We start from the raw sequence: 241,718 nt of genomic DNA on the forward strand, positions 1-241,718 counted from the left end.
AGAAGAAAACCTCAAATCCTACCCTTATGAACCGAATCATTTTCCTCATTCTGATTCTTAAAATACTTCCTCCCTTCACAATCTACCTTGTCTCCCTCAAATTTCTAATTCCGTGGCCCCAGTCTCATAAAAGGAATAGCTAGAAAGAAAAATTGTAGTTCTCCTCCATACCCAGGAATCATACTTCACTTAAAACAAACAGTTGGTAAAAATCCAGACCCAACAGGGATGGAACACTCAACAGCTTTGCCTTTCATGTAGAGAAGAGGGAAATAGGCTGTTGTAGAATGGGGACCAATATTAGACTATGTCTGGAAATGTCAAAACGATTAACATGAAATACTAAACTCATGTGAAATCAGTGCTCTAATGGTAGAAGTCCTGAACGCTTTCTGTACATACTGCACACCAGGATTAAGAAAACAGTCCTTGAGTGTTTCACAATAGTGCCCTCTTCTCAGCTGACCTCGTATGCTTTCCAAAGTCCTTAATTCTGCCACTTTCAGCATCCCTGTCTCTGTGGATTTATGATGTGTCACCAATATTATTACTTTCCCTGCTTCCACCCCTTCCACCCCAAATATTTTAGGCATTGTAAGTAACACATTTCCACATAAAGACGCTGAAAAGTCAACAAGCAGGATTTCTCAGCAAGAGGAGCTGTAGGTAAAGTGGTTCCCCCTCCCCTTCGAAGCTGGCACCCAGGAGGCTTTGCACACTGTACAGAAAGCTGGACTGGAAAGAGCAAGGATACCCTAAGAGAAGGAAAGGACGCATAAGGAAGGAAACCAGCTCCCTTTGTTTCCAGCCTTTTCTTGTTGTTAGCTGCTGTTGTGTCAACTCCCCAACTTATGGCAACCCCATATACAACTAAACAAAATATTGCCCAGTCCTACGCTATCCTCATGTCTGGTTGCAGATCAGGACCGTTGTGATCCACTGGCTCATTTTCAGAAGCAGATTGCCAGATCGTCCTAGTCCATCTTAGCCTAGAAGTTCCACTGAAACCTGTTCAGCATCATAGCAACACACAAGCCTCCAGTGACAGACAGGTGGAGGCTACACACGAGGTGCATTGGCTGGGAATTGAACCCAAGTTTCCTGTATGGAAGGTGAGAATTCTACCACTGAACCACCACTGCCCAGGCCTTAGGGCTGGACTACGTGGTGAGCCAGCCCACCTCTGGGATCCAGAGAGCTCCTCCACCTTGACGGGGCACACTCGACTCCCTTAGCAAACAACTGAACGTGTTACCTCTGAGCTGGTGGGATACTTGGTACATACAACACCCTGATAACATAGTTTCTAGGCCACCATTGCCTACATGAGAAGTAAAAACTCTGATAGATTACAACTTGGCTTTTCATGACAAATTTCCTCCGACTCTTCTGGGAAAGAACTGCAACTGCTACTCTTAGGTCTCTCTGATTATGTAAATGTGGGCTTTTTGGTACCCTCTTGGTATTAAATAAATACTGTTGACTGGCTGATTATTCCTCCTTGGCTGATAACGCAACGTTAAAAAACAAAACAAAACAAAAAAACAGTTGTCTAGTCAATTCCGACTTATGGCGACCCTGTGTGTGCAGAGTACAGCTGTGCTCCAAAGAGCTTTCAAGACTGACATTTCGGGAACAGATCACCAGGTCTTTCTTTCGAGGTGCCTTTGGGTGGATTTTAGCCTCCAATCTTTCAGTTAGTAGTCAAGTGCTTAACTAACTGCCTCTCAGGGACTTCTACGCAAAGTAAAATAGGTCAAATAATGACTGCTAGGGTAATATCCTGCTCAGATCTGTTAGTTAATGTCAGCCAGAAAATATCCCAATCCTGCATCAGGTTGTGATTGCCATAGTGGACACAGTTGCCCAAATCACCACTCCTCTTCAAGACCCGGAACTCAAAACTGCTCTTTCTTTATGGCTTCCTTCCCCAGAGTCTTAGGCCACCTATTTCTCTGTGTGTGCCCCGACCCCAACCTGGCTGTCAGTCCCTGGAGTCAAAGGCCTCACTGGCACCACCCTTCTCTTCCCTGGCTCCTGTTGAGCCTCCACCCATCCAGGGTCTGCAACCCCCCAGGCCACACACTGGCCACCATGACGGCCAAGTCGACTAGGCCTGATAGATCCCACACGGCTGCCCGGAGGCCTCTTGCAGGTCTGTCCTACAGGAAAGAGATTTATTTCCCTGACATTTTAAGGCAGGAAAAGACTCGCTTCCTGGAGGGGTGCCAAGAAGGAGGCAATCCACCCAGGAAGCAAACAAGACCCTTTTCTCTATAGTCTTTACTACTTCCCCATGTCAAACCCTCCCTGCTCCCCCTGCGTGAAAGGAGAGCTGCCACGATCAAAGCGGCGGACTTGTGATGAACTGCTGCTGGCTGGACACGCACAGGAAGGGCTGACTGTCAGCACTTAACTCCTTGTTCCCCTCTATATGCTGGCTGCACTCGGAAGGCTCCTTGAGGCACGTTTCGGTAAATGAAACATCTTTTTATGAGCAGAGAGCCATGCCAGCTGGAAGGTTTGAAAGACTGATTAAGGACTCAAAAGGCAACAAAATCTGCCTTGGAATAGTTCTTCATCTCCTCAATTGCTCATAATAGATGATCTAATGTATTTGCCCCAGGAGAGTGAAAAGACTTTAAGAATGCAGGCTCTGGAGGCAGACGGGCGGGTACTTATTCTCTGCCTTACCACTCCCGGCTAAGCCACCTTGAACAAGCTACTTACTCCCTCCGCACCTTCATTTCCTAATCTGTAAAAAGGAGATAAGAAGTACAGGGATCTCATGATGTTGTTGGAAGGAATAAAGGAGTTAATGCATATGATGCATTATGGCATGTGTCTGGCATGTAGTACAGGATTCATTAACTTTCATTGTGGCTATCATTATTGCTCTTTTTATTATTTCAAAGGAGGAGAGGGGGCAGCCCCCAGACTTGCTGGAAGCCAAGGTCCTTAAAAGTTACAAGATATACTGTGCATAATCAGAAATCACACACAGCCTTTGGGCTTTCGGGTTCTGTTCAATAAGTATGTGACGAAATCTTCACCGCATCTCCCAAGACAACAAAATGTGATCATTTCCCAAAGAAAAATAAGTCATAGTCAGATTACTGAGCAATTGTGCTGGCAAAACTAGGAGCCCCATACCTTTCATTCAATAAATGTCTTCAAAGGATCATGGTTCCATGATACAACAATGAGCAAGAGGGGTTTGCAAACTAATGGGAGAGACAAAGATGTACATTGCTAAGCATATGTTTGTGATAAGTGCCACAAAGATATAAACACTACCTCAGGAACAACTTTGCAACTCTGTACTTGCTTAACTCCGTACTTATTTATGTTGTTGTTGAGTGCCATCGAGTCAATTCAGGCTCATAGTGACCCTATAGGACAGAGTAGAACTGCCCCGTAGGGTTTCCAAGGAGCAACTGGTTGATTCAAACTGCCTGGTTAGAAGCCTGAGCTCTTATTCACTTTGCCACCAGGGCTTATGAGCACTTTAAATCCTTCCCTGTGGAATCCATCTTAGCTTACTTCTTACTCACGGCAGAGTTAAGTAGTCGGAAAAGTACCAAGGGCCTTTGAGGTTCTAGATTGTTCCCTTGAATTATAAATAAATATGGCTGAGATGCTGGTAGTTTGGTCCTGGCAAATTTCAAGACAGTTCACTTCTTGTGAAATAAATTTTATTAATTTACTTAAATAGGCTTTCTGATACCCACCACCATCACCACCAGCAACACCTAAACCTGGGTCTGAAACTGTTGTGAACCATAATAATAGCCCAACACAGGATGACCACAATGAGGAAACAATAGTGAAAAACATGTCACTTGTGGTTAATTTTCCTATAGCCAAATTAAAGGGAAATGGAATGCTTTCAAGAAATAAACTGTCAAATTTATAGAGTGAAAAAACTCTTGGTTTTAATTATGGTCTACACTGCCTATCTTGGCAACCATCTCACCCAACACACAGTAATTTGTGGAGATGTGAAGTCAGAAGGACAACAGATGAGGGGTAGCTTGTCTTAGCACGATGTGGGAAACCCACTTCCTCTCCACTTGCTGAACAAGCCAAGTAGATAGAAACTCAATGAAGGACAAAATACTGAGATAGGACTCTTACCTAACTATACTATCTAGTAGAAATGGCAGTAATAGTACTTCCAGATCCTTTCTTTATCCCAAAGATATTTATATGAAAGTGAGAACTTCCAACACTATCAGACCTAAAATAAAAGCTGTTGTCTGGAATACCATTCTTTGTTGATCGTGAGGAAGCCACTAGACAACTGTACTTTAGGTCCCTCCAGTTCTCTTTTGTGGAAATGAGTTTTAAAATGTTAGAGAATAAAAGGGGGTTGATCTATTTAAAGAATTCTGACAGAAAATCAGACTTAAAAAAATGTTCGACACCTCAGATTTCCATAAAACAGGCCTTAATAAATGAGGAAGAGAGAGTTAGAGGAGTGAATGACGTGGTAACAGGAAAAGAAGCCTCTTCACTGAAAAGAAGAAGGAGGAGGAAGAGACAATGAAAAAGAAGAAAAAGGAGTAGGAGGGACAGGGAAGAAGGAGGAGATTACTACTTGTTTAGGAGGCAAGGAGGATAAGGAGAAGAGGAGGTAGAAGAAAACAGAGGGCTTCGGATTTGTTGTTGTTGGGTGCCATCGAGTCAATTCTGACTCATGGCGACCCCACGTGACAAAGTAGAATTGCGCCAGAAGATTTTCTTGGCTGTAATTTTTACGGGGACAGATTGCCAGGTCCTTCTCTTTCGGAGCCACTGGGTAGGTTCGGTTAGCAGCTGAGCACTTAACTGTTGCACCACCAGGGCTTCAAATAGATTAATAAAATCTCAAAGCACCTTATTTTAATCCACTTTTTCACATTGCTGATTTAAGAGAGGAAAGATGTGATGAAAGCAAAGTTTTCCCTATTACTACGAAAGTGGGTCTCTTACAAATACGAGACCTGTGATTTAGAGAGCAAGAGATGAGTACTTACTAGGCAAGGCTGTTTCAATGCCTGCCAGATAACCAATCAACTTCGCAGCCACAAGAGATAAAACATCTGAGTAAGCCCCAAAGCTCTGCAAGTAAAAAACGTTACGGTCAGACCTGCCCCTAGCTTTGGCAGGGCCAGAAGCAAGAGTACAAATGGAGGTCCTTACACCTTACGAGCCCTGGTGGTGCAGTGGTTACTTGGCTGCTGACCAAAAGATCAGTGGTTTGAACCCACCAGCCACTCCATGGGAGGAAGATGTGGTAGTCTACTTTGGTAAAGATTTATAACCTGTAAACCCTGTGTGGCAATTCTACTCTGTCCTATAGGGTTGCTATGAGTCAAAATCGACTTGCCGGCAGTGGGTTTAAAACTTATGTATAAATATTTTAAAGTCAAGCTCACAGATTCTTAAATCAAATATGTTCTATCCTCAAACTTTAACAAATATTCCTTTATAACAACAAGATTAAAAAGAAAAGTGTCCAGCTATATGGGTTTTTTTTAATGGCTGAAAGTCAGCAAAATACCAAAAGCCTAAATTTAATTATTATTGCTCATGTCTGGGTATTATGTTGATGGATTAATGATATTTAGATGAACTATAAAATGAAAATATATATAGTTCATAGTTTATTATGTATTTATTCCATAAAATGTATGGGTCTTGCCTTCATTTAAGCAGCATTCGTGTTCAGTTGAGAGTAACAATATGAAGGGTTAAAATATAAAATGAAATCATGCTCAATGTATACAAAATTTGCACATATTTTCCTCAAAATATAAATTAAGATAAATGCAAAAAATAAAATAATTAAAATTATTTTTCATTTATATATTCAAAGAAGTTATTTTCCACCTAAAAATTCTAAAATTAACTCTTAAAATTAAAAAAATACAATACAAACTATAGTAAATATGGATGTTTTAATCATGTTTATTTAAATAAAGCTGAATTTTTATTTAACTTTTTGAAAAATTGAATTATATCTTATTCAACACTCCTAAGAATAAAACCGTTTCCAACTGGTTGTTGTTAGTGCCTTAGAGTCGCTTCCAACTCACAGCGACCCTACGTACAACAGAATGAAACACTGCCGGGTCCTGCGCCATGCCCACCAATCATTGTTATGCCTGAGCCCATTGTTGCAGCCACTGTGTCAGTCCATCTCACTGAGTGTCTTCCTCCTTTTCGCTGACTCTTTACTTTACCAAACATGATTTCCAGCTTAGCAGATCCAATGTCCATTAATTGCCAATGTAAAGAATTGATATTTTTTTTCATGTATTTGAAGTCCAGACCTATATAAAAACGTAACAGCAGTATGAGTTGTTCCCGCCATCCATCTGTAAGTTTGTCATACTGTGGCGGCTGTGTGTTGCTATGGTGCTAGAAGCTATGCCTCCTGCGTTCCAAATACCAGTATGGTCCTTGGTGGACAGGTTTCATGGAGCTTCCAGACCAAGGCAGGCCGGGAAAAAAGGCCTGATGATCTGCTTCTAAAATTTAGCCAATGAAATCCCTGTGGATCACAGCCTAACACGGCCTGATGTAGTGCTGGAAGATGAGCCCCTCCTCCCCCACTGGAAGGCACTCAGAATAGGACTGGGGAAGAGTTGCCCAGTTACTAGGTGCTCTCTAGTCAGTTTGGACTCATAGTGACCCTATATGACAGAGTAGGGTTTCCCAGGCTGTAATCTTTAAGGGAGCAGCTCGCCAGACCTTTTCTCCCTCCGAGTGGCTGGTGGATTCAAACTACCAGCGTTTTGGTTAGCAGCCAAGTGCTTAACCATTTTGCCACTAGGGCTCTTTCCTCAGTGTAGAGTCAACCTTAGTGAGGTGAATAGGAGAAAGCCTCCTGGACCTTCATTTGCAACAGTTGACTCAAACAGACCAAGAATCATGTATATGGCCCGGAGCTGGCAAAGTTTGGTTCTGTTGCACGTGGGGTTGCCGTGAGTAGGAGCTTACTCTACAGCAGCTAACAACACGGGTCCTTTACTATACACAACCGTCCTCAGTTATCGTGTGCAACTGATGTGAATACCCAAGGATTCACGACCACCTCTGCAACCGCCACTTGGAACACAAATGAAGCATGTAAATGGACCCTCTGAACTAGGAAAGTGATTTTTTTTTAACGCAAAATCTATTGTGCTCAGGTAGAAAAGGAAGGATTAGACAAGTTAGCAAAACCGTTTTCTCTCACCAGGGCACATCTACTGCCCGCCGCCTTTCCCACACTTAGACGCAGTGCTACCTTCAGTCTCAGCAGTGAACAACTCGCAGACCTTCACTGCGTTTCGATGGCCACCTTTGCTCTCAAGAAAGGGCAAGAAACACGAAGCATCATTTCCCTGTGTCCTGCACGTTGAAAATCACAAGCTCTGAATTAGTTCCGAGTGATAGGTTGTGCCGTGGGAGCACACGGCACCATATTCAAGAAACAGAGGCACACAGTTGGTTTTGATGTATGTGACTTCTAGAACTTGCAGCAGGGCCATCTTGCCTGAGCTTAATTAAGCAAGGCACTGGTTGCAGTCCATCCTCAAAGCAAAACAAATTTAGGTTAGGTTGTAAAATTGTAATTAACAATACAAAAGAGCCATGCTGTGCCTATTCTTTCGTAGTTCTTTAAACTTTGTTCTTACTTGTGTATTTTTCCTTTCCTTTTTATTCTTTACAGTGAATAAATATGATGGCCACCCAAGGTGGAACCTTGGGCCAGTCATTTTCTCTCTGCTTTCTCATATATAAACTGAGGAAGAGGGACTATATAGTTGTTGCCTTAGCATTATATAGTTCTCAAGTTGGTACCTTCTTGCTTAAGGAGAGGGAGTTTTCGGAGAGAGGGACGATCAAGGGCTCTGAAGCCAATGGGATTTGGTTAGCTCTGTGGTCTTGGACAAGTTTATTAATCTCTCTGGGCCTCAGTTTTCTCATCTATAAAGTGGAGACAATAATGACTCCCTGATAGGATGATGCCTAGGTTTAAATGAGTTAATGCATATTAAGCACCAAGCAGAGTGCCTTATGTAGCAGAAATAAATATTACATAAAGCCAAACACACATTTGGAAGAGAGAGAAAGTGTGTGTGTGTGTGCGTGTATGTGTCTGTGTGTATACCCGCACAAGCACATTTATTGGAACATTTATGAATGTGTAGCATAACATCTGGGGTAGAGGTCATGGCGAGTGGTTTGGAACTCATGGAGCCAAGTAAGAAACTGCTCATTTCTGAATTGCATTTGGTAATTGGAGAAAACTAATTCCTCTAGATTAAAAAAATAGCTGGGAGGGAGAAGGAGCTTCTATTTTTTAAAGTAAACTATTTACTGAGGTGTGTGGTTAAGAGCTACGGCTGCTAGCCAAAAAGGTCAACAGTTCGAATCCATCAGGCACTCCTTGGAAACCCTATGGGGCAGTTCTACTCTGTCCTATAAGGTTGCTATGTGTCGGAATCGACTCGATGGGAGTGGGTTTGGTTTTTTTAAACATACGTATAGATAAGTTAACAATTTATAAGGATCCAGCTCAAAATATTTTTCCCAAGTGAGTACACCCATGCAACCAGCATCCAATCAAGAAATAGAACATTATTATCACCCACAAAAGCTCCCCTGGTGGCCTCTCCCCTCTAGTCACCAAGCTACTCCCTTGCCAAAGGAAACTTCTGGTCTGACTTCTAGCTCAAAGATTACTTGACCAATTTTTGAATTTTATGTGAATGTAATATGCATATAGTATAAAAAAATAGTATATGTAGTATATGAACTGGATATGTACTCTTTCACATTTTTAGCTTCTTTCTCTGAACATTATATTCATGCGATTCATCTCAGGGCTTGTTATGGATTGAATTGTGTTTCCCAAAGATATGTTCACGTCCTAACCTCTAGCACCTATGAATAAGCCCTTGCTTGGAAACAGGGTCTTTGAAGATGTTACTACTTAAATTAACAGGAGGTCATACCTGAGTAGGGTGGGTCCTAATCTAATCTGAGAGCTGTTCTTACAAAAGAGAACACAGAGGAAGGATAGTCATGCATCCACAAGGACATGCTGTGGCAACAATCTAAGGAACGCCTGGGGCTAACAGGTGCTGGAAGAGATTAGAAAGGGATTTTTGCCTAGAGAAGACAACCTGAATTCGGACTGGTAGCCTCCAGAACCGTGAGAAAATACATTTCCTTTCTTATTAGCCAACCCAGTTTGCGGTGTTTTGTTACGGCTGGTAGAAAACTAATGTAATAAATACTGTGTAATATTCCATTACACAGTGTGACTATGCCTCCATTATTTACTCATTCCACTCTTGCTGCTAAGAACACTGTAGCATATATCTTTTGGTGAACACGTCTGCTAAACATGTGCCTCTGAATGCAATATTTGGGTGTAGGGTACGTACGTGTTCAGCTCTAGCAGATACTGCCAAACAGTTTTCCAAAGTGGTTGGATCAATTTACATTCCCACCAGCAGGATAGGAAAGGTCCAGAATCTATTTTAAGATACTGACTGGGAAAAGGGCCTTACACTTTAGCTTCTTGTGATGTTGAGTTTTGGTGAAGAATTATAACCAACTTTTCTTCCAGTTCTCCACTTTGATGACACCCAATGCCCTCACTATAAACCTTCCCACATCCTCTGGTGCACTGTCTGCCAGTGGGTGTATTTGGTGGGTCCCTCTCCCCTTTTCTAAAATTGAAAGTCTTTTTTGGCAACTTTTTTGAAAGTCCTTTTTGATGACATCAGTGCAAGCTGCTGGTCCAAAGTGAAATTATAACTAAAACATACACACGCACTTAGAGAACATGGCAGAGTGGAAATGATTTTGCACAAAGAAAGTACTAAAGATATGTTCGTTGAATAAATGAAGGCATTTAAAGAGCAACTTCAAACCAAGTATGGCAACTAACAACAACTGTCTACTTTACCAATGGAGAGTGCATTTTTTGGTTCCAAATCTCCCCGTCTCCCCTTTTTTCAGATACAATTTCTCTCTTACTGTACAATGCCGTTAGTTTTGCCATTCCTGTAGCCTCCATTGGGCTCAGGCATGACCCCAAATCTGCTTCTTGTTTCTCCGTGGGAAATGCTGAAACAAACTAGCCATACTTCCCCCATCAGATTCTAGCTTCCCGGAGAACTGGTGACGCCAAAGCGCGAAGCTGACACTGTCTAATTGTCTCTGAGCAGGAAAGTCTGAATGGCCCCATTTGAATCTCTCACTTTCATGTGGCAATGGGAAAAGCAGCCCGTTTGCACATGATGGATAGAGTGCAAGACTTGCTGTAAATGTTGTTTATATTGCATGAGGCAGATTAAATGACTTGAAGGATTAACATATCAGAATAAAAAGACTCAGATGCATGAGGAAAAGCCAGAAAAAATAAAAAAGACTCAGATGCACGAGAAAAAGCCAGAAAACCCCATTCTCCTCAACACTGTGTCATTTTTCGACAGATTCTACTTGGCAAAAATGTTATGTTGGGATATAGTCCCTGCTCTGTTATAGGAGACTTTGTTTGGAAGCAAAATGTAAAAAGGCAACTGTTGTATGAAACCATTAGACCCCAGATCCAATTCTGTTCTTCTACTCGCTCTTTCAGGGATCTCCAAGCTAGAAAACCTGTGCAGACAGAGCTGTGCCCATAGGCATGATTTTCTCCTGGCCTATCTTTTTTCTTCTTACTTCCTCGGGAGGGAGACACCAAGAGCTAGCATTAGGTCATGTCAATAATCAGCAGACATGCAAGGATTGGATCACTAGTGAGCCATTTGCACATCTCTGCTATTTACACGGAGCCCTGGTGGCTCAGTGGTTAAAAGCTTGGCTGCTAACTAGAAGATCAACAGTTCAAATCTACCAGCTGCTCCTTGGAAACCCTATGGGGCAGTTTTACTCTAGCCTACAAGGTCATTCTGAGTCGATTCCATGGCAATGTTTTTTTTTTTTTATTGTTGTTGTTGATCCTTCCCCTGATACATCATGCTTTCTTCCATACTCTAGCAATTAGTCCCAGGACAAGTATTTATGTTCATCTTCAACACTCAACAGTGGTACAAACAGCTAATACACTTAGCTGCCAACCAAAAGGTAGAAGGTTCGTGTCCACCCAGAGGTGCCTCATAAGAAAGGCCTAGTGATCTATTTCTAAAACATCAGCCATTGAAAACCCCATGGAGCACAGTACTGCTCTAACATATATGGGGTCACCAGAGGTCAGAATCAATTTAACAGCAACTGGTTTTTGGTGTCTTATTACAAGTCCCCACTGCTGCCTGTTCAGATGGGAGTTATAGTATTTTTCCAGAACTGTTTATTTTAAGTTTTGAGTTGTTATCATTATTTCTTCTTGGTGGTTAAAAGTCCAGTTGGAAGGATTTTCTGTGAGACTGAGAATTCCTCAGAAACCCTGACAATATTCAGCATTCATGACTACCTAGATGGACATATTTTATGAAAATTGCATTGCCTTTGAACGCCTTCCTATGAATAAGCTTGAATGTTGAAATTCTCTTAGATTGGGTTTCAGAACATATTTAACATATTTCCATCCGGCAACCTTGGGATGTTTCTTCAATAACAGCAATTACAAATGGATTGTTATTTGGTATGAAAACATTCGTTCAGGATGGACAAGTCTTCCTGAAAAATGTTGTACATCTTTACGGCTGACATTTTTGTTGTTTTGAATTAGGTGGGGTTTTTTTCACCACCAGTTTGAAATATTTCACTATAAAACTCTTCCTAGCCTACCTCACACAAAACTGGCAGTTTTCCCTTGGAAATTTCTGGACTCAAATCAAGTCACATCCATGAAAATACTTTTGTTAGAGGGGAGCCCAAGTTTCCCATACTTGGAGAAATACAATAACGCTTAGATAGTTTCTCACTTCTTAGGCTCGTGATCCAAGGAGTTAAAACCAGGTACATTGTTTAAAGTTTAATTTTTTAATGGTTGGATTTCATATCTAAAGGAAATTAAGATTTTTTTTCTTTCAAGACCCCAACAGATTTCTTAAATGATTTGTGAAAGTTACTACACTTAGAAATATCAAAATAAAACAACACTAAGGGTCTAATCCTTTGTGTATGCTTCTCCAATATGCAAAACCAAATACAAGAATGAGTCAAGGATCAAACACCATAAAATCCTGGGGGAGGGATAGGAATTTACAGAAGACATCAAAATCCATTCAAGGCAAGTGCGAAGTGTTTACTCACAGGTCTGTTTGGGGAGATGACAACCCGTGGAAGCGAAGGCTGAGAAGACAGCAGTTCTAGCATAATTGCCATGAAGGACAGATGTTTATTCTGGCTTCCCTTCTGAAGGCTCCATCTCCATGGGACAGTTAAAGATGTCCAGTGTCGATCACCAGCCTGAATGTCTAAGATCTCATCTAAGCCAAAATATCCCCTTTTATTTGAACTGGCTCCACAGCATCTGGTAAGGAATCCCTGGGTGGGACAAACGGTTAATGCACTCAGCTGCTAACTGAAAGGTTGGAAGTTCAAGTCCACCCAGAGGAACCTCAGAAGAAACGGCTGGTGATCTACTTCTGAAAAATCAGCCATTGAATACCTTATGGAGCACAATTCTATTCTGACACACATGGGGTCATCATGAGTTGGAGATGACTTGGCAGCAACCGGTTTTATCTACTTCTCACTAGAAAGAATCCTGAAGTTGAAGAGGCTGTTCTTTAGGAATATGACCTACTAGAAAGCTGCAATAATTCTTTCAAGCTATGTGAGCAATCAGTTTTGAGGAGTTTGTCAGTTAAAGCAGGATTTTGAGGGTGGCAGTGCAATGAATGCACTTTCCACCTCCTTCTCTCAAAAATGATCCTAAAAGAAAAAGAAGCTCAAGAAACAGTAAAACATAGACTCCAGAACACAGCACCATGAGGCGAGAGCGAGGAGCTCAGGGGACAGGGATGGCCCAGAGCTCACCCCGAGCGGCCGGGCAGAGTGCTTCCAAAGCTGTCCACATCCGCGAGGCCTACAGGCTCTTCTGGACACCCCAGTCCAGCCCTGCACCTGGGAAGGCGCTGCAGCTGCAGGAGTTGTGGGCTTTGGCACCACCCCCCAGGGAGCTCTACCACTGCCAGGGCTGCTCTTTGGTGCCCTGGTGCTGCTGGGGCTTGGGCTGGCCCTGGCTCTGGCCCTGGGCCTGGTAGGCCTGTTGAGCTGGAGGTGGCCGAGGCACGGGGCGGTGCTCCTGGAGGCCCCGGGAGGAGACCAGAACGAGCCCCTGGACAATGCCATTATCCTCTGCCCTGGACCCAATGATGCCACAATTCCCATCTGGTCTCCACCTGAAGACCCAGCAGCCATCCCCTCCTGGCCACAGTGTCCCTGTGCCAGCCACAGAGCTGGGCTCCACTGAGCTAGTGACCACAAAGACAGACTGCTGGGAGCAGCTGCGGTGATGGAGGGGGCAGGAGATGGCCCTGCCTTTCCTGTGGGCTGCCAGCCAGGGGCTTGGAAGTTGAACTTGGCTCTTCACCCCAGCACCCGCCTGCCCTTTTCCTGGGAGCCAGGCTGATCCCCTGCTGAACCTTGCAGAACCACAGACGTTACTGACCAGAGTTCAGAACCAGCATGGACTGTTCGGCCCCTGCATGCTCACTTTGGCTTCAGGCCATACCATCTTTGACAGCCCTGAAAGGGTGTATCTGATCTCCTGTGCTTTTGAATAATCGGGGCACCACATAGGAGGGTTTTCCTTTAGAGTGGGAAAGCCACCATTTCGCCAGAATGAATCTAGATAAAGGGAAACGCAGGAGAGTGCTTAGTTTGCAACTAAAACCAAAAAACCAAACCGCTTGCTGACTCAGATGCGTGGCAACCCCATATGTTGCACAGTAGAACTGTGCTCCATAGGGTTTTCAAGGCTGTGACCTTTGGGAAGCAGATTGCCAGGCCTTTCTTCAGAAGTGGAAACCTTGGTGGCGCAGAGGTTAAGAATTACGGCTGCTAACCCAAAGGTCAGCAGTTCAAATCCACCAGTCGCTCCTTGGTAACCCTATGGGCAAGTTCTACTCTGTCTTATAGGGTCACTATGAGTCAGAATCAACACCACAGCAATGGGGTTTTTTTTTCTTCTGAAGTGTCTCTGGGTGGGTTAAAACTGCCAACCTTTCGGTTAATAGTCAAGGGCTTAACCATCTGCACCACTCAGGGACTCCTGTTTGTAACTAGGTGTACTTCTTCAAGACTTGCTCTCGGAGCTGTCTTGTTTTTAAACTGATGTAAATGGTAGCCAATGAGCAATTAGTTTGCTTTGGGGTTTAGTCTGCTTTGGGATTTAGGGATGAGAAATAGCATGACCAAAAGGTCAACAATTACTCAAAAGCAAAGAAGAAAAGAGGAGGGGACAGGGAAACTAGAGTACTGGAACGAGAACAAACAGAACACAAAGGGAATGTCGATACATTGTGATAAATGGAACTCACGTCACTGAACAGTTTGTGAGGAAATTGTCAAATGGGAACCTAACTTGCTGTGTAAACTTTCACCAAAAACTCAATACAATATTAAAAAAAAAAAAAAAGACACCATCTTGCCAGTGCAATAAAATAAGAAAAAGTGAAAAAAAGGTAACTATGGAAGAAAAGATAAATTTAAATACATTAAAACTAAAAATTACTGTTCATTAGAGACAAACTATAAACCACAACAAAGTAAAAAGACAAGCAACAAACTGGGAGAAATATTGCACACAGGTAAGAGAAAATATAGTAATATCTAAAATGCATGAAGAATGCCTACAAATACAATTTTTAAAGATAGTCAATAGACAAACAGCCAAACGATGTGGACAAGCATTTTTCACAGCAGAGGAAATACATGTGGCCCATCATATAGGAAAAGATGCTCTGAGTCATTATTGTTGTTGTTGTTAGGTGTCGTCGAGTCAGTTCTGACTCAAGTGACCCTATGTGCAACAGAATGAAACACTGCCCGCTCCTGTGCCATGCTCACAATCATTGTTATGCTTGAGCCCGTTGTTGCAGCCACTATGTCAATCCATCTCGTTGAGGGTCTTCCTCTTTTCCACTTTACCAAATATGATGTCCTTCTCCGGGGACCAATTCCACCTGACAACATGTCCAAAGCATGTAAGATGCAGTCTCACCATCCTTGCTTCTAAGGAGCATTCTGGTTGTGCTTCTTCAAAGACAGATTTGTTTATTCTTTGCCAACACCACAATTCAAAGGTGTCAATTCTTCGGTCTTCCTTATTCATTATCCAGCTTTCACATGCATGTGATATGATTGAAAATACCATGGCATTAGCAATGAGGAAACTTCAAATTGAATTTATGATGGTTTACAACTACTAGACTGGCAGAAAACTAAGAAGTCCAATAATACAAAGTATTGACAAAGATACAGGAAGTCCTAAATATTGCTGGTGGAAGAATAAAACGGCAAAACCATTTGGAAAACTATTTGTCATTTTCTTGTAAAATTAAAATTGCATATACACTGAGACTCAGTAATTTTATTTCTAAGGCTATGCCCTAGAGAAACTCTTACACATTGTGGCAAGTCTCCCAAAGATGTCCCCATTTTAATCTGCAGAACCTCTGGATATGTTACCTTGTATGGCAAAACAGACTTTGCAGATGTGATTATCTGCTAATCTAAAGGTGGAGAGATTATCCTGGATTATCTGGGTAGCTCAATGTAATCACATGAGTCCTTAAAAGCTGAGAGCCTTTCCCTCAGGCTTTGGCCAAAGACATGGCAGTGTGAGAAGGATTTGAGGCTGCATTGCTGGTTTTGAAATGAGAGGGCTATGTGCAAGGACCAAAGAGAGGTTTCTAGGAGCTGGAAAGGCAAGAAAATGGATTATTCCCATTTTCCAACACCTTTTTTTTTTGGCTGTTAACCAAAAGGTTGACAGTTTGAATCCACTAGCCACTCCTTGGAAACCCTATGGTGTGGTTCTACTCTGTCCTATAGGGTTGCTAAGATTTGGAATTGATTCGAAGGCAACAGATTGTTTTTTTTTTTTTTTTCCTTGATTTTAGCCCAGTGAAACCTATGTTGGACTTCTGACCTACAGAACTGTAAATAATAAATTTGCAGTGTTTTAGTCCACAATGTTTGTGATAATTTGTTAAGCAGCAGTAGAAAAGAATACACACACGTATGCCAGGAGATACTAAACGAATGTGTATACAACATTGTATGCCATAACAAAAATCTGGAAACTATCCAAATGTTCACGGATTTAAATAGATTTAAAAATTGTGGCATATTCAGAAAGAAACAATCTTTGATGGTTGTTACGAGGGAGGGTAGGAGTAGGGAGGGAGAAACATTAAATAGACAATAGATAAGTGGTAAATCTGGTGAAGGGTAAGACAGTACACTACACTGGGGAAGTCAGCATAACTTGACCAAGGCAAGGTAGTGGAAGCTTCATAGGCACATTCACAATCTCTGAGGTACCAAATTACTGAACTGAAGGCTGGAGACCATGGTCTTCGGGGACATCCAGCTCAATTGGCATAATATATTTTATAGAGAAGATGTTCTACATCCTACCCGGCTAGCACTACCAACTGCTCTGACAGGGATCACAATAGAGGTCCTGGACAGAGCTGGAGAAAAATGTAAAACAAAATTCTAACTCACAAAAAAGAGCAGACTTTCTGGTCTGACAGAGACAGGATAAACCCGGAGAGTACGGCCCCCAGGCACCCTTTTAATTCAATACTGAAGCCATTCTTGATGTTCACCCTTCAGCCAAAGATTAGACAAGCCCGTAAAACAAAACCAGACTAAATGGGCACACTAGCCCGGGGGCAAGGACAAGAAGGCAGAAAGGTACAGAAAAGCTGGTAATGGGGAACCCAAGTTCAAAAAGGGGAGAGTGTTGACATGTCATGGGGTTGGCAACAAATGTCACAAAACAATATGTATGTGTATTAATTATTTAATAAGAAACTAGTTTAGCCTACAAACCCTCATCTAAAGCACAAAAGAAAACTGCAGTATATTCACAGAAAGGAATAATGCACAGTAGAAAAGTGAATAAAATATTATCACAAACAAGAAAATGTATGAGGCAGACAAATATTCAGGGAAAAATAGCAAGTTGCAGAGGACAACATACAGCCTGATCCCATTTTTATAAAACACGACATTAAGAAAGCTGAACAATGTATTGTTTTCAGTAGCTGCATAGGATACTTTTTTTTTTTAATAAAATAAGATGAAAATGGAACCAGAATGAAAATGTTCATGCATTGTAAAGAATGTAAGCAACGTCACTGAACAATCTGTGTAGAAATTGTTGAATGGGAACCTAAACTGCTATGTAAACCTTCACCAAAAACACAATAAAATATTATTTTAAAAAATAAGATAAAAACAAACACAAAATTCAGACTTGGAATTATTTCTTAGTGCTGGAAGGGAGAAGCAATAGAACACACACACAAAAAATTTAAATATTAGTATTGTGTAAATTCTTAAGTTGGGTGCTCCTTTTGACGTTATGCTCCAAAACATACATGTTTGTTATATAGTATTTGTATTAACTATTTGGAAACCCTGGTGGCGTAGTGGTTAAGTGCTACAGCTGCTAACCAAGAGGTTGGCAGTTCGAATCTGCCAGGTGCTCCTTGGAAACTCTATGGTGCGTTAACTATTACCTTTAAATGATGATATGTAGATACTTGTATAAGGAAAAGTTAGACTCCTGAATTCCTCTTTCTCATCTGCTATAGTCAAGCGATTTCCCACCCCGACCAATGTAAGAGAGAGGAGGTACTTTCTAGAGCAACAGAACTAGACAGACTCTAGACTTAGAGACATGAAACTTCACATTAATGTAACTCCTGGAGATATTTCATGGCACTGAAAGAGCAAACGATGAAATGTTGGAAGTTGATCCAAACTTAGAAAGGAATATGACAATTCACCAAGGCATGGAAAAGATGCTCTCGCTGTATCACGTTAGACAATAAGAAGAAGGAAAGTACTATTCAAACCACTCTGATACGTTTTTTACAGAGAAATAAAATGCTTTAGTCCTCAATCTTTGTGATTGTTTTAAATTATAGAATACTCTTCCAGCCAACACAGTGCCAGAGACAGAAGCACCACGCCATCCCTACACAGCAAAGACCAGAAAAACTAAGTAAAACACAGTCAAGTGTCATTCCTGGAACCCAAAGTGTCAAATGAAGAGATGAAGAACTCAGCCAAACACTGAATGGAATAAGAAACTGACAGGACAGAGCAAGAAGAGATACTTGTGGAGGGCCCCTATCAGCTAACGCAGCAAGGATCTGCCATCTACCACTCCTGTCAGGGATCTGCGGACAGGGAGCATGGGAAAGCAGCTTCATAGAGCTCCCAGCAGGAGACAAAGCACCCAGTAACCAGAGATACACACTTTCTCACACCCCATCTTCTCCACGCTGCTCTACCTCCAAGCTTCCTGGCTGGCTGCGGTGGCTTGGCAGGCTGGGAAGTGCAGTGTTTGTGCCACTTGGATCTTCCCCACTCACATCAGAGATCCACAAGCAGGGAGTACAGGAAAGCAGCTTCACAAAGTTCCCAGCAGGAGACAGAGCACCCATTAACAAGTGATATATGCTTTCCTAATCCCTACCCTTCTTTCCCTCCCCCTTTGGCCTCCTCTGTTTCCCACCAGCCACAGTCTCTTGGCAGGGAGGCAACTGCTTTGACCTCAGGCCTCTTGGATTCACCCTGCCCACACTGGCCAGCCCCCTGAGCTGGTATTTGTTCTTTCCATTTCTTTTGGTTTCTTCCGTGCCTCCCACCACCTCCCCTCCTTTCTTTCAAACACCAGGCTCTGTGTGCCATCTTTATTTCTTCTTGAAAGGCTATGAAGCCTTGCTCAACTGGGAACCACTCCCCTGGCCCATGACACTGGTGGAATCCCTGGGCCTTTTTTCTTTTTTGCTTGTTTTGTTTTGTTTGTTTGTTTTCTTTTTCATTTTGTGGCCTGTGAGCCCCTTCTACCTGGGCTGTACTGCACGGCTGAAGAGCCATTCCCTCAATCTACGCAGCTGCATAGGTGGGGTCCCTGGGAGCATTTCTTCATTTTGTTTTTTTTTCTTCTTTCATTCTCTTTTTCCCTTTCTGTCTTTCATCATTTCTCAGTTCTCATCTCTCTATACTTACCATTGTTTCCTGTCTCCTGTACTACCCAATCCAGGAGACTTCCTCAGTCTTCGTGGCCACAGTGGTGGGACCCCTGGGGGCTTTTCTTTCTTTTCCAAATTTTTATCTATTTATTTTCTCCCCTCCGCCTTTTTTTTCCTTTTTGCTTTTCTCCATTTCCTTGTTTTTCATCTCTCCACTCCAATAGCAAGCTCCCTTAGTACTCTTTTTTTCCCCTTTGTTTGTTTTTGGCTCCTGTTTCTCTCTCCTCTCCTTTTTCCTGCCTACCTGCACCATGCACTGAACATCACACCCCCGAGCAGCACAGGCACGCCATATTGGAATCTGCTCAGCACTGATTCCTGGCCTGCCCTGTCAGCCTTAGTACATGCCATGAACAATCCATCCCAGCCCCTCCTCTTCAGCTGGACCTGCCCTGTGCACCATAGCTGAGTGACTGGCCCTGCCCATTGGACAAGAAGGTGAAAAGTATCATGACTGCAGATGAGCAAACAACAAAGAACGCACAGCCTGCCTGCTCAGACATAACCAAATAAAACAAAAAAGCAGAATAAAACAAACAAATCAATCAAACAAAACAATCAAGAAATGAAGAAAATAACTGCTGAATGTCCCGAAGACAGCAGACAATTACCAAAACATATTAAAAAAAAAAAAAAAAAGGACAGGATGGTTCCAGCAGGCGTCCAAAATAAAACACCAAATGACTTTCCAGTCGAAAAAAAGGCACTGGAACTATCTGATAGGGAATTCAAATCTCTAATATTCAGAGCAATCCAAAAGTTGAAGCACAAAGCAGACAAAAATGATGAAAAAATAGGCAAATTTATGGAAAAGGCAGACAAATTCATGAAAAATACAGAACAAAAAAATGGAATAATTCAGGGAAATAATACAGGAGCAAAATGCCAAAATAAATTCACAACTAGAAATCATACAAAAACAACAATTAGAAATTCAAAAGATAAACAACAAGATTTCAGAAATGGACAGTGTCATAGAAGGGCTGAGGAGAAGGTTTGAAATGATGAAAGATAGGGTCAGCAAAATTGAAGACAAACAGTTGGATACAACTCTGTTTGAGGAAAAATCAGAAAAAAGAATGAAGAAAAATGAAGAAACCCTGAGAAAATTATGTGGGATACAATCAAAAGCAAAAATTTGCTAGTGATTGGAGTTCCAGAACAAGGACAGAAAACACAGAGAACATCCCCAAAGAATTTCTGACAGAAAGCTTCCCTACTATCATGAATGATGAAAAGCTCAATGAACCCAATATAGGGTAGACCCCAAAAGAAAAACACCAAGCCATATCATAATCACATTCCCCAAAACCAAAGACAAAGAAAAAATCCTGAGAGCAGCTCAAAAAAAACAAAAAGTCACATACAGGGTAGAAAAAATAAGACTAAACTCTTATTATTTGGCAGAAACCATGCAGGTAAGAAGGAAACGGGATGACATATATAAAACCTTGAAAGAAAAAAAATTGCCTACCAAGAATAACGTATCCTGCAAAAATTTTGTTCAAATATGATGGTGAATTAGGACATTTTCATATAAACAGATATTAAGAGAATATGTAAAAACCAAACCAAACTTAGAAGAATTATTAAAGAGAGACCTTCAGCCTGAGAACAAACAACATCAGACCACAGCCTGAATCTAGGACGCAAGATTGTACCAGCAAGATATCAACGTAGGATATGAACTTTCAAGGACTATCCAAAACCAAAAGAACTGCAACAGGAACCAGAGAGGTTAATCTGTAAATGACAACAACATCAGAACAATAAAAGAGGGAATAAACGGTATAGGTATAGAACTTTCTAATGGAGAGGAAGGCGAGGCAATACCAAGTACTAATAGACTGGTTCACACCTAGGAAAATAAGGGTAAATTTCAAGGTAACCACAAAGAAAGTTAACAAGCCTACTCATCAAAGGAAAGAAAAACATAAAATCTCAATAGAAACAAAATCTACAAAAACAAAAGAAATGAAAAAGTAATCCACAAACAAAAAGAACTTAGCACAGGAAAGTAAGAGGAACAAAGAAAACGTCAGCACCACAAAAAAAGCACTACAAAATGACAGTAATAAACTCACACCTATCAATAATTACACTGAATGTAAATAGCCTAAATGTACCCATAAAGAGACAGAGAGTGACAGAATGGATAAAAAACAAGATCCATCAATATGCTGTCTACAAGAGACATGCCTTAGAAACAAAGATGTAAATTTATTAAAAATCAAAGGATGGAAAAAATATATTAAGCAAATAACTACCAAAAAAGATCAGGAGTGGTAATACTAATCTCAGATAAAATAGACTTTAAAACAAAACCCACCATAAACAACAAAGAAAGGCACTATATAATACTTAAAAGAATGATCCATCATGAAGACTTAACCATAATAAACATCTACCCACCCAATGGCAGGGCTCCAAAATACATAAAACAAACTTTAACAGCACTGAAAACAGAAATTGACAGTTTCATAATAATAGTAGGAGACTTCAACACACCACTCTCAGTAAAGAACAGAACATCTAGAAAGAAACTCAGCAAAGATACAGAAGATCTGAAGAGCACAATCAGCCAACTTGACCTCATAGACATGTATAGAACACTTCACCCAACAGCTGCAAAGTACACATTCTTTTCCAACACACGTGGAAGGTTCTCCAGAATAGACCACATCTTAGGTCACAGAGTAACCCTCAACAAAATATAAAATGTTGAAATAATACAAGATATTTTCTCTGACCACAATGGCATCAAAGTAGACATTAACGACAGGAAGAGTAATGAAAAAAAAAAAACCTATTGCATGGAAATGGAATAACACCTTGCTTAAAAACCACTGGGTAATAGAAGAAATCAGAGATGGAATCAACAAATTCCTAGAATCAAACAAGAATGAAAATACATCCTTTGGGACACAGCAAAGGCAGTCCTCAGAGGTCAATTTATAGCACTAGATGCACACATCAAAAAAGAAGAAAGGGACAAAGTCAAAACATTAGTTACACAACTTGAACAAATAGAAAGAGAACAGCAAAAGAAGCCCACAGCCACCAGAAGAAAGGAAATAGTAAAGATCAGAGCAGAAATAAATGAAACAGAGAATAGAAAAACAATAGAAAGAATCAACAAAACCAGAAGTTGGTTCTTTGAAAGGATCAACAAAACCAACAAACCACTAGCCAAATTGACAAAAGAAAAACAGGAGAGAATGCAAATAACCCAAATAAGAAATGAAATGGTGGACATTACAACAGACCCACCTGAAATAAAAAGGATCACAACAGTTTTATGAAAAACTATACTTCAACAAATCAAAAAACCTAGAGGAAATGGACAAATTTCTAGAGACAAACTACCTACCCAAACTAACACAAAATGACATTGAAAATCTGAACAGACCCATAACAAGAGGAGAGATTGAAAAGATAATTTAAAAAATCCCAACCAAAAAAGGCCCTGGCCCAGATGGCTTCACTGGAGAATTCTATCAAACATTCAGAGAAGAGCTTACACCAGTACTACTCAAACTATTTCAGAACATAGAAAAGGAAGCACTACTTCTGAATTCATTCTATGAAGCCAGCATAACCCTGATACTAAAACCAGGCAAAGACTCCACAAAAAAAAAGAAAATTACAGACCAATATCTCTCATGAATATAGATGCAAAAATTCTCAACAAAATTCTAGCCAATAGAATTCAGTATCATATCAAAAAAGTAATGCACCATTACCAAGTAGGATTCATATCAGGTATGCAAGGATATTCAACACTAGAAAATGAATCAACATAATCCACCACATAAATAAAAAGAAAGAAAAGAATCACATGATCATCTCAACCAATGCAGAAAAGGCAGTTGACAAAGTCCAACACCCATTCCTGATAAAAACTCTCAATAAAATAGGTATAGAAGGAAAATTTCTCAAATAATAGAGGGCATCTATGCAAAATCAATGGCCAAGATCATTCTTAACAGAGAGAGGATGAAAACATTCCCCTTGAGAACAGGAACAAGACAAGGATGCCCCTTATCACCACTCCTATTTAACATTGTGTTGGAAGTCTTAGCTAGAGCAATAAGGCAAGAAACAGAAATAAAGGTCATCTAAATTGGTAATGAAGAAGTTAAACTGTCTCTATTTGTTGGATGATATGATACTATACTTAGGAAACCCAAAAGTTTCTTCACAAGAAAACAACTGGAACTAATAGAAAGACCCAGCAAAGTACTAGGATACAAGAGAAACATACAAAAATCAGTTGGATTCTTATACATCAATAAACAGAACAAGGAAAAGGAAAATAATACCATTTATAATAAAAAAAAAATTTATAATAGCCCCTAAAAAAATAAAATACTTGGGAATAAATCTAACCAGGGATATAAAAGACCTATATAAAGAAAACTACAAAACACAACTGCAAGAAACCAAAAGGAATATACATAAATGGAAAAACACACCATGCTCATGGATAGGTAGACTCAACATTTGGAAAATAACAATTATACCCAAAGCGATTTACAAATACAATGCAATCAAGATCCAAATACCAACAACATTCTTTAAAGAGATGGAAAAACTTATCATTAACTTCATATGGAAAGAGAAGAAGCCCCTAATAAGTAAAGCACTGTTGAAGAAGAAGAATAAAGTAGGAGGACTCGCACTACCTGACCTCAGAACCTACCATACAGCTATGGTAGTCAGAACAGCCTGGTACTGGGATAAAGACAGATACATTTACCAAAGGAACAGAATTGAGAACCCAGATGTAAATCCGTCTGCCTGTGGTAACCTGATCTTTGACAAGGGCCCCAAGTCCATCAAATGGGGAAAAGATAGTCTTTTGAACAAACGGTGCTGGCGAAACTGGATGTCCACCTGCAAAAAAAATGAAACAGGACCCATACCTAACACCATATACAAAAACTAACTCAAAACAGAACAAAAATCTAAATATAAAGGCAAAAATTATGAAGTTCGTAGAAGAAAAAATAGGATCAATGCTAGAGGCCCTAATACATGGCATTAACAGGATGCAAACCACAACCAACAACACACAAGCTCCAGAGGATCAGCTAGATAACTGGGATCGTCTAAAAATTAAGAGCTTATGCTCGCCAAAAGAGAAAAAGAGGACCTAGAGACTGGGGAAAAAATTTTGGCTATTACAAATCTGACAAAGGTCTAATCTCTAAAATCTACAAAATAATCCAACACCTCTACAACAAAAAGACACAAAATCCAACTAAAAAATGGGCAAAGGAAATGAACAGACACTTCACCAAAGAAGACTTTCAAGTGGCCAACAGACACATGAGGAAATGCTTAAGATCTCTAGCTATCAGATAAATCCAAATCAAAACCACAGTGAGATATCATCTCACTCCGGTATTACTGGCATGAATTAATAAAATGGAAAATAACAAATGTCGGAGAGGCTGTGGGGAGATCAGAACTCTTATGCACTGCTGGTGGGGATGCAAATTGATACAACTATTTTGGAAAACAATATAGCACTTCCTTAGAAAGTTATAAACAGAAATACCATATGATCCAGCAATCCCACACCTAGGAATATATCCTAGAGAAATAAGAGCCATCACATGAATAGATATATGTACAGCCATGTTCATTGCAGCAAATGTTCACAACAGCAAAAAGATGGAAACAACCTAGATGCCCATCAACAGATGAACGGATAATCAAACTGTGGTACATACACACAATGGAGTATCACACAACCGTAAAGAACAACTATGAATCTGTGAAGCATCTCATAACATGGATGAATCTGAAGGGCATTATGCTGAGTGAAATAAGTCAATCAGAAAAGGACAAATATTGTATGAGACCACTACTGTAAAAACCTGTAAAAAGGTTTACATACAAAAAGAAACAATCTTTGATAGTTATGGAGGGATAGTGGGGATGGAAAAACAATAGATAATTGGTACCGTTGGTAAAGGGTAAGACAGTACACAATACTGGGGAAGCCAGCACAACCTGTACAAGGCCAGGTCATGGTAGCTCCACAGACACATCCAAACTCCCTGAGGAACCGAATTGCTGGCCTGAGGGCTGTGGGGACCATGGTCTCAGGGAACATTTAGATCAACTGGCAAAACATAGGTTATAAAGACAGTGTTCTACATTCTACTTTGTTGAGTAGCATCTGTGGGCTTAAAAGCCTGTGAGTGGCCACCTACGATACTTCACTGTTCTCACCCCTTTGGAAGCAAGAAAGAATGAAGAAAACCAAAGACACAAGGGAAAGATTAGTCCAAAGGACTAATAGAGGTCATCTACCATGGCCTCCACCAGACTGAGTCCAGTACAACTAGGTGGCGCCTAGCTACCACCACTGACTGCTCTGACAGGGATCATAACAGAGAGTCCTGGACAGAGCTGGAGAAAAACATGGAACAAAATTCTAACTCAAAAAGAAAGACCAGACTTGCTGGCCTGACAGAGACTGAAGAAACCCTGAGAGTATGGCCCTTGGACACTGTTTCAGCTCAGCAGTAAGGTCACTCCTGAGGTTCACCCTTCAGGCAAAGATTGAACAGACCCATGGAACAAAACAAGACTAAAGGGATGCACTCCCACATGTCTGTCAGTTTGTCGTACTGTGGGGGCTGGTGTGTTGCTGTGATGCTGGAAGCTATGCCACCGGTATTCAGATACCAGCAGGGTCACCCATGGAGGAAAGGTTTCAGCTGAGCTTCCAGACTAAGGCAGACTAGGAAGAAGGACCTGGCAGTCTACTTCTGAAAAGCATTAGCCAATGAAAACCTTATGAATAGCAGCAGAACATTGTCTGATATAGTGCTGGAAGATGAGCCCCCAGGTTGGAAGACACTCAAAAGATGACTGGGGAAGAGCTGCCTCCTCAAAGTAGAGTCGACCTTAATGACGTGGATGGAGTAAAGCTTTCGGGACCTTCATTTCCTGATGTGGCATGACTCAAAATGAGAAGAAACAGCTGCAAACATCCATTAATAATTGGAACTTGGAATGTATGAAGTATGAATCTAGGAAAATTAGAAATTGTCAAAAATGAAATGGAATGCATAAACATCGATATCCTAGGCATTAGTGAACTGAAATGGATGGGTATTGGCCATTTTGAATCAGACAATCATATAGTCTCCTATGCTGGGAATGACGACTCAAAGAGGAATGGTGTTGCATTCATCATCAAAAAGAACATTTCAAGATCTGTCCTGAAGTACATTGCTGTCAGTGATAGGAAAATATCCGTATGCCTGAAGACCAGTTAATACAACTATTATTCAAATATACATGCCAACCACTAAGGCCAAAGATGAGGAAATAGAAGATTTTTATCAGCTGGTGCAGTCTGAAATTTATAGAACATGCAATCGGGATGCATTGATAATTACTGGTGATTGGCATGTGAAAGTTGGAAACAAAGAAAAGGGTCAGTAGTTGGAAAATATGGCCTTGGTGGTAGAAACAATGCTGGAGATCGAATGACAGAATTTTGCAAGACCAACGACTTCTTCATTGCAAATACCTTCTTTCACCAACATAAACAGCGACTTTATACACATAGATCCACACAGATAGAACACACAGAAATCAAATTGACTACATCTGTGGAAAGAGGTGATGGTAAAGCTGAATATCATCAGTCAGAACAGGGCCAGGGGCCGACTGTGGAACAGACCATCAGTTGCTCACATGCAAGTTCAAGCTGAAACTGAAGAAAATCAGAGCAAGTCCATGAGAGCCAAAATATGACCTTGAGTATATCCCATCTAAATTTAGAGACCATCTCAAAAACAGATTTGATGCATTGAACACTGGTGACCAAAGACCAGATGAGTTGTGGAATGACATCAAGGACATCACCCATGAAGAAAGCAAGAGGTCACTGAAAAGGCAGAAAAGGAAGAAAAGACCAAGACGGATGTTGGAGGAGACTCTGAAACTTGCTCTCAAACATCGAGCAGCTGAAGCAAAAGGAAGCATTGATGAAGTAAAAGAACTGAACAGAAGATTTCAAAGGGCAGCTCAAGAAGACAAAGTAAGGTATTATAATGACATGTGCAAAGAGCTGGAGATGGAAAACCAAAAGGGAAGAACACGCTCAGCGTTTCTCAAGCTGAAAGAACTGAAGAAAAAATTCAAGGCTCGAGTCGCAATAGTGAGGGATTCTATGGGGAAAATATTAAACAACACAGGAAGCATCAAAAGAAGATGGAAGGAATACACAGAGTCATTATACCAAGAAGAATGAGTCGATGTTCAACCATTTCAAGAGGTAGTATATGATCAGGAACCAATGGTACTGAAGGAAGAAGTCCAAGCTGCTCTGAAGGCACTGGAGAAAAACAAGGCTCCAGGAAATGATGGAATATCAATTGAGGTGTTTCAACAAATGGATTCAGCGCTAGAGGTGCTCACTCGTCTATCCCAAGAAATATGGAAGACAGCTTCCTGGCCAGCTGACTGGAAAAGATCCATATTTATGCCTATTCCCAAGAAAGGTGATCCAACCGAATGTGGAAATTATAGAACAATATCATTAATATCACACGCAAGCAAAATTTTTGCTGAAGATCATTCAAAAGCAGCTGCAGCAGTATATTGACAGGGAGCTGCCAGAAAATCAGGCCAGTTTCAGAAGAGGACGTGGAAGCAGAGATATTATTGCTGATGTCAGATAGATCTTGGCTGAAAGCAGAGAATACCAGAGAATGTTTACCTGTGTTTTATTGACTATGCAAAGGCATTTAACTGTGTCGATCATAACAACTTATGGATAATGTCGGGAAGAATGGGAATTTCAGAGCACCTAATTGTGCTCATGAGGAACCTTTACATAGGTCAAGAGGCAGTTGTCCGGACAGAACAAGGAGATATTGATTGGTTTAAAGTCAGGAAAGGTGTGCACCAGGGATGTATTCTTTCACCATACCTATTCAATCTGTATGCTGAACAAATAATCCGAGAAGCTGGACTATATGAAGAAGAACGCGGCATCAGGATTGGTGGAAGACTCATTAACAACCTGCGTTATGCAGATGACACAACCTTACCTGCTGAAAGTGAAGAGGACTTGAAGCACTTACTAATGAAGATCACAGACCACAAACTTCAGTGTGGATTACACCTCAACATAAAGAAAACAAAAATCATCACAACTGGACCAACGAGCGACATCATGATAAATGGAGAAAAGACTGAAGTTGTCAAGGATTTCATTTTACTTGGATCCACAATCAACAGCCATGGAAGCAGCAGTCAAGAAAGCAAAAGACGCATTGCATTAGGTAAATCTGCTGCAAAGGACCTCTTTAAAGTGTTGAAGAGCAAAGATGTCAACTTGAAGACTAAGGTGTGCCTGACTCAAGCATTGGTATTTTCAATTGCATCTTATGCGTGTGAAAGCTGGACAATGAACAAGGAAGACCAAGGAAGAATTGATGCCTTTGAACTGTGGTGTTGGCGAAGAATATTGAATATACCACGGACTGCCAGAAGAACGAAAAAATCTGTCTTGGAATAAGTACAACCAGAATGCTCCACAGAAGCAAGGATGGCGAGACTGCGTCTTCCATACTTTGGACATGTTGTCAGGAGGGATCAGTCCCTGGAGAAGGACATCATGCTTGGCAGAGTACAGGGTCAGCGGAAAAGGGGAAGACCCTCAACAAGGTGGATTGACACAGTGGCTGCAACAATGGGCTCAAGCATAACAACGATTGTAAGGATGGCTCAGGACCAGGCAGTGTTTTTGTTCCGGTGTGCATAGGATCGCTATGAGTTGGAACCGACTCCCCGGCACCTAACAACAATAACAACAAAGGGATGCACCAGCCCTGGGGCAGGGACTGGAAGGTAGGAAGGAACAGGAAACCTGGTAATAGGGAACCCAGTGTTGAGAAGGGAGAGTGTTGACATGTCGAGGGGTCATTAACCAATGTCATACAACAATGTATGTACTAATCGTTTGATGAGAAACTAGTTTGTTCTGTAAACCTTCATCTAAAGTTCAATAAAAAAAAAAATTATAGCATACTAAGTATTAATTTTACAATTCTTTTTTCATTTCCCTGTACATTTATAATCAACAGTAAGAGAGTTTTAGTGTTTTGACCAAAAAAAAAAAAAAAGTCACAGAACAATTGTAATTTTCTCCATTCACTGCTATGATTGCTGTGCATGATTTCAGCTTGCAGGATAATTTTTATGATCTCGCACTACCATGCAAAGTAAGGACTGCTTGCATCTGATGTAGAAATCGACCCTGCTGCCCTCACTGGTCCACAGATTCGATGGTTACGTGTCACACACAGTTTCAAGGGGAAGTGGAAGAGTGGAAGATCTTAAACTCAAGCTTTGACTAAAGGCTGAAGAGGATTTGTGGATAATCTGTAGTTAAGAAAATGAGCCTTCACAGTAATGACAGAAGGTGCTCTGGTGGTACAATGGGTAAGTGCTCAGCTGCTAACCAAAAGATTGATGGTTCCAACACGCCAGCAGCTCCACTGGAGAAAAGACCTGGCAATCTGCTCTCGTAAAGATGACAGCCTAGAAAATCCTATGAGACAGTACTACTACTCTGTCGTATAGGGTTTCTATAGGGTTGCAATGAGTCAGAATCGACTCCAGGCACAAAACAACAAGCCATTAACAATGAACTTGCTCTATATATTGAGCCTTGAGCTATTAGAAAAATCGCTGGGTGGTGCAAATGGTTTGTGCTCGACAACTAACCTAAAAGTTGGCAGTTCGAACCCACCTAGCTGTGCTGCATAAGAAAGGCCTGGAGATCTGTTTCCATAAAGATTACCAAAACCCAAAACCCTTTGCCATCCAGTCAATTCCAATTCATAGCGACCCTACAGGACAGACTAGAACTGCCCCACAGGGTTCCCCTAGGCTGTAATCTTTGCTGCAAAAGACCTCTTTAAAGTGTTGAAAAGCAAAGATGTCACCTTGAAGACTAAGGTGCACCTGACCCAAGGCTTGGTATTTTCAATTGCATCATATGCATGTGAAAGCTGGACAATAAACAAGGAAGAGAGAAGAAGAACTGACGCCTTTGAATTGCAGTGTTGGCAAAGAATATTGAATGGACTGCCAAAAGAACAAACAAAACTGTCTTGAAAAAAGTACAACCAGAATGCTCCTTAGAAGCAAGGATGGCGAGACTATATCTTACACACTTTGAACATGTTGTCAGGAGAGATCCGTCCCTGGAGAAGGACATCATGCTTGGTAAAGTACAGTGTCAACAAAAAAAGAGGAAGACCCTCAACGAAATGGATTGACACAGTGGTTACGACAATGGGCTTAAGCATAACGATTGTGGGCATGGTTCACGACCAGGCAGTATTTCATTCTGTTGTACCTAGGGTTGCTATGAGTGGGAACCGACTCGATGGCACCTAACAACAACAGCAATCTTTACAGAAGCAGATGCCACATCTTTCTCCCAGTGGAGCAGCTGGTGGGTTCAAACCACAGACCTTTTGGTTAGCAGCTGAGTGCTTTAACCACTGCACCACCAGAGCTCCTTTCCTTAAAGATTACAGCCAAGAAAACCCTATGGAATAGTCCTACTCTATAGTACATGGAGTCACCATGAGTTGGAATCAACGCTATGACAACAGGTTTGTTTTGTTCTGTTGTTAAAACTACTAGCAGCTGATAATATTATGAAACCATCATAGTGAGCCCAACATTTTGATACCAAGTGCCCAGGATATGAAGACAAACGTTTACAATTTTTTCAGTGATGTTTAGTGTCACATAATACTTATTTCACTACTTTATTAACTTTCAGTAAACTTAATGACTCATATTTGGTAAACTACAAAAGACCACATACCAATTGTTCTTCCTCCTCTGGTGAAAGTAGCTAAAATAATATGTGAAAAACAAGACGGAAGCAAACGAAAATGCATTTATTGAAAGTAAATGCTGTTAGTAGATGCTGAGAAAACATGCTGAAAATGTAAAGAAAGATGTGAAGATTAGAACAAATCATATAGTGTGGAGGCTTGCTTTGCAGTCACATTAAGGTACGTGTTTCTATCACGTCTCAGCTTACAGTATTTGCTAGATTTGTCTCAACAATGAAGAACTACTCTTTCTGTGAGCCAATAAAGGAAAGATGGAAATAACTGTTTAATAAGCACTGTGTTTTACAGCAAAACTCTGTGTGAGCACCAATGCAATGGTTGCTTTGATTGGAGTGTTAGGGGGAAAAGTGGACTCTGTAAAAAGATTACAGAAAGAGTGTTGTACAAGAGGAGGTGTTCCCTGTGTTATTTCTTCAAACACAAACGCTCTCAGCTAAGAGGGTGAAGTCAGGAGTGCTATAGTATGTCACTGGTGTGGTTAATTTAATAAAAATAAGACATGGAAATACGGTCAAATCTTTATAATGCTTTGGAGAAAATATTTTATACTTGCCCACTATTTCTTGGAACAATTATCAATCTTAAAATGAGATTTTTTTTTAAGTTCCAAATTTTCCAACATTTTCTGTGACAGTAAGCATCTGTTCGTAGTATGCTATCTAAAAATTACCTTCAAAAAACACACTACATCCATATTCCTTTCAGGTAAAATTGACACCTCAATAATGAATAACTGCTACTTTCAAGAAATTCAGGTTCTGGGTGAAGCATTATCAAAGTAGATATTTGGAATCGTTTCCATTTTTGTGTGATTTTATTGCTGAAAAAGAAGTATGCATCATACATTAAAGAATCTTCTAAAGTTGAATGCTTAGAAATTTAGGACTGAAATTTTAAAATCTGTTTTCAATCCTGTCCAATGGATTTTGAAATTTGTTATACGTTTAAAGAAAAAAAAAAAAAAAAACTCCTGAATAATTTTCAAGAATACCTTCTTGACTTCTGGGAATATGAAGATTCACTAGCCAAGATTCCACAGGCACCTTTGTACGCTGGGTGGTTGGGATTGAAAAATGAGTACCGCGATTCACGAGTACAGCACGTGGTACGCTTTTCCATGTTGGGCATCACTGTGGAATGTAGTTCTCAGTTATGTCAACCACTTCACCAACTATCACAATAAATTGAGCTTAGATCCAGACAGTTCCACAAACCGTTGAATCCAGATTTTTCTAAATCATGATGCATTCCAATAATTCTAAAAATATTAGTTAGAATCTTAATATTTTAGTGAAGGCAAAAATATTTTTGGTATCATTAATAAATAACATTAAGATTATTTTTAAGTTTGTGTTTAAAAATTGTTAACTCATTTAAAAAATTTTTTCATTCAGCAATCCCACTCCTTGGAATATATCCTAGAGAAGTAAGAGCCATCACACGAACAGATATATTCACATCCGTGTTCATTGCAGCACTGTTTATAATAGCAAAAAGTGGAAGAAACCAAGGTGCCCATCGACAGATGAATGGATAAATAAATTATGGTATATTCACACAATGGACTCCTATGCATTGAAAAAGAACAATGATAAATCTGTGAAACATTTCATAACATGGAGGAATCTGGAAGACATTATGCTGAGTGAAATTAGTCAGTTGCAAAAGACAAATATTGTATGAGACCACTACTACAAAAAAAAAAAAAAAAAACTACAAGAACTCAAAAAATAATTTAAACCATTCTTTGATGGTTATGAGAGGGGAGAGGCAGGGAGGGAGGGAGAGGAGGATTCACTAATTAGATAGCAGACAAGAACTAATTTAGGTGAAGGAAAGAACAACATACAATACAGAAGAGGTCAGCACAATTGGACTAAACCAAAAAACAAAGAAGTTTCCTGAATAAACCGAACACTTCAAAGGCCAGAGTAGCAGGGGCAGGGGTCTGAGGACCACGGTTTCAGGGGACATCTAGGTCAATTGGCATAATAAAAACTATTAAGAAAACACTCTGCATCCCATTTTGGAGAGTGGTGTCTGGGGTCTTAAACGCTAGCAAGCAGCCATCTGAGATGCATCAATTGGTCTCAACCCACCTGGAGCAAAGGAGAATGAAGAACACCAAAGACACCAGGTAAGTATGAGCCCAAGAGTCAGAATGTGCCACATAAACCAGAGACTACATCAGCCTGAGATCAGAAGAACTAGATGGTGCCTGGCTACAATCAATGACTGCCATGACAGGGAACACAACAGAGACTCCCTGAGGAACCAGGACAGCAATGGGATGCAGACCCCAAAATCTTGTAAAATGGTCAGACTTAATGGTCTAACTGAGACTAGAGGGACCTCAGAGGTCATGGTCCCCAGACCTTCTGTTAGCCCAAGACAGGAACCATTCCTGAAGTCAACTATTCAGACGGATTGGACTGGACTATAAGACAGAAAATGATACTGGCGAGGAGTGGGCTTCTTGGATCAAGTAGACACATGAGACTATGTGTACAGCTGCTATCTGGAGGGGAGATGTGAAGGCCAAGGGGGACAGAAGCTGACTGAATGGATATGGAAACATAGGGTGGAGAGAAGGAATGTGTTGTCTCATTAGGGGGAGAGCAACTAGGGGTATATAGCAAGGTGTATGTAAGGTTTTGTATGAGAGACTGACTTGATTTATAAACTTAAAGCACAATAAAAATTAAAATTTTTTTCATTTGTGTGTATATTTTAGAATGTGTATACCAGTATAGCAGTAAAACGCCTTGCTGTTGAGGTGACTCCCACTCTTATAGACCCTATAGGACAGAGTAGAACTGTCTCACAGGTTTTCCAAGGCTGTAAATCTTTATGGAACCAGACTGTGATACCTTTCTTGTGCAGTGCAGCTGGTGGGTTCGAAACACCGACATTTTGGTTAGCAGATGAGATTTTAACCACTGCACCACCAGGTCTCCTTACTATAATAGAAGACATACACAATTAAAAGATAAGTTTACATGATCGGTGTGCATGCTGAAGGTTTTTAAGGGGTGAAGGATCAAAAAATTTTGGAGTCCACCAGTTAAGAGCATGAGCTTCGGAGTCAAATGGCCCTGATCTTGCATTGACGCTTTCTAGATATATAATCATGGTGAAGTTACTTAATTGTCTGAGCCTCAGTTTACTCCCTATATTTTAATAGAGACAGAGACCGAAAAACTATTCATCTACTATAAGAAAAGATAAAACATCACATGTGTGGAGAAAATGGGAGCCCTTAGGAAGTGATGAGGCTTGTGGCAACCTGGAAATGTCATGTCTCACCTCAAGTGCACAGCTGCTCCTCAGCTCTACCTGACAGTCACCCAGCCAGGATTGCCAGATTTTCCCTCTATTCAAAAGGATCTGGAAATTTAGAGTTTTATGTGAGATCTCTTGATTTTGAAATATTGGCTAAAACATGTTTTTAAATAAAAAGGTGTGGGCAAAGAAAACACACATTAGCCTTCAGTTGGTGACTCCTGTCTTACCTGGAAGGGACACCCAGAAGGTTAAATGAGATAATACATTTTAACGCTGGGTCTAGTCTCTAATGGGAAAGAGCCCTGCTGCAATGGTTAAGTGCTCAGCAGCTAACTGAAAGGTTGGTGGTTAGAACCAACCTGGCAGGTCCGTGGAAGAAAGACCTAGTAATCTGCTCCCCTAATGATAAAAGCCTAGGAAACCCTATGGGACATTTCTACTGTGTCACATGGGGTTGCTCTGAATTGGAATCAACTTGAAAGCAACTAACAATAACAACCTCTAATGAATGCTAGCAGTGGGCAGTAGTTGTTATCTATCAGATTAAGCTCTTGCAAGGATCATGAAGGGGAAGAACTGAGGCTTGAGAACAAGGGGCATTGCCCAGAGGACAAATCTAGGTGGGGTGCTAGAAAAATGGGGCAAGGCCACAGAAAATAAGGTAGAAGAGGACTGAAAATGAATTTCACCATCTGTTTTGCTTACAGCTGATTCTAACTACCTGTTTGTTCTGGGCACTGGAACAATTCTGATGATTTCTTCAAAGTGTCTGTCCTCAAAAGGAGCTCCAAATCTGGTGAGAGTGGATACAGCCAGATGACCAGCTTTTTACTTTCAAAAGAGTCTGTAGGCAGACAGCCAGTTTGGCAACTGCTGCAGTAGTCCAGATGAGCTGGGAAGGGCTGCCCTTGAGCAGACAGAGCAGAACTGAGAGATGTTAGCAGATTTGAAAAGCCTTCCAGAGGTTGCTTTCTCCTTAGATGTGTGGGACACAGAGAAGGCAGAAATGGCTATTGAAACCCTTCTCTAAGGTTCTCCTCCTCCTCCTTTTGATTCTCTCGATAGATAGACAGACAGACAGATAGATAGTTGTTGCTATTGTTAGGTGGTATCAAGTCAATTTTCTACTCATTGTGACTCCATGTGACAGAGTAGAACTGCCCCATAGGGTTTTTTTAGGCTGTGATTTTTATGGGAGCAGATTGCCAGGTCTTCCTTCCATGGAGCAGCTGGGTATGTTTGAACTTCCAGTCTTTCAGTTAGCAGCCAAGTGCTTAACTGTTGCACCAAAGGGCTTCTTGGACATAGATATTTAAAAAAAACAAAAACCAATAAAACAGTTGTCATTGAGTCAACACTGATTCATGGCATGTGTGTCAAAGTAGAACTGTGTTCCAAAGGGCTTTCAATAGCTGATGTTTCAGAAGTAGATCACCACACCTTTCCTCTGAGGTGCCTCTGGGTGGATTCAAATCAACAACATTTAGGCTGGCAGCCAAGCACATTAACCATTTGCATCACCCAGGGACAGATAGAAGTATAAATATAAAAACAACAAAAAAAATTGCTGTCAAGTCAATACCAACTCATAACAACTCTACAGGACAGGGTAGAACTACCCCATAGGTTTCCAAGGAGCAGCTGGGGAATTTGAACTGCCAACCTTTTGGTTAGCAACCTGAGCTCTTAACCACTGCACCACCAGGGCTCTGAGATAAATGTAGGTATATACATCCCCCATGAGTCTGTCATTTTGTCGTGCTGTGGGGGCTTGTGTTTTGCTGTGATGCTGGAAACTATGCCAATGGTATTCAAATAGCAGCGGGGTCACCCATGGCAGACAGGTTTCAGGTGAGCTTCCAAACTAAGACACACTAGGAAGAAGGACCTGGCAGTCTACTTCTGAAAAGCATTAGCCAGTGAAATCCTTACGAATAGCAGCAGAACATTGTCCAATATAGTGCCAGAGGATGAGCCCCTCAGGTTGGAAGGCACTCAAAAGACGGCTGAGGAAGAGCTGCCTCCTCAAAGTAGAGTCGACTTTAATGACTTGAATGGAGTAAAGCTTCTGGGACCTTCATTTGCTGATGTGGCATGATTCAAAATGAGAAGAACAGCTGCAAACACCCATTCATAATCAGAACATGGAATGTAGGAAGTATGAATCTAGGAAAATTGGAAATTGTAAAAAATGAAATGGAATGCATAAACATCGATATCCTAGGCATTAGTGAGCTGAAATGGACTGGTATTGGCCATTTTGAATCAGACCATCACATGGTATACTCTGCCAGCAAGGACAACTTGAAGAGAAATGGCATTACATTTATTATCAAAAAGAACATTTCAAGAACTATGCTGAAATACAAGGCTGTCAGTGATAAGGTAATATCCTTACACCTACAAGGAAGACCAGTTAATATGACTGTTATTCAGATTTATGCACCAACCACCAAGGCCAAAGATGAAGAAATTGGAGATTTTTACCAATTTCTGTAGTCTGAAATTGATTGAACATGCAATCAGGGTGCATTGATAATTACTGGTGATTGGAATTTGAAAGTTGAAAACAAAGAAGGATCTGTAGTTGGAAAATATGGCCTTGGTGATAGAAATGATGCTGAAGATCACATGATAGAATTTTGCAGGACAAACAGCTTCTTCTTTGCAAATACTTGTTTTCACCAACATAAATGGCGACTATACATGTGGACTTCGCTGGATGGAATACCCAGGAATCAAATCTACTACATGTGTGGAAAGACGATGAAAAAGATCAATATCATCAGTCAGAACAAGGCCAGGGGCCAAATTCGAACACAGTATCAATTGCTTACATATAAGTTCAAGTTGAAACTGAAGAAAATTAAACAAGTCCATGACAGCCAAAGTACGACCCTGAACATAACCCATCTGAATTTAGATACCACCTCAAGAACAGACTTGACGCATTGAACACTAATGACTGAAGACCAGAAAAGTTGTGGAATGACATCATGGACATCATATTTGAAGAAAGAGGTCATTAAAAAGACAGGAAAGAAAGAAAAGATCAAAATGGATGTCAGAAGAGACTTTGAAACTTGCTCTTGAACATCGACTAGCAAAAGCAAATGGAAGAAATGATGAAGTAAAAGAGCTGAACAGAAGATTTCAAATGGTGATTCGAGAAGACAAAGTGAAGTATTATGATATGTGCAAAGACCTGGAGTTAGAAAAACAAGAGGGAAGAACACCTCAGCATTTCTCAAGCTGAAAGAACTGAAGAAAAAATTCAAGCCTTAAGTTGCAATATTGAAAGATGCAATGGGGAAAATATTAAATGATGCAGGAAGCATCAAAAGAAGATGGAAAGAATACACAGAGTCACTGTACCAAAAAAGAATTGGTCAATGTTCAACTATTTCAGGAGGTAGTATATGACTAGGAACTGATGATACTGAAAGAAAAGGGTCCAAGCTACACTGAAGGCATTAGCAAAAAACAAGGCTCCAGGAATTGATGGAATACCGAGATGTTTCAACAAAAGAATGCAGCCCTGGAAGTGCTCACTCCCCTATGCCAAGAAATTCAGAAGATAGCTAAGTGGCCAACCTACTGGAAGAGATCCTTGTTTATGCCTATTCCAAAGAAAGGTGATCCAACTGAATGCAGAAATTATTGAACAATATCATTAATATCACAGACAAGTAAAATTTTACTGAAGGTCTTTCAAAAGCGGCTGTAGCAGTACATTGACAGGGAACTGCCAGAAATTCAAGTCGGATTCAGAAGAGGAGCTAGAACTAGGGATATTATTGCTGATGTCAGATGGATCCTGGCTGAAAGCAGAGAATACCAGAAAGATGTTTACCTGTGTTTTATTGACTATGCTAAGGCATTTGACTGTGTGGGCCATAACAAATTATGGATGACATTTGTGAAGCGTGGGAATTCCAGAACACTTAATTGTGCTCATAAGGAATCTGTACATAGATCAAGAAGCAGTCTTTGAAACAGAACAAGGGGATACTGCAAGGTTTAAAGTCAGGAAAGGTGTGTGTCAGGGTTGTACCCATTCACCATACTTATTCAATCTGTATGCTGAACAAATAATTGGAGGAGCTGGACTGCATGAAGAAGAATGAGGTATCAGGATTGGAGGAAGACTCATTAACAACCTGTGATATGCAGATGGCACAATCTTGCTTTCTGAAGAGCACTTGAAGCATTTACTGATGAAAATCAAAGACTACAGTCTTCAGTATGGATTATACCTCAACATAAACAAAACAAAAATCCTCACAACTGGACCAATAAGCAACACCATGATAAATGGCAAAAAGATTGAAGTTGTCAAGAATTTCCTTTTACTTGGATCCACAATTGACACCCACGGACGCAGCAGCCAAGAAGTCAAAAGATACATTGCATTGGGCAAATATGCCACAAAAGATCTCTTTAAAGTCTTGAAAAGCAAAGGTGTCACCTTGAAGACTAAGGTGCACCTGACCCAAGCCATGGTATTTTCAATTGCATCATATGCATGTGAAAGCTGGAAAATGAATAAGGAAGATCAAAGAATAATTGACGCCTTTGAATTATGGTGTTGGGGAAGAATATTGAATATACCATGGACTGCCAAAAGAACAAATCTGTCTTGGAATAGGTACAGCCAGAATGCTCCTTAGAAGCAAGAATGGCGAGACTATGCCTCACATACTTTAGACATGTTATGAGGAGGGATCAGTCCCTGGAGAAGGACTTCATGCTTGGTAAAGTAAAAAAAAAAAAAAAAAGTAAAGGATCAGTGAAAAAGAGTAAGACCCTCAACGAGATGGACTGACAGTGGCTGCAACAACAGGCTCAAGCAAAACAACGACCGTGAGGATGGCACAGGCTGGACAGTGTTTCATTCTTTTTTGTACTTTTGGTCATTATGAGTTGGAACTGACTCGACAGCACCTAACAACAAATACACATATATACATAGACACACATACATTTTTTTCATATATTAATTTTTACTGAGGATGAATTTTTTAAAAGGGAAGAAGAGACAAATGAAAAAACATCATGAGACCATCTTGGAAAACCACTATTTATCAAAATAACTGGAAAGTATATTTGAAAACATAGTCACAGCCAACACAGTCTCTCACTAACGGTTTCATTCTCTCTTGTTTCTCTGGACCACCTTGTTTTTTCCTCTTCTGTGTGAAATGCCACATGTTCTTCAAGATCCAGTCTAAGTTTCTTCTCTAATCAAAGCCTTCAAAATCCCTAAATGCCATGCTTCCTGCTGCATCCCTTTCCTAGAGTACAGTTCATTCTTCTCCCAATTGAGTTCTCACATTTTGTCCACACCTCTGCTTTGCCCCAGGCAACATGTAATTTATTGCATGTCTGTTTTTTCAACTAGCCACATGCCTCAGCTTACTCTTGTGAGTTTCCCATACCTAGCAGAGTGCCTGGCTCCCTAGCAGTGTTCAATAAATGTGAGTAGACTGAATGGATCCTTTACAAAGTGGATAAGCAGGAAATAGTAGAAACAACTGGTTTTGTTTACAGGTTTTTTGTTTTTGTCTTTTTTTTCTTTCAATGCTGTTATTGGTAGGGTAAAATTTATGATAGTACCTTGTGGGAAAAAAAGATATGGCATTTGTAAAATTTTGACATGACTCACAGCATATGTTAGAATTCTGGAATTTGGTATTTAGGGAAAAAACTAGTGGGAAATTCGAGAAGATCTCAAATTTCTTCCCCAGTGTCTCCTTGCCTTTTCTCTAAGGGCATAAATACGAGCCTTGGGTGTAGAGAACCAAGAACCCCTCTGGCCATGTGTGGAAAAAAGCCCCTCCTATGTAATTGGATGTAAAAAAAAGAAAATCTTTTTTAGACAGGCACAGGGTTTTGGCTGAAGTTCAGCCACATACCTATTCTAAGCTGAATTTGGGTATAGCCCTAATAATTACAGTTACTCTTTAGAGAAAGAGCCCAAGAGGTTTACCTGGAGATTTTTTCCAGATGTATGCAGGTATGTGAGAAGCGCAGTAATGAAGATGTAAACCGGATGAGGCCATTTTGTGCCCCACAGTCTTCTCTCCAATTGCTCGAATGCTAGGAGATGTTCCCCAGCAATCATATGGATGATGCAACACAGCCATTTAACAAACACCAGATGCCTGACTAGCCTTACAAGCAGCAGTGTTAAGGGGGCTGGGGGCAAAACTCCAACTTTGAATGCCTTTGCAGCAGGACTTCGACCAGTTCTTCACCACTCAGGAGGCGAAGCTGAGGAAGTGAAACCAGAAGAGACCCAAGTTTTTAAAATTTGAGTGAAGTGGAAGGATAACCAGAATGGGAAAAATTACCGAGTCGAGGCCCTGCTAGAAATCTAAGTTCCCTCTTAGAAAACAAGGGCAGCGTACACGTTGCATAGCAACAAAATCTCTTGCCCATTAGATTTTGAGCAGAGTTGGAAATAGCGGTGCCCCACTCAAAGATGGTGGCCAACTGTGCTTCTTTGAATGTGTGTTGCTCCCCACAGTCCTGCCAATAATCCAGTCTCACGCATCAGACTCCCGAAATGGCTCATTATTACCTCTTCGAGTCTCCTGTTCCAGAGCTTCAACCCATAATTTTTCCTGTTCTGATTATCATTCCAGATCACCCACATTGGAAAAATTCAGGTCTGTTCTGGTTTCTCTTCTTCGGTCATGACTGAATCGGTTTGAACAGATTTGAAGCCCTGCTTTGCAGTTATCAATCTGTCATGAATTGTAATCAAATACAAACAAACTTCTTTATTCCATCCACTCCTGGGAAAGGTCCATCATATGCCCTGCAGACCTGCCCTGGGTGTAGTCAGAGCCCTCATAAATCAGTCATCCATCTCTCTCCTTCACTCTCCAATTGCAGAACCTGACTCACTTAGTGACAGAGGTAAGGACACCCACCCCCAGCCTTGGGCATTACATCTTTCTAGATGAGGAAAGATGAACTGGATCAGCTATGCCAGGAACTGATTATTTTGGTTAAATACATCCTTGGAGTTACCTCTATGCTTTCTTCTCTCCATATAAATCCAGAATATGGCTTAATATTTTTTTCCATGGTATTTAGAAATCATTAGCTCTAAAGTTAGCCCCTAAGGCAGGAAAAAAAATGAAACTCTCCACCACCAAAGTGTAATAACTCAAGGTGTGCAATGCTTAATTAGCCCTCTCCGAAATAAAGAGGTCACACGGCAGAATATATTTTAGAAGGACAAATTGCAATTATTTTTACATAAACAGGAAAGGATATAAGCACATTTTCCTCCAGTGTAAAACTTTTCTGCAACTGAACACTATCCAAATAGCTAGTGTCCTACATTGGAGGCAGTTTAGTGTGGAGTAGAGAGCACAGCCTTTGAAGTCATACAAACTTGGATTTCCTTTTGAGCTTGGCCGTGTAGAACTTGTGTTGTCCCATCATCTGTACAATGGGAATAAGAATACTTGCTTCATATTAGATGTAATGGCTAGATCAAGCGCCTGATTTATAAAAAACAAAAAGCCATTGCTGTCAAGTTGATTCCAACTCATAGCAACCCTATAGGACAGAGTAGAACTGCTCAATGGGGTTTTCAAGGAACTGCTGGTAGATTCGAACTGCCAACATTTTGGTTGGCAGACACAGCTTTTAACCACTTTGCCACCAGAGGTTACTTAATACACATGTTATTAAGACGAAAAGTCCCATGGTGAGACTGAAGGTCTTGGGAATAGTCTTAGGCAACCAAACCTTAACACTTAATACTCTTTCCTGGGCTACCTAATACATAACAGTACCAGCTGCCATCCAGTCAACTTCAACTCAAGGTAACCCCACGTGTGTCAGACAGAACTGTACCCCATAGGGTTTTCAATGGCTGATTTTTCAGAATGACAGCGCTAGGCCTTTCTTCCAAGGCCCCTGGGTGAACTTGAACCCCCAGGCTTTCGGTTAGGAACTAAGCACATTTAGCATCTGTACCACCTGGGGACTCCTTTCTAATACATACAACTTTTCTTATTTTGCTTTCTAGTTATTTACATTTTTTCAAAGTGTCCTTCTATACTTTTATCCCATCAGTACTGTGTTGAGCTGAGCATTTAATAATTACTAATTGACTTGTCTTGCTGCTTATTCCTGAAAATGTCAGGTTCCTTAGCCCAGATAATATGGTCAAGTATGTGTTTGTTGGGAGTAGTGATTGTGGTGGTGTGGACACTGCAGAGAGAAAAACTAAAAACCTTAAGAATGAGGGTCTCTCGCATCCATAATCTGAAAAGGTAGTGTGGCTCTGTAACGAACCTAGAAGTTGGAACATCTGTTGTGGGCCTGAGGATCTAACTTGGTTCTGAAATCTTGGGCTACTCTGGCCTCATCCTATGATAGTTCCATAACAAGCCTCTTACTCACATGACAGCCTTTCAGGTGTTGGGGGTCAGAGCTACATTATGGTGGCTTAGAGCCTACAGTCATCTTTAGGTCATTCCCTCTTGCCAGAATATTATTCCATGGTATGGGGTACTTTTTCAGGACCACACAAAAATGGTGAAATTTTGATCAGCTGTGTGGTACACGATAAACTCTAGTTAGAAGTCAGTAAGGGGTATTTGTAAGTCTGTCCCAAGAAATATTTTTAATTCAACCTTTTTCATGTGCCAGCATCCTCTAGAAGTCATTTCATTGTTAAGATTTGGGTATCGATAGCACTTTTCTAGTTTACAGAGACAAAAAAGAAGTAAAGGTTCAGGTGCATGGCACCTTTGCAAAAATCTCTTGAAAAGTTAAAACATAAAGGTGACGATGAAAGGTACAGGCGCAATGAAATGGAAAAAGTCATATGCAAATTTCTGCACTGAGATCTGTTCCCTAGTTCTTTGAGTTACTGAGATGAGTCCTGCCGTGGTCATCCCATAGTTTTAGAGAAGTATTGATAAGCACCACTGGGCAGCCCAGGTTCAACCAGAACTGCAAATAGCAGTCAAGGTAGTGCTAGCTGATGAGGAAAGACTTGGCCTCCAGAATGAGATAAATGCAGCAAAGGACAAGAATAGCTGAAAGCCATGACGCTTTGGGAAAGCCATTTGACCCACTCCTACAGAAAGAAAATCAGTGATGACAAGTCATTTTTTCAACAACAGTTAGATATACTTTTAAAATTAATACTAATTGAAGTTATCTAACTAAAAGTTGCAAGGTAGTAATTCTGAAACTTGAACATTCATCAGAATCACATGGAAGTCTTGTTAAAACACAAATTCCTAGTCCCCACTCCCAGAATTTCTGATTCAGTAAGTCTGGGATGTGGCCTGAACGCTTGCATTTCTAAGTTCCCTGGTGATGCTAATGCTGCAGTCTGGGGACCACACTTTGAGACCCACTGTTCTAGGGTACACCACATGGAACTGCTGACCTGTGAATTTTAGGATACCAGGAATGCAACTTAAAAATTGGCTGAAAAAGAAAAGTCCCCATCATTCCAGTTTTCCTCGCCCAAATAAATAAACTCAAAAATTAATATTAAAACCTGAATAGCAATTAATACTATATTGAAACTCTTCTATAGAGATGACTTTTAAAATAAATTCATCTAGGAGCAATGAGGAACTCCTAACATGTGTCTTAAGAGACCAATCCTTGACAATAACATGTATTTCCTTTCAAATTCTTTGATATAGGCCCAGGCATTAGCATTTTTATCCATACAGTTATCATGATGGAATTCCCCAAAGTCCTACTTTAAACACAAAAACATACACATGCTGCTGAAGAGTTGGCTGAGGTAAAGGTTGAGTAATTCTGCAAATGGTTCCCTTTCCTCCAATCTTTCGGATCCCTGGAGGCCTTTGTGGTATGAGAGTTGGACTCACCCTACTTCCAAAGGCCACATCAGATAAAAGACCTTCTACACAAACTACACATGTCTGCTGGGTAAGGAGGTCAACAGGGCAGTCTGCGACAAACTCCATTGGGCAATCCATGTATCTGTGCTAAAAATGAGAGGCATCTTAGCAATCAGAGAAGAAAAACATTTTTATAAAGAAACTTTATTGCATAATTTCTGTATACAATCAACATAGGAAAAGGGTTTTCTTAATGAAAATTTCATGTCATTTTTCAAAAGTTTTGAACTGTTTGGAGAAAAATTATTACAAAGGTATCTAAGGCAAAAATAATATTTGACTTCCAAAACAAATGACAATCCCTTTCATTGTTTTTCTTATTTAAAGCAATGCATTTTATAGATAATTAATATGGAGAGGCTTTCAAGTTGTTATGTCATTTGCATTTAAAATTTAAATGCATCTAAGATGTGAAAAGTTTAAACACACAGAAATGTTCTCTAAGACAATATATACAGCAGCTTTCTTTCTTCTGCATGACTGTATGTACGCAGATTTTACACAATCCTGCATCTTCTATTGGTACATTAAGGAATCCATCTTGCCTTATGTTAAACGGCGTAACTCCCACAGATCACATACACCTCACCATATTGATTCAGTTCATTGCACTCTATATCCTGCAAAAATAAATCTAGGGCTCGACAGCTGACATTATTGCTCACTGACGTTTTAGTAATATATTTCTTTAACATAAGACAGAAATACAGTGAAATTTGATACCACTTAAACCCAAAAGCAATCTGGAATTAAACCACATGCATATACCCCACTTTTTTCCCCAATGGATGCTGCATTTTTCCTAAAGCCGATGCTGGAAAGTATAGTAGAAGAAACTCTGGCTTTCCTTGAAACAAAGGCTAAGGATTAGAAAAGCAGTTTTTTGAGGGGAATGCTAAGCCCCCCATTAAAAATGAAGGAACAATGACAATCCAGAATCTGTGCAGAGCGGGAAGAAGGCCCTGATTTATCTTCCCTGTCCACCCTAACACATGGCTCTTGTCCAGCAGACCCTGGGGAAGCCACCATGTGTAGCTAGAGCAGTGTGAGAAGTTCTGTGTGTAGCCCTGAAGGAATGGCTGCATCCTGTGACAGGAATACCCTGGGAGACCCACTTCTTTAGCTGCCACCATGTGAGGATCCTTGGGTTTCTGGGAAATGCTGGGGCTCCCTTCATACCCCTAGGCAAGTCAGGAACAGTATCTAGGATGGTATGGATGCTGAGGCCTCAATGGGCTCTGTCTGGTCTCAGATTTTACATCTGATTTCTAGAGGGGAGTGAAACCTGCAAATTCCCTAGTGGCCCCAGGGCCTGAAGTGAAACATCCTGGGAGCTAAGGGAGACTTACCTGGAATTATACAGTTGTAGCAAAAGTGACAATGAAGAGCCACCAGAATGCCAGGGGCTCATCAGAAGGTGCTTACAGAGACATGGAAGAATGTGGACATGATCACACTGTCATTTTGATTTGTCACAACTTTTCATTTTAATTTCTTATTTTTTCTTTAAAATTCACAAGTAATTCTCTTACTTTTGTCTTGGTGCTCACAAAAAAGGATGTTGGCTTTTCATAAGCCTCCAAAGGTTTACAAAAAATAATATTTTTTAAAAAACTGTACTTCAGAATTAGCAATCAAGGCTACAGACACAATATGTATCATTCGCAAACTGTATCTTCACACCTGGCTACAGCAATATCAGTTTATGTCATCATCTCTCATATCCATGAGAACCTGATTGTACACAACGACATCCATTCTACCGGACTAAATGTTATCAAGTAACTGAGCACAGCGTCTCAGAGTAAAACCCGCCATATTGCTACAAAGAGAACTTTCTGGCTTTTGGCCCAACTGTTTCCATACCAATCTGCTAAGTAACCTCCTCTCTGCTTCTTTCCATTTCAAATGCCTGTGCTTCAGCCTCTGAGGCAATTAGAACCAGATCAGTTTAATTTTACACTACTGATCTTAATTGTATAGCAACAACATCATAATTTTGCCCTGAGAGTGTCAATACATTCTACAAATATTGTGAGTCCCATTTTATACAGGGAGAAATAGGCACAGAGAGGGTAAATGGCTTGTCCCTTGTCATAGGGCAGATTAGTGTCAAGGGCGAGACTTGAGCTCCCGGCAATTTCTATTTTAATTCCCCACATCTTTCCAGGGGGCACATGAAACTTTGTGCATAAGGTACAAGCCCTTTGGGCTCTGTTTGTTACTCAAAATATCTTGTCAGATTTTCTGCCTACCCGTGGATATCTGAGTATGCAGGACTTCCTCCTTGGTGTTTTCTGCTTTGTCTTTTTTCTGCTTCCTTGACAAGGCGTCTTGTCCCTAATATTTTACACAGTGGAATTTACCAAAATGCCATTCCAGCTGCAGCTGGCATTAGGTGCAGAGGAAAGCACTTATAAAAAGGCAAGGGTAGGTGTTTGTGAATTCTGGACAAAATGGGGCTCAACATTTTGCAGTTGTCTTACATTCCAATGTTTTCAATGGAAAATAAAATAAAATAAAGTCCTAACTGTGAGGTAATGTTTACTTCTCTGCCACAACATTCGGTGTGCCCCTCAGATCTGGCAACAATTTAACATAAGGAAAAACTTTAGACCTTCACACCCTTTTAGTGAGAATAAACGACCTTAGCTCAAACTTTCCACAAAGCTGAGAAGTCTCATAAGACATCACTCCATCCTTATCTTAGGTAGATCTATACAAATGCCTTACGGCCATGTGTCTCGCAGATCTCTAAGCACTTCCAAGCTCTAGTCTCTATGTTGCGTAGGAGATATCTATATTCACGTTTGAAGACCAAGCACCCTCTGCCTCTTAAAGAAAAAAAAAAAAAAAAAAAAAGACTCAAAATCAGCTATGTGGCTTGAATAATGCCAAATGGTACTTAAATGGCTTGTGAAGAAGTTTCACAAAGCTGTCTCCACTCACTAAAGCTATAAACAGGTCAGGATCTACTGGTAGTCAATAGCAAAATACATTGGCGGTCAGGCCTCTGTTTAAGCAAAAGAAGAAAAAATACCAATAGCACAAAACTGCCTTTACATTTTTTTTGAAAAAATATATCTATTAAGATAGACCATTTTGATTTGTTTTTAGTAAGCTGTGCCTTAAGAACACTTTGTTACTCTCCATCCTACAGCTCAGATTTGTCCGCCTGGGCTGGGCTGCAGACTCCACTGCTTCCTTCCGCACCGCTGCGCTCTGCAGGCATGAAAGACAAGGAAGCTGAGTTGATGCAGTATCTTTTGCCGGTTGGACGAGGTCCGTCGTCAAAAATGTGCCCAAGGTGAGCTCCGCACTGAAAGAGAAGAGCAAAATGTAAGGGCAAAGTGTGTACAAAGCAGGCTTTGAGAGAACTCGTGTTAAGCAGTATAAATGAATGACCGGCCTGTAGAGAAATAATGGAAACCATCATGGAGGATTTCTAATCCACCTGTCAATAGCTACAAGGATGGTTTCTGGCAGGCTTTGCACCACATGCTGAGAATAAGAAACACTGGAATTGTGCATATCAGAAATCATTTAGGAGCCACTGTATTTTTTGATCTGTGAAGTCTCTCAGCCAGCTGAAAAATGACTGCAGTAATTTCATGAATTGAGTTGACCCTTGATCTCCCCTTGTAAGAAACATGGCAGAATAAAATCTCTCCCTGCTGGCATTACTTCTGGCTTTGGATGGGTGGGTTTCAGATATGCAGAAGTCCACTGTAAAAGATACTGTTTAACTGACCATGACGGAGGTTATGCTTGCTTTCATGGGCAGTAAAACTTAACATCAGGCAAGCACTGGATGTTCTTGGAACCCAACAATGCAAAGGGAAGGCTCAATAGTTATGTCACGGTCACCAGGGCTGCAAGTGTAGCAAATAGAAAGCTCTCTAGACCACACAATCATTTTTACTGTCTTCCAACAGGTGGAGTGCCACGCTGGCTTCTTTAGCCAAATGAACTGTCACATGTGGAGAGGGAATAAACTGTTTAGCTAAAAGCCATACTATTGACTACCCATAAAGCTGAGGAGGACAAAAGGCCCAGAATATCAGACAAAGCAGGAGGAGGGATGGTTACAATGGTGTTTAAGAGAAATCCAGCCCACAGAAATTTTCTCCAATAGGGCCGGCTCACTGAATAAAACCCTGTGCTAACTGCTCCAATGCTACCTATGGCTCCAGGAGATGACAGCATAGGTCACACTCACCACTCTCCCACCCTCTCACCATGGACAGGGCTGAAGGAAATGGAGACCTTGGTAGACCACATTCAAACTGGACATGAAAACACATCATTCGTAATGAACAAAGAAACGAAAGCCTGGGGGTAAATGCTTCCATTCATTTGTTTAACGAATATTTATGTACTGCCTGCTGCATATCAGGTACTGTCCTGGAGATTCAGGCAACGATCTCTGGCCTCATAGAGTTTACAGTCTAGTGGGAGAGACAGGAAATACACAAGAAAACAAGTGAACTGAAAAGTATGCTGGGTAGAAGTAAATGTCAGGATAAAAAAGAGAGGAAAATGATATGAAGTATCAGGGTCGGGTGTTGACATTTTAGATAGGGTGGCCAGGGGAGGCCTCACTAGGATGACTTTGGAATAAGGACCTGAAGGAAATGAGGGAGTGAATATATGGATGACAGCATTCCAGGCAGAAGGAAGAGTCAAGATTTAGGTAAGAACATGAGACATACAGATGATTTATTAATTCTTCCCAATGGTTTGATACATAAAACAAATTGCGGGAAGGAAAGTAGGGATTGACTGTTGATGATGGGGTTAAGATACCAAATGGAGATGATGAGAGGAAAGAGAGGAAGGGTGCTCGTTACAAAGAACTGGAATCTCAGTTTCCCCACTGGAAGTGTGAAACAATTCTCGAGGGTTCCCTAGTTATTAAGAAATAGCACAAATAGCAACTTTGACTATATGGCACTTCCATGTTAAAAGTGCATTCTTACTTTACTGCCAACATACTGTGTCAGCTTATTAAAGAACTAAAAATGAACCCTGAACTGATTTGATCTATTGCCTGGAAAATATGAAACAGGCCTAAAAAACAAATCTTGCATTATTTTACCACATTCTATGCAGGTTTAGGTAATATCGAGGCTGACAGCTCAGATTGCTTTTCCTTTCTATAAACAATTGAGGCCAATTTTTCAGGCATCAGCAGCTAAGATGCACCAGTAAAAATACATCTGCTTACCCAATGGACACAGGAAAACACCCATTTTGCCTGCCAAAACAGTCAGTGTGCAGGCCAACAGGAACTAGTGGTCCCGGTGACCAGTATGTGTGTGCAATTACTGATCTCACATGCAGCTCCGGCACTTTGATCACTTGGCATCTGAGAGGTGAAGTTTTCACATAAAAGCCTCAGATAGGTTTTTTTTTTTTTTTTCTTTTTTAATGAGAGAATACGGCTATCTGGGCAAAATAAATGATATTGCCTTTATTAATCATCCCTTGAGCATACTTAGAAAACAGTTCTATTTACAATTCTCCAAAAATAAAGCATAAGAAAGATATACTTGAAGCCATTTAAGAATAATTTTTATGGTCTTCACTTCCCAAATTTTTTTTTTTTTTAAATCCAAATTATGGCAATTTAATCTGTTGACCTGAATTGGTTTTTGGTCTACAGTTTCATTTGCTAATTTGTAATTAGCTTTTTGATTCAACATAAAGGAAAACGATTATACATGTGGCCCCTAATCCAGGCAAAAGGGAAAGGTGAAGAAGAGAAATAACAGTTAGGCAGAGGTAGCAAAAACGATTTCCAAACAAATACACGGGCTGGCAATGGGCGAGGGAAATCCTCAGAAAAGGTGAGCCCCTAAAAGGGTAGTGATGGCTTCACTGTGCCTGCCACAAGGTGTTTTGGAAGATTCACACCAGACTTGGATTACGGAGGACAGATCAACATTTCAAAACATACCAAAAACCCACTGCCGTCAAGTCGATTCTGACTCATTGAGACCCTATAGGACAGGGTAGAACTGCCCCATAGAGTTTCCAAGGAGCGCCTGGCAGATTTGAATAGCCGATCTCTTGGTTAGCAGCCATAGCACTTAATCACTACACCACCAGGGTTTCCATTGTCAAGACATAGAAGGTGTTCATTTGTATCTGTGCCACCACATACGTGCCCACCCCATTGCCTATAAAGCTGCAAGACCATCTGTCTGAGGAAAGACTTAACCACACAGCGACATTTGTGCTTCCTCCCAGGTATGGCCAGTTTCCCGTAAAAGACCATTACCCAGGCTCTTCTAAAAACGCATAAGCCCTGAAGGCTCCTCCCTGGAGGGGCAAGCACATGGAGCCCATTCTTTCCAGTGTCTACCCCTGGCCAAGCTGGGATGATGAGTGGAAGTTGTCAGTGATGCATTGTTTCTGTGGCCGCCTGCGAGCTCAGCCTCCCCGGCCCCAGCCAACTGGCAATGTGTTGGGATCTCTCCGCACACCTGGTTGTAACCAAAACAAACTGGTTGCCCGATGCAGAAATCTCTGAAACCTGCTGTTAATGATTTATTTCAGGTGAGAATCTTAGGTGCACATTTTAAAAGTTGTTTTCAAATGTTTTTTTTTTTTTAATTTGTTTTACTGGTAAAACACCACCTATAGCTGAATAGTCTAGCCCTCATCCTGAAGAAGTATGAAAAAATTGTCCAAAAGAAAATGTAAAAATTTCCTTTATCACCTAAGGCTCCTACTCAGAAAAGCTGGCAACTAAAGAACCTGTACAGAACCAGGGGAAAAGAGCCTCCACCGCCCCCCCCAGTGGGGGGGGCGGTGATTGAGCATTATATTTAACATAATTCCTTAAAATCTGACTGCAATTCTCAATTGTGTGCATAAGAGACACAAATAGTGCATTCAACACATTACATATTTCTGTACTGATGTATTTCCAACCATCCTAGAGGGTTTTCTCCCAGCTATTTCTAGGATGTTTTGGGCTTTTATTATTGTCATATTCTCTTAAGTGTTTGATCTACAAGATGAAGCACTTTCAAGGCAGGGTTTTTACACTTGGGCACATGGTTCAGGATGCGATGGAGAAAACAGTTTTAAGAAGAAAAGCAATTTACTTTGCCAGTAGTAGTCTGTTTGCTCCCACTGTTATTGAAGACACTTGTGTGTAAGAAGGTGCTCTTTTCCTCTGTGCTTGTGATATTAATCTTTTGCCAAGGAAATGATCGTGAAGTCACCAGTTTAGCATTATGATTTTACTAAGAGATCAAGAAAAAGAGAGATGGGCTGTGAGTCTCGACACCCTGTTGTAACACATGGGTATCTTTAATCATCAGCAATATATGAGTTGTCATCTGCGAAAGATTAATAAGGTTTGGGGTTTTACCAAAAACTGCTTAACTTTTGAAAATACTTTACATTGGTAGATAACTTACCTTTCTATTGATTTAGCTGACTTAGAACAAATTAATAATGTTCTAAAACAAACTTAAGGGACTCTACCATAGATTCAAGCAGTCATAGCAACAGTCATAAACAGACTCCAGCTTGGGTAAACTCAAGGATCTGATGGTTTCCTTAAAGATTATTACAAAAAGTTAAGTGATTTATTGGTCTCCCATTTGCTCCAGATGTAGGATTTTGATCTGAAGAAGGAAGAATTCCCCAAACATTTCCAGGAGGGACTTACTTTACTGAACTGAGGCTAAAACCAAGTAAGTTTTACCTCTTTGCACTGAATTTAAACTCCTGACAAAGCATTGCTTAACAAGCTGGGGTTGGAGGTTTAAGGAGAAGCTGTCAAACAATTATTCACAGTAGTCAGTGAAACTGGAATAAACACAATGTATGTCATCACTAGCTGAAAAGTGTAGATTAAAAAAAATTAAGGAAAATTCTTTATAACTGAAAATTGTTAGCAAATTGCTGTAGCCAAGGGAAGAAGATACGTGTGCCCACTTTGGTAAAGAATTTAAGGTAAAGATCCTCTATAGAACAGATAAATGTAATTCCTCAATTCAGTAGGTGTAATACAAAAAGAAAACAAATATGATTGCAACAAAAATAAGAATATAACAGGGTAACTTGTTTCCTCAGCAAGCAGCAATCATAATGAAGGCAGTGAAGAAGATCAAGGAGCCCTGGTGGCCCAGTGGCTTCTAACCAAAAGGTTGGCAGTTGGGACCCACCAAGCAGCTCTGTGGGAGAAAGGTCTAGTGATCTACTCCTGTAACGACTAAAGCCTAGAAAACCCTATGGGGCTGTTCTACTCTGTCACATGGGGTCACTATGAGTCAACAATGACTCAACTGCACACAACAACCTTAAAGATCAGGCAGTATGTTAGGTTTCTTATACAACAATTCTTTTAGAAGGATCTGATGGCAATATTCCTCTGAAGAGTGGAGATAGGACTGAATCAACCTTAACTTTCTCAATCAAATTTTACTAAAACATTATTACCTTAGAAGTTACACAGAAAACCTACAATGTACTGTAAAGAGGTGGCAAGTTATTGGCTCCCTATGTGTTTACAATTACTACCTACATATGAGGCCTAATTCACAACATGTTCTGTTCAATACCATAACTTAAAAAAAAAAAAACAAATTAAAAAAAAAAAAAGAATCCTAACTATAAAGGCAAGAATTAAGGGCCAATAGACCAAGACCCACGCATTTGTCAGTCTGTCATACTATAGGGTCTTGCATGTTGCTGTGATGCTGGAAACTATGCCATCAGTATTCAAATGCCAGCAGGGTCACCCCTGGTAGACAGGTTTCAGCTGAGCTTACAGACTAAGACAGACTAAGAAGAAGGAACCAACAGTCTACTTCTGAAAAGAATCAGCCAGTGAAAACCTTATGAATAGCAGTGGGACACTGTCTGATACAGTGCCTAAAGATAAGCCCCCCAGGTTGGAAGGTACTCAGAAAGACTGCTGGGGAAGAGCTGCATCATCAAAGTAGAGTTGACCTTAATGACATGGATGGAGGGACCTTCATTTGCTGATGTGGCACAACTCAAAATGAAAAGAAACAGCTGCAAACATCCACTAATAGAACATGGAATGTACAAAGTATGAATCTATGAAAATTCGATATTGTCAAAAATGAAATGGAACACATAAAAATTGATACCCTAGGCATTAGTGAGCTGAAATGGACTAGTATTGGTCATTTTGAATCTGACAATTACATGGTCTGCTATGCCAGGAATGACAGCTTGAAGACAAATGGCGTTGTATTCATCACCAAAAAGAACAGTTCAAGATTTATCCTGGAGTACGACGCTGTCAGCGATAGGATGCTATCCATACGCCTACAAGGAAAACCAGTTAATACGATTACTATTCAAATTTACATACCAACCACTAAGGCCAAAGATGAAGAAATTGAAGATTTTTACCAATCCGAGAAGTAGCCAGAAAGTGATCAAACATGCAATCGGGATGCACTGATAATTACTGGTGATTGGACTGCAAAGTTGGAAACAAAGAAGGATTGGTAGTTGGAAAATATGGCCTTGGTGATACAAACAATACCAGAGATAGCATGATTGAATTTTGCGAGACCAACTACTTCCTCATTGCAAATACCTGTTTTCACCAACATAAACGGTGACTATTTTTTTTTTATACACATGGAAACCTTGCCAGATGAAATACACAGGAATCATATCAACTACATCTGTGGAAAGAGACAATGGAAAAGCTCAATACCATCAGTCAGAACAAGGCCAGGTGCCAACTGCAGATCAGACCATCAATTACTCATACGCAAGTTCAAGTTGAAGCTGAAGAAAATTAGAACAAGTCCACGAGTGCCAAAGTAGGACCTTGAGTATATCCCACCTGAATTTAGATACCATCTCAAGAATAGATTTGACGTGTTGAACACTAATGATCAAAGACCAGACGAGTTGTGGAATGACATCAAACACATCATACATGAAGAAGCAATAGGTCATTAAAAAGACAGGAGAGAAAGAAAAGACCTAAATGGATGTCAGAAGAGACTCTGAAACTTGCTTTTGAATGCCAAGTAGCTAAAGGAAAAATGACAAAGTAAAAGAGCTGAATAGAAGACTTCAAAGGGCAGCTCGAGGAGACAAAGTAAAGTATTATAATGACATGTACAAAGACCTGGAGATAGAAAACCAAAAGGGAAGAACATGCTCAGCATTTATCAAGCTGAAAGAAAAATTCAAGCCTCGAGTTGCAATACTGAAGAATTCTACAGGGAAAATATTAAACAACACAGGAAGCATGAAAAGAAGACAGAAGGAATACACAGAGTAACTCTACCAAAAAGAATTGGTTGACATTCAACCGTTTCAGGAGGTAGCATATGATCAGGAACCAATGGTACTGAAGGAAGAAGTCTAAGCTGAACTGAAGGCATTGGTGAAAAACAAGGTTCCAGGAATTGATGGAATACCATTTGAGATGTTTCAACAAACGGATTTAACGCTGGAAGTGCTCACTTATCTATGCCAAGAAATCTGGAAGACAGCTACCTGCCCAACTGACTGGAAGAGATCTATATTTATGCCTATTCCCAAGAAGGGTGATCCAACCAAATGTGAAAATTATCGAACAACATCATTAATATCACATGCAAGCCAAATTTTGCTGAAGATCATTCAAAAGCAGCTGCAGCAGTATATCAACAGGAAACTGCCAGAAATTCAACCCAGATTCAGAAGAGGACGTGGAACCAGAGATATCATTGCTGATGTCAGATGGATCCTGGATGAAAGCAGAGAATAGCAGAAAGATGTTTACCTGTGTTTTACTGGCTATGCTAAGGCATTCGATTGCGTGGATCATAACAAACTATGGATAACATTTCGGAGAATGGGAATTCCGGGACGCTTAATTGTGCTCATGAGGAGTCTGTACATGGATCAAGAGGCGGTCATTTGAACAGAACAAGACAGTATTGTGTGGTTTAAAGTCAGGAAAGGTGTGCATCAGGGTCATATCCTTTCATCACACTTATTCAGTCTGTATGCTGAGCAAATAATCTAAGAAGCTGGACTACATGAAGAAGAATGAGGCATCAAGATCAGAGGAAGACTCATTAACAATCTGTATTACGCAGATCACACAACCTTACTTGCTGAAAATGAAGAGGACTTGAAGCCCTTACTGATGAAGATCAAAGACCACAGCCTTCAGTACAGATTACACCTCAACATAAAGAAAAGAAAAATCCTCACAACTGGACCAATAAAAACTATCATGATAAACAAAGAAAAGATTGATGCTGTCAAGGATTTCATTTTACTTGGATCCATAATCAACATCCATGGAAGCAGCAGTCAAGAAATCAAACGACCTACTGCATTGGACAAATCTGCTGCAAAAGACTTCTTTAAAATATTGAAAAGCAAATATGTCACCTTGAGGACTAAGGTTCACTGGCCCAAGCCATGGTATTTTCAGTTGCCTCGTATGTATGCCAAAGCTAGACAATGAATAAGGAAGACCAAAAAAGAATCGATGCCTCCGAATTATGGTATTAGCAAAGAATAGTGAATATACCATGGACTGCCAGAAGAAGAAACAAATCTGTCTTCGAAGAAGTACAGCCAGAATGCTCCTTATAATTAAGGGAGGATGGCAAGACTTCGTCTCATATACTTTGGACATATTATCAGGAGGGACCAGTCCCTGGAGAAGGACATCATGCCTGGTAAAGGAGAGGGCTGACACAGTGGCTGAAACAATGAGCTCAAACGCAGCACAGACTGTGAGGATGGTGCAGAACCAGACATTGTTTCTTTCGTTGTTCTTAGGGTCGCTATGAGTTGAAACCGACTCGAAGGCACCTAACAACAACAATAGCCAAGGGTGCTTTTTAAATGCTTATGCTGAGGCCTCACACCAGGCCAAATTAGAATCTCTAGGGGGCATCAGAAAGTCCACCATCACACTCAGAGGCTCATTTCTGAGAAAGAAGAATGATCTGAAAAATGTAGCTTAGATAAAATATAAAGTCTGCTTTTAAAGGGAGAGAATAGCCTTCATACTTAAAAGACAGTAAATTTGCTAGTCTTATTAAAAAAAAAAAAGATTCATTAGGGCTGACGGTTAAGTTCAAACCAATCTCCACCCACCCCTCTTGCTACTTGATAGTAAATATGCTACCTACTACCTAAAAATCTTGTGCCTGGTGAATGGAGTTAAATAAAAATGGATAAGGCAGGTGGTAGAATGCTAAGGGAGGCCAAACCTACTACCTAAAAATCTTGTGCCTGGTGAATGGAGTTAAATAAAAATGGGTAAGGCAGGTGGTAGAATGCTAAGGGAGGCCAAACCTACTACCTAAAAATCTTGTGCCTGGTGAATGGAGTTAAATAAAAATGGATAAGGCAGGTGGTAGAATGCTAAGGGAGGCCAATGTGGCAGTGACTTAGCTATTATAGCTTCCTTCCTGATTGTGTGCCTTTTATCTTTGAAAAGTGAACAGACATCCCTCAACAAAATCCTGTAATATCAATGAATTTCAATACTACCATACTCAGACTTCACATTTCACCTATTTAAAACAGGTGAGCAGAGCAGGACTACCTGCTTTAATGTGTGCAGTTGCTCTTATTCTGTGTACAAAAAGGTTCTGACTATGTTTTGGGGTTTAAGTATAAAATACACACTAGCTCAAGTCTCCTAATGGACAATGACAGAATAAACCTGGTGCTTTTGCCTCCTTCTCAACCCATGCTTACTTTCTTCTTATAGCCAGCACTAATTTGTTTAGAGCAGAGTGGGCTGAATTAATTAGAATATGCTCGGAAACAAGGATAGCTCTATACAATAGAAGCAGAGAAGGAATTACCTTACTTATTGCATATTCCCACTCTGCCCTCATACAGCCTACCGCTGAGCTGCCCCTCCTACAGCCTCTCTTCAACCTCTCCCTTCACATCCACCCAAGAGAAGTCATTTCTGGGGTTTTGTTGATGGTGTTTGGATCACTGCTGTTAGATGCTCAGAACTGTAGGGAGAAGGGGGTTATCAGGTTATATAAGCCCACATATGAAAGCTTTATATATCTGTAGGAATAGCCCACTCCTCACTCTTCCCTACCAATGATTTTGTTTAATAGTATTGAAGCCAGTGACTAACATTTAACTGGACTTGCTAAATACCTGAAGACTGAAATATCATTAGGACTTTATATAGATTTCATGTGCTTCTTGTCCCTCTTGTGATCAGTCACTTGGCCTGAGTTGCTGTACTTAGAAAAATCAGGAGTCTTAAAAGTTTTAAAAGTGTTTGCAATGCAGGGTGGACAGAGTATTGGGTTTTCAGGTGGGGTTAACTGACCTGAGAGCAGCTTGTTTCCACCCGGTGCATCCCATAAGAAAAGTCATCTGTGAAGGTGATTGCATCAGGGCTGATCACATCATGGAACGAAGGCCAACCTGGGGTGGAGAGGCAAAAGAACCAAAACAGAGAGGAGAGTTACATAGCCTTAGGTTAGAGCGCAATTTTAAAGAAATACTAAGAAAGAATGGAAATACTTAATATACGACTCATGCTTAATTTTTTCAACCTGAAAAAAAAGGTCAAACCTGAAGGATAATATAGTTTGCAAAAGTGCAATTATTTTTAAGAATAACCTTTTCCTCAGATTCAGATTATAGTCATATTGGGGTTTTACGTTTCATGAGGCATTATTAGACCATATAATGGTTTTCTAGAGCATCTCCAAACTTAAAAAGTTTTCTCTCACCACTTTTTCTCTTGTCTCCAGTGTCACGAAGCAGCCCTAAAGCACTTTAAGTCTTGCAGTATGATGTCTGCCAAAATGCAATCTAATTGGTCTGGCTGTTAATTTCCAACAGTTCCTTACCTCTTTAGGAAGCTTGTTTTTTCACTACGTAGTTTGGATGGTTAATCACTGTGTTAAATTATAAAAAATCAATATCCTGTTGTCTCTATCTTAATCTAATTTCCCTGAATAGACGGTATCGAGAAGGCATAGCTTCTATTTTACGGGCAAGGGGCTTGCTCATTTCCTAGAAGAAACTCAAAGAGCAGCGTTCCTCAGGCACCTCTACGTAGCCCCTTCCCTCAAATAGCATCTTGTTCCAATTTTCATTAATTCTAATGATTTTTTAAAATATATGCACTGTTTTAAGAAACTCAGTGGTAACTGGACCATAAGGTTGTATAAATGTTTATGAGTACACAATTAGGATTTATGGTCAGTACGTATGGACATGTTTTTACATGTTTCCAGAAAATGTATATAGAGTCACCGAACTGAAGCCTGTACCCCCAAAATGATGAAAGAAGTGTGATGTTGCCGAATTGCTGGTACATTTTTTTTCTTCCTTTTCAGAAGACAAATTTATTCCTGCAGAAAATAGGAAGCCCTTTAAAAACACAGTGCTTTGTGTTAATACACCTATCGAAAGAAAACAGTATGCAAACTTCAATAATATGACTTCTAGTTTCAAACAGAACAAATCAGCTCAGGCCAAGTTTCTATAAGAAACTCTCCCAAACTCCCTGCCCCCCACTATGCAACAGTATGGCTTTCATAGTTAGTGCCATATTTAACACCAGGAGTTTCCTTGAGTTGAGCTCAAGATTGCCACAAATCACCAGGAAAGCCATAAGCTTCTAGACTCTAAGATAACATTTCACAAAAACTATGCTGAGACTCACCAACATTCTTAAGACAATCCATTTATCCCTACTTTCCAAATTCTAAAAAGAATTTTAATACATTCTAGGATATAATATTTGTTTTATAATGATTACTTGACACATTTAAGTGTTCTTTGTTCAAGGACTGAAGTACCAATTACTAGTGAAGAGAAGTTTAATGATGACTTTGAGGAGATTGAAAAATAAAGTCATTTATCTAGGAAAAGAAAAAAAGCATTCTGCATTTTCTTTTTTAACCTCTCAGGGCATAACTCATTTGATTGTGGTGTAAGGCAACTAATATAATAGGGGGCACATTTGATTCAATAGTAAACACGTAAAAAGATTTAAGAGTTTTTTTTTTTTTTATCACGAAGCTATCTTTCTTCCTTCTATTTTTCTATTTTTAGAATTAAAAAGCAGTAAATTCCTTCTATTTTTAGAATTAAAAAGCAGTATGAGGAAATATATATACAGGTGACTATGAGTTGGAATTGACTTGATGGCAGCGGGTTTGGTTTTTTTGCTTTGATTTTGGTATGCTACCTCTGCGCCTTATATACTTGTTCTACTTATCATACTGGATTTGTGATTTATTTGTTTTCATGCTTTCCTCCCTGACAAGGTGATGAAGGCAGAGGCTGCCTGTGTGGTATTTGGAAGCCCTGGTGGCATAGTGGTTGGTTAAGAGCCATGGCTGCTAAGCAAAAGGTCAGGAGTTTGAATCCACCAGCTGCTCCTTAGAAACCATATGGGGCAGTTCTACTCTGTCCTATAGGGCCGCTATGAGTTGGAATTGAGTTGATGGCAATGGGTTTAAAAGGTTTTTTTTTTTGGATGTGGTATTCAGCACAAAGGCACAGCACAAATGTTTACTAAACTGATTTCAGATTAGCCTTAAACAAGCAAGCGGAATAGATAATTATGGCGCATCACAGAGTCCCACAGGAGAGAGAGAATACATAATCAGGCTCTTTTCTTACAGGCTAGATAAAGAAATATCAATGATAGCTTTTCACTGCAGTATCAAACTTGGCTCAATCACTATAATTAAACCTATCTAAGTGGGGAAGTAGCCTTATTATTTATTTAGGAAGGTAGAAACATGAAGATAATCTAAATCACCTCACTTTACAGGGATTCGGGGGAGGCAAAAGGGAAGAGCAGAGGAATAAGTTATTTGCCAAGGTCACACAGATGGGAAGTGGCAGAGCCAAAACTAGTATCTGGATATTTTGACTTCAGTCTAGGACTCCCTTCTTATTTTCCACTTTATTCCTCAATAAAAGGCTGAGAGGTCGTTCACTGGAATTTCCCAGCAGGAAGAAGGATGCAGGTTTTAAGAAATATGCTTACTGCTATATCTGGATAGTTGTACTGTTGCACTTAAGGGACCTCTAGGTGGAAGCAAATAATAATAGAACCTTAAACAAACAGATTCCCTCACCTTCTAATGACCAAACTTTCCACAAAGAAAGTCCAAGAGTAATGATGTAAATGATGTACTCTGGTTGGGACACATGTAATTTTTTTATTCATTTATCTAAAGCTACTACAAAGACTCAGAAACTCACCCCTAGGCAATAGAACTGAGAGAAACTGTCAATTATATTTGAGGTTTCTTATTCATATGTACCTCTCCTACTAATTATGAATCATTGCTTATTAATGATTTTTTTTGGGGGGTGGGGGGCTGCTTTGGAATAAGCTGTTAAACCATACAGCTTAAACAATACATTCAAGCTGTTAAACCATATTTTTGTCTCCATGAATTAAATATTTATAGAAGACTATACTCAAAGGTAGAGTAGGGTGAGATGGAGTGAAATAAAGTTAAGGTTGTTCTCAAATGATTTCAATGTGTTCCGGAAAATTGTTGAAACATGAGTAGTTTATTTGTTGTTTGTTTTGACATATTTAGACATTGAAAGTGATGTATAAAAGAAAAAAGACATTTCAAAACTATCCTAAAATTCCATTTGCATTGTAGAAGAAATTCAGTCTTTAAAATGGAATATTCAATATGTCACCCCAATCGTAGATTAGTGGAGATCAACAAGAGAACCCATGTTGAAGACTATAGCCCCGAGCGATAAAACATATTTCAAAAAAGAACTGTGGCCAGTAATGGTAACAGAGGAGAAGGCTGAGTTCGTTTGCTAGGTCTCAGGAAAAGCGAAGCTCTATAGAAAAAGATCCATCAGAAAGGTAAGTCCTTAAAGACAATCAAACCAAGAAGGGCCTTCACGCAAGAATAAATCGTCTTATGGCAGAGAAGCCACAGTGATGACAGCACTTTGAAAGTGGAATTCCCTCATCATGTGAAAGTATTTAAAGGAGGAACTCTTCACTGCTGTAAAAATCCTCAAAGGAAACCCTGCCCCCACTCCTAATAATAAGGAAAGTGCTTCAAAGGGTGATAGGCAAAGACTGAAGCAATCTGCGTCTTGTTGAGAAAATTATCTTGAGCAAAAGAGTGGGGGGGAGGGAATGTGTTTATGTCAGTTTTGACATTAAAGAAAGATCATCCATCCTCCTTTTTCTAGGATTTTCCTTTTGGTCTTCTCATCTAACAAAACATTATTTGTTTTGGATGCATTCCATGCACTTTTTAGAAGAAAAGTCACATGAAAACCTGTATAAACAGAGTTGGCTTATCCCACCCCCAATACATCCCTTTGTTTCTATTTGATGACGTTGGATTTCAGCCTATTATCATTTCATTTCAAAGAATATAAACTGTATGTTTTAGATATTAGCCTATAATTAACAAGAACTGCTTATATTCAATAAGTAAGTTCTCACCTCAAAAAATTTCTCATCCCTAAACAGCAAATAAGAAATATAGGCACTACAACTAAAGGAGACAAGTTGGAATAGAGCAGTTATGCTTCAACTTTTTTAGCAATCAGGCCAAATGAATCTTCAGACATAATACTTTGTTATAACATGATACAAATCAGATTACGTTCATCTATGTCTCTAACATGAGGACAAGTGACCCAGATCATTAATAGTAGCTCCTGGGTGCTTGCCCTCACCTATATTAGAATGCAGTTTTTTAGATTTCAGTAAAAAGGATCATTCTCCCTTTCTCCATAATGTAGTTTAATAAAGCTGCCCCAGTCTGCTGCGTAAGCCCATAACTGAATAGTGGCAGAGCTCTCCACCAGCAATGTTCCATTGACAAACTTTAAGCGGTTCACTCCAACTGCCTCCTGAGAAAGACTTTCTCGGCTCTCTATCCCAATCTCTTCCTTCCTCCTTCCAAAAATCTCTGAAATAAATTGTTAAAATCAGCAACATATTATAATCAAGTTGAAACCAGTTCCACCTGTATCATGTCTAATCAACCAGATAGGAGAATAAGGTGGCCCTTATTCTCCTATCTGTTGATTAAAGATTGCTATATAGCTTCTACCTCCCTTATTTCCTCCTCCCATCGCCAAATAAAAATTAGAAAGTTCAGTAAATTAGCTACATGATCTATCAATAGAACATGGCAAAAACTACCCATGACTGAGAACTTCCTATATTGAAATGCAATTACAAATATCATGTCTCAAGTGCAAAGTAAGTTTGAGCACAATAAATCCCAGTGGGGCTTAGGTGATGGTTTAATAATGATGATATATATTTGAGCATGGTTTGGGTGAGAAAAGCTGGAGAGGCAGGTTCATGCTGTTGTGTGGGTGTGCCCACTCTCACAGCTCTATAATTCTAGGACCATATTTCAATATTTGTAGCTTTTAGTTTCTCTCTAGCTGGAATCTGTTAACCTCACTGACCCATGGTTCACCACTGCATTGTCAACCACCTAAAATAGTGCCTGTTACATAAAAGGCATTCCAAAAATCCATCTGATGAATGAAAAAATGAATGCATGAATATCCCATAGTTTAAGATATCATTTGCTACCCACTTTGTAAGACAGCCTTAGCATCCTGATCATCGCTACGCCTACGCTTCCCCCATCCCAATGTTTAACCATAATTAGGTCTTCTGTGCCTTTCTGTAGATTGATTCTAAGAACTGAAAACTAACAAAGTGCCTGTATCATTATGGCCATATGCATGCTGCTTACTGCAACATGAGAGCTAAGGAGTGCTAGGATTATTTTTCCTTATTCAAAGGCCCAATTGTCATAATCATTTGTTAAATGGCATACCACATTTCCTTTTACTTTTGATTTGGACTATGACTTTATTATATAATTATGCAAAGTTTTTCTGTAATTTAATTTTTTAACTTTTGAATTTTTAGTTATAAATATTCCAAGCATATGCAAAATTACTCAGAATAATAGGCATCCATGATTTAACAGATATCAACTACCAGATTTAACCGATATTAACATTTTTTCCGTATTTGCTTCAGATCTCTCTTTCTCTAACAAAATAAAATATTACAATCACAGTGAGACCTGCCTCCTATCCTTATCCCTTCTTGTACCTCCTGGTACTCCAAAGATATTTGTTTATGTACCATTCTCAGTTTTGATTCATTTTCTACATATGTCTATATCCATAAATAGATTGTTTTGAGTGTTTAAAAATTTACATAAACAGCATTATACTGTAGGTCTTTTTGTAACTTATTTTTCACATTCTTGGTGTCTGGATGTTCTTTTTATTTACCATATCACTTCTTATCTTATAAATGATGTATCTTTTTCAATGTCTCTGAGGATATTAATTAGAGGGTTGTTTTTTATCTTAGCTTACCTGTTATTCCCTAAAATATTTCTGCTTTCTCTGGGGTCATTTGTTCTCTTTCTCTTGGTTTCTGTCTTTCATGCTCTTGGTTTTCTTTGTGTGTTTGTGGTAATCCTTGGTTTGTTTGTTCCTATTTAAGAATGGGAGTCCTGGCTCAGCTATCCTACACAGCTGATGTGGGCTTTCTTTGCTATCAGGTTATAGTACAGATTTGTTTCCTTTTCAGGTCTTCCCTCTGAATAGAAAGCTAGCTGGGAGCTCTGTGAACATTGTCGTGGATTTCTAGCTGACAAGTGTTTGTTTGTCCTGGGGTTCCCTGAATACCTGAGTGGGGAAGAGTTTACTCCGCAGCATGAACGCCTCAAGAGCAGCCCTAATTCTCTCCCAGACAGGCTGTTTAATATATTGAGAGCAATCTTCCAGTGTTTGTCCCCCCTCCCCCAGTAGATAATTAATAATCTTTCTAAATATGAAGGTGAAGAAGATGTTAGACTGGCCTAGCCGTTTTTTAGACTTTCAATAAAACACTTTGTTGTCAGCCCCCCAACTCTGCTCTTGCCAGCTCTGAGTTTCTCTGTCATTCTGCTAGACATCTCTGCAACATATTTGGGGCTGTACATATTTTGGGCTATAGCTTCCTTTAATCAGTAATACCCATTAACTCAAATACATTTCTACCCAATTTTTTTTTCTTGGAAAAATTGGTTGAAATTTGTCTGCTCAAGATCTCTTCCCCACTCCAACTCTGTTTCTGTTTATATATATATTTTTTCTCCTTCTCTTTTTCTTCCTCCTTTTTATTTTTCTTACTCTTATCTCAAAGGGGTCCTTTTGGAGAAAGGAGAAATAAATGTATACGCTCAGTCTATCATCTTGAACCAGAAGCTGAGACTTCTTTTTAAGCTGCAGATTTTAACCTCTTGATCTAATACTTTATATGAAGAAGCAACAAATATAGGCATCAATTTTTCTACTGACCACAAATACATTATTTTTTAACTTACCGATAAAAACATCAAGATCAATATAGCAGCTTTAACTGGCATCAGATAGTGACTTTGTGGCTAAAAGCAATGATGGGCTAACTGTATGAGATTAACACTTGCTCTTAAGACATCTACAATGCCATCTGGGTTAAAATGAACGCAGGTCAGAATAGTCTTCTCATTGATTGGTTCCTTGGAGAGAAATATCTTATACTTCTTTTCAAATTTATATTTGAATTGTTTGATATGACTTGAGGATTTATTGTATTTATGCTCTTCTGCTATTACAGATAAGAGTTCCTTGGTGGCACAAGTAGTAACACGCTTAACTGCTAACCAAAAGGCTGGAAGTTCAAGTCCACTTAGGGATACCTCAGAAGAAAGGCCTGGCAATTTACTTCTGGAAAAATCAGTCATTAGCCTTATTGATCATAGTTCTACTCAGACACACATGGGATCACCATGAGTTGGAATCAACTTGACAACAACTGATGGTTGGCTATTGCAAATATAAACACAAGTAACACACTATATGCTGATGACATGATTTTCAGTACTGCAAACAAGCAACAGTCTGAAGAAGCAAACTATTCCAGTCAGAAAAAATGGTTTAACAGTAATTATAACAAAAGGAACATCATTGGCTCTGACAAACATTCTCACACGCTTCATTCAGCTTTATTAAGCAGTACATGAAATAAAACATGATACTTAAAATACTTATTTTTTTAAAAAAGAGTTTTGAATATATATAAAAATTAACATAGATCTATATAGATGCTAAAAATTAATGAATATAAGAAATGCTAATAAAATTTAAATGTATTTTACTATTCAAGAATTAATTTTATTTCAGTTACCTTGGTTTTTCATTTTGTCATCAAGTAATCCAGTAGTTTTCAGTGGCAGTGGCATTGCTGCCAGGAACATTTTGGATGGTGTGATGATTAGGGGGGGCCACCTGAAGACTTTTAAGCAGACTAAGTAACATGATCAGATTTGTGTTTTAGAAAGATGGTTCTGGAAGCAGGCTGGAGAGTGAGGAATAAAAGAAAGGATAAAAATAGGTATATCAAATAAAAGACTATATTCTGAAACAGAATTGATGAATTTCTAAGTAAAGACATTTGCAATGATATTGGACAGCAGAGGACAGATTACAGAGATGCTAAGAGAGCGGAACTCACTTTTGGGTGACTGTGCTACATAGTGGGGAGTGGAGAAAAACAGGATGGAATGATTACTAGGATCCCAGCATGTGTGATTAGCTGGATCATGTCGCCATCAAATGGAATAGAGAATAGGAAAATGAATGGGTTTGGGAGGAAAATAATAAAATCAGTTTTGTGTAGCTCTAACTAGGAGGCAGAGGGATACATGGGTTCAGAAGTGAGGCCTGTACAAAAACTAGAGAAGTGAAACTTACCAGCGCATAAAAGATTACTTAAAGTCATGAATGAGGCTATGTAGGAGGAGAATATAACAGGAGAAAAAACTGGACAGGTACTTAAAAGGTGAGCAGAGGAGTAAGAGCTAATGAAGGAAAATAAACGAGTAGAAGTGTAGGGAACCAGGACAGAATCAACCACAGAGAGGAGATTGTTGAAGGCTGAAGGGTGGACAGGAGTGCCATAATCTACAGAAAGGACAAGTCAAATAAGACCTGAGAGGAGACTGCTGAATTCAACAAGTAGGAGATTTGGGGGACTTTAGGAAGAGCTATTTTAATGCTCTTCTTCGGTGTTTCACAGTCAAACTGTGTTGGGTTGAAAAGAATATGTGAAGTTGGTAGAGTGAACAAAGCCTAGCAGAGAAAATAAAAAAACCAAACCCACTGCCCCTAAGTTGACAGAGAAGGGAGGTAAGAAACTAGAGGGAGAACATAATGATATTTGTTCTGTTTGTTTGGTTAGTTTTTGTGTGTGTGCTTTTAGATGAAAGTTTACAGAGCAAATTAGTTTCTCATTAAACAATTAATACATACATTGATTTGTGGCATTGCTTGCCAACCCTGAGACGTGTCAACACTCTCCCCTTCTTGACCTTGGGTTCCCTATTTCCATCCCTCCGGCCTTCCTTTCCTTCCCCTCTTGCCTTCTAGTCCCTGCCCCTGGGCTGGTATGCCCATTTAGTCTCATATGCATGGTTGAGCTACTTGTATTACTGTTTTATGGGCCTGTCTAGTCTTTGGCTGAAGGGTGAACCTCAGGAGTGACTTCAGTACTGAGTTAAAAGTGTATCCGGGGGCCATGCATAACATTATTTGCATGAGACAGTTGGATTCTGGATGTAGTCCTCCCCCATCCCACTTTTCTTTATTTTCTAAAGGATTTTAAAAGTTACAATATCAACTTCTCCAATAAATTTTTTTCAATAAAATGAGTACTATGAAAATATTTAGACATGCTAAAAAATGTTAAGCATTACTTAAATGCTCCTTAGAATACTGAACAGAAGTTACACTGGCAGAAAGTCTTTCCATCCCTAGTATCTTTTTCGTTTTTAGTTTTCTTAATCTTTTATTTATTTATTTATACTTTTAAGTTGTTCCTAGCATCTTCTGGTGTACCAAAATGAGAATCATGAGCATAATGCTTTAAATTAACCATTGTAATCTGTTTTTCCTTTTTGACACAAAGTAGGTGCTCAATAAATATAGTGCAATAAATGAATTCAAAGCTTTAACTCTAAGTCAGGTTCCCCTGTCAAACATGTTCACAATACCTAGTACTTTCTCTTCATAAAATGGTCTGTAGTTACATATTTATATAGGTAAATTTTTTTTTAATTAATATCTGTTTTTCACTAAGCTCCACGAAGCCATGATTTGCTTTGTTTACTACTATACTGTCAACACATAGCACATGGAACTATTTCTTGAAGAAAATGTCATAATATATTTCAATTATTTAACAACAAAATCAGACTTAATTAAAAGATAATCACTTAGTTTGGATATAACTATCATTGGGCCAGTGAAAGAAAAGAAAATAGGCGAAGAATTTCTACTATTTTACTTTAGGCAAGTTTTCCAAATATCAAATTTAATGTAATACAGTTACTTTTCCTACCTATCAAAAATAGTGCATTTCTTCAAAGTGATTATTAGTAATTTCAGATGTAGAAATCACATAGCCTTATCACCCATAATCGTTTTAGGCATTTGAATCTATTTAGGGACAATATGACTAAAGACTGTCAAGAACACTGAGGTGTCCTTTGGGCAGTGTGAACATCTGGTATCTATTCTCTTTGGAGATTAATAATGTAGCTGTACTGCAGCAGCCTTTACTAATTCCTTTGAGCCCAGCACAGCATTTTTAAATGATTCCAAACATACAGATCTCTAATTTGTATGGATTTTATCCACAGTTTTCTCGCAATCTCAAAATATCTCAGAAACTCCTAAGCAGGAATTGACAGGGGCCAGCTTCCCTATTTTCCTCTGTAGAGGTGTTATTAATTTTTTTTTTTCAGATTCAATAAAATTACTGAACTCAAATTATTTCAACTAAAAAACTGGGAAGGGGACTTTATTTTCGGTGGCCTGAACACTGTGTCTTGCTACTTTAAATCACACTTAATGTTTTAAAAAATGTATCTTACATATAAGTCAGTTGTAGACCTTCAGCATCAAAGGATCTGAGCAACATCACATGTAACAGCCTGACCTTTAGCCATAATTTCTAAGTGCCATTAAAAAATGTCTCTCAAACTGATTTTAAATTTAGTATTGACCTCGTAACCTTGATCTTAAAACATTCAACTTTAGATGATTATTTTATTTTGCTTCCAAAAGCTCTTCAGTCTGGTGAGGCATCCATTAGGAAGCTCCACAAGGAGTTTGGAGTTTGCTTAGAATTTATTAGCTACATCGAACAGGAAGATGGTGATTTGGGCTGCTTGCTAAGTGAAGATTATTTACTGTGCTTAACTGACCTTAAGAGCACCAGGAGGAATAATAGGATGGAAAATTCAAAGAAACGTAGATTCTATTCTCAGCGACAAGCAATCCAGACTAAAAGTGAAATAATAATCCATTGAACTGCAGCTTGAATTAGGTCTATTCACTACAGAGCATCCTTTGGGAATGTCAGACAAACTATTACTTACATTGTTTGGTTGGTACTAATCAAAAACTGCAGGATAATCCCTCTCCTAAATACATGTGCCTGAGGAAAATATAAGACTGTTTCTTCTAAGAGGCAGGAAACTCGCAAAATTCTTTCACTTATCTAAATTTTCTCCTCATATTTTTCTCCATTTTCTTGAGAAATTTCTCTGAACTTCTGGATCTCCATTTTATTACATACTTTTAAGTTCTACATTCCGAAATAAAATATTTCCTTGTTTTCATAGATCGTCTATAATTCCTCACTGGTTTATATCACCTTTTTATCATATGTAAAATTTTAGTTCATCTACTACAATTCAAATTTTTGAAAACTCGTCTTGAAAAAACATTTTCAAACAGATTGCTCCAAAAACTATTTAAAACATATATTTTAGAACAAAATAACTTTTTAGAGTTGTTTACATGACAAAACAGACACATGGCAAAGTTGGAGTAATTTATCAAACACTGTACATTCTTTAATATATTAAGAATTTTTAATAAATTATATCAAGAAGTCATGAAGCAACCAACATCAAAAAAGCATACTCTGATAACTATGCTTTCCTTTAAGAATCTTTTAGGGAAATCTTTCACCAACACCCAATCATATTACTTTGCTCTACTTTTTCATATTCTTATGGTTTTATAATATAAAAAACATAATAAATAAGTACATTATAAAAAAAAACTTTTTTTTATAATGTACTTATTTATTATGTTTTTTTTCTATCATTTGCATTCCCCCAACTAGAATGTAAGCTCCATAAGAGCAGGGATAATTATTTTCCTCCTGATTCAACAAATTTTGGTTGAATACACTTTCTGTATGCATTCTTGTTATCCTGGAAACCTAGGATTAAAAATGTTTCAGTAGTTTTGTTCTGACCCCTGACAAGCTTAATGCATTAAAAATAAGACATCATCACTTGAAAAGAGTTGAACTTTAGATGGATAAATCTGGCTAAAGTAATGTGGTATTGAACACATAAGGTCCCTGGGTAGTACAGTTTGTGCTTGACTATGAACCTAAAGGTTGGCAGTTCAAACCTACCAAGTGATGGCATGGAAGAAAGAACTGGTGATCTGCTTCTCTAAAGATCATAACCAAGAAAACCCCATGGAGCAGTTCTACTCTATAACAGATGGGGTCACCATAAGTTGGAACTGACCTGATGACGATGGGTTTTTGTTTTGGGCTGTTTTTGTTTGTGTTTTGTTTTTATTGCATACATATTTTGTCATTGAACCTCCGTGAAAAAAATAGGTGAAATTCTGTAAAGGTCCAAGTACAGCCATAGTATATTCCAACCTACAGGTTGACAAATCACTCTGTCAGTTGTACAACCCCACAAAAACATAATTAATTAACAGGTGCAAGACATGGCCACTCAGTACTGAGTAAAAAAAAAAAAGTAGGCACTAAATAAATATTTGCTGAACAAGTGAAGCAAATCAGGGCTGAAGAAAGTACTAAAAATTGTGAAAATAATATCATAATAAATCACTGTATAGACTTTAGATATTTTTGATAAAGATCACCTCTCAAGTATTTATTGTTCCTTATGTCACTAGACCAGACTATATAATAAGTCATGGATTACTACAGTAGGAAAAGATCTCTTGGAAACAGGTCATGGGCACTTACGCAATTTCTCTGATCTTTTATAGTTTGGATAACATAAAATTTTGGAAGCCTTGGTCAGCATCCATAAACATAAAGCACTATAACATTACTGCAGCAGTATATAGTCTTTAGATATTTGGCCTCCCTTCAGTGTAAAAAACAACAAAAAATGTCTCCCACGTAATTATTAAATGGTGGCCAAAATCATGGTACTAAAGCCTAGGTAACAATTAATCTAATTTACATTTCCCACATTGGAAAACTCCCTTAAGGGAAATTTACCAACGTCTGGTGCCATATAAAAGACTTTTTTAAATTATCAACTCTGACTTAAAGTGTAAGCCAAGAGACAGTATAATAGCTCTTTGATCTTTAACAGTTCTTATTTTTATGCATTTTTATTTGTAATGTCTCTCCCACAAAAATAATTCTTACCTCTCAACTAAGCTCTACTTTTTTGCTCAGTTCCTGATTGCCCTTGATTTCTGACCTCTGAGATGTCTTAATGTTACTATTTTTTAAATGCCTTGCTGCTTAGCTCCTGTTGCTTTTTTAAAATGTCACATATGCGTGTCTTTCTATATACAAATGCACACATGTGAATATATCAGATATACTCTAAGTGCAACATTTTTCTTCCATTTTTTCTTGGCCCATTTTCCCAACCCATAAGAAACCTATGTTAACAACCTAATAAGGGTTCTACCACATATTCTGTCCATGTACTTACAGCCATACAAAATCTTAAGTCTCTACATACACATAAATGTAAATGTTCTAGCAAACCAACTGCTGTTAAGTTGATTCCAATTTGTGTGTCAGTAGAAGTCTGCTTCATAGGGATTCAAATGGCTGATTTTTTGGGAAGTGGGTCACCTGGCCTTTCTTCCAAGTTGTCTCTGGGTGGGCTTGAACCTCCAACCTTTCGGTTAGCAGCTGAGCACATTAAACATTTGTACCACCCAAAGACTGTACAACTTATTCCTCAACTGACAGGAATGATTTTGCTTCCAACTGTTTTTTTTTTTTTCTCTATGAAACATACTGCAATAGCTTCCTTGAACATATGCTCTTATATCCGATGGGATTTTCCTTCCTATGGGATAGATTCCTGCAATAGGATTGCTAGGCCAGAGGGTAGATGTATTTTTGAGTTTAATAGATGTTTCTAGATGGCTTTCCAAAAAAAAAAAATATAGTTGCATGCTTTTTCCTCCATACCCCCACCAACAATAGATGGTGCATCTTTTAAAAATTTCCAGCAAATTATTGCCACTAACTCATTTAAGTAAAGTTTGCATTGTATTGACTACCAGGAAGGTAAATGGCTCTTGATGTTTGTTGGCTATCTGAATTTGCTTTTCTGAGATTGCATTTTTACATCCTTTGCCCTACTGTGTTATTTATCAAACTTTCTTTATACTTTCAGTTTGTTTCTTATAAACAGCAAATAGCTAGATTTTAATTCAATCTCTGACAATCTGTCTTCTAAAGGAAGAATTCAGTCCATTCATATTTGATGTAACAATTGACATACCTATCTTCCTTCCATCTTAAAAAAAAATTTTTTTTCATACTTTGTGTTTATTATTTACGTTGTGTATTTCCCCTTGTTTCTGCTGTTTGTAAATTCCAGTTTATTCTATTTTCCCCCTTATTAAATCAGATGTTCTACTGTTCTTCATTCAATTAAGTCACTTTCCATTTCTCTATGCTTGAAAACACAGAATTATCTACTATTATATGAAAATAAGATACAATTTCCTCCACAAAGGCCCACTGTCTCCCATATCAAGATGCTATACCTTCTCTTTCCTGCTTCCCCTTCCTACCACCCACATAGGATAAAGCTTTTAGAATGCTCTTATTTTCTTCTCTGTCTCCCTTTCCCCATTTACAGATGTTATGCTCCCATCTTCCAGCTTCTAGGGTTACAAATGAGAAGTCTAACGCTAACCTGACTCTTCCATTGCAAGTTCAAAAGCATATAAAATTTTCTTTCTGTCTTGAAGAGATAACGTTGAAGTTTAAAGTTCAGGAGTGTCATCAAGCCAGGTTATTAGGTGCGTACACTTTCTCATGAATCCTACGTGGACTTTGTTAATCTGTTCAATCTATAGGTTTAAGTCTTTCCGTAGTTCAAGGGGAAAAATGTTTTCTGTTGTTTGTTGCCTCTTATCTGTTCCTTTTTCTTTTTTCAGGAATATCTATTATTTGCATGTTAAGTCTCCTAGATTTATCTTCCAAGTCTCTTAATTTCTCCTTTATGATTTATGACTCTGCATTTTTGTTCTGTGCTTTGAGATATTTCTTCCAATTGATCTTAGGGTCAGCAAATTTTAGCCTCATCAGTGGCTTCCTTTAATTCATTTACTGAATTGTTTAGTCAGGAAATCGTGATATTTTTAATCTCCAAAAAGCTTTCTGGGAGCTGGACATGAATTCCCTTAATTGTATCAGATAGGATATTTCAGTTGCAAGAAACAGATTATACAAATAAAGGTAATTTAAACAATAAGGGAATTATTATCTCACCAAACAAAAATATTAAGGTGGTTCCACTGTCGGTCAGTCAGTGGCACAACTACCTCTTAAGGGATTATGTATTTTCCTTTCTGCCCTCCTCACAATATCAGTGATGTTTCCCCTCATGGCCACACAATGGCTGCAGCAATTTCCAGACACCACAGGCAAATGTGACAACATCCAGTGAAAGGAGGGCATTTCAGCTGGAGTGTATCTCTTTATTATTGAGGAAAATGGTTTACCAAAAACCTCCTAGCAGATTTTCCTTCAGATCCAATTGAGTAGGAACGGGGAATCTGTCAAATCTAAATCAATTACTGACAAAGGGAATACAATTTTATGATTGGCTTAGATCAATTATTAATCACCTGGGAAGGGAGTCACTCTGCCATGAACAAAGCAATGAGGCATAACTGGATCAAGCAAACAGTATTGTCACGCTTGTCTTTTATTTTTTGGTTTAGTTGTTATCTGAATCCTCTAGAAGTTTCTATTTCATCATCCTCTATTTGTTTTGACAGATCCTTTCTCTGGCTGCTGAAATTCCTAAGATATGTTATGTTTCTTTGTTGACTCACTTGGGCTCAGGACCGGCTACTAAAGTAATCTGAAAGGTGGCAGTCTTGGTGAAAGTCCAGATATACAGGAGCTGCAAGATCTTGCTCAGGGAATAAGAGAAAGTTTCCCTATCTCCAGGATTCCTCTCAGGGACAGGGAGACTCAGTTCAGACGTTTAGCTTCTTCTTAGATGAGTGGCTACTTTACGCTTTACTCCCGGAATCCATGATTCTCTTTAAGTCAAGCTTTTCTCATGTACTGCCACATTCAAAATCTCACCACCATGCTCTGTGACACTGGTCTTTGGCTCCTCAGTCCACAAGAGTAAAAGCTTTATGCAAGTGGTCCCTGCCAAGATTCCTGTCCTTATTTAGCTCAGAATGGTAGAAAGACTGGAATGGAGAGTATAAGGATAGCAAGCCATATTCAACACCATCTCCAAAAAATGTTATTGCTATTGGTGTTGTTATTTGCTAGATGTTGGGCTAAGTGCTTTGTATTAATTATCTATATAAATCTCACATCAACCCTATTTATTGCTATTTTACAGGTAAAGAGGCTGAGGTTTAGAGATCACTATGTATCTTTAATATGTATCAAAGGCCACTTTACTATGCACTATTAAGTGGTGGAGTTGGCACGTGAATCCAAGATTGTCTCCAAAGCTCTTGCTCCTAAACATTACACCAAACCATCTCTGAGACAACCCAGAGAGCTGTCAAGTTGTGTCAGTCTATGACAGACTATGACTAATGATGAAAAGAAACAAAACAATAAGAAGCTACAAACATTTCCTGAATGCTAGAAAGTTGACATTGAACCAGATGAGTAATGATTTTTGTAAATTTACTTTCCAATAAATGATGTATGTATAAAATCTTGAGCCACGTGTCTCATGCTCCACATACTAATGAAGAACCTCTGGAAATGATGAAATAATAACGTAACATGCAAGGCAGGGGGTTTTCACCTTTTTTGTTCCATGGCCATTAGGAAGCCTAGTAAAGCCTACAGAACCCTCAAGATAATGTTTTTAACCTTTGCAAGACCCAATTATTTTCTGCTTTGAATTTTTTGTTGATACCATGTGTTTTCATTAATGGAATGCATATTGAATCTTTGAACGTGTTTGAATTTTTGGTAAGTACTATGTTTTTTTTTCTTGCCTCACCCCATCAATCCTACCATCAGAGTCCAGAGACATATGTGTCCCCCAAATTTTACCACCAGCGTCCAGAGGGACATATGTATTCCAAATAATTTTTATCAAAATCCATATTTTTCCTACCAAAAACATTGATTCAGCACCACCTCATACAATGCCCTGTAAAAACAGTAATTTGTGGCACACACCCGTTTTTTCCATTTTAGACTGTTAAATACAGGTCTCTGCCTGCATACAGGATGTACTGTCTGTGGGAGTGTAGCTTCCCAATAAACCCCAGAGATGGAAAAAGTATGTGGTTGCTGTATGTACCATGGGTCATGAAAAGGTTTTAAATGCATAAATCCCATGTATAGAAAATACAAGGGCCTACAAAGAAAAACAACGGCCTTTAAATAAAGCTATCAAAATACTGAAGAAAACAAATTTGTGCCCTAGTAATAAATGTGCTTCTTTATTCCAATATTACATAACAAGATATAATGGTGGATATAATAACTACCGTAATTTTGAAGTTGTCATGATTATAAATGTTATTTTGAGATATCTGTGACAATTGTAATATGACATAAAAATATCTGTGATTTCTATTGGCAACAAAGCCACAGACACTACTGTGCATTGATATCAATGTCCATACTTAAAAGAAACTACTGTTAGTGAAAATAAATACGGATTTTTTTCCATTCAAATTTATGGACTCTCTAAAATCTCTCCAAAGAACCCAAGGTAAGAACTCCTATCTGAAGCCCATGCCTGAGTATTACATGGGCAGTGTTTTGAAACTTCTTAATCCTACCTGGCTTCATTATAAAGAATTTTCCTAGGATAACAGTTTTTGACTATTCAACTTTTTCAAGTAGAATGTACTAACTGGACAGAGCATGAAATTTGGAGTTTAATTTAAAAAATGAAACACACACAACTAGGTTCAAATTCCAGGTCTGCCATTTGCTGTGAACTCTCTAGCAAGTAATTCAATGTCACTGAGCCTCAGTTTCTTCTTCTGTAACTTGAAATTTTTTAAAAATCTACTTTCTGTGGCTACTGGGGATTATTAAGAAATGGATGAAATATCTAGACCGTTTCCCCAGAAAAAAACTAACCCAAATATATACACCAAAACTTCAGGGGCTCATAGACCTTGGGTTACTTAACTCTGCCTTTTCTTTTACTGACATCTCCAAAAATTCCTTTCTTATCAGAAATGAGTGTCAAGCCCTTTAGCACTCAAAGGAGGAGGGATGTTGCCTGAAAATCTATCACAATTTTCTTAGAAACCTTCACAAAATGTTATCAAAATCTTTTGAAGTGCTTTGTAGGAAACATAATAACAGGAGCCTGGGTCATCAGTATAGCGTGACACTCTACTGGTTTTAATAAATAGGTGCATACATTTTAAGAACATTGATGTACCATCTTATACCCAAAATCAGTATTGCTCAGGCTATAACTATGATGAACTATTATGACCAAACTTGAATTTAATATCCAGAGAAATAATGTGGAGAAAATGGAAAAGGTTCAGAAGACAATTACAAATATAATAAAAGGGCTGAAAAAACATGACCTATATACAAAGAGTCCTAGTGGTACACTGGTTAAACACTTGGCTGCTAACTGAAGGGTTGACAGTTCAAACCCACCAGCTGCTCCACGGGAAAAAAATACGAAGTCTACTTCCATAAAGATTACAGCCTTGGAAACCCTGTGGGGCAGTTCTACTCTGTCTTCTACGGTCGCTGAGTCTGAATTGACTCAATGACAGTGGGTTTGACTTTTGTTTTATATAAATGGTAAATAAACTAGTAGCAAGAATTATGTCATCTGGCAAAGACAAAGCTGAAGAGGAAATTCCAAGTAGTCTTGAAATACATAAGAACATTTTAAATGTAGATTTGATTTTGGTCAAAAGATTGAGAAGCAACAACAAAAATTTTTAAACAGAAAGGTACAGTGTGGCCGAGCATTCTTTGCCTCTCATTAAAAATAAAAAATAATAACTGGATTCAAGTTGCAAATCAGAGATTTGACTCACATATATTTTCCCATCTCTGGTGATAACATCTCCATTCTTTCAGTTACCAATATTCAAAACTCATCTGTTGTATCACCATATTTACTTAATCATTAATTACTATGGAGCTTATATCTAATTTCCATCTCTTCTCCATTTCATAGCCACCATCAATATTTGTAGCCTCACTATTTTCTATCTAGATAGTATTCAATTGGTCTCCCAGACACAAAGCTCTCTCCGACGAATCATCTCCCGGCTCTACTATTTATTAGCCATGAAACTTCCGGCAAGATACTTAAAACTTGATCCCTCATCTGTGTGAGGGTTGGGGATGCGGGGGCAGTGGTGGTTCAGTGGTAGAATTCTCACTTCCCATGTCAGAGACCTAGGTATGACTCTCAGCCAATGAACCTCAAGAGCAGCCACCACTTGTCTGTGAGTGAAGTCTTGAATGTTGCTATGATGCTGAATAGGATTCAGTGGAGCTTCCAGACTATGATGGACTAGGAAGGCCTGGCCGTCTACTTCAAAAAAATCAGCCGATGAAAATCCCATGGATCACAACGATCTAATCTCAATGTGCAAATCCCAAAGTTTATCTGGATTACAGCCTTGGAAACCCTATGGAGTAGCTCTGCTCGGTCCTGTTGGGTAGTTATGACTTGGAATACACTCAACCGCAACAGGTTTGTGATGGTTTGAAGAAAAGAATTCTTAAGTAGGACTTTTGAAAATAACTATTATGAACTAAAAATGAAGATAAATAATAGATCTTTTGAATACCAAGTTGTTAAAAATAGAAATGATCCTGAGGATACTTTTTTTAAAAATAATTTTTATTGTGCTTTAAGTGAAAGTTTACAAATCAAATCAGTCTGTCACATATAAGCTTATATACACCTTACTCCATACTCCCACTTACTCTCCCCCTAATGAGTCAGCCCGCTCCCTCCTTCCAGTCTCTCCTTTTGTGATGGTTTTGCTAGTTTCTAACACTCTCTACCCTCCCATCTCCCCTCCAGACAGGAGATGCCAATACAGTCTCAAGTGTCCACCTGATACAAGTAGCTCACTCTTCATCAGCATCGCTCTCCAACCCATTGTCCAGTCCCTTCCATGTCTGATGAGTTGGCTTTGGGAATGGTTCCTGTCCTGGGCCAACAGAAGGTTTGGGGACCATGACCGCCGGGGTTCTTCTAGTCTCAGTCAGACCATTAAGTCTGGTCTTTTTATGAGAATTTGGGGTCTGCATCCCACTGATCTCCTGCTCGCTCAGGGGTTCTCTGTTGTGCTCCCTGTCAGGGCAGTCATCGATTGTGGCCGGGCACCATCTAGTTCTTCTGGTCTCAGGATGATGTAAGTCTCTGGTTCATGTGGCCCTTTCTGTCTCTTGGGCTCCTAGTTATCGTGTAACCTTGGTATTCTTCATTCTCCTTTGATCCAGGTGGGTTGAGACCAATTGATGCATCTTAGATGGCCGCGTGTTAGCATTTAAGACCCCAGACACCACACTTCAAAGTGGGGTGCAGAATGTTTTCATAATAGAATTATTTTGCCAATTGACTTAGAAGTCCCCTTAAACCATGGTCCCCAAACCCCCGCCCTTGCTCCATTGACCTTTGAAGCATTCAGTTTATCCCGGAAACTTCTTTGCTTTTCGTCCAGGCCAGTTGTGCTGACCTTCCATGTATTGAGTATTGTCCTTCCCTTCACCTAAAGTAGTTCTTATCTACTAACTAATCAGTAAATAACCCTCTCCCACCCTCCCTCCCTCCCCCCCATGTAACCACAAAAGTTTGTGTTCTTCTCAGTTTATACTGTTTGAGAATACATTTTTAATGAGTCACTCTTACATTCACAAGCCACTTTTTCTCAAATTTATGTAAGAAAGAATCAGGGGAGCAATATATGCTTGGAGAAAGGCCTTTTTCACTGTGTGAAAATACTGGATTACATTGGGAATCAAACTAATGGTCCTAGCATCACCAGCAAAATGCTCACAGCAGTTAAGCTAACATGCTTGAACTATGGTATCAATGACTGGTACAGATGTGCCTCTAACTGCTGGTTAGGTAAAACAACTATTTGAAGAGGGCCACATCAGAGGAAAAGAGTGGGAAGAAGACTGCAGTGCCAGGCATCTTTGTGTCTATCTTCACCCGCTGAGAAGGTGAGTCAATTCATTTAAGTCAGGATCTAAGGAGCTAGAGGAGTATACAAATAAAGAAGGGAATTAACTTTTAAAATTTGGCTCATAAACCCCCATTTCAACTCTTACTTTGCAGTGGAACCATGAAGCTTTTATTTATTTATTTATTTATTCTTATTTTGGAATCCATTCATCTGTCCTGTGCCAGAATCTGATTCTTTTCTCATGGGTCTAACATTTCAGCTTGTTATAAACAGCCTATGGATATAGATTATGCAATGATAATGTGTGCTGCATTCCAAGGACTTGTATTTTCTGTAGCAAGTAATTATTGCATTGATTTTTCTTTATTCTCAAAATAAATAATATACTAATCAACCAAGGAAAACATTAACCTAGTAAATATATTCGTTGGTGATAGATAAATAGAACCCATTCTCTCAATGATTTAAAATTTTAAAGATCCCTGTGCTGAAAAAAGAGAAGGTAGCCATTATATAAATATTACATAATTCCTTAGCCTTTGGGTAAAATTTTAGATTTGTCCTTGAAGACACTAAACATACTGAAGTCTTGTAAAAGATTTTCAAGTAATCAACTTCTGAATAATTTGTTGGTGCCATTGTACTGTTATGCTCATTTCTTTGTTTGTTTGTTCCATGCTAGATGAATCTCACCGAATAGCATTACCAAGACTTAGACGTCTTCTCTTCTGTGCACACTCAGTTGCCGTTTATTAACAGAACGCAGTTAGGTATTACCTTTTTAAACACACAAAGACGCAAACATGCAGATGACGCTTTTCACATAAGCGAAGTGTGTATCAATAATAATCACTAAAAATTTCTTGAAACTCACATGTCAAAAAGTATCATCTTCACTTCACTGCACCTTTCAAACGGGAACACAGAAGGGTTCTGGGTTTCCACTATAACCTGACTTTCACCTTCTCCAAAAACAACTAAAAAAAAAAAAAGAAGGAAAAGGGTATCCAAAGGCATTTCTCATCAATTGCTAAATGGTCCAATATATTTGTAACTCTATCTCCTTTTCCTTTATACCAAGTGAAAACCAAATGAGTGATGAAAACCTGATGGGACAGGCAAGCAACACACCAACATCAAGTCACTGGGGTGTATTCACAGAAATAGACAAAAACAGGCCAAAGCAGGCACAAAAAGATTAATGCTGGGAACTGCATAGGCAGCAAGTGAAAACATCTCTGTCATGAGAGGAAGAGGTTAAAAAGTTTAAGAAAATTTCTGAGTAAAATTACTAGGACTAAGGCAGGGATGGAGATTAATTTTTCCAGTTTTCCTGAAAAACAGGAGTCAGTCTATGACCTGGCTCCCCAGGTATTATATGCAGACCTCGAGAACAAAGCCATTTAAAAAGTAACTGCTTCAAGGAGCCCGCTAAAACTACAAAGACATGAAATTCCAGTCAGACACAGGAAATTCCTTGGGGAATAAAAGAACTTTATGACTCATGAGATAAAAATCTCCTGAATACTTACTAAGGTAACTTAATGAAGCATTGTCACCAGGAAAGGAGTTTAATGAATTTACGTGTTGTGCAGGAAAATTTTTACCAAAACAGGAAACTGAACAAACTTGAATCTGTTTTCATTTGTCATTTTTCCTTTCAGAGTAAAACTAACTTCAAGGACACCAGACTTTGCTATACATTGTGTTATTCTATAAACTACCACATTTTTAACTATTGAGACTTTGAGTAAAATTTCATATCCATATTAAAAAAATTGATCAAGCCAGCCCAGGAGTAGGCCCAGGATTCAAAAGTGGGTCATTCTGAAGGTTCTTAGACTTCAAATATAACACAATTTGAAAGAAACTTTAACAGTTGAAGGTAAAGGCTTGAACCAGATGCTGATGTAAAGACAAAGTAAGGCCAAATTTTTTTCCTGGGAAACCAACAAAAAAACTAGATACAGCATTGTTTTCTTGACTTTTAGACAATGCTTAAGCCCAGGAGAAAATAAACACCAAGGAAGTTTCCTTTATCTTAAACTTCTGCCATTTTTTTCTAAATTAATTCTAATTCAGAATTTTGCCTGTTCTATATGAAATTCCCTTCTGGTAACAGGTTGTAAAAATAGAGCAAGCAATGAAAGCCCTCTGTTTAATCTTTCCCAGGGACAAACACACTATAATATACAATATGTAACTATGAGTTAGATTGCAAATTACTTTTATTTAATTTAGTCTAGTGCTTAGCTTCACCTCTGAAATATCAGTCTGCATCCTTCTATTTTGGTTTGAGTCTATAGTCCACTTAAAACAGTAAATGTTTATACTAAAAGGACAAGAGAATGTGTGATGTATTTTAACTGTCAAAAGTGTTGTGAACAGCAGCAGCTGGAAGAAGTATGTGTAGTCCACTTCACTGTTATCCGCAAGCCTTTTAAATTCTTCAAATCAGCAGTTACATATTTCAGTACTTACATTTTTTAAAATAAAATAAATAAAATAAAAAGACAATTCAACTGTCATCTCCAAAAGGTGGAGTAATATTTCTGGAGTTCATTTGTGGTCTTTGCACTGGGTTCTACACTAACTTTCTGCTAGTGTGGGGACTGAATTGGTCACTGGACACATGGAGCTCTTCTTTCATTTTTAGGTCAGCAGTTCGAACTCACCAGCTGCTCTGCAGAAGAAAGATGTGGCAGTTGGCTTCAGTAAAGATTACATCCTTGGAAACCCTCCGGGGCAGTTCTACTCTGTCTTATAGGTTCACTATGCGTCCAAATCGACTCCACGGCAATGGGTTTTACTACCATAGTCATATAGTTCAATAACGATATTAAAAAATTTAAACTCACTAATAATTAAACACACATTAAAACATTAATGAGATACGAGGTTTCAATAAGAGATACAAGGTTTCACATATAAGGCTAACAGCTATTAAAAAGAATGAAAATACTCAGTATTGAAGAAAGAGGACATGGAGAAATGGAAAATACAGATGGAAGGTAAATCAGCCCAAACTTTCTGGAAAGCAATTTCGCAATAACTAAAAAAAAAAAAGTTTTTTTTTTTTTTAATCAAAAGTGTTCATAAAAAGACATGAAAACACTCAGAAAGTATACCACCCTGTCCTGATTCTGAACATTCTATTCCTTAAAAATTGAATCAGAATATAAAGCTGAAGGTAGGAAAAGACTTCCCGTATTTTACCTGCCTTCTACATTTGTTTGCCAACCATGCTCTCTCCTCAGGAGGTATTTTAATAAGTGCCACTATGCCAATTTGTTTTACATGTTGCTGTGAAAAAAAATTAGCACAGTACACTTACGAAAATAACTCGTGGGGGTAGGGCCTGGTTGGCAAACAAAGTAGAAGGTACATGTTATTTGCATAAAAATACAGTACCAAGAAATAGCTGTGATAAATGAAACCAGTAAAAGTTATTTTAAAGCTAAACCCACATAACTGCTGATAATATGGTTTTGAGGTATAAGGTAACACGTTAGATAGGATTTTATAAATGGATGAGGCATTTTATAAGAAAAAAGATTGTTAATACTCTGAAACCCAAATTTCCAAAAGTTGGAAAAGAAGAAATGTACTGTATGTGTGTGTGTGTGTACAAACACACACACTCAAGCATCTGTGTACATATATACATATATTTATATATAAAAGTTTTATTTTACTGAGGATGGAACAGATAAAGTTACTTTTAAATTCTTGATTTCAGTAGGAAAATAAGGCTTCAAATATGTTTGTTAAAAGTTTTACATACGAGTAGAATAGAGATAGAATGTAGGCAGAACTTCCAAATAACTACCCAGTGCCCTCGAGTTCAAATAACTAGATATGATGTTTTTCATTTTGTTAGAAAAAGGCGCACTGTGTCTGCAATAGCTGTCTTGTCTGAACAGGGATTAAGTGGACCATATTTGTGAGTTTATCAATACGACAATACTAAGATGTATTAAAACTCAAGCAGGCGTTGGTTAGGAATGTGATGAATTTGGAACCCTCATCCATTACTGATGGGAATGCAAAATGGTCAAAGAAAACTTCATCAATCCATCAAAGATAGGAAAAGGGAAGAATTTACATAATACAAAATTGAAATAAAAAGATACCATTTTTTTGCCCATCAGATAGGCAAAAGGTTTGAAAAACTGGTAACACTCAATCTTGGAAAAGAAAACCTTCATGTTTTATCAAAATGTTTCCCAAAAACCTCAAAGGAAATTTCATACACAGTAGGAAAGTAAACTAGCATATACTTTTTGGAGAGAAATTTGCACTATCTTTACAAATTTTTAATGTATGTGGTGCAGTGGTTAAGAGCTCAGCTGCTAACCAAAAGGTCGGCAGTGTGAATCCACCAGCCACTCCTTGTAAACTCTATGGGGCAGTTTTATTTTGTCCTCTAGGGTCACCATGAGTTGGAACAGGCTTGACAGCAACGGATTTGGTTTTTTATTTTTGTGGTGCAAATGGTCAAGTTTGACTATTAGCTGAAAGATTAGCAGTTCCAACCCACCCAGAAGTGCCTTGGAAGACAGGCCTGGTGGTCTACTTCTAAAAGGTCAACACCTTGAAAACCTATGGAGCAGTTCTACTCTACACACATGGGGTCGCCACGGTTGGAATTGACTCGACAGAAACTAACAACAACAAAATTATTTAAAACAGCAATTTCACTAATAGGAATCTCCCCAGTATAAAAATCCTGGGAAATGGGACCAAAAATATGGGTACAAGATGTTCTGAACACAACTTGTTTGTCATAACAAAAAACAACAAGAATGCCCTTTATCACCACTCCTATTTAACATTCTGCTGGAAGTCCTAGCTAGAGTAATAAGGCAAGAAAAACAAATAAAGGGCTTCCAAATTGGTTGAAGAAGAAGTAAAACTGTCCTGATTTGCAGACAATATGATACTATACACAGAAAACCCAAAACGCTTCATAAGAAAACTACTGGAACTAATAGAAAGATTCAGCAGAGTAGCACAATACAAAATAAACACACAAAAATCAGTTGGATTCCTATACACCAATACAGAACTATGAAAAGAAAATCAGTAAAACGGTATCATTTATAATAGCCACTAAGAAAATAAAATACTTAGGAATGAATCTAACCAGGGATGTAAAAGACCTGTACAAAGAAAACTACAAAACACTACTGCAAGAAATCAAAAGAGACCTACATAAATGGAAAAACATACCATACTCGTGGATAGGTAGACTCAACATTGTGAAAATGTCAATTCTATCCAAAGCAATTTACAAATACAACGCAATTCCAATCCAAATATCAACAGCATTCTTTAAAGAGATAGAAAACTAATCATTAACTTTATGTGGAGAGGACAGAGGCCCTGGATACATAAAGCACTACTGAAAAAGACAAATAGAGTACGCGGACTTGCACTACCTGGCCTCAGTATCTACTATACAGCTACGGTAGTCAAAACAGCCTGGTACTGATACAATGACAGACACATTGATCAACAGAACAGAATCGAGAACCCAGAAGTAAATCTATCCACCTATGGTCACCTGATCTCCGACAAAGTACCAAAGTCCATCAAATGGGGAAAAGACAGTCTTTTGAATAAATGGTGCTGGCAAAAGTGGATGTTTAACCACAAAAAAATGAAACAGGACCCATCCTCACACCATACATAAAGACTAATTCAAAATGGATCATAAAACCAAAAACCAAACCCAGTGCCGTCGAGTCAATTCCGACTCATAGTGACCCTACAGGACAGAGTAGAACTGCCCCATAGAGTTTCCAAGGAGCGCCTGGCAGATTCGAACTGCCGACTCTTTGGTTAGCAGCCATAGCACTTAACCACTACGCCACCAGGGTTTCCAAATGGATCACAGACCTAAATAAATATAAAACCAAAAACTGTAAAGGTCATAGAAGAAAAAATAGGGCCAATGCTGGAGGCCATGATACATGGCATTAACAGGATACAAACCATAACTAACCACACACAAACACCAGAACATAATAAGCTAGATAACTGGAATCTTCTAAAAATTAAACACATATGCTCATCAAAAGACTTCACCAAAAGAGTAAAAAGAGAATGTAGAGACTGGGAAAAAATTTTCAGCTATGACAAATCAGACAAAGGTGTAATCTCTAAAGTCTACAGGAAAATCCAACACTTCAACACACAACAAAAAGCAAATAATTCAATTTAAAAATGGGCAAAGGATATGAACAGGCACTTCACCAAAGAAATTATTTGAATGACTAGCAGATACATGAAGAGATGCTTGCAATCACTAGCTATTAGAGAAATGTGAAACAAAACCACAATGAGATACCATCTCACCCCAACACTACTGGCACGAATCAAGGAAACAGAAAATAACAAATGCTGGAGAGGCTGAACGGAAACTCGAACTCTCACGCACAGCTGATGAGAATGCAAAACGGTACAACCATTTTGGAAAACAATGTGGCACTTCCTTAAAAAGCTAGAAATAGAAATACCACATGATCCAGCAATCCCACTCCTAGGAATATATTCTAGAAAAATAAGAGCCATCACAAGAATAGACATATGCACACCCATGTTCACTGTAGCATTGTTCACAATAGCAAAAAGATGGAAACAACCTAGGTGCCCATCAACAGACAAATGGATAAACAAACTGTGGTAAATACACACAATAGAATACTACACAACGATAAAAAACAAGGATGAATCTGCGAAGCATCTCACAACATGGATGAATCTGGAGGGTGTTAACGCTGAGTGAAATAAATCAGTCGCAAAAGGACAAATATTGTATGAGACCACTACTATAAAAACTCATGAAAAGGTTTACACACAAAAAGAAACAGTCTTTGATGGTTATGAGGCAGGGGAGAGGTGGAAGGGAAAAACACTAAATAGACAATAGGTAACTGTTAACTTTGGTGAAGGGTAAGATGGTACACAATACTGGGGAAGCCAGCATAACTTGTCCAAGGCAATGTCATGGAAGCTCTATCAAACCGAAACCCACTGCCATTGAGTTGATTCCAACTCATGGCGATCCTATAGGACAGAGCAGAACTGTCCTGGAAAGCTTCCAAGGAGCACCTGGTGGATTCGAACTGCCAACCTTTTGGTTAGCAGCCATAGCACTTAATCACTATGCCACCAGGTTTTCCGGAAACTCTATAGACACATCCAAACTCCCTGAGGGACCCAAATACTGGGCAGAGGGCTCTGGGGACTTGTCTCAGAGAGCATCTAGCTCTATTAGCATAATATAGTTTATAAAGAAAATGTTCTACATTCTACTTTGGTGAGTAGTGTCTGGGGTCTTGAAAGCTTGTGAGTGCCCATTTAAGATACACCACTGATACCACTCAGTCTGGAGTAAGGGAGAAAGAAAAAAACCAAAGACACAAGGGAAGGACTAATGGACCACAACTACCACAGCCTCCACCAGACTGAGTCCAGCACAACTAGATGATGCCCAGCTACCACCAATGACTGCCCTGACAGGGGTCACAACAGAGGGTCCTGGACAGAGCTGGAGATAAACGTACAACAAAGTTCAAATTCACACACACACACACACACACACACAAAGACCAGACTTACCAGTCTAACAGAGACTGGAGAAACCCTGGACACCCTTACAGCTCAGTAATGAAGTCACTCCTGAGGTTCGCTCTTCAGCCAAAGATTAGACAGGCCCATAAAACAAAATGAGACTAAATGGGCACACCTGCCCAGGGGCAAGGAAAAAAAAAGAAAGAAGGGAAACAAACAACAAAAACCCTGAAAACTACCTAAATATCCATCAATTCTGGTGCATCTGTTCTATGGAATAATACATAGCTGTTAAAAATAAGGGCCTCTCTACATGCTTTGTTATGAAAAGATCTCTACATTTCCAAGATATATTGCTAGGCCCAAAAAAGCAAGTCATAGAGCAATATGTATATTATTCTACTTATGTAAAAGAAAGATATATATACACACATATATACATACACATTCATATATAATATATAGTGTGATAAGTAAATGCATAGAAAAAATATAGAAAGATATACACAAAACTTTCAGCAGTGAATATCTTTGGGAAGGGGGACTTTTCATTTTTTTTTAAATACTTCTGTTTTGCTTTAATGTAAACTATTCTTCTAAGATTACATCAGGAGATATTTTTGGTTTAAGGCTTAAAGATTATCTTAGGGCAACAGTTTCTAGGGTTCATCCACCCTCCATGGCTCCAGAAAGTTTACAGTCTGTGATAATTTGAAATTCTGTTCAACATTTTCCCCCTTTTGATCAGGATTCGGCTGTGTAATCTTTGATCAAAATGTTCACTAATGGTAGCCAGGCACCATCCAGTTCTGGTCTCATGGCAAAGGAGGCAATGGTTCATGGAGGCAATCAGCCACACATTCTATAGCCTCCTCCTATCCCTGACTCTCCTTCCTTTGTTGCTCCAGGTGACTGGAGACCAACCGTTGTGCCCTGGATGGCTGCTTACAAGCTTTTAAAACCTCAGGCACTACACAATTATAGCATGTATCAAGACTTTATTTCTCCTTCTGGCTGAGTAGTATTTCATTGTATGCATGTACCATATTTTGTTTATCCATTCATCTGCTGGTGGGCATTTAGATTAATTCCACGTTTTGGCAATAGTGCTGCAATGAACACTGGCATACAAGTCTCTTTTTGAGTCTCTGCTTGCAAGTCTTTTGGGTACATATCTAGGAGTAGAATTGCTGGGTCATATGGTAGTTCTATTTTTAGTATTTTGAGGAACTGCCACACTGTTTTCAATGGCTGCACCATTTTGCACTCCCCCCAGCAATGGATAAGGGTATAAATTTCCCCACATCCTAACTTTTTTTTTTTTTTTTTAATACTAGCCATCCTAGTGGGAGTGAAATGGTATCTCATTGTGGTTTTGGTTTGCATCTCTCTGATGGCTGATGATGCTGAGCATCTTTTCATGATTTTGGTGGCCAACTGAATGTCCTCTTCAGTGAAATGTCTATGCAAGTCCTTTGTCCATTTTATGATTGGGTTCTCTTTTTGTTGTTAAATTGTTGAAGTTTTATATATATTTTGGGTATTAGATTCTTGTAGGATATACGGTCTCCGAAGATATTCTCCCAGTTGGTAGCTTGTCTTTTCACTTTTTTTGTAAAGTCTTCTGATGAACGGAAGTTTTTAATTATGCTCTTTTAAGAACTATCTATTGTGTTTTCTCAAGAATGACATGCGCTTTCTGCATTTGTTTGCCAGCTGCACCCTTGCCCCGTGGGATGCCCTCAAAGGCACTTCCATGTTAATCTTTTTCTACATGTTGCTGTAAAAAAAAATGGTGTGGTGTGCCTGTGAGGGAGCCTCATGGGGAGGGGGCACGGCCAATGGATGGACAAGAGGGCACGCGTTTTTTGCATAAAATATGGTATATGGGATCAATTGACAATGGCAACTCAGAACATTACAAAGGAACCTTGGGGGCAGTGAATTTATGTTAATGGGGGAAGAACAACTCAGAAAAGAAGGGTGAGAATGGTTGCACAACTCAAAGAATGTAATCAATGTCACTAAATTGTACATACAGAAACTATTGGTGTATATTTTGCTGTGTGTATTTTCAATAACAACAAAACAGATAAAACTTAGAGAAAAAAACCCACAATGAGCAGCCACTTCACACCCACTATGATGGCTTTTTTATTATTATTATTTTTTAATTGTGGTAAATACATAAGCAACAAAAAAGTTTTTATTATGTCAACAATTATCACATGTACAGTTTAGTGACACTGGATATGTGTGTCATGTTGTTCACCCATCACCATTCACTGCTCCCAAATTTTTCCATCACTCTTAGCTAGAAGCTCAGTGTCCCCTAGGCATTGTGTCCACTATGATGGCTTCAATCAAAAGTACATATAATATCAAGTGTTGATCAGGATATGGAGAAACTGCAATTCTCATACACTGCTAGTGGGGATGTAAAAAGTACAGCTACTCTGGGAAAGAGTTTAGCTGTTTCTCGAAGTGTTAGACTTACCATAAAAAAATATGTACCAGCAATTCCCCTTCTAGGAATTTCTCTCCCAAGACAAATGAAAATATACATCTATGCAAGTACCTGTACACAAATGTTCATAGCAGCATTATTCATAAGAAGTGGGAACAACCCCAGTGTTCATTAACTGATGAGTGGTTAAACAAAATGTTGCATATGTACGATGGAATATTATTTGACAATATGAAGAAATGAAGTATGGATACACGCTGCAAGGATGAACCTTATACAGGTGATGCTGTTAAGTCAGTCAGTCACCAAAGACAATATATTACATGATGCTATTTATATGAAATGTCCATAATAGATGAATCTATACAGACAAAGCAGAATAGTGGTTGCCTAGTATGGAATGTGTGGAATGACTGCTAATTGGTATTTCGGAGTGACGAAAATGTTTCATATTGATTGTAGTAATGGCTGCACAACTCTGAATATACTAAAAACCACTGAAGTATACACTTCGAGTGAATTGTATGATATGTGAATTATATCTCAATAAAGATGTTCTTGAAAAAAGTAAAAAAAAAATGAAAGAAGACATGGAAGTAAAAACACCCATATGCAAGTCAACAATAAGATTTAGTAATAAAATTATGGGACATTTTTACTATCTTTGAGTTTTCTGCATTTTCTAATGTATGCATGTATATCTGTGTGTGTCTACATTTCTTTTATGAGCAGTTAAATACACACATACAGTCATGCGCCACATACCAGCTGTTCAGGCAATGTCTGACTGCATATACGTCTGTGGTTGTGTGTGTGTAAATATATATATGTATTTAATTTGATTCTTTATTAGAACTCTTTAAATTCGTGTTTGCAAACATGTAACACGGGAAAAGGAAAAAAAACTCACCCCATCATTCTTAACCCAGAGGGTAGAAGCAGGACCTATAAGAACAGGACTCAAGAAAGGGCTTCCGCTTTAACCTCTGCATGGCTCCCGCCCCTGAGCATGAACTGCTTTCAAAGCTTGGTAACCCAGGCCTGTGCTGTGTCAGGAACCTGCTGAGTGCCGGCCTCCTGGGGTGCCTCTGGAGCCTGCTGGTGCTGGCCTCCAAGGCAGTGTGAAGAACATGCTGATTGCCAGCCAGGGACGAATTGTCCAACAGGCAAGGTAAATACGGTGTCTGCCTTGATTACCACATCATCTGTAGTGAGCAGTTCAACATTTTCTCACCACTTCAAAGATTCTGCATCTCGTAGGTATGGCTAGCATCCCATAGCACCTTCCTACAGAATCAAAGCCTCTTTTCAAATTTACAATCCCTGACAGGGGCGGATAACCCAGTAATCAAGGTAAGCACGAGCTTACTTGTGCTTACTTATTAATCTGTAGTGAACAATTTCACATGGGTTTCACCACGTCAAAGATGACCACAAATGTGACCTAATGTTGAACTAAAAAAAAAAAAAAAAAAAAAATGTTGAACTAGAGCTAATTAAATCCATTTACTCCTCATCAACGATGTGGTGAAACCCCTGTGAAATTGTTACTACAGGTGATCTGGTAAGCAAGGTAAGTACCATGCTTACCTTGTCTATTGGATAATCCACCTCTGGGGCAGTGTCCTGGCCTCCTGGGCTGCCTCTGAATCCTGCTGGGTGCTGGCCTTCAGGGCAGGGCCCTTCTCTGAACTCTGTACCCAGTGCTGGTGGTGGTATTTGACCAAATTCACAATCATCTATAACCAAACAAAACCAAACCCATTGCTGTCAAGTCAATTTCGACCCATGGTGACCCTGTAGGACAGACAAGAACTGCCCTATAGAGTTTCCAAGGAGCGCCTGGTAGATTCAGACTGCTGACATTTTGGTTAGCAGCTGTAGCTCTTAACCACTACGTCACCAGGTTTTCCGTCTTGGCTACGTCCTTCCACAGTAAGGTCGCCCAAATATGAAGATTTCGGCCTTGCCTTTGGGGTCCAACTGACTCACTCAGAGAATGCTCTGTGACATACATTCGATGTGCAGGGTGAGCTCTCTGCCTGAACCAAAGATTGTTTCCACGAGCCACACCTCACGAGGAACTCTATACAGTATATAATATGGTGTACAACATCCAAATCACATAACATCCCGTTTCACAGAACTTATCTTGGACATTAAGCAATGCATGACTGCATATACAACACATAAATAGCACACAGAAACCATAAAATAAGATGGAGGTACTCAAAAAGGTATATTCTTTATTATAATGAAAGTGAAAGGTTTAAATTCTTTCATTTAAAAACAGAAATCCTCATATTAAGTAAAAATTAAAACGTAAAATTCATCTATATTATGCTCACAAGAGGCACGCCTAAATTAAAATGACAAAAGAAGCTTAAATAAAAAGAATAAAGCAAAAATATACCAGGTAAGTGCAACACAAAGTAAGGGTGATAATATTACTATCAGGCAAAGAAAAATTCAATTCCAAGAACATTAAAAAAGGGATTTTTTAATAAAAAGGAGTAATTCACAAAGAAATAACACTCACTAACTTGTATGCACTATAAAACAATTATAATAAGTAAAACCTCTTAGAAATAGGAAATACAAAGAAACTGGATAATCCTCAATTATTGTGTGAGTAGTTAATGTACAGCTCTCAAAACAGAAAATAAGGAAGAATAAAATAATATAATTAGCCAGATTGACTGAATAAAATAACTGTTCATTTGGTGGTGTTGTTAGGTGCCACTGAGTGGATTTCAACTCATAGCAACTCCAAGCGACATTTACAATTAGTTCCAGAGTAATAGATCAGCAAGAGAGTTTAAAATGAAGAAATGGAGACTTGGATGGAGAACCTGGGGGAAGAATTCAAAACATCAGCCAAAAGGACAGGGCCTCAGCCATTTGGCCGACATTCAGGGGCAACATTCTGGGTCTTTGGAAAGTGAGTATGACTTGAGAAGATCACAGTTCTTGACAGGTTCCTGACATCAAGGACAGAGAAACAGGTACCAAGGGAGAAGTCAGGAATTGAGGTTCTAAAAAATGTTTCTTAGGAATCAGACAAAAGACAAGTTGTCTGAATTGAGACATAAGGTCAGAAAGAGACTAGCTGCAAATGTGACCTAATGTTGAACTATAATATGTAGGATTAGAGCTAATTAAATCCATTCATTCCTCATTCATTGATTCACTTTCATTCAAGCAAATATTCACTGAGGTTCCTATTAACAAGCAAGCACTATGCTTGATGTAAAGGGATAATGGTGAACAAAACAGACGCCTACTGTTTCTACCCTTGGATAATTACTTCTGACTCTTAACCAGAAATTCTCAACTCTATACACACATTAAAGTTACCTGGGGAGCTTTTTAAAACAATGCTGATGCCTGGGTCCCACCTGCAGAGATTTTGAGTTAATTGGTTTAGGAAGGGCCCAAGCACTGATATATTTTTTTTAAGTTCCTCAAGTGACTCATGCAGCAAGGGTTCAGAAACACTGCTCTAAATGAAATCGGACCTGGTAACCAGAGTCAGGGTTGGAGTTAAAGTGAGAGTAAATATCTCCAGGTGCAAGTAACAGGACTACTGTGGCTGGAAAATCAGGCAGGCTCTTTAGAGCTTCATCGCTCAAGAAACTCTACTTTTGAAGTCTTCAATTATCCTCTTCCCATCTGTGGATTCCTGGGATACTCTCCCATTTTCTTTTAGCATCTGGCTCAAATTTTCTCTTTCTAATCCAACTTTTCACGGTCCTATGTAACTTCAACAATCATGATGATAACACTTCCAACACCCTGGCTCAATGTTTCCCCAATCTTCACAACTCCAACACTTATGTCCATTCCTCTGTTGTTATTGACTAGCAAGGGAAAACCTTGTACCTAATCATCTTTTTAAACCTGATCCAAACTCCCATAAAAGCTTAAAGATGGGAAAACCCTTTCTTTTTTTCCCCCACTTACCACAAAATAGAGGAGGAAAGTTTGTTCTTGGCATCCCAAGCTAAAATTTTTAAAAAGTTTTCAACTAAACTGTTAGGTACTTTTAAGTACATCGCAAGTTAAATACATTTTTGTGAACTGGACTTGACCTTTAATTTTCGAATATGCAATCTCTATAGTAAAACCCATTCCAAGTTCAAAAAACCAACTGTGGTGTGATGGTTCTTTTTTGTATGGCCTTTCTCACCATGATCTTGTAATTCCCACCCAAGTGTTTGGGTGAGACTGTGCAAATAAGGTAACTGTGGCCCGCAAAGGGGATTGGTCAGTGTTACCATCCCACTAGGCTTAAAAAGAGCTATTCCAGAGGCAGGAAGGAGAGAATCTCACCACCACCAAGGCAGATGAGCCAAGAGCAGAGCGTGTCCTTTGGACCCAGGATCCCTGCACTGAGAAGTTCCTGGAACCAGGAAACCAAGAGAACTGTTAACACTTAAGAGGGCAAGAAGTGGTGGCAGAGAAACAGTGGCAGGAGAGACCAGCAGGAGTCAGTACGGTGGGCCACCCAGCCTGCAGAGCAAGAAAGCTGAGTGCCTTCGGGCAGGAGGCTTGTTGGAGGAGTAGAGTGCCTCCAGGCACTTGGTGGAGCTAGGTTTGCCAACCCACATAGCTAGAGCTTAGCGACTTTGGGCTGAGGCTTACTGGCAGAGTGGGTTGCCTTTGGGCACTTATTGGCAGAGCTAAAAGCTCTTTGTAACACTTGCCTGAACAACAGAAAGGCATGCCTGCATGCACAGCTGGGAAGAGGCTGTCCTGATGGAAAAACTGTATCCCGAGCATCCTCAAGCTGAACTGTAACCTGTTACTTTACTAATAAACCCCATAATTTTGAGTATGATCTGTGAGTTCTGTGTGGCTGTTGCAATGAATTATTGAACCAGCAGGGAAGTAGAGAATGCCGTGGGAGGGACAGTTGACTTGAGAATCGGTAAAAATGGTGCGGAGAGGAGGCATGCCTGACCTCCAGCCTCAAAGGAATCAGCCTTGGGCTGTTAATCTTGATTTGTGTTCCTCCTTGTGAAGTCAGAGAAGGTCAGGCGCCACTACCACACCATTTTAACAATCCAATCTACAAACATACCTTTAAAAAACAACCTATCTACCTCTTTTAGGATTTCTGTGTATCATATACTGACCAGTGTTTCATATGACAGGATCACTTGTATTAATATGAATTACAAGGAAAAGATGGAATAAGAGGATGCACCTAATAAGTTTTAGTCTGCATTTGTGAAGTCACAAACTAAAAGTTTCCAGCTAGAAGAATATACCCTGAACATCTCTATTAGCAACAGCTGACGCTACACTCTGAAGAAGAAACCACTACTGTCACTAATCACGTTTTCTCACATTCTGGGAGATGAGACAACTCATCCTTACTTTCAACTAGAACTATGCTTTGGCTGTTAATCTTAATATTCAATGAAATTATCATGAGACAATCCGCCCAGTGTTGATGTGTGCCTACTCTCTTAGCTTCAGATGATTTGAACCCTTTGTTTCCAAATGGTTCTCTTTCTTCTCCTTTAATACTTCCACACATTTTTCATTGGTGAGTTCCTCTCTTCCCTCCTCTAAGATTCTTCATAGGTCAATACATCCCTATCAACATTCAAACAGTTGATGGGAAAACTATGCAAACTGTATTCCTTCTCCTTTGTATAATGTACTTCAATGTTTCATGACAGTAAACAAAGGAACAACTGGAACATACAGAAAGCTTATGAACAAAAAAATAATCTTTTTCCAAAAGTTCCTACTTCACTGTATTCTTTGGCTACAGGTGCGAGTTAGGTGTGTGTAATGATCGAGCAGAACTGAGGCAGATATATGTTGTTGTTGTTGTGTGTCATCAAGTCAATTCCAACTCATAGCAATTCTATACGACAGGCTAGAACTGCACCATAGGGTTTCCTAGGCTATAATTTTTACAGAAGCAGATTGCTAGCAATTTTTTCCTGCGGTGCTGTTGGTGGGTTCAAACTGCCGACCTTTCGGTTAGCAGCCAAGCGCTTAACTATTGCACTACCAAAGCTCCATACACACACACACACACACACACACACACACACAGTGTTAAAAGTGTTAAAAAGCAAAGATGTCACCTTGAAGACTAAGGTGCTCATGACTCAAGCCATGGTATTTTCAATCACCTCATATGCATGTGAAAGCTGGACAATGAATAAGAAAGAACAAAGAATTGATGCCTTTGAATTACGGTGTTGTTGAAGAATAATGAATATATACCACGGAATGAACAAATCTGTCTTGGAAGAAGTACAGCCGGAATGTTCCTTAGAAACAAGGATGGTGAGATTTCATCTCATGTACTTTGGACATGTTATTAGAGCAGACTAGTCCCTGGAGAAGGACATCATACTTGGTAAAGTAGAGGGTCAGCAAAAAAGAGAAAGACCCTCAACGAGATGGATAGACACAGTGGTTGCAACAATGAGCTCAAACACATAGCAGCAATTTTGAGGATGGCGCAAGACCAGCAGTGTTTCATTCTGTTGTACATCAGAAATTGACTTGACAGCACCTAACTATATATATATATATATAACTCCCCCCTCAAAAAAAAAACCATTGCCATCAAGTCAATTTCAACCCACAGCAACCCTATGAGCAGAGGAGAACTGCCCCATAGGGTTTCCAAGGAGTGGCTGGTGGATTCAAACTGCCGACCATTTTGGTTAGCAGCCAAGCTCTTAACCGCTGTGCCACCAGGGCTCACAATGTTACTTTTTCTGCTTATTAATGCAATACGTGCCCCTGTAAATTAAGCAAACTAAACTAGAAAAGTACAGAAAAATATAAAGAAGAAAATAGAATCACCTATAATCCCACCACTCTGAAGTAACTACCGTTAACATTTTGGTGTATTTCCTTTTGGATTTTTTCAATATAGAGTATGGTAACCTGCCTCTATTACTGGACATTTAGGATAGTTCCCCATTCCCCACCCCCCACCCCATGGTAAATAATGCTTCATGAACATTCTGTCACATTAATCTCCAGTGGAATTACTGGGTTAACTTATTACCAAATTACTTTTCAGAAAGATTGTACCAATTTATATGCCCACTATGATATTTGAGAGAAATATTTCCCTATACTCTTGAAGCTCTAATTTTTTTGGTAAATATTTTTATAGTTGATATAATTTGCATTCCTATGATAAACGGTGAAACTGAACTCTTGCAAATGGTTACTGGCCTTTAGTAATTCCTCAATTCTTCTCTCTTTTTTATGTTAGGGTGTTCCTATGAATAGGAGACATCTGGCTGCTAACCTAAAGGTTGGCAGTTCAAAGTCACCCGCCTGTTCTGCAGAAGAAAGGCCAGGTGAACTACTTCCATGAAGATTACAGCAAAAAAAAAAAAAAAAAACAACAACCATATAAAGCAGTTCTACTCTGTAACACATGGGGTTTCCATGACTTGGACATGACTTGCGACTGACCAGACAGCAAAGGGCTTTTATTTATTTATTTATTTATTTACTTATTTATTTAATAGGAGAAAGTAGAAACAGCGTAGTGTCCTGAAAACCTTGGTTTAAATGGAAAGAAGAGTGATAGAGTGTTTGTTTTTGTTTTTTTTAAGACAGGAAGACTTGAGCTCATTCTCAGGCTTTGGGAAAGAAGTAAGCAGAATCAAAGAGTTTCAAAATTCAGGAATTATAATAAAACTGATCACATAAAGTCCTTAGAAGCAGAGATCATAGGATTACTTTGGAATAGAAGAAAGAACACGTCTTTCCCCAAGCAGCTAAGAAGGAACAAAGTGTGGGTATACATGTTTGTAGTGACAGGAGGGAAAGAAAAGCTGGAAGAGCTCAAACCTGGTAGCCTCAAATTTCTCTATGAAATAGGAGGCAAGGGTACTGCTGAGAAAGAAAAGGGTGGCATAAAAGGGGATTTGAGAAGAGTGATAAAGATATAGGACTGCAAAACAGTGCTGAGAGGTGATTTGAAATTGAAGACCATAAATCTCTCATAGCAACAGTATATACTATAATTATACTCTTTCCTCTACTAGGACTATGCAGCCTGGCTGAAAGAGCTACAACTGCAAGCAGATGGTTGGGGATTTTCTGGGGAATTTAACATAAGAAAAATAAATCCAAGACCTAGAGGGTACTGGCAAAATGATCACCATAGAATCTAGGATGGATAGGGAAGAAAGTAACACAATGAGGGGCATAGTAGATGGGAAGAAAAGGAAGGGACCAGAACACGTAGGCTGAGGAAACTTGATTGTTGGTTGGGCTGTGCACGTTGTCACTGAGATCACCCATGAGGATGGCAAGAATTGCAAAGAAAGGCTAAAATCCTCAGTAAATGAGGGGCACTACCAGGGAGCTGATAAATCACAGCAATGATGAAAGGCAATTAGTGGCTGAGTAAGATGGCAAGCCTCAAAAAAGGAGGAATTCTTGTATGAAAAAAGGAAAACTGAGGGGCCACAAGAGACAATGAAGAATTACTGCCAACACTAACTCTAGGTGTGGGGAAAAATCGCAGTCTTAGGAGGGACCTTGGGACAGACAAGCCTCAATTAAAGCAAGGAAATGAAGAAAACATTTTGTGAAGAAATCTGAGGATAAAAAAGAATGTATTTATAATGAAATGAGGACTCTAAGGAACATAGAAAGATGGTTGTGAGGCTAGTAAGATTCACGGCTAATGGGCTATAGAGGGATATAGGGGCAAGAGAGCAACACCACAGAATGGTTAAGCCCAGCCAGAAGATGAAGCTGCTGCAGGGCACATTTGCTAGAGACTCAACTCAAAATTGATCAATTTTCCCATAACAAGAAAACCATTGAAAAAGACATAGCCCCAGATGTGCCATTAACATCATTATGTACTAGGAGGAAAAAGCCAGCCCTTAAGAACACATGAATTAGTTAGTACCCAGGGTAAAAGAATAGGGGGCTGTATGATTGGTGCCAGCGCTCTCTTAGTTTTTGCTTACAACATTCAAATAAAAAACCTTTCATAAAGTGCTGTGTAAAAGGCTGCTCAACTCAGTTGAATTACACAGATAGATTTATATAAATTAATCCTTAATTTTTCAAAGTGTTTCAAAAGCCATTTTGTGATAACACTAAAACATGGTCCCACCTCATAAGTCTGTGCAATCTGGACAGTACAAAAGGAACATGTTGGAAGAGACAAGTGGGATCTAAACTCTGGCTCATGTTCCCATCACCTCCAAACCTACGTAGTTGCCTTGACCTAGAGAAATCATTTGACTGAGGGGGAGAGGGGCCTTTTTTACTAATTCAATCAGTTGGTCCAAGGGGTACACCATTTTCCAGTGCACACAAAGATGCTGTATAGGAAAGCAGAGGTCCTTCCTAAGCTAAAAAAAAAAACATTGTCATCAAGTTGATTCTGACTCATGGGGACCCTACAGGACAGAGGAGAACTGCCCCATAGGGTTTCCAAGGCTGTAAATCTTTACAGAAGCAGACTGCCACATCTTTCTCCAGTGAGCAGCTGGTGGGTTTGAACTGTCGACCTTTCTGTTAGCAGCTGAGTGAGTGCTTTAACCACTGTGCCACCAGGGCTCCCTAGGTCCTTCCTGAACATGTAGATAATCCAGTGGAATGTGTTGTCAAGATCTTTTTTTTTTTTTTTAAAAAAGAAACTGTTGTTAGATATGTGAACTAATGTTTCTGATTTTTTAAATGGAGGTAAATGCTAATATTTTCCAAAGGGGGGAAAAATCATAGAATTATTCTTCTGCTTCCTTAGTCTGAATCACTAATATTAATGATTCTATTTACAACTCAGTCCCATTGAAAAATGCTTCTATCATATTTACATAACCTTGGTGGGTAAGAACAATTTTCTTAGCATAACCCCAAAGTAAGCACCATAAAAGAAAATACTGACCTGTATTACTACCATTTTTTTTTTTTAATTTCTGTAGCAAAAAGAAAAAAAAAATCTTAAAGTGAGACATCAAGCAACCAACTGGGAGAAATGTTTCGAGCTTTATCATTATTTTTTATCAGCAGCTAATGTGTACCATGCACTTTGTTAAGTGCTTTAACTATGCATTTTTTTAATTTAATCAACACACAGAAGTAGGTACTATAATTATAAATATTCTCATTTTAGAAGTGAGGAAATTGAGGCTCACAGAGATTGCATTACTTGTTTCAAATTACACAGTGCTTAAAAGATACAGTCAGGATCCAAGCACAGGTTTGCCCGACTCAAAACCCTGCTCTTAATCCTTACATCATATTGCCTCTGCATAAAAAAAAAAAAAAAAATCAATAAGCAACTCACAAAAGAAGAATTATAAACGGCCAATATACATAAGAAAAAAAGTCTAACCTCCCTAGTCATTAAAATGCAAATTAAAATGAGTTTCTGCTTTTCACCTATTAGATTAGCAAAGAAAATAAAAGTACAGTAATACCCAGAGTTGGTCAGTGTGCCCAGAAAAAAAAAAACACACTATACACAGCTGGTGAGAGTATAAACGGTAGTCTTTCAGAAAGGCTATTTTGCAGCAAAAAATCAAGCCTTAAAAATGTACAGATCCTTTACTCCTTATTTTCAATGATTTTATTTTTATTTATTTATGTTGCTGAATAGTTTCCCTTACTTTCTCTGTTGATTGTCCACCATTCTCAAAATTTATGTGCCAAAATTAATTTTTTTTTACTTTTGTTGTACTATAATCCTATCATCCATTAGCTCTGTAACAGCCTTACATAAATAAACTCAAAATTTGAAATAATGAGATAAGATTGAGAAATATCAGGAAATATAGTCTATATTAAAGGTAGATATATCTGTATAACAAATAATTCCATTTCTTTACTTACTACAAAACTGACATGAAAGGCCTTTGCTGCATCTTTGTGAATTAGAAAAACAAATGAAATTGTTATCCCTTGAACTGCTCTGACATATTGTTAATTTAACTATTCAATACTGGATAAACTGGTGCAACCTGTACTCCAATTTGATCAAAGATGATAATGACACATCTCTAAAATTTACTTTTCATATATTTGGCTTAAAATATTTTTAAGGTAAAATTCACTAATGATCAGGGCCAAATTAAAGCTATAATGTGAAAAATGCACATCATAATACATTGAACCAGGTAGTCTACTCAATTCGCTCCTCCTCCATACTGGATATTTATTGCATAGGAAAGATGTTTATTAAGTATTTTTTGAAATGCATATTTTTAACTGTATGATATCGAACAGATTCCATTTTCCCCAGGAGAAAATTTCTAGTAAATGAGTTATAAACTAAGTTCAAATCATACTTAGAAATTAAAGCAAAAATGCTTAGCATTTAAAAGGAAAAAAAAAAAAAAAGTTCACCCATAATGGAAGCACTTTCAAAGATCCCAGAACAGTGTAAGTTCTCTTCACCAGTGCCTGCCCTTGAAGTACAAATACACATTGGTATGCCTTCTACCTTGAATCTTTTTAAAATAAATTCAAAAGAAGTATGAATAAATTATAGAGAAATGGGAGAAATGGTTAAGAGCTCAGGCTGCTAACCAAAAGATCAGCAACTTGAATCCACCAGCCGTTCCTTGGAAACCCTATGGGACAGTTCTACTCTGTCCTACAGGGTTGCTATGAGTCAGAATCAACCCAATGGCACACAACAACAACATAAATATAAAACCATCCCTAAAGAATGCCCAAAAAGGTCCGTACTTTGGCAAAACGAAAAATATATCCATAAAAGAGAAAAAGCACAGGATACAAGAAACACTGATGAGTAAATAAACAGGTCATATTTTTTTTATTAAATGGTTAAATCTAAATAAGTAAAAATATGCTGTAATGCTTAATGGAATTCTTAAGAAATAATTTTTAAGAAAGTAGAGGCATAATGCAAAGCATTAAAAAATCCCATATTGGAGTTTAGCTAAGGGCATGGGGCCAGAGACAATGTGAAGAGTACTGTAGTTCTTATGTCAGGAGAAGGGGAAGAAAGTTATACATATTAATTAATTCCAACATTAATAGAAAAATACAAATTCATATATGTTTGCTAAAATTAAATGGTAACCATTACATAAACAGAAATAGGATGTTTAGCTTACAACTAGAAGTTTAAAAAACGGGCAAAATTAAATCAATCAAACTAAAGGGAAAAAAGAAAAGGACCACAAGAAAGCACAATAAACACAAAACAATTTGGGAGAAACAATGCCAAATATATTAGTTTTCACAATAAATATAAGCAAGTTAAGCTCCTCTATTAAAGGACAGAGTCTCAGATTAGGTTAAAAAAGCAAAACATAAAAAACAAAAATCTAGTTACATGTCAGTTAATAAAATAGATTATTAAAAACAAATGATTTTGTAAAATGTTTTAAATGAACCTAAGGACAAAAAAAAAAAAAAAAATTTAAGGACAAAGCTGTCCAAACAAACAAAAAAGTGGATTGGGCAATATTAGACAAAAGAGAATTCAAAATTAACATCATTAACAGGACTCAATAGATTATTTTATATTTAGAGAAGGAATTCCATCAAGAAGGTCAATTCTACTTCAAGAACATGAACTTAAAGAATAAATCATTTGGCAATGAGTTAACAAACATTCATTCAGTCCCTACTTGTAACCTACTTGTGCTTAGTGGTAAGGATAAATATAACAGAACAATTAAACAGAGCCTCTGATCCTGAAGAGATCACTGTACAGTAAGTTCAAGAAAGTTATTTTTCAATGAAGTTAAAAATAAAAGTTATTTTATTTAATTTTGCAGGCTTTTTAAACTAGAAATATTTGAGATAAATATTTAAAATATTTTCCCATATTGGAATTATAAATTCATATGCATGACTTTCATAAAATTGCACCACATCTGATTAAAGATTAGCTTCAGATGTGTGTCACAAAACAAAGCAAGTTTTCATAAAAATGTTATGCCTGTAGTAACGGAAATAAAGAAATGCTGCAATAAAATTGGGGTAGAGGTAGGGTTATATTCCCTAAGCAGATACAATCCAATTTTTAAAGGAGTTTTAATAAAAAACCCATTGCAGTTCAGTAGATTCTGACTCATAGTGACTACACAGGACGGAGTAGAACTGTCCCATAGGGTTTCCAAGGAGCGGCTGGTGGATTCGAACTGCTGACCTTTTGGTTAGCAGCCAAACACTTAACCACTGTACCGCCGGGGCCCCGAGCTTTAATATTCCATATAATTTGCAACATATTTTTGCTTTGGTCTTATCCATCCTCCTACTTCTCCCACCAAACAAAACCAGTATCACTATCCTTTCAATGACAGGCTGATGTGTTTGTTTAAGATGAATGGTATCTTTAGACAAGGCAGACTTTCTTCCATTTGCCGTTTTACGTAGTAGTATTTACACATAACCTCAGTGAAGGAGAAAAATGAGGGATTAAAAAGACTTCCTCTAGGCAAATATGAGAAAGATGGAATACACATCATTATCTCTGGATAAAAAAAGACAGAGCAACTAGAATCAATGGGCAAAACTCCAGCTTTAATAGTTATACTTGCTGCCACCTATTTATCCTATTTATGTACACAGAAAACATTTATAGTTAAACTTTCAAAAATGGCATATTTCCAAGTGATGAAGATCTGCCTAATTATAAGACAAATTAAAAAAAAATTACATACCTACTAAAGTGTTACCCTATTTAATTGAAAACAATTTTAGCTTTTTAATGCTAAACCTAATAAATATTAGTTCACATTTTAATGAACATACCTAAGAATGGCACAAAAGCTGTATTTTAATTTTTTTTTTTTTTTTTTACTTTATGCTGTTTTGGCTAAAAAGCATAAGGTACACAACTTCAAGTGGATTATGAATGATATATATTTTTCCTGTAATATTTTGCTAGTTATAAATTTTAGGGTAGAAACTGAAGATTTAAAAAAAAAAAAAAAACCAAACTCACTGCCATCAAGTTGATTGCGACTCATAGTGATCCTATAGGACAGAGTAGAACTGTCCCATTGGGTTCTCAAGGAGCAGTTAGTGGATTCAAACTGCAAATCTTTTGGTTAGCAGCCAAGCTCTTAAACACTGCGCCAACAGGGCTTAGGATACCAAACCCCCCAAAAAACTCATTGCCGTCGTCAATTCCGACTCATAGTGACCCTATATGACAGAGTAGAACTGCCCCACAGAGTTTCCAAGGAGCGCCTGGTGGATTCAAACTGCCGCCTTTTGGTTAGCAACCGTAGCACTTAACCACCACCCACCAAGGTTTCCTGAGCGTAAGATAGCAGTCATTAAAAACAGAATGTAAAAACACTTTAATCTTCTCAGTCATTAATCATGTCATTTTTACCAGACTGCCCTGCTAAGTCATTTGAAACAGATTAAAACATTTTCTAAATCATAGCTTTCCTGCTTCTATTCATCCTATGTAAAACTACCCTATTGATTCTTAGTGACAAGTGTAGATAACAGATAAATATAGAAGCTTTCATTCTTTTGATACATAAACCCATGTCTTACATGGTGACATTCACGTGAATTAGAAAAATATCTTTTTGAAAAAAATTAAATCTAGGAGCAAAAAGTAACATATGAGTAATCTCCCACAGATCATCTTATAATTCTTTAAAATAAGAAAGACGTGATGTGCTTTGGATTTCTAACAGACAAATCTGAAGTACTTTAAAAGAATATAAAAGACTGTTTTCTTATAAACTGGTTACAAGACAGATATCACTGAATTACTTTCAAACTGGAAATTTCTAAAAGACAATTAAAAAAATAGTTGGTAAGGCATAATATGCTTTGGATTTCTAAAAGACAAATTTCTGTTGGAAAACCATAAAAGACTATTTTCTTAAAAATTGGTTACAAAATAGAGATTAAAACCAATCATACATGAGAATATTAATCAGCTGTGTCTCTAAACATTTGCCCCAAATCTATAGTCATGTCTATTAAATAATAAAGCTGGCTCTACCATGCTGCATATCTTTGAATTTAAAATAATTCTACTAACAAAGCATCTTTACTCATTTATATAATTTCCTATTTTAGGTAAAAATATTCACTTACCATTAAATACTTTATGGTCACCCATGCCACTAAGAAGTTTATGAATGCTAAAACAGTGTGGACAATAACTGCTGAAACAACAGTTAAATGAACTGTATAATTAAACTGACACAGGAATCTGCGATTGCTTTTCCCCTTGGTATGTGTGAGCACACAAGCATAAAATAATCAAAATCCTCCCTTGGCCTTGTCAACTACAAAATAAACAGTTGGCCAGTAGGGAGAGGCAACCTTCTTTCATGCTTATCTCGATAGGTAAGAATACCCTACCACTAGTGTATTTTTATGCTGAGAGCTATTCCTGCTAGATGATATATTATTCTAAAATAATTTATAACTAGCTTGCTCAAGGCAATGCACAATGCTTGACCAGAGCGTGTGATTAACAAACATTTGTGGAATCAAACACTGTTAAATCAAACTTTCAAAGTGACGAAATGGCATTCCACATTAAAACTTCCTTTTTTATTCATTCATTCATAATAATTTGGATCATTTAAAAAAAACATCATACTGTGTAGCCCTTTATTATCAAACTGCTTCCATATCAGACATGATTATATTTGCCAGTTTATACTACTTTTGGGTTGCATAAAATGATTCTAATTTTATAAAAAATAATTTTGAAAAAAGATAACTATATTCTGTCAGGAATGAACTTAACATGATTTTAAAACTGGCTTTTAGAAAAAACATTTTTAATTATTTTATATACGTAAAATATATAATGGAAACTAAAGGCAATCCTAAATTCTAGATATCCTACAACCCTGGGGAAAAAATCATGTATCTAAACATGCACACATTAGTACACTGTTTAAAAAAAATACAACAAATTTACTAATAAAAAAATCAATAAAAGCACATATCTGGACAGTATTTCAGTGAATATTGCCACAGTGAAAAGCTAATTAAATAAATTCCCTAATAACAATTCGAAAAAGCAAATATGGAGGTAAAAATTGATATAAAACAAGCCACAAAATACATAAATTTCAATGAATTCCTATAAAGGTAACTCTAAAACATATATCCCAGCAAAATATTTCACAATATGCAGCAAAATATTACATTTGAATGAATTATAATGTCATGTTCACTGATGTAGTAAAAGCATATTTCACTATTAGTATACAACAACACAGAGAAGAAAACTGAAATAATTTTAATAAAACATTGTAACACAGAAATCAATTTAAGTCTAAGATACTAGGGGAATATCCTAAACTCTATTTCTGATTAGCTATGAATCCTGAGGCTTATTTTTGGTAAAGAATCTATTGGCAGGCTATAAAACTTGAATCTTGCATTGTTTTCTGTTGCTAAACTCTGCCACAAAGTGTTTTCATTGTCATTGAATTTTCTTGTCCTTTATAACTCTCAACTTCTGTATATGGCCATTCATCCATAATATGAGTGATTTGGATGCAAGGTAACTTACAGACACATTTTTTTAAGAAAAAATGATTTTTGTAAGTGGCAAATGTTGTATGCTGTTTTGGAAATGTCAGAATACACTTATCTACAAAGTCCAATCAATTTATCATTCATTCACTTGTTCAAAAATTTCATATGCTATAGTTAAAACTACAGTGTCAACTAAATATGTCTAACATATATCGATTAAATATGCCTTTAATTTCAACAAAAAACAAAAGGTACAACTAGAATAAATGGTTTTTAATTTGCAACATTTGAATACCGTATAGGCCATGTGGCCACTTAAGTTCTTAATGAAGGAACAGTATTTGAATTTCCAAAGCATATATACTGAAAACTTACTAAAAGACTGTATGCTATACAAAAGACATTTTATGAGCAATTCTTTTAATTTTTCATTAATTTTCCTGGATAGGAATTGAACAAGGACAAATTTAAATTTTTGCTTTATGGTCACTAGGCTTTTAGTAATTCTGACTCATAGTAATCCTATAAGTTGGAATTACTAAAAGACTAGTGACCATAAAGCAAGAATTTACTTTAAATTTGTCCATGTTTGATTCCCAACCAGAGAAATTAATGAAAAATTAAAAGAATCACTTGTAAAATGTTCTTTTGTATAGCACAGACAGAATCAAAAAAATTATTGAGACATAAAAAGAAGTAAAAATTCATTGCCGTCACTTTAATTTTAATAGAATATTTCGATATCATAATAAGCAAATAATTGATGACTTGGTGTCATAGTTATCTAGAGCTGCTATAACAGCAATACCACAAGTGGATGGCTTTAACAAACAGAAATTTATTGTCTCACACATTAGAAGGCTTGAAGTCTGAATTCAGGACACCAGCTCTAGGGGAAGGCTTCTCTCTCTGTTGGCTCTGGGGGAAGGTCTTTGTTTCCTTTCAACATCTGTGAGCCTGGCATTCCTTGGAGATTTCCATGTGTTTTGGCATCAATCTTTCCCTGGGTCTAGGAGTTTCTCACTGTAGGGACTCTGCATCTAAATGATGCACTCTGCTCTCAGCTCTTCCTTCTTGGTAGTAGACAGGTCCTTCTCTCTCTACTCACTTGTCTCTCATTTGATCTCTTGTAAGATAAATGATGTGACTCAAGCAAGGGTGTGACTTAAGTAAAGCAATGAATTGAATAAGGGCATGACTTGAAGGCTTTGACTTGAGTCATACATTTTAGGGTGGGTGTGACTCAAGATACACCCCACGCTAATCCTGCCTCATTAACATATAGAGGTTTAGGATTTACAGCACATAAAATGGAAGATAACTACACAATACCACAAAATGGAGGACAATTACATCAGATTGCAAAACGGAGGACAATTACACAACACTGGGAATCATGGCTTAGCCAAACTGACACACGTTTCTGGGGGACACAATTCAATGTATGACACTTGGTAATTACATCTGTTCCTTAGTAAATAAAATATTTTTATACTGGAGCACAAAAATCTTATAAATGTTAAGCCTGAAACTGAGTAATGTGCTACAGCAAACCTTTTTCTACAGGGCAGTTGAATGTATCTTATTCCTACCCAGGAATGAGCAAGATGTGAATTAACATAAATGGCAAAATAATGCATGTACTGTTCCCCAAAGAAGTGACCATGACTACCAATTTATTCTGCTTACCAATATAAGGTAACTACTTTCACTTCCTACTGAAGCTATTTCCAATTGAAATATAAAACCTACCAAACCAAACCCACTGGCATTCAGTTGATTCCAACTTAAAGCAACTTGTATAGGACAGAATAGAACTATCCCGTAGGGTTTCCAAGGCTATAAGTCTGTATGGAAGCAGGCTGTCACATCTTTCTCCTGTGGAGCCACTGGTGATTTTGAACTGCTGGGCTTTTGGTTAACAGTCAAACACTTTAACCACCGTGCCACCAGGGGCTTACTGAAATATAGTGAACTATATAAGCTGAATTTTAATTATCTTGGACTGCATTAAAAATAAGGTGCTCGTCCAAAACAATTATCAATTCCACTGAGCGAATTATTCTTCCTCAATTATTTATAACGATCCTGTACGAATATGTTTCTCAGTGAGTGACTTAATGCTGAGGAGATAACCTGCACTTAGATATTAAAATCTGTACATCAACTTCAAAATCCGTTTCTCAACAGAGCACTGAACCTAAGTAAATTCGTTTTCTGGGGGAAAAAATGTCTACAGCCATGTGTGGCTTTGTAGGTAATTATTTCATGTTTCATGTATGTGTAAAAAGTCCTAAGATATTACTTACATCGTATCCACTCATATCATCATTCCATCTCCAGCATTGTTTCTATCACCAAGGTCATATTTTCCAACTATTGATCCTTCTTCGTTTCCAACTTTCGCGTTAAAATCACCAGTAATTATCAATGCATCTTGACTGCATGTTCAATCAATTTCAGACTGCAGTAGTGATAAAAATCTTCTAACGAATGATAGAATTTTGCAAGACCAACAACTTGTTCATTGCAAATACCTTCTTTCACCAACATAAACGGCGACTATACACATGGACCTCGCCAGATGGAACACACAGAAATCAAACTGACTACATCTGTGGAAAGAGACGACGGAAAGCTCAATATCATCAGTCAGAACAAGGCCAAGGGCCGACTGTGGAACAGACCATCAATTGCTCAAATGCAAGTTCAAGCTGAAACTGAAGAAACTCAGAGCAAGTCCACGAGAGCCAAAATATGACCTTGAGTATATCCTACCTGAATTTAGAAACCATCTCAAGAATAGATTTGACGCATTGAACACTAGTGACTGCACACCAGATGAGTTGTGGAATGACACCAAGGACATCATCCATGGAGAAAGCAAGAGGTCACTGAAAAGACAGGAAAGAAAGAAAAGACCAAGATGGATGTCGGAGGAGACTCTGAAACTTGCTCTCGAATGTTGAGCAGCTAAAGCAAAAGGAAGAATTGAAGTAAAAGAACTGAAGATTTCAAAGGGCCTCTCAAGAAGACAAAGTATTAGAATGACATGTGCAAAGAGCAAGAAATGGAAAACCAAAAGGGAGGAACACGCTCGGTGTTTCTCAAGCTGAAAGAACAGAAGAAAAAATTCAAGCCTCGAACTGCAATAGTGAAGGATTCTACGGGGAAAATAGTAAATGACTCAGGAAGTATCAAAAGAAGATGGAAGGAATACACAGAGTCATTATACTAAAAAGAATTAGTTGATGTTCAACCATTTCAAGAGGTAGCACATGATCAGGAACTGATGGTACTGAAGGAGAAAGTCCAAGTTGCTCTGAAGGCATTGGTGAAAAATAAGGCTCCAGGAATTGGTGGAATATCAATTGAGATGTTTCAACAAATGGATGCAGCGCTGGAGGTGCTCACTTGTCTATGCCAAGAAATATGGAAGACAGCTTCCTGGCCAACTGATTGGAAGAGATCCATATCTATGCCTATTCCCAAGACAGGTGATCCAAATGAATGTGGAAATTATAAAACAATACCATTAATATCACACGCAAGCAAAATTTTGCTGAAGATCATTCAAAAACGGCTGCAGCAGTATATCGACAGGGAACTGTCAGAAAATCAGGCCAGTTTCAGAAGAGGACGTGGAACCAGGGATATCATTGCTGATGTCAGATGGATCCTGGCTGAAAGCAGAGAATACCAGAAGGATGTTTACCTGTGTTTTATTGACTATGCAAAGGCATTCGACTGTGTGGATCATAACAAATTATGGATAATGTTGGGAAGAATGGGAATTGTACTCGTGAGGAAAATTTACATAGATCAAGAGGCAGGTGTTTGGACAGAACAAGGGGATATTGATTGGTTTAAAGTCAGGAAAGGTGTGCATCAGGGTTGTATTCTTTCACCATACCTATTTAATCTGTATGCTGAGCAAATAATACGAGAAGCTGGACTATACGAAGAAGAACAGGGCATCAGGATTGGAGGAAGACTCATTAACAACCTGGGTTATGCAAATGACACAACCTTGCTTGCTGAAAGTGAAGAGGACTTGAAGCACTTACTAATGAAGATCAAAGGCCACAGCCTTCAGTATGGATTGTACCTCAACATAAAGAAAACAAAAATCCTCACAACTGGACCAATGAGCAACATCATGATAAACGGAGAAAAGACTGAAGTTGTCAAGGATTTCATTTTACTTGGATCCACAATCAGCAGCCACGGAAGCAGCAGTCAAGAAAGCAAAAGATGTATTGCATTGGATAAATCTGCTGCAAAGGACCTCTTTAAAGTGTTGAAGAGCAAAGATGTCAACTTGAAGACTAAGGTGCGCCTGACCCAAGGCATGGTATTTTCAATCACATCATATGCATGTGAAAGCTGGACAATGAATAAGGAAGACCGAAGAAGAATTGATGCCTTTGAACTGTGGTGTTGGCAAAGAATATTGAATATACCACGGACTGCCAGAAGAACGAATAAGTCTGTCTTGGAAGAAGTACAACCAGAATGCTCCATAGAAGCAAGGATGGTGAGACTGCGTCTTACATACTTCAGACATGTTGTCAGGAGAGATCAGTCTCTGGAGAAGGATATCATGCTTGGCAAAGTACAGGGTCAGCAGAAAAGAGGAAGACCCTCAACAAGGTGGATTGACACAGTGGCTGCAACAATGTGCTCAAGTATAACAACAATTGTAAGGATGTCGCAGGACTGGGCAGTGTTTCATTCTGTTGTGCACAGGGTCACTATGAGTCGGAGCCGATTCAACGGCACCTAACAACAACAACAATCGACTCATATGCAGAAAACTTCTAGGTGTTTATATTGCACAACAGTTAAGACTATGGGCTCTGGAATCAAGTTGTTGCTGGGTGCCATCAAGCCGATGCCAACTCATAGCGAACTCATGTGGCAGAGTAGAACTTCCTCATAGGGTTCTTTTGGCTATAATCTTTATGGAACCACATCACCTGTCTTTTTCATGCGGAGCCACTGGTGGGTTTGAACCACCAACCTTTTGGTTAGCAACAAACACATAACCAGTGTGCCACCAGGGCTCCTTACCCATTGCCATGGAGTTCATTTCAACTCAGAGATCCTATGAGACAGAGTAGAACTGCCCCATAGGGTCTCCAAGGTTGTAAATCTTTACAGAAGCAGATCTCTGCATCTTTTCCCCCACAGAGCAGCTGGTGGGTTCGAACTTTGACCTTTCTGTTAAGCGTTGAGTGCTTAACCATTGTACCACCAGAGCTCCCCACCAAAACCAAAAACTCCTTGCTGTCAAGTCGATTCTGACTCATAGGGACCCTATAAGACAGAGTAGAACTGTCTCATAGGGTTTCCAAGGCTGAAATCTTTACAGAAACAGACTGCCACATCTTTCTCCTGTGCAGCCAGTTAGGGCTCCTTACTTAGGTCCAAACCCTATTCTGTCACTTACTAGCTCCACGACCTTGGGCAAAATATCCAACCTTTCCGTGAAAGTTTTCTTGTTTTTTAAATGGGAATAATAATGTATTGTCCATACAGACTAAATGAGCTAGTTATTATAGAGCACTATGTGTCTGGAGGAGCCCTGTGGCTCAGTGGCTAAAAGGTATTGCTGTTAACCCAAAGGGCAGCAGTTCGAATCTACCAGCTGCTCCTAGGAAACCCTATGGGACAGTTCTACTCTGTCCCATATGGTCGCCATGAGTTGGAATCAACTTGATGCAACGGGTTTTCCAGTTTGTTTTTTTTTTAGTAAGCATAAAGTCAATTTAGAAATTACTAGTACCATTATAGAAACCCTGGTGGTATAGTGGTTAAGAGCTACGGCTGCTAACCAAAAGGTCGGCAGTTCAAATCCACCAGGCGCTTCTTGGAAACTCTATGGGGCAGTTCTACTCTGTCCTATAAGGTCGCTATGAGTCGGAATCAGCTCACTGGGTTTGGTTTTGGTTTTTAGTTCCATTATTGGAAACCCTGTGGTGTAGTGGTTACAAGTTCAGCTGCTAACCAAAAGGTCAGCAGTTCGAATCCAGCAGGCGTTCCTTGGAAACGCTATGGGGAATTCTACTCTGAGTCGGAATTGACTCAACAGCAACAGATTTGTTTTGTTTTTGTTTAATAACATTATTATTATTTCAGAGTTAAGTCCAAATTCTTTAGCCTGTGCTTTCTAATAGGCTTCCAACTATACTATTACTTCCCAGCAAAAATCCTCCATTTCTGGCAAGCTGGCTTACTTAGTGTTCCTGAAATATACTTTCTATCTGTGCCTCTGTGCCTGACCATAAGTGGCTCTCTATTTAAAATAGTCTCCCTCTTATATCAATCCGAATTCCACCCTTGAAGATCCAAGTCCTATCTCTACCAAGAAACTACCCTAATTAATCACCATAAAAAAAAAAACGCCTAAAGTAAATTCCCCTTCTCATAAATTCCCCCAGGACTGAATGACTTGAACCATTTGTTTCCTGCGCCTATAGATATCTTTGTGTGTATATAGCTCTTCAGTTAGATTGTAAACTCCATGAAATCAGGATCTTTCATATTCATATATCCTCCATCACATAAATAAAGACAAGTGCGCCATATGTACATACATATTGACTAAATGATCATGCAGAGTCCAAGTAAAAATGTCTATATGCTGGTTCAATGCATTAACAACAGTATTCTGGGCCTGAGAATGTCAGGAACAAAGACTGCTCAATAAACACAACTACATCAATGGTAGCCAGATTTATACCTAAATATATACCTTTTTTTTATATACCCCAACCTATAATAACCTCAGCACCAACTATTGGTGCTTTCGAATAACATGGATAAATATAAAAAAAATTACATAGAGTAAAAGCTATCACACACAAAACAGTATATATGATATGACTCTATTTATATGAAGTTCAAGAACAGGCAAAACTAATCAATGGTGACTGAAGTCATGACAGTGATGGACGCACTGCACTATTGTGACAGTAGCTAACTGATGGACCCAGTGATTATTCTCTATTTGTATGATCCTTAGTTTAAAGGGTCATCTTCAGGTTAGATAATTTCATCCCTAGTCATTTATTCAATCACTTACCGACTAATTTCTACTGAGTGCCAACTCTTCCAGGGAGTAGTCTAGATACTGGCCTATATCAGTGTACCAGTCAGGGTAAGTAATGTTAGCTGCTATAACAAGTAACAGCAAAATTGTGATGCCATGATCCTTCCATATTGTAATGCCATCATCTTCAACATGTACCCCTGAAGTTACCTCAGAAGAAGAAGACAGATGTGGGGAAAGATTATTTGATACTTAACACCCTCAGCTCAGAAATGACACACATTCCACTAGGAGAATTAGTCAGATGTCCCCATATAGATGCAAATGGGTGGAAACTGTAATCTCTGGCTGAGTAGTCACTTTCCAACAACAGCTCTACACTATAAAAGCGAAGAATGAATCTATAGATATTAGTTTAGCATTTCTAACACCTCTGGAGAATAGAACGAAGATCCCCAGCCTCATGAAATTTTTATTTACTGAGTACTTATTTCACATCAGACACCAAGGCTATAAGGGTGAACAAGACATGGTTCTTACCTTCAAGAAACTCAGAAACTTGGAGAAAAAGAAGAGATAATTGTAGCAGATGATAAGTGCTATAATAAATGTTTGTACAAGGTCTAGTGTTTGCACAGAGGAGGGGATGACTGGCTGCTGGGAAGGCATCAAGGAAGAAGATATTTAATGGAGAAAGCAATGCTTGCGCTAAGCCTTAAAAGATAGTACAATCTCACCAAGCAGACAGAGTAGTGGAAAGTATCCTAAGTGGAGAAAACAAAGGTTTGTGTCATATAAAGGCTCAGAGCCTCTTTCCTCATCAATCTATATGGATTGGGGAAGAGCACTGGTATTTACAAGTGGTAAAACAACTCCTTGCTTCACATATGAATTTGGAATAACATAAGTTTCCTATTTTCCCCCACACTTTTGTCAGTTTGTCATATTGTGGAAGCTCGCATGTTGCTGTGATGCTGGAAGCTATGCCACCAGTGTTCAAATGCCAGCAGGGTCACTATGGTAGACAGGTTTCAGCAGAGCTTCCAGACTAAGAGAAACAAGGAAGAATGGTCTGGCAGTCTACTTTTGAAAAGAACTAGCCAGTAAAAGCCTTATGAATAGCAGTGGGACACTGTCTGATACAGTGTTGAAGATGAGCCCCTCAGGTTGGAAGGCACTCAAAACATGACCAGGGAAGAGCTGCCTCCTCAAAGTATAAAAAAACCCATTGCCATCGAGTTGATTCTGACTCATAGTGACCCTATAGGACAGAGTAGAACTCCCCTGCCCCATAGAGTTTCCAAGGAGTGCCTGGTGGATCCAAACTGCTGACCTTTTGGTTAGCAGCTGCAGCACTTAACCACTATGCCACCGGGGCTACCATCTTGGCTATGTCTTTCTGTAATCAGGCCACTCAAATATCAAGGTTTTGGCCTTGCCTTTGGGGTCCACCTGACTCACTCAGAGAATGCTCTGTGGCACACACTCAACATGCAGCCTGAGAAATTCAAGCCAGCTTCAGAAGAGGACGTGGAACCAGGGATATCACTGCTGATGTCAGATGGATCCTGGCTGAAAGCGGGGAATACCAGAAAGATGTTTGCCTGTGTTTTATTGACTAAACAAAGGCATTCGACTCTGAGGATCACAACAAATTATGGGTAACATTGTGAAGCATGGGAATTCCAGAACACTTAATTGTGCTCAGGAGGAACCTATACATAGACCAAGAGGCAGACCTTCGAACAGAGCAAGGGGATAACGCGTGGTTTAAAGTCAGGAAAGGTGTGCATCAGGGTTGTAACCTTTCACCGTACTTATTCAATTCGTATGCTGAACAAACAATCCTAGTAGCTGGACTATATAAAGAAGAATGGGGCATCAGGATTAGTGGAAGGCTCATTAACAACCTGAATTATGCAGATGACACAACCTTGCTCATTGAAAGTGAAGAGAACTTCAAACACTTACTGACAAAGATCAACGAGCACAGCCTTCAGTATGGATTATACCTCAACATAAAGAAAATAAAAATCCTCACAACTGGACCAGTAAGCAACATCATGATAAACAGAGAAAAGACTGATGTTGTCAAGGATTTCATTTTACACAGAAACCTTGGTGGCGTAGTGGTTAAGTGCTACGGCTGCTAATCAAAAGGTTGGCAGTTTGAATCCGCCAGGTGCTCCTTGGAAACTCTATGGGGCGGTTCTACTTTGTCCTATAGGGTCGTTAAGAAATCGGAATCGACTCAACAGCACTGGGTTTGGTTTGGTTTTGATGCACAATCAACGCCCACGGAAACAGCAGTCGAGAAATCAAAAGATACATTGCATTGGGCAAATATGCTGCAAAAGGCCTCTTTTAAGTGTTCAAAAGCAAAGAGGTCATCTTGAAGACTGAGATGTGCCTGACCCAAGCCATGGTATTTTCAATCGCCTCATATGCATGGGAAAGCTGGACAATGAATTAGGAAGACTGAAGAAGTAACAACTTTGAAACGTGGTGTTGGTGAAGAATATTGAATATACCATGGACTGCCAAAAGAAAGAACAAATCTGTCTTGGAAGAAGTACAATCTGAATGCTCCTTAGAAGCAAGTATGGTGAGACTATGTCTCACATACTTTGGATATGTTATCAGTAGGGATCAGTCCCTGGAGAAGGACGTCATGCTTGGTAAGGTAGAGGGCCAGCGAAAAAGAGGAAGACCCCTCAAAAGGGGGACCGACACAGTGGCTGCAACAATGAGTTCAAGCGCAACAATGATTTGTGAGGATGGCGCCAGACTGGGCAGTGTTTCGTTCTGTTGTACATATGGTTGCTAACAGTCAGAACCGACTCAACAGCACCTAACAGCAACAATAAGTTTCCTATTTAAAGCAGCTTTCGTTTCCACAAGCGCTGCTTTGGAATAATGCTGTTTACGAGGAGGCAAGTGCAATGCATGGATCCAACAAGGTGGCTAGCACTAGAATACATGTAGTATGTGGAGTTCACAACACAGAAATGGAAAATATCTAAAGCAGCAGCATTCAGGTAAAAAGCATTAAATGATAGACTCTCTCTCCTCTCTTAAGTTCTTGTCAGATAAAATAGAAACCAGTAGAATCAAGTTGACCTAGTAAGTGTGCATCCAACCCCTTATTCTGCAGAGAATATACTTTTCAAATCACCCAAATGAGAGTTACAAAAATTAAGAAAAATAAATAAAGCTTTAATAAGTACTAAGTAATTGTTGTTAGCTGCCGTCGAGTTGGCCTCTGACTCATGGCAACCCCACGCACAACAGAGCAAATCGTTGCACATGAGGTGCATTGGCTGGGAATTGAACCCAGGTCTCCCACATGGAAAGCGAGAATTCTACCGCTGAACTACCACTGCCCCCACTGAATAACAGCCCGAAGCAAACCTGCTGCCATTGAGTGGATTCTGACTTGTACTGGATAACAGACTTACTAAAAAGTAAATATAATATAGGCCTCATTCTTTGACCACCAAGTAATGAAACTCCAAATTACCAACAAATTACTAACTAGAAAACAGAAAATTTGGAAATTCGAAAACAAGCCCCTAGATAATTACTGTGTCCAAAGAAAATTAAAAACTGCAACTATTTAAAATATAATAGAATAACTACTAGATTCAGCTAAAGGTATACAATAAAAGAAATTCATAGCTTTAAAAAATTTAATTCTAAATTAGAAAAAAAATTTAAGGAGGTGACATAATGGTGTACACGAAATCCAAGAGAGCTAATTGAAAATTATTAGAATTAAGGGAAGACTTCACTGAGATCTGTCTGACTCGACACCTCTGTGCTTAGCTACTGTGTCTTTCTGCTTCTGGGTATTTAAGTTAGTTTATAGGGAGATGAAGAGCTATGTCCCTTCTATTTGCTTCTACACAATCCAGTAAGGTTGTTTTCAAGAAAGTTGCCTGATTTTCCAGGTCAACTTTGGATAGGATTCTGCTGGGGGGAAAAAAAAAAAAGAGAGAGAGAAAGGGAGCAGCATTCACAAATACTTGTTATTGTTCTCTTCTATGTTAATCTCTTTTAATGATAATCAAATGTGAAATGTCACTCCTTACTGAAAGCTATAGAAGAACTATACACTAATTATTAGCATTATTAGGTTGTTCTCTTAAAAGTCAAAGTGGAAAACAAAATGACATGGTTTGAATAAAGAAGGGTGAATTTATCAAAACTTAAAATATATTAGTTTATTTTTAAATATCAAGAGTTACTTAACTCACCGGCTAAATCTAAATTCAACCTTCTTAGGCCTCCTCAACTAAAATTGCAGAGAAATCCATGCAATGGACAAACGAGTTGGAAGATTCTCTGAGAGAAAGAACTGTATCCACTCTGCTCACAGCTATAAACCCAGCGTCTGGCATAAAGTATTCCCAATAAATATATGCTGAAAGAATAAACGGATAGTTAATATTTTTCGTATGTCTAGAACAAAATGATGCCCAATTACATTTTGTTTCCTTGCTCTTCATTGTTATGAGATCTTTCAAAATAAGAAATTTAAAATAATGAAACTGAACCATAACAGCTAAAAAGAATTGTCAACATATTCTCACATATGTAAGGTCTGAAAATATTTTCCTTATTAAAATTTCCTGAGAAGGGTCCACTATGTTAGGCAAATTGTCTCATTTATTAATATGCTTTCAAAACTCTGGTTCTACTATATTCAAATTCCTCATTTCCCTTCACTGAATGACCACCATTACTGTTCATTCTATTTTTCACTGCCCTTATGTTTTTGCCTCAAGCTTTACCTGATTATATTCTTTGATTTCCTTACCCTGGTATAGATTTCTTTTTAACTACAGATCTTAAAAGTGGCACTAGCTGCTTTTTGTTTCTTAGAGGCTATTTTTGTTTTTTGTCCCCCGTCTCCCCGCTTCAGAATAACTATATTCTGTTATGCCTTTTATTATCGTGTCTTTTAGGATCTCCTAACCTTCTACACTCTTGGGCTTTATTTAATAGTAAGCTCCCTCCTCCACTCTCCACACTAAACCATGCTCATTAGGTTTCTTAATCCTCCATAATTTGCTTTCATGAAATCGTATACCTTTGAGTTGCTGTGTTCTATGAGCCCATTCCCTTAGTATAGCTATTCCATGCAGCCCAGAAACAAGCACTAAACATAAGCTTATTTACTTTCTCAGCTAACATGACTCTATAGGGATTAAAAAAAACAAAAAAACAAAAAAACTTTGTTTTGAATGTTTATGGACCATGAAACTATACCATTTGACTTGGTATTTCATTTTCTCACCCAGATATTGCCTGAGAAAGTTAGGACCACAGAATTAGACTATGTATAGTCCTTAATGTACAGTTATTAATTTACAGGATTCAGGTTGTTCTTGGTCAGAAAGCTTTTCTATTTTAATAGAACAGAAATAACAGTACGTTGATGTTGTGTTAGTGAGTATTAAAATTCCAACTCTATCTTTGCCTTATACCTAGAAATTCAGGAGAAGAACACCTTTTTTTCAGTTATTCTGCAAGAACTCTGCTTTTCCAAATGAGTTGTTTTGAAAAATATGTGCACGTTCTTTAAATATGACGACTGTGGTTTTTTTTAAAAGCTCCTCCTCTGCTTTCTCTTCCATTCTTCTCAACCCTAGTACCTTTGCTGATAGGTATGTACAGAATGGACAAGAGAGCATATATTTTGGATTTTTTTTTTAAACTTCTAGGGGCCTTGGTTTTAAAAAAAAAAAAATCTCAGGAGTGGATTGAAAGAGTTAATGAAGTTTCCAAAGGTGCCTAGTTTATTCAATCAAAGTTTACACTTCAACCCTGCACATGTTAACTTGCGATCCTTCCCATCCCGATGATAAAAAGCAAAGCCAGTAAGTTCTTTATTTAATTGGTTTGCATCCACACACTGACCTCCAGGGCTCTGTTTACACAGCCTATCATGCAATATGCTCCACAGTTCCCTGCCTCTTTCAAAAGCATGTTTCTCCTGAGATTTGATATATGGCTTTCATGTTTAATCACTACATTAAACTCAATGCTCTGCTTCCTCCAGCATCAACTAACTTCCCTTCTTGGGAGGTGGGGAGAAGAGCACAGCTTCTTGCTACTTCTGAACATAAAAGGAAGTCTGTTTTACTTTATTAGTAAAATTGCCAACTCCACACGATTCTAGGCAAGTAACATTAGTACATCAGCTAGGAAACAATATTAAAATGGAATCCTCAAACTCCTTCAGAAAGAAGCTAGGCTCTGTTCTCAACTGGCAAAGCCAAAAACTTTAGGTGATTGAGTTATAGACCAATGGAAAAGGTTTTTAATCAGTATATAATTCAGTGTATGGAGAAACTAAGGTTTTAACCAAATGAATTCTGAAGATAGAACATTCCTGAGGTTCTCAGAACAGAGTTAATTCAACACCTCTGCCTTCTAGATAAAAAAAAAATTAACTGCACAATTCACCACAAATAGAACTTTCAAAGTCTCTTTGACGGATGTGGATATGGTTATGCCACAATCTTTTCCAAAAATTGTATAAAAAATAAATATATATAACCCAAATTCCTAAAATAGATGAAAACCTCAAAAAATTTATCGACCCCCTTTCAGTAAGTCCAGACAATCTATAATTTTTGGATTTTAAATTAAATATATGTATTTTACCTTTAAATACTTCAAGCAAAAAAAAAAAAGATGAAACAAATATAACAAACTATTAACAGTGCAATCCAGATGATTAAAAAAAAATTTTTTTTTATACTGATAACCTCTACTTTTCTGTATATGCCTGAAATTTTTTCTTATAAAAGGTTTTTAAACTTCTTTTTCAAAAAGAGATTTTTTTAAAAACACAAGGAGGTTGTTTGTGGATTTGTTTTTAGAGAGAAAACTGATACAATTCTGATAAGAAAAAACTTAAATTACTTTCTAGGTTGATAATTTTGATACTCATTCAACAACCGAAAATTTTTACCATGTGCCCTCAATGCACACTTCCCTTCCTTTCTCCTCAATCTCACTCCACAGCCTGAAACTCATTTACACAAGCTGTAAAACGTTGTGCAGTAAGCTCTGCATAAGTTGAGTACTTTCCTTGAAAAATTAAACATATACATAACACACACACACACATATAATTTGAAATCCTTTCCTTTATGGTTAGTTATCGACCACAGTGTTTATTTTTAAGGCTTTATTTTTCTTAGTAAGATTGGTATCTTCCTTCATTTAAAAATCAGGAACCCTGTTGTACCTGCATACATTAAACAAAGCTAGTTTACTCTCTGTATTTGGAGAACAATAAAAAATCTGAACCTATTAAAGTCATACACTTAATTGTTCCAAGATGCTACCTGTATCATTGCATGATACAGAATACCGAAAAATACATTTCTAGCATCCTTTGTCATGATTCCCTCATTCAATAGGAAGCTAAAGGAGTTTTTACCAAAAAAAAATTCCGTTTCTTAATTTGAAACCATCTGAATTCTTTCCACAATATATTTAAATTCAAAATTAAAAGAAGAAATAAACTTTTAATCAGCATTCTCCATAAGACTTTTCAGAGTACAGAACTTTACAGTTTTCAAAGACATGCAGATGTTGTCCATGATAGGCATTTTAAAAAATCAGAACAGGAAAAAAATAAGAGTCATGAACAAAATCTTTGGTCACAAGAGTGAAAGTTGTGTGCCTATACAGATGTTATAACTATTTTCATGATAAATATTAACCTTCAGTACAGGAATTTAGCAGCACACTTTAATTTGGATTTGAAAATTTAACATGAATTATCTGACTTTAACACTAGCTGCCTAATATTTCAGTTTTGTACACTACTTCCAGATTCTACTTTCAAAATGAACCTAGTACCCAGACCCAAAAAAAAAAAAAAAAAAAAACTCCAAACCCAGTGCTACTTTCAAAATGAACCTAGTAGACTTTTCTATTTTTAAAATCTGTATTCCAGGTCCCGCACCCAAAGACCGGTTTCTGACTTGATGTTCAGAGATTTAAATACACATCAGATCATAATAAAGTAAACCCTTAATAAATATTTGATGGCTGGCTGGCAATAATAAAAAGACATGCAATTTTTATGTAAAAACTAATTCTAAATCAGTCTTAAGAGGTATATAGCATTCATTTATTTTTTATTATACTTAAAGATTTTAATTATTAAAAAAAATTTTTTTCACCCTATTTTGAGTCAACTGCGAATCAACAAGAGTCAAAAAGTTGATACCATGCTACCTACTATGCCTTTAGTTTTCATAAAGTCTATATCGTTAATGAGAAATGTTTGCCTGATATACTTTCACTGGCACATGTGATTAGGAAGTTCAAGAACACATGGAGTGGAAAGATTTCTGGAATCATGGCTCTCAAATTTAGGAGAAATTGTTAACTCAAATGTACAGACTTCATACTTAAAGAGTTTCACCAAGTTGTAGAAATCCATAAAGCTATACAACAAAAGATGAAGCTTATGAAGAAAGAAAGCATGTTAGCTTTTTAACACCACTATCAAAAAACAGTATCACTTGGCTCTTTTGTGACCATAGCAACAGCCTTTTTAAATTTAAAAATACAATAGAACTAAGATCAGAGTAAATATGTTACTTATAAATTGAACCAACATTTTTCTGAAAATTATTTTATCCTAGAATTAAAAAATTAATGTCTACTTATCTATTAGTTCACCAAAGAGCATAATTCCTCTGTACCTGATGCGAGGCTTTTTTTTTTTTCTGCTTTAATTGAAAACACCATCAGAAATTCCGAACCACATAAATCTCGGCAAATGACGTAAAGACATAGTCAAACCTAGGGATTATATGGCTATAATACTCATGCTTAATGAGAAGAAAACATCTAATGAGATTGATATTCCACTGTTTGTGAGAAAGTAAATTTTGTCTTGATAGATAAAACATAGGGCTTATGGTGACCTTAATACTCCATTTCCCTCTAACAAAAAAAAAAAAAATTAGAACTAATAAATAATAGATAAATTTCTATTTCTTCTGGCTGAAACTATGGTTTGCTGGATTAAAGGCATCTGTCACCCATTGGGCTGGGCGTCACCCATATGACTAATCACTTGCAGAGAATATTCAAATTGTTCAGGATGCTTTGTCCACTCAGAAAATAATATTCTATTCTGAGCAATGAGAATATTCTATTCTGCTTTTAAAATGAAACTCTGCAGATACAGAGCATTTAATGCCTCTTGCAGAACTATCAAGAAGCCCAAAGTGCACATCTCCAGTTATGATTCAAAGCAGCCAATAGCCCTGCTCTGAGGTAGGGCTCATGTTTTGAAAAGGGACTGCCCAGTCTGTTTAAAATCAAACTGGTTCTTGATCTGATGAATTACTCCTCAGGGAATAATGTAAATAAAATATACTCAGAATAACATTATTAATGTAAACATACCTGAACCAGAGTCAAATTTGGTTTCTGACCTGCAAAGAGAAAGAAATTTTTTACAATATAAAAACCGTTTATAAAGGAACAACAGTTATTTTATGGAGGAAAAAACAAAAAGATGAAATAGTTATAGGTTTCGGTACATTGATCAACAAGTAAAATAGCTTTCTAAAATGTAAACATGTATTTATTTTAAGCATTTTATGCATTATGCATTACCCATAAATATGCACATACCCATACAAATAGCACAGTATAGAAAATACATGAACTTGTTTCTGCAAAAGGACAAACTATGCACAAAAGCACCTGATATCTTCATATTAACTTGTCTCAGTAATATAATAAAGCAATGAGAAAAAAACAAATTTAGAATTATCCTCTTTACTTATTAAAGATTTTCAATTTATCAACACCAAGCAATTTTTCAGTAAGCTCTTAGCATGGAGTAAATGAACCTAGTAACCCCATACATTTAATAAGGAGAAAAAAATCTGAGCCCTTGTGGGAACACTATGTTTCAGATACAGGTTAATACTGGTGGTAAATTCAGAAGCCTTTGAAGCTCTCAGTTTGGCTGTGGGAAAACTTCTGTTGGGTAATTACTCTCAAGATGCTGCTGATGTGCTGTCAAGCAGAATTAACCCTATGACTAGGCCCATCCACACAAGCTACTACAAGACAGCATTGTCTATATCTAACTCTCAAACCAATTAGTGGGCATGCTCCAGTCGGATTTATATCACACATTAACAATCAATAGTATATATGTTCACAGCTGCCACAGCAAGATACAAGAACTGACCAGCAGGAGTCCTGTTAAAGGATGTTACATCGACAGAGAAGTTTTTTTTTTTTTTTCCAGGGGAAACGTAGTTAACTAAGTGGGAAAGGAGATTTCTTTGAAATTATGCCAAGGTACCAAAGCACCTTTGGTTGTAACGGCTTTTTTTTACCTAAATAAGCTTCAAGAGAAATCATCAAAGCCGGGGGAGGGAACGGGTAACAAGAAGCTTCCTTGGTCATAAAAATTCATTTTCTCAAGTATTCCCAAATAAAGTTTCACCTGATGTTTAATCAAAGTCAACAACTGTATAAAAAATTTATTATTGCAACCATGGTTATCAATAACCAACGCTGTAAACCAGGTCTACATTTTTTCCCAAGCACTGGCCCCAAACACGGTCCTTATTCTCAAGCTTTCTCTTAGATATTCTTGCCTCCTATTCCAGGTACAAACGCATTTTCACTTTTGTCCTCTCTGTTCTCTAAGCCTCCTCTGTGTTTCCACAGCCCTTGAGCGTAACTCTAAATGACACTTAACCACACTTAGCCTGCTGGTTTCATTATATATCTTCCCAACAAAACTGAAACTATGTCTTATCAACCTCACCAGCTATAGCAGCTAAATAACGCCTGGTGTTTCTATCAACAAATGTCTGCGGAGGGAAACTTCTGCATCCATACACATCCCTGTTTCCTTCTTCCCTATATAAAAGCCAGAAGTGCTCTTCCTTCTGTCTAAGGTTTCCTTCACCTGTATCCTAAAATGCTTGCTCCCATCCCCCCTGAAACCAGTCTGTATTAATTATTCATTCCCTCTCCTGTATCTTCAACATCTGACTTTCCATGGGTTCCTCTTCCTTTCAGCATATAAGTATTCCAGAATTAACTAAAAAGCCTCCTTCAAATCTGTGCCTTGTTTTTGTTATCCCCGTTTATTCCTACTTTACAATCAAGTTTACCGAGAGGGTTCTTGTTGTCAGCTGTCATGGTGCTGGTCCCTCAAATGTAAATATATTGCCATATTCCTTATCTTAGTTAATGGCATACACACAACCATCTAAGATGTAAATCATGGCATTATTCTAGATTCCCTCTACATCCCAATATCTAGTTAGTCACCTAAAGTATGGGAGCAAATGTGATGTGTGTAACATCTGGGTAATTCCTTTAAAAAGAATTACACCCTACCCCTGTCATCTTCCCACTGGCTAGACTGTGGATTGATTCCAGGAGCTGAAGTATCCATCTTGGATTAGAGGAGAGAAGCCAATATGAAAGATGGTGGAACAATAAAGTAGAAGGAGCCTGTGGAGCTGCCATATCAATCCCAAGCTGTTACCTTGTGTAAGCCATTATTATTTTCTAAGTCTTGTCACAGCAGTTGAGCCTGTATCTTATTTATGGTAGCAATATTGCCACATTAAAAAAAAAAAAAAAAAAGGTTTAAACTAAAACCTCCAAGTTTTTAAACCTGAAAATGAAGTTGTTATAGATTCAAAAAACCAGAAAAGATAGATATTAGGAGAATTCAAGTATCAGTAATGCTGTTTTTAATTATTTTTGTTGTTGTTGCTGAGAATATACAAAGCAAAAACATACACCAATTCAAGTTTCTACATGTGAATTTCAGTGACATTGATTACATTCTTTGAGTTGTGCAACCATTCTCACACTCCTCTTCTGAGTTGTTCCTCCCCCATTAACATAAACTCATGGCCCGTGAATGTTCTTACCTAATCTTTCCAGTTGTTGTTGTCAATTTGGTTCCATATATAGATCTTAAAAAAGCACAGTGTTCAAGGCAGACATTCTTTAATAGTTAAGCTAAACTATTGTTTGGTTTTAAGAAGACTTTAGGGGAATATTCTCAGATTAAGGTTTAAAAATCATCTTAGGGCAATAATTTTGGGGGTTCATCCAGCTTCCATGGCCCCAGAGCATCCAGGTCCTATGAGAATTTGAAGTTTTGTTCTGCATTTTCCTCATTTTGTCCAGGGTTTTTCCACAAAATCTTTGATTAAAATGTTCAGTAATGGTAGCAGGGCACTATATAGATCTTCTGGCGTCATGGCAAAGCAGGAAGCAATTAAAATATGTGATATGTATACTCTTTTGATAATAAAGTTGCAGATTTTCAAAAGAAGACAGTTTTAGTCATTGGTTAAAGTTGTATGCTCCTGGGAAAATTTATAAAACTCATTGCTTTCCTTAAAGGAAAAAGTCCAGTGTCCATGAAAGTTCTATGTGTTCTGAAGTCCAAAATTATTTTATTTTATTGTCTTTCTCATTGCACCAGTCACTCCTTTGCACTCAACAGAGTTGTCCTTCTACATTTGCTCATATAGGTATTTAATCATATGAAGAGTTCAATAATTATGGCAAACACTGTTGGTTACCTACCTAATAGCCAGTCCTCCATTTGCCTTGTTAACAAATTCCAATTTTTGAAGGATGTTAAAAATAAGCCCACTCAGAGATGAATCATGACTGGGGTAAGACAATCATGGCAATCCTACTGTCCCTTGACACTGACTGGCTCAAGGATAAGCTCATGACCCAGCTCTGAGCAGTGAGAGATAAGGGGAAGTCTGCTGGGCATACTTCTTAGAAAGGGTTTTTCTCCATAAAAAGGAGACAGGTGATTTAGGAAGAAAGCCCTTTTTCTACTCTTCCCTTCTTCCTTCATTGGAAGTTGTCATGTAAGGATACTATAATCATGAGCGAAGGCCAAGAAAATCACTATTACCCATCATTATTCTTAGCCATGTTCTGCCAAAGTGCTTAATGTGCATTTTGGTCATTCAGCAGCTGTTTCTGAGAAACACTAGAGAGACCACCAATAGACATGCCATAAGATTCTGACCAACGGACTTTGTTCATATCACTTTGGAAGAATGTTTCCAATGATTTTTCCTGGTACTTCAAGTTTGGTGTTATGTACACATTTGCCATGTGCTATTTGGCAAGTAGACTTAAGAGATAATAAGCAAAGATGTCACCTTGAAGACTAAGGTGCACCTGACCCAAGCCATGGTGTTTTTAATCACCCTCATATGTGTTCAAAAGCTGGACAGTGAATAAGGAAGAATGAAGGAGAACTGATACCTTTGAATTATGGTGTTGGCAAAGAATATTGAATATACTATGGACTGCCAAAAGAATGAACAAGTCTGTCTTGAAGCGAGAATGGCGAGATTACATCTCACATACTTTGGACATGTTATCAGGATGTACCAGTCCCTGGAGATGGACATCATGCTTGGTAAAGTAGAGGGTCAGGGAAAAGAGGAAGACCCTCAAGGAGATGGACTGACACAGCGGCTACAACAATGGGCTCAAGCACAACAATGATTATGAGGATGACGTAGGACCGGGCAGTGTTCCATTCTATTGTACATATGGTCGCTGTGAGTCAGAACTGACTTGACAGCACCTAACAACAACAGGAGATAGTAAGCATTTACTGCCCTAAATGAATTTCTGGCATAATATTATTTTCTCATTTTCCTGGAAATTTTCATTTTTACCCTGGGTTATAATCAGAAATAGAAAAACAGAAGTGCTGACTAGTAGGTTGGTGCTAGACATAGTTATTGGCAACTTCTAAAAGTTTAATTACTAGGAAGATGACAAAAGAAACTCAAACGAGAGCAACCTCAAGTCAACTAGGGTAGAAACAATGATTCTCGACACTTTGATAGCCTCTGAGGATATCAATGAGAAATAAGAAGATGAAGAAGGATCATCCTCTATACTGCACAGAATTCTATAGGAATTTTTAGAGGAACAAAAAGAAGTCCTATGTAGCTCATTTGGGCCTAAGTACACCCCTATTTTAAAACATGGTTTAATAACTAATATTCTTAATGACAGCTATAAGTCATGAAATTAGTAAATTATGCTGCTTTGTAAGACAGGGAAGTATATTATTTAGACAGGATTACATAAAAAATCATTAAAATTTTTAGTGTTAGAATAGCTTGATTGTCTAGAGAATGTTTTTATTCAAAGCATATCACTGTATGTAAACAGAAGCAACACAAAATTAAGAAGAAAAAAATAAATTAAAAGTAAAGAGACCACGGAGAAAAGATCCAGTTTCTGGTTTTGGGTCTATTCCCTGAGTCTACCAAACAAACAAAAAAAAAAAACCATTGCATCCGAGTCAGTTTTGACTCGGGACAATCCCATGTGTTACAGAATAGAACTACTTACTCCATGGGGTTTTCTTGGCTTTAATCTTTACGGAAGCAGATCACCAGGCCTTTCTTTCACGATGCCACTCGGTAGGTTTGAACTGCCAAACTTAAGGTTAGTCAGGCGCAAACTGTTTGTGCCACCCAGGCACCTTTCTGTTTCTAGAAAGCCCCCAAAAAGTCATATATGCCTGAAAAAGTCAGTTGTGTTTTTTATTTGTGAAACAAGTATACTAACTACTTCATATGGCTATTTTGAGAACCAAATGGTTGAAGTGCAGGAAAAGTATTATGGGAATGAATTTTACTTGATAATTTTAGGCTTATTCAATTCAAAAATTAATATTCAACTCAAAAATTAAATTTAATACAGAAACTAATTTTCATGAAAATATTCATTTATTATTGCAGCTAAAAAAAAAAAATAGCATTTCTAGTTGAAGAAATTAAAACCCAGCCTAAGGTAAACTTTCAAGGGCAAAATGGGTGAGAAAATCACTGATTCTTTTTTCCATTTATTCATTCAATGGGTGTACTGACTACCTACTACGAGGCATTGTTCTAGGCTTTGGGGATAGAGCAGAGACTAATACAGACAAGGTTCCTGCTCTTACGGAGCTCACGCTTGGGTAGGGAAAATCAGATAGTAAACGATGGCATAAATTGGACTATTTCAGATAGAGATAAGCATCTGTCCTGGATAATATTTAGACAGATAATGAAATAGAGAGTTTCTGGGGTGGAACTTATTTATTTTAAATAAAGAGGTCAAGGACATATTTTCTGAGGACATGACATTTGAGCTGACACCTGAAGAAAGAGAAGGAGCTTACATGCAAAGATCTGGGGTAGAGATTCCAAAGGAAAGGGTAAATGCAAAAGCCCAAACTTGGCATACAGAAGAGAAGAAGGAGGAGAGAGGAGAAGAGAAAGACACAGAGAGAGCAAAACAGAGAAAGAAAGAGAGAAAGAACAAAGAAGGGAGAGAGGGAGGGAGGGAGAGAAAGGAAAAGGGAAAAGGAAAGCGAAGAAAAAAGCCAATGTGTCTAGAAAGGAACGTATGAGAGGGATAATGGCAAGCCATAAAGTCAGAGAACTAGGCAAGGGCCAAATCACAATTTAAAAAAATGAGAAGGCAGAGGGGGGCAAGAGCTGGATGAATGCACATGGCACTTCCTTACTTTTTGGCACTATGAGATGCTCCAGGCTTATTTTGAATATTTTCTATCTCAGTCCTGGAATCATCCCTTTCAATAGTCAATAGAAGCCTAAGGAAACATGACAACTAAGTGCAAGGCATGTCATGGATGGGGCCATGGAGCAGAAAAATGACACGAGATAAAAACAGGTAAATCAATACAGTATGGATTTTAGTTTTATTGGGGAGTTAATGGTAACAAATACACCTTACTAGTGTAAGATGTTAATAACAACAGAAACTAAGTAAGGGGGTATATAAGAATTCTCTGGTGGCACAGTGGTCACACACCCGGCTGCTAACTGAAAGGTTGACAGTTCAAACCCACCAGCTGCTCCACGGGAGAAAGACATGACAGTTCTTAGAGTCTTGAAAATCCCATGTGGCAGTTCTACTCTGTTCTATAGGGTCAATATGAGTCAGAATCAACTCGATAGCAATGGGGTTTAAAACTGTTCTAAAAAAATAAAGTGCATTTAAAAAAAAAAGCCAAAGCAGAGAGACTATTGCAGCAGTTCAGGTGAGAGATGAGGGTGGTTCAGGCTAGAGTAGTGGTAGTAGATATGGTGAGAGGGCAGATTCAGGATACATTTTAGCAACACACAGAGTAAAACATCCTGGTCGTCAGATATGGGGAGTGAAGGGAAGAGAATAATCAAGGATGACTCCTAGGTTTTTTGCTCATGTAATTGGGTGGATAATGAATAGCGTAGCACCTTTATTTAATATATGCGAGGAAATGAAGAAAGAATAGGCTTTTTCCTTCTGAGTCATTTGCCATTTCTATTTGTTGCTAATTCCTGTTTCATTCTTATGAACTGGTAGGATCAATAAGAAAGCTTCAGGCTGTATGGTGCCACACATGATCTCAAGCTAATACAATTTTATTGTGTGTGTGTTTTTTTAATCACCAGGATATGAAAATTCTACTTTGTAACAGTAAAGTATATCAATGCCTTGAAAAAAGATGGCATAAAATTTGGGGACAAAAAATAGGACTAAATCACTGGATTCCTAGGCTTAAATCAATGATTCGAGAAGATACGGAAACACTGGTGGCGTAGTGGTTAAGTGCTACGGCAGCTAACGAAAGGGTCGGCAGTTCGAATCCACCAGGCGCTCCTCGGAAACTCTATGAGGCAGTTCTACTCTGTCCTATAGGGTCGCTATGAGTCAGAATTGACTTGACGGCAATGGGTTTTTGGGTTAGAAGATATATGGTTATACAAATACGTCAGCTTTTCAGAAGGCACAGATTAAAGAGTTTGAAATCTATGTATTTAAGCTCTCCAGGAAATCCTGAGAACCACGGACCAGATGGCATTCTTCTAATGAAAAGAAAGGCTCTCCTATTGAAAATAAAAAAGCAATCCATTTTTCTAATTATTTTGTCCTACTGTCAGTTCGTTGTACTGTGGCAGCTTGCATGTTGCTGTGATCCTGGAAGATATGCCACCAGTATTTCAACTGCTAATAGGGTCACTGTCATGGACTGAATTGTGTCCCCTGAAAACATGCATCAACTTATCTAGGCCATGATTCCCAGTATTGTGTGATAGTCCATCATTTTGTGATGTTATGTCATTTTCCTGTGTGTTACAAATCCTACCTCTATCGTGTTAATTAGGCAGGATTTTTTAGAGGCGGTTACGTTAATGAGACAAGACTCAATCTATAAGATTAGGTTGTGTTTTGAACCAATCTCTTTTGAGATATAAGAGAGAAATGAGCAGAGAGACAGGAGACCTCACGCCACCGAGAAAGTAGTGCCAGGAGAAGAGCGCATTCTTTGGACCTGGGGTCCCTAAGCTGAGAAGCTCCTAGTCCAGGGGAAGACTGATGATAAGGACCTTCCTCCAGAGCTTATAGACAGAAAAATCCTTCCTCTGGAGCTGCACCCTGAATTTGGACTTCTGGCCTACTAGGCTATAAGAAAATAAATTCTCTTTGTTAAAGCCATCCACTTGCAGTATTTCTGCTATAGCAACACTAGATGACTAAGACAGTCACCCGTGGTGGACAGGTTTCAGCTGAGCTTTCAGGCTAAGACAGACTGGGAAGGACCTAATGATCTACATCTGAAAAAGTTAGCCAGTAAAAACCTTATGAATAGCAGCGGAACACTGTCTGATAATAATGCCAGAAGCTGAGTCCCTCAGGTTGGAAAGCACTCAAAATACGATTGGGGAAGAGATGCCTCTTCAAAGTAGAGTAGACTGTAATGAAGCAGATAGAGTCAAGCTTCTGGGACCTTCATCGCTGATGTGGCTTGATCCAAAACGAGAATAAACAGCTGTAAATATCAATTAATAATCAGAACATGGAATGTACAAAGTATGAATTAAGGAAAATTGGAAGTTGTCAGAAGTGAAATGGAATGCTTATAGATATCAAAGCATTGTTGTTGTTATGTATCATCAAGTCAGTTCTGACTCACAGCGACCCTGTTTACAATAGAACTAACCTACTACCTGGTCCTACACCATCCCCACAATTGGTATGCTTGAGCACACGACAATAACAACAAGGAAAACCGGTTAATATGACTACTATTCAAATTTACACACCAACCACTAACGCTAAAGATGAAGAAATTGAAGATTTTTACCAACTTCTGCAGTCTGAAATTTATCAGACATGCTCAGATCAAGTGATAATTACTGGTGACTGGAATACAAACATTGGAAACAATGACAAAGGATCAGAATTTGGAAAATATGGCCTTGATGACAGAAACGATGCAGGAGACTGCATTATAGAATTTTGCAAGACCAATGCCTTATTTATTGGAAACACTTTTTTTTCAATAACATACCAGATTTTTATGCAAATAATGTGTGCCTTCTATGTTTTTTTGCCAACCGCACCCTCCTCCCACAAGGTATTTTCATAAGTGTTGCTATGCCAATTTTTTTTTAACATGTTGTAAAAAAAATTCCATAGTAACTTACAAAAATACATCATGGGGAGTGAAGCTGGCAAACAAATGCAGAAGGTGCACGTTATATGTGTAAAAAAATTGTGTTTTATTGTGCAAAAATATAATACTATACACATAGACCTCGCCACATGGAAAACACAGGAATCAGATTGACTAAATCTATGGAAAGAGAGGATGGAGAAGCTCAACATCAACAGTCAGAACAAGGCCAGGGGCCCTGTTTTCAACATAAAGAAAACAAAAATCCTCAAGACTGGACCAATAGGCAACATCATGATAAATGGTGAAAATAATGACATTATCAAGGATTTCATTTTACTTGGATTGACGATCAACTCCCATGGAAGCAGCAGTCAAGAAATCAAACGATGTATTTGCTGCAAAAGACCTCTTTAAAAAGTGTCACCTTGAGGACTAAGGTGCACCTGACCCAAGCCATGGTATTTTCAGTCACTTCATATGCATGCAAAAGCTGGACAATGAATAAGGAAGACCAAAAAAGAATTGATGCCTTTGAATTACAGTGTTGGCAAAGAATACTGAATATACCACGGGCTGCCAAAAGAACACATAAATCTGTCTCGGATGAAATACAGCCAGAATGCTTCTTAGAGGGGAAGACGGCGAGACTTCATCTTAATTACTTTGAACATGTTAGCAGGAGGGACCAATCCTTAGAGAAGGACATCATGCTTGGTATAGTAGAGGGTCAGCAAAAAAGAGTGAGACCTTCAATGAGATTGACACAGTGGCTACAACAATGAGTTCAAACACAGCAAAGGTTCTGAGGATGGTGCAGGACGAGGCAGTGTTTCATTCTGTTGTACTTAGGGTTGCTATGAGTTATAGCAACAATTATATTCATATTTACATTTCTAATGTGCTTATATTAATAATTTCCACAGTAACTTTTTACCCAGTAGGGAAGAAAAAAATTTCACCTCACATTGTATAAACTTCCACATTCAAAAGTTTTTATACATCACTGTTACAAGGCTATCTTTGTAAGAAGCATTGAAATAAGCACTAAGTAACTGAAAATCGGTCAGAAAAGACCAAATTTCAAGGCACATCATGATAAATTTACCACTTTCTTGGTGATCTCATTAAAACTATTGCTTTATTTTACAGCTAATCATTTCCAGCCTCATAAATTATAAAACCTTAGATCTCATGAATTACTGAGACCAAAGCAGCGACTGGCAAATGCCTTAAAAAGATTAATCCCTAAAACAATGACTCTTATGCAGTCAATAAACTTACAGTCCTTTAAATCCCCAGGCAAAAATAAAACCGAAGATTAAATATGAAGAAGCCTTTCCTCCAATCTGGAAACCATGAAAATAAGTTCACTAGAAGATCTAAACCCTCATTAAGTCACAGTTAAGAGCATTTATGGAGTGCTCACTATGTGTGAAGCACTCTATTTAAGGGAGAGGTTTTGTTTAAAGTAGCCATAATTCATCCCATAAAGACCTTTATAGTTTGAGATCAACAGTTTGAACCTCAATTAGTAGAAAAGGGGTAGTCTGAGCCTCAATCATAACGAGGGATACAGGTGTAATTTGGTCAGTCAGTACTGCTTGGGTTCTTAAGTTGAATGGACCTTTGCAGTTTGAGTAAATTCTGGCTTCTAGGGGTGTCTTCCAGAGAAATCTCAAAGAGGGCACACCACAGAGATCCAGGAGTTAATTTATGCTTGTGTAGAACATGAGTCATGCAACTGCCATTAACACTGTATACTTAAGTACATGGAAGTAGAATGTGCAAATCTCCAGCGGCACAAAACCAACTTTCCTTAAGTGCAGAAAAACTACCACTAGAATGACCACTGACAAACAAATCAAGACATGAGTTAAGAAAAGTGTGGTTTATTCCAACTATAAAGCCAGGTAATAAAGATAAAATATAAATAACAGAAGGAATCATGGACTACACCCAGCTAATTCATGATAATAAATGAAATACAGGAATGACAAAACAAATGTAGTTATCTAATTTGACTTTAATCAACTTTCCTTTCCCTTGTCTACTTAATGGTGTGGCATGAAGCAGTAAAATGTTCAAACTGCGTAAATATAGCAACACTAATAATAGTTGCCAAGTATTGAACCACCCTATGGCAAATACACTTGGCACTTAGCAAAGAATCTAGTTAATCAAAAAAACTGAATATAAAAAACTTATCAGGTAGATGAACAATTATTAATCTAAAAATATTTTTAACTATCCACCAAAAAGAGAAAAATTAATCTTCTTTTCTAAAGCTTATTCTTCTATTTGTGTTTTAAATCTCCTTCCCTCATTTCTAACCCCTTAAATACATCCCTCTTTACCTCCTTCTTTAGTTTGTCGAAAAATAAATAAATAAATAAATAATTTCCCTCAAGTCTGCTATCTCCTCCAGTTGTAAGAGGTTAGCGTTACCATTATGATGAGCGTACCTTCTGGGATAATTCCAGTTTCAAATATTTTACCACCCAGTGGCACCACGAAGAAAGCCCTAGCAATCTGCTTCTGAAGAATAGAGGCAAGAAAACCCTAAGAGGCAGCTCTACTCTGTAACACAGGGGGTCACCATGAGTAGGAAAAGACTGGATGGCAACAGGTTTTTTTGGTTTTAATGTCTCACAAGTTGGCCAGCCTATATCTAGAGCACTTTGTGGTTCGTATGAGGCCGTCACTTTAAAAGGTTTATAGACAGAATGGAAGAAGAGCAACTGATGGTGAGGAGACTCAAACCATATCATGTGAAGGGATGACAGAGAAAATTGGAAATGCTTGGCTGGGGGAGGAGGGGTGGGGAGAAAAGTCAGGGAGCCTTCAAAGTACATTTTAACATCTTGCAAATCTAGCTGCCTGCTAGAGCCAGAAGTTCCAAGGCTCTTCTCACAAAATTCTGATTCAGTAAGATTGCAGTAGAGCTCAGAATGTATTTTTGTTTTGTTTTTTCAAATCCCCCAAATGATTCTTAGGCTTGGTAACCAGGAGCCTAGATGTGGCTTAAGGAAGATCTGCATTATGGTGTTGTCAGTAGTCATATAAGGGAGACAACAAATGCTACAAGCAACAAGCACTGAGAGCTCAAAAGATTTACCAACTCTCTTAATGTAAGATTGGTAACAAAAAAAAAAGGCGTTACTAAAGTTTAATTTGATGTTTCAAACCTGGTTTGGGAAGAAAGATGACGAATTCAACGTTTGAAACTTTACAGATTCAAGATTTTAACCTGAAACTTCAGGTGCAACAATATTCCCTGAAGTGTATTCTAGTCAATATTTGTTTCATCAGAATACTAATTCTACAGAATACTAATTCTACAGAATACTAGTTCAATGATGTGTTAATATGTGTTCCATGGGGGCGGTATGGGGGGAAGAATTCCACAGACTAGTAAAACACAGGCTTGCTTCTCAGGAAACACTGAATTAAAATAAGTCAAAATGGTTGCTTTACCATAAAGCTCAAAGAACCCACAACACACTAATGTGTAATTTAGAGCACCAAGAGTAGAATATAAACTGTGCCATTTCCAAAAATTTTCGACCACAGAATCTTTTCTTAATTGAGGAACATATTGGGAGACTAATGTTCCTTATAAACAAACATTGGGAAATACTCAAATAGACAAGTACAAAGGCCGAAGTATTGCTATCATGGAAGGGATAAGCGAGGCTGTCAAATGCTGCAGATACTCGGGAGGATAACAACCAAGTCACTGGGTTTGGCAATTTTAGAAGTTGAGCATAAAGCATTTGCACCACCCAGTGACCTTTTTGTGAGACATTCCCCACCCCCCCCCCAAAAAAATGGGATTATTAATTATCTATTGTCTCTTGGGTTTGTCTAGATTTCCCCTTATGCTAGACAACCAAAATCACTTTCTTCCCCGCTCCACCCCCTGCAGCAAATTACAACCAGTTATCATCAATACCAATCTAAAAATAACCACCAGAATATGAACCACTCGGCAAACAGACAAAACTTCCCAGAATTTTAAAGCATTATTTACCTAACTGACCTTCTGGTCTCTGTTCCGAATAAGCAGCATGCCTCCCCTTCCTCTGATGGACTTTAGTTCTGAAAGCTGCTATATTAGGCCAATCCTTACAGTGTTTTAATATCAACACCTCACATTTAGAATACTTTTTTCCCACTTACAAAACATTGCAACATTATTTACTTACTCCTTTCCAAAGTTCTTATGACAAGGGCATTATCCTCATTTACAAATGAGGAAATTAAGCCTCATAGGGATTAAGTGATTTATTCAAAGTCACACACGGTTTAAGTGGGAAAAGTTGTGACTTTAACCTCGCATGTATTACACCTTGATCATAGCTTTCTCCACTTTAAAATCCTAGTCACTTGGCCAACATCAGAAAATTAGCACCAATTAACACTAGAGTGTGATAGCTACCAGATGGCGAATTAGTCAGCAAAAAGAATAATTACCAGAGTACAGGGAGGCCTTATAGCATAATACATGGGGGCGCCTCTTTGGGCAAGGAGCCCTGGTGGCGCAGTGCTAAAGAGCTCGTCCGCTAACCAAAAGGTCGGCAGTTTGAACCCAGCAGCAGCTCAGGAGGAGAAAAATGTGACAGTTCGCTTCTGTAAAGATTATAGCCTAAGGAACGCTATGGGGCAGTTCTACTCTGTCATATAGGGTCCCTATGAATTGGAATCGGCTTGATGGCAATGGGCTTTTTATGCCTTATGAGTCAGAATTGACTCAATGGCCAGACAGACCTAAATTTGTGTCCTAGCTCCATCTCTAACTGCCAGTGTTACCTTGAGTAAATTATATACCCTTTGCGAACTCTGATTTTCTACTGAAGTTATGAAGAATAAAGGACATAAGTTTCTTTTAAGTGTTTAGCACGATGTCTCTTGGTAAGCCCTCATCAATGGTTGTTTTAAAATATCCCTAAACCATACACTGATGATAAGTTATTGAAATAAGTCTCTGTTTGGAAATAAATACACATCTTCTGATCTTGGGTGCCCCTCCTACATCAACTACCTCCAGGTTTCTGGGAATACCACCATGTAAGGACTGTTGGAAGACAGAAAATAGTCATGAGTCATGAAGAGGGGAATAATTTGAAATGGTGTTTGAAATGGAGGTCAAGAGAAAGCACATAAGTAGGTCTGAGCAAAGTCTGAGCTCCCAGTGGCTGTATTCCTTGCTTCATCATCAAAATTACCAGTCATTTGCAAGTAAAAGAAAGAAGGAACAAGTTAGAAGAGAAGGTAGTAAGTAAAATATCTACTTGGGATGTACATAGATTATCAGAATGGATAGGACGGATTTTGGCCCTCAAAAATAAATTTGAAATTCCATTCCATTTCATTCTTTGAAATTAATCACTAGGAAAAGATAAATTTTGGAGTAAAGAGATTTTTTAAAGTTTTTTAAATAAAATTTTCAGTGTTTTTAATACATTGGGTAAAACTAACAAACAAAAAAAACCAAACCGAGTGCCACTGAGTCGATTCCGACTCATAGCGACCATACATAGCACAGAGCAGAACTGCCCCATAGAGTTTCCAAGGAGCGCCTGGTGGATTCGAACTACCGACCCTTTGGTTAGCAGCCGTAGCACTTAACCACTACACCACCAGGGTTTCCACACTGAGTAAAGGTACTACTAATATTAAATGCTTTTCTCATTACCCCCAAAAAATATGTTCATTGTAGAAAAATTAAAAGGTACAAATAAGCCAAAAAAAAAGTATCTACTATTCCACCATTCAGCCATAACTACTGTTAACATTTGGTGCATAAGCTTCTGTAGTGCAATGGATTATTTAATATGGCTCTTTTAGCCATGCATAGTCCTATGCCCCCTACAATGACTGGGTGGGACTATGCAAATAAGGTGCTTCTGGCCCACCAAGGGGATTGGACATCTTGCTAATGTAAATAAGGTACATGGAACCCCTGCAGGGGTGAGACTATGCAAATAAAGTGTATAGGACCCTAATGAGGGGATTGGTCAGCTTTGCCATCCTACAAGGTTTACAGGTAGCTAATACCAGAAGCAGAAAGAGGGGACTTGACCACAATCAATATGGAAAGCTGGGAGTAAAGCATGTCCTTTGGATCCAGGGTCCCTGTGCTGAGAATCTCCTACACCTAGGAGACAGAGCTATAACACTGGAGAAGGCACTAGACAATGTGAAGCAGTGGCAAGGGCTGCAGAGAAATGGCAGCAGCAGAACCAGGAGACTGAAGTGAGAAGGCTGAGGTGGGCTTCCTGGCCCACTGAGCAAGGCAGCTACAGTGGGTGTGCCAACCCATGGAGTGACGGCGCTGAGTGCTATCAGTCAGAAGGCTTGCTGGTGGAGTGGGGTGCCTCCGGGCACTCGTTGGTGAAGCTAGGCTCACTGACCCACAGAGTGAGAGAACTGAGCACCATTGAGCAGGAAGCATACTGGTGGAGTGGGGTGCCTCTTAGCACTTAGCAGAGCTAAAAGAGCTTTGCAACACTTGGCCAAGCAGGACAGAGGCCAGGCTGAGGGCCAAAAGCCAAGAGAGGAAGCCTATCCTGAGGGGGCCGAGAGAAGCCTGTCCTCAGGGGGCCAAGAGGAGCTTGGCCTCAAGGAGCTGAACGAGTCCAGCATGTCTGAGAGGAGCTGACAGAGCTGTCCTGCACTGAAGGAGAGACTTTGCCTACATGCTTCCTGATCCTGAACTGTACTAAGCCCCTTAACTGTGAGAAGGGCCAATGAGTTCTGTGTGGCCACTGCAAAGAATTATCGAACCCAGCAGAGAAGTAGAGAGTGCCACGGGAGGGATGGCTGGTGTCAGAATCGGTATGATGGTTGGAGAAAGGAGGTATGTCTGACTTCAACCTTGTAGGAATCACCTTTGGGCTGATACTGATGGTAATTCTCCTTCCTCCCCATCATGAACTGAGATGAAGAGGTCTGTCACCACCTAGCCACTGTTACACTTTCTGTCTTCTATGCCTATATTTATAGATATGCATATTTTACAAACATGGGCTCATACGTTAATACTGTTCTATAAACTTTTAAATTTATTATAAATATCTTTCCAGATCATTATTCTTTTGCAGTATTATTTGGTGTTGGCAAAGAATATTGAATATACCATGGACTGCCAAAAGAACGAACAAGTCTGTCTTGGAGCAAGTGCAGCCAGAATGCTCCTTAGAGGCAAGGATGGCAAGACTGCGTCTTACATACTTTGGACACGTCAGGAGGGATCAGTCCCTGGAGAAGGACATCATGCTTGGCAGACTACAGGGTCAGCGGAAAAGAGGAAGACCCTCAACAAGGTGGACTGACACAGTGGCTGCAACAAGGACCGGGCAGTGTTTCGTTCTGTTGTGCATAGGGTCGCTTTGAGTCAGAACCGACTCAACAGCACCTAACAACAACAACAAGTTCATTTAGCTAGACCCCTATTTTGGACATTTCAATTATTTTTTTGCTATCAGAAAAAGAGCAATGAAGAACATTCATGTAGCTGTATTTTTATGTACAAACATGATTTTAGCATAAATTCCCAGAAGTGTAATTGCTAACCAATGGCACATAGATCCTAAGGTTTTTGACATATCTTACTAAACTGTTGTCCAGAAAGGTACTATCAATTCATACTCAACCCAGCAGTATTAGAAAGTGCTACTTTTCCCATACCCTGACCATCACTGGGCTCTATGATATTTGAAATCTTTGGTAGGTGAAAAATTACTCCTTCTTCTTTGTGAAAACCCTGGTGGTGTAGTGGTTAAGTGCTATGGCTGCTAACCAACAGGTCAGCAGTTCAAATCCGCCAGGTGATCCTTGGAAACTCTATGGGGCAGTTCTACTCTGTCCTATAGTGTTGCTATGAGTCGGAATCGACTCGATGGCAGTGGGTTTGGTTTGGTTTGGGTTCTTCTTCATTTTTTTTTTTACACTGATGGAGTGGGATATTTTTTCTGTGCTTATGGATTATTTGTATTTCTTATTTGGAGAAGTACCTGTTTATAACTTCTGTCCATTTTTATTTCTCAGTTATTTGGATATTAATCTTTTGTCTGTCACATGGGTTGCATATATTTCTCCCAGTTTGTTTGTTTGTCTCTAAGTTTGTTTACAGTGTTTTTTGGTCTATAGAAATGTAAAATATTTACGTAGTACAATCTAATATGGAGCCTTGGTTGCTTAGTGGTTGGTAGCTCAGCACTAACCAAAAGGTCAACAGTTCAAATCCACCAGCCACTCCTTGGAAACTCTTTGGGGCAGTTCTACTCTGTCCTATAGGGTCCCTATGAGTCAAAATTGACTCAACAGCACCTAACAACAACGATCTAATATTTTATTTTTCTTCTGATTTCTGCTTTAGGAATCATATTTAGAAAGGCCTACCTCACCCCCATGTTGTACTTAAAATACATTCATATTTTCACCTAGGACTTATATGGTATTATTGTTAATATTTTAAATATTTATTTAATCTGGACTTTATTGGACTGCAAGATAGTGGGGGTAAGGTGTTGGGGATGGGATCTAGTTTTCACAAATGTTCAACTGGTTGTCCCAATACCATTTACAATATTTAATTGATTCCATTGAGTACTTGTATAACATGTTAAAACCCATTGCTGAGGAGTCGACTGTAACTCACAGTGACCCTATAGGACAAAGCAGAACTGCCCCCCAGTTTCCAAGGCTGTAAGTCTTTGTGGAAGCAGACTATCACGTCTTTCTCCTGCAGAGTGGCTGGTGGGTTCAAACCGCTGACCTTTTGGTTAGCAGCCGAGCACTTAACTGTTGTGCCATCATGTTAGCATCTCTGAAACATGGATGTGTCTTAAAATCAATAGCACTTCACAATTTGTTTGGCAGTTTTTTTCTTTCTTAATGTTATATGCAGTAATAATAAATCCTTCAATCAATGGATTCTTATATTTGATGAAACATGTTATTTAATATCCTTCTATTCCTATTTCAGGAGTCCTGGTGGTGCAGTATGGAAACCCTGGTGGCATAATGGTTAAGTGCTACGGCTGCTAATCAAAGGGTCAGCAGTTCAAATCCACCAGGCACTCCTTGGAAACTCTACAGGGCAGTTCCACGCTGTCCTATAGGGTCACTATGAGTCGAAATTGACTCAACGGCACTGAGTTTGTTTGTTTTGTTTTTTGGTGGTGCAGTGGTTAAATACTTGGCTGCTAATCAAAAGGTCAGCAGTTCGAATCCACCAGCCACTTCTTGGAAACACAATGAAACAGTTCTACTCTGTCCTACAGGGTCGCTATGAGTCCGAGTCAACTCAACAGCAACGGGTTTGATTTATTCCTATTTCATTAAGAGGTTTTTTGTTTTTTAAATAAGGAAAACATTTTATATTTTTATAAAATTTCTTCTTGATATAAATTTAAATGATCAAATATTTCCCATTATGTCCCAGTATTGAACTATCCTTACATTCCTGCAATAAACCTTACCTTGTCATAGTGTGTTACTTATCAATATATTGCTATATTCCTTTTACTAATATTGTATTTAAGATCCTTACATCTATTTTCATAAACAAGATTAGTCTATAGTTTTTCTCTTGTTGCAACGTCTTTGTCAGGTCTTGGGTTTAGAGGTGTTTTACATTTGTTAAAGAAGCTGATAAGCTTGCATTATTTTCTATGCTTCAAATGCTTTATAACAGCATAGGCGTGCTTTGGCCTTTTTTTTTTTTTTCCTATAAAAGTCAGAGCTGGCCATGTATCTTTTATAGCATGCTTATGTATTTAATTTGATAAAGTAGTGCTATGAGTTGGAAAGAGTTGATGTTATTCTCACAATTTTACAGATGAGAAAAACGAAACAGAATGTTTAAGTAACTTATAGCTATGCAGCAAGTCAGCGCTGGAATTTTATACTGTGTTTCTACTTAGCACTTCCAATGGCTTCTGCACATTTCTTTGATAATGTTGTGTGATAGGTTGCCTATCCATGTATAAGACACATTGAAGATATGTATCAGAATGAAAATGTATTCAATTCCCATTGAACCTGTGACCATTTTTCAAAAAAAAAAGAATACCCAAAATCCAAACCAAACCCGTTGCTGTCTAGTCAATTCCGACCCATAACAACCCTACAGGACAGAGTAGAACTGCCCCATAGGGTCTCCAAGGAGAGGCTGGTGGATTCAAACTGCCGACCTTTTGGCTAGCAGCCATAGCTCTTAACCACTATGCCACCGGGGTTTCCTCCAAAAAAAAAGAATAAGAATTGTTAATTCACATGAAGAGCAGCTTTGTGGATTATCTCAAGAGTATTTGGTAAAACTTGTACATTAATTTTTATAAAATGCCTTTAAATAATTTCAAAGTATGTGAACTGCAATAATAAATATTCATTAATTTTCTGATTCATGTTTACTCAGACAAGACAAATGTACATGGATTATAGTTAAAACTTTTACCTATTATGTTTCTTAGTTTATTCTAACTATCCATTCTAATTCACTAAGAAAATCTAATATTCTATTTCTGTCTCCGTTTACAAAATGAACTAAAGAACTGAGATTGTGATTTAGACAATACAAGGCAAGATTGGTCTTTCCTTATTTTTCTCCCCCCAAACCACACATATACAAACACACTCATACACATACACACACTTTCAATTATCTAGGAATCTCATGTCTAGGTATTGCTTCAATTTTCTTCTCTCTGTATAACTTTTAACTGAAAAAAATAGTTATAATTATCTTTGTGTATTGTTAAATTTTGAATTATGCTTTGCTATAGTTCTCTGGTTTCTCAAAACGGAGTTGTTCTTTCCTTTTCTTTCCCCCCTCATTGTTTAATGAATCAGATATTACCAGTGCCTTTTGCTCCCTATCTTTGCCAGAGCTCCAGAAAGTACTTTTCTTTCAATCCAGCTGTGGTCTTACCTTGAGCTTTCAGATAAAGATAGAAAAGTACTCCCTCTGTTACAAATACTTTTCCTATAAATCATTTAATGTGGGGACAAGCCAGGAAGGGTCAATGGGATGAGGGAAGTCAATTTTATATTCTCTTCAAAATGATATATGACTTATTCAAATGTAACAAAAGTTTAAGCCCTACCCTAAAATCTAGTTCATTTCAGAGCAATTTCATTGTACCTGAAGGCTTACTTTGTTAAAGGATTTAGAATGAGGTGAAGGGCAATTTAAATCTTTTAAAATTCAAGTTTAATGCATTTTGTTAAAGGTTAACAAACACTTGGTGGAATTATGAGCAATTTCCAGCTAGTGTTCCTTAAAAAGAAGACTTAAAGCTAAGTTCATGATACTCACCCTGGTAGAATCCCATACTGAACAAAATGGCTTATAAGTAAACGTTATATGGACAGCATTGAAAAGGGCTGATGAGATGGGATTTGAGTAGAGAGAAAAAATGAAAAACTCTATCCACTCCCCTACACACATTTACCCCCCTACACACACACATACATACAAAGTTGTGTCACGAGCTGGGGGGAGTTTACGTTGAAAGTCTCTGTTAGTAGTAAATGGAATAGGGATACGTGGAGTAGCAGAGCTAAGTAAATTGTGTGCGGCATTTGACTGGAATTTCTTCAGTGAAAGGGCTTACATTCTTAAAGCTGCAAAATTGCTTAAATTTTCTAGTAGCCTAGAATAAAATTGCACAGGAGGCTCATGTGAAATGCCGCATGTGTGAACAGTTTTGTAGTAGACTTTTGTTTAAATGTAGCAACACAGCTGGAGAAGTGAGTCATCACACTAATGTCTACTGTTACCAATAGATTCTCTATAATAAAGGCTACACTTTCTCATGTCATAAGGAGTTCCTTGGGTTTTTGCGACAGTATGATATGCTCCCAAAACTTGGTCAAGCCCCTTGCATTTAATATTTTTTGAGTATTTGCCATATGCTAGGCATTTTTCCATATTTAGTTCTTATAACTCTTTGGCTTTATTTTCCCCATTTTACAGATGAACCTGAGGTAACGCATCTAAGCTGCTATTCCAATGTTTCTACCAGTTGTTTTTAGCCAGTGCCTGCTGTGATTGTTTGATAGAGACAAAGACACAGAGATTTCAAAGTAGAGGGAAAGACATTTAGGGTAGCTCAAGTCAGTTGGCCTTAATGTTGTAGGAAGATAATTTTTTTTAAGTTATGAAAATTTGGAAGATAGCTACTTGAGAAAATGTAATGGGGAATCAATATGTGAAAATAAAATAATCTTCCAGTTTCAATAACTAGAATCCCACCCATAAATCCAGCTGCTGCCCCACCTCCCAGATGTTGAAGGCTGATAGCTTCCTAACATTGGCTCCATCTTCCTGTCAGGATTCCATGGGACTTCCCTGAGGATAACAACTAGCTTGAAACTTGAGTTCTTCTTGATGCCCTGCCACATGGATCTATTTACTTTGGTTCCCAGCCCTTCCTAGACTGGAATGGTCTTCAACTTTCAACATAAGTAGTGTGACAAACATAGATTTTTCGAGGAATTTGTGTGGCGGGGGGGGGGGGCGGTGTCTGTGTTCCATTTGTTTCACTGATGCTGGAGCAAAATATTAAAACATATTTAAATATTTAAAAGCTAATCAGAGAAACATATAGATAGTATAAGTGATTTTAAGAGTTTTAATTTTACTATAATTCCTTAAATTTCTTCTTTTATAAATGTTTGGTTATTACTATTCTGAATCTATTTGTGTACTGCTGTGTGGTCTTCACAAATTACTTACCTTGTCTCAGTTTTCACATCTATAAAATGTGCTGTTATGAAGACTGAGTAAGTTAATATATATAAAGCACTAAGACCCAAGCCTAGAACACAATTAAGTGCTATATAAGTGTCACTTATTGTTTTATCACATTATCATAACCATTAGTGGGGCTATATATATAAAATGAGCTGTTAAATCAGTGCAAGGACTGATGAGTAAATGTACACAAAATATAAAATAGCCTATGTAGTTATTGAAAGTCTCAAACAAAATCATCAGGAACTGACTAAACATGGATAATGTTGAGGTTTACCAGCCAACAAAGAAAAAAGTTGGTATTGAGGCTCTTATATCCTATTTCCTTCTCTTTTCAGCCCCAGCAATTTACCTTGTACACTGATATGGCGTACTTGTCATCATGTTACTACCTTATTCAAAATTTCCCCACATCTATCAGACAAAGTTCAGATATACACCCAATCAACAATTATTTAGTTATTATTACATGCCAGGGGTTAGAGATATAAATATGACTAATACATTGCCTTGCCATTGTGGAGTTCACTTGCTAGTGGGCAGACAGATGTATAAACAGATAATCACAAAACAAAGTAGTAAGTACAATGATGGAAGTACATCCAAGGTGCTAGGAGAGCAGAGATGAGGGATACCAAAGCTCACCTTGAAAGGATCAGATAGCACTTTCTGGAAGAAAAAAAATCCAGGGCTTAAAGGATTTCAAGTAGGAATTTAAATGTCTTTTCTGGTATCCAAGGACTTACTTAATTGGTCCCCTTTAACCCTCCAGCCATATTTTCCATTACTTCAAATATAACCTACCTCCCTACTCCTACTGAAACAGACTCCTACCTATTTCCTTGAAAAATTCACTATTCCATCCAGGGGCAGATTAGCCAGTAAGCAAGGCACGCACAGGCTTACTTGTGTTTTTATTTACTAATCTGCAGTGAACAATTTCACACGGGTTTCACCACATCTTTGATTTTATCTCTAACTCCTCTTCTCATATGGCATCCTCCATCTAAAAAAATTTTGAATATATCTCTCTGCCTGGTAAATTACGGTCTCTTCTCCATGAAACCATTCCCTACTGTGAGGCATTCATTTGTTCCTAGTACACATGAAAGCATTTCAAACAAGAACATTCAATATGTACTTACATTGTTTTGCCATATTTTCTAATTGCTTATTTTGATTTTTATTACTGTTCCAACAAAACCGTATGTACCTTGAGGAAAAATGATTTCATAAATTTATTTTATTTGTTCCACAACACCTGGCAAAGTATTAGGCAAAAACAAAATATAAGTGGTCAAAAATACTCTGGGAACTATTTTACCAATGCCTTCTCTAGTTTATCTGATGAACAATAAATTCATTTTATGAAATTTTAGCAGTTCAAATAACCTGAGGAGAGAACATTCTTGCCTCTGTCAGTTAATTTACTAACTGGAAGTCGGTAGTACTATATTAGAAATAAGCTAACTTGGTAAAATTCGTGGACGTGAAGAAAAAATGAACCATGGAATAAATTACACATTCGGTTTACAAGAAGCCTGTGAATAAGGTTCTTGTACTTGGTAAGCAGTAAGAAAGCAGTGTATTGTTCAGAAAGGGAATGTATTTAGGGCAGAGTGTTGTTGTTAGCTGCCGTCAGGTCGGTTCCGACTCTTAGTGACGTTATGTAGAACAGAATGAAACACTGCCTGGTCCTACACCACCCTCACAATCCTTGCTATGTTTGAGCCCACTGTTGCATCTGCTGTGTCAATCCATCCTGTTGAGGGCCTTCTTTTTCACTGACCCTCTACTTTACTAAGCGTGATGTCCTTTTCCAGGACTGGTCCTTCCTAATAATATGTCCAAAGTACACGAGACCAAGTCTCGCCATCCTCACGTCTAAGGAGTGAATATTCTGGCTGTACGCCTTCCAAGACAGATTTGTTTGTTCTTCTGGCAATCCATGGTATATTCAATACCCTTTGCCAATACCAAAATCAAAAGGCATCAATTCTTCTTCAGTCTTCCTTGTTAAATGTTCAGCTTTCCTATGAATATGAAGCAACTGAAAATACCATGGCTTGCATCAGGCACACCTTAGACCTCAAAGTGATATCTTTGCTTTTTAACACTTTGAGGAGATCTTTTGCAGCAAATTTGCCCAATGCAATACATCATTTGATTTCTTGACTATCACGTCCATGGGTGTTGACTGTGGGTCCAGTGAAATGAAATCCTTCACAACTTCAATCTCTTCTCTGTTTATCATGATGTTGCTCATTGGTCCAGTTGTGAGGACTTTTGTTTTCTTTATGTTGAGGTGTAATCCTTACTGAAGGCTGTACTCTTTGATCTTTATCAGTAAGTGTTTCAAGTCCTCTTCGCTTTCAGCAAGCAAGGCTGTGTCATCCACATTATCACAGGTCGTTAATGAGTCTTCCTCCAATCCTGATGCCTCATTCTTCTTCATATAGCCCAGCTTCTCAGACTATTTGCTCAGCATACATATTAAATAAGTATGGTGAAAGGATACAACCCTGACGCACACCTTTCCTGATTTTAAACCACACAGTATCCCCTTGTTCTATTCAAATGACTGCCCTCTTGGTCTATGAACAGGTTCCACATTAGCACAATTAAGTGTTCTGGAATTCCCATTTTTCACAATGTTATCCATAATTTGTTATGATCCACACAGTCCAATGTCTTTGCATAGTCAATAAAACACAGGTAAACATTTTTTTGGTATTCTCTGCTTTTAGCCAAGATTCATCTGACATCAGCAATGACATCTCTGATTCTACATCCTCTTCTGAATTGGATTGAATTTCTGGCAGTTCCCTGTCGATGCACTGCTACAACTGTTTTAAATTATCTTCAGCAAAATTTTACTTGCGTGTGATATTAATGATATTGTTTGATAACTTCCATATTTTGTTGAATCACCTTTTTTTAGAACGGGCACAAATATGGATCGTTTCCCGTTGGTTTGCCAGGTAGCTCTCTTCCAAATTTCTTAGAATGGATGAGTGAGCATTTCTAGAGTTGCATCTCTTTGTTGAAACATCTCCATTGGTATTCCGTCAATTCCTGGAGCCTTGTTTTTTGCCAATGCTTTCAGTGCAGCCTCGACTTCTTCCCTCAATACTAGTGGTTCTTGATCACATGCTACCTCCTGAAATGGTTAAACATCGACCAATTCTTTTTGGTACAGTGACTCTGTATTCCTTCCATCATCTTTTGAAGCTTCCTGTGTCATTCAATATTTTGTCCATAGAATCCTTCAAAATTGCAACTCGAGGCTTAAATTTTTTCAATTCTTTTAGGCTGAGAAACGCTGAGTGCATTCCTCCCTTTTGGTTTTCTAACTCCAGGTTTTTGTGCATTTCATTGTAACTTTTCCTTCTCAAGCTGTCCTTTGAAATCTTCTGTTCAGTTCTTTTACTTCATCATTTCTTCCTTTTGCTTCAGCTACTCTACATTCAAGACCAAGTTTTTCAGAGTCTCTCCTGACATCCATTTTGGCCTTTTTCTTCTTTTCTGTCTTTTTAATGATTTTTTGCTTTCTTCATGTATGATGTTCTTGATGTCATTCCACAACTCCTCTGGTCTTTGCTCATTAGTGTTCAATGCATCAAATCTCTTCTTGAGATAGTCTCAAAATTCAGGTGGGATACACTCAACGTCATACTTTTGCTCTCATAGTTTTGTTTTAATTTTCAGCTTCAACTTGAACTTGCATATGAGCAACTGATGGTCTATTGCACAGTCGGCCCCCAGCCTTGTTCTGACTGATAATACTAAGCTTCTCCATCATCTTGTTCCACAGATGTAGTCACTTTGATTCCTGTGTGTTCCATCCAGAGAGGTCCACGTGTACAGTTGCCATTTACGTTTGTGAAAAAGGTATTCGTGATGAAGGCGGCATTGGTTTTGTAAAATTCTATCATGCATCTCTAGCATGAGAGATCTCCAGGTAGAGTATAAGTTTGAAAATGAAATGAGAATAATTGAATGGCTTTTTTCTTTTGTAAGGAAGTATATGCTATATATGTGTCAGCTGAGTAAATGAAGAGGATTGTACACCTAAGTGCAACACACACACAGGATGTGAATAAGATAATAAAAACGGTAGTTGGAAAAATATTTTCATATTGCTAATGATTAGGCATTTTCAAATTTGATACTTCATTTGTTTTTTTTTCCTGTTACCTGTTTCCCTCCCACTCTTATTTCTCATACTATTCCTCTATTTCATCTATTCTGTCTAATTTTTATCCTTCACCCCCATCTCTCTAGCACATTAAAACTCTACACACTTTCACACACACACACTCAACTGTTTCCCACACTTTGTGCTCAAAGCATGAAACCAACTCTCCAGGTTTCCTCCGATAATGATAACATCAGTTCACCAGACCAGTGAGTAGATTTCAAACTTTCTTCAAAATCCTGAAAAAAAAAAAAAATTGATTCTGTGCCAGTTACCAGTTTGTCACCTCTCACCTCCAAACCTACCTTCCTTGCCTGTTCTGCTAAAATGGAGCTAAGCCCTTTAAATATTTTTTTCTTTGTCAGCTGGCATGATTTTAAATTTTGTCAGTAGAGGATGGAGATTGTAGAGGGAAAAGCTTTTTCCTGCCTGGTTCCACTATGGCTGCTCAACAGGTTCCTGCAGCATATGTAGCTTCATTATTTCCAGGCTTCTGCAGCGTGGGTAGCTTCTCCAGTGCTAGGGTCCTGCAGTATATGCAGCTTCTCCAGTGCCTGGCTCCTTGCAGCACAGTTTCTCCAGCATTCAGCATCTGTCGAGTACACTGCTTCTCCAACATCCAGCTTCTGCAGTACAGAGAGCTACTTCAGTACCCAGCTCCTGCAATATGGGCAACTTCTCCAGTGTTGAGCTCCTGGAGTGCAGGTAGCATCTCCAGTGTCCAGCTCCTGCAGCACGAACAGCTTCTCCACTGCTCAGCTCCTGCAGTACAGACAGCATCTTCAGTGCCCAGCTCCTGAAGAATGGGTAGTTTCTCCAGTGTCCAGCTCCTGCAGTTCAAGGAGCTTCTCTTACAGTGCCAGGCTCCTGTAGCCCTGGAGCAGCAGCTTCTCCAATGCCAGGATCCTGTAATGCACAGAGATCAGCAGCACCTGATGGCCAGGAGCTTCCTCCGGGACTCCCCTCGGGTGGGTTTGTAGTAGTAGTAGAGTGCCTCCAGTGAGACATCTATCTGTGAACAGTTCTCCCCAGTACTCCAGGCATATTTCTACAAAGTTTCAGAGGTCAGATTTCCAACAAGTTCCATCATTTCGGCACCACAGTGACTTCTTTATCATTTAGTGAGCTACAGCTGTGCTTTTTCCAACAAGGTCTATTATCTCAGACCTGGGGGAAGAGAGAGGAGGGATTCTTTCTTGGGCTAGCTCAGCCCTAGGGGTAGTGATTGCTCCTTACATATTAAAAAAAAAAAAAAAATTCCTATATTCTTGAGAATTTCCCTTTACTTCTTGCTAGTCAATGCCTCATTACCAAAATCCCATTATAGTTATAATTCTTACATTAAATTTTCTTGTTCAAATTATTGTGTGGTTTCTGTATACTGATTGGGTGTTGACTGATAACATACTCTCTCATATATTTTAAATTAACAGCTAAAATTTCTAATCAAAAATTTAAATAATTGCACAAGATGAATATTCTGGTGTTCTGCATATTAATACATGCTTAAAATATATTTTTGTCAAAACCTTGGAGCTACATATTTAGATCATTTAATGAATGAAGTCATCATAAAACCTAATTTGCAAAGCCAGTTCTCACTGTCAAATCAATCAATTCAGATTTATTTGATGCCAAGAAAAGGAATTTTTAATTCAAATAAGCATATTGGTACATGTTCTCATGGCATTCTTCTCACCTAGATACGTAGAAAAGACAGACAGATAGTAGATGGAGAGGTAGATAAACAGACAAGATCCCTGCCAAGAGCCTTGCCAAGATGAAATACTATTTCAATATTTTTTTGCCAATGCTTTTTTGACTTACTTTTATGGGTGTCTGCTTCAGAAGCAATGCCTCTCCAAACTATCATTTTGTTTGATGTCCTGAAGATTTTACCCCAAGGCAATAAATCATAGTAAGATTTGCAATGGGTGAAAGGTATGACATCTTTTGTAAAGTAGGAGAAGAGCAATTATGAAAAAGGAATTGGGAAAGAAGCATCAGCAGACCACAGACTCTTTCCCAGACATCTCAGTTTCAGAATGTATTTACAGACATTAGGGATAAGAAAACTGATTCCCTCAAAACTATCCATGCTTCGTGCCCCTAGAAAATCTCTGTGGACTCCCAGGGTGCAAGTTCTTCAGCGTGAAGACAGCTAGGGTAGGGATTTTTTCCCCCCCAAAACAGACAAGAAACCAAGTAAAGAAAAGAAAACAATTTAAAAAAGAAAAAGCAGGATAAAAATATTAAATCATGTTCCTTAGAAACTCAGAAAATAAAAACTTTCCTTGCAAGAATACTAAAAGAAATAGAGGCAATATCACATCAAATGTGAAATCTGACTTCCCGCCAGTACGTATGTTTGGATAAGGGTCTTGCTTTTAGGATGTGTGACTCAAAATCTCACATGGGTTAAACCTTTCATTTACAGTGGCTCTGTTTCTTATTTAAAACAGTAAGTTTCTCTTAGATCCACTACTTGACTGAATCACATAATAGGTAAAGAGATGGAGAATCTTAAACAAAAAGCAAAGGGGATGTGGCCAATTTTTACCGTTTGGGATATTAACAAGTTTAACATGGCTCAGCAACTATCTTAAGTGTTATATCAACTATTATGACACAAGCTAAAGGTGTTGAAATATAAGGATGTGTGTTTTCTAAGAGGAAATGGGTGACAATTTGAAGGGTCGGTTTTTAACATGAAGAATAAATACGTAAGAATTCAGAACAGATTCTCAACTAACACTAATGTGCAATAAGGTTTGTGCAATTTAAGAAAGGTTTTTAAATTCTTTAAAATTCTTTTCAAGGTAACTACTGCTTCCTGTTATTTCTGGAAAATCTATAAATGCTAGTGTTTTAAAAGGGAAACATTTATGGAGAGATATTAAATGTGTTTTACAAGCTACAAGTTATCAGATTCTTGTTTATTCATTTCCCCTAAGAAACTCTGTAATTCTATTTTATATAAATGACATTTAGTCTCAATTAAGGTTTCTGTCTTTTTAGTCCCCAAAATCAAGATCCCCATGAAAGTCTGGGGCTTCTAGAATTTTCTCACCTAAGATAAATAAATTTTGGGTAAAGGTTTTCCTTTCTTGAGTAAGATCCATAATCTCCAGAATACATTATCTGAAATAACTATTTTGCTGCCCATTTTGCAGTGAACTATTAGGATCTTTAAAATAAACATTTTTGATGAATGCAAAAACTGTTAACTTCATATTAAATAATTTTCTTTCACATGTCTAAGTATCTGTTATGATTCCCACATTACTTTTGTTAAAGATACTGCCCTTCATTGCAGAAGTAATAATAACCTATTTGATGGATATTATTAATCTCAACACTAAACATGAAGAACTTTCATTATGGCCCAGGAAATAATTTTAGGTCCTTCACTTAAAGATAAATAAATAAACTATGCCAACAATTTCTATGGTCACCAAAATCTCTTCCATAGCTCTGCTAAGCACCACGGCTACTGAGATGAACAAGGTAATGCTGGGTACTTTAAAGATCCAAATGGTGCAAAACCAATCTATAAAACTGATCATTTACCATGAAAGCCAAGAATTACTCTTATTTTGTGGGGGGGAAACAGAAATTAAAAAATTTAGTAATGAGAAGATTCTAATGTGAACAAGTAATAACTAGTTTGTCGCCATCTTGTAACATAGCCACACCCCACAGATTTCTAACACACTTACTTGAACAATGGTGTTCCACAAACAACACATTTATATATTCCAGGATCTTTGTGATGTGTGTATTCTCCTTCGAAGGCACTGATAAACAATAAATAGGACATTAAAAAAATTAAATGACATTAGTGCTATTTCTTATAGAACATATTTGCTTAAACTATATTTCTCTAATAAATCTTTCAAGGGCTTTTTGTCCTAAAGTGAGAACAGACCAAACATATGGAAATCAGAACATAACTTATATATTTCAAATCTATATAATAAAATGTGCACATAACTACTGCAAGCCAGTGCAGGTTAAATAAAAAAAAATCAAGCCATCTAGTTATGTAATGCTTAGGAAAAAAATTTCCCTATTTAAAAAAAATGCCTCTAGTTTAGATTGTTTTTTGGGGTTTAGTTTAGATTTGCCGAAATAACATCATTACATAAGATTTCTGCTACTCTACAGTATCCAAGAGGGTATACCAGAAAATGCAGAGGGGTCCAAGGCTTCAAGTGGAAGAAGTCTTATTTTTTGGTTTGAAAAGGAATATTGCAGCTTTAAGAGAATATTTTTCTAAGTTAACAATCTTAAAGGCTAGGAGGTCATTCAGCTAATACAAATCAGCTGTGCTAGCCCAACAAAAAGTCTATGTGCTCTGCAGCTTGTTTTTATTATCCTTTCACCCTCTTTATGAGGTCCAATTTTTCTATAAACAGAATTTTTAAGAATGACCTAATCTCTGGTTGTTTGTGTGCATTAAATCATTTTGCTGGTCATGTACACAACAGGACAAGTAGAGGTCCTCCTGAGCTGAGACTGAAGCCCACCACTAGCTCGTTGTGTGGTGAGGGCGGGCTCGGTCAGAGGCATAACGTTTGCTACATTCAGTAAACAGTATATACTACGGCAGGGACAGAGCGTTGCGTATTAACAAGGACCCCGTGTGTGGCAAAGGGCTCTTCCAGTTCATGAATGAAAACAAGAAGTTACATCATTAATAAATTTGGATCAGAGGTAAGTTACGGCCTTGTGCCAAGCTCCATGGTATAAATTAGACAACAAAATGGTTGGACCTTGGCAAGTTACCTTTGAGCTGGAATCAGCTGAGAGAGACTTTATTCACTAAAAACAGTCTTGGAAGTGAACAAACTCTTTTTTCAGGACTTAGGGCGAACTTCCAAGGACTAAAGCCATGTGAGGGCAGTTATTGAAAATTTTTGACATTCCAACCACAAATGAGCCAATAAATACTTTCTCCACATGTGCTTCAAAAAGAAATTGGAGTGGGGCAGAAAAGAACTAAATTATGCTACCTTCTTTTTGCAGCCAAAACGTCTATCCTTACAAAGGCCACCTTCAAAATTTCAGCATCCTGGCACAGTGCCATGTCCCTCATGGTTTTGCTTACTGTGATGTCTTCCCAAAAAATGTACCTAAATCGCTATTACTTCCACACATTTTGTAGTAAACTAAAAACAGGCCCTCAACAAAAGCCCTGTAACTTTACATAAGATAGAGTGTTCACTAAATGAGGGAAAGGATAAATAAAACTTAGTCTTGGCCTAAACAATGCCATTTTTCAGTCTTTTCAAAGATATTAATTTGTAGACTTCAGCAAATGTAGAAGTCTTTCAATTAATTGGCGAGGAAGAGGATCCAAACGGGGGCGGGCAGTGAAGAAGACTAGCTCTTGTTTAATAACTTTTTCTTACAGCTCACCTTACCTTTCAGTCCCTTTCTCCTGAGTGACATGGTACTGCAGGGGTGTTAGCCGCTTCCGCAGTTCCTGCTGGGAAAAGACCACCTTACAGTTCTTTTTATCCCTACATGACCCTGAAAAGAGAGAGGATATGGGAGAAGGAGCATTTTTAGCTTGAATCCTGAATAATTGCTTTGGCTCACCGCCACCGAACAGCTTCTGCATTCACTTGTCAATGACCAGACCAGTCCCTAAGGCACTAGAATAGCTTACCTGAACTGCAGTTATTTCTCCAAGTTTAAAAAGAATCTTTCTTATGACCCAGTTAATTCCACTGGAGCCGTGACAATGTGCTACAGCCAAAGCTTCTAGCATATGATAATAAAAACTCAACGAAACATTCACAAAATTGTAGTATAGTACATCCTTCATGTCTCCCAATGCCCTGAAATTCTTTTTTTCAAATGAATTCAATAAGCATAACTCTATCTATAAGCATTATTTATACACACATACACATATATATACGTGTGCATGTATATATTTTTATGTATATATACATAAATATATATATGCATGTGTGTGTATATATATACATATATGATGATCAGCATATGATGTTAAGCCATAACTTCCATTCAATAATTTTGTGACTTGGTAGCATAGCTTGAAACCTTCATTATTCAGTTTCCATTCTGGGTGATTTAACTACCATCCTATTTATTTTTCTTTGCACCCTAAAAATGTATTTTCCCACCACTAGGAATTGCTAGTCTCTGTGATTCTGTCAGACACTAGGTTATACAGAGTTCTTAAAAACAAATGTCTCTTTAAAGACTATATCTTACCATGTAAACCACACAGCAAAGTTGAGAGAACTCAGCTACCCATCTGTATGTCATTTAGTACAAGAGAAGCAACTGCAGGTTTAAATTACATGGTATTGGATTCCAATTTCCTAACATTGGATGCTTTTCTGCTTTTTTACCTTGAGTCATTTAGACTATACGAGAAGACATTTCCAATAATGCAGATTCAAGAAATTCCAAAAGAAAGGGTGAGAAAAAATAGGGAAGGGGGGACAAAGAGAAGAGAAAAAATGGATGTGATTCTATTTAGAGACCTACACATTTTTTTTTCCAAAATATATCTAGGAAGACTTCACTGATTAAGCATATTTGAATGGTGAAATAATTTTAACGTGGTTCTGCTAACAAAGGCAGCTTTTATTTCAACCTATGCAGACTGCAGTAAAATGTTCAGACAACACCTGTTTATATATAGTATTTTATTTTACCTGTACAAATGATTGAAAAGAAATATAATTCTGGGAAAGCACAACCATTATTCACTGCAGTGAAATTGCTTTTCTTTGCCATCCATCACACTGGGAAAGAGGCTTGCAGATGGTCCTAAATGAAAAGATTTCTTACCATGTTTTGAAGAAACTAAAAGAAAGCTTGCTTAGTTTCCTGAATATTAAACTCAACTTCTTTTGAAATATAAATAAATAAGGTGTATGAGAAGAAGAAATGCTTTCTATTTTTTTTACTCTCAAGGCACCTAATGTCACAGTATGTGAGATCACTAAAATTAAACTAGGGAGAAAAAAAAAAATAACCAGTTACCCTGATTGTGAGATTAAAGTAAGATATCAGCTTCCAGGGCCACCAAGATAGAGTGGTTGGCTCTCTATGAGAAAATATGGAGGCAGCAGGAAAAGAGCATACAAAGCCTAGCAGACATGCACACCTTGGAGTAGGCCTGCGGGTTGTCAAACAGCGCCTCTACTGACTTTCCACTAAGCACCTCGGCCCAGACTTGGCCTGGAAAAATCCACAAGAACAGCTGACACATCACTAGTGGTGTGCTGGTCTCTCATCTCACTGTATCCCATATTACACTAGGCTTTATCCAAATACCTACGACTTATATTTTTAATATTGTCAAAGGAGTAGATGGAAATATTCCCTGTCAGAACAAGCCTTTCAACAGCTTAAATACAACACTGCTGTTTCTTATGTAATGAGCTGAGTGCAATAAGTACGTTTTTACTCAATTCACTATAGACTTCTTAGAAATTATCTTTTTATTTTATTTGTTTTATCTTTGTTAATTTTGTCAATGAAATTCATTACTTGCAAATTTAAGGCTGCATAATATCTTGGTAAAAACTATTCTTTACAATGGCATAGATCATTAAAATCTGTACACTTAAATGATTCTGTCCAAGATATTTTTGTTAATATTATGTTCATTCATACAAAAAGACCAATTGTGTTCCCAAAGCTGAGAGAACTAAGCTACCCATCTGTATGTCATTTAGTACAAGAGAAGCAACTGCAGGTTTAAATTACATGGTATTGGATTGCAATTTCCTAACATTGGATGCTTTTCTGCTTTTTTACCTTGAGTCATTTACTAAATAGTGTTCATAAAAAGTAGCTTAAAGCACAGATGCTTGCAAATCGTTTAGGAAAAGATGTTTCTCTCTTTTTCATTCTCTCTCCCAAAATCTCTCTTTTTTGAAGAAAAAGAATAAAACTGTTGGTCAGTATTGGTGAACCATGTCAAGTATTTGTGCAAGGAAAAAAGGTAAAATTGAAAACATCTGATTGAAGTAAATAATACAAACATAAAAGCTTTACTGGTGAATGAAGGGTATTGAAGAGGCTTTATTTCATAGATTAGAAATTACTTTTGATCTAAACATTCTTAAAAACAGATTGTTTTCCACTATGAACCATCTCATTAACTATGCTACAGAGACCTCATTTTAATGGCGAGCTTTTCAAAGAGTGCTGCTGTACTCCTTTGTTAGCCTCCGTCTTATTTGGGAGGGGGATAAAGATTTCATTCCAGCTTTCTTTGTTTGTCTTTCAAGAACCACTACAGCAGTATTCACACAAATTTTGTAGGAATGTGCCCTGTGTCATAGCCTACAAATTATTTGGTTTTGGTGCACTTAAAGGTCACCTTCCAAATTAGCAAAATTTTCCTACATCCTGGCTTTTCAACCTTAAATATAAATATTGTTTCCTAACTGTAAGTGAGGTTTGTTCTTTAAGAAAGTTTAGTGCTTATTTAAAGTTGTCAAACTCTGTACATTTTTATTCTTTGGCCACACTATGTTCTCATAACAATTAGGCTTTCAAGGTATACCTAAAAGCAAAAGGGAGTACATGGAGACCAGAAACAATTATTGTGATTTTATGTTAAACAACTTAATGAGAAGTTAGTTGGATTTTAATGAATTTCTTGCCACCTAGTTTAGTAATAATATACTTCCTGGACAATCGAAAGCTATACTGTTAAATTAGCTCTTCCAGCATCATAAACAAAAATTGGTATATAGAAACATTAAAAAGCTTCACTTTTGTCTCTGGTTTCCCTTCTTCCTATCAGATCACTCTTCTGAAGTCTTAGAGTACCATTGTTAATTTTGAAGAAATCATTTAATTTTGATATTCTAGAGTAACTCATTGGATGGTTTCCCTGTAGTATCTAAAAAGGTACTATAATTTTCTTATTACACAGGGTAATTTAATATTAGTATTATTATGACATCTGTTCAATGACCTGTAAATTGACTTAGGAGTATGCATGGGAAAGATTTTTTCCTTTATTTAAATGTTTAATATTGTACATTGAAGGCACATGTGAGTATGTGTATACACACACCACACATAGTATATTTAAGGGAGTAATATTGCCACTTTGATATTTAATCGTAACACCGTTCCCTAAAGAGTGAAACCGGTAAAGATCAGATCCATCTTTAGCCTATTCCAAGGGTATTTTTTTACTAAAATATGTTCAAAGCTCCTTTTTACACTGAGGTTCATTCCATGTTTTTGCCCCAAGGCCAGCATTGTTTTAAAGCAGTAAAAATAGGAATAAACTTACAGCAAGGCTTCACTTTCTGGGTCTATCTGCTTCCTAGCTGTGTGACCTTAGGTAAGTCAACCTCTCTGACTATGTTTGGGCTGTAACCCTCAGAGACATGCTGTAAAGATCACAGCAATTAGCACTTATCAAACACTGTCTGAAAACGCAATGTCACATTATAATTCTAATCATAGTGAATTCTGAAGTCAAACTGTATTTTAAAAGGTAGCAGGTCAAGTATTTCAGTGTGCTACAATATTTTATTGGTAATTATTTTTCTATAATAGTTCCTTCAGAGCAGTATTTTCCTCACAAATTATCTTTTTAAATGATTAAAATAGGAACTGAAGGAAGAAAAGAAAACTAGAATTTGAGTGCCTTGTATACCAGGCACATTTCAAGTTACTTTCACATATTCTTATTTAATCCTCCCAATAATTCTAGCGGGTATATATTATGCCCATTTTAAAGATTCAGAAACTGAGTGTCAGGTAGGTTATAACATAATTTACCTAAGGATAAATGCAAATAGCTTTATCGACTTCAAACCCAGGGCTCTTTGATGGCAAAGCCCAGGATCATTATAGTCTCTGTGGAAAAACTGTGCTAAAACTTTTCTTCTTAAATTATAACTTTCGGCTTATAACTACTACTAACAATTTAAGGTAATAAGGAAGAAAAATTAATAATCACCACAGTATATCCAGAATAGCAAATTCATTTGTCTATCAGCCAGTCTCTTTTCCCTGTGTTCATTCCTTCAGCATAGGGTCAGTGATAAGGTTCAAACGGGATTGTCACAAAATCTATAAAATGTTGAAAGGCTTTTTAACTTCCTGTTAAGAAGTAAATCAGATCTGTTACCTAAATCTTAGAGTACTTTTAAGTCATAAATCTCATATTTCACTGTGAAAAATCAAAACAAAACCTAAAGATCCCATAACTTTAATTTTGGTTCTTAGGTCAGAAAAAATGAAACTATTAAATATTTTCCCTAGATAATAAATGAATGAGAGGCTAAGAATATCTTGGTTTGCTTCAAGTTTACGAGGTTAAAGCAGTAAAGTTCATCTTGAAATCTTGCTGCTATAGTTGAAAACAGCACACTTTAATTTTCACTATAAATTTCAATTTTCAGGTGGTTATTAGTCTGTCATATTCAAAAGGTGAACAATTTTTTTTTTATTGCAGGCACAGTAGCATTAGGGATTTCTAAATAAGCAGGCATTTATAAAGCAAAACCCAGCCCATTTTTAGAACAGAATGGAAAATATATACCAGGAACCTCTTTGGGGGGATGGGAGTTTCTAGTAATTCAACAAAGGTTTAAGGAAAAAATGCAAAGCACAGGGGAAAGAAAAGCTCCATGCTTGTAGAAACAGACCCAATTCTTTTGGTTTTCTCTCCAAGTAGACATATGTAGAAAAAACATTCCTGAGATTAACATCAATCTAAAATGTCAGGATATTTTTGCTTCAGTCCTCTGGTTTCCATGAAACTAGGGCTGTAGGACTTAACTTTGAGGACCAATGACCCAAAGTTTTTTCTTATTCTTTATTTAAGTCATCAAAATGTTGAGTGTTTCCAGAGTGCCAGGCACTATGCTAAGTAAAATATATTCATTCTTTCATTCAATAATTATTTACTGAGTGCTTACTATATGTTGGAGCCCTGGTGGTACAGTGGTTAAGAGTTATGGCTGCTAACCAAAAGATCAGCAGTTTGAATCCACCAGCTGCTCCTTGGAAACACTATGTGGGAGTTCTACTCTGTCCTGTAGGGTCACTATGAGTCGGAATCGACTTGGTGGCAATGGGTTTACTACATGCTGGCACTATTCTAGGTACTTAGGATATATGAGTGAACAAAACAAAGATCCTTGTCCTCATGGAGCTCCTATTCCAGCAGGAGTAGGGGAAGACAGACAAAACACAATAAAAATGATAAACTGATAAACAAGTAAATGACATAGCCTCTTAGAAGGTAATAACTATGTAGGAAAAAAAAAAAAGTAAAACTGGAGCACAGCAAAGAGGATTGAGGTTTAATCTTAAATAAAACAGTCAAGGTAGGCCTCACTGAGGTGACATTTGACCAAAACCCTGAAAGAAGAGAATAAATTGGCCATGCTGATACCTGGAGGAAGAGCTTTCCAAACAGAGAGGAAATGGGCAACGCAAGAGACGAATACACTAAGAAGCTCCTGACAATAACCAAAAACTAAACCCAATGCCGTCGAGTAGATTCCGACTCATAGCGACCCTACAGGACAGAGTAGAGCTGCCCCATAGAGTTTCCAAGGAATGCCTGGCGGATTCAAACTGCCAACGCTTTGGTTAGCAGCCACAGCACTTAACCACTGCGCCACCAGGGTTTCCGCTCCTAACAGTGCAAGTGCTAAAACTTGAATGTGAATGAAGTAAACAGCAATCTAAACATGTAAAGAATATGCTTATAAACAAGAAAATTTACAGCTACCTATCTTAACAAGGCATTGTCTGCCATCATCTTTTTTCCTGCCAAGAGAAATCTTGATAAATATCCTTCTAGCAAAGTGCTATACTCAAAATAACTCTCAAAGAATATTTGCCTGGCTGAACTTTAAACACAAAATCAGAGTACAGGCTCTGCTAACTTGCTTTGTCTACTTAATGTCATTCTTTTCAGACTGTAGATCATCATTCCCAACACGGAGTCATGTGTAAGATGATACTCAATAGACGTGTTTTGGTGATGAATTTTGGATAAGCCTAAAAAAAAAACCTAGACCAAACCCATTGCCATCAAGTCGATTCCAATTTATAGTGACCACACAGGACAGAGTAGAACTGCCCCCTAGGGTTTCCAAGGAGTGGCTGGTGGATTCAAACTGCCAACCTTTTGGTTAGCAGGCAAGCTCTTAACCACTAAGCCACCAGGACTCCTTGGATGAGCCAACTGAGAGCAAAATTCTTAGCCAAACAATGCTTTTACCTTCTGAAACACTTCAATAATTCTTCCCTTCAGAGTAGTCTTTTAGGCCATGGCAGGGAACATCTATAACTAAAGGAAGTATAAAATTTGTACCTCAACTTAATTTTAAACGTTCTTCATTTTTACATTTAGGCTCAGTTTCATTTTATCTGTCCTCCAAGTCCTAGATACAGCTCAAGGAAAATAAACCGGTCAGAAAGCAGGAAATTTTTTAAATGTAAATATTATTTTCTTTTCTATATGTGAGAAAAATTATATCTTTATTTGTGGTAATAATCATATTCCATGCCTTTATGCTGTTTTTCTATTAATTCACATAAGACAACTCTATAGATCTATTGTTCTAGGCACAGAGTTCTAATTAACATCAATGATATTATAAGCATGCCAAGGCAAGATAACACTTTAAACTTGAATTAAACAAGATCACTTGTTTTAGTGGTGTATAGTTGACTGATAAAATTGGTCTTCTGGTTTCCATACTGAAGGTTTGAATACATAAACTGAAATGTTTTCGAGCAAGTTTTCCTTCCAAGGCTACATAACCTCAAAAACTCTCTCCTCTTGTGATCACTCCTTTAATCTGTATACCCTTAGTATTAGAGTATGCACCCTGTAAGGTATGACTTACATGGGCTAATACAGTATTTTGCAATTATTCTCAAATGTCTTTAGTTGCTTCTGCTTTATTTTCACAGACTGTAAATTCCTTGAAGACATAAACTGTTGAGCCTAATATTAACTCATAATTTCTGCAAATATTTATTAAACATGTACAATGAATCCAGAATTGTGTTAAGCACCATAAAGTTAAAAATAAGTGAGTCAAGGCTCCTGTCCTAGGAGAGCACACATTCTAGCTGGAGAGATAAGACAAAGAGTTAACAAAACGAATGTGCAGTCTTAGTGCAAAGTTTTATGTAATGAGAGTTAACAATGAGGACATTCCAAAACCCAAACTCGTTGCCCTCAAGCTGATTTCGACCCATAGCGACCCTACAGGACAGAGCAGAACTGCCCCGTAGGGTTTCCAAGGAGTGGCTGGTGGATCCGAATTGCCAACCTTTTTGTTAGCAGCCGAGCTCTTAACCACTGTGCCACCTGGGCTTCAATGAGGACGTTAACATAAAATTTTGCCTATCTAGATTGATTAAGTCCAGTTATAATTGAGACAGGGAAAACTCAATTTGTAGAAACATAATCTACAGGGTCAGAGAGCCAGAGAGGATCCAAATAGGGAAAAGAACTCCATCTAAACAAACTGGTGAACTGTGATCAAATGTGTATAAAAGGATTGCAAATAGTCTTTCATATAAGCAGTACCAGTTAACCTAGAAAACAAAAACAACCAGGATAAAATGTAGATTCAGATTTAGAAGAGGAGAAATTGGGGAGCTGAAAAATAAGGAAATCTTAAAATTAAGAGAAAAATGTGCAGGCATTTTCTCACTGTAAGTCAATGGAAATAATTGTATTTCCCACATCTAAAGTTTTTTTTTTTAAGTTTATTAATATGATTTAAAATTCTAGCCTTAATAAGAAGATCTAGTTTGTGAGGTTAAACAATTTCCTTGAGAAGAGAAGAGACCATGGAGAAGTTTATTACTGCATTCATTCTGATGAAACATTCATGGATAATTTACCTGAAAAACTCTTAAAAAGATAAATACCACATTTTACATTTCTGTCTTTTACTTGAGTGTTATAGTTTTTTAATTGTTGAATTCACATGCGGTAACAATTTTTATCAGCATTCTTTAAGTACCAAAAAGGGCTAATGAGTATTTTATCAGCTCTTCAAAATGTAACGCAAACACTGAGAGCAATGACTTTCACGTTAATGTGGACCACAAAGCTTAGGGAAAAATTTAAAACACATCTTGACCCAAAAAGCATTTTCTTGCTTGCAAAGCATATGCGTAAAAACAGAATTTTTAAAGGCACTACCGTCATCCAGTGACCATACTGGAAGAGAAAGTCACTTAACTTCAAGTCTATCTGATTGCATGTGAAACTTCTGACCAAGTTGTAGTTCCCTGTTTTTAATTTTTTTTTTCCCCCAGTATAGGGCTTCACTAGAACATCATAGCCCATACAGAAAGAAAGAGAGAGAAAAAAAATTAAAACCAGGCAGGCTCATTTCCATCCTACATTTCACATGCAATCAAAAAGATTTGGAAAAAAATAGTTCATAGCTCTCTTTCCCTTCCTTCCTCTTCCCCTTGAGAGCTCAGGCTGCAAGGGAGATGAGAGGTAGCCACTACAAAAAGGAAGGAAAGGAGCCATCCCTTAGATTATAATGCAGAATTTTATCTAAGTGTAACATTAAATATATCTCATTAGAAAAAAATGAAATTTATATTGTCTAAAAATTCAGCTTTGCATATTTCCAACATTACATTATTCCTCAAATCAAATTTCAAATCTAAGTTGATTTAAGCCCAATGGACAGAAAACAAGTCTTCAGTTGCTACTCAATGAACAGCTATACCTGAATGTATGCAGTCCAGAAAAACCTGAGATACTCGGGGGAAAAAAAAAAACAAAACTGTCAACAATGTTGTATTTTTCTTTATCACCCAGAACTAAAAAAAAAAAAAGAAAGAAAAGGTATAAGGCTACGCATTATCCACTATCTCCTTAAGGGAAAATGTACGTCTTGGCATTCACCAGCACCTAACAATGTGCATGGGTGACAGTAGGCACTAAATAAACACTTGTATATTTAAATACTAAACTCTCCATTTTAATTATTACTATTTGAACCTTCTTCTTAAAAGATGTTTTCTAAATGATGCCTTTGGCTACATTTCTTAAAACTTTTTAAAAACTGCAACAGTAATTTTGCTTGATAAATCAGTGACAGAATGGGGGGGGATGAATGAATGATGGAGTAAACAAAAAAAAAAAAAAAACCCTCCTTTATCACTACTCTGAATCCTTTATTACCTCTCAGTCACTATTAGAATCAATTAGATGGTAACAGGTTTGGTTTTGGTTTTAGGGTTCCAGGTTCAAATCTTTTATTATGGCTAATATTCCATTAACTCTCCAAATTTAAGTCTTTGAAATTACCTAGTCCAGCATTACGCAAAGAGTATTCTGTGGAACACTGGCTTTAAAAAAATGTTAACAGATGTTCCTCTAGGAAGGTCCCATAGTCAAATTAGATGGGGAAAATCTAGGTTACATAGGTTTCTTGATACAGACCTTCTCATTGATCTTCTTATGCTGATATGCACTACATAATGTCATTATTTTATGCTCCACTAGAAAGGGGGAAAATGTGCTGCTAATTGAACTATGATACAATGCTTTCTTATCACAGTGATTTAACGATGCATCCTAATTACTAAGGTGACAAAGTGTAAAAGCAGTGCATCTTAGGATTTATGAAATGTAGTTGTATGCAGTTTCTCAAATTTGATTATGCAATTGTTTTTATAGGGTAATTAGTAGGACTAGGCAGTTGTTTGAACAGAACAAGGGGATACTGAGTGATTTAAAATCAGAAGGGGTGTGTGTCAGGGCTGTATTCTTTCACCATACGTACTCAGTGTGTTCTGCTGAGCAAATAATCCGAGAAGCCAGACTATATAAAGAAGAATGTAGCATCAGGATTGAAGGAAGACTCATTAACAACCTGTGATATGCAGATGACACAACCTCGCTTGCTAAAAGTGAAGAAGACATACCATAGAATATACCATGGACTGTCAGAAGGAACAAATCTGTCTTGGAAGTAGTACAACCAGAATGATCCTTAGAAGCAACGATGGCGAGACTACGTCTCACGTACTTTGGACGTGTTATCAAGGACCAGTCCCTGGAGAAGGACATCACGCTTGGTAAAGTAGAGGGTCAGCAAATAAAAGGGCGACCCTCAGTGAGATGGACTGACAGAGTGGCTGCAACAATGGGCTCAAGCATAACGACGATTGTAAGGATGGCGCAGGACTGGTCAGTGTTTCGTTCTGTTATACACAGGGTCGATATGAGTCAGAACAGATTCAATGGCACCTAGCAACAAATTTTTCACAGATTATAATTTGGGAAATGATGACCTTCTAGTCCAACCCCCTCGTGAGGAAACCAAGGCCCCGGGGAAGTTACTTGGCATGTCTATGGACCCACCTAGTTAATGAAAGCCAGTTTCCCTTGTCTGCAACTTTCTTCCTTTCATTTGTTCATTCATCACATTTATTTCTTAGCCCAGGCTTTGTTCTACTTTAACTATTCACTAACCTCTGTGCCCACGGTTCCCACCCTCTAGTCTCACATCCCCCATCACACTCACCTCTTGCTAATTACATCTACACATTCTTTCAATATCCTTCAGAAAACTTCCCATTCTTGAAATTCTATTCCAAGAAGCCCTTCTAGGTAGAAAGAAGCACAATGCTTCTGGCTTCTTCTACTCCCTCCCTCTATAAGTAAGGCAAAGGAGGAAGTGTTTATATAAAATCATAAGAAAATCAAGTATACAGCTCCCTTCATCCTACAGATAGCAAAACTTGGACCCAGAGTAGCCATCTTTCTCACCAAAATGTACATTTCTTGAAAACAGAGCTCACATTATATATAATGTGGCATTATTTTGGTACGTAAGATGTTACTGATTCACACAATTAATTCATTCAACAAATACTTACATGCTAGGGTATAACTATGAGCTAAACAGACAAAAATCTCTGTATTTCAGGAGCTTATTTTGTAGGAAAGGGTTTTCCAGGAATAGAAACAGATTTTGGCTGATCAAACCCATCACCTTTCCCAGACTTATTTGATGCCCGTCTCCTTTTATTTTTCCTGTTTATTCTCCCTTACAGCAAGAGATTAAAGCTGCGTGGAACAAGGCTTTTTTTAAAATGTCAGATAATGTAAAATCTGAGGCTTATAGCTAATTGTTAAAAATATGACAAGAATGTTCTACCATGACCACTCTGACTGGGGTCACGACATAGGGTTCCAGACAGAGCAGGAGAAAAAAGTAGAACAAAAAATCAAATCACAAAAAAGGCCAGACTTACTGGTCTGACAGAGACTGGGGGCACTCCCGAGACTATGGCCCTAAGACACCCTTCTGACCTGAAACTGATGCCATTCCCAAAGACCACCTTTCAGACAAACTATAGACAAGCTCATAATATAAACAATAGCACCCAAGAGGAACATGCTCCTTAGACCCATCAATTACATGAGATAAAAAGGACATTTTCCCAAAACCAAAGACCAGAAGGCAGGAAGGGGCAGGAAAACTGGACAAAAGGAAAACAGGGAACCCAGGGCAGAAACAGGAGGAGTGCTGACCCATTGTGGGGATTGCAACCAATGTCATGGAACACTTAATTTACAAACTATCGAACGGGAAACTAATTTGCTCTGCAAACTTTCACCTAAAGCACAATAAAAACGTTTTAAAAAGAATGTTATATCATTCTTAGTTTACAGAAGACAAAAATGAGAATATGAGGTACAAAACATAGATTCCTGGGATCAGAAAGCAAGATGGTAAGAGAAACAAACTAGCAAATACAGATTAAGCTTCCAATCTATTTCCTCATCAACATCAATAATATAATGGCAAGCCTTGAAACTTTCCATGAGGCTATTAAAATATTAATCAGAATATGAACAGTTGTGTCATTCAGTGAGTCAACACCCAGTTCTGCAACAAAACAAAACCTTACAAAACTGTATTTATAGAATTCTAGATTTTCTTTAAAAAAAAAAAAATGGTTTTAAACTGGCATTCCATTCTGTGTTTGCAATCATGTGGCTGAGCATGATAAACACATCCAGTGTTACTGAGTACGTTTAAATGCTGTAAATGTATAGTTCTTACGAACCACCTAAATAACTGATAAAACCCAAAACCAAACCCAGTGCCGTCCAGTCGACTCCAACTCATAGCGACCCTACAGGACAGAGTAGAACCGCCCCATAGAGTTTCCAAGGAGCGCCTGGCGGTTAGCAGCTGTAGCACTTAACCACTACGCCACCAGGGTTTCCAAATAACTGATAGCTTCATCATTTCAAGGTGTATTTTTTACAGCATGCATTTTAAAATGACTAATATAAGTGCAAATGCACTAAATCTAAAACAGAAAAAAACTAGAGAACTTAAATAAATGAAATGGGATTTATAAATTCCAAATAAGTGGTTGATTTCAATTGCAAAGGCATAAAAAGTAATTAGAGATCATTTGCCATGGCATCTTAACGAAAATCTATTTTAAGGCATTGTATAATTAAAATGTATCTAGCAAAAGCAATCAAGAGAAATACAATTCTAAGTAAAATGTTTACGATGAAGCTGTAAACTAGAAAAGACTGATACCAAAAAATTCATCAAGTATCTAGCCTCAAGGTCGGCAGTTTGAATCCACCAGGCGCTCTGTGGAAACTCTATGGGGCAGTTCTACTCTGTCCTACAGGGTTGCTATGAGTCGGAATCGACTTGATGGCAACAAATTTGGTTTTGGTTTTATCTACCCTCAACATTTTTTTTTTTTTCAACATTAGTGAGTCTTTGTGAACTAATCATTCATACCTCATTCTTCCATTAAACATGTGTTTGTTGAGAGCCAGAGGCTGCTTTTTTAAATAAATCCTTTTACTGTTAGATTATATCATTGTGAGCATGTTTAGATAAACATCTAATAACTATACATATATGATTCCCCCAAAGTCCATAAGGTTTAAATAATCTAATAACATAGAATTAGAATTTGTTTTTGGAACTCATAATAACATTTTATATTCTTCACAGTCATTGTTAATCAGTGAATTTCTCAATCAAAACTAAAATTTGTTTTTTTGTTCATGCCCATTTTAGTTTTGTTGCTACTAGATGCTGCTATGTATTTTATTATTATTAATATATAATAATATATTATCATTGATATGTAATAATAAATTTTAAAGAATTTATTCTATATTTAACAAACCATATGCCCAACATCTTATTCATACAGATGTACTGTCCTATAACAATTTAGCTTTGACTAATACACATTGTTCACAAATTATTTTTAAAACTGATCTGGTAATTAGATACTGCACAGCAACTTTTCAACATTAACTAAAACTCTATTATATCACTGAACTACTAAAACATTTTGTTTTAGAAAAAAAAATATAGCTGTATCCAAGTATTCATTAGTCAACATTTTAAATATAATTTTCCTCATGTTCCTAAAATATTTTGATTCATGCAAAAAGTGATTCGTGCTTAACAGTCAACATGTTAAACTAATAACATTTTCAAGATTCTATAAAAATTCAAAACACAGCAAAACAAAATGTGAAATTTTCTTTAAATCTTGGGTGGTCTGCTGAAGAAAATTTAGCTGCATATAAAACTATAAATTACTGTTAAATCAGCTATTTGGATACAAGATAAGTTAATTTATGAAAACTTGTTTTAGTTTATAGAAAGTCTACACATGAAAGACAATTTCGATGAGATCTCCAAGCATAAGGGAGTTGGAATCCTATTGAAAATGGAAAAAGGTTTTGCACTCTACAAATATTGTTTGAACATAATATAAGCAGAAAAACTTGTGGTTTGTAAATCCATATGTTCTTAACTGGATATTCTTTACATACTTTTGTTTAAGTTTTCACAATGCACCTCTGTGCCGATTTCAGGCCTTGTTCATGCTGTGAAAGAATATAAAACTAGTGCCATCTATTGGAAAAACTGGATATCATTCGATCAACTGCAAATTATTACGTGAATTATGATAAAGAGTTGAAGTTTTATATCTATTAAAAACAAAATCTTTAAAAAAAAAATCTCTTCAGGAGCATTTTTATGTAATCAAAAATGTTTACATAAGATGAACACGTAAGAACGGAGAAAATGCAGGACAGAAGGTATCAATCTGAACAAGTGGGAAGAAGTCCCATTGGTGACACCAATACAAAAATCAGAAATACAGGTGCTATGTTCTGATTGGAGTTTTTATATTTGTTTCATGTGTATCTTGTAGAACAGAGGCTCTGAACCTGGGTCAAAGAGCCCTCCCTGAAGACTCTCAGAAGATCTAAAAAATATCCTTTGAAATTATGTGAAAAATTGTGCACATATGTATTTTCTGGGGAAGAAGGTCATAGCTTTCATCAGTTAATTATGCAGAAGGTCCACCTTTTCAAGACTTAAAAAAAAAAGCTTAAAAAATTAACATAGAAAGTTAATCTATTCAATTGATGAACACTCCACTAATGATTTCATAAATACACACACATACATATGGAAACCCTGGTTGCATAGTGGTTAAGTGCTACTGCTACTAACCAAGTGGTCAGCAGTTCGAATCCACCAGGCACTCCTTGGAAACTCTTTGGGGTGGTTCTACTCTGTCCTATAGGGTCACTATGAGTTGGAATCGACACGAAGGCAACAGGTTTAGTTTTATATATATATATACACATAATTTTATAAGGAAATGTAACATCGGTTACTATTAACGAACTATCGCCGACTCAAACTTGAATAGTAAATTGTATGTGTTACTTTAATGCATGTCAGCAGTATTCCTCTTTACAAACGAGGGATTTAAACTATAACAAATAACATTAATTTGCTCTAAGGAAATGATCAAAAGAGCCAAAGTTCTTAATCTTCATGGTAAGTATAATCACCTAAACTGTATTTGCTTGAGTGAAAAAGTAAATGCAATTCTGGAATATATACACTGAATCTGTGTAACCATTTTTTGCTATTTATTTAGCAGCAATGTGATTTATACCTAAGACAGTCACTGTTGTATTAATACAATAAAGTGAGAAAAGAGAAATTGGCTTTACCAATATTCAAAAGACAAACTGTGAACTTTTAATCTTCCCACGTAAAGAATTCTCAAATAAATTTGCACTCTCTGTCATAGCTATCACTTCACCTACATGTAAACTTTCCAAATGTTTATTCATTCGTTTAACAAATATTTATTAAGTACCAGGCACTGTGCAAAGCTCTGGAGCCACAAGCCCTGTCACAGAGTTCTAGTTATACAGAGGATATCCTAAGTGCTTTCAAACATTTGCTAAATATCTTTCTTAAGGATTTCGAATTTCTACATCAGAATACTATGATACAATATCTTTACAAACTGCATAACGGCCATGTGGCTCTTCAGTTCGCAGGAGACTTAAATACGCCACTAAAGTCAAAGAAGAGTCACAACCATATATTATGTGTAAGATGTTAGAGAAAAGTATAATTTATCACTATAATTAGTACTATTTAGACAAACACCCTTACTTGCCTGAAAGATACCATGATATCTAGTCTAAGCTATAATTAGACCTAATTTTTATCTACCATTAAAACTATGTATAAAATTATGCTTCCTAATCCCTCCTCAGATAATGCTTCAGTCCTGTTTTAGAGGGAAGGAATTCTAATGTTCAAACATGGAAAATATTTATGTCCTTCCACCACAACCTAGCAGATTTTTCTGCAAATTCCCAGTCATTAATTAATACTGAATTTTAAGATTTGATTAACAAAAAGCCAAAAGTAAAAACAAACGGAAGTCTATAAGATTACAGAATTTCAGAATTGAATAGATTATCTAATTTAAATTCCTAATTTTAAAGATGAAGAGACTGAGGTCTAAGGGGTTTACTGACTTGTTCAAGGTCACACAAGTTAATGACAGAAGTGTGGTTAGTTTTGACTCCTAATCCAGTGCTCTTTTTAATATACACAAGAAACTATTACAGGAAGTTAAGAAGATATTCTGAGAGACAGGGAAAAATAGCTTTAATTACAAATATAAGTGAACCATAACTCTGATGTACTTAATAAGCTCTAAATTAAAAATTCATTTTATTAAAAAATAAGAAGCAAAGGAAGTCAAAGCTAAAAAATGATAGATCACTCTTCTGGGATATGGCCTTCATCCAGGTCATTCCGGTTATAATCAACTTTAAGAGCCCATTCCAATTATTTTTTTGGTTCTGGAATTATTCTGTATTGAATAATACTTGAAATTAGAATAGTGGCTAGGGAGCAGAAATCTTTTTGATTTACAGAAATTTTTGTTGTGATGAATTTTAACCATGGAACAGTAAATTAAAGCAAACCTCAAACTTTTATCTAATTTCCTAAATCTCTAATTTTGGCCTTTTCCTTCCTTACTTGCACAAAGTAATAGGGAGCAGAATTCCCACTTGAATTTCATTTTTATTCTTCAAAATGTAGTTTCATTATTATTAAAGGTAACAATTTCTTCAACAGTCCTATATGTTTAAGAGTAAAATTTTGTTCAAGAAATGGATAAAAAGATTTTGCTAATATTCAAGTTTAAAAACATGTAGACACTGGAAGACTGGCTTTCACAACACTTTAAAAAGTAAACAGTGCTTGAATGGTTAAGAAATTATTTAATATTGTTCTATCCAATCCAGAAACCCTGGTGGCGTAGTGCTTAAGTGCTACTATGGCTGCTAACCAAGAGGTCGGCAGTTCAAATCCACCAGACACTCCTTGGAAACTATGGGGCAGTTCTACTCTGTTCTATAGGGTTGCTATGAGTCGAAATCGACTCAACAGCAACAGGTTTTTTTTTTTTTTGGTTCTATCCAATATCCATTTATCAAAATAAAATAGGTTTACAATCCCCAAGGTAACAAAGCTAGAAAGTACCAATGGTCAACAATTACCGTAAAGCAAAGATAAGAAGGTAAGGGTGCAGGGAAACTAGATCACTGGAAATGGAACAACCAGAACGGAATTAATGAGAACGCTGATACATCGTAAAAAATGTAACCAATGTCACTGAACAATTTGTTATGTAAACTCTCAGCCAAAAACAATAAAATATTATTTTTAAAAAGAAAGAAAGAGTTTCTCTGGACTTGCATCAGTACTGGGTAGTAAAAATAAATGTGATGTATATTTTTAGGACTTGAATTCTAGTTCAACAGGATGTGTAAGTATAATAAAGAGATCTAAACAACAGATTGAGATGGTTATTTCTGAAACATAAAGTGCATTTATGGATCCTGTTAAAGTTAAAATAGTTAAATGAAAGATGAAAACTTATCTAAATAAAAAAAAAAAAAGTCTATTGTCATCTATCTCCTTGGAGAGCGGACAGGAATTTGCTGCAACACCCCGGTCCTGCTCTCCCTGAGGCTGCTAATCAAGCAGGTGAACCGTTAAAAAAATAAGTCCACGGTATTAGAAAAATACAAAAAAAATAGATATACAGATACAGTGGCTTACTATATGCCAGTCACTGTTCTAAGTACTTTTCATGTCCTAATCTATTGAATTCTCACAGCAACCCTTTCCAGTGAGTACTATTATTATCCCCACTTTGCATACAAGGAAGACAGGGCGCACAGCTTTGTTGTTGTTATTAGGTGTCGTGAAGCTGGTTCCGACTCACAGCAACCCTATAGGACAGAGTAAAACTGCCCCATAGAGTTTCCAAGGAGCGCCTGGTGGATTTGAACTGCCCACCTTTTGGCTGGCAGCCGAGCTCTTAGCCACTTTACCACCAGGGTGTAATAAGTGACAAAGCCAGAATTCATACGCAGCCAGTCTGGAATCTGTGTGCATAAGAACTGTACTATAAGGGTTACTTCTTATTAAATTATAAGCGTTGTCAAATTTATCTTTTAATCATTTTGATAATCACAATGTTAAAGATATTTATTTTTAAATTAAAACAATTTCATTATGAGGCCCTTTAATTCTAAGACTGTCATATCTCGAGGAATAAACTGTTAATTAATAAATTGTTTCTGTAAATCCTCAGCCTCCTTGGTGTGTAGCGTGTTACAAAAACTATGCAACCCATAGTAAGCCATGTTACAAGTACTATTCTGGGTGTTTTCACACAGTGGGGTTTTTTCCAGTGGAAAACATGGTTATGTATAAACTAAGTAACCTGCATACTCCAGTTGTTTACATGTAGTATATAGCTATGAAACCGTTCAACATGGCACAGGGACTATATTGGTTTAGGTTCTCCTTCAAGCTCATATACAATTTAACAGATAAACCTTGTCAGTTCTACTGCCTGAATCTCTCTCTAATCCATCCCCTTCTTTCCAAACCTACTGCAACAGCCACCATCTAGCCTCAAACTTCACCAATGTATGTTCAATGAGGTCAGTGCAGGGGCATAGCTTGCGGTGGGGGGAAGTGAGGGGTGTTGAGAAGAATGGCTAACGACCCCATGCATTAAACTTCATTAGCCCCTCAAGTTACCACAAATAGACATAAAATCTATAAAAAATACTGTGTATGCTATACAAATAGAAGTTCAAGACAAATGTCCTATTCCCCATTCTAATCAGGTTCCTATCCCACCCCTTCCATAGAAACATTCTGGAATTAGCTTCTCCACCATACTAACACAATCTTCATAAAATGCAAATCAACTCATGCTACCCTCCTTCATCCCCTTTCCAAGATTTAAATTCCTTTGAATATCATAAAAGGCATTTCATGATTTGGCTAACTTCCTTCCTCACCACTTCTCTTACCCTCACCCACCCAAGCTAGCCATATTTCATAATCTGCATTTCTCTGAACACACTTGGCCCTTACAGCCCTTCATGTTTTGCCCACACTACTCCATATGTTAGGAATGTTTTCCCACTTCTTAGACCCATGGCTAAATGCTGCTCATAGTCTGGGATTCAGCTCAAGCAAGACATTCTCTATGGAACCTCCTTAAAGTTCAGAGACCTTCTCTCCCCTCCAAACTGTCATCCTGTCATCCCCTAAGCAAAGAGCTAGGACTGTCCTCACCTGGTGTCCCATCAAAGCCCAGGCATAAATACCTGTAGTCTAGACTTATCACCATATGGTGCAAGGGTCCTTGCACAGCTCTAATCTCCATCTTGTACTTCTTGAAGAAAGCAGTTTTATCTTGTCTATCTTTGTATCCTCACTGCTTAATACAATGCCTGGCACTCATAGTTGATATTCAACAAATGTTTAATGATTTGGAATTAAATTCTCTCTAATGCGGTAATAGCCCTGGTGGCACAATGGTTAAGTGATACAGTTGCTAACCAAAAGGTCAGCAGTTCAAATCCTCCAGCTGCTCCTCGGAAACCCTATGGGGCAGTTCTACTCTGTCCTCTAGGTTTGCTATGGGTTAGAATCGACTTGACAGCAACAGGTTTGGTTTTTGGTTTTGGTAATATGGTAGCAGAGACATGTACGTTAATAGAAAATATAAATAATATTGATTATAACGTTCACAGAAATATCTGACCAATGTGATTTTCATAAAATTAAAATATTAAAGTTATGATCGAAGTGCACATGATTAAATCTTGGGCTTTCACATCTCACTTGTTTAAAGGCTTAAAATCACATTTTTAAAAAGTGTGGTCATTCTAATTTAAGGAAAAACTGACATGTGATATTAGTTCTGTTTATTTGGGCATTATTAATTGAACATGTTTTATTTTTAGCTACAAAAAAATAACAATTATGCTAAGGTTGTTCATTTTAATTTTTTTTTTTCCTAGAAGAATGGCTAGATGTGAAATGAAAAGCATTTTCACTATTCTTTAACAAGATAAATATCCAATATTATGTGATATGAGGCAGTTTCTTATCAAGATTTCCAGCCTGTTATGAACATATGACTTTCAGATGTGTAATATGTATTAAAAAACAAAAAGATATCATGAAATATTACTGACAATTATATTCTAGGCAAGGAAACTGGACAATGTTTCCCAGGGTTGTACGGATTGTGGAAATGAATGTTACTCAAGGTACAGTGGTGATTTATAACCAATTTCCGCCTTCAAATTAGGGCCCAAGTAAAAGAAAACGAAATTTAGCAAAGCATTATGTTGTATCATTTCCTGCAGCAGAAACACCCACTCCTACCAGTGCCCTCACTATGTACGGTACAACAAGCAGCAACCTGAGGGAAGCCCACAGGCTCGTAGGGCTACTGGCTGGCTCTTTGTCACCAAATGCAGCAGGTTGAATGCGGACATCACTGTGATATCTTCACCAACAAAACGAGAGGCAAAGAACAGGGGCAAGAGCTGAGTAGGAGAAAAAAAGAAAACAAAAACAAATTAAAACATCACAATGTTAAACACATTCATTGCACAGTTGACAGCTATGGTTTTATCTGGAACTGCACACATACACACAGTGCTAATACGTTTTAAATGCCCACTTTTCAGATGGTAAGCTTACTTTCAACCTAGGCTTATTTATATCTTATGAATAAAATACACATTACATAATAGCAGTATAATCTGTGAACACAATTTGCAAGAGGTTGACAAAGGAGACGAGGTTTAAAACAGTTGAAAGGAGTTAGCATTTACTGAGCTCCTACCATGTGACAGGCACAGTCTTGGGCCCATTATACACATTGTGTTGTTTATTCTTACAATAAACCTAGGAGGTAGGTTTTATCCCCCCATATATTTGTGAGGAAACCAAGGCTCAAAGGTCCAAGGGCACAAAGCAAACAACCAGTGGGAAAAGGATTAGGAAACCCTGTTATATCTGATTGCAAAGACGTGTTCTTCCCTTACACCATGCTGGCTTCTTCCAGCAGTTATCTGCAAATCTATCTCCCTGGGGAAGATTGTAAAATATTTAAGATTAAGATATTTCTTTTGTTGGAATTTTTTTTTTTTAATAAAAAGCCAAATAACCTAGGGTCAACTAGGAGATTTCATTTTAAAATCAGTGTTAAGTTTGAAGAAAGTACAGCAAATATAAATTTTCATTCAAATTTATGATTTATAATTTCTAGATCAATCCTGTGAATAATACTCATGGCCTAGCATTAAGAAGTGTAAATGTATTTTTAAATGTTTTGAAAATGAACGATGTGGAAGAATCTCAAAATTATGTGAGTGTTAAACATTAAGGAAAAGTTCAGATTTTAGAATTTTTAAAAGGGTTTTATACACGCTTTCAACTGGTAAAGATAAACTTCAAATGAAAATGGAAAATACTAGATTAATATTAATATCTAATATTTTATTGAAAATCAGCATTATAAGTGGTTTACTAAGTGTCCAAAAATGGATGCCAAATTAATGTCTTGTTAATTTCCTACCCTCCCCATGAAAAAAATAAAAGTCTGTTCCTGGTCTCTTCTGACCTCCTTGAAGAACAAACACATAATAAACATTAATATATTTTACCAAATCACTCTGGAGTATATCTGACAGAAATCTGCTTGTATTAACATGCCTGAACTCTGACTTCTCCAAACTAAACTCACTACAAAACTAAAACATTTTTTGTGTCACTAACTGGAAACAAAAGGGAGGAAGAAGGAAGGTAAGGATCACAATGCACAGTCTGAAAAGAACCATTAAACATAAATAAACATGTCATTTTCACAAATGACTGTAGAGCAGGGAAAAGAGAGCATTCCTTTGGAGCAGACTACTGACTAATAAAAGATCAAGGGTCTATACCTCACAACACTACAAATAAAAATGTATTTTCTTCCTTGTGACCTATAAAAGTGTGCACAGTAAATGTAATTACTTAGCAAAGGAATAAAGTGTGCACACTAAATGTAATTGCTTAGCAAAGCTGTAGCCTCATTGTGCTCCCACAGCTGACCATAAAATGTCTTCCTATTCTGTTTCATCAACTGCTGTACCAGGCGGCCTGCGCGCCTACCAATCGCCATGGCCATCTGGCTTGTGTCAAAGCCAGCGCGCAGGAAGAAAGGCAGTGATGTCACTCTGCAGGTCAGGCAAAGAACAAAGATGCATTCTACAATTAAAAGCTGAGGGCCTCAAATACTGGGGGCCCTTCAGCATGATATGACTTTGTGATTTAATGTTCAGACTGTTTTGCATTTATTTCTACCCAAATAACCAGGGCTCCATCTAGTGGCAAATTAGTTTTGCCCACTTTTTTTTTTAATAGCAAGCCCAGAAAGTGCTACATTTACACCATAATGTGGGACAATTAAGATGATTAATTTTAGTGCAATCTAGTCTTTTTTATACTGAAGAGTGTCGAAAGCATGATTTGTCGCAATGTTCACCATGTTCAAATCCTACAAAGCATGTGTTTCATAAGTTAGGATTTGCTGTAACCCTAATTGTTTTAATGTTTGCAAGGTTAATAGACAAAGCAACTAATTTTGCAAAACACATGCAAAGTGACATCACTCACACACTACCCTGAAAACATGTAACTGTAGTGTAAAGTGAAAAACATCTCTAAAGAATGTCTTCTTGCACCTGGATGCCTTGGTAAGTCAAATTCATAATCCTATACTTCCACCGGACAAAAGAATCACAGTGAATGGGGCTCTGACGTGACACCAGGATCAACTCCTCTCCAGAACAGAAAAAGCAATGTTTTTTGTAGAAATCTTTTAGCAAAATTAATTTTTAGCTAGTGCTTTCCACCTAACTCATGTTTGCTGTCAATGAAATAAATCACTTTAACAAGTAGATCTAAAATACAGTGTATTTACACGAAAAATATGATAGATAGGTGTGAGCTATGGAGTCAGATTGTCTAAGTTGAATCTGGCTCTCCCCTTAACTAGTTGTGTGACCTTGGGCCAGCTGCTTACCCTCTCTGTGCCTCAGCCTCCTCAACTCTAAAATAATGATTAGAAGTCAACTGATAGAGGGGCAGAGCAAGATGATGAAGTGAGCAAATGCTCCCATTTACTCCCCCAGGAACTAACCCACTGAACAACAAATAAAAGCAAGCACAGACTGAGATTTCAGAGCTCCAGATGGCAGTGAAGGTCTTGGAGAGTTGGGGTGAATCCAGAATTGGGGGAGAGGAGGAGTAAGGATGGTATAGAGGCTGGGAGAAACTACCTGCTAACATCAGGAGCATGCACTCATACAGCCATTTTGGGATGGGGTTGAGCAGCACCCCAAACAGGGAGCAAAGAAAGGGGGCTAATCTGAGGAAGCTGTAGCATGATTTTTTAAGGCAGTGCAAATCAGCCATGGGAGTTCATAGCCGCACAATTGAGAGGGGACAAAGATAGTGCTGCTGAATCTTGTTGAGGCCCAAGATGGATGCTAGGACCAGGAGGAACTACAAGGGCAACAGGGTGAGGAGAATACTTTAGACTGACAGGAGACACAGAGGGAAATGGATGACTCCCTGCCCACAGCAGAACACCGTGGGAGAACGTGTGCAGGGGTGCCTGTGAGGGAAAGACATAGACAGTCCTCCACCTTCACCACAGGAGAGTTGAGGACCATCACATACATCAGCATCTGCAACCAGCAAAAACCCTCCCTTCCTGCGCATGTGTGTTGAATCCCAGAGATCAAGCATCCAGAACTCCTGAATCAGCACTGAAAAAAAACTAAGGATAAAGTGCCCTCTAGTGGTTCTCATGAGAAGATACCACGCCTAATGCTGCTGAATCAATTCTGACTCATAGAGACCCTGTGGGGCTAAATGGAGCTGCCTCGTGGGATTCACAGGGCTATAAGCCTTTGCAGAGGAAGGCTGCCACAACTTTCCCCCATGGAGTGGCTGGTGGGTGTGGGTTCCAGCCCTTCAGTTGGTAGCCAGGTGCCTGGCCCTCTGATCCACCAGGCACCCCATCAGAAAATTTTCCCACAAAAACCAGAATATGAAACTTAAAGTAAAAAATAAAAAAGATAACAAATAGCCCACATTCACTAAAACATACAAAATCACAAGAGAATGACCAGTCTAAAGCAAAACATGAGGGAGCGGTAATTTCTTCTATGGAGGCCAGACTAACACAAAGAATTGATAATTTTCAGACTAAACTGCAAAATATGTTTAAAGAAAGCAAAAAGCACACAGAAAACAAACTGGCAGAGATCAGGAAACAAGTGGAGGACCAAAATGAGAGGCTCAACAAGAAAAATGAAAACATAAATAAATAAATAACCAAAGAGAACTACTGGAACTGAAAAATAAAGTAACCGAATTAGAAAAAGCAAAAGAAACATTCAACAATAAAGTCAAACACACAGAAGAAAGAATAAATGAACAAGAAGACAAAACAACAAATTATCAAGTCTCAAGAGAATAAAAAAAGAACAAAAGAAAAGCAAACAAACCCAAAAGGAAATAAGAGATTCTATTAAGAAATTTAACACTGAAATTGCTGGAGTCCCAGAGCAGCATCACAAACTAAAAGCACAGAAACAATTTTCTAAGAGCTAATCAGAGAGAATTTCCCAGAAGTGAACAAAGAAACAAGTCTGCAAATACAGGGAGCTACATAAACCCCAATCAGAAGAGACACGAAAAGATCAACTCTGTGCCATATACTAACAAAATTCTTGAAAACCAAAGATAGGAAAAGAATTTTGAAAGCAGCAAGAGAAAAACACAATAAGGGTCTTTCATAGAATCAGTGTGGATTTCTCCCCAGAAGCTCTACAGGCAAGAAGACAATGGAGCAACATATATAAAATACTGAACAAAAACAATTGCCAACCAAGAATTCTTTACCCAGCAAAGGTGTCATTTGAATATGAGGAGGAAATTAAGATATTCCCAAACAAATAGAAGCTCTGGCAATTTGCCACTACCAGACTACCTTTGCAAATATTACTCAAGGGCATACTTCAAATGGAAAGAGAAAGGCATTAAAGAAATACTCGTACCAACACACAGGAAAAAAAAAATTTTTTTTTTAATGTTTTTTTTTTGGTTTACACACAGGAAAAATAAATAAGAGAGAGGGATCTCAAAAAAGATGCAACAACACAGGCAATCATAAGGACCAAGTATATGATATTTTCAGGGAATAAAGTCAATAATTAAACTCTGCAAATGATACATCAAGTTTACAACAAATGAGCACAAAGTAAACATTGAAATCTCTGCTCTTACAACAAAGACCCAAAAACACAAGTGAATCAACTACACATGACAATCTAGGAGCCCTGAACATCAAAGACAAAGCTGAGAAGTCAAACTGAGCTGGGGCGGGGTGGGGTGGGGGGAAGGAGAGACAGTTTGGAAGCAGCAAGGATTTGCCAGACCTGAACTGGCCAGCACCCTGCAGGCTGGATCAGCCAGCATGAGGGCTGAGCAAAGTCATAGTGCTCAGAAAACATTTTCCACACCAGGAGAAACCCAGCAGCACAAAGTCTGCTCAAGCCTACAAAACCAGGGAGAAGCAGGAGTGCATCTGCAAAAGTTCAGTGCAAGTGGCTAACCTACCGTGCAGAATCGAAAAAATCTTTCCCCCCTCTGGGAAGTAACTCTCTCTCATTTACCAGCCCCCCTCCCTGCTCTGCTCCAATTCCAGTCTGGTTTCAGTTACTGCCGTGCCCCCTGGGCCATTCTCCCAACTTTGGAGAGGAAACAAGTTAACAAACAGGAAAAAATAATCTGCCAACTCCCCTAAAGTGGGAACTCAGGGCAGGCACAGCCCCTTTGCCTAGGCATCGGCATAAGGGGTCCATGGACTTTGAATGCCTTCCACCCTGCCTACACCTGTGTGGGCCCATTTCAACAGCATAGGTCCTCATTAGCACAGTACAATAGAGTATATACCTGGAGCCTATTTTCAACTGCAACAGCTAAGTGGGAGTGGCAGATTCATGACATTTGATACCACCTTGCCCATTAAGCAGGGTTCTTACATACCTACATCAGGGTCTGAGGACTGGTGGCTCCACCCACTCTACCTAGTCACCCACAAAAGGCCCTTACAGCAAACAGCATTGGATGCCCAGAATCCAGCTGCAAAACCCACCCACCCTCACGCTCTAGGGAACAAGGACGTGCCTTCCACTTAGGCGCTCAGGGGCAGCCATAAGCCCCCTACCTTACTCAGCACATAATCCCCTACTGCAGCCAGATACCTGTGCCGACTCCAATCACCCCTACGTAGCCCTGCCTGTCTAGGACTATAGGTGAGAGCCTGCACCACATGCTTGGTGACCAACAACCTGGACACCTAAGCAGAATCCACACAAGAAAAGTAAATAGTCTCCTGGGCTCACATACCCAGTAACAGCTCTAACCACCTGATGAAAGGATATGAGAGCTTCAAAGATATCAATAATCAAAGTAGCTCACATGACCAACCTACTTAGGCATGTCAAAACAAAACAAGAAGCTAGGACAAAATCAGCAAACATAAAATAAATGTAGTAACTTACTGATGGCTTGGAGACAACGGTCAATATAAAATCACATAAAGAGGCATGCCATGATGGCTTCAGCCCCAAGGAAAAAAAGGTCTTGGAGTTCCTGGAGATAGAATTCAAAAGATCAATATATGGAGCTCTTCAAGAGATCAGGAAGGAGATGAGGTAAAACATAGAACAAGCCAAGGAACACACAGACAAAACAATAGAGGAACTTCAGTAGGTTACGCAACAGCATGATGATAAATTTAACAGGCTCCAAGAATCCACAGAGAGACAGCAAACAGAAATCCAGAAGATTAACAATAAAATTTCAGAATTAGACAACTCAATAGAAAGTCATAAGAGCAGAAATTGAGGCAATGGAAGTCAGAATTAGTGAGATTGAAGATAAAGCACATGATGTCAATCTATTTGAGGAAAAATCAGAAAAAAATAATTAAAAAAAAAAGAAGAAACCCTAAGAATTATGTGGGACTCTATCAAGAGGAATAACCTATGAGTGATTGGAGTACCAGAACGGGGTTGTGGGGGGGAATAACAGAAAATACAGAGAGAATTGTTGAAGATTTGTTGGCAGAAAATTTTCCTGATATTATCAAAGATGAGAAGATATCTATCCAAGAAGCTCATCAAACCCCATATAGGGTAGATCCCAAAAGAAAGTCACCAAGACGTTATAATCAAACTTGCCAAAACCAAAGATACAGAATTTTAAGAGCAGCTAGGGATAAATGAAAAGTTATCTATAAAGGAGAGTCAATAAGACTAAGCTCTGAGTACTCAGCAGAAACCATACAGGCAAGAAGGCAATGCAACAACATATACAAGGCCTTGAAGGAAAAAAAACTGCCAGCCAAGAATTACATGTCCAGCAAAACTGCCTCTCAAATATGATGGCAAAACTAGGGCATTTTCAGACAAAAAGAAGTTAAGGGAATTTGTAAAAACCAAACAAAAATTACAAGAAATACTAACAGGAATCCTCCAGTTAGAAAATCAATAACATCAAATAACAACCCAAGACTAAAACACAGGACAGAACAACCATTAGCCCAGATAGGGAAATCACAAAAATAAATCAAAGTTAAAACATTGGAAATAGTGAAACAGAGACATCAATATTTAAAAGATGTCAACACTAAAACAATAAAGAAGGACTAAATAATGTAGTTACAGAACTTTCACATGGAAAGGAAGTCAAGGTGATATCAAAAAAGAAAAGATTGGTTTAAACTTAGAAAAATAAAAGTATATATTAAGGTAACCACAAATGAAACTAATAGTTGTGCACATCCAAATATAGAAGAAGAAAAACATACTCAGCAAAAACAACATCAACAATAATGGAAAGGATGAAAGGAAAATAGTAAACAAAAACAACTCAGCACAGAAAATTAAGTGGAAAAAAGAAACTGTCAACAACACACACTCAAAAAAAAAATACATCAAAATGACAGCACTAAACTCATACCTACCAATAATTACACTGAATGTTAATGGACTAAATACACCAATAAATAGACAAAGAGTGGCTGAATGGATAAAAAAAACACGGTCTGTCTGTATTTGCCTACAAGAGACGCAACTTAAACTCAAAGACACAAACATACTAAAACACAAAGGATGGAAAAAAATATATCAAGAAAACAACAATCAAAAAAGAGCAGGAGTGGCAATACTAATCTCTGACAAAACAGACTTTAAAGCAAAATCCACCACAAAGGATAAGGAAGAATACCAGGAGGACATAACCATAATAAATATTTACGCACCCAACGGCAAGGCTCCAAAATACATAAAACAAACTCTAACAGCATTGAGAAGTGAGATAGATAGCTCCACAATAATAGTAGGAGACTTCAACACACCACTTTTGGTGAAGGGCACCAGAAAGAAGCTCAATAAAGACATGGGAGATTTAAATGCCACAATCAACCAACACGACCTCATAGACTTACACAGAACACTCCACCCAACAGCAGCCAAGAATGCTTTCTTTTCCAACACACATGGAACATTCTCCAGAATAGACCACAAATTAGGCCACAAAGCAAGCCTTAACAGAATCCAAAATATCAAAATATCACAAAGCATCATTTCTGACCATAAAGCCATAAAAGTAGAACTCAATAACAGAAAAAAAAAATCAAATACATGGAAACTGAACACCTTGCTCAGAAACTACTGGGTTATAGAAAAAAACAAGGACGGAATAAAGAAACTCACAGTATCAAATAAGAATGAAAACACATCCTATCAGACCCTTTGGGACACAGCAAAAAAAAAAAAAAAATTTTTTTTTTTTAAGCTGCGCTCAATTTATAGCAATAAATGCACACATACAAAAAGAAGAAAGGGCCAAAATCAAAACATTAACACTACAACTCTAACAAATAGAAATGGAGCAGCAAAAGAAGCCCACAGGCACTAGAAAAAAGGAAATAATACAAATTAGAGCAGAAATAAACAAAATAGAGAATAGAAAAACAACTGAAAGAGTTAAGACCAAAAGCTGGTTCTTTGAAAATATCAGCAAAATCAATAAACCACTGCCCAAAATGACAAGAAAAACAGGAGACGAAGCAAAGGAAACACGTGAGACAGGCAATATTATAACAGGCCCAGCTGAAATTAAAAGAATCACAATAGAATACTACGAAAAACTGTACTCCAATGAATTTGAAAACCTAGAGGAAATGAACAATTTTCTAGAAACACACTACCTACCTAAACTAACACAAACAGAGGTAGAACAACTGAATAAACCCGTAACAAAAGAAGAGATTGAAGAGGTAATTAAAAACTCCCAACAACAACAACAACAACAACAAAGGCTAGCCCTGACAGCTTCACTGAAGAATTCTACCAAACTTTCAGAGAAGAGTTAACACCACTACTATTGAAGGTATTTCAGAGCACAGAAAAGGATGGAATACTCCCAAACTCATTCTATGAAGCCAGTATAACCCTGATACCGAAACCAGGTAAAGACATCACAAAAAAAGAAAATTATAGACCCATATCCCTCAGGAACATAGACACAAACAACAAAATTCTAGCCAATAGAATTCAACAATATATAAAAAAAAATAATTTGCCATGATCAAGTGGGATTCATAACAGATATGCAGGGTGGTTCAACATTAGAAAAACAGTCAATGTCATTCATCACATAAATAAAACAAAAGATAAGAACCACATGATCTTATCAATTGATAGAGAAAAAGCATTTGACAAAGTCCAATACCCATTCATGATAAAAAAAACTCTCAGCAAAATATAAATAGAAGGGAAATTCCTCAACATAATAAAGGGCATTTATACAAAGCCAATACCCAAAATCATTCTAAATGGAGAGAGTCTGAAAGCATTCCCCTTGAGAATGGGAACCAGACAAGCATGCGCTTTATCACCACTCTTATTCAACATTGTGCTGGGGGTCCTAGCCAGAACAGTAAGGCAAGAAAAATAAATAAAGGGCATCCAAATCGGTAAGGAAGAAGTAAAAGTATCCCTATCTGCAGATGATACGATTTTATACACAGAAAGCCCCAAAGAATCCACAAGAAAACTACTGAAATGAACAGATTACAGCAAAGTATCAGGATACAAGATAAACATACAAAAATTAGTTGGATTCCTCTACACCAACAAAAAGAACTTTGAAGAGGAAATCACCAAATCAATACCATTTACAATTGCCCCCAAGAAGATAAAATACTTACAGATAAATCTAACCAGGGACGTAAAAGGCCTATACAAAGAAAACTACAAGACACTATTGTAAGAAACCAAAAGTGGAAAAACAGGCCTTGCTTATGGATAGGAAGACTCAACGTTGTGAAAATTTCAATTCTACCCAAAGTGATCTACAGATACAATACAATCACTATCCAAATTCCAAGAACATTTTTAATAAGATGGAGAAAAAAATCACCAACTTTATATGGAAAGGGAAGATGGCTCAGATAAGTAATGCATTACTGAAGAAGAAGAACAAAGTAGGAGGCCTCACATTACCTGATTCTAGAACATATTATATCGCCACAGTAGTCAAAACAGGCTGGTACTGGTATTACAGATACATCGACCAACAGAACAGAATTGAGAATCCAGATGAAAATTCATCCACCTATGAGCAGCTGATATTTGACAAAGACCCAAAGCCTGTTAAATGGGGAAAAGACAGTCTCTTTAACAAATGGTGTTAGCATAACTGGATATTCACCTGCAAAAAAGCAAAACAAGATGCATACCTCACACCATATACAAAAACTAACTAAAAATGGATCAAAGACCTAAATATAAAATCTAAAATGATATAGGCATGGAAGAAAAAATAGGGACAATGCTAGGTGCCCTAACATGGCATAAACAGAATACAAGGCATTACTAACAATACACTAACACCAGAAGAGAAACTAGAAAACTGGGAGCTCCTAAACATGAAACACTTATACTCGTCAGAAGACTTTACCAAAAGACTAAAAAGGCAACCTACAGACTAGGAAAAAATTTTGACTACAACATATCTGATAAGGGTCTAATCTCTAAAATCTACAAGACAGTGCAAAAACCTCAACAACGAAAAGTCAAAAACCCAATTAAAAAATGGGCAAAGGATATGAACAGGCAATTCACCAAAGCAGACATTCAAACAGCTAAAAGATGCATGAGGAAATGCTCAAGATTGTTAGCCATTACAGAAATGCAAATGAAAACTATAGGGGCTAGCATTAGTCTAAAAAACAGAAAATAATAAATGTTGGAGAGGTTGTGAAGAGACTGAAACACTTATACACTGCTGGTGGGAATGTAAAATGGTACAACTACTTTGGAATTCAATCTGGCACTTCCTTAAAAAACTAGAAACAGAAGTACCATACAATCCAGCAATCCCACTCCTCGGAATATATCCTAGAGAAATAAGAACTCTCACACAAATAGATATGTGCACACCCATGTTCACTGCAGCACTGTTCACAATAGCAAAAAGATGGAAACAACCTAGGTGCCAATCAACAGACAAATGGATAAACAAATTATGGTATATTCACAGAATGGAATACTATGCAACAACAAAGAACAAAGATGAATCCAAGAAACATCTCACAACATGGATGAATCTGGAAAGCAATATGCTGAGTGAAATTAGTCAGTTGCAAAAAGACAAATATTGTATGAGACCACTATTATAAGAACTCAAGATAAGATTTAAACACAGAAGAAAACATTCTTTGATGGTTATGAGGGTAGGAAGGAAGTGAGAAGGGAATTCACTAACTAACTAGATAGTAGACAAGAATTATCTTAGGTGAAGGGAAAGACAACAGACAATACAGGAGAAGTCAGCACAACTGTACTAAACCAAAAGCTAAGAAGTTTCCTGAATACAACCGAACACTTCGAGGGACAGAGTAGCAGGGGTAGAGGCCTGGGGACCATGGTTTCAGGGGACATTAGGTCAATTGGTATAATAAAGCTTTTTAAGAAAATGTTCTACGTCCCACTTTGGTGAGTGACGTCTGAAGTCTTAAAGAGTTTGTGAGTGGCCATCTAAGATGCATCAATTGGTCTCAACCTACTGGCAGCAAGGGAGAATGAAGAACACCCAAGACACAAGGCAAATATTAGCCCAAGAGACAAAAGGCTCACATAAACCAGGGACTCCATCAGCTTGAGGCCAGAAGAATTAGATGGTGTCTGGCTACCACCAACGACTGCCTTGACAGGGAACACAACAGAGAGTCCCTGACAGAGCAGGATAAAAGTGTGATACAGAACACAAATTCACGTAAAAAGACCAGACTTAATGGTCTGACTGAGACTAGAGGAACCCCAGAAGACATACCCCTAGACTCTCTGTTAACTCAGAATTAAAACCATTCCTGAGGCCAGCTCATAAAATAATATTCACGAAGAGTGTGCTTCTCAGTTCAAGTAGAAACACGAGACTAAATGGGCAGCTCCTGTCCAGAGACAGGATGAGAAGGCAGAAAGAGATAGAAGCTGGCTGAATGGACACAGGAAGCCCAGAGTGAAAAGGTGGAGTGTGCTGTCACATCACAGGGATTGTAACTAGGGTCACATAACAATATGTGTATAAATTTTTGGATGAGAAATTAGCTTGAGCCATGAACTTTCGCCTAAAGCACAATTTTTAAAAAATTTATTACAAGAGATAAAGAAGGACATTGCATAATAATAATAGTCAATCCAGGAAGAAGACATAACAATTATAAATACACACACACCTAATAGCAATGCACCAAAATACATGAAAACAAATACTGACTAACTTGAAAGGAGAAACAGACAACTCCACAATAATGCCAAGGGACTTCAACATGCTACTTTCAATAATAGACAGGCCATCTTAAAAAAAGATCACTAAGGACACTTGAGAACTTAAATAAAACAATAAGCCATTCGGACCTAATGGACATATATAGAACACTCCACCCAGCATCAGAACAATACACATTCTTCTCTAGCACACAAGGATCATTTTCCAGAATAGTCCATATGCTAGGACACAAAACAAGTCTCAATAAATTTTAAAATGCTGAAATCATACAAAGCATCTTCTCTGGCCATAATGGTATAAAGCTAGAAATCAACAACAGGAAAAATGAGGAGAGGAAAAAGACACACATGGAAACTAAATAATATACTACTAAAAAACAATTTGGTCATAGAAAAAATCAAAAGTGAAATGAAAAAATTCCTCGAATCAAACAAAAATGAAAACACAACATATCAAAACCTTTGGGACACAGCAAAAGCAGTACTCGGAGGGAAATTTATAGCAATAAATGCCTACATTAAAAAAAAAAAATTGAAAGATCCAAAATCATTAACTTATACTGACAACCTGAGCAAACGGAAAAAAGAGCAAAAGAAGCCAAAAGCTACCAGAAAAAAATGAAATAATAAAGATCAGGGCAGGGAAAAAAAAACAGAAAACATAAAAACAATGGAAAGAATCAACAAAACCAGAAGTTGGTTCTTCAAAAGGATCAATAAAATAGACAAACCACTGGCTAGATTAACAAAAGAAAAAAACCAGAAGAGGCAAATAAAGAAATGAAATTGGTGACATTACAACTGGTTCAACAGAGATAAAGAAGATCATAACAGATTACTAAGAAAAACTGTACTCCAACAAATTTGAAAACACAGATGAAATGGACAAATTCCTAGAAACACGTTACCTACCCAAACTAACACAAACAAAGGTAGAAAATTTAAACAGACTCACTACAAAAGAAAAGATGGAAGATGCCAACAAAAGCAACAACAAAAAAGCCCAGGACTAGATGCCTACACTGGAGAATTCTACTAAACATTCAGAGAAGAACTGACACCAATCTTACTCAATCTCTTCAAAAACACAGAAAAGAAAGGAACACTACTGAAATCTTTCCATGAAACCAGCATAATCCTGATACCTAAACCAGGCAAAGCATCACAAAAAAAGAAAAATTACAGACCAATATCCCTTATGAACACAGAGGCAAAAATTTTCAACAAAATTTTAGCCAACAGACTTCAGCAACATATTTAAAAAAGCATGCACCATGATCAAGATGGATTCATGCCAGGATTACAAGGGTGGTTCAACATTAGAAAATCAATCAATGGGATCCATCACATAAATAAAACAAAGGAAAAGAACCATATGATCATATCAATTGACGCAAAAAAGGCATTCTGTAAAATTCAACACCCTTTCCTGAAAAAAACTCTTACCAAAATAAGAATAGAAGCCTGATCTCTAAAATCTACATGATACTGCAAAAAGACAACCCAATTAAAAAATGGGCAAAAGATATGAACAGACACTTCACTAAAGAAGACATTCAGGTAGCTAACAGATACATGAGGAAATGCTCACGATCATTAGCCATTAGAGAAATGCAGATCAAAACTACAATGATATTCCATCTCACTCCAACAAGGCTGGCATTAATCCAAAAAACACAAAACAAGAAATGTTGGAGAGGCTGTGGAGAGACTGGAACACTTATACACTGCTGGTGGGAATGTAAAACGGTACAACCACTTTGGAAATCGATTCGGCACTTCCTTAAAAAGCTAGAAATAGAATTACCATACGATCCAGCAATCCCATTCCTTGGAATATATCCTAGAGAAACAAGAGCCTTTACATGAACAGATATATGCATACCCATGTTCACTGAAGCACTGTTTACAATAGCAAAAAGATGGAAGCAACCCAGGTGTCCATCAACAGATGAATGGATAAAAAAACTATGGTATATTCACAAAATGGAATACTACGCATCGAAAAAGAACACTGATGAATCTGTGAAACATTTCATAACATGGAGGAACCTGAAAGGCATTATGGTGAGTAAAATTCGTCAGTTGCAAAAGGACAAATATCGTATAAGACCACTATTATAAGAACTCAAGAAATAGTTTAAACAGAGAAGAAAATATTCTTTGATGGTTACAAGGAGGGGGGAGGGCGGCAGAGGGGTATTCACTAATTAGATAATAGTTAAGAACTACTTTAGGTGACGAGAAAGACAACACACAATACAGGCGAGGTCAGCACAACTGGACTAAACGAAAAGCAAAGAAGTTACCAGAATAAACTGAATTCTTTGAAGGCCAGAGTAGCAGGGGCGGGGGTTTGGGGACCATGGTTTCAGGGGACATCTAAGTCAATTGGGCATAATAAAATCTATTAAGAAAACATTCTGCATCCCACCTTGGAGAGAGGTGTTTGGGGTCTTAAGCGCTAGCAAGTGGCCACTAAGATGCATCAATTGGTCTCAACCCACCTGGAGCAAAGGAAAATGAAGAACACCAAGGACACAAGGTAATTACTAGCCCAAGAGACAGAAAGGGCCACATGAACCAGAGACTACATCAGCCTGAGAGCAGAAAAGCTAGATTGTGCCCGGCTACAACTGATAACTGCCCTGACAGGGTACACAACAGAGAACTCCTGAGGTAGCAGGAGAGCAGTGGGATGCAGACCCCAAATTCTCGTAAAAAGACCAGACTTAGTGGTTTGACTGAGACTAAAAGGACCCCAGTGGTCATGGCCCCCAGACTTTCTGTTGGCCCAGGACAGGAACCATTCCCAAAGGCAACTCTTCAGACATGGATTGGACTGGACAATGGGTTGGAGAGGGATGCTGCTGAGGAGTGAGCTTCTTAGATTAGGTGGACACTTGAGACTATGTTGGCATCTCCTTCCTGGAGGGGAGATGAGAGGGTAGAGGGGGTTAAAAAAAAGAAGCTGGCAAAATGGACACGAAAAGAGAGAGTGGAGGGAGGGAGCAGGTTGTCTCATTAGGGGGAGAGCAATTGGGAATATGTAGCAAGGTGTATATAAGTTTTTGTATGAGAGACTGACTTGATTTGTAAGCTTTCACTTAAAGCACAATAAAAATTAAAAAAAAATAAGAATAGAAGGGAAATTTCTCAACATAATTAAGGGCGTATTTGCAAAAACATCAGCTAACATTATACTCAACAGAGAAGAGCTGAGAGCCTTCCCTTTGAGGATGGTAATGAGACAAGGACGCCCATTATCACCACTCTTATTCAACATTGTACTGCAAGTCCTAGCCAGAGCAATAAGACAGGAAAGAGAAATAAAAGGTATCCAAATCGGAAAAGAGTAAGTAAAACTACCTCTATTTGCAGATGACATGATCCTATACATAAAAACCAACCAAACCCATTGCTGTCTAGTCAATTCTGACTCATGGTGACTCCATAGGACAGAGTAGAACTGCCCCATAGGGCTCCCAAGGAGCAGCTGGTGGATTCGAACTGCCGACCTTCTGGTTAGCAGCCATAGCTCTTAAGCAATGTGCCACCAGGGCTCCATCGTATACACAGAAAACCCTAATGATTCCACAAGAAAACTGCTGGAACCAACAGAAGAATTTAGCAATGGTGCAGGGTACAAAATCAATACACAAAAATCAGTTGGCTTATACACTGCTGGTGGGAATGTAAAATGGTACAACCACTTTGGAAATCTATCTGGCATTTTCTTAAAAAGTTAGAAATAGAACTACCATACAACCCAGAAATCCCACTCCTCGGAATATACCCTAGAGAAATGAGAGCCTTCACACGAACAGATATATGCACACCCATGTTTATTGCAGCTCTGTTTACAATAGCAAAAAGCTGGAAGCAACCAAGGTGTCCATCAATGGATGAATGGGTAAATAAATTGTGGTATATTCACACAGTGGAATACTACGCATCGATAAAGAACAGTGATGAATCTGTGAAACATTTCATAACATGGAGGAACCTGGAAGGCATTATGCTGAGTGAAATTAGTCAGAGGCAAAAGGACAAATATTGTATAAGACCACTATTACAAGATCTTGAGAAATAGTATAAACTGAGAAGAACACATACTTTTGTGGTTACGAGGAGGGGAGGGAGGGAGGGTGGGAGAGGGTTATTTACTGATTAGTTAGTAGATAAGAACTACTTTAGGTGAAGGGAAGGACAATACTCAATACACGGAAGGTCAGCTCAACTGGACTGCACCAAAAGCAAAGAAGTTTCCGGGATAAAATGAATGCTTCAAAGGTCAGCAGAGCAAGGGCGGGGTTTTGGGGACTATGGTTTGTGGGGACTTCTAAGTCAATTGGCAAAATAATTCTATTATGAAAACATTCTGCATCCCACTTTGAAATATGGCGTCTGGGGTCTTAAATGCTAACAAGCAGCCATCTATGAGGCATCAATTGGTCTCAACCCACCTGGATCAAAGGAGAATGAAGAACACCAAGGTCACACGATAACTAGGAGCTCAAGAGACAGAAAGGGCCACATGAACCAGAGACTTACATCATCCTGAGACCAGAAGAACTAGATGGTGCCCGGCCACAACCGACGACCGCCCTGACAGGGAGCACAACAGAGAACCCCTGAGGGAGCAGGAGAACAGTGGGATACAGACCCCAAATTCTCATAAAAAGACCAGACTTAATGGTCTGACTGAGACTAGAGGAATCCCGGTGGTCATGGTCCCCAAACCTTCTGTTGGCCCAGGACAGGAACCATTCCCGAAGCCAACTCATCAGACATGGAAGGGACTGGACAATGGGTTGGAGAGAGATGCTGATGAAGAGTGAGCTACTTGTATCAGGTGGACACTTGAGACTGTATTGGCATCTCCTGTCTGGAGGGGAGATAGGAGGGTAGAGAGGGTTAGAAACTGGCAAAATTGTCATGAAAGGAGAGACTGGAAGGGCTGACTCATTAGGGGGAGAGTAAGTGGGAGTATGGAGTAAGGTGTGTATAAGCTTATATGTGACAGGCTGACTTGATTTGTAAACGTTCACTTAAAGCTCAATAAAAGTTATTAAAAAAAAAAAAATCAGTTGGGTTCCTCTACACTAACACAGACTACTCCAAAAAAGAAATCAAGAAAACGAGACCATTTATAATAGCCCCTGAATCAATAAAACACCTAGGAATTAACATAACCAGGAACATAAAAGACTTATACAATGAAAATTATAAAACACTACTATAAGAGACTAAAAGAGACCTACAAAAATGGAAAGACATTCCGTACTCATGGATTGGAAGACTTAATATAGTGTAAATGTTAATTCTACCTAAAGTGATGTACAGATATAATGCAATCCCAATAAAAAACCCAGCAATATTCTTTATTAAAATGGAAAAACTAATGACTTCCTTTGGAAAGAAAAGAAACCCCAAATAGCCAAAGCAACACTGAAGAAAAAGAGCAAAGCAGGAGGCATCACACTCCCCAATATCAAAACATACTATACAGCCATTGTAATCAAAACAGCCTGGTATTCGTTCAATGACAGACATACAGACCTGTGGAATAGAATTCAGAACTCAGGATTAAACCCAGCCATCTATGGACAACTGATTTTTGACAAGGAGTCAAAGTTCATTCAGTGGGACAGAAACAGTCTTTTTAATAAATGGTCCTGGCAAAACTGGATACTCACCTGCAGAAAAATGAAACTGGACCTATATCTCATACTATAAACAAAAACTAACTCAAAATGCTCCAAAGACCTAAATTTTAAACCTAAAACCATAAAATTCCTGGGAGAAAACTATGGGACCTAATCTTTTGTAAAAATAGGAAAACAAACATTACAACAAATGCACAAATAGAAGAAGACAAAATGTATGGGACCTCATAAAAATTAAAAATTTACGCTCATCAAAAGACTACTAAAAGAGTAAACAGACAACCTACAAACTGGAGGAAAAATCTTTGGAAATGACTCACCTGATAAGGGTCTAATCTCTAAAACCTATAGAAAACTGCAACAATTCAACAACAAAAAGACAAACAACCCAATCATAAAAAAGGGCAAAGGACATGAACAGAACCTCCACCAAAGAAGACATCCAAGCAGCCAACGACCATAAAAAAAGATATTCACAATCATTAGCCATTAGAGAGATGCAAATCAAAGCTATAATGAAATATCATCTTACCCCAGCTAAAATGGCACTGATAAAAAAAAAAAAAAAAGATAACAAATGTTAATGAGGATGTGGGAAGATTGGAAGCCTTACCCATTGCTGGTATGACTGTAAAATGGTACAACCACTATGGAAAACAGTATGGCATTTTTTTCAAAAACTAGAAATAGAACTAGCCTACGATCCTACTTATAAGTATATACCATATCCAATGCCATCAAGTCTATTCTGACTCACAGCAACCCTATAGGACAGAGTAGAACTGCCCCCACAGGGTTTCCAAGGAGTGGCTGGTGGATTTAAACTGCTGGCAATTTAGTTAGCCAGCCGAGCTCTTAACCACTGCACCACCAAGGCTCTGGTATATCCCTAGACCTAAAAATAATGACACAGACATATGCACACCTATGTTCATTGCTGCTTTATTCACAATAGTAAATAAATGGAAACAACTGAAGTGCCCATCAAGGGATGAACTGATAAGCCAATTATGGTACATACATAGAATGGAAAACTATGTAACCACAAAGAACAATGATGAGTCCATGAAACATATTATAATATGGATGGACCTGGAGAACATATTGTTAAAGTGAAATAAGTCAAGTATATAAGGACAAATATTGTATGGTCCCTCTTTTATAAGAAGACAAGAATAAATACATAAAGAGAGACCAATGTTTATTGGTAGTTATCAGAAAGAGGACAGGGGAGGGGAAAGCACGCTTTAGATCGTAGAGACCTGTTATTTATCTATTCATGTTGACGATGGGAAAAGTGGCACCGAACGTGCGTGTAGTGAGCACAGCACAACTAAAGTAAAAACGAGTGTTTGAACACCTATGGATGAGTATAGACATATTGGTATATGGGTAGGTACAGGAGTGGTACAGGAGTGCACATAGATGAGAACAGACAGAAGTATCTATAACCCATTGCTGTCGATTCCAACTCACAGTGACCCTACAGGACAGCGTAGAGCCACTCCATAGGATTTCCAAGGAGCAGCTGGTGGGCTTGAACTGCCAACCTTTTAGTTAGTAGCGTTAGCTTTTAACCACTGCACCACCGGGGCTCCAGAAGTATCTATAAATACATATATGTTGATGCTGGCACATCCATGCACTGAAGACACAAATACAGATACTCCACAGACATAACCAAATACCTTCCAAGATAGGTCTTCTGGGTTTGAAAGCTTAAGACTATAGTCTTATGGGACAATTCAGTCAACTGGCATAATATAGTTCACAAAAATCATGATCTGCATCCTAGTGAAGTGAGTAGCATCTAGGGTCTTAAAAGCTTGCGAGCAGCCATCTAAGGCACAACTAAAGGTCTCTACTTGCCAGGAGTGAAACAGTAAGAAGGTAACCAAAACCTCAGAGAAGAAACAAGTCTACTTGAGCCACAACCTCATCTGCCCTGAGACCAGAACTAGATGGTGCCTGGCTACCACCACTGACCGCTCTGACCGGAGTCACGATAGATAGTCCCAGAAAGAATGGGAGAAAAATGTAGAGCAGAACTCAAATTCTTATTTAAAAAATAAAAATTTAGACAAACTGGAACAGTATAGAACAGAGACTCCCTGAGACTATTGCCCTGAGACATTCTTTAAACCTAGAATTGAGCCTATCCCCTGAGATCACCTTTTAGTAAAATGGCAGAGTGGCACAGAAAATAAAGGATATTGCCCCTAAGATCGGTGCTCTACTTAAAAACCATCAGTATGAGATCAAAAGGTCAATAATTACTCAAGCAAAGATGAGAAGATAAGGGTGCAGGGAAACTAGAGTACTAGAAGTGGGACAAATAGAACACAATTAAAGAGAACATTGACACACTGTAATAAATATAACTAATATCACTGAACAATTTCTGTGGAAATTATCAAATAGGAACCTAACTTGCTGGGGAAACTTTTACCAAAAACTCAATAAAATATTAAAAAAAAAAAAAAAAAAGAAGAAGAAGTTAACTGATAGAAAGTACTTGGAACAACTTCTGGCACATAATATGTACCCAACAAATGGTAACTATTGTTATTTAAATGTGCTATTTGCTGTGTTTTAAAATTATATGAATTAGAAAATTCTAATTAGCGTTAACTCTATTAGAGTTAGCAGGCCACTCTCCAAAGACAGAATCCTATTTAGGCCAGAAAACTTACTACTTTTTGATGGATTTCCACAGTGAATTATCCTAAAGATAATAAGTTAATGAAGCACTTGGCATGTGATAGGCACTATCATAAGCACTTTACATCTAGTCTTGCCATCCTTGCTTCTAAGGAGCATTCTGGTTGTACTTCTTCCAAGACAGATTTGTTCATTCTTCTGGCAGTCCATGGTATATTCAATATTTTTCTCCAATACCACAATTCAAAGGCGTAAATTCTTCTTCGGTCTTCCTTATTCATCATCCAGCTTTCACAGAGGAGGCGATTGAAAACACCATGCCTTGAGCCAGGCACCTTAGTCTGCAAGGTAAAATCTTTGCTTTTCAACACTTTAAAGAGGTCTTTTGCAGATTTGCCCAATGCAATGCGTCTTTTGATTTCTTGACTGCTGCTTCCATGGGTGTTGATTGTGGCTCCAAGTAAAATGAAATCCTTAACAACTTCAGTCTTTTCCCTGTTTATCATGATGTTGCTTATTGGTCCATTTGCGAGGATTTTTTGTTTTATCTTGAGGTGCAACCTATACTGAAGGCTGTGGTTTTTGATCTCCATCAGTAAGTGCTTCAAGACCTCTTCACTTTCAGCAAGCAAGGTTGTGTCATCTGCATATCGCAGGCTGTTAACAAGTTTTCCTCCAATCCTGATGCCCCGCTCTTCTTCATATAGTTCAGCTTCTCAGATTATTTGCTCAGCATACAGATTGAATAGATACGGTGAAAGGATACAACCCTGACACACACCTTTCCTGACTTTAAACCACGCAGTATCCCTTGTTCTGTTCAAAAGACTGCCACCAACCCACTTTAGATACTCTAATTCTATATTTACCTACTAGGTAATATGCTTACAATAAGAAAAATTAATTTAAGAGGATTATTTGAAGATTCTCTCCCTTGACACGGAGAGAAAAATTAGGGAGCTAAGGAGGTGAAAAATCTAAGACATCCTCGGATTTCTGGGTTGATCTTTCTGTTCCACCAGATAGGATTTCCCCTTCTCTTTCACCTTCAAGTGTTTTCTCTAAACTCCTCGGACATACCGTTAGGATGTATCCTGAAGATGCCTAGAACTGACTCAGCTTTCATCTACCAGAGCTTTAATATGGTGATCATATGTTACATTTGAGATCCAAACAAACCAACAGTTAGCCCCCTCCAAAATTTTTCAAGTTTCAGCTTGGCAGCTTTCTTACCACTGCACTCTCTGAGCAGCCTGGGTGAAGGCCCTAGTCAGAAAAAAAAATCCTTTTCCAAAAAAGACATAAAAATAAGCACATGTGTCTGAGTGGTGACAACCTATGTGAGAAGAATTAGCACTAAACACCATGTAGAAATTGGCACTAAGCAAGGACCACCCAGGAAATTCATAGCTTTCCAAGGTCACTCTCAATTTCCTTACTTTGTATTGTCTTTTTCTCAAATAATTGCAAAGATGAATAACATTTACGGATAATCGACATTTTTTTGAAAGTCAGAAACCATGATTTATGCATTTTTCTAATCTCCCAGAATACCCAGAACATGACTGAAAATACTAGGTGTTAAAAAAAAATAGTGGTTGAACACAATACAGGAGACGTCAGCACAACTGGACTAAACTAAAAGCAAAGAAGTCTCCTAAATAAACTAAGTGCTTTGAAGGCCAGAGTAGCATGCGTGGGGGGTTGGGGACCATGGTTTCAGGGGACATCTAAGTCAACTGGCATAATAAAATCTATTAAGATAACATTCCGCATCCCACTTTGGAGAGTGGCATCTGGGGCCTTAAACACTAGCAAGTGGCCATCTAAGATGCATCAATTTGTCTCAACCCACCTGGAGCAAAGTAGAATGAAGAGCACCAAAGACATAAAGTAATTATGAGCCCAAGAGACAAAAAGGACCACGTAAACCAGAGACTACATCAGCCTGAGATCAGAACAACTAGATGGTGCCTGGCTACAATCGATGACTGCCCTGACAGGGAACACAACAGAGAACCCCTGAGGGAGCAGGAGAGCAGTGGGATGCAGACCCCAAGTTTTCGTTAAAAGACCAGACTTAATGCTCTGACTGAGACTAGAAGGACCTCAGTGGTCATGGCCCCCAGACATTCTGTTAGCCCAAGATAGGAACCATTCCCAAAGCCAACTCTTCAGACAGGGATTGGACTGGACAATGGGCTAGAAAATGATACTGGTGAAGAGTGAGCTTCTTGGATCAGGTAGACACATGAGACTATGTGGGCATCTCCTGTCTGGAGGGGAGATGAGAGGGCAGAGGGGGTCAGAAACTGGCCGAACGGACATGAAAAGAGAGTGGAGGGAAGGAGTGTGCTGTCTCATTAGGGCGAGAGCAATTAGGAGTATATAGCGAGGTGTGTATAAATTTTTGTATGAGAGACTGACTTGATCTATAAGCTTTCACTTAAAGCACAATAAAAATTAAAAAGAAAAGTACTGGTTGAACAATGCCTAATAAGCAGTATCAGACTATGTGTTGAGAATAGAATTAGATTATACAATTGTCTATGATCTCCTCCTCTTTAATCCTTTTTGATGATACCATATCACATATTGCAGTGCTTCCCAAACCAAACCATGCTCTGAGAAACACTAGATAGCCCTTCAGATGGGTTCAACAGCCATAGTTGTGGAAATGCTACCCAGTATTGAAAGGATTTGAGAGAGCTGCTTAACTTTATCAGAATTGGTGCCTCTCCAAAGTTTTTACCCATACAAAATCACTTTCTTTCCTATCACCATCCCACAGAACATATTCTGGCATGTGACAACGCTCTGGATTAAGTCCATATTCGTAAACAAAGCATCTCAAGTTCTACATCTAGCTGCTGCCTAACTCTTCGCCTCTTCTCTTGCCACGCTTTCACACCCCACCACACCCCAGGCTCCTGCCATACCAACATACCTGTAATTTCCCCCAAATAGATCCAGCCATTTCCCACTTCCGCCTCCTCCATGCTTGCCTTCATTCCTTATCCTTACTCCTTGTGCCACCACTCCTGAAGCCCTCTACTTCCATAACTCAGCCCAAGCATCCATGCCCTTATGAAGCCTTTCCTAAACTCTTTTTTTCTGGTTCCCATTGTAGTGTCGAACATGCTAACGCATCAACGATTTCCAGGGCACTAATTTAATTTGCTTACATCTCTATCTCCCTCTTCCAGATCATAAACCACAAAAGGACAGGAATGGTACCTTTTTCATCTTTTATCCCATACCTGGCACATAATAGTGATCAATGTATTGAGTGAAAGAATGGCTAGGGAACTGATTGTTCAGGATCATCATTTCCCACTCGGCTGCCTCTGCCATCTCCACTTCTAACGGTGCTTAAGACTAATAATTTGATTTAAAACCAGTTGCTTGTACATTTTTTAGCAGTCCCTAAGAAGAGGTAGCGATGGCACTGGGTTGGGTTTAAAAAGGGGTAGAAAGTTGAATATGTAACCTGACATAAGACCCAAAGATAACTCAAATGCCGTATTTTGGTCACAAAATTTCTACTTCTTCTCCATGCCCCCTCCTCCCAAATTCTAATATTCAAAATTTTTACTAAAAGTAGTTTTGTTAGTTTTTTGGTTTGGGTTTATTTTTCTGTCTTTTACTTTTTTTTTTTTTTTCTTGCATTTGAACAGCAGACTAAGAGACATGGTATGAACACAGAATCCAGGGAACTCACAAAGTTGATAATTAGGTCCAGACTAAACGAGCTGATTGCACTAGTGGATTTAAAGTGTCAAACCTAAAGGTCACATCCCTTTCCGATAAATGCCAAAGGAATGTCTACATCAGTGGTTTTTCACAAGCTAGTAAAATGTCCCCCACAAAACAGCAGCGAACAACAGAGGGCTGAAGATTGACAAATTTGAATTCTGTCAGTAAGGGCATTTAAAAAACAAAAAGAAAAACTAAACTCTTAATCTCACCATAATATCAGAAAATGTTAACACCAAGATCTAGGAAAGCAATCTCAAGATAACAAGCATTTTTTTAAGTAGAATATACTTAGTTTTTTGGTTTTTTGAGGGAGGGAGGAGTTTCATTGTTATTTTTTTCTCTCATTTTATTATGAGTAGAAGAAACATCATGTGTCAGCATTTGGGAACTACTAACACAAATGTTGGAGCCCTGGTGGTACAGTGGTTAAGCTTTCAGCTTCTAACCAAAAGGTCGGCAATTCGAATCCACCAGTTGCTCCTCAGAAACCCTATGGGGCCATTCTACTCTGTCCTAACCCAGTCCCGGTGCTCTGTCCTATAGGGTTGCTATAAGTCGGAATCGACTCAATGGCAACGGGTTTGGGTTTTTTTTGGTTTAATGTAAATGTCTGGAGCCTTGGTGGCACAGTGGTTAAGAACTTGGCTGCTAACCAAAAGGTTGGCAGTTTGAATCCACCAGCCACTCCTTGGTAACCTTATGAGGCAGTTCTACTCTGTCCTACAGGGTTGCTATGAGTCGGAATTGGGTTTGGTTCTTTGGTTTTTTTGTTTGTTTGTTGTAATCAATTAAAAATAATAATAATACAGGATAAAAGAAAATGACATTTTTAGTGAAAAATAACTATGCTATCCAAAACATAAATGTAACGGGAAGAGTTTTACATTTTTTTAAATTTCTTTAATATCTGGATTAACAGAGGACAGCTGGATTCTCATATCTGCTTCTACATTCAATCTGTTGTGATATGCTATTTTGGTTAAAGAATGTATATGAAGAAAATGTAGCCTCATGCAGATAAGCAGGTGGAAAACGGAGCATTAACAGCCTTTGCAGACAATTGTAGATATTCTTCTTTGATACTACACCAAAACTTCAACAAACAGTAATCCAGAGCCAAATCAATGAACTTTTCATACTTTGTTACATTGAAACTCATTGGTCCACCTTGCATCCTGACTGGGTCTTTTAACCATGTATGATTTGGTAACATCACGCACTGTTCACTTGGAAAATACTGTTTCACTGAGTTAAGCAGTTCTTCCATTTATTGGCACACTTCATCATACAGTATCAAAATATAATATTTGTTAATATCACCATTGATTTCATCAGAAAAGTCTTCAAATCTTGAGAGCTGTCAAGCTCACAGTGGCAGATAAAAGTTTTCTAAAATTTTATTTTTTAACTTGAAAGCCCTAATCTTATCACTGACAACAACCACTTTAAGTTGGTTCATTTTTGAGAAAATGTTTGCCAAATCTAAATAAGCATAGTTTGTCCGTTGATGATTCTTTCAAGTAAAAATGATGTTCCAAACAATAACACAAACGCTGGCCCTGGAGACAACCGTTTTACTTTGATAGGCAGATGCACTTTACAAAAGCGTACTCATTATTTCTTCACATAGAATACAAAAAAAGATATGCACTCCAGTGTCAAGATTTAATAAAGTTAATATAAAGTTTACAATTTCATCAAGGACATTCCTGAGAAACTAGCTTTTTTTTTTTTTGCCTTTGTGCATATATTGGTGAAAAACCGAATGACTACTAATAAATTTTTTTGCCACTACCTCTGTTCATACCAATACATCAGCAGTTTTACCCATTATTGGTTTCACATCATTAATGTAAATGTCAACACAGTGAAAAAGGCAAATGTCTTAGTATTATGAAAATAGTGTTGATCTCGGGAACGCTTGAAAGGGCCTGGGAGACATCAAGGGGTCCACAATCCACACTCTGAGAACCTGGTCTGGTTCTTTGGTCTGGCACTTTGCTTGGCACACAGTAAGTGTATTAATAAATATTTGCTGAACAAATGAACAGAGGAATGCATTTACAATTTATCCCATAATATTTAGGAGACAACAGGTTGCTAAAAAATATCAGTAATCTTTACACCTCCTACCACTTCTAGAAGTAATTAGTAAGCTTCCTATTTCATCTAGTCTGTGGACAAATGTAACGTTTTGAGCTATTATCAAAGTGAGGGGGCTAGTTACCACAGATTTCTAAAAGTAACAACCAGAATACTACAACCCAGTTTTCCCTGTAAGGCTCTTAGAAAATTACAAAAACATATGTACTGCAAGGATGAGGAAACAAATTCTGAATTACTGCTATCTCTGTGACGGCACTGGGTTTTTTTTTTTTCTATGAAAGGATAATTATTTCTCTGATAAATTCACTCAATGTTTATTGAACCCATATCATGCACATGGTATTATTAATTCATGCAATGCCTACCAATAAAAACCTGCTTGTAGAATAACCAAAGAATTAATCTTTTTAGAAATGCTTTAAGGTGGCAGAATTGCATCATTAAGTAAGTTTAGAACTAGAAAAAATCTTGGAGATTATCTAGTTACACAGTTTTTGAACGTGAAGTCACCACCCACTCATTGTAAAACATTAGTCATGAGATAGCTCACATGCAATTTGTCAAAATTTGCCTTTAAATGCTGAAGCTTGAGAATGAGGTTTAAAAAAAGCAATCAGAAGAGGGAGTTATTGCTTAGGGTGCATGGAGTTTATGTTAATGATGGTGGAATAATTCGGAAAAGGACAGCAATAATGGTTGCATAACATAGTCAAGAAATGACACCAAATTATACACGTAGAAACTGTTGAACTGGTGAATGTTCTGCGCTATCTATTTTCCCCACAATTAAAAGAGAAAAATAATTAGGATGAATTTAGAATTGTATCTTTAATAATATCACCTTCAGTCACTTGTTTTTTTAAGTATGAGAGATAACAGTGGAGTCAGAACTAGCACCAGAAACTGAGTATAATATGCAGCCTAGCTCATCCATTCCGGTTCCACAGCCTATAATCATAAACTGGGTATGACTACGTGAGAATGTTGCTCATGAAATGTCATCCATCTGCATCTCTCAGCAGCAAAACAAAACAAAAAAAAAAGTGGGAGAAACAATGAATTGGTCCAAGCTTCTCGTTTTGCAAACAGCAAAACAGAGATAAAGAGACGTATCAAAAGTCAAACAACCAGTTGAAGGAAATATTAGACCAGAATCCCTATTGTCTATATGTTGCAGCGTCTACAGTACATCTTTATTATACTGTTCATGTAAGAAGAAAAGACATTAAAAAAATTGTATCTAATATTGACAATGCAAGAGTTACACCATGTCCATTAAGAAAGTACACCAATGGTATAATTAGAGTTATAAGCAGAAGTCCATCTTCTTCTTATGCCAATTATAACTCTATTAAATGCTATCTTTTTTTTTCAGAACTCCTGTTTAGTAAAGGATCTAGTCAAATACAGAAATTTATTCATTCTCATATTAATATCTTAAAACTTTCTCTTCTGCCATCAATATAAGTCTTTTTCTTCGAAAATGCACACTGATTTTGTAGTTAATAGGTTCTACATTATATGTGTTTCATCTATAAAGTTGTTCTTAATATTTAAAAAGTGCCAGTGACAAGAATGTAAAATCACATACACAAATCATCTTTTTACCTAAAAAGTACCTTTGGCATTTTTTATGTTTTTTATTATTTCTCTTTGTTGTTTTTTATGTAGTACAGTTTGCTTTTCTAGTACTTGGGTTCAAATTCAAACTCATTCACTGACTAGTGAGATTTCATTTGGCCAGTTTTACTCTGAGCTTTGGAAACTCAGGACTGAAGCTCCATGTCTCTTAGCGACCTTTTATATGGTTGATATTCCTCACTGAAAACATTACTCTTTGGACTTCTCTACGACACAATACCATTTTCTTCCTCTCTTTATGGATATCACTTCTCTATCTCATAATATTTCTTTCTGATTTCCAAACTGTAATTATGCTCCACAGCTACTCCCTCCACACCCTTAATTTTTCTTGATCTCTTTCTTGTCAATCTCACCCATTCTTACAACTTTAACTGTCATTTCTTGATAGGTAACTACAAAGATCTAGCCCCAATCTCGAACCAAGCTCTAATGCTGTATCTTCTAATACCTACTGGATAATAATATCAACTTGCATTTGCACCAGAAAAACAAACCAAACCCATTGCCATCAAGTCGAATTTCAACTCATGGTGACCCTACAGGACAGAGCAGAACTGCCCCATAGAGTTTCCAAGGCTACAAATCTTTAGAGAAGCAAGCTGTCACATCTTTCTCCCTCGGAGAGGCTGGTAGGTTCTAATAGCCGACCTTTCGATTAGCAGCCAGGTGCTTAACTACTGTGCCACCAGGGCCTCCTTGCATTTGTACAGTATGTTATAATTAAAAATGCATTCTCGTATACATTATGCTGTAGCCTTACAGCCTAAAAAGAAGGCGTCTTTAGTCCCACTTTGTTATTTACATATTTTGCACATACGCAGCTTAATATAATATTATTAACAACAGTCATCTCCTGAACCCCCGTACAAAGTGACGTGGGGTGTGTGTGTGTATGTGAGAGAAAGAGATCTCATTTAATTCTGATGTCAACCCTGAGGTAGGCATTACTTTGTATGGTGGACATTAGTGCTATTCAGTATTTTTGGTTCTCTATTTTCTTTTTCTTTTTTTTTTTTCTAGGCACATGGTTAAGATTGCACTTCCTGACTACCTTGTGTTTAGATGGGACCAGGTGACTACTTCTGGGCAATAAGTTGTACACAAAAATGATATCTGTCACTGTCAAGCCAGAGCACTTTCTTTCCCTCTGCAACAGTAACCAGCAATGTTCTATAATCAGATCGTAGCTGCTACATAACCATGATCCTGGAGTAAGTAGACATGGAGAAATGATCCCATCTGGCCCACAGTGAACACGCAGTATAGGCAAGAAATAAACTTGCATTGTTTCCAACTACTGAGATTTGAGAATTTTTGTTCCAGCAGAAATTAAGGTTCAACATTGCTTTAACTCTTGTCTTTTACGTTGTTTCTAGGTTATCACAAAGTACCTAAGCTTTAGTGTTATTGTTGTTGCTGGGCGCTGATGAGTTAATTCCAACTCACAGCAACCCAATGTGACAGAGCAGAGATGCCCCATAGGGTTTTCTTGGCTGTAATCTTCACTGAAGCAGATTGCCAGGTCTTTTTCCCATGCAGCACTGGGTGGGTTTGAACCGCCAACCTTTCAGTTAGCGGCCAAGTGCTTAACTGCTGCACCAGTATTTGTTGAATAAATAAATATTATGTTCTTACGACAGCCAACTATTTCTAGTTCCCCACACATCTTTTTTATCCTCACCATACCACCTATATCCTCCACATTATGTTGTTGTTAGATGCCATTGGGTCGGCCCCAACTCAAGGCGGCCCCATACACGATGGAACTAAACACTGCCTTGGTCCTGAGCCATCATCATGATCAGTTGCAGATCTGACCATTGTGATTCATAGGGTTTTCACTGGCTGATTTTCAGAAGTATATTACCAGTCCTTTCTTCCCTCCATATTATATGAAGAGTAAACTTATTTTTTAATCTTCAAAATCCAGTTTATGAGTCACCTCCTCTGGAAAACTTTCCCTCACAGCTGCTCCCCACTTCCTTCTCCCTATACCTTCCATTAGAAAATGAATCAATTCTTCCCTCTGTACGTTGGTACCTCTGTTATTATACCTATTATTTCATGTTAGAATTTTATTTTTATATGTCTGCCTCTCCTATAAACTCCTTGAGAGTAGTCAATGGTTTTTCATCTCTGTAAAATTTTTTTTAAAAAGCTCAGTAAGTGTTTTAATAGAACTGAACTCAAATGGCAATTCCTTTGTTTTCCCCATCTATTTGCATAATGTTCTAGCTCCCATAGGACTAGAGTCCTGTATTGCTATCTAGGCAGTACGGTATGCAGGAGAGAGTAGACCTCGGTTCAAATTCTGCCCCCCTTACTTAACCAGCTGATAAACCTTGAGCAACTTAGTTATTCTCTCTGATCCTCAGTTTCTTTAATTGCATGATGTGGGTGATAACACCTACTTCGTTTAGTTTTAGAGAGATTAAATGAAATAATGTTCTTGGAAGTATCTAGCAGAGTGCTCAGTGAGTTTAACGTCCCTTACTAAGAAGGAAAAGTAAGAGGAGGTTTGAAAGAGAAAGAGTGTGTGTGTGTGTGTGTGTTGTGCTGGGAAGGGAGAGGGTTTAATGAGCTCAGTTTTGGACACGTACGTTTGACGTGATTGTCTAACAGACAACTTGGCTAACAGTAACTTTTCCATTTCAGCAATTATGTTTCATTTATTGACTGATAAAAAAATCATTATATTTAACAAAAAGAAAATTTTCAAGTTTTGCAATCAACTGTTTCAGTCAATCAATCATATACAGTGATCTAATGCATGCATGAGGAAAAATGCACCGATAAAAAAGGAATTTGACAAAGTGAACTTCTGGTCAACTTCAATTTGAACAGCCCAATAGGAGTTACAAGATATTGTTTCCATTCAACTAAAAACTGTCAACACCAATCATTTAAATATAAAACTGTTCTAAGACTTTTCTGTATCATGACTCTGAGAATTATCTACAACATTACAGCAGTAAGGTTGTGACTGATATTAATTTGCCATCCAAATATCAGTAAATTCCACTGTTCCTAGGTTCTTCTTCCATAAAGAATGCATGCAACTTTTTACATTCCATAATTATACTATTATTTGCATTCAGATTATTCTTTAGGCATTTTTTAGCCCCATTATTATTATTATATTTTTTACAATTCTTCTTATCAACTAACTGCTGTTTTGCAAGATAGAGTTAACATATTATACAATATGCTTTAATTCCCTCAGATAATGGGAGGGCTTAGGAAACACATATGCATATATCCTTCACCACACCTTCCCCCTCCAGAAAAAATCAACTTGAGGGTGGACTTTAGTCAAACGACATATGAACCAAAACATCCTTAAGAATAATGAAGTCATAATATAAAAGGAGTGGTGGTAACCACTGATTATTGTTATATAATTAGAAGCAAAAGATAAAAATAATCCTTAAAAGGGAGAACACATGTGGTATACACAAACAACGGACTATCACTCTGCTGTAAATAGAGAGGAAGTCCTGATACAAGCCATAACATGGATTAACCTTGAAAACGTGCCAAGTGAAATAAATCAATCACAAAAGTATAAACATTGTGTTATCTCACTAATATGAAATATCTAAAATAGGCAAATGTATAAGGACCAGAGTTTAAGAGTGGTTGCCAGGGTGAGAGGGAGGGGAAAAGAGGGAAATCACGTTTGGGAAGCACTGAATCTTGTTTATGGCGATGGAAAATTGGGCAGCAGATACTGGTGATGGCTGTACAATATGACTGATGTAATTGGTCTCACTGAATTGTACACACAAAAAATGCTGAACTGGCAAATGCTGCCTTATCTATATTTTTACAAAAATAAAAAGTTTTAAAGGAAGAGTATATAATACAAAATAATAATAATAATTCAATAATAATCATGTGGATCTACAGACCCCACTTTAGTTAATAAAGCCAGAGCAGAAAAAAGGTAAAAGAATCCTAAATTTCTCCTGCAGACAACAGTCAAACACTGTCATATCATTTATTTTTAACCTAATAATTTGATTAGTTCAGGCTCAAGGATGTTTTTAATTACGTTTTTAAGGTCACAGAACCCAAATTGAGATGTCAACCTTTCAAATTCCTATGAAAGATAAAAGCAAATAAAACTTGGAAATCACATGGCAAAATACTGAAAACCAAGGGGAAAAATCAAAAAAGGGCAGAAAATAAGATGACAAGGAATATCATCAAATACATCCATGACATAAAATATAAATGACTTAAATATACCTATTAAAAAATAATGACTCATCAGAGTTCCAAAACAAAGAAATGGCAGAGAGGGTTTAAAAAATAGAAGTACAGAGAGACAGAAAAGTGAACATATGTGTACCTGTGCACACACACATACACATACAAGATGGTAATGTGGCAATACAAATATCTTTCAAAAGAGTACTCATTCATGTTCTCCCTCAACCAGATTCCCACCACTTCCTTTTAAAATGATAAAAAGAATATAAAAATAGAAGAAAACCTGTGTCAGCACTGGACACTAAAGGAAGACAAACCAACTTTGAAAAACCTTCTGCTAGATACAGAGAGGATGTATTGAAGAAAAGGCCAACTCCCAACTCATCTTACATAGAAGCATTGTTCCTGCAAGTTAGTGAAAGGGAATCCAACAGAATCCCACTAGGATTCTACATAGGAGGAATAAAGGCCAGAGAGCAGGTAGGTCATAAAGTATTGAGAGCTTAATGACCAGCACAGGATATATCTGGATCAAACAGGTAGCTCTGGCAAGCACTTCTGACACTGAAAGCCACCTCTTAGCCAGGGGCCCGTGATAATGCTCATGCCTAGCTTATAAATGATTGGGGAAGCATCGCCATGGCTGACTTTTGAAAAAGACAGTTAAACCTTGGAAATATTGAGGACACTGCCCTGGTAATTCTGGATGTCGCTCTTATCAGAAAAAGGAAACTTCAACCCTCCTTGCTATAGTCACTACCAACTCTGATGTTGCTTCCCTCCTCCCTACCCTGAAAGTTATACACTATAGGATTATGACAAAAATAAGCCAAACTCTAATAGAAGAGCTCTCATTCCCCATCTGGGCAAGCACAGGCTGCATTCATTCCCTACTCTACTTAACAAATAGATGCTGGTGACAAAGTGAGAAATAAGATACCATGGTCCCTACAGCCATGAAAGTCACATACTGGTGAGAAAGAAAGATATTATTAAACAAAGTGCAATAAGGATTACAGCAGGGCAAAGAAGAAATAAAATCCTGCATAACAGAGGGAAGTAGTCTGGTTTGGAGTATGAGGAAGATTTCCTGGATAGAGTAACATTTTAATTAAAGGATAAGACTGCATTATCCAAATTAAGAACAAGGAAAGGAGTGTTCCAGACAGAGAAAACAGTATGAGCAGTGGCCCTGAGATAAGAGTGCAGCACATTGAAGGTTATGAAAGAAGAGTAATGCAGCTGGGGGGAGATGATGAGGCTAAAGAAGTGTGCAGAAGCAAATCTTGGAAGCCATTCATTATAAGAATTTGAATCTTCATTCTAGAAGGAATGGGAAGTAACTGAAGGAGAACAACATAAGACCTGCCAATTTAAGATTACTAAAATGGAGCCCTGGTGGTTAAGAGCTCAGCTGCTAACCAAAAGGTCAGCAGTTCAAATCCACCAGCATTCCTTGGAAACCCTATGGGACAGTTCTATAGGGTCGCTATGAGTTGGAACCAACTCGATGGCACCTATCAACAACTGAAATGTAGAGAATGAATGGGGGTGTCATAAGACCAGAAGTAGTGAAACTAATTAGGAGATGAGTGCAGAAATCTAGGCAAAAGACTGATGTAGGGCCCGAGGCAGAGAAAGAAATTTAGGAGGACGCTACTCCTGGCTCAAGCAACTGAGCAAACAGTAGTACCATTTACTAAGATAGGGAACAAGTAGGGAGGCTTAAGATTGGGAAAAAAGAGAAGTTTAGTTTTTGACACATTGAATGTGCCTGGGACACAGCCATCCAAATGAAGATGACATAGAAGCAAGTGGATATATAGTACTGGGGCTCAGGAAAGAGAATTGTGCTGATGGGTAGAACTGCGGAAGTTAAATGTATACGGATGGAACTGAAGCCAGGGAGTAAATGAAATTCCCCAAGAAAATGTGCGCAATGAGAAAAGATGTCAGAGCCCTGAGGAACTTCAACATTTGGAGGTGAATATTTAGAGGAAAAAGAGCTGGCAAAGAAGACCCAGAAGGAGCAGTAGCCAGAGACAGTAGAGGTCAAGGACAGTGCTGTCCCAGGATGGCAATGATAATGATGACTAAAATTATGATGCTGTTGCTAGCTACTAACACTTACTGTGGATTAATTCTGTGGAAGGCAGTGTGCTAAATAATTCACGTATATTATCTCATTTAATGACTACAACTATGTGGTGGGTATAAGATTATCCCTATTCTACAAATGATGAAACTGAGGCACAAATAATTTAATTAACTTGCCTAAGATTACATATCTAACAATAAAAGAATCTGAAACCAAGAGAAAAGACTATCTTTAGAAGAGTGGTCAGCGTATCAAGTGTCCTTCATGATGCCAGGAAGACAGGACCAAAGTAAGTCCACGGGGTTTAATGATATGGACACCATGGGTGGCTTCAATCAAAGCAGTTTCAGTTGGAATAGCGTGCATAGCTCTTCCTTTTTTTTTTAATACCCTATATCCAATCTATCAGCAAGGCCTCAGTTCTGCCGCCACTACTCTTGTCCAAACCTTTGTCAACTCTTACTTGAACTGCTGAAATAGCTCTAAATGGTTTACCTACTTCCACACTTGGCCTCTACAATTCATTCTCCCCCAGCAGCCAGAATGATTATTTTAAAATGCAAATCAGCTCTTGTCACTGCCTGCCTAAAAAACCCCTTGGTTTTCTACCACATAGAATAATACCTTAGCTGTTCATAATGGTCTAAAAGCCCCACATGATCCAGCCCTCCTCCTTATCTTCAATTCCAACCATTCTGTCTCCTGCTCCTACCACAAAATGGTCTTCTCTCTCTACAACAGGCCAAGCTGGTTCCAATTTACGAATGGAAGCCTCTCAAAACCAGGCCTGTGTCTCTCTGTTCTAATCCTCAAAGATTAAAAGAGTTAGTGCCGGGCATGTAAGAGGGGCTTAATATATATTTTGGAAGGATGGCAGATGAAGACAGTCAGCAAGAATGTAAACAACTTTTTAAATAATTTGGTCACAGGAGATGTGCGGTTAAGCAGGCTTTTTTGTTTATTTTTAAGATGAGAGAAGTTTCGGCATGTTTAAATAAGAAATATTAGTAGAATATCCAAGAGTTTGGGGAAACCTGAAGACATCATAAAGTCACAGAATGTAAGGGAAAAAGAGAATGAAATAGCTACTTTAGAAAAAAAAAATAAAGCACTACAAGAAAGTTACTGTATGAAGGGATTTTATTACTCTAAGCCAAGGTTTTCTCATCTATAATTTGAGAGGTTTGGATAAAATCAATAGTTTCCAATCCTTTCACTACCAAGAACTTCCTTTTATTTAATTATTTTCCTTCATAATCTCCACCGGTTATTTCACCCTGAAAGGAAGTTCTGACTAGCAGTTACATGTGTTTGATTAACAAAATAATTATTACTCAACAAATGCAAGTTATTTGGGAAATCTGAAGCTCAGGAAGATTAAGTGACTCATGTAAGGTCACAAAAATATTTTTTTAAAGAGGATGTCATTGTCCAAATATGAAGAAACTGGTCCAAGTTAGCACAGGAAGTCAATGGAATCAATTCCAAACCACAAACCGAAAGTAAAAAACTGAAAGATTTTCGAAGGATAGTGAAGAAAGCATAATTTTTCCTTCTGATTAGAAAAATAAACAAATCCCGAGTAATTATAAAATGTATAAGAAAAGTCATGATCTAATCACAAAGTAAATTAAACTGTGGCAGGATTTTGAGCAGCTGGTGCTGTACAGGAGAACCCATTTGAACATCCCTCTAGGGTCATTCTCATTTGAATGTCACAGAAACTTTTTAATACCTTAAAAAACTAAATGGGAAAAAATATAATGAAAAGACCATGTAGGAATCAGAAGAGTGCAATGATTAAGACCATGGACTCTGGAGTTGGAATGCCTAGATTCAAATTATAGTTATGCAAATTAAGTGCCCCTTTGTCTCTGTCCCTAATCTGAATACATGAATTAACATGATAATATTAAACCTCCTTGATAAAGCTGCCCTGAGCATTAAATGACTTAATATATGTAAAGAACTCACAATAGTGCCTGGCACATAGTGACATCGGTATGCATTTACTATTATTATTATCATCACTACAATTATTTTTAACATTATTATCTGATATGTGGGTAATGAAGCTTAAAAGCAATGGGAGAAAATAAAAATATTTGGCTTAATAGAAAAGCACAAGAATCGTGTGGATGAGTGTGCAAGGAACATAAATAAATAATTACAAAGTAAAATAATATATATGAATAATAAAAGAAATGCTAATTTTTTTAATTAGTTACACACATCAATATGAATAACACACACAAAAAAGCAAGTCACATAAGATACAAAGCATTTGATACCATTTATATAAGGTTCTAAAATATGCAAAACTAAACAATATAATATTTAGAGCCGCTATGGTAAAACTGGAGCCCTGGTGGCACAGTGGTTAAGAGCTACAGCTGCTAACCAAAAGGTCGACAGTTCGAATCCACCAGCTGCTCCCTGGAAACCCCATGAAGCAGTTCTACCCTGTCCTATAGGGTTGCTATGAGTTGGAATCTGCTCGACAGCAAAGGGTTTTGTTTTATGGTAAAACTATTTATATATGGTAAAGTGTTATTTATCTGTGGTAAAACTATACAGAGAGTAAGGGAGTGATAAACAAAAATGTAGGACAGTGAGTACCTCTGAGCAGAGGGAAGGAAATGTGACTAGCAGGGGTTACACAGGTAACATTCAACATTCCACTTATGAAGCTGGGTGGGGCAACCCAGCTTTTTTAAATCAACCTTTATACCTTACATAGATGTTATACGTTATTTTCTCTGTGTGAAATATTCTATAATAAAAAAAAGACAAAAACTTACTAATAAATTTTAAGGGAAAAAAATTACTCTTTTTTTATCTGTCAAATTAGCAGGGCTTTTTTGGCGGGGGGGGGGTGGAGGAAGGAGGTTTCATAAAAGCCAGCAGTGCAATGGGTTTCTTTATATGGCCTTTCTGGTCCTGAGTTTGTAATTCTCACAAAATGATTGGTCCCGCTGCAATCTTGCAAGTGAATGATCTGTTTACTATCAGCAAAGGCAGCTTGCAAGTGATTGGCTGGTTTAATGACCTATAGTTACCTTTACTGGGATTGGCTGGGACTCCTCCCCCAGTCTGACCTTAACTTGGATTGGTTAAGGAGGCTAACTTGTAATTAACAAGGACTAGCCTATAAAAACCCTAGAAGAGGGAGCCTCAGATTGGGCTTCCTGGCTGAGAGCCCAGAGAGGAGCCATCCTTTACACACAGGTGCTACGACCCTCCCCCACGGCCCTCCCAAATGCAGTAAATCTGTGAAGGGTGACAGTGGCCCGCAGCTGCGATGGTACCAGAAAAAGCAGAGGCAAGGAGCAGACCCAGTGGCCAAATCAAACCAAACCCCTTGCCATGGTGTGGATTCCAACTGAAAGCCAACCTGTAAGAGATGACTGCCCATAGGGCTTCCAAGGCTATAATCTTTTACAGATGGAGACTGCCACATCTTTCTGCCACAGCAGCTTGTGAGTTCAAACCTCTGATCTTTGGGTTAACAGCTGAGCACTTTAACTGCTGTGCCACCAGGGCACCTCCAGATAATGGCAGCAGAGTGTAAAGACCAAACTTCGGCCAGGAACTGAGAAGAGTGACCAAAAGCCAAGCCCACCAAGTGAGGTCACTGAGTTTCCTGTTTGAAAGTTTCCTGATGGGTAAGAATGAACACTGGTTATCGGGAAGGGCTAGCAAGTCCCCTTTTAGACATTGAGGTGAGCGCTGAGACCCCCTCCTGAACCTCATTCTTTGCATATCTTCATTTTTGTTTATATCCTTCTCTGTTATACGCCCTGGTGGCGTAGCGTTAAGTGCTACGGCTGCTAACCAAAGGGTTGGCAGTTCGAATCCACCAGGCGCTCCTTGGAAACTCTATGGGGCAGTTCTACTCCGTCCTATAGGGTCGCTATGAGTCGGAATCGACTCGAGGGCACTGGAGTCTGTTGTTAAAGTTGTTATTGCAGTTATGTTGTTTCCATGAGTTCTCCGTGATTGTTCCTGTGAATCATCGAACCCGAAAGAGAGAGCGCTGTCAGGGAAATGACTAGTACCAAAAATGGTGGAGAAATTGGAGAATGGGGTTATATGTGACTGCTGCATAATAGGAAACAGCTTGATGCTGATTCTTAGAGTTATTACTACAAGGCTCAATGGCAAATGTTTTTTGTTGTTGTTCTTTTTTTTTTTTTTTAATGACAAGGCCATGGTTAACTAGTTTTAAGAGTTAAATATATTTCTAGGATGGCTAGAGGTAAATTCTATTGGTAGGGTACCCTGCTAAAAAGAGAAATTTTCCCATCTGAGATATATTCCAAGCATAATTAAGCAATTCATAGCTGTACAATTAGAACAGCAGACATAATTTCTAGTGCTTTAATGCCATTACTTCAGATGGAACATTTAATATGATGCTTCTAATACATTTTAATCTATCCTCTAAATAAATACCAAATCCTTAAAAAGGTTATAAAACTTGGCTTATGGATCAAATTCTGGGTACACTAGGCTACATAGTTCAAACGTAAGATCTTAGACACAAAATGACATATTTAGTTCCACAAAATAGCCAACTTTAACTTTGCATAATTTATTAATCATATTATTTCCATTAAAAATTATGCAAGCTACTTAGAGATGTTTAGACAACACATACATTACAGAATCTTAAAGCAAAAGCAACACCAGGTATCATTCAGTTCAATACATTCATTTTACATGAAAACTGAGGCACACATAGTTTAAATGACTTAGCAAGAACAGGACTAGGAAAACCCAGTCTTCCAGTTCACCATTGTCTTAATTATCTAGTGCTGCTGTAACAGAAACACCACAAGTGGATGGCTTTAACAAAGAGAAATGTATTCTCACATAGTCTAAGAGGCTGGAAGTCCAAATTCAGTGTGCCAGCTCCAGGGGAAGCCTTTCTCTTTCTGTCAGCTCTGGGGGAAGGCCATTGTCATCAATCTTCCCCTGCTGTAGGAGCTTCTCAGCACAGGGACCCTGGGTCCAAAGGACGCACACTCCTGGCTCTACTTTCTTGGTGGTAAAAGGTGCCCTGTCTCTCTGCTTGCTTTTCTCTTTTATATCTCAAAAGAGACTGACGTAAGACAAAACCTAATCTTGTAGTCTGAGTTCTGCCTCATTAATACAACTGCCTCTAATCCTGCCTCATTAACATCATAGAGGTAGGATTTACAACACATAGGAAAATCACATCAGACCACAAAATGGTGGACAATCACACAATACTGGGAACCATGTCCTAGCCAAGTTGACACACATTTTGGGGAAACACAATTCAACTTATAACAACCATCATCTTTCATCTTACTGCATCCCTGGCAACATGTACACATACCCAAGGATGAAAATATACCAAGTCTACAATTTTTCAACCGACTCTGCATGTAGGTAAACATCTTCCACTCCCAATTCATCCTCCTCCCCTCCTCTCATGCCTATCTGACTAGATAGCATATTCACACATCAAGAAGTCAGAAACAAGTACTATAAGTGCATATCTAATCTAAAAAAAAATAGGTATCTACCTATAATAAAAGGCACTGATCAATTCAATGGCAACTGGTTTGGTTTTCTGGTTTATAACAGGCACTATAGTTGTCACCCTACCCCAACCAAACCCAGATTCTCTGGCAGCAAAACACAGTAAAAAAAAAAAAAGAGAAATGAAAGAAAGAATGTAAAATTTAGGGCTCTCTGATTCATGCAAGGGCTGTGCTGATTTTTTATAGGCTCTAACACGTACCACAGGCTTATTTTCAATATTGCCTTAGGTTTAACATATGTACTGAGGGATGGATTTATTTATTTATTTGTCTGTTTATTTACTTAAGCCTTTAAATAAGATAATTGACTCAAGGAACCATAAACATCTGTTGTATAATTTATAGCGATAGAAGATAATTATGTGATGACCACAACAGAGGCTGTTGTAGGTATGTATATGTATGTATATCATCTACTAAATTCCTTCTTAGAAATAGCATTATAGCCCTAAAAATCATACTCATACACTTGAAAATGCAGTTTTTTTTTAAGTATTCATATTCTTTTAAAAAGTATACATATTTGACTTTTAACCCTTGCCTTATTTAACCAGCATTATCATTGCCTGGCATAAGCCAGGCATTTGCTATTGTAAGAGGAAGTTAAGAAGGAGTTTTCCTGTCACCCTAAAATTTCAGCTAAGGTCCAAATCTTCAAATAAAAGTCTTGCCCACAATCTAATATGAGACAACACTGAGCGGCTGAAAATTGAGGCAAGAACCTCCCTGAGAATATCCATAAAGCAAGAAATCAAGTGCTGCCTACAGACCCTATAAGTCGTAATTTCCACATCTGTGTATTTTCCAAACATACGAAAACTTTTTTTTTTTTTTAAAAAAAGCTCATTTCAAAGTTTTATAGCGGTTTTGTGTTATTATGTATTTTCTCAGCCAACAGCTATCAAAAGTACAACTACTAGCACATGGGAGAGTTCCCAATTTTTTAATTGAAAGAGGGAGAAATTACTCTTAATACTGTACATTGCCGTTGAGTTGATTCCGACTCATAGCAACCCTATAGGACAGGGTAGAACTGCCCCATAGTGTTTCCAAGGCTGTAAAGTCTTCGGCAGTGGGTTTGGGATTTTCTGGGTAGTCTTCACTGAAGCAGACTGCCACATCTTTCTCCCGTGGGGCAGCTGGTGGGTTCAAACCATCAACCTTTTGGTTAGCAGCCGGGTGCTATAACCACTGCTCCACTAGGCTCCTTCTTAACACTGTATGCTATACATAAATGTGTCACTTTAGATGAATATTATGAACAATGTACTATATTTAGAAACTTAGAATGAAGACATACTGGTTGGTCCTGAAGCTAGGCCCTAAGAACATACTTCCTATACCAGCATTCTTTCTGTTTCACCCATACTCATCTCCGTGTTTATAAAACTCTACATAGGATTAAATAAACACTCTCATGAAGTAAATTCACTCAGCTTTCCTTCAGGAAGCCAAATATCAAAAAATTGTCCTGAAGTTTCCTTATCATCACAATTTGTACGTCATAAAGTTATATGAGGGGCAGTTAGGAAACCCAGTCATACAAATGTCATGTAACAATGCTGTTAACCATGGCCCAGTGTCAGAAGTCATATGCAGTTGGCCAAGGCAGTAGACTCAAGAGTATAGGAACCTTGTGGGTGACCCTTGAAGAAATAAGGGAAGCAAGGCATTCTGTAAGAAAAAGGGAGGGACATGACTTATTACAAATCATTCTATTTATTATAGATTAGGAAACTGTCAATAATTATTTTATGGATAAGAATCTAACTATGGCATAAAATGTGCCCATAAAGAGAAAGGAAAAAAAAAAAAAGGCCAAAGAGTACCCTATCTGGTGGAAATCACATCTTCTTCACATTCTATTCATTCTTGGGGAAGGTGAAGGGAGGACGTGGGAGGAGACTGAGACAGAATGTGTTCAGGGCCAACTGAACAACTTGTAGGAAGTCCAGAGTACAGAGGAAAACAAGTTTTGATGATTAAGGCTCTCTACAAGACATTTAAGGAGCTAGTCCTTTATCTTAAGAAATATGAAAATCCACTGAGGGAGGTTAAGCAAGGAAGTAGCGGCAACAATTCTGCAGTTTAGAAAGGTCACTCTGGCTGCGGTGTCCTTTGTTCAATGTTTCTCACATAAATGTTAGTAAAGGTAAAATCCCCTGAACTAGGAAAGCTCATGGACAGAATGCCATGTACTGACTGGGCATCTTTCAAAGCCAGATCAAATTTTATCTTCATTACGATGCTTTTCTTTTGCTTTTCCTCTTTCTCCAGTCAACAAATGCTCTCTTCTTCCCCTGAGCTTCCTTTAAGCCTTTATTTTTACCTTACTTATTCATACATGTTTTATCTCCAGCCCTGTTCTCAGTTTCAGTCTCATATTTCTGAATCTATCACACATCTCCACATGAAAGTCCTATCAATACCTTAAACTCATAGCTCTAAGGCAAAACTTTTTTTTAACTCTACCCACTAACCTGATGTCTCAGTTACCTAGTGCCGCTATAACAGAAATACCATAAGTGGATGGCTTTAACAAAGAGAAATTTATTCTCTCATGGTCTAGGAGGCTAGAAGTCTGAATTCAGGGTACCCGTTCCCAGGAAATGCTTTCTTTTTTTGTCATCTCTGGGGGAAGGTCCTTGTCATCAATCTCCTGCTGGTCTAGGAGCTTCCTAGCACAGAGACCCCAGGTCCAAAGGACACACTCCACTCCCAACACTTCTTTCTTGGTGGAATGAGTTCCCTCTCCTTTCTGCTTGATTCTCTTTTTTATATCTCAAAATTGTTTAACTCAAAATACAACCTAATTCTGGAATTGAGTCCTGCCTTATTAACACAGCTGCCTCTAATCCTGCCTCATTAACATTATAGAGGTTAGGATTTACAACACATAGAATAATCACATCAGATCACAGAATAGTAGACAACCACACATTACTGGGAATCATGGCCTAGCCAAGGTGATAGACATTTTGGGAGGACACAGTTCAATCCATAACACCTGCTCTGAGTTCATATTCTCTCAATCTCCCAAACTTGACATCCTACAGTCACCTTTAACTCACCCCCCTCTCTCCCCATATTCCATTAATTATTTATTTCTGTCCAATCCACATTAGCAAAACCTCTCCAATCCCACTGACACTACCTTAGCTCAGGTTTCTTTCCCTTACAGAAACTCTTAAACAATACTTTCTTATTGGCCCAATGCTTTTTTTTTTTCCCCAATTAAATTCATCCTCTAAACTATTAGATAATATATCTTATAATTCAACTCTGATTATAATATTTCAAGGACCAAAAAAACTTCAGTGGCTTCTCAGAGCTTACTAACATGGTCCAAATTCCCCAGCCTACTATCAGAAGCCTTCTATGTTCTACGCCAAACTTAATTTTCCATCTTTATACTTTATCTTTCCACTATTTCACTTCATATATGCTGCATTTTTTTTTCTATGCCTGCCCTCTCTATATCTGGTAAATAGTGGGTGCTCAACAAAAATTGATTCCCTTCCACATGAGCTTGCTATTCTCTCTTTCCCTGTGTTATCTCAGTCTACAGGAAAACAGTCTATCACTCTGTACATTTGATTCTCACACAGGGAATTAGAATACTGATGGAAAAGCCTGTAAAACTTGGAAAATAATCAAGGACTGAGAAAAAAGAGCAGTATGACTTAGCTCCAGTGTCTAACAAAGGAGGCAGTAGAGGCAAGCAGGATGCCATAAAATTTATGTTTCAGAATGTGTGAAAAGTGAGGATCTTTATACCTGGGACACTGATGCTAGTTCTGACTACAAGTACACCAGTTTAACATGCACAGCAAGTCAGAGGTTGACAATCAGGAGTCACAACTGGATGTAGTGTGTGGCAGGATTATATAAATAAAAACCATATTATGAAATCCTGGAGTTAGAAAGGACACGGAAACAATGCACAGTTCTGTCATTTTACAGAGAAGGAAGATATATATCTGAACCAAAATCATCAACCAACTCCCTAACTATAACACACAACACAGGTGAGGATAAAATCAAAAGGACTATAAAGAAATTAGGATAGAGCCAAAAGCATTATTTCCTAAAATAACTCTTTAATGGTTAAAAATTTATTTTCAATTAATAAATGACAAATGTATCAGAAAAAAATCTATGAATCCTATTGTCATAATATTCTTTGGATATTCTCGTTATTTGATTTTAACAAAACAGTAAGGATTTCTGACCTAATGGGTTAAAATTTTAGTTAAGATATTGGAAAAAGCTCCTTTAAAAGCAAAAAGAAAAAAGATAAAAATCCTGTGCTGATGCAAAACCTAAATGATGTTGTATGCTTGCAACCTTGGCAGTCAGGCAGGTTAGGCAGTGTGACAAAATTCTAAATGGCACAGAACTACTTATTTAATATAAAAAAATTCCAGACATTCACATAAGGGCCCTAAAAAAAGTCACCAGAAACTAGACTGATGTGTCAGCTGGGACTAAAATTAAAAGAATAAATGCTTAAAGGGTCTAAATATAAAGTTGCTATTCAAAATTACTGGCAAGAGGCCACAGTACAGTGGATTTTGGTCTTTACCACAAGTCTTAGGTAAGTCAACATCACTGAGGGGGGAAAAAAGGCCTATATATATTCCCTGGCAGTACAATCCACTCTTTATGGTTCAGCACAGTATTTTTTAGAACTCCATTGGTAAAATCTGAAGTTAGAACTTGTTGTATTTCCCAAGAAGTGCTATTAAAGTTACTCCTAAATATATGAGCCCATAAAAAGTAGGTCTTGGACACTGACCAAAATGGCGGCTTAGTCAAACACACCACGCCATTTCTCTACAGCAAAGACCCAAAAAACCAAGTGAAACAGATACAGAAGACAATCCTGGAACCCTGGGCATCAAATGAAAGGATAAAGAACTAGATCAAACACTAACTGGAAGAAGGAAGTGACTGAAAACGGACAGAGCAGTGGGGCCCTGCCAGCTGGCCCAGCACAGCATGGCCATCTTGAGGCAAGGATAATAGAAATCCCGGGTGAGGAGCACAGAAACCAACTTCACAGAACTCCCAGCAGGACACAGAGGAACTGTGTAGACATACCCAGAGTGAAATAAGGTCCTGACTGCTGGCTGCAGCCAACAGGAAGAGCCCAGGCACTCTCAGTTGGTGACCAGAGGAACATGCTCCTTCTCCCCCCACCCTCCTGACAGGTAGCGGCACAAGCCCTGCATCACTGCCGCCCTAATTGCTGGGGACCAAGGTATGAGCTTCCCCTTTTTCCCACCACCTAGCCCCTACTACCACCCTCCCCCCTACCCTGACCACCATCCCACCCCCCCACCCGACAACCCTGTCTAGGAATGGCAGGCCACTCCGGTGTGGCAATGGCCACTCACCCTGCCCCTCCCACCTACCAACCCTGCCTAGAGGTGGCAGGCCAATCAGGCACAGTGTCAGCACTTGCCCCACACCTCCCACCCACAGAATCAGCCTAGCAGTAGCAGGACACCCCAACACAACCAAGAGCCACTCACCTCTCCTCTCCCGCCCACCAACCCAGCTGAGCTCCCTACCCCTCTTCTCACCCACCAAGAGGCAGCAGGAGTGCACACTCGCTCATCGCTCCCTCCCTCCTCCCCACATCCAGCAAGAGGCAAAGGAGGTGCAACCATGCACCCACCTGCCCACCACTCGCCCAACCCACCACCTACCCATCAGGGGCAACAACCAAGCACAGGCCTGCCTGCCATGCCCTCCCCCCTCACCGTACGAAAGGCAGTGGAAGGACAACCACGCATGCACCCACCCACCACTCATCACCCCATCCAGTGGCAGGTGGCGACTGCACCCCCACCAGCAAGCCACACCCACCACACCTGCTGCCCCACCTACTTGGAGAGTGCCACCGCTTACTCCTGCACCACTGGACAAACAACAGACAGCAGTCAATGCCTGCCCAACCCACTCTTAACCACCCAGCAAGACTAGCACACAGAAACCCATGCTCACACACCCAACCACTACCCCTCCCACCTGGAGACAGGTGGCAAGTGCTGCAGTGCAGCCAGACTAGCAATCAGAGTAGCACGCATGTCTCGCCTGCCCGGACATATTAAAGCAAACCTAACAAAAAATGAGGAAGCAGCAAACAAATATACAATAAATAAATAAATATAATAATACCTTAATGCCTCAGAAATAACAGATAATACCAAATCACCTAAAGAAGCGGGACAAGATGGCACCAGCAAGTGACCAAAATAAAGAACCAGGAAACCTCTGTGAGGAAGAAATGGTAATGGAACTACTTGCTAAGGAATTCAAAAGACTTATATATAGGGCCATCCAAGAGATCAAGGAAAACACAGACAAAACTCTAGAAGAATTCAGGGAAACAAGTACAAAATGACAAAATACACAGACAATTAGAAAGCATACAAAAACAGCAACTAGTAATCCAGAAGATCAACATTAAAATTTCAGAAATAGATAATGTAATGGAAGGACAAAGAAGTGGAATTGAATCAATGGAAGACACAATCAGCGAAACAGAGAACAAATCCATTGATACCAATCTGTCAGAAGAACAATCAGAAAAAATGAAGAAAGCCTAAGAGTTATATGGGACACTATCAAAAGGAATAATTAATGTGTGATTGGAATTCTAGAACAGGACAAGACAAAAAAAAAAAGCACAGAGAAATTTTTCAAAGATTTGCTGGCAGAAAATTTCCCTAATATGAAAGAGAAGATATCCATCCAAGAAGCTTAACAAATCCCAAATAGGATAGACTTCAAAAGAAAATCAGCTAGACATATTATAATCAAACTTTCCAAAACCAAAGACAAAGAATCCTGAGAGCAGCTTGGGAAAAACAAAATGTTACCTACAAAGTGGAACCAATATGACTAAGCTCTCATTTCTCTGCAGAAACTCTGCAGGCAAGAGTGCAATGGGATGACATATATTAAAACCCTGAAAGAAAAAAAAAAATTGTGAACCAAGAATTATATACTCAGCAAAATTTTCCCTTAAACATGAGGGTGAAATCAGGACATTTCCAGGTAAACAGAAGTTAAGGGAATTTGTCAAAACCAGATCAACCTTATGAGAAATACTAAAAGGAGTCCTTTGCACAGAGAACCAACAACATCAGACAACAATCAAAGATTAAGACACATGACAACATCACCCAGAAACCAACCCAGATAAAAAATTTTGAAAAATAAAATAAAGCTACAAGACTGAAAATAAGGAACCAAGGACATCAATCTGTAAATGACAATAACTTCAAAACAAAAAGAGGGAATAAATGGTGTAGTTACAGAACTTCCATATGGAGAGGAAGTCAAAGCAATATCAAGATAGAGCAGACTGTTTTAAACTCAGGAAGATAAAAGCAAATTTCAGGGTAACCACAAAGAAAATTAATAAACCTCCTCGCTAAAATAAAAAAGAAGAAAGTCAACAGCAACAAAGGAAATGAAAAGAAAATCCATAAACAAAAAGAACTCAGCACTGAAATGTATACAAAATAAAGAAATTATAAGCACCACAAAAAAAGCACAAAAAAATGACAGCAGTTAATTCATACCTAGCAGTATTTACACTGAATATAAATGGATTAAATGCAACAGTCAAAAGACAAAGAATGGCAGAATGAATAAGAAAACGTGACCCACCAATATGTTGCCTAAAAGAGACACACCTTAAATGCAAGTATAAAAACAAGCTAAAAATCATAGGATAGAAAAAAATATATCAAGCAAATGGCAACCAAAAAAGAGCAGGTACGGCAATATTAATCTCTGATAATAGACTTTAAAGAAAAAAAAAAAAAAGCATAAAAGACAAGGAAGGGCATTATATAATGATTAAAGGGTCAATCCAACAAGAGTACGTAACTATAATAAATATCTACGCACCCAATGAAAGAGTTAACTAAATACATAAAACAAACTTTAACAGAATTGAAAAGAAAAATAGACAACTCCACAATAATTATAGACTTTAACACATCACTTTTGATAAAGGACAGAACAATTAGAAAGTCAACAAAGATACAGAAGATCTAAACAACACAATCAACCAATTTAATCTCAGAGACACACGGAACACTCCACTTAACAACTACAAAGTACATATTCTTTTCCAGCGCACATGGATCATTCACCAGAATAGACCATATGTTAGGGCACAAAGCAAGCCTCAATAAATTCAAAACCATCAAAATAATACAAAACAGCTTTTTGTATCACAGTGCTATAAAACTGGAAATCAATGACAGGAAGAATAAGGAAAAAAAATTAAATACATGGACATTGAATGACACCCTGCTTAAAAACCACTGAGTAACAGAAGAAAGAAAAAGCAAAAAAAAAAAAAAAAATTCCTAGAATCAAAGGAGAATGAAAACACAACATACCAAAACCTTTCGGATGCTGCAAAAGCAGTGCTCAGAGCTCAATAAATGCACACATCAAAAAAAAAAGAAAGAGTCAAAATCTGTACCTTAACCCTATAACTCTAGCAAACAGAAAAAGAACAGCAAAAAGCCCACAGTCATCAGAGGAAGGGAAATAATAAAGATTAGAGCAGAAATATATGATAGAGAAAACTGAAAAACAATAGAAAGAATCGAGACGAGAAGCTGGTTCTTTGAACGGATTAATAAAATTGACAAACCAGTGACCAAAGTGACAAAGGAAAAGAAGGAGAAGATGCAAATAACACAAATAAGAAATGAGATGGGTGATGGTACAACAGAACCAACTGAAATAAAAAGGATAATAATACAATACTATGAAGAAATGTACTCCAACAAATTTGAAAACCTAGAGGAAATGGACAAATTTCTAGAAACACACTAGCTATCTAAACTAACTCAAACTGAGGTAGAAAATGTAAACAGACCCATAACAAAAGAAAAAACTGAAGAGGTCATTAAAAGAAAAAAGAAAGAAAGAAAATCTCAACAACAACAACAAAAAAACCCTGGCCCAGATAGCTTCACCAGAGAATTCTACCAGATATTCAGAAAAGATCTGACACTAGTTCTACTCAAACTATTCCAGAACATGGAAAATAACAGAATACTCCCAAATTCCTTCTAGGAAGCAAGCACAACCCTGATACCAAAGACAGGCAAAGACACCACTAAAAAAAGAAAATTATAGATGAATATCCCTTATGAATACAGAAGCAACAAAATCCTAGTCAACAGGCCCTCACAGGGAGCACAACAGAGAACCCCTGAGGGAGCAGGAGATCAGTGGGATGCAGACCCCAAATTCTCATAAAAAGACCATACTTAAGGGTCTGGCTGTGACTAGAAGAATCCCGGCGGTCATGGTCCCCAAACCTTCTGTTGGCACAGGACAGGAACCAGCCCGAAGACAACTCATCAGACATGAAAGGGACTGGACAGTGGGTGGGAGAGAGATGCTGATGAAGAGTGAGCTAATTATATCAGGTGGACACTTGAGACTGTGTTGGCATCTCCTGTCTGGAGGGGGGATGGGAGGATAGAGAAAGTTGGAGGCTGGCAAAGTTTTCACGGAAGCAGAGACTGGAAGGGCTGACTCATTAGGGGGAGAGCAAGTGGGAGTAAGGAGTAAGATGTATATTAACTTATATGTGGCAGACTGACTTGATTTGTAAACGTTCACTTGAAGCTCAATAAAAGTCAATATATAAAAAAAAAAAAAATCCTAGTCAACAGAATCCAACACCATATTAAAAAAATAGTATACCATGACCAAGTAGGATTCATACCAGGTATGCAAGAATGGTTCAACATTAGAAAATCAGTCAGCATAATCCACCACATAAATAAAACTAAGGAAAAGAACCACATGATCTTATCAACTGACGCAGAAAAGGCATTTGGTAAATTCTAACACCCCTTCCTGGTTTAAAAAAAAAACTCTCAGCCAAATAAGAATAGAAGGGAAATTTCTCAGCATAATTAAGAGTGTATACACAAAACCAAAAGCCAACATTATTTTCAACGGAGTGAGACTGAAAGCATTCCCCTTGAGAATGGGAGCCAGACAAGAAAGCCCTTTATAACCACTCTTATTCAATATTGTACTGGAAGTCATAGCCAGAGCAATAAGGTAGAAAGGGAAATAAAATCGATAAGGAACAAGTAAAACTATCCCTATTTGCAGATAATATGATCCCGTACATAGAAAATCCCAAAGATGCTACAAGAAAGCTACTGCAACTAATAGAAGGATTCAGTAAAGTGGCAGGGTACAATATCAACACACAAAAATCAGTCAGATTCCTCTACACTAACAAAAAGAACTGAAAAGTAAATTAGGAAAACAATACCACATATAACAGCCACCCAAAAGATAAAATACTTAGGAATAAACCTGACCAGGGATGTAAAAGTCTTACACAAAGAAAACTACAAAACACTGCTGCAAGAAACCTACATAAGTGGAAGCACATACCATGTTCACTGATAAGATTTAACACCGTGAAAATGTCGGTACTACCCAAAGAAATCTATAGATATAATGCAATTCTGATCCAGATTCCATCAACATTCTTTAAAGAGATAAAAAAAAACAATCACCAACTTTATCTGGAAAGAGATCCCGAATAAGCAAAGCGCTACTGAAAAAGAACAAAGTAAGAGGCCTCACACTTGCCGATCTCAGAACCTACTATACAGCCACTGTAGTCCAAACAGCCTAGTACTGGTACAATGACAAATGGGCCAATGGAACAGAGTTGAGAATCCAGAAGTAAATCCATCCACCTATGGACAAGAGATCTTTCACAAAGGGCCGAAATCCATTAAAGGAGGAAGAGATAGTCTGTTTAACAAATGGTGCTGGCAAAACTGAATATTCATTTGCAGAAAAATGAAAAACGGGATCCATACCTCACACCAAATACAAAAACTAACCCAAGATGGATCAAAGGCCTAAATGCAAAACCTGAAATTATAAAGATCATGGAATAAAAAACAAGGGCAAACCTAGGAAACCCTAATTTATGGCATAAATAGATTATGCCAAATATAACTAAAAATGAACAAACAGCAGAAGATAAACTAGACAACTGGGACCTCCTAAAAGTTAAACACTTATGTTCATCAAAAGACTTCTCCAAAAAAGTAAAAAGAGAACTTAATCCTGGAAAGAAAATTTTGGCAATGACATATCTGACAAAGGACTAATCTCTAAAATTTATAAAAAATCTTCAACACCGCAACAAAAAAAGACAATTCAATTAAAAAATGGGCAAAGGACATGAAGAGATACTTCTTCACCAAAGAAGACATTCAGGCAGCTACCAAATACGTGAAGAGAGGCTCACAATCATTAGCCATTACAAAGATGCAAATCAAAACAACAATGAGATATCACCTCACCCCAGCAATAATGGTAATGATTAAAAAGAAAAAGAAAAAACAGAACACAACAAATGCTGGCGATGGCATGGGGAGATTGGAACACTCATACACTGCTGGTGGGATTGTAAAACAATGGAAAATGGTATGGCATTTCCTTAAAATGTAGAAATAGTTCGAATCCACCAGGCGTTCCTTGGAAACTGGATAGGGCAGTTCTACTATGTCCTATAGGGTTGCTATGAGTCGGAATCGACTCGACGGCAACGGGCTCGGGTTTTTTTTTATATCATCCAGCAATCCAACTACTAGATGCATATCCCAGAGAAATAAGAGCCATGACACAGATAGATATACACACACCCATGTTCATTGAAGAATTATTCACAATAGCAAAAGGATGGAAGGAACCTAAGCTCCCATAATGGATGAATGGGAAACAAACTATGGTACATACACACAATGGAATACTATGCAACATTAGAATAACGATGAATCCACGAAACATCTCACAACATGGAGTAACCTGGAGGACATTACACTGAGTGAAATAAGTCAATCACAAAAGGACAAATACTATACAAGACCACTATCATAAAAAGTCAAGAAAAGGTTTACACACAGAAAGAAGCACTCTTTGATGGTCACCAGGGATGGGAGGGGGAGGGAGGGAAAGTCACTAAGTAGATAGTAGATACATATTAATTTGGGCGGAAAAAAAAATCCACTGCCATCAAGTCAAGTCCAACTATAGCAACCCTATAAGAAGGACAGAGTAGAACCATCCCATAGGGTTTCCAAGGAGCAACTGATGGATTTGAACTGCTGACTTTTTGGTTAGCATCTGAATGCTTAGGCAATATATAATAAGGGGGATGTCAGCACAACATGACCAAGGCAAAGGAAGGCACTGGGAAGTACACGAGAGTAAAAGGCAACAATGGTAAATATGATTACGAACACAATCCTGTAATAACAAACAATAATTTACAAGTGGATTCATAGGTATATATGTAAGCTGAACAGGTCTTGAATGGTGTGTGAGAGTACACCCACAAGCATATGTAGGTTTGGCAGAGAATATTTATACGTATTGGTACTTACTGCAAACATATCCATGTATACAGTAGAGCACATAGGGCAAAATTATGAAAACTTCTTAGCCATAACCAAACACCTCGAGGAACTGAGTCACTGGGCTTGAGGGGTTAGGGACATAGTCTCGGGGAACATTAAGTCAATTGGATTGGCATAACTAGTCCATAAAGATAAGGTTCTACATCCTACTTTGATGAGCAGCAACTGGGGTCTTACAAGCTTTCGAGCACCCACCTAAGATACAACTATTGGTCTCTTCCCGTCCAGAACAAAGAAGAGTGAAGAAAATTAAAGACTCAAGGAAACAATTAGTCCAAAGGACTAATGGACCACACGAACCACAGCCTTCATTAGCCTGGGACCAGAAGAACTAGATGGTGCCTGGCTACCACTACCGAACACTCTGAGAGGGATCACAATAGCTAAGTTCTGGACCAAGTGGGGAAAGATGTAAAATGAAACTAAAATTCAAAAAAAAAAAAAAAAGACCAGACTTACTGGTCTGAGAGAGATTGGTGGAACCCCCAAGACTGTGGCCCTTAGACACCCTTCAAACCTGGAACTAAACCCACTCCCGGAGATCACCTTTCAGCCAAACAATAGACAGGCCTATAAAGGGAACAGTAACACCCATAAGGAATGTGCTCCTCTGAACAATCAACCATACAAGACCAAAAGGGCAGCATTTGCCAAAAAACAAAGTTCAGAAGGCAAGAAGGAAAGCTGGGCGAATGGAAATGGGGAACCCAGGGAGGAAGTGGGTAGAGTGCTGTCATGTTGAGGGGATTGCAACTAATGTCACAAAACAAAATGTGTATAAACTGTTGAACGGGAAACAAATATGCTCCGGAAACTTTCACCCAAGGCATGATAAAATGTTCCAAAAAAATGTACGCCTTCTTCAAAAACAAAATTACTCAGAATCATACGTGAAACAAATATCACTGCTTAAATTAATACTTATAAACCACACCTTTAATAAAGTTAAATATTGTTTAAAAAGAAAACTGCCATTAATCTGAATTGATGATTTTATGAATTACCTGAATCCTGAAGAGTTTTTTACATACAAACTATCTTTTAAAATCTACTTTGCCACCAATGCAGCAAATGAAAATATGAAGAGATACACGAGAGAGGGCTGAATATAATCTACATTTAATAGATCAGTTTTCAAGTGTTTTATAAATCCTAATTGTTAACCAGGAAACCCTGGAGGTGTAGTGGTTAAGAGCTATGGCTGCTAACCCAAAGGTCCGCAGTTTGAATTCACCAGGGCTCTTTGGAAACCCCTATGGGGCAGTTGTACTCTGTAAGTCGGAATCCACTTGACTGCAACGGGTTACGGGTTCGTTAACAAATTTTATTTTGATAGTTTATTAGTGGCAAAACAAAAGCAAACTAAAATCTCAGAAATAATCTCAAAACTGAGGAATTATAATTTCTGTTCTTCCTTTTCTGATAAAATTACGAACCCAAAACTCTGATGACTAGATACATCACAAACATAAAAAAAATATTAAAAAAAAACATAAAGGTTCATGCAATTTCACATTTATCTTAAACCTTACATTTGCACTTTCAAGTAATTACTTTTATAATAATCCCATATTTAAAAAATTCCTCACATGATTGTGAAAAAACAATCTTTAAAGATTATACAGTTGTGACTGCAGAACTACCACTTAATCGCGTAAGAGTCCTAAACTAAATAAGGGCAGGAATAGCACCTTTCCTTCAAACAGTTTGACTTGAAATAGTCCCGTGTGAAACTCTTTCAAAACGGACTTGAATGCCTTTTTCTGCTTAAAACCAACACAAAATTAGTACCTGGCAAGCTTGGGGGTTGTTCGATTGTGGCCTATTAAATGCCAACCGTGCGGGGGGCGGGGGGGGGGGGCCTGAGCCAGCGGCGCCGGAGACGCGAGGGCGGCCCGGTGAGCCGGCCGAGCCTGAGTGCGCCCCTCCCCGTCGCGCGCGGCGCTGGCCCCTGGCCGCTCGGCGCCCCACGCCCCTCCGGGACGCGCCGCCAGAGGTGCGGGCCTGGCCGGCGCACTCCCACGCCCCGGGCCCGTTACTTGAGCAGCAACCCTAGCAAGGCTGGCTGGCGCGGAGCAGGCGGCTCCGGGGCGGCCCCCTGCCGTGGGCCCGCGCCCTCCCGAGCCGGGCGGCGCCCCCTCCCCTGCCTCCCGTGGGCTGCCGCGCCAGGCCCCTCCCCCTGGGGCCCGAGCCGGGCGAGCGCCTCCCGCCGGCTCAGGTTCGTTCCGGAGACCGGATAAGGTGTCAGCGAGGCGGCCAGACGCCTCCCGTCGGCGGGGTCGAAGCCAGCCCTGACCTCCTTCGCCTCGGCCCCTCACCGCCCGGTGCAGGGTGCAACCCCTGTGCGCCGCTCCTCGGCTCGGGAAAGGGAGTGTCCCCCCAGGAGGCAGGGGGACTCAGGCGGAGCTCGGAGGGGACCCTGGGTCGGGGTCACACTCCCGCCCACACCCCCAACTTGGCAGTGTAGGGGTGGGAGCGGTGAGGCGATGCGGGGAGGAAGCCCGAACTTACCCGACTGCGCGGCTCCGAGCGCCGCGAACAGGCAGAGGCAGAGGCAGAGCGAGATGGGGCGCGGCAGGGTCGGCTGCTGGCTCATGGAAAGACCCGGGAGACCCAGCCGCTGCCACCGCCGCCGCCGCTGTCCGAGCTTCCCTCCCTCCCTCCTCCCTCCCCGGCTCCGGGCGACGGACGGGGCGGCGGGAGGCATGACGGGAAATTCCTGGGCACGGGCAGCCGAGTCCAAATATGAGCATAGGAGACGAGCGAGGGAGGACCGGGGAGCGCGTCGGCCGCGGACGCGGCCCACTGCCCGGGCCTCGGCGGCCGCCAACTCCTTCCTCGTCCTCTTCCTCGTCGTGAACAGCAACGCTAAAGCTGTTGACCGCGCGCCGAGCGCGATCTAGAGACGGAATCCCGCTGCCGTGGGGCAACCCTTTCCAACGATGAGACGCGAGAGCAGAGCCCAGCATCCCACCCACAGACCCACCTGAGACCCCTGAAGGGGTAGGTCCCATCATGAGAGGACCGGACAGCCAGACAGGGACCGTGGGAAGAGACTTGTGCTGCCTCTAATCTCTCGAGAGCTTTCGTGGCGAAGTGATAAAAAGTTCTGGCTAATATTTCCGTAATGTGGGAGAGTGAGGATGGAGCAGCACTGTCAGGTCATACACAGAGTCGCATGAGCCATTGTATAGGTAACTAGCAGGCATTATAATACATAGTACCACCTCCCTGCATTCCAGGTCTAGTGGGCCGTCTACACCAGGTGCGGGGGAGGGGAGGAGGGTGTTACATGCGTGTGTGTGTGTGTGTATTTATTTATTTGTTTATCTTAGCCAAAATTACAAAGGGGTTCTTTCCAAACTTATTTTTGAACACCATGTATGGTGTTCACACTAGTTAAATGCAGATGTTTAGACGGGTCTTTCCACCTCCAACCTCCATTCATTCCCCACACTAGCTTCATATTTATGGTAGCTTGTTTAAAGTGCAAAAGTTGAAGTTTAGTCAAAAGGTGCTCTCTCTGAAGACAAAAAATGTCAGGCCCAGATGTTTAATTACAGGCCCAAGCCAAGTAGTTCCCTGACTTTTCTTTGGCACTGATAACTCCTCGGGTAATCGAGTCCAAATGACCCTTAGTTTTTCAGACAACATAATTATGTCCTAATTACTATAATTTACTTTTTTTACTCAAATTAATGGAACAGGCCCTGGAGATGTAGGATGTTATATAATTACTTCTGAACATTCTAAGATACTACAAAAATGATTTATTGAAGTAAAATATTTAAGGGATGAATGTCAAACAGATTTAGAGTGTGGATTATTCTAAAATGAACTAAACTGATGGTAATTTGTACATCACACTATTTGTCTGAAAGTACTGTATTTGAAAATCAGAAACTTTATTTCAAAACAAATTCAATTCTGGCGTAGCATTAAAGCCCAAAAGCCAAAAACCAGTCCATTTGTAAATGGCTCCCCTCAAAACATCTGGTACTAAAAATACCACATCTCATGAATTATGCCTGACAAATGAGCAGATTTCACACTTAATATTCTGTCAGTGATAATGGGGCTGAGGGCAGAGGACCTGGATAAATGAACAGTAAATAAATTGTGATACAGTAAATAAGGGATTTAAAAGACATATAACATTAATATTCAATTAGTTACTCAGAAGCTGTGTGGTTGGGAGGGAATGCTCCAGAAACTCTTTAAGTATTCCCTCCCTTTTCCGTTTTTTAACTTTGTATTATATAAGCATCTGTGTTTCTTACTTCCCCCACAACACCTAGCATATTCTTTGCCCATAGTGTAAATGTGTGGTTAAAAACAAAACGAGCATAGTCATCTGAGAAACGCTGGTTTCAAAGGATTGTAGTAATTATGGTTATATTTGAAATATTTTAGTCAAATGAACTTAAGTACAAAAACTTAAAATTATAAAGATGAAATGTCATTACAAACTAATTCATGTTAATGTAAGTGGAGATTTAATTCATTGGGTTGACTTGGCTGACTTTACTGTCAGTAATACCAGCAGCTGTTCTAAAAGCTTCAATATGTATGTTCAAGAGGGGAGAAAAGAACTAAAGTTACTGAGTGCGTGGTAAACATACTGTATCTCATTTAACCCTTACAAATGTCTCTGAGCTTATTATTTTTATCCCTATTTTACAGCTAAGGAGACTGAGGCATAGATAAGTTATATTAAACTACCATGAGTTAAGTAGTATTGGAATTCAAAACTTATTCCAAAGTCCATATGTACTCTTTTTGCTATACTGATCTGCCCTATTTTCTCTACATTAAAAAGAAAAAAGGCATTCAACAACTGTATTCACTGGGCTCTTGTGGTTTTATGTAACAGGTGTGCACTCAGGTTACCTCAAGTATTAGGGGTAAAGGATACATGTGGAAATAAGACCAGAGGCTTAACCGGCTTGTCAGGTCACCCCTTGTGGGCCTGAGGGTGGAGGCTATCCCTGTGGAGGTGCCGAACAGGAAAGGTACCACCCTCTGATCACATTCCTGCAAGTTTTATAGTCTTACCACTGATTTTTTTAATCATGTATTTCACTCTGCTTTCTCTAATGTCTTTTCTATTACAGTGTTAATAACAATCATGCTAATATATTGCCTTAAAAATTATTTGTTTTTAAGGCAAAGGGTCGAGAGGTGGTAGCTTTGGCCCCTGCTTCATGTATACCATGTGTCTTAGTTATCTAGTGCTGCTATAACAGAAAATACCACACGTGGATGGCTTCAACAAACAGAAATTTATTTTCTCATAGTTTAGAACGTTAGAAGTCCAAGTCCAGAACATTGGCTCTAGGAGAAGTCCTTCTCTTTCTGTTAGCTCTGGAAAAAAGTCCTTGTCTTTTCTGAGCTTCTGCTCCTGGGCAATCTTCATGCGGCTTGGCATCTCTCTTCCCCTATCTCTGCATCTTAGCTTGCTTGTTTAATCTCTTTTGTATCTCAAAAGAGATTGACTCAAGATACACCCTACACTAAACCTGCCTCATTAACATAAGACAACCCCATTCCCAAATGGGATTATAACCACAGGCGTAGAGGTTAGGAATTAACCACATATTTCTGGGGCACACAATTCAATCTGTAACAACATCCCTCCCCCAAGCCAGTGGTGTGGTAAATGTTTAATAACCAGATCTGGAGGGGGGAACCCTGATTTGCAGGACTTACTAATTTATGTGGCGTCAACACTCCCACCAACCAGATGTCTCTGAAGACAGAGTTGGGAAGAGATGCACACAACCATCTTTCAGGGCTGGTAAGAGCCAGCTCCAGCATATCACTGCAGCAGCTCCTCATGGAATGTCTGCAAAACATAGCAATTACTCTAGTTGCACAACCACAGCTCTAATGACAAGAATTTTAGTACTTAGTCCCTGAAAATCTCATGTTTGCTGATGTCTGTTCTCATATTCTGCCATTAATATGCCTCAGCAACTCCCTTTGTCTCTCCTGCCTGTCTTTCCACTTCTGCTCCAACTACCAGCTGCCAGCTCACTCCACATACCTCATAATCAAATGTCCCAGGGAGGAGAGTCTGATTCTATAAGCATCATCCCTCTGGGAGGAAGTTCTTGTACAAGTCGATCACATAAGCCACTGAGCAGCCTATAGATTGGATACTTCTGGGCCAGGAACTCTCTCCTAGTTCTTTAGCTGTGGCTAGGATGGAAGGGTCGCATTACACAGGGCATGGCTAACTATACAAAAGAAACAGCCTATGCTGCTACCTTTTCGGCGGCCTATGATTGGGCAGTCTGTTTTAAAAGGAGTCTGTATACATAACAAGCATTCAAGCTATCGCCTCGCTGAGATACTATTCTCAGCTCTATAATAAAATCCCCTTAGCCAATGCACAAATCTTTGGGGCAGCCTTTACTCCACATACCCCAATGAACATCTTGTGAGGATACCAACTACAGATAAAAGAGTGGACAATTAGGACTGGATACTGTTCAAAAGCCCCCAGCCAAGGTAAGACACCCTAAGTTAGTATTTAAATTTGGTTAATACTTACCGGTTGCCATTGTTCTAAACCAAGAATCAGTAGGAGAATGAGGGTAATGTTTCTTAGGGAGATGTAACAGACTCTCCAGAGAGAGGTTTTTCAAACCACGCTCAAACCCACCCCTGCTGAGAATGCTGTTTTTTTACTGATGGAAGCATGCCTTATGCCTCAATGTGCTGGGTTGGGAAAAGGATTGGGACGAACTGTCTCAACAACATGAGGGAAATGAAACCAATGCTGACTGGCTAAGGGAGAAACCAGACAGCCCCTCTCAGATTCTGAAAAAGGATTTCTCCTGCCATGACACCTTTCCAGCTCCTAGTCATCTAAAAAAAAAAAAAAAAAAGTCATCTAGACCTCTTTAAAGTGTTAAAAAAAAAACAAAAAAAAACAAAGATGTCACCTTGAGGACTAAGATGCACCTGACCCGAGCCATGGAATTTTCAACAACTCTAGGCCACAAAGCTGCTTGGTTTTTGGCAAGGTTTTATGATATAGAGTAGTATATGCAAACTCAACTACACATACACAGAATGAGAAAGAGAGAATTAACATTGTAAATGCTACAGGAAATTCTGATGGGAGATTTGATTTTCCTCTTCCCTCAGTGCTTCTTGTACTAAGAGCATCTAGCCCCACTGTGTGCATTTCCAGTGTTTAAAGGTGTGTATTTTTCACACAAAGTGCCACTAACTGCAAGCCAGATCCTTCATCTGTCATTTACCCAGAATGGCTGCAACCTGATCCAGTAGTAGAGGAAACTCTGGCTGTGTGGGGCTATGTTGCTCTCCCAAGTGGTGTCTGTCGTAGCGTAACTCTATTTGAAATAAAACCAAGAGACTCATTGAGAAAAAAGGCAGCTCCAGCTGGGGATACACTTACTCCCACAAAGTGAAAGTCAGAGCCTAGGAGAGCAACAATTACTTGGGGATAGTTAAAGGGTTACACCAGGAACTTAGGTTACAATATTCTGATTGGTGTTTGGTGAGGTAAGTTGGTGGAAGGTGGGACACCTTGAAGCAGATCTCTTAACGTGATTGGTTTAAAGAGTCTTTGTTGATTAGTTACTATTGAGTGACTGCACAGGCTTTTTTTTTTTTTTTTTTTGGTTGCTGGGTGGCTTGCAATATATTCCTTTCTGGAAACTTAGAGGTTAGAGACACTTTGTATCAAGGCTCCTTGGTAACAAGCTGACAACATTCTTAGTTTGGTTTCAAAGAAAACATTTCTTTAGTTACAAGATTAAGTCTGTATAAAGGCTACAAATTAACAAAAGCAGTAAGTTATTGATGGTAAGTCTGGGCTAGCAGTCTTCACCATCAAGCACCCCAAAATTTAGGACTTTAACAGTGCCTCCATATAGAATTTGCAATCAGTTTTACTTCCGCCTAGCTTTGAATCAACTTGTCGGCTCCCAACAACAGCAACTTTCACCCTGCAATCTGCTGTTAGAGCCTAACCCTCATGGAAGATGCAGCTCTACTCAGGAGTCAGGGACTTGGGCTTTGGCATCAGAGAGACCTGGATTCCAGCGTGGCCTCTGGATTAAAGCTGTGGCACAATAGGCAAGTGACATGATTTACTAAGCCTTGATATTCTTTCTGTATAATGGGAAAAATAAATGTACTACCACACATGGTACCTAGCACTTAGCCCATGCTAGCACATGATTAGTCCTTAGTATCATTACAGTACTGATATTATTAACTATTATCATTGCTTATCAACTGTCAATCACCATAAACTTACTCTTTGCCTTTAAGTTTTATCTGATATGATTTCCTCTGTCTGAAATGATTCATAGTTTCTCTTCATAGCTCAGAGTCCTACATTTGTATTCATAAGCTCCTTTTAAGGAAGTCTGTTCAGATATAGTTATCCTTTCAACACATAGTTTCTTCAAAATTACTTTTTGTATTTATACTCAAGGATACTAGTAGTAATTATGTTTTTAAATATGTTTTAAAAGTTATCATATGAGAAACCTACACATATATTTGAGTAATTCAAACTATTTTGTGGAAACTGCTTTTAGAATTGCAATCAAAATATAAGATGCAACTTTTAAAATATTTTCAACAAAGGAAAATAATCTTTGTGTTCAAATGAGTATTTACTGAATGCTTACTATGTGCTAGATGGACAGTCCCAAAACCAAACCCATTGCCATTCTGACTCATAGCAAATTTACAGGACAGAGTAGGACTGCCCCTTGGGATTTCCGAGGAACAGCTGGTGGATTCAAACTGCCGACCTTGGTTAGCAGCCAGACTCTTAACCACTTCGCCACCAGAGCTCCAGGTGGACAATAAATAATATAAATCAGTCCGTTTTGATGTTAAATACAGGTAGTCCCCAACTTATGACTTATTCAAGTTATGGCAAACAGCACTTACCACAGTCTGTTTTTTTTTTTTCTTGTACATCTTATTTTTAGTAATATGTTGCAGCACATAATTTGCTGATGTTATTCTCAGATGTTCACTCACAGACATTCAGTTTTATGATTTACTATTCAAAATGCTGCTGGATTTATAAAGATACTGATAATAAAAGGCAAAAATAATGACAACTAAAAAAAAATGAGGTTATTTGACTTACATCAAAACTGACGTAAGACAGAGTCTTTGGAACGGAACCACATCATAAGTTGGGGACTACCTGTTTAGACAGGTATAACTACTAAAAAGAGAAATAAGGCAGGGAAGGTGGCGAAAAATGTTGTTGGAGGGGTAGACTGCAATTTTAGACAGTGTGGTCAGGTAGGACTCACTAAGGAAGTGTGTTTTAGGTAAAGACCGAGGAATTAAGCAAGCCATACAGAGATCTGGGAGAAGAGGAACAGTAGGAGAAAAGGCCCCGCAAAAGGTAGGAACATGCTTGCCCTGTAGAAGATCATCACTTTAGGTAAAAGAGAAAAGGGCACAGGTTGGTATACAATCCTTATGTATATGTGTTTGTGTGCATGTCTAATGTACAGGATAATCAGGAAAGGAACCACTGGCCTTCAGTTTCCACTGGAGAAAATATTGAGTAGGAAGTATGAACTGGAGAGTCCACAGTCACTTCACCCATCTTCCACCTACACGCATACATGCAACAGACTGTGACGCTTTTCCCTATGTACTCCATGCAGTCCAAGCCTGTTGCCTCACTTGACTGGACAGTGTACGGTATGAGCATGGAGGAAGAAAGGTTGAAATTAGGAGGCCCCTTTTAGCAGAGGAATATTATGGTTGAAAGAGTCAAACAAGGAGATGAATCTGAAAGCTTAAGATTCTTGGGGACTTTCCTTGGGTGATGAAAGGGAAAATCCAAGATAGAGAAAAATTTAACCTTTGTCTCTCTTACTTTGTAATTCCATTCTGAAATTGCCTTCACCAGACCCTGGAGTCTCATTTTGTGGAGACTGAAATGTCAGGGCAGCAAGGAGAAAGGGTCTAGTTTAACCCCCCTCTTCTTCTGGGCATAGGAGTAAACTATATTCACAACTAATGATCGTTAGTACCCTGGTGGTGCCATGGTTAAGAGATCAGCTGCTAACCAAAAGGTTGGCAGGTTGAATCTACCAGCCACTCCTTGGAAACCCTATGGAGCACTTGTATTCGGTCTTGTAGGGTTGCTATGAGTTGAAATCGACTTGACGGCAATGAGTTGGGGTTTCAGTACCTAACAACGGCCCACAGTGAAGCCAGAGGTCATGAAAGGCCCACAGCCCACACTCCCAGGGAGCATTTAAGACTTAAATCTTAAATTAAAAATTTATAACATTGTTATAAAGTATACATCACATGAAATTAATTTCAATTAGTCTTAAAGCAGACTAGTTGTGGAATGATATCAAGGACATCATACATGAAAGAAAGCAAGAGGTAATTAAAAAGACAGGAAAGAAAAAAAAGACCAAAATGGATGTCAGAAGAGACTCTGAAACTTGCTCTTGAACGTCAAGTAGCTAAAGTGAAAGGAAGAAATGATGAAGTAATAGAGCTGAATAGAAGACTTCAAAGGCAGCTGGAAAAGACAAAGTAAAATATTATAATGACATGTGCAAAGACATGGAGATAGAAAACCGAAAGGGAAGAACATGCTCAGCATTTCTCAAGCTGAAAGAACTGAAGAAAAAAAATGAAACTTCAGTTGGAATACTGAAGGATTCTACAGGGAAAATACTAAGACACAGGAAACATCTAAAGAATACAGAATCACTATACCAAAAGAATTGTTTGACGTTCAACCATTTCAGGAGGTAGCATATAATCAAGAACCAATGGTACTGAAGGAAGAAGTCCAAACTGCACCGAAGGCATTGGCAAAAAACAAGTATCTAGGAATTAATGGAATACCAATTGAGATGTTTCAACAAACATGCAGTGCTGGAAGTGCTCACTCGTCCATGCTAAGAAATTTGGATAATGGCTGCCTGTCCAAATGACGGGAAGAGATCCATGTTTGTGCTCATTCCAAAGAAAGGTGATCCAACAAAATGTGGAAATAATCGAACAAGTCATTAATATCACACACAAGTAAAAGCATGCTGAAAAATCATTCAAAAGTGGTTGCAGCAGTACATTTACAGGGAACTGGCAGAAATCCAAGTCGGATTCAGTAGAGGATGTGGAATGAGGAACATCATTGCTGATGTCAGACGGATCCTGGCTGAAAGCAAAGAATATCAGAAAGATGTTTACCTGTGTTTTATTGACTATCCAAAGGCATTTCACTGTATGGATCATAACAAATTATGGATAAAATTGCAAAGAATGGGGATTCCAGAACACTTAATTGTGCTAATGAAGAACCTGTACATAGATCAAGAGGCAGTCATTCCAACAGAACACTGAATGGTTTAAAGTCAAGAAAGGTATGCATCAGGGTTGTATCCTTTCACCATACTTATTCCATCTGTCTGCTGAGCAAATAATACAAGAAACTGGACTACACGAAGAAGAACTCAGCATCAGGATTAGAGGAAGACTCATTAACAACCTCTGATATGCAAGTGACACAACCTTGCTCGTTGAAAGTGCAGAGGACTTGAAGCACTCACCGATGAAGATCAAAAACTACAGCCTTCAGTATGGACTGAACCTCAATATAAAGAAAACAAAAATCCTCAATAAGCAACATTACGATAAATGGAGAAAAGATTGAAGTTGTCAAGGAGTTCATTTTACTTGGATGCACAATCAATGCCCATAGAAGCAGCAGCCAAGAAATCAAGGAAAGTATTGCTTTGGGCAAATCCACTGCAAAAGACCTCTTTAAATTGTTAAAAAAGCAAACATGTCTCTTTAAGGACTAAGGTGCATCTGACTTAAGGATGGTATTTTCAATCACCTCATATGCATGCACAAGCTGGACAATGAATAAGGAAGACTGAAGAATTGGCACCTTTGAATTATGGTGTTGGCAAAGAATATCGAATATACCATGGACTGCCAGAAGAACAAACTGACCTGTCTTGAAAGTACAGCTGGAATGTTCCTTGGAAGCGAGGATGGTGAGACTTCATCCCACATACTTAGGATACTTATAAGGAGGGATCAGTCCCTGGAGGCGGACATCATGCTTGGTAAAGTAGAGGGTCAGCAAAAAAGACGAAGACCCCCAATGAGATGGATTAACACTGTAGCTGCAACAATAGGATCAAGCGTAACAACTGTTCTGAGGATGGCACAGGACTGGGCAGTATTTCACTCTGTTGTACACAGGGTTGCTATGAATCAGAACCGACTTGACGACACCTGAACAATCCTAGACACACGATTTTTCACCAGTTAATAACTCCGATATAGAACTATATTTTAGAATCAATGGTGGCTTAAAATAACCATCAAAGTTACAAAAAAAAAAAATGCTGTCTACCTGATTAAGGTCCATTTCTGGCAAGGAATTGACATTTGTTTCTTCCTGAGAGAACTACGAACTCCGCTTTGAATTCTTTCTCTGCTTTGAAGCATTTTGGATCAGGCTGATACTGGGAATTGAGACTACAACCCAGTGAACACCAGCTGATTTCTTTGCTGTTGCTTTCCAGAGACAGGTCTATTTCTCATTTACCTTGACTCTTAGGTTGTCCTAGCTTTATGCCACCGTCTTCTATTAGGGTCTTCATCTTGGTGTTTTGTTTTTCTTTCTTTCAGTGCCAGAGAAAAAATAATGGTGCCTCTTCCAACCAATAGTCTAATATGAAACATACAGTGTGTTTGAGATAATGAGCAATCTAACAGTACATATTTTCCACATCTTTAAATATTTCTCAAAGACTTCATTTTTTTTTTTTTTTTTGATCAGCAGAAACGTTTTATTTGGCATCTGTGTGAAAGGAATCATTAATCGTGAGTAGTCAAAGAGAACAGACAAGAGAGCAAGCACTTCTCTTTGTTGCCTTTCACAGGAACACAGTTTCTCTCGCAGAAAAATCTGTTTTTGGTTTGACTGAAAAGTTGCCCCTTGAGTCATAAACATCTCTATATTTGTAAGGCTCTTCACAGTTGACAAAGCATTTATTTTTTTATTAACTTTTATTAAGCTTCAAGTGAACGTTTACAAATCCAATCAGTCTGTCACATATAAGTTTACATACATCTTACTCCGTACTCCCACTTGCTCTCCCCCTATTCAGTCAGCCCTTCCAGTCTCTCCTTTCGTGACAATTTTGCCAGCTTCCCTCTCTCTCTATCCTCCCATCCCCCCACCAGACAAGAGATGCCAACACAATCTCAAGTGTCCACCTGATATAATTAGCTCACTCTTCATCAGCATCTCTCTCCCACTCGCTGACCAGTCCCTTTCATGTCTGATGAGTTGTCTTCGGGGATGGTTCCTGTCCTGTGCCAACAGAAGGTCTGGGGACCATGGCCGCCAGGATTCCTCTAGTCTCAGTCAGACCATTAAGTATGGTCTTTTTATGAGAATTTGGGGTCTGCATCCCACTGATCTCCTGCTCCCTCAGGATTTCTCTGTTGTGCTCCCTGTCAGGGCAGTCATCGATTGTGGCCGGGCACCAACTAGTTCTTCTGGTCTCAGGATGATGTAGGTCTCTGGTTCACGTGGCCCTTTCTGTCTCTTGGGCTCTTAGTTGTCGTGTGACCTTGGTGTTCTTCATTTTCCTTTGCTCCAGGTGGGTTGAGACCAATTGATGCATCTTAGATGGCCGCTTGTTAGCATTTAAGACCCCAGACGCCACATTTCAAAGTGGGATGCAGAATGTTTTCATAATAGAATTATTTTGCCAATTGACTTAGAAGTCCCCTCAAACCATGGTCCCCAGACCCCCGCCCTTGCTCCGCTGACCTTTGAAGCATTCATTTTATCCCGGAAACTTCTTTGCTTTTGGTCCAGTCCTATTGAGCTGACCTTCCATGTATTGAGTGTTGTCCTTCCCTTCACCTAAAGCAGTTCTTATCTACTGATTAATCAATAAAAAACCCTCTCCCTCCCTCCCTCCCTCCCTGCCCCCCTTGTAACCACAAAAGTATGTGTTCTTCTCAGTTTATACTATTTCTCAAGATCTTATAATAGTGGTCTTATACAATATTTGTCCTTTTGCCTCTGACTAATTTCACTCAGCATAATGCCTTCCAGGTTCCTCCATGTTATGAAATGTTTCACAGATTCGTCACTGTTCTTTATCGATGCGTAGTATTCCATTGTGTGAATATACCACAATTTATTTACCCATTCATCCGTTGATGGACACCTTGGTTGCTTCCAGCTTTTTGCTATTGTAAACAGAGCTGCAATAAACATGAGTGTGCATATATATCTGTTTGCGTGAAGGCTCTTGTTTCTCTAGGATATATTCCGAGGAGTGGGATTTCTGGGTTGTATGGTAGTTCTATTTCTAACTGTTTAAGATAATGCCAGATAGGTTTCCAAAGTGGTTGTACCATTTTACATTCCCACCAGCAGTGTATAAGAGTTCCAATCTCTCTGCAGCCTCTCCAACATTTATTATTTTGTGTTTTTTGGATTAATGCCAGCCTCGTTGGTGTAAGATGGAATCTCATCGTAGTTTTAATTTGCATTTCTCTAATGGCTAATGATCGAGAGCATTTTCTCATGTATCTGTTGGCTGCCTGAATATCTTCTTTGGTGAAATGTGTGTTCATATCCTCAAAGAGTTCATTTTAATGATTGCTAAGGATTCCATTATATGATAATCCATAATTTATATATTCTCATATTTATAGATTTAGGCTACTTATAATTTTTTTTCACAGTTTAAGTATTTATAGATTTGGGTTGGTTTTACTTTTTATCACAGCATAAAGCTGTGATGAACATCATGTTCATGTATCTTGATATCATCTCTTAAAATTT

The 241,718-nt window shown here is 38.3% G+C and overlaps 1 protein-coding gene and 1 non-coding gene across 5 annotated transcripts; both read right to left on the reverse strand.

The window, feature by feature from the left end:
- Positions 1–44,465: 44,465 nt before the first annotated feature.
- On the reverse strand, positions 44,466–229,941 carry MSRB3 (methionine sulfoxide reductase B3). Of its 4 annotated transcripts, none has more exons than XM_010598549.3 (7): positions 229,830–229,853; positions 174,102–174,228; positions 153,350–153,458; positions 151,643–151,720; positions 121,866–121,894; positions 57,668–57,765; positions 44,467–47,656 (listed from the first exon to the last, which is right to left on the reverse strand). In XM_010598549.3, exons 2-7 carry the CDS (start codon positions 174,175–174,177, stop codon positions 47,492–47,494), a joined length of 555 nt encoding a protein of 184 aa, XP_010596851.1. In that variant the 5' UTR covers positions 174,178–174,228; positions 229,830–229,853; the 3' UTR covers positions 44,467–47,491. The 4 variants fall into 4 exon arrangements, with proteins under 4 accessions (XP_023414258.1, XP_010596856.1, XP_010596851.1 ...); XM_003405181.4 differs by lacking the exon at positions 229,830–229,853 and adding an exon at positions 229,355–229,468; XM_023558490.2 differs by lacking the exon at positions 174,102–174,228 and having other exon boundaries at positions 44,466–47,656; positions 229,830–229,941.
- Positions 115,731–115,801, reverse strand: TRNAG-UCC (transfer RNA glycine (anticodon UCC)). The gene has a single exon. It is a non-coding gene; the product is annotated as a tRNA-Gly (tRNA).
- Positions 229,942–241,718: the final 11,777 nt, after the last annotated feature.

This window comes from Loxodonta africana, chromosome 4, assembly GCF_030014295.1.
Source record: "Loxodonta africana isolate mLoxAfr1 chromosome 4, mLoxAfr1.hap2, whole genome shotgun sequence".
Lineage (NCBI taxonomy): Eukaryota > Metazoa > Chordata > Mammalia > Proboscidea > Elephantidae > Loxodonta > Loxodonta africana.

Bases quoted from the DNA above. Each gene is read 5' to 3' on its own strand.
- MSRB3 (XM_010598549.3), bottom strand. From the start codon at position 174,177: ATGTCCGCATTCAACCTGCTGCATTTGGTGACAAAGAGCCAGCCAGTA. The intron at 151,721-153,349 runs GTAAGGTGAGCT...ATTGTTTATCAG, and splicing joins CAGGAGAAAGGGACTGAAAG to TGCCTTCGAAGGAGAATACA. The intron at 57,766-121,865 runs GTATGTTTACAT...TCTCCACCCCAG, and splicing joins CAAATTTGACTCTGGTTCAG to GTTGGCCTTCGTTCCATGAT.